The sequence below is a fragment of the Macrosteles quadrilineatus genome, unplaced genomic scaffold (genome assembly GCF_028750875.1).
Source record: "Macrosteles quadrilineatus isolate MER2022 unplaced genomic scaffold, UCM_ALF_1.0 Scaffold_8__2_contigs__length_117827958, whole genome shotgun sequence".
In the NCBI taxonomy this organism is placed as follows: domain Eukaryota; kingdom Metazoa; phylum Arthropoda; class Insecta; order Hemiptera; family Cicadellidae; genus Macrosteles; species Macrosteles quadrilineatus.
Genome location: NW_026542601.1, coordinates 43395899 through 43631376, shown reverse-complemented (window position 1 = coordinate 43631376; position 235478 = coordinate 43395899). Strand labels below are relative to the sequence as shown.

Genomic DNA, 235478 nt, shown 5'->3' with positions numbered 1-235478 from the left:
TATTCTATTTCAAAATTTAACTGTAACACTCATTCAATGTTTCTCTCCATAGATATACCAAAATTGGCTTTTGTTTTGATGTTTATTCCAAGAAATTATGAGGACCATTCTGAAGGGTGGACGACACCATATGTTTTGAGTTAGTTAGTTTCGTGATGTTTCAGTCCAGTCCAAGGAGCGGAAACTCCACTGGACTGAGGCTGTTCTAGTACCCCTCTTCTGCCTGCAAAGTGTTTTGAGTGGTGTCTGAAACGGTACATGCAGGATACCCAGCGACCTCCTGCAGTAAAGAGTAGCCTTGTAGGCTTAGGTTCTGTCCAGGTTGACTTCCAAATCTTCTTCTTTTGGGAACAGCATCAATTCAAAGATATCCCCAGCCCTGGCTGGGGAAGGGTGATTCACTTAGGATGATCTATATATTTAATAGACTAACGTAAATTTTGTGATAGTGTTTTTAAAATTTTTTTTTTCTGAGAAATTTATTTAAATTGTTAAATATGATACACTTAAGTATGGCACAAAGGATGAAAGTGAATAATTGTTGTGTGGCCACTGACTAAGCTAGGTACTCAGGTACTTTCTCCCACTAGACGTTGTATTATGGAGAAAATATTGTATTGTCTAAATTTTTGAGTTTTGATTGGAAATATCTGTTTTGAGACGCCCCTGAAGCCCAAAAAAAAAATTATTTTCATGTGTGTGTGTGTGTTGACTTGTACTGAGCTACAGACTATACACCTGTGGTCAGATTTTGACGAAATTTGGTATGAAGGTACTAGTCCATAATATCTTTAGGTTTTTTTCATTTTTTGAAATGTTTATTCTATAATGATTTTACAAATAACAATAGGAATTTAACAGAAACGACTCACATAACTTTGATCAGCTTCTTCGTCTGTTTGTCATTTAAACTCTTAGCAAAATTGTACCTTCGTGATTTTTATTGGCTATTGTTGAAAATCCCAATTGATCATGTGCAATTGGGCAAAAGCTTCAGTTTTGATTTTATGGAAAGCTTTGGTCGATTAAAGGCACCTTCTGATAGATAAGAAAATAATTAGCTTGGGTGCAAGTTTTACTTTATCTTAAAAATGTCGTTTGTCAGATAACATGAATTAAATAAATACAAATGTGTGTTGCTATAACGTTTAACCATTGACTAGTTTCCAAGAGTTTAAAAAACCTTCAAATGTCTAGAATTCTGGTTATCCTTTTGGTTGTTTCTCTTAAATAAGAAGTATTATATTTGCATCATAATGAGTGTTTTAAAATTCGTGATTTCCTCTATGAAACCAACCTTTGTATTAGTTTAGTTAAGTGATCTAATAAATACAAGATAGATGCTTTATCTGATGGAGAGGAAGCTATTTTCATCTGAGGGCTATATTTTTTTATATGTAGGTGGACTTGACTTTTATCACTATAATAATAAAACTTATTGATAAGTGGGACTTTATTCTTTCCCTTGCTCTAACCACTACAACAAATGTAATCAAAGGCACCAACTGGAAATTTTTCAAAAATAAAACCCGATATCTTATTCCAGTAGTCGGGGAAAGATGCTCTTCCAAACAGTTTTAATTTAAAACACTACGAACAAATTTTTGGGCTGTTTAAGAGCACAGAGATTCTCTTTCAGAATTACATATTTCAGATCAAAACAATGTAAATAATTTATTTTATAGTAAAGGCAAAAGTAACAAGCTGAAAAATATACAGTATGTGCAAAGATATTTTTTATTAAGACTTTTTCAATAAAAGAATATGATTTATTTAAAAATTTTATACTGGTCATTTTATTATATCATTTCTTGTTTTTTATTCTAACCACCAACAATAGGGACAGGTCACTAAAAATTATTAACCTATACTTGTTATTTTTAAGATAAGGGGTTTTACGTATATATACATCAATAGCAAATCTTTATTTTAGACATATTGAGCTGTCTAAAACCATAGAGTCAAGTCAAGTTTTTCTCAGAGGGGGCATGGTTACCCTTGCCCCCCTGCAGTTGCACATGTCTGTGCCCCTATTTCCTTAATAAGTTATTCGTTCGTTTATTTTGCGTCTATTTGAAAATTGAAAAATCTTAACAGTGGTTCTGGCTACCAATGAAATTATATGATTACAGATTACAATTCTGCCACTTACCGTTTTTTATTCTTTGGCTTATTCAAAAGCTCTCCTTTTAACGTTGAATTTGAGATCAGCTTTTAAATATCCCTGTTTTCTCCCACTGGTTGTAGTGACTGTTCAGGTTTCCAATTACCAATTGAGATAGGAATGCCACTTAGGTGCGTATTTATGAGTGTAGAATGGAGTGAGATACTGAGATACTAGCATAGATAAAACATACTCCCTTGTGTTGCTTAGTCTATGATACTACTGTATAGCTTTGTTACTGAATCGTCAGCTGTTTCATTAGCCCATTGGTCAAGGACACCTAGGCCCAGTTTTGAACCATCAATAAGCTTATAATTTTATGACCTTTTGTATATCAGGCGAGCACTATAACCACTCAGCACTCAGCTACCCTGCTATTCAATGCTATAATTGGTATGTGAAAGCCAAACTTATTCACAAACTGATGCCAATCATTTCACAGACAAACTTGGGCTTTAGTTTAGTGTTGTCCTCACCAATGATTTCACAAGTGTTTTGGGCCAATAAGTGCATTAAAAAAAGTGTTTAACGTTACTAGTCTACCTTGTAATATTTTTATATGTAGGTATTTAATGCATTTCTCATTTATACTCTTTCATCATGTACGCTCTTTTAATTTGATGTTAAGTCAAAAATATTCAATAACTTCTTGATCAGCATTGTACGTGTTATTAAATTTACGGAAAGTGAATAAAAGAAACGTCTTATAACACTTAAAAACATATTATTACAAGCGTAATAATATGTTGTTAAGTGTTATAAGACGTTTCTTTTATTTAAATATTCACAAATTCAACATTTTTAATTACTTTTGACCAGGTCCCTTCCCTACCCCTTCCACGGATTGTTTATTTTGATTTAAAAAATATATGTGTGTCATGGTTTTGGCTTTAGTTATTTTAGATTTAATTAATGTTAACATTTAGGGAAAACATTTTTGTATCTTACTACTGTTTAACTAATTTATTATAATTCTAGTTACTATCCATCTCCATTGTTGAACCCTTAAGTCCATGTCAGAATATCCTAAATTTTGAAATAGTAAGCTGTATTGTGTTATTGGTAATTACAGGGTTTAATTCACCTTGAAAGTGTTTGTTGTTGTGAACTTATTGATATAATATTGGTTTTTATCACTGCCATATCCACAGTAATATTTAATGTCAGAACAATGTGAGTCACTATCTTGGATATTGTTTTGTTTAAATTTTCCTTGGATACAAAATTGATCTACGATCTACAATTTTGAGTTATTGACTATTGTTAATTTCAGTACAAGTGTCTTTTATTGCATTATTTTTGCCAAATAATTAACAGAACCTGCCTGTTAAATGATGCTCAATTTCCTATTATATATTTTATATAATCATAAAGGTTAATTACTACAAAACCAAAATCGTAACAACTGATTTCTGATTAGAGTTCTACTGCTGGGCTATAAATGAGAATGTTTAAATCAGGAACATTTTTAGTAGGCATACTCCTGACATACAATTTTGGTTTTAAAGATTTAAAATCACGTGGAACTTGAACTCATGCAATATGCTGTTTTTTTTAATGGTTGTTGACATAAGATTGACTGGCCAAATGTATGTAGCTTAACAAACCTTATTTCATTATTACTCTATTTCAAAACAAACCAATTTTACTTTTTATTAATTTTTTTTAAATGTAGCAAATTTGTGATTGAGGCTGTCTCTAGGTTTACATCTTAAAAGAACCTTTATTATGTTTTTGGTCTTATCGTGCTCATGGTGTGCTTATTTTATTAGTTTATCTTTTGTTAGAGCTAGCTCATATTGAAAAGTTGAGTAATTTTGAATAAAAACAGTTATACTTCCCAATTCCGCGTTTTTCTTGCAGGGAAACACCAGAGCTGTGAAATTCGAGCACACCATCACGAACTGATGAAACGGCTTAAGCGAAAAAAGGAACACAAACATTTAACAAAAAAATAAAGACTGTCAGTGTATTTAAAGCTATAACTAAAACTTAATCTACCCGAGGCTAAGGAGAGCGAGGACATCGAGATTGAGGAGGTTTCCTAGTTGAACGGCAACTCCGAGGTCGATCTTGAGGTTGAGTGTGACGAGGAGGTTGAGGACCAGGTTCAAGATGAGGCTGAGGTCGATGAGCAAACCTTGGAGAAGACCTTCGACGAGACCCAGCACAGCCTCCAACAGAGGACCCAGGATGATCAGGAGGTTCACTTGTACCTCAATACCTAGGAGGTTGACGTACACGTAGACATCAGCGATCAAACCCTCGAATTTCTTTGCGTATTCACCGTACTCGCAAGGAGAAGCCTTTGCTACTCCCAGGAGCAGACCTAGCAGAGAGTTGAGCAGATCTCCCAGGCCGGAAAGGTCGACGGAGAGTAAGACCTCCAAGTCTAGGAGGGCTCCACTACCACCACCACCACCGCCGCCGCCGCCGCCGCCACCGTCTTCCTCGTCATCGCAGCCCTGAGCTCCGTCGGCTTCATAGGCGGGTCCTAGACTTTTACCCGGATTAGCCTCTGGTAGCGGTTCCGGTTCGGGTTCCGGCAGAGGGGATGCCTCCACAGGAGAGTTCTGCAAGAAACAACGCATTGTCAGAATAACGCTTTGATACGCTTTTTTATTTGCAACACTTATTTTGGATTCTCTGCCAAGACAAGGACACAGCTAGTTTCTGTAGGCTACAGAAAATTGTAGACCTTGAATTACATGAAGGTGTAACTTCCCTCAATTCTTTTTGTTTGAACAATTATTTGTTAATTTTAAGGTAATGATTTGTTTAGAAATTAGAACAGTAAGGCACACCTTCAGTAACGTTATGGTGCAAATAACATAAAGAATATAGCTGACAAACACCGTGAATAAAAGTATAATTTTATTTTTTGTTTTGGATCTAATTTATTTATTGATATACTCAAAAAGTTAATCAAATAATTCAATTGGTATAGGAAGCTAACTTGTCAAGGTATATTTTTTGTTATTGCACCATCTAAGGAAACTGGTACTGACTCAAGACCTGAAAACACAATTAATTTGCCGAAATACATTTACAACTTAAATACACTGACAGTCTATGATTTAGAAAGATTTGTAAACACAGTTTATAACACTGTAACCACCAAAAATCAATCGAAAAATAGCGTTATTCTTATAACATCAGAACTGCACGCATAAAGCTGAAATCCTATTTGAATAAGGGCAAGTTATAATGTTAATGTATCCTAAGATGGTCGCTATATTTATCACAGTATGTAAACAGTAGAGCCTACGACAGTCCAAGTTGGTCCTATAAAATTATGTCACATCAAATATCACATCAAATATGCTAAGTCTTCAATAAAAGAACAAGTATAGAATGTAAAAAAGAAAATGACTTTCAATGTTTTATTTACAAAATTATCAATTACATCCAGCTTCTAATCGTAGTAAAAATGTCCTTAAATTAACTCTATCCGAGGTTGAGCAGAACTCCAAGATCTATGCTGAGAAGGTTGCCGAGCTTGACCATGACTTGGACATCCACGTCGAGCCCGAGGCCGGTCAGAATGCAAAGAAGCAGTTGTATGAGTTGCGTCAACAGCTGAACAACTCCCTCGAGCAAGCCTCCACCTCCGAGCAAAGCTTCTAGCAAATCGTCTACAAGCTTCAGCACAGGTCCCAGCAGACCTTCCAGCAAACCCTGTCCTTGGGAAGACTGACTGTCCATAAACTCTTCCATTTGTTCCTTCGCGCAAGTCATTTTCTTCATCAAATCTTGTTTCTGACATTCGTCGTCTCCGTTGTACAACAGCTGAACTGTGAGACTCAACATAATGTTCAACAAACTTCCTAACTTCTCGCCATCAACCCCCATGGAGTTCAACATGCAGTTGGGTTCCGGCGCCGGCACGGGGGCTGGTTCCGCTTCTGCTAGAGGGTGCGGAGCCGACATGGCTGGGCCCTGAAACAATCATCACTTCACAGTTGACATCTCTCAAAGTGCATCCGTGAATCCAACCATTAGTCCTGCATGAAACATTATCAGGAACAGTACAAGTGACTAAGCTAGACAAATACCACAAAGAATCCATGGATAACACTACTTTTACAAATAAATTAAATTAAATACACTGACAGTCTTGTATTATAAAAAAAACAGTTTACATTCAGTACGCTACATCCCACCTGAAAACGTGTAATGCGTAATCACACAGTGAACATTTCTCATTGCCACGAAGCCGCTTCAAGTAATGAAAATCAAACTAAAGCATTTTCAGGATCACATTTTGTGAAGGACAATCAGAGAGGTTTTGTTAAGTTTTGTAGTAAATCTTCCCGGTATTATCATTTAACATTTTTAATTCAAATGTGTTAGAATTTGACTACTCCGGACTTGAGAAGAATCGAACATATCTTTTCAATGTTCAAATGAAGGAGCCAAAGTGAATTCCCCTGCAATAAATACTGCTGAAAGTATTTTAAGATTTTATTCAAAATAGGTACATAAAATATCTCGCTGTAGGTATAAAACACTTAATTCTAATCTATCTATCCGAGGTTGAGGAGGACGCCGAGGTCTAAGCTGAGCAGGTTCCCCAGCCTAACCATGAGTTTAACGTCAACATTTAGTCCGAGAGATTTGAGCAGACAGAGGAGGATGTTGATGACGTTGCTCAGAAGGTCTCCGACAGCTCCTAGAACTCCTTCACCTCCTAGCAACCCCTCCAACAGCTGGTCCACGGCTTGTAGAAGCGGTCCTAACAACCCTTCCAAGAGACCCTGGCCTGCCTCGTCGTGCTTCTTCATGTATGTGTCCATGTCACCACGCGCCTTCTGCATCTTCTTAATGATCTCCTGTTTCTTACAAGGATCGTCCTTGTTCTCCAGCAAGTTTATTGACAGGTCTAGCATTACGTTTAGAAGTGATCCCATTTCGCCTGGGTCCACCCCGTACGATTGTAACATACAGTTTGGCCCGGGGGCGGCCATTGCTGTCGGTTTTGCCTCCGCATCAGGGGTGGGAGCGGCGAGGGAAGGCGCCTGAAACAATAGTTAGCACAACTGTTCAACGTACAATCAATCACCAGAAGCGGGTTCAACTAAAATGGTGAAAGTGGAGATAAAGCCTGTACAAGGTTCATTTATGCTTAAAAAGGTCAAGTACAAAAGACCACTTAAAAAATTATAAACAGACTAGGCTATTGATAAAGAAGAATATTATGAAATTACTCTTAAGGGTAAGTTTTTGCTTCTATTAAACCGAAGCCTGCAACGCAAACTAGAGGAAAAAAAAAGTTTTTGCTTATTCATACATAAAAATTGTTGGTCTACTAATTGATACCCTTTAATTATTTGTGTCCTTTGCACGAATTATTTCGTTTATTGGAAATAAACTTGCCAAATATTTTCTAAAAAGGTTGACTTTAAGATGTAAACACTTCATTGAGAACAGAAAAAAGCGTTAGACAAACTTTAACCAGAACATTTGGTGTTATTTTGATTAGGCCTATATTTTTAAAATATACAGACACATTTAGAGCCCTCTTTTGGGGATTCCAGTTGAACCATCCAAAAAATAATTAGTTAATCTAATAAATTCTTTCCATAAAAGGCCTTGTAATTATAATTCTTAATCAAATTTATGTCAGCAGATAGGAAAAAAGCCTGAAAAGCATGAGAAATTATCTCAAACGAAATGAGATTTCAAAACTATATTTGGAACGTAAACAATCACAGCATAAACTATTATGTTTTCATTTTTAAGAGTTGTTAGCCTCCGGATTACGTTTGAATATTTATAATGGTTTTAATACCTGCATTCAGTAATCCAATATGCTGCTTGTGGCAACTATAGTTTCGGTTCACAGGGAACCATCTTCAGGCCGTACAAGGCGTCGTTATTCACTTCCATATATGAAGGTCGTCATTTAATAAATAAGTACATAGAACACGAACACCCAAAAACGCACATTGATACAAACATTTAACATTAAAAAGACCGAGTACTCGGGAACACGTGACAGGTGACGCGACCGGGTGGCCAGTTCGAGCTTCGACTTCCACCCGGTCGCGTCACCTGTCACGTGTTCCCGAGTACTCGGTCTTTTTAATGTTAAATGTTTGTATCAATGTGCGTTTTTGGGTGTTCGTGTTCTATGTACTTATTTATGACGACCTTATTTATGACGACCTTCATATATGGAAGTGAATAACGACGCCTTGTACGGCCTGAAGATGGTTCCCTGTGAACCGAAACTATAGTTGCCACAAGCAGCATATTAGATTACTGAATGCAGGTATTTAAACCATTATAAATATTATGTTTTCTTTATATATATACGCAATCGAATTTTGAAAAAAGAAACTATGGTACTTTAAAGATTGCAGAACTATCGAGAATATGAGTTTCAAACAGATGCTGTTGATTTTGAACGCAAAGAATTAGTAGACTTCTCAACCAATAGTAAAATCTGACGTCCTTTTTGGATGCTGAGATCCAGGTATTTCTCCAAAAGGAATAACTCTAAAATTGCAGAGCCCTTCCTTTTGAAACATTGCTTTCAGATCAGTGCATAGTCATACAAATTCTTTTGAAGCAGAAGCAACGTCACAGGACGTTGGTGATGTTTGGTAACGCTGGCACGATTTCGACTACTGTAATTGTTTCTCTTTTGAGCGTGGTTCTAGGACCAAAATGTTAAAGTTAATTCATTCCGGTATTGTTTATTTATTTTTTTTTTTATAAAAGAGGTTGGCGGTTGGCGGTCACTTTTAACCTTGCATTTGCCCGTCCACATATAGACTACAGATCTATGCGTGGAACGTATCCAGCAAAGCAAGGGGTGAGCCGGTACAGTACAATCCAATATATAAGTTTGAAAACTATAAATGTGTTATCTGATATGCCCGTTTAAACCAAATACTGTACAATATCGCAGTTACATCACATAGTTACATTCAATGTCTAGAACTATGTCTGATTGAGTCTTGATTCGTGTCCAAAAACCTCCGTTACATTTTTGTGACAAAACGTATTTTTTTATTTACAGGGTCTGATGGGTGCTTTAGCCCCTATAGTCCCCCTGGCCTTTGAACCGCCACTTCTCTTATTTTAGGGCTAAAGTCAGTGTCTTTACTCTCTTATACCAGGGAACAAAAACGTATTACAAAATATTTTGTTATGGTTGTCAACAGTTTAAAGGTTGGTAATAAATAGAATAAATCAGCTATTGCCGCTCATGTGTTTCATACTTTTCAGTGGCTTTGTCTGATCCATGAGAATAGGAGAGTGTGTGTACAAAATCTGAATCGTCATCTCTTGACTTTAAGTTCACGAATTGGATTGTAAGTGAAACATTTCCTAAAACTTAGAAACATTATCCTAACCATCCATTATATTAACCTGGTCAGTTAAGTGATACATTTCAAATCATTTACATTAATTGAAATTTTTCTAATTTATTTCCAAATTTATCATTACTGCGGATAGCATCAATCATTAAAAATATTCTAAAAACAGTTTTGATTCCTGCAACGTATATTTGACCAATGTCCATTTAAAATATCTGTAAATAAACCTAATGTTTGCTTAAATTTTTTCCAACAGATAAAGACTCAATCTTGGGAAAATAAATAGTAACATAGCCTCCACTAAACCAAGGCCGCGGCGAAATAACTGGCAACGCCGCAATCCCGGCCTTTTTTAGTAAGCGTCCGAGCAACACTAACGTTTACACGTTTGTTATTTGTTATTTACTGTTCATGACAATAATAGACCGGCGAGTGCGGTGTTGCCACATTGTTGGACTCATCCATGTAGAGAAAGCTATGATAGTATTTATTCATCATGTGATGAAGGCCAGACAAATGTTGTAACAATTTCGTATGCATTATTTTTTCCACAAATATTTCAAAATTACTACTTATGAGAAACAAACATGCTTACACTGACAGGTCGTAGAAATAATTTCCACCACAAATGAATTTCCATCAAGAGTTAAAACGTGTTACTTGTAAACATCAAGATGACCTGTCGTATCATAAATCATTAATCATGAATAGGCTATAAACAGTGAATGATGAATAACCGGAAATTTATGAGAAGACTAGAAGAGCCGGGTGTTTTGGTCCCTTTGGAATTTGTTAAAGATTCGTTTAATAAGAGTACAACATGTATCTGTTGCATTTCTAGTACCAAGACACGTACCAAGAAAGAGTGAGAATATAACACAAAGCCTAACTGCGAATGAATGGCCGTAGCATCGGCACCATTCATACGTGTTATTTATTCATTCGTCTGTGTGTTTTAACGATTACCCTTTGCATTAATAACGACGTTGGAGTAGTTAGTTGGTGTTTTAGTAAAATAATTAATTGTTGAATTAGAGAAAAACTATATTGTTCGTAGTAAAATGTTCGTGATTTATTTGCCCTAACTCAAACTGTAAGAAACACGTTTGGAATATTCCTATGTATTATTATTTATTTATCCTATACTCTTATATGAGCAGCGTTTGCTTGTATGTATGCTTTTATCATTTTATGTATGTATACGTAAACAAATATCTCGTAAAGGGCTTCGAAAATTTCCTACAAATATTGTAAATAGTTTATTTCTGGCCTAAAAACGTGTTTACTGCAGTTAAATCTACCAACAAAAATCTAAATAAGTAAAAAATTAAATTGAAAGTCAAAGATTTTTGACATTGGCCTTATGGGTTAGGGTTACCAAGTAACCATGTTGGTTTGAACATATAACAAGGAAAAAGTAAACAGAAGACTTGAAACATGTGTTTATAACAAGCCATCCACAGTATACTAGCCAATTACTAAATTAATACAGAACATAGGGGGAAACATCAGTTGTTACTATTAAGCAACGATTTGGGCCTACTTTACTCGATATACAGTAGGTGAAAATAGTTCTGATAAAATACTGATTATTTTACTTGGCTCTCTCCTACCAAAACTTAATCCCCGAAGTACTGAGGTATTTTTTTTTTTGCAAACTTTGGTTTTAACAGTGAAATAAATATTTAATAATATTATATTATTTATCTTATGTAAATTAGAATTTTCAAACTGTAAAACAATGTTATACAAGTATAGGCTATTAATGCTGTTATAAGAGTGATTTTTACCACCAACTTTAAAATCTGAAAAGAAATATTTATTTCTATAATATATTATATTTTATTATGTTATATAGGCCCTATGTTATATTTATTTTTATAAAAGAAAATAAAGAAATATAACAGCTGATTAATTTAGCTGTTGTCTTTATTTATTTTCTTTTGTGATGTTTACGATATTCGTTGTTATTTCGTTGCCAAAGTAGTAAACCAAGGCCCCACAAACCCATAAGACTCACTGTTAAAAGATTTAAGACTTTCAATTTCATTTTTTACGTAATTAGATTTTCGTTGTCATTTTTAACTGCACGAAACACGTTTTTAGGTTAGATATAAATTACTTACAATATTTTAAGGAAATCGTCGAAGCAATTTTCGAGATCTTTGTGCAAGTATATGTAGCCTACAAGCAAATATTGCTCATGTAAGAGTATTATTAGAGTACATACTACCTGGGGACCGAGCCACGGCTTGGTGTAGTTTATTTCCATTTTAAAGGCAACTAGCTGTACCCGCGGGCTTCGCCCCGTTTAACTTCATAAGTATTCGCATGGCTCATTCACTTCCTGGTTGAAATTCGTTCGCTACGCTCACTCACCTTTAGGTTGGAGCTCGTTCGCTGCGCTCACTTGCCTTCAGGTTAGCTCGTTCGCTACGCTAACTCGCCTCTAAGTTGAAGTTCGTTCGCTACGCTCACTCACCGTTTGGTTGGAAATTAGCTGTTGTCATAAATAAAAAAAATAATAGTGCTGCACCCTGTTGGTAATCCTTGTGACTTGTATGCTATGTATTGAACATCATAGAACAGAACCAACTGTTTAATTGAAACAGCTGTTAAGATTCATTAATCCCTTTTAAATATGAAAAATCATAAGATTAACATGGGGAACTACAGAGCCACTGGGGCGGAGCCCGAAAGGGTTTTTGAGATAAGAATATGCTTTATTAATGTTAATCGGGAATGTGAGCTATCATCATGCCAAATTTCAGCCCAATCCGTCCAGTAGTTTATGCGTGATTGAGCAACACACACACACGAACATACACACAAACTCACAAACTTTCAGATTTATAATATTAGTAAGATATAAAGGAAACTCACGTTTTACTTACAACTATTTTAGTTTTATTATTAAAATTTCAGCGGAATTTCAAATTTTACAATGATGGGATTTTTAATCTGACAACTTACAAAACATTAATTTATTTGACAGTTGATGGTAAAAATCATTCTTATAACAGCATTACCCAATCATTTTAATGTCAAACACATTTTAGAACGACAAAAGAGGCTCATGTTGGTAACCTTGTTTTTTTACATCCGATCAGCTTGATATGCACTCTTGCATAGTTAGTTATCAATGAGGTTTTAGAGTTATTGGGAATGTTGTAGGTTAACCTTTTACTCTGGCTTGTTTGAAAAATATTCTCTTAAAAGGGAATTCGCTAGTGAAAAGGGCATTTTTTTGTTTGACGAAGAAACACATAAAATATATTTGTAAATGAAAATAATGTTTTGTCATAACTTACTTGTAGATCATATTATCTCTTTTATCATTATCATTTTTGCATGTAATAGGACCCGATAACAAAGAAACTCCAGTTAAAAGATGATAATATAATAATATTATACTAATCTAATGGTGTCTGTCTCACTGTCTGTGAGTGTGCGTGTTATACTCAATCACGCGAAAGATACTGATCCAACTGGGCTTAAATTTTGCAAAATACCAAGGATCCGTTTAGGACTATTCGCGCTTCGATACTGACCGAGAGCTTTGCCCCTTTGGCTTTCAGAGTTCTGAGGTGAGGATTTTAAAAGTAAATATTGATTGGCCTCATGGCTGCAATGAAAAAACTCAAAATGTCTACATTTGCTTTGAAATATCTATGTAAACATGCAGAACTGTCAAATCCACATATAAATCCCTAAGTACCCTTGAACTTTTGAGAAAATTAAAAGTCACACTCCCTTAAACTATACAGGGTGGTAAAAAAGTCCCAGGACAGTTAAATATTTTATAAAATGATGCAGATAGAGCTACAATACTTGGTACAATTTTCTAACAATTTTTGGTAACAATTTTCTTCCGATTCCTAGGGCTGTGCCCCCTGAGGAGTAAGCGTATAATAACAATGTAAATTAAATGAATATTTGAACAACTGCCATTTTGCGCAGGATCAACCTTTTGAAGTGCGGTTTGCGGCATTGTATTCTACTAAAAAATACCTTTAATTTGATGTGCATATTGACCTATGCTTCCATTTAAGATTTTCTTCCGACTCCTTGTGGGCCGTCCCCCTGAAGTGTTATTGGATCACTGAATATGTGTTAAAATAGAGTTTTATGCCCTGTTACTTTGTACCAAGTATTGTAGCTCTATCTGCATTATTTTTTAAAATATTTAACTGTCCTGGGACTTTTTTACCACCCTGTATACTTAAAATGCTTGTCATGAAAAGAAACCTTGCGCAAAAACTATCCATTATTTCATAAATTGCCCTTTAAGGTCGTAATTCATTTCTAAAGGAAACTTTCCAAAAAAATACCTCAGCTGTACCAATTTGTTTGTTATTCTTTCAATCTATTACCTTATTAAAATCAGGTGTGATTATTTGTTCGTATTGTACTGTATTCTGTCTTGTTTATTTCAGTAACTTATCCAATCACTAGTTTTATTAATACCGTTTTAATACTTACTAGTGTAGCTGTTGCTCGAATTCGAGCAAAAGCCAAGTATTACAGGCATTGTTTTAAAACGAATAACAGTCATAATGTCTGATGACTTTAAAAGATTTGACTCGAAGATTATAGAAATACTCAAGATGGACATAAAAGATCGATATAATCAACATTTCTTGTAAATATCTTATCATTTTTCAAAAGCTGATCTTGTTTTTTAGTGTTTTCTAAAAATAGCCTTCCTCATAGACGCGTTAGGTTGTCAATAATAGGGGAATGATCATAAATTATAAAAAATACATTATTTTTATTTCTTCTCTTTGGTGGTGTTCTATAACTTTCCTATATGTTTCCATGGTTTGCAAATCAAATCGGCTCTTTCAATAATTACTAAGAAATGCAGTACAGTGTTAATTCTGTTTTCTTTTTTAGTATATCAAATTATGAAGGCTCTCTCGCTTTTTTCCATTGTAATATTTACTCCAACCCAAATTCAAATAGTAAATATTTAATTCAATAAAGTCAGTAAATGTTTGTAGCAAAATGTTAAATTAGCAAGCTTAATGACTGTTTACAATTAACTTATATTCTTCTTCTCACTTTTAATTCCTGACAACAGCTGGAGTTTCATAAAAATGTTGTTTCCCATGTTTAATCTCATGGAGAAATACGAAACTTTAAAGGGCTCCACGGCCTCACTCTCTAATTATTTCCCTAAAAAGAAAGTTTCCTGCACAACTTCACGTTACGCTATTTCCAATGACACCATAAACATGTAAATCGGTTCAGTAGTTTTGGAGGAGTATGTCACAAAAAACCTGCTTACGTATTAAATAAGTAGGCCTATACAGATGAAGTCAAACGGGGTATCTTTATATTTTGTTGTTATTTCGCTACCGGTACCAACATGGCAACCCATAAAACCCGTAATTTTTTATTTTAAATTCATTTTTTGGGCTTATTTTTAAGTCTATTTTAATTTATAAAGGGATTCTGCACATCTACAGGAAAATACCTTTCATTTGGTACCAACCGCGTGTAATTCGGTCCAGTAGTATGGTCAGGCTAGCTGTTATAAGTTTTGCAAAGGTTTTTTAGTATATAAGATATTCTGTATCCCATGGCTGTGGCAGGATTATTTATTCTCAGATTTTGTTAGTTAATTGATTTTTGACTATAGTAAATAAGTCAGATGTTATAACCATTGCTGTATCAACCTAGCTTCTAACCTTGATTAAGTATTTAAAGTTTAGCTAATGTGAATTATTTGATTGACATATTGAGTGGAAATATAATAACATTATAATGTTTACATCACCTGAATATTATTTTGATATATTTTTGTTACAAACTTAATATACTTAACGTGTGTTTGGATTAGGGCCTACACGTTAAAAAGGAAAAGAGTTTTTTTTTTCAAAACATACATCAATCCCTTACGAAGGACGATTCATTCATTTATTCATCCAGTCATCGATCAACACGGTATTGTATCCTTCAACAAATCTGAATGCTGCTTCAAAAATTCTAACTACTCATTCAACTTGGACGCAGTTCTAATTAATGAATAACCATTGTCATCATTATTAAACAAGTAATGGTAATTATGAATCATCCTAGCAAATAATATCAACTTGGCATATTTAAACACACTAATTGAGTCCAACCTGAAATACGGGTATTTCTAGCTTCTAAGCATAAGTCCAAAATTAACAATTGAAGTCAATTTCATAGAGACTACTGTAATGTACCCACAAAGAGGATAAAAAAACGGATTATCTAACGAAATTTTCGGGCACACCTCTAGTTATAATAATTTTTTTTATGTATCTTTATTTACCTTTGATATGGTAGTTATTATATGTGTTTAGAAGGATATAAACCTAAATTGGATAGTTATAATTTTTTCATCCGTGCATTTTTTTCTTTGCTTAAAAACAATTCGTTCCCTAAAAATATTTTATGGACAGACTTAACAGTTCATAAAAGTTAAATTGTAATAATATTTTGGTAAATTGTTCATACAGATTTCTGAACAGTCAAAGTTAACTACAAATGGTATTACACCGAGACTATTCTCGAATTTATAACCTTCAGAGATGTTATAAAAACTGTATTTTAGCACTTTAAAATACCTAAATGTTTGGGTGCCTCTGAACCCCCCCCCCTCTACCCTGGGGGGTATTTCATACCCTCCTGGTTTTGGCCCTCCCAAAACGAAATCTTGGATACGTAACTGAACAATAAGGACACCGAAGAGACGAAAAATCTAAATAAAAGTATATGCAAGAGACTAACGCATCCAATGAAGAGAATAAGAGTTCATTTTCCTACTACTGGATATTGAAAATTTTAATAACACCAAAATCCCTTGTGAACAGTTACCTTGTTCAATAGCCTTTGGAAGAGAATAACAACAAACCAAACTGTCTGACGAAAAGGATACCAAAACACGGAGTATCTAACGAAAAGGACATTGAAGAGACTAAAAAATCTAAAGAAGAGTATGAAAGAGACAAACTTATCCAACGAAGAGAATGTCAAAGAGATGAACTTATTTATCAAAGTGGCTAACGTTTTTAACTAAGATGATATCAAAAACTGTTCTATCAATGAAGATATCCAATTGACAAACTTATCTAACGAGGGAAATATCAAAGGGCCTAACGTTTCGAATGAAGAGATGATCAATAACACAAACTTATTTATCGAATAAAATGCCAAAGCGACTAATATCGAACTAAAATTATAAAGAGACTTTTTGAACTAGATGAACCAAAATTAAGAACCATTCAAAACAGTCATTTTATTCATAGTTATTTTCTAAATTTGAATCAATATAAATATCTAAAATACGTTTTAATCCTTCAGGTCTTTATAGTGCTAAAACATTACGATAAAAAAAATTGGAAACCAAAATACTTTAACATGACAGTTATCTAAACATGATACACTAAAGATAAGATTAAATATAATTTTCGTATTTTACGTTCGAAAGCTAACCTGATTATTGTCCAATATAAATAGCTTATAATCCTGAACTAAATTCTGAACGATGATGTGGAATCAATAAGCAAAGAATGTACGACTAACTTCGTATGAACAAAGCTTATACATCGTAATGCTGTCTTATTTTTGTCTTAACATAAACAAAACAAGTCAAAGGGATTTTGGGACTGTTTGTTTTACTAGGTTGTGTCGACGAAAAGTATCACCGACAAGTTAATAAAAAAATTCATAAAAATTAGCCCAATAAATGTAAAATTTAGTTTTCCAACGTATTTGTTATTGTTTTATTCAAGGGATTTGCAGTTATGTTTTCATTTATGGGTAAACATTACTTGAAACAAAAACAAGTCAGATGTTTCAACACTATGCAATGCATCATCGGGTTACATAACAAATGCACATCAAGCCAAGTTTTCGTTTGCTAAAGTAGGATGGCATTACAGTAGTTAAGAAACAAAGCTACTAATTCATCTGAGTAGATTATTGATCTCAATATATTTTTAATACGGATTTATTTGTTTATTTTTATTATTGTTATTTAATTATTATTTTATTTAATTATTATTTTTATTTGTTTTTGTTTATTTGTTATTTTTATTTATAGGTCTAGTTATTATTTTTATTATTTTTAAACTAAACTTCTGTAAAGCAAAATTGTTGTAATTATTTCTTTATTTAATCGGAAAGTTATTAAAAGTAATTAGTTAAAAAATATCTTAATATATTGTTGAAGTTTTGAAATTTTTAGGAATTAAATGTTTTTTTCCTTCTTTTTTCCTCTCATATTATTTTTTCGTATTTTATTCTATTTTTTTATTCTTATGTCATTTTTTTCTCATTGGTTTTCTTCTTCTCTTCGTATTTTTCTTTATTTATTACCTCTTCAGTATACATCTAATTTATTGACGGGTCTTATCAAAGTGTAAACAAAACATCTGTTGTTTACTTATCATACTGCTTCTGTTATCTTTTGTCTAGGTGTGCGTAGTAAATGTGCCTATAGATTGCATTTGATAAGCGAAAAATATAGTGTTCATCGGCCCATTAATTGCAGTTTATTTAGTTAAACTATTAAAAAATCTGATAGTTCTCAAGTTTTGCAATAAGTTTTCCAGGTTTTTTGCAAAAAAAATTAGACTACACAATGTGTAATGGGTTGCTTACAAAAATCCAAATAAATTATTCCTATAAAGATCATATATAGTTATTTTTTTATTAACATGATGTTATTACGGGTTTAATTTAATTTCTTCTGGTTTTTAACTGGTTTTAACTAATGTAAAAGTATTATTATAATACCTTAAACAAACCATTTTAATTTTATTTGTTTAGAAACAAATGTAAGAAAAGAAGATATTTAAAAAATATTTTCTTTTATTAAGAGTTAATTTAGAAATAAAAAATGCGGGGAAATATGTTGATTTGCTTTGCTACTTGGTTATATGGCTTATCGCTCAAAACCATTAACTAATATTAAAATTACCTTTCTCACCCCTTACTCTCAACATTCCTTCGTGCGTAATTCAAGAACAAATATCAACATAAATCCAATATATGTTTCTATATCTTCCCATGAGTACAGAATAACCTACCGATATTTTCTAACTCAACAATAAATAAGATTAACAAAAGCCGAAGTACATCCATGATGGCACAAAGTGAAGTTCAAAATGTCAATCATAATATTTCTAAAAATATTTGAAAAATCACCCAAATTGTCCAAGAGCTCCATCAATGTAATCGATATCACTGTTAACTTTGAAAGTTTGCTCTTCCCGATTTCTACCACCTAATGTCCCCAAAATTAATATTCGACTTACCGCCAGGACGGCGAGGAGGACAACCCCAAAAAGACCCGCAAGTGTGACCGCCTTCATGTTGAGATCCTCTTGCAATGCGCGGGAATCTTCAAGTTCTTTATCAGTAAGTCTTTTATAACGTACAATCTACTATTTGCCGAACACCCAGCAATCAGCATATGTTTACCGTTTTTATTGCTGCGAGTGATACAAAATAAATAGAAGAAAAAAACTGTGAATTACTTCTTGGACCTGGCCTATGTAGGAGGTGAAATTTTGACCATTTTGTTCGTACGTGGGAATCTATCGAATGGGAGGTCAGATTCGATTATTTCAGATAAATAAAGTATGACGTGTTCAAATGTAAATCTATATGGTAGTAGCCCGTACGAACTGACACTTAGTATTTAAGTATGCCGAGATATTTTGTTCTATTAGTTTTCCTCCTCAAACTTTGTACTGTTCCATTGAGGGACGTGTTGGAAACGTATCTGCACCTATGTATCAATGGTTTAGCGATTTATAATGTTGCATGTTATTAGTGTTTATAACACTGTCGACTTCTTGCTCAGTAGGGGTAGGGAATCATAGGATAAACTTAACACGATCTAACAATACTGTCTACTCTTTATGTGGTGTAACTTTCTGAATAAATCAACTTTTTAAAAAGTGTAAATATTTTAAACAGTTTCCATACAAAGATGTGTCTATTGTATTCATCTCTGGTTGGCATAGGGGGTCAATATATATAGTAGATACGCAATAAGATAGGGGTTTAGAAAATTCAAAATTAAAGTGGTTGGGGGGTAGAATTCTATTACCGATGAAATTTGACTATGTAAGCATTTATATTATGGTCAGTATATGTAGAACCAATGCTTAAAGCTTCAATCTGATACAAAATCATCAGTGTTAAACTATCTAATCCGTTCAATTTCATATATATATATATATATATATATATATATATATATACAGGGTGTCCGGTCATAAGTGTTAAATAACATTTAGCATTAAACTACATGGTAACGGTGACAGAATGTCGCAAATTTGAGGTTCCCAGCCTCGACAGTTAGAGAATAACAAATAAATTAAGATTTTTCAAAAATTATTGTAGTTGTATTGTTAATTTAAATGTCATTTTCGGAATCCTCACAACATTTTAAATAGATATAACACATAATCGTTTGGGTACGGAAAATATTCTATTTAAATTTCATCGTTAAACAAATTATTTTTAATATCGACGAAAATTTAAATAACATTCAGCAATTTATATTTCGGTTGTTGAGTTCCGCTGAGTTTATCAAATATTACTAAAAACTTCCTTATTTAAAGGGCTTTACAATGGGGATTAATAGTTTTTACCGTATTTCAAATTTCCTAATGTAATTCGATCATTATTGTGAAAAAAACATGGTAGGGCAAAGAAAATCTCTTCTGAAGAATAATACATTAATTTAAGTGCAGGTAACAAATAATTTGTATTTTTTTCTCGCATGCAACGCTTTGTTTATAACTACCAAGCTAAGAAAAGAAACATAGTAGTGTGTTTGTGATAAAGTTACGGTTATCGTATATTTTTCATATAACATTTAAATTATCTCCCGGAAATTTCTATTTTGTTGAATGGACTTAGTCAATAGATCCAGGTATTTTACTGATAATAATATCTAAGCCATAAGAAAATAAAGCGTACCAGTAGTCATCTATATATCTAATTCCGTAAGCCCAAAATTTTACAATGAAATTGTGAGCGAACTGGAGGCCGTAGAAAGCTGGGAGAGGTCTCATTTTAAAGGTCTGGGCATGAAATTTTGGGGAAAAATATTCATTTTTCTTAATTATGCACCAAAAGGTTATTACAGAATAAAATAATTCACATTTAAATAGCATGGGAATCTAGGTCATGTCTGCTTTGTTTACTTTAAAACATGTGGTTTAACTTTATTTAAAGCATACGGTAATATCACTGACTATTGGCTACAGAAGTTGTATTAATAGTCAAAGGTACTGTATATGTAACTATAGTACATTTGAAGGTAAACATGCGTGCAAATGAAAATGAAACAGAATTTTGTGATTGGCTTCTACGCTTAGGTAATGGAACCTTAGAGAGCAATAGGGCAACACCGGCAATTGACATTCCAGATAACTTTGTTCTCTCTGATTGTGCAATTGTACAACATGTTTATGGCAACTCAATAAATCCAGAAAATATTCAAAACTACTCCAATCAAATAATTGTATGTCCTTTAAATAAATGAAGAAGTATTAAAAATAATCTAAGGAGACTATAAGGAATACTACAGTAATGATGAAGTAGTTTCAGAAGACCCTACAGAGAGGTTGAACATACCAATTGAGTTTATAAATTCAATTACCATCTGGAATGCCACCACACAAATTAGTTGTAAAAGTTGGTTCAATAGTGATGCTCATAAGAAATATGAACCTAGGGTCTGGATTAGTTAATGGAGTACGATTGGTTGTGTTAGGTATGTCTGAAAAAAGTGTAAAGTTAGAAGTAATTACTGGAGTAGGCAAAGGGAACATATTTTTCATGCCAAAAATAAAACTAATATCTACAGATCCTAATATGCCCTTTAAATTTACAAGGATTCAATTCCCATTGCGATTAGCTTTCGCTATTACTATAAGTAAAGCGCAAGGCCAAACCTTCTCAAAAGTTGGCATTTATTTGAAGAAAAAAAAACAGTGTTTACCCATGGTCAACTTTATGTTGCATTTAGCCGGGTAAAGCGGCCAGATGACGTTAAAATAGTAATAGAACCAAATAATGACCAAGGAATGGACCAAAATAGATATTATACAACAAATGTTGTTTTCAGAGAGATTTTGTTACATAATTAGTATTTTACAATTTGGAAGATGACATTATCTCTATGTGTTGTGTTTTTTCTAAGTGAATGTGTCTATATTCAAAGAAATTGTGATTGGTGTACATAATGCACCACGTAGGTATATCACTAGGCCTACTTTTCATTTTTAACACTAAAACAATGATAAACGTAATAACACACATTTATGTATAGCCTATATATTTAATTAATAGTCAATAAGATTATTATTGAAAATGTTCTTTTGTTGTATTATGATTAGAAATTTTTTTTATAAACACACCACATGAAGAGTCCTTTCGAATTTTTATCCTAAACAGAGTAGACATAAAAATGAATTATGCAGGTACGTGAAAACTATTATACATTATTATAATATACAAAAAATTTAAACGATAATTCAAGGTAGGGTACGGTAACCCATGAGACAAATAATTTGTACAAAATAATTATTAGAATATATTACATATATATAGGGGCTATTGCCCCTACAAGCCACTAGTATTTTAAAAAGACCTATCAGTCACATGCGGACAGTGATCGGTCAACTATGTCTTTTTCGATTCGGGAGTATGTTGAAATGCATTTTATTTATGGTTTGTGTAACGGTAATGCGTCGGCTGCTCAGAGAGAGTACCAGGATCGGTATCCTGATCGCACCACCCCCAGTACGTTTACTAGAGTGCATCAACGTTTGCTGGAACAGGATCGGTTGAGAAGAAGAAGAAAGAAGTAGGACCTGTGCATGATGTTGCAGCTGAAGAGAGTGTAATTCAGAGAGTTATGGATAATCCTACTACTAGTGTTAGGCAGCTTGCCCTTGAAACTTGTATGTCCCGGTGGAAAGTACATAAAGTGTTAAAGGACAATAACTTCCATCCGTATCATTTTACAAAGGTCCAAGGATTGGAGCTTCGTGACTTCGAATCCAGAAAGGAGTTCTGCCGCTGGCTTCTTCAACGTGATATTGTTGAATATCACTTCCTTAAAAAATACTATAGACTGACGAATCCCGTTTTACCAGTGAAGGTGTGATAAATAGTCACAACATGCATCTTTGGCATATTAAAAATGCAAAAGCCTCCAGAAAAGCTTCTTTTCAAAAAAGGTTTGGGATCAACGTAAGGGTAGGTGTGATTCAAGATAAGTTAATTGGTCCTCATATCTTCGAAGGAAATCTGAACGGTGATTTATATCTAGATTTTCTTCAGCACTCTCCACCTCAGTTGTTGGATGAAATTGATCCTCGACATTGAGCTGAAATCATATTTCATATTTCAGCAGGTGGTGCTCCGTTCGGTTGTGGCTATCCCAAAACTACCCGATATGGATTGGACGTGCAGGAAAATAAATGTGACATGGCCTCCTCGATCTCCAGACTTTGTTTGGGGTTACATGAAAAGTCTAGCTTACTCAACTGTTGTAAACTCTGAAGTTGAGTTACGGGAGAGAATCTTTGAGGCTGCTGGGTAAGGAAGGGAAAAAAATTACGTATGAGGTCACAGTTGGCGCAATTCGCAAACGAGCTAAGGCCTGCTTGCGAGAGGGCACTATACACCCAAACTGTGATTTGTGCTTCGGACAAAGTATGTCATTGATTTGTTTAATGTGTTAACTATCCTTTCGTATTGAAATTAATGTGTGTATTGTGTTTTTTACTAATGTATTGTGTTTTTTAATAACATATTTTCCAAAGTCTTAAAAAAACTCTTTAGTTTGGCGGAAGTGTAGTCTGGTCATTCATAAATTATACAAACCCTCGTTATCAGTGGTCAGCTCATAAAATAGTAAGTAAAATTTTATTATTTGTTACAATATCTGTTCTGGCTTGACGTGATTTTTCACAATAGTGCGTAAAATTCACCATAGATTTGACAGTAGGTAAATGTTGTTATACATCATTGTAAAGCCCGTTAAATAAGGAAGTTTTTTAGTCATATTTTACAACCTCGCCGTGACTCGGCAACCGAGAAATAAATTGCTGAATGTTATTAACATTTTCGTCGATATAAAAATAATTTGTTTAACGAAGAAATTTAAATAGAATATTTTTCCGTACCCCAATGATTATGTGTTATATCTATTTACAATTTTGTGAGGATTCTGAAAATTACATTTAAATTGACAATAAGTGCATTTTTAACAGAGTAAAAAACCTTTTTCATGACAACTACATTAATTTTTGAAAATCTTAATTTATTTGTTATTCTCTAACTGTCGAGGCTGGGAACCTCAAATTTGCGACATTGGGTGAAGTGAATAAAAACTAGTACATACTACGTAGTTCGTACTACGTAGTTCTATCACTTGCTCAAATCGATGTGAATAAGAATTAGCTAGAACTAGGTAGTAAGTACTAGGGGTTCCCTAAATGATGTAGTATGTACTACCTTCTTAGTACGTACTACCCCCTAGTAAGTACTCATAATCAAGACACAACTGGTGCGTGGCGATAATCTTTTTGCCATTTCTGTCTGCACCTGCAGTTTTCTCAGTCGTGTTGATCAAATAGACCTAGTATTTGGTTAACTGCGCTTGACGACCATTTTGATGGCGTTGACCAGGTACTGCAAGGGGGGGGGATGGGGCTTTAATAGTGATTAGTGAGCTGCGAAAAAAAACATTTATATTACTTTGAGAAATCTAAAATTCCGGGCGTGGTAAAGGGGAAAACAGTGTCAGGTTGAAAATTTTAGACGATACAACAAAACTCCTGGTAAGGATTTTAACAGATAACATGAAAACTCGATGAAGAATAAAACAGAGAGGAATGTTATGGAAAATAAACCGACTAAGCTTAGAGGAGGAATTGAGATCTGATAGGAAAAAATGATAAGGAAAAAAAACGTGTTGGTAAACACATCAACAATATCATTCTCAAATCACAGTAATTTCTTACAGTTAACAATATTTTTTATTTCAAGGTACGTTTTCCTGGTATGGACTTGTATAAACATCGCCATCTTCGTAAACTACCAAACTGAAGCATGCCCATGAGCGTACTACATAAAAATGAAGTAACTACTATGCGGACCGGTTTTTATTCGCCGAAAAAGCCTAGTAGATACAGTACTACGTTCCCTAAATGACGAAGTACGTACTAGGGGTAGTACGAACTAGCATTTTATTCACCTGCAAGACGTAGTTTGTACTAGGGGCTAGTATCAACTAGCATGTTTATTCACCGAAAACCGAGTAAATACTCCAAAAAGAAGTACGTACTACCAATTACTACCTTTTATTCACCTCACCCATTCTGTCACCATTACCATGTAGTTTAATGCTAAATTTTATTCAACACTTATGACCGGACACCCTGTATATATACTTATGTGTCCGTTAGTGCGATAACTCGAGCAAAAATGATCCGATTTTGATGAAATTTGGTACAAACGTGTAAACCTACGTTTATTCGACTGAGTTCGCGATCCAGCATAATCGGAGCATGGGAACGGGTGGTTATGGGGGGGTTTTATGGGGTCGCCGGAATTTTATCCCCCTGGAATTTTACCCCCTGGGCAAAGCTGACGTCACTATGACGTAGTAACCTGAGTGGCCAAAAGTTTGTTCGCGGCCGGAATTTTACCCCCGCGGATTTGGAAGTCTAATGAAAATAGCCAGAGCGTGATTAATTAGATTAGCGATAAAAACCGGAATTTTACCCCTTGTCCATATAACTAGCGTTTAGACAACTGAAGATGTACGGGCCGGATTTTTACCTCCGGAATTTAACCCCCCGAATTTTACCCCCAGATTTTCACCCCCCGGAATTTTACCCCCTGGCCAATTTTAGAAATTGAATGATTGATTTTCTTATTTCTGTTTTTAATTAATTGTAAACATTTCATTATTTAGTCGCCTATCTTTATTTATTTATTTTGTAATCTCAACTAAGTAGGCTAAACAGAATTCACTGTTTAATTTTGATGTTCGGGATTTACATTTGGAGCCAACTGTTGGTTAATAAGTATGTAAAATAAACTGAGTAGCTCATTTAAATGATAATTAGGTGAACATACATTGGGTAAAGAAACAATAATGCATATTTTGTTATTGTTACAATACAAACGAAAAACATTGTTTACCACGGTTGTATAATAAATCGTTAAAGAAATCTTCGAATCAATTACCATTCTGATGTTTGTTTATACGTCATATTAATAAAGAATTGGCTTCAAAGATAGAATCATGATACTCGAATCTCAAAATTAAAATCAAAAACCTGTTCGATTAGTTGATGTTACAAATAAATTAAGATATGCAAATTAATAATAAAATGTTTACTATTAAATTAAAACAGAATGAAGATAATTAATCATTCTCACTAATTTATATATCTGGCCAGGGGGTAAAATTCCGGGGGTAAAAATCCGGGGGTAAAATTCCGGGGGTAAAAATCGGGGCCGTACACTCTAGGTTTTTATAATTTGATGCGTTCTGATTAAATTCACAACCGTGAAAATATATTTTTAATTCCACGTTTAATCCATCGAGCTAATGTCGCGAAACTCAAAAGTTCGCGGCCAGAATTTTACCCCCTGATTTGTGACATCACGTTTGCCCAGGGGGTAAAATTCCAGGGGGATAAAAATCCGCTACCCCGTTTTATGGGGTGAAAATGGGGGTTTCCCATTTTTTATCCTAAAACAAAAAAATTGCAATTTCTTTTTAAACCTGTTTTTAGAGCTTAAAAAATAAATAATTTAGTATATTGAAGCGCTGTTGTCTGCCTAATGGTCACGGAGAAAATTTAAAAATAGTGTAATCAAAATGTTATTCTTATGGAGAAAATGAAAATTGTTGTAGTTTACTTGTTTACGGATATATAATGATAACATTTGGCAAATTTAATTATTTCATCCTATACTATTGACGTATGGTCAAAAAACACTTTTTACCTTCCCCGTAACAGCAAACCTAAGCACTCGTTAAATCTAATGTTATTTAAATTGGGAATAAATATGTCTTATTAATGGACGCATTTTAGTAAAAACGTAATCCGACAAGTTGAAATTCGCTTAGCCTGCAGGTTTGCTGTGGCGGGGGTATTTGAAGTTATTGCTCATACTATTATTTCCGAAATACTTACCAGATAAAAACCGTAATCTCATACAAACATTGTAAATTTCCTGCTCTAAAACTGTATTTTTAGTACAAGGTGCTACAACTATGCAAACCTGATGGTTATAATTTTCGCTAAACAAATAAGACATGGCGAAATAGTTGAAATTAAAGCAAACCTGCGTACTCAGCCATTTCACAACAGTTTTTGACACGTTTTTGACCAAGAAAGAGATAAAAACCCTAACAGCTGACCAATTTTTTGTTTAAACTTTTGCTCCTGTCAATACAAACTGTTTTTGTAACATAAACTAACAAAATAAAGGTGTTTAGGTTACTTCGTGCTACTTCAGATAGCCTATATAATACTTTTTTAATAGAGAAAACTGACCGTACTATTGGCAAATTTGGTTTAAATGTATAGTTCTAGGTAAAAGAAGATATAGCGGAAAGAGTATTTTGGTAAAACAACATTATGTAGGTCGTTCCAGAGATATTTGAAGCCTATGTAGAAGGACAGTTTATTTTTCAAATGAAATATTTATCCCTTATATACTTCAGTACTCCCATATTTTTATTTAGTTCAAGCGAATTAGGCTCAATGGATTTCATCCTTATAAATGTTACTGCACGTAAAACTAATTTAAAAGGTAATTTTAGCCCGTAGTCACAACTTCAACCGGCTCATAGCATAGCAGTTAATAAACCCCTAAAATATGTCGGACAAAGCCGACGGGCAACGGCTAGTGATTATTTTCTCTTGAGGAAATAAATCTATTACTCTTTAATAATCATTTTAAACTTCTGAGCAATATCATTGAAAAAAAGAATATAGACCTCTGGTTAAGAATATTACGCTGCGGTTATCATATGTTCTGGCGTCCACCACAAGGATTGCCGTGTAGTTACGGCACACACCGCTGCAGTGGCGCAGCGCAAGTGTGGTAGTGCTGGTTTGTCTTTTTCGTCATCAATGTGAGTGTCCCAGTGTGTTTGTGTACATATAAGTACCTTGAGCGACCCACTATTAAATTAAAACGATGAGATATTTCTCGACATGGTAGTCATAGTGCAACTAGCGTCAAAACCTTTGTTGTGGACACGAATATTTGAACAGAAACTGTATCATGGATCATAAACATAACAAATCATGCAACTGGCCCGAAAGTAAAAATTATTTAAAACCTTACTTAAATTTAAAAATGGAGATTCAAATTAATGAAACTAAATCTGTCCACCTTTAATACTTAATACTTTCTTATGAAATGGCGACCATACAATGTAGGTATTTCTTTTACTCTAAATCGAAATTCTTGTCCTCATGTCACAATAAACAACACACAACTTCCTGAACTAACTTAAATATAGGTTAAATAGGTACTTAGGTATCAATTTGGAAGTTAACATGGAAAACAATGTTGTTGAGTCATCCATGTAACTCGATCCTGCAGTGACCAGGATTGAACAGTCGGTCGTCAGTTTTCAAGCCGTGCACGCGCTCTAAATGTTTTCCTGTATTCGTGTTATCGTGTGTCCGTCCTGTGCTTATATGTGTATTATTTATTCAACCCCTGGCGTAACGCAAATGAAGAAAGTTCATGTTAAATGTGACAAGACTAAAGTTTAGTGTACCACTACGCACCTGACGATGGAGTCATCTCCGAAACGGCCGTAATGGAATATTACCCCTGATTGCGTTGACGGTAAGAACCATAGATATTATTATTATATTTTCACGCAATCTGCCACACTCAAGAATATGATAATGTTTTATTTCTTACTTCATTTACAATATTTAGGTGGTTTGAGTTGATGTCCCCACTCCCCCACCACTTTTTTGTACCTATGTTGCTTAATCAGCTGTTGAGCTATTATTTTAAAAGGTAAATAGTCAAGTAGAGGGGATAGATTTATTTGCTTAACTATCGTCAACGAAGAATTGTACCATAGATTAAATATACGGTAGTCTATGCTAGTACTCACGAATACCGTATTCGTGCTAGTACCGATCCCAATAACATCTTTTCTGTATTGGTACAGGTACAGGTCCCATCGGCTCCATTCTATATTGCCGTAGATCATAAAAATTGACGAGCACAAGCAGCCTCCTCATCCTATTGAACAATCTGTGTGGGCGTTTCTTGTTGATGACGTTGAGCGCTAGTGTCGACGAAATTCTTTTCTTCTTGTATTATGATTTATTGTAACATTAAACTTGTCTTAGGGGATCTGTAAGAATGACAAATCTTTAAATAGTATAAATTATTTGAAAATAAGTTGCCATTTTATATGGCAGATTTATGAGGTAAAAATACAGCCTAGTTTATTTTATTCATGGATGTTTAAATTTGTGAGTGCAATTGTCTAAAAAGGCATGAACACAAATTCTCTTTTTAGATAACAGAACCATTGTCAGACAATATTTGCCGATCTCGTTTTGTAAGGGAATCTAAGACAAGGCCAAGACATTTGAATCTTAGATAGTATATTTTATTTTTGGTAATCATTATATTTGGTTGTAGTACCTGAAATAAACTAGTTGATGACCAGGGACCAGCCGACCTGGAAACTCAGAAAATTTACGTGAATTTGGATGACGATGATGGTATAACGTAAATACGCCCGTGATTGCATGTACATTTTGTTAGCACCGGGAAATTAATTTATGATTAATCATCACCAGCAATTCTTTTTAAGTCGTCATAAGCTAGAAAATCTAAATTGCAATGGTGTGATGAATAATATGATATAGTATCTGATCTGGCAAAGCATAGTAATATATGATGGGCGATCACAGATGTTAACACAAACATAATGACAAAACGCTAATTTGAAATTAAATGCCAAGCAACAGCTGATGTAAAACCACAAATTAATGCTTTGTTTTAATACAAACAAAGTCAAAATTGTAATATTTTAACCTCAATCAATGTTGTTGAAACTAATTCACTGATGTCCTGCAACATGATCAGATTTATCTTCTTGTTGCTTCTCATAGTTCATTCTGTTTTTTTCTTTAAATTTCAAACCGGCACCACTAAGTGCAAAGATGATTTGGATTGTAACAAGCCCGCTGATTTTATTAAATGTGGCTTCTGTAGAGATTCTGCAGAACAGCTTTGTGAACTCATAGACGATGAGATATTTTTTACCAACAGTCTCGGAGATGGGGACGTATTTAAAAGAAACAATCCATGTAAATATGCAGGTGGAAAATGTGTGGCAGGCTGCTTCAGCAGAGAAATGAAAGCTTACGATGGCTACGGTGAGTGTGTTTGTCTCTGCCATGATTCTGCCTACGGAAAGCGATGTGAGAAGACGGGAGATATTGGCTTCAGGTATCCAAGCGGTATTCAGTTCTTCCCTCCAATACATATAGAGTACAACACTCCGGCACCACTGCTCATAAGTGTGGGTCGAGGTCCGAGAGATAAAGCGCAACTGGAGAGATTGTCTTTTCATGTTTACGATCTTGAGAGAGGCTACTTCACTCGGATTAACAAGTTTGTACACTTAGATTATCAGAGCGACGTAAGGGGGTATTGCAAAAGTTTCGTGAATGACACGTATTTGGACATAGATATGTGTCGTTATATAAGTGAGTCTGTGACAGAACACTTGGCCACAGCTCAGATCATAGTTCCGTTTGACTGGACGAACCAGTGGTTTGATGATTATAAGCCCTGGTCTCTTCTTCCCTGGTATTCTAACTCTAGATTACCAAGGTCTTTGATTAGAAAACTCCAAGTGGATACATATTGGGACGAAATGAAATTGTCGGAGAGTACTCATCAATACCATGTGAGCTTGCCAGGTAATCCCAGGAAAAAACTGTTTGTGCAATTTGAAGGATGCGCATACAGTGTTTCCTCAATCATGAGATACGAATATAAAGACAGTATTCACCTCCAATACAACCTAAGAACGGTTTATAATGACAAGAAGGTAGATAGTATTGAATTTGAACAAAAGTGGGAAGCTTTCAAAGTGGAAGGAGACACTGATACATTCAAATCAATAAAAGACTATAGATTTAAAAGTAATTTCTGGGGTATTCCAGCTTTTTATTGGTATGGACTGTACATTATTAATTGTTCGTACAAAGGTTTATTTCACTTTACAAGTTCAGAAGATAGAAAAGGTCTACGTTTAAGATTTGAGAACTTTAACATTTGTTTAGTGAAAGTTTCATATTCTCCTTTAATTGCTGTCATATCTGGAGGAAGCTCAAGATTTATCTTTAGACATCAAGCATTAGTCCTAGACGCATCTCGCTCTTCAAACCCAAACACGCGTGATGGCAAGTCGCAAATGACCTTGACCTTTTCTTGTAACTGGACCACAGAAGCTGTGTGCCAACCTTACACGATAACAGATAACTTTAAAGGGCTTTATGAAATTGAGCATATGGTATTAAAAAGCGATAGAAATTATAAGTTCACCCTTAAAGTTACTTCTGAAGGTTTTGATAATAAGTTACAGCCAGCTTATGCACATCAGATTATTTCTGTTGGTGACTTGGGACCAAACAAAACCTTACTCCAAAGTAGGCCTATCTTAATTGACTGTGTTTACAACTGTGAGACCAAAACTAATCCGAAAGACATAATTTATTTGCGAGTTGGTGGCCATTGGGCTCTTTTAAATGAAATGACCTTTGAATGGAAAATATTTGAGTTCGATGAGCGAGGTGCTTTACTAAACACTGATTTCTCGGTTGAGTCTTTAAGGCAATTTGATACCCCTTCTTTCATACTGATTTTGAATGAGAATGTTCTAAAAGAAAACTCGTCATACCAGTTAAAAGTCACTTATTCAAGCTCAAACCAGTTTGCGATATACCCTATTTCAACTTCATTCTCAGCGTTACATTCATGTAAGATTTACCCAGAGACGGGAGTGGCAGGGTCTACTGTTTTTAATATTTCTTGTGTGGCCGAAAGACCTATATCAATGTTTGAATTTTACGATAAATACAGCACAGATGAACCAGATTTCAGCGGACGGATGATTGCCTCTCAATTAACAGGCAATATTGAAGAACTAATTCTTACAAGAGGGAAGGTGGAAATACATTTGATTAACGACTATGGATTGATTACGGTTAGTACCATTGATATAAAGTTGTCTACACCGAACCACTATAATGTTTCAACTGTGTTTAAAGATTTTATTAATGTATTAGAAACGTATAACTTTGGATTACTAAGCGTTGGAGAATCTTTGAAAAAAGCGTCAATATTATCCGACTTGTTGGTTTCAATAACACAGAATAAGCAATTCCATAATGCAGACATTATTGAAAAGTTAGTGGCATTTATTCACACATTAAGTATAAACAGTTACAGTAATGCCAAGGTGGGTATTTCAACGTTGCATATTATCCTTTTGTCTGCAAGAGAGCCCCTGAGCCTTGAAGGGACGTTGTACACAACTCGTACTCTACACACATTGACCAAGCTTTTCACTGCTGGACTGAAACGTGGGATACTTTGCACCTTTAAAGTACTTTACCAGATTTACAGTAGGATTTTGGATTGCTTCAATATAGTGTTAGAATTTCAAGATAAATATAAAGGCAATGATCTGTTGAACATGAGATATCGTGAACCTGTGGTTTTCTCCCGACTGAAGGAAATATCAACGTTAGTAACAAACAGTTTGTTTCTTCTTCAGTCAGCTCTTGCTTACAGACAATTACCAGCACAGAAACATAGTTTGATTGAATCCAAGGTGGGAAACCTCTCTATGTGGATCAAAGTAGACTTTCCATCAGCACTCAGTAACTTCACTTTGGCAGAATATAGTAATAACTTGTTTCCTGTGTTTATTTCAGGAGATCTTGCACGTTATGTACAACAAAAAGACTTCTATTTATCCCTTCAATTTGTAAATTTCAAACTTAATCCTACCTGTGTGACAAAAACAAATACGGAAAACATTCTTGATGTTAACATATGTTTCAAAGCAAGCGATTATCATACTTGTGTGTACCCCAAGGTTTTAAAGTTTGGAATTAAAGTGTCATTTGTTATTTCTGATCTTATAAAACAAATGGATTTCAAGAATTTTAATACTTCAATAAAGAGTTTAGTAGCTTACCTCTCGGATCCTACTCCACTAGACCTAGAACTTCCTGTGTACAAGATAGATCCGCTCCCAACAGCACAGGTTGATGTACAATTCCAGTTTTATGAGAATGACACAGTGTTATTAGTTCTAGCAATGAGAGACATAAGACCAACTTTTGAATCACTAATGAGAGAAGGCCAAAAAGTTACACCAGAAAATCCGGTGTATCAGATAGTCACTAAACCGACTTACCACAGACATTTTTATTACTTGGCAATTCAATCACATCCAGAAGTAAAGAAAAATTATACGATAAAATATGACATGAAAATATATTCAAAGGCATGCTACACTTGGCATAACTATTGGGAGACTAGGGGTTGCGAATCAAAAACCGACCCTGATACTGGAACATTGATATGTGAGTGCAATAGACTTTCTTTGATAGGTGGTCTTGTCAAGGAGGTTGATTTCCCGTTGGATGTTGTATCGGACTTTCCATTGTATCTGACTGTACCTAGTGATAACAGAATTAAAGTGTTATTATTATCACTCCTAATGTTACTATTTCTAATTCTCTTTATAATTTGTAAAAAGGCGGATCACCACGATAGGACCAGGAGATTTGTGTCAATTTTGCCAGACAATCTCCCTGGGGATAAATTTGGATTTCTTGTATGTGTGGTGACTGGTCCTAGATTTGGGTCAGGAACAGATGCAGCAGTAGGGATCAAGATTTGTGGAACAAAGAATGACGGTCGGAGACACATTTTGAGCAACGATAAATACGACGTTATGGACGGTATAGGAGAGGACTGGTTTCTTATCTACGAACCAGAGTCACTTGGGAACATTGTTTTGTTGGACGTTTGGCACGACAATGCAGGAGCAAAACCGGACTGGTTTTGTGATTCTATATTGGTTTACGACCTCCATCATAAAGATTGCTACTTTTTCATTATAAATGATTGGATAACTTTGAGTTCAACACGATTCCCTCAAGTATGTTTGTTCCCCACACCCTTCTCTGAGATAACAAGTCCATCGAGGGTGTTTAGTGAATGTGTTAGGTCTGGTTTTCACACTTGTCATGTTTGGCTAAATACAATATTCAGACACCCTAGAGATCCTGTGACAAGAGTAGATAGACTTGCTATCATCATGTGCTTCATCCTCGTCTCGATGGCTGTCAGTATTGTTTTAATATTGATAACTGACACTTACATTGAAGTTGACGATTTCTCATATTCATTAACATGGCCAATGGTCTATATTAGTATTATCACATGTATCCCAGCAGGTATTGTGGCTTGTCTACTGATGTACATGTTCAGGAAGAATTATAAAACTGTATTCTTCATGGAACAACAAAAAAAGGATTTATCTCACACAAGAACCAGTATGGACATTGATTATTTAACAGTGCCCTCATACACATCTCTCAGAGATGATCAAACCCATGTACACTACGGCCAAAGACACAAGACATCGCATGATGCTAGGAAACTGAGGTTAGCCGAGATAATTAATTTGAATTTGATGCCCAAGCCATTAGTTCCGGTTCAGTTAGAGGGAGATACACCAAATGTTTTTGTAAGACACTCATGGTTAGTTCTGACATGGCCAGTTGTGGTTATTGTAATTTTTGCAAGTGTAGTTATCACATTGTTTCTGTCCCAAAATATTCCACCTGTGAAAACTAAAAAGTGGCTATCTATTGTGATATTGTCTGTATTAATCCATTCAATAATCTTTTTGCCTTTGAAAATATTATTAAATTCAGCCCTTTTAGCTGTTGCATTCAAACGCATAATTTACAAAGACAATTATACCTTTGATCCTGAAGATGGTCGTAATCTAAAGTTCTTTGGTGATGTGAAGTACTTGAGTAAAATCTTGAGGTTGAAATCTGAATCTATGTACAAACCCCTTCATGAAGTTTTTCGAGAGCAGCACCGACAAAGTATGATGAGGGCTAGACGCTGGCAAAGATTTTATGAACTCATTGTCCATCTTTTGCTTTTGTTGGTGATTGGAGCTTTGCTTGGTTCAAACTTTGCGAGGTACTACCAGACCCACTACCATTTGCACACTTTAACAAAGGGTTTTGATCAAAACTTTAACATTACCAATTATCTTGATTACATACAACACGAGTGTGAACCCTTTCTATTTAAATATGTTTGGTATAATTGGGTAGGGCTGAGTCAAAGCTCTGGACAAAATTACTTTCGGAAGGACTGGATTTACGACAATGTTATTAGAATGATGGGGAAGGTAACTCTACAGCAGTTTAGGATAAAGCCAGGCTGTTGTGAACCTTCAGTTAATGTTACAGTAGATTGTGCAGGACCTCTTGGAAGATGCGCTGAAGATATGAATGAATATTTACCTTACTGGATTAAACCTAACAATCTAAAAGACCACAAACTCTTTGGGATCCAACTGTTTCATAACTGGTCGTATTCACCAAATGACGAATCAAATTTCTCATACAGAGGTGTGACAGGTAGATCCTACCCTAGTGCGGGCTACACTTGGGATTTGAAGGCGTCGGATGAAGAGTTTGAAGTGTCCATAGCAAGATTAAGAGAAGAGGGATGGATCGGCCACTACACCAGAGCTGTCTTAATGCAGACTACGTTATACAATGTAAATACCCGTCTATTCTCCCAAATGACCCTTGTAGCAGAAAAAACTGTAATAGGACAAATCCTTCCTACATTGGTGGTGCATTCTGTGGACATTGTTCAAAGGTTGGACTGGTGGCTGGCATTCTTCATCTTCTTCACATTCATGTTTTGCATTAGAATATTTGTGCTATCTAATTTTGTTGGAGTATTGAGTTTGTGGAAGAAGTGGCGCTTGTATGAGGTACTGATGACAGTGAATGCAATTTTTGTTTTAATTTACTTGCTACTTCATCAACTGACTGTTCCTAGCTATGTAACAGAATATCAACTTCATGCAGAAGAGTTAAACACTTTTGACTTCTACAAGATAGCACATTATTCATTTACTTCTCGAGCCTTACTTTGTGTACTTTATGTTTTAACTCAGATACGGGTCTGTTCTTTGTGGAGATTTGGAAAAACTGTTTTCAGGTTTTATTTAACAATTTGTATTTCCTTTAAATACGTTTTATTTGTCATTGGAGTATACATAGTACTGCAGGTTTTACTGTTTAGAGGTGCAGGATATCTCTTGCTGATATTTATCGACTTTGTTTTCAATCCAAATATGTTTTATACATACAATGCCTATAATTGTAGCAAGGAAATGATTGGTTTTAAAATAGTGAGCTTTATGGCTTCTTTTACTGGTGTTGTTGTTATGATAATACTTGTTTGTATTTTCAAGCAAGCATATAAAACAACAAAACTTGAATCCGTCTTTTATGGAAGTGTTGATAATTATTTCACTTTTATACAAAAGGAGTTTATAGAAATGTTCAACAAGCCAATGATTCATGAAAAAATCTTGAAGTTGTCATCAAAACATCGATTGTAGCTGAACTTAGAGTAAAACAAAATAGGTTACAGTGGAAGAGTTTTTACCTCATCTAGATGATTATTGTGTCTTGAGTAGTTTGTGATCAGTTTCATGTGTGATTAAAACTGGCCTATTATAGGCTACTAATTAGAGTTCAAAAATATATTTTTTTACAATCACTGTGTATAATTTCCTAACAATTAAATTGATCAAAATTAAATATTTTTGTGTAGATGCCCCCTTTTAACATAAACCAAGTAGCAAATAAATGAGCCAAAAATTGTTATAACACAAGTTTTAAACTTCTATGAAAACCGATATCAATATGACGAAACTTGGCATCAGTTTTGAATTAATTGGAGTTAAAAATTGATGGTAAATAAGTTTTAAAACAGATGAAACTTGTTTAAAAACAATTTAAAACTTGTATCAAAACTGTGATGAAATTGTTTCAAACTTGATTAAAACTAATTTAAACTCATGTTATAACAACTATAAAATGGTTTTAATACAAGTTTTAACTGTTTTAAAACTGATTTTTGAACAGTTTTGAACTCATATTAATACGAAACCGATGTTAAGTTTCGTCGTATTCATAACAGTTTTGATACAAGTTTGAAACAATTTTTTCTTTGTTTTGTTACATTAGTCTAGTAAAATTATGATTTGACCTGGGCAAAATTGCTTCATAAGCGATTGAAGTGGTATTCGACTCAACAAATGTCGCTTTACAACATATCCAAAATCCGACAAAATCCATCCATGGGAAAGTGACTAAAATCAGAATTTAAAATGGCGGCTTTTCCCAACATTGGACAAATTAAAAAAACATATTTCACATGCATTTATTATGCACATTTTTCGAGATATTGACTTGGGACCACCGCCTGTATTTATTGGGTGGTTAGTACTTCATTTTGATAGGGAACATGTTTTCGGCCGCCATCTTGGATCCGCCATATTGGACATAGATAATTTTTTTTCAATGTAATGATAGTGTTGTGACACATCGTTACCAACTACATTTTTACACTGATTTAAATGCCGAAATCCGTTTTTAAATATCTTTATTCATTTAGAAGATATATTCAAACGAAAACTCTCCACCATACATTTCTTATGGACGTTTCGTACTTTGATAATTGTTTTAACATTATGTTTCTTATATCTCCAGTTCTTATTGACGCTTGTAGTTCGTTCTAGGCTTAAAATATTCAGTAATGTGAGGGCTTTCATTTGAGCTCTTGATCATTAAAGTCAGACGAGTTAAAGACCAGCTACGAACCTCAGAACAATATTAAATTAATCTTTTTAGAAATATATTTTTATTAAAAGATTTATAACTCGGGTTGTTAATACGTCACAAAGTTATTTCTGGTCTCAAATTACTCAGTGAATGTTTAGCTTTGATTTTATTAATCACTAAACAAAATCTGACAATTTTAAAATGAGTCATGGTTCTTAATTTAACATTAAAATGTATTTATTTTGAAATTTGTCTTTAGTTAAGGACATATATCCCAAACCCTAATAACTCCCGGAAAGTAATCCATAGCTAAAATAAAAGTCAATAATTTGGCGAATTATTTAAGACTATAAAGAGTTTTGGGAGTTATTTAGAATTGGGGATATACGTCTTTAACTAAAGACAAATTTCAATATAAATACATTTTAATGTTAAATTATGGTCCATGACTCATTTTAAAATTGTCAGATTTTGTTTAATGATCAATAAAATTAAAGCTAAACATTCACTGAGTAATTTGAGACCAGAAATAACTTTGTGACGTATTAACAACCCGAGTTATAAATCTTTTAATAAAAATATATTTCTAAAAAGATTAATTTAATATTGTTCTGAGGTTCGTAGCTGGTCTTTAACTCGTCTGACTTTAATGATCAAGAGCTCAAATGAAAGCCCTCACATTACTGAATATTTTAAGCCTAGAACGAACTACAAGCGTCAATAAGAACTGGAGATATAAGAAACATAATGTTAAAACAATTATCAAACTACGAAACGTCCATAAGAAATGTATGGTGGAGAGTTTTCGTTTGAATATATCTTCTAAATGAATAAAGATATTTAAAAACGGATTTCGGCATTTAAATCAGTGTAAAAATGTAGTTGGTAACGATGTGTCACAACACTATCATTACATTGAAAAAACATTATCTATGTCCAATATGGCGGATCCAAGATGGCGACCAAAAACATGTTCCCTATCAAAATGAAGTACTAACCACCCAATAAATACAGGCGGTGGTCCCAAGTCAATATCTCGAAAAATGTGCATAATAAATGCATGTGAAATATGTTTTTTTAATTTGTCCAATGTTGGGAAAAGCCGCCATTTTAAATTCTGATTTTAGCCACTTTCCCATGGATGGATTTTGTCGGATTTTGGATATGTTATAAAGCAACATTTTCTGAGTTGAATACCACTTCAATCGCTTGTGAAGCAATTTTGCCCAGGTTTAAGGGTAATTTGTCTTAGTTTGACTGGACTACATGGTTAAAGCCACTTTAAAAACTTGTATCAAAACCGTGATAAAACTGTTACAAACTTATTTTGAACTGTTTTAAAACTGGTTTTGAAACAATTTTTAATATAATATTAATATAACAGTTTTAATACAAGTTTTTTATGATTTTTTCTTTGTTTTGTTACATGATTAAAGCCGCTTTTAAAACTGTATCAAAACTGCGATGAAATTTGTTACAAACTTGTATTAAAACTATTTTGAACTTGTGTTATAACATTTGTAAAGTGGTTATAATACAAGTTTCAAAGGACCTAAGAAATGTTTCAGTTTGTTTACTAAGTTACCTAGGACTAATAAAAAAATATTAGAGCACAGTCCCATCACAGGCTTTTAAGTAAATGAGAGTAGCTGATACATTATTTGTTAAATATTATGTGAAAACTTTTGCAAAAAGAGGTGTTTATCAATAAGTAATTTTTACAAAAATTTAAAAGTTATTCACCTATTATTAAAAAACATAATACAGGGTTTTTATAAATGAATGGTGCAATTTTAACTTTAAATTAAAAGAAAACTATATAAAGTACATTAAAAATATTTATTTCATTAGAATCTCCATTAAAAACAGTTTTATATACTGATGCATTTTACATTTCAATGTGTCCACCACCGATAGCTCTGCAGACATCTAATCTATGGTCGATCTCGGCCCATACGCTGTGCAGCATGTCTCTTGTAACCGATGATACTGCCTAATAAATCCTTTCCTTTAAATGAGCAACATCACGGATTTTCTGAGAATATACGATGTTTTTTACGTATCCCCACAGGAAAAAATCGCATGGAGTCAAATCCGGGCTTCTAGGAGGCCATGCTATTGGGCCACCTCGACCTATCCATCTTTGTTCAAACTTGTTATTCAAAGCAACACGAACAAAGTCCTTATAATGGGCTGGTGCTCCATCTTGTTGAAAATACATCATATTGACATTATAAAACTCGTCAATTTGAGGAAAACAAAAATTTTCTAGCATATCCAGGTACACATTACCATTAACACTTTTCTCGGCAAAGAAAAAAGGTCCAATTACTTGGTTTTTAGTCAGTCCACACCAGACGTTTACTTTTGCTGTGTCTCGGATTTTTTCGATGATCTCATGAGGACGTTGAAAACCCCAAATTCGAACTTTGTGTCTATTAACACACCCATTAACATGAAAAGTTGCTTCATCTGAAAACATTACATCATTTAAAAATTATTCATTTTCTTCAATCTGATTTAAGATGTAAGCTGCATACTCCACACGTTTATTTTTATCATTCGGTTTGATACCATGCAACAGTTGAATTTTATACGCATGAAAATGCAGCCTTTTATGCAAAATTTTATGCAGAGTTGTCACTGGGATTCCAAGCTCCAGACTCCGACGTGGAAGAGATTTTTTTGGACTTCTAAGACAAGATTCGCTAACGTTTTGAATTGTTACCTCTGATACAGGTGGTCTCCCAGAAGTCTTCCGTTTTTGTACCGATCCAGTTTCTACGAATTGTTTACTCCAACGCGTAATGTTATTTCTGTGAGGTGGAGCTTTGTTAAATAATCCCCTAAAAGCCCTTTGCACTAAAACAACAGACCTTAATTCACTCAACAACAGCACACACTTGGCTTTCTCTTGATCAGAAAACATGTTTTTTGATCAGAATCGAATATTTGAGGTTATTGCACAATTTAACCAACAACAATGAAACGGCTGTTTTCTAAGACAGAGTAATAAAACTAAATGAGCTGAAGAATTCAGAGGTGCCAACCATTTTTTTCTACCTCGCACAGTAATTATTTTATAAGCATTCGAAACTGCACCATTCATTTATGAAAACCCTGTATTATAATAACATGATTTTGAACTGTAAACCAGCAATTGAATTACTATTAGGTTATGTTGCCTTTTTGAAACTATTTAAAAAATTATATTCTAAATTGTTTTGTGTTTGCTAGGTAAAACGTAGAGAGAAATTTAAATAATTTATTTATGAATTTTACATAGATTAAATTTGCTGCTTCAATCGGTCAAATCTGCGTCAGACCTGAAAAATTACATTTTCTTAGTTGTGTATGATAATTAATCAGACATACCTAGAAAGAAACACTTTGTTTATTCATAAAATATCCATGCAGTTTTAATACTTTAAAGTTATTGTGTGTAACCTTTGATTATTGATTCAACTAGAATATTCCATCCCCATGTTAAAGTTGTTGCCAGTTAAAAAAAAAAAAATTGTCATAGTTGATATGAGCCACCCAGATTGTGCTGATCTAAATTACTGATTTCTTTCGAATACAGGATGGTTTGCAGTTTTACCAAGTTAAACTGATGGAACGACTTATTATCTACTATAGCAACACTTATGACCAATGTCAGCAACAAAAAAATGGTAGAAAATAGAATTTTAGACACTTAGCGCATTCTGTGACTGGCTCACACAACTACAATCTTTTATAAAAAATTGGCTACTACTGGACCATAAACATGGGATGGTTAAACAACATTCTTCTTAGAATTGAGGAAACAGCTGAACTCAAAGCTACTTTTGATTTTTTAACTATCAGCCATGTAATACATGATTTAAAAGATTCACAAACAAGTTTGTTAAGACTATATTTTCAGACATTTGTGTACATAATATTTATACAGGGTGGGGCAAAACAGATAAAGCAGTTTCACAGTTACTAATGCATTGTTGGTGATAGGTAGACTTTTTTGTTGCATTTTTTGTTGGTCACTTATAGGTTACCATCTTAGTAGCCATTACCGTTTGAACCGAAAGCATCAAGGTTATACAGTGTGTGCTTGTTAAAGCCCCCCACACACTACCAGACCAGACCTCCAGACCAGACCGTCTGGTCTGGCGTCTGGCACTTGTCTTATCGTGTGTGGGGCTGTCTGCAGACCGATTTTCTCGGACCAGACTCTCAATTACGAATTAGGACCGTCTGGTCTGGGAGTGTGTAGAGCCATCCAAGACGGTCTGGTTGCAGCCAGACGGTCTGGTCTAGTAGTGTGTGGGGGGCTTTAAACAAGTCAGTGGTTGCGATGCAAGATCTTTGCCAGCGGATTTTTATGCTGTGCAACAACAAAACACTGTTCCTGGTGAAAACACAATACTATCTTTGGTTAAAAGTTGGAAGAGATGGGTAGGCCTAGCATCTTTAAAACTGAAAACCAAGCATGATGAAGTTCAATTATAACACCGGGAAATAGTGAGTTTGCCACTGACAATATGCCAGTTGTTCAAAGAAACAACTTCAAACAACGAAACTTCAAACAAAGAATATGCCAGTGTCATTAATGTTTTTAAGAAGCTGTGCGATCCTCTTCTTCAACAACCGGTCACTTTTCTGTGTTCAGCTAATAATTTATCGGTTTAAGAAACATTATTTTATCCAGTTTATAATGTACCTACATTAGTTTTCAAATACGCGATTAAAATCAGCAACAATGGCCTATAACAAAAAATTCAAAAGAATTCTCGGGAAAAAACAAAAGGTTTATTTAATTTCGGTACCGGTAGGCTACTAATATACCTAACAAAATGACGTAAAAAAAGACTTAGCGAATTTCCATTTGCCTGATTGGATTTAAACTAAAATGTCTCCTTAAAATATCACATTTATTCCCTATTTAAATAGAATTAGTTTAACGAGTACTTAGGTTTGCTGCAACAGGGAGTGTAAAAAAGATTTTTTTTATAAAATGATAATAGTTTAGTAAGAAATAAAAGTATTTTCCAAAATCGATCAAAATGTGTTCATAAACAAGCAAACTACAACAGTTGACTAATTCTCCATAAGAATAACATGGGAATTTTAAAATTACAATTTTTTTAATTTTCTCCGTAGCAATTAGGCGCATAATAACGCTTCAATATACTAAATTATTAGTTTTTTAAGCTCTACAAAATGGTTTAAACAGAAATTGTGAAATTTTATGTTTTTAGGGTCAAAAATGGGAAAAACCTATTTTTACCCCCATAAAACCCCCCATAAACCCCCCTTCCCATAGTCCGATCATGCTGGTTTGCGAACTCATTCAAGTTTATCCCGCCTTACACCTTCAAACCAAATTTTATCAAAATCGAACAAAAATTACTCAAGTTATCGTGCTGATGGACATATATATATAAAAATTTGAACGAATGGTGTTTTTGGCCTCTGGGGACATCAAAATGAAAAAGTAAATCGGTCCCGGGCTTAGGTCTTACCATGAGACCTACGGTAATAGCTACTTCCCTATAGGAAAATTCGCTAAAAGGTTATTATGATTAGGGATTCAAAAGGTTGACCCCTAAGCCTTTCATGTTAATTTTCTATTAGAAAGACGTTAAAAAGGCGTTAAACTATCTTTTTGATTAAAAATCCACCATTTTTAATTTTTAAACTTTTCATCTTTCACAGCTGTTCGTTTATTCATAGATGTCATATTCTCCATACAAATTATTAGTATTTCATAAATTACTGGTAAACATTAGGAGTAAACTGGACAAAAATTCAAAAAATTGGGGGTTTGAACAAAATTGATTTTAATTCAAAAGTAGTGAGGCCATATTGTAATGGCTTAAGACAATCGTGTCAATCCACCGAATCCAAAAAGACTATTTAAATCTAATCACGATCGATGCTCTAGTTTTTTAGGAGAAGGCCACGTAAAATGCCATCTGAGCCTTGACAGACAAGACAGAAATTGAGATAAAGACTTGTTTTGGCTTCTTTAATGTATGAAACGTAAAAATGACCAACAAATAACCAAAAAATATATAGTTTTGAGCAATGTTCATACTAAACTCTAATTTCATTTTAATAAATTCGTAAACCCAAAAGAACCATGAGGTAAAAATACCTTCCCTGTCCCGAAATATCCAATTTTATTCTTTTACATTATTCTCCGTTATTTCACAACCAGCATTGACAACCAGAACCTATCATAAAATATGTTTATGTTTTATTTTTTACGATGAATTATTTGTGTAAACAACTAGACTTTTTGGCCAATGTAAAACTCCGGATAGTGTCTACGACATAGGGATTATGCTATTTCGTATTACTAGAAGGTAATTGATAGTGAAAAAATTATTAATTCATTAATCAACCTGTGGCAGGCTTTTTATCAACATTTTATTGCATTTTTTACCACTAGTAATCAGAAAATAACCTCCTTCAGTGGATATGTTTTAAATTTCACGATCTGCGCTCGTACATGTGCCGTTAGCTATTAGTGTATTTGAAAATTGGTCAACCATTTAAATCACTGTTTGAAAAAAAAATCAAATGCTTATGGGTTAAACTTTTGAAGCCCTTTATCAAAATATCCTTTTTAATTACCATTTGCGTTGCACTGAATCTTAAGCTTAAAAATTTAAATCAGTTACAGCTTAATGAATTGGGAAGATAGATGACATTAAACAAGACAACGACTATCACATGCTTAATACTAGATATTAGAGGGTAATTATTAAACGAAGAGCCATTGATTATTTTTATAAGCCAATTACTAAAATCAACTACAACAATGAATATTGGCCGATACGTAGTGTAGCACGGGCGTAGATTTCCAGGGGTAGAATTCCGGGGTCGGACATTTATGATTTGACCACTGGGGGTAGATTTCTGGGGGTAGATTTCCGGGGGTAGATGTCCCGGGGTAGATGTCTGGGGGTAGATGTCCGGGGGTAGATGTCCGGGGGTAGATGTCTGGGGGTAGATGTCCGGGGGTAGATGTCCGGGGGTAGATGTTCGGGGGTAGATGTCTGGGGGTAGATTTCCGGGGGTAAAGTTCCGGTGCCAGGTTTATTAGCATTTTGATTAATTACAACTGTTAAGTAAACCGTGAAATGCGAGTTGATTGAATAAATAATAATTTATCCTTCCTAAAAGTTCGCGGCCGGAAATCTACCCCCATACATGTGACGTCAAAGTGACGTAGGCGTTTTTCGGGGGAGTAAATATCCGGGGGTAGAAATCCGGCGACCCGTTATTTGTAAACAAAGGGAAATGAGCGCCGCCTTCCAAACTTTAGCCGTTAAGTGTACTTAAGTGATGCCCTTTCTTAATAATCTGAGACGTATTTGCACATCTAGACATGAAAACCCCTTTAATTTGACACCTCAAACGTTAAAATCTGTCAAGCCGTTATGGAGTTATGACTGTGAAAAGAAACCTGCTTGCGTATTAGTACTAAAGGAAAAACACCAGTTGTTACTATTGAGCAAAGATTATACTGAAGATTACTCGATACATTGTAGCAAGGGTGTATGGAGTGTGGGATCTGTTGATGACGATTAGATTACGGTATCTGCAATCTGAAAATGCTAAGGGAAGGGAGGGAAACAGGTCCGCGACGTAGGAAGTGGTAAAGAAATGGTCAAGGCAAGCTGTCCGGAGTGCGGGAACTGTTTATGACGATTAGGTTACGGTAATTGCAATCTTAAATGCTAAGGGAAGGGAGGGAAACAGGTCCGTGACGTAGGAAGTGGCGAAGGAAGTAGTCAAGGCGAGTAGTCCGGAGTGTGGGAACTGTTAATGACGATTAGATTAAGGTATCTGCAATCTTAAAATGCTAAGGGAAGGGAGGGAAACAGGTCCGTGACGTAGGAAGTGGTGAGGGAAATAGTCAAGGCGAGTAGTCCGTAGTGTGTGAACTGTTTATGACGATTAGATTAAGGTATATGCAATCCTAAAATGCTATGGGAAGGGAGGGAAACACAGGTCCGCGACGTAGGGAGTGGGAAGGAAGTAGTCAAAGCGAGTTGTCCGGAGTGTGGGAACTGTTTTTGAAGTATCTGCAATCTTAAAATGCTAACGGAAGGGAGGGAACAGGCCCACGACGTAGGAAGTGGTGAAGGAAGTAGTAAAGGCGGGGAGGGTGGATTTTGGGAATGGATTAGTATCTGCAATACTAAGACGGCTTTAATAGTAAACTAATGATTTTATCCGAGCAAAGCTCGGTCCCCAGGTACTTTATCTAAAAAGGGGGGGGGGGTAGAGGAAAGCAAAGGGTGGAGGAGTGGGGACTTTTGGGAAAATGTTAATCTCAACATGGTCCAATAGCATAGAAAAATCCAGTTTTCCCAGAATTACTTCCAACAAAAAACCTATATTGACTGTAGGTTACGAACTATCCATGGCGCGCCATAGATACTACTACGAATTTTCCACGTTTACTATTACAGAATTAAACGAAGCTCTGTTGTTTTTCCACAGATTTCCTTAAACTTGGTGTTGTTGTACTCCTTGTTAGTTTTTCTAACGATAAACTTTCTGTAAAACGTCTTAAACGTGTACAATAGGTACCTCCGATATTTGATTTTAAAATAGTTTCAAATTTTGCAATTTTGCAATAAACGTTGATTAGGGCCTAAATCATAAGAGATAGAAGAAAGGTTGTAATTACCTTTTTGAAGGACAATATAATTAGGCGTAGATAGACGCTTAAACCACCTTTCTATCATTAACCGTTTAAGAGTTGGACGCAAAAACGTAAACCACTGACGCACGCAATTTCCCCCCCTACCCCCCGAGTTGTGACCACCCTAGAAATGTGACATCATCGATTTTTTTCATCTACTAGATGTCCCCAACAATAATCAAAAGTCAAATTTTGTCAGACTTTCAGTACATATTCAACCTGTTTGGCGCCCGGCCTAATAGGTAATTAACTTAACTGATTTTTAAACAATTTGAAACCTGAAAGACTTACTCATGCATTATGTACTTTATAAAAACTTTCCCTGAGGATAAAGCTACTTAGAAACCAACAGTGTTTCATTGTGAAGAAAAAAAACAAGACTATTGTAACAAAATTATTTGTTTTGCTTAAACTTTTATGTAATACGTTTAATTCACTCATTAAACTCATCATAAAAAAGTCGAGACACATATCATCTGGGTGAGGTAAAATCTCTTCCACTGTAACATGTTTGACTTCACGCACATCAGACTCACTTCACTTTTGACTTCAGCTACAATTGATGTTTCGATGACAGTTTAGAGATTTTGTCATGAATCATTGGCTTGTTGAGCATTTCTAAAAACTCCTTTTGTATAAACGTGAAATAATTATCAACATTCCCATATAAAACTGATTCAAGCTTTGCTGTTTTATACGCTTGCTTAAAAATACAGACAAGTAATATCATAATGAAGGCACCAGTAAAAGAAGCCACAAAGCTCAACATTTTAAAACCAATCATCTCTTTGCTAGAATCGTAGGTATTGTATGTGAAAAACATATGTGGACTGAAAACTACGTCAATACATATCAACAAGAGTTGTACTGCACTTCTGAGTATTAGAAATTGAAGAAAAACATATACTCCAGTAACATAGAAAACGTATTTGAGAGAAATTGAGACCGTTAAATAAAACTTAAAAAGAGTGTTCCCAAATCTCCACAAAGAATAGACACGTATCTGTATTAAGATATAAAGTAGACAAAGTAAGGCTCGAGCAGTAAATAAGTGATGTGCTATCTTGTAGAAGGCAAAGCTGTTTAACTCTTCTGAATGAAGTTGATATTCTTTTACATAGCTGGGAACAGTCAGTTGATGAAGTAACAAGTAAATCAAAACAAAAATTGCATTAACTGTCATCAGTACTTCATAAAAGCGCCACTTCTTCCACAAACCCAATACTCCGACAAAATTAGATAGCACAACGATTCTAACGCAAAACATGAACGTATAGAAGATTAAGAATGCCAGCCACCAGTCCAACCGTTGAAAAATGTCCACAGAATGCACCACCAATGTAGGAAGGATTTGTCCTATTACAGTTTGTTCTGCTACAAGGGTCATTTGGGAGAAAAGACGGGTGTTGACGTTGTATAAAGTAGTCTGCATCAAGACAGCTCTAGTGTAATGACCAATCCATCCCTCTTCCCTTAGTCTTGCCATGGACACTTCAAACTCTTCATCGGACGCCTTTAGATCCCAAGTGTAGCATGCACTAGCTAGGGTAGGATCTACCTGTCACACCTCCGTAGAAGAAATTTGATTTGTCATTTATTGAATACGACCAGTTATGAAACAGTTGAATGCCAAGAAGTTCGTCGCCTTTTACGTCGTAAGGCTTAATCCAGTAAGGTAAATATTCACTCATATCTTCTGTGCTTTCTCCAAAAGGGCCCGCACAATCTGTTGTAATGTTAACTGAAGGTTCACAACAGCCTGGCTTTACCCTAAACTGCTGTAGAGTTACCTTCCCCATCATTCTAATGACATTGTCATACATCCAGTCCTTTCGAAAGTAATTTAGTTCAGTGCCTTGACTCAGCCCTACCCAATTATACCAAACATATTTAAATAGAGAATGTTCAAATTTGTATTGCATGTAATCAAGATAATTGGTAGTGTTAAAGATTTTATCAATACCCTTTGTCAAAGTGCGTAAATGATTGTGGGCCTGGTAGTACCTTGGAAAGTTTGAACCGAGCAAAACTCCAACTACCACCAAAAGCAAAATATGGACAATGAGTTCATAAAATCTTCCCCAGCGTCTTGCCCTTATCATACTTTGTCGGTGCTGCTCTCGAAAAACTTCATGAAGGGGTTCGTACATAGATTTAGATTTTAGCCTCAAGATGTTACTCAAGTATCTGAAATCACCGAAGAAATTTAGATTACGACCATCTTCAGGATCAAAAGTATAAACATCTTTGTAAATTATGCGTTTGAACAAAATTGCTAAAATGGCTGATTTTAATAATATTTTCAAAGGCAAAATACTATTGAATGGAATAATACAGACAATATCACAATAGATAACCACTTTTTAGTTTTAACAGGTGGAAGATTTTGGGACAGGAAAAAGGAGCTAATCACAATCAAAAAAATTATAATAACCATAACTGTCCATGTCAGAAACAACCATGAGTATCTTACAACTACATTTGGTGTATCTCCCTCCAACTGAACTGGAACTAATGGCTTAGGCATCAAATTCAAATTAATTAACTCGTGTACATGGGTTTGATTATCCGTAAAAGATACGTAGGAAGGAACTGTTAAGTAATCAGTATGCATGCTTACTCTTGTCACTTTTCTTCCATGTAATGAATCCTTTTTTTCTCGTTCTATGTAAAATATAGTTGTATAAATCTTCCTGAACATGTACATCAGTAGACAGGCCACAGTACCTGCTGGGATACATGTGACAATACCCATATAAATCATTGGCCATGTTAATGAATATGAGAAATCGTCAACTTCAATGTAAGGGTCAGTTATCAAGATTAAAGTAAGACTGACAGCCGCCGAGACAAGGATGGAGCACATGATGATAGCAAGTCTATCTACTCTTGTCACAGGATCTCTAGGGTGTCTGAATATTGTATTTAGCCAAACATGACAAGTGTGAAAACCAGACCTAACACATTCACTAAACACCCTCGATGGACTTGTTATCTCAGAGAAGGGTGTGGGGAACAAACATACTTGAGGGAATCCTGTTGAACTCAACGTTATCCAATCATTTATAATGAAAAAGTAGCAATCTTTGTGATGTAGGTCGTAAACCAATATAGAATCACAAAACCAGTCCGGTTTTGCTCCTGCATTGTCGTGCCAGACGTCCAACAAAACAATATTCCCAAGTGACTCTGGTTAGTAGATAAGAAACCAGTCCTCTCCTATCCCTTCCATAACGTCATGCTTGTCGTTGCTCAAAATGTGTCTCCGACCGTCATTCTTTGTTCCACAAATCTTGATCCCCACTACTGCATCTGTTCCTGGCCCAAATCTAGCACCAGTCACCACACATACAAGAAATCCAAATCTATCCCCAGGGAGATTGTCTGGCAAAATTGACACAAATCTCCTGGTCCTATTGTCCTATTAACCGCAGGGGGCTCACGCTTGCGTGGGTTCGTGGCCTGGGCGACCACGCGGACCCTAGCTCTCCCAGAGGGGAGGTAACTGCCCGGTGTCAGACCCGGCACTTCAGGTAGACCACAGTTATGGACGACTGGTAAGCGCCAGCCCCTTAGGGGGAGCCTCCAGTGACATTCCCTCCATTCAGGGTGGGGGGGGTGTTTAGCTCTCAGTGATGCCGTTAATTCCGCCTCTCCTCACCTACCTGTAACTGTGGTTGTGACTGAGTCCTACCTGCTGTGTTCGACTGACATTTTGTGAGGCATATCCTCGACTTTGGAAGTAGCCTCGTCCTGGGAGGTGAAATACCTAGCCCCCAGAGGGGAGGTAAATGGTGTTGGTATCGGCATTTTCAAGTTGGCCACAGACATGGTCGACTGGGCATCGGGTCCCAGTGACATTCCTTTATCCAGGATGGAGGGGTGTTTAGCTCTAGGAGAGATGGAAGTACATCATAATCTCTAACCTACCTGTGTCTGTGGTTCTTTGGGCTTCGGCCTGCTTGTTGTGTGCGACCAGCATTCAGTGGGCAGATCCTCGACTTTGGAAGTAACCTTTCCTGGAGGTGAAAACGGGCAAGTACCCGCAGCTCACGGGGACACTCAAGGGCAACGTAACTTTCCGCAGTGTGAGGGCAACGGTTTGTAGGTACTTATGCAAACCTATCCCTGTCTCTGAGCACGGACGGTATGGTTATCTTGAGTGTGGGGGGTTCTTCCCGGAACCTCAATTGAGTCAAGGGTGTCGCCACCTCTGGTGGATAGGTTCATCCGGGTGGGTCCCACTTCTATACCTGCCTCCTTTTGGGAAACCCTGATGGCCTGGCAGTGATGTTGGGTCTGACGGGCAAACGAAGTAGATCGGGTGCTGGGTCCGAGCCCGCCAGGGGTATCTGGGGATCTATCGCTCTGGATATCTCTGGTTCCCAGCAATGGGTCAGGCCTCGATCGGGCAGCGGTGTAAATGGGAGGTTGGGGTTCCCCCCGTCAGCGTGCTGATGGTCCCCTTCCTCCTGGCTATTGATGGCGGGTTCTGCCTGTCAGGGATGAGATAGGTCCCGAGTGTTGCTTGCACTAAATGCGTCGGGGCGCTCTACTATGGACCTCTAGGTTCCGACCTAGTGGAACCCAGGTGGAGTGACGCTTAAACAAGCAGCCGGAATCCCTGGTTAGGATTGAGGGGCAACCCTCTTTCCGAAGGGTCTGCTTCGGCAGCCGGCGAGCCTGATGACCTTAAGTCATCCGCCCATGATGTGCTAAAGGTTGATGCGTAAGCTTCGGCCTACATCATGGGGCCCGGGTATGTCCTGAAGGATAGGTACCGGGTAAGCAGTCAGGGGGCTTCGGCTCTCATGACAACAAATCTAAATCTAAAAATCTAAAATGGTCCTATTGTGGTGGTCCGCCTTTCTACAAATTACAAAGAGAATTAGAAACAGTAACATTAGGAGTGATAATAATACAACTTTAATTCCGTTGTCACTAGGTACAGTAGGATACAATGGAAAGTCCGATACAACATCCAACGGGAAATCAACCTCCTTGACAAGACCACCTATCAAAGAAAGTCTATTGCACTCACATATCAATGTTCCAGTATCAGGGTCGGTTTTTGATTGGAAACCCCTAGTCTCCCAATAGTTATGCCAAGTGTAGCAGGCCTTTGAATATATTTTCATGTCATATTTTATCGTATAATTTTTCTTTACTTCTGGATGTGATTGAATTGCCAAGTAATAAAAATGTCTGTGGTAAGTCGGTTTAGTGACTATCTGATACACCGGATTATCTGGTGTAACTTTTTGGCCTTCTCTCATTAGTGATTCAAAAGTTGGTCTCATATCTCTCATTGCTAGAACTAACAACTCTATGTCATCCTCATAAAACTTAAATTGAACATCAACCTGTGCTACTGGTAGCGGATCTATCTTGTACACAGGAAGTTCAAGGTTGAGTGAAGTAGGATCCGAGAGGTATGCTAAAAGACTTTTCGTTGAAGTATTCAATTGCTTGAAATCCATTTTTTTTATAAGATCGGATATAACAAATGAAACTTTAATTCCAAACTTTAAAACCTTGGGATAAACACAAGTATGATAATTGCTTGCTTTGAAACATATGTTTACATCAAGAATGTTTTCCGTATTTGTTTTAGTCACACAAGTAGGATTCACTTTGAAATTTACAAATTGAAGGGATAAATAGAAGTCTTTTTGTTGTACATAACGTGCAAGATCTCCTGAAATAAACACAGGAAACAAGTTATTACTATATTCTGCCAAAGTGAAGTTACTGAGTGCTGATGGAAAGTCTACTTTGATCCACATAGAGAGGTTTCCCACCTTGGATTCAATCAAACTATGTTTCTGTGCTGGTAATTGTCTGTAAGCAAGAGCTGACTGAAGAAGAAACAAACTGTTTGTTACTAACGTTGATATTTCCTTCAGTCGGGAGAAAACCACCGGTTCACGATATCTCATGTTCAACAGATCATTGCCTTCATATTTATCTTGAAATTCTAACACTATATTGAAGCAATCCAAAATCCTACTGTAAATCTGGTAAAGTACTTTAAATGTGCAAAGTTTTCCACGATTCAGTCCAGCAGTGAAAAGCTTGGTCAATGTGTGTAGAGTACAAGTTGTGTACAACGTCCCTTCAAGGCTCAGGGACTCTCTTGCAGACATAAGGATAATATGCAACGTTGAAATACCCACCTTAGCATCGTCGTAACTGTTTATATTTAATATGTGAATAAATGCCACTAACTTTTCAATAATGTCTGCCTTATAGAGTTTTTCATCTTGTGGTACTGAAACCAACAAGTCGGATAACATTGAAGTTTTTTTCAAAGATTCTCCAACGCTTAGTGATCCAAAGTTTTACATTTGTATAACATTACTCAGATCTTCAAATATAGTTAATTTATTGTGCTCATACAACTTTATATCAAATGAACTAATCGTAACCATTCCATACACGGGTGGCGTCGTCCTGTAATCCAGCTACTGGGAGGTCACGAATTGTGGATATTTATAGGGATGCACTGTGGATGCGATGCTCCCTGGTGTGGATTAACGTCCGCACTAGTGAGTACTACGACTATCCGCAGTATTATCCTGATAATTAGACCAATTCGTAAATTACAAGGAAAAATGTGGTTCGGATTCCACTATAAACTGTAGGTCCCTTAGTTGCCATTAGCTGTATGGGCTATTAATTAACAGCTGTGTCTAAGGAACATGTCGGCCTTAGTCACTAACAAGACTACAAGATCGCGCCACTCATCCTACACTCATCCTTCACTCATATTTGGGTTAAAATACGCACATAGTGGCGTCCCCATCTTAAATAATTGAATTGAAATTGAATTGAATTGAATTGAATACTCATTGAACAAATGTATTTCCAATTTCCCTCTTGTAAGAGTTAGTTCTTCAATATTGCCTGTTACTTGAGAGGCAATCATCCGTCCGCTGAAATCTGGCTCATCCGTTTTGTATTTATCATAAAATTCAAACATTGATATAGAGCTGTCTGCAACACAAGAGATATTAAAAACAGTAGAGCCTGCCACTCCAGTCTCTGGGTAAATTTTACATGAATGTAAAGCGGAAAATGCAATTGATATAGGGTATATTGCAAACTGGTTTGAACTTGAATAAGTGACTTTTAACTGGTATGATGAGTTTTCCTTTAGAACATTCTCATTCAAAATCAGTACGAAAGAAGGTGTATCACTTTGTTTTAAAGATTCAACTGAGAAATCTGTGCTTAGTAGAAGACCTTGCTCGTCAAACTCATATATTTCCCATTGAAAGTTAAATTGATTCAAAAGGGCCCATTGACCGCCAACTTGCAAATAAATTATGTCTCTGTGATTTGTTTTGATCTCACAGTTGTAAACACAGTCAATTAAAATAGTTTGACGTGAAGTTTCGTTCAGCCCTAAGTTGCCTACAGAAATCATCTGATGTGCATAAGCCGGCTCCAACTTACTATCAAAACCCTCAGATGTAACTTTCAGAGTAAAATTATAAATTCTATTCCCTTCGATTGACATCGGCTTGATTTCATAAAGTCCATCAATGTTATCTGTAATTGTGTACGGTTGACAAACAACTTCTGTTGTCCAGTTACAAGAAAACGTGAAGATCAATCCTGACTTACCATCAGGCATGTTTGGGTTTGAAGAAGCTGACGCGTCTAGGACCAAGCCTTGTTCCCTAAAGATAAATCTCGAGCTTCCTCCAGAAATGACAGCAATTAAGGGAGAATATGACACTTCCACTAGACAGATGTTAAAGTTCTCTAACCTCAAACGTAGACCGTTTGGATGTTCTAAACTTTTAATGTTGAATACACCTTTGTATGAACAATTAACTACATACATTCCATGCCATCTATAAGGAGGAATAACCCAAGTATTACTTGTATATCGATAATAGTCTATAGACCTGTGTGTATTAGTGTCTCCTTCCACCTTGTATGCTTCCCACCTTTGCTGATATTCAATATATTCCACTTTTAAATTGTGGTTTAACGAATTCCCATTATAACTGTTAAAACGGAGCCGGATTGTGTGTTTAAATTTGTAATTTGTCCTTGTGGTAACAGTGTATCCACAGCCTTCAAATCCTATATAAATTCTCTCTTGAGCGTGATCTGGCGTACTCAAATGGTATCTGTGCATTTGCTCAGACACTTTCAGTCCGTCCCAGTATGCATCTAGTTTTATGTATCTAATGAAAGAAACTGATTGATACGACATCGAGGACGACCAGTCGAACGGAATCACAATCTGAGCAGTTGACAAGTGTGCTGACACATAAACACTAATATAACGACATACATCTGGGTCAAAGTACTTAGTACCGTCAGTCACGAAATGATCACAATACTTCCTTGCCCCAGTCAGCCAGCCTTCAAGTTTCTCTACCTCTACAAACTTGTTGATTCGGACAAAGTAGCCTTTATAAAGGTCGTGGACGTGAAAATACAATCTCCCGAGCTGCGCTTTATCCCTCGGGCCTCGAGCTACACTTATGAGAAGTGGCGCCGGAGTGTTGAACTCCATATGTATTGGAGGGAAGAACTGAATACCACTCGGGTACCTGAAGCCAATATCGCCCTTCTGCTTGCATTGATTTCCATAAGCGGAATCTTTGCAGATACAAACACACTTGCCATAGCCTTCTACATAACCTTCCGAGTTCTGACAGAAATCTGCTTGACAGTGTGATCTGGAATATTCACAAGGATCACTTTTAGAAAATATTACCCAATCTATGAGTTCACAATGCCCTTCTAGATTACCTATCTGTCTTCTGCAGTGGGCACATTTGATAAAATCAGCAGGCTTGTTGCATTCTAAATCTTGTTTGCATTTTGCAGGTTTCTTACTGAAGACAGACACAGAATGGGCGATGAATAATAGCAGAGTGATACATTTTGTCACGTTGAAAAACATAATGAACTAAACAAAGTTGACTAAAACTTACTTGATAACATTTACACTCTCCGACTTTGTTTGGATTGAACACAAACAATAAGCATGTAGCCTATGTTTTAGATATAGTTTTAAATCAGCTGGTGCTTGGCCTTTATTTTTACGTCACGTTTTTCTGTATTTTAATCAGCGATTCCGCCTGTAATTTTAGCGAATTTCCCATATAGCCTAGGGAATAAGCTATTACCGTAAAAAACAATCAAATCCTTTAAGTTTGTATAGCTCCGAAAAAACTTACCTGAGACCTGAAAAGTCGTTATGTTTTTATAGAGGTGTGCTTCTTTTGTGTATAAAACATCGAAATATGATGATATTTAAAATTTTTATGTTAGAAATCATCAGCGTAATAGTCAGGGACAAGCGGTACGGTCGTGAATTGTCTGGAATAATCTAAATCTTTCTAAACAATCCTTCAATTATACTGTTAGTTATAATAAAAATATGTGTTTCAATTGAACTAAACTGTTCAATATACACTGATATTTGAGTTATTGTCACGACCAAACACAGTATAATCCATAAGGCTGGATTGGTCGTGAAAAAACCAGCGATGGTCGTGAAACTTTGGTCGTGACATTACGTGTTATTTGGCTCTGTTCTGGCGGTAGCCCTGCACCTCATGTTCGAGGATACAAAGTGGGCTCTAGGTTAATGTAGCAATTGAAGTATCATATCAACAAAAATTTAAACAACGTCTACTTCATCAAATGACTACGTACGGTCATGGACACACCAAAATTAGAAAAAACACAAAATTTCCTTTATTAATCTTGTAGCTTAACTAATTATTTCAACTCGAAACGACCGGCACAACAAACTAGACGTTTGCCCCGAACTAGTCTCTAAAACTAACTGACGCAATCGACGCCAGGCTTGCCACTGTCGTGCTCCAAAGTTGCATTATTTTCCCAAATGGTCGTGACGCCAAATCGAGGGACAGACTTATTTGGTCATGGTAGTCAGTTTGCAATGACAATAAAATTATAATATGCTCCTTTTTTGTAAGTTTAATAACTATTGATGACATAAAAATATGGCTTTATATATTTCGGCATGAATAATTAGGTAGTCTAAAAACAGCGTGAAAGTTGGAAAATGTACCCTAGGGACACGTCATGGTCGTGAATTTCAAGACTTAAAAATACGAAAAAAGTACCTGAAATAAAATCAAGAACTAACTTAAACTCATTTAATCATAGAACAAAATATAACATTATTTGTTTACATTTTTATAATAAACATAAAACCAAATTATCAGCTGATTCCAATATATTACACTTTTCCCTCCTCATCGTCTACCGCACCTTCTCTTCTTCGCAGTTGATCCGAATGTTTTCTTTTTATCACTCCACCACACATGACTTCATAAGAGTATAAGCCATTGCGTTTGACTATTGTTCCTGCTATCCAACCAGGGCTATTCTCTTTTTTCATCCATACTTCTTCCCCTTCACTGAATGCTCTTAAGGTTTTCTTTTGAGTTGGGTTTTGTTGTTCCTTCCAAATTTTCAGATCTAATTGTTGTCTAAGGTTTGGTTTCATGTTGTCCAACATGGTTGGCATTCTTCGACCAAGAAACAACTCAGCAGGGGCTCGTCCTGTTGTTTTTTGTGGGGCATTTCTGTAACTGAACAACACATTTTGCAATGCCAATGAAGAATCATTAATTTCTTGTTTTGTTGTTCTGTAACGCCTTTTCAAAGTCCCTATTAGACGTTCAACTAAGCCGTTACTTCTAGGATGATAAGGAGTAGTTCTTATATGTCGAATTGAATGTCTCTTGAAAAATGCTTCCATTTCAGTAGAGACAAACTGTGGCCCGTTGTCAGTTACTACTTGTGATGGTATCCCATACCTGCTCATCCACGATCTTAATCTTTGAATTATGGCAGTTGAAGTCGTTGTTCTTAAACATTCAACTTCTGCCCACTTAGATAGCGCGTCAATCCCTACTAACCACATTACTCCATCAACTGGTCCAGCTAAATCCAAATGAACTCTTTCCCACACTTTTTCAGGAATGTTCCATGGATAGACTGGGACTTCTTCAATGTTTCCTCTGTTTTCTTGACATGCTTCACAAGTCTTAACATGCATTTCAACGTCTTTGTCAATGTCAGGCCACCATACATAGTATCTCGTAATTGATCTCATAGCTGAAATTCCAGGATGGCCACAGTGCAAAATTCTCAAGATTTTTTTTCTCATATTTGTTGGCACAACAACTCTACCAAACCACATCAAAACACCATCTTCAACTGATAATTCTTCTTTCCTTTGTTTATATGTTTTAATGTTATCTGGTACCTTCTCTGGCCATGCATTTAGCACATAACTTTGTACTAATTTTATCTCCTTGTCCAAACTGCTGTTATGTTTGAGTTCCTTATAGGACACCAATGTCTCAACTTTATCCATGTTTAAAAACTTTATGTCTCTTACATCGGTAGCTTCTTCTCTGATTCTGATGGGAAGACGGGATAGTGCATCAGCACAAACGTTTTCATCTCCTTTCCTGTACTTGATTTGAAAATTGTACTGATTCAGTTCGAGGGCCCATCTCACCAACCTATTGTTCATTACCTTTGGAAGATTCCGGTTTTCTCCAAATATTCTTTGAAGGGGTTTATGATCGGTGACAAGTGTGAAGCTTCGTCCATATACATATTGGTGAAACTTTCTTACAGCAAATAAAATTGCAAGTGCTTCTCGATCAATATTCGAGTATCTTTTCTCAGCATCTGAAAGAGTTCTGCTAGCATACGCTATTGGTTTTTCCAGACCATCTTCACACTTGTGCATTAGGACACTCCCAAGACCGTCTTCTGACGCATCACACACCAACACTAGAGGCTTGGATTCATCATATGGAACAACTGTGTCTTCTTCCGAAAGAATCATTTTGACCTTTGTAAATACTTCATCTTCTTTCTCTGTCCAGATCCATTTCGATCTGTTGCTAGTAAGTCGATGTAACCTTGAGCACAGCGCATGCAACCTAGGGATAAACCTTTCATAATAATTTATGGATCCTAAAAAAGACCTAAGCTGTTTGACATTTGTAGGTTTAGGTGCCTTTTGTATTGCTTCATCTTCTCTTTTGTCGGATGGATACCCTGTTCATCGATAATGTGTCCAAGATAGGTGACTGAATTCTGCATGAATCTACATTTTTCTTTCTTCGCTTTTAGCCCTGCTTCACCCATTCGTTTTAATACTTCCTTTAAGTTCATGAGATGTTCTTCTTTGTTTCGGCCCGTAATGATTACATCATGTAGAAGTACCCCCACTTGTGGTATGCCTTCAAGGAGCTTCTCCATGTATTCCTGAAAGATACCTGGGCTGGAGGTTATACCAAATGGCAGTCTCTTGTATCTATAGTATCCAACGTGTGTGGATATTATCAGATATTTTCTGTCTTCCTCCGATACTTCCATTTGGAGATATGCATCTCTCAAGTCGACAACTGAATACTGCTTCCCTCGAGATACTTTATTCGTCAGTTCCTCAAAAGTTGGCAAAAGTGTTGTATGGGTAATGATGTTTGGGTTTAAGGTTACCCGAAAATCTCCACATATTCTAATTGTGCCATTTTCCTTCTCAACATTTACTGTTGGTGTTGCCCATTCGATAGGAGTTTTGGAAGGGTCTACCTTTTCTATAACACCGTCACTTACCAGTCTGTTTAGTTCTTGCTCAACTCTACTTCTTAGTGGAAAAGGCACTCTGCGAGCAGGAAAACACCTAGGCTCTGAGTCACTCTTAACATGTATCTTCGCCTGATAGCCTTTAATTGTTCCCAATTCTTTCTTAAATACATCACTAAACTCTGAAATAACTTGGTTAATTTCCTCTTCGGTTACTATAGACGCATTTTCATCCTTATGGGTGTTATCCAACTTACGAATCGTAACACTAGGTGGTAATTTCATGTTGAAGGCAAGCATCCATGGTAATACAAATAAAGGAGATTCGTTTCCATTTACCACAGCAGCCTTAAGATTCCTAATCCGTCCATCAACTTTAACGTTAACTTCACACTCTCCTAAAACATCCAGGGTATTGTTTCCATAAGCGACAAATTTTGTTTTACATGCCCTCAAATTTGGTGATCCAATTTGTTTCCACAGGGGTGCATCAATCATCGATGCTCTAGCTCCTGAATCAAACTCCATGGTTGTTGGTACTTCATTTAGGGTAACATTAATTTGTGCTCTTGGGATCTTCCTATTAGGTTTAAGTTCAGAAATTCCTAACTGTACCTCTTCTTCCTCAGATGTTATGTCTGTGTCGTTGATTTGGTTCAAATAGGCCTTTTTTGAACGACAATGTCGCGGAAAATGACCCATCTTTCCACAGAAGTGACATTGTTTTGTCTTTTTGGTTCCACATTGCCGTGAGAAATGACCTTGCATTCCACATGAAAAACACTTAGACTTTTGAGCTGGACAAATTTCTCCATTGTGTACTAGTCCACACCGATTACAATCTTCTGTAGAATGCCTGTATGTTTCTTTTGCCAAAGATCTATTTTTCTTATCATAGTTATGTACCTTGTTAATTACAGGCATAGCTTCTTCTAAAATATTCATTTCCCGCTTAGCTCTATCCATCGCTTCAGCTAAATCTACCAGCTCATTTAAAGTTAAACGTGAACCATCTTTATTTATGCCTTCTGGCCACCTTTGCCTGATTTCAACTTCAAACTGTGGAAAGTTAACGCCACCAGCAAATCTATCCCTTACTCTTTCCTCAAAATACCTGTCGTATTTACAGTAGGAGGCTAACTCTTTTAAACGTAAGACGAAATTTGAAAAACTCTCATCATTTCCTCTCACACATTTTTCAAAGTCTAGTCTCGCTGCAAAGATTGTTTTACTAGGTTTATAAACACACCGAAATGTATCAAGCAGTTCAGTCATTGGTATGTCATAAATTTTCCTAGGTAAAACAAAGTTAGATACCTTTTTGAGGGGTACAGGTCCAACATATGCTAGAAGAAGATCCCTTCTGGCCTCCTCAGTTTCATCACTGTCATCACCCAATCCCTTTACCTTGCACATCAATTGGAAGTGAGCTTCATAATCCTCCCAGTTCAATTTTTCATCATAGGGTTCTATTGAAAACTTTTCCATTCTCTTTCGCACCTCTTCTTTATTGTTACAACCAATATCTTCACATCTTTGGGTTCGTTTTTTACTCATCGTCGCCAGTGAAATAAAATCAAGAACTAACTTAAACTCATTTAATCATAGAACAAAATATAACATTATTTGTTTACATTTTTATAATAAACATAAAACCAAATTATCAGCTGATTCCAATATATTACAGTACCTAGAACCTATTTAAAACCAAATAAATATGTGTAACATGTTGCCCCCATCCCAAAAAATATTAAAACACATAATAATAAACTACAAATCCAGTATTTACGACAGTAAAAGGCCAGGGACATGAAAACGTACGTTTTTAAATTTTCACTCAACTGTGCAATCCATTTTTACCAAAAAAGAGATCTAACATGCAAACATTGTCTTTTATACTGGTTTTACAGCTTAACCAGATAGGTGGAATTTAATTTAGAACAGCTCTTAGTTCATCTTTAAGATTCATGAAACAGCTCTTGATGACATATTCTGAGTTACTTATGGCATAATTTTTTTCTTGTTTCAAACGTTGTAAGAAAATCTTCCGACATAATTATTTATAAAAATGTATAATTTGTTTGTTTTTATACTAAAAATAAAGAATATTTTTTTACAATTAAAAAACTGGTACAAATGTTTTCTATAATACGTTATTTATCAAATACCTATCTGTGGAGAATATACGACATCTATGAAGTAACGAACAGCTGTTTGGATAAAGATTATTTTTTTCCTACAGTTACCTAACAATGTACATGTTCTCTCACTGATTTGAGAAAGCAAAGTGGCCAATTCGCTCATCAGTGAGACAATGTTAACATTGTCTCACTCTAATTACTTTGTCTCACTCCAGATTTGCAACGAGAAGGCACGAAATAGTGAGCGCGTAACATGCAGGCAACGTCGTATGCGCGCGAAATACGTTGGCAGCACTGGCTGTAAATCAGCTGGTCAGCTGTTATACTGTTGTATTTGTCACTTCACATTAAATGTGATATTAAAAGTTCACTTCTGTGTAAAAATAGGTAATGTTTCTTCACCAATTTATTTGTTTTATGGTAACTGTAGGAAAAGTATAATGTGCAACTCGAGTTCAAAGTACAATTCAAAGTACAGTTCAATGACTACATGATACCGTCCGTAGAGCGGGTACAGACACGGCCGCCTTTAACTACAGGCCGCGGCCTGGTAGAATTGGCAACATTGCAAGTGGTGTTGTTCAGTGACAGACGTCCCATAAGATAACATGGCAGACAGGTGATATCAGCTCATTAATTCACACTTAATTGATTTAAATTTAAATTTATAAACATAAATTTATTAAAATATTGAAAATAAAACATACAGAATTGAAATCCGAAACAATATGAATTAATCTATATCTGTACATTTTTAAGCGGAGTACATTTTTACAATATTGTCATAGTCCAGTAACCAATCATTCGTAAGGGTACACAGCTAGTAAGTACTTATCAGATATACAAATTATTAATGAAAGGTATGTATAAGCATAGCTTAAACATAGCTCCATGTAACTAGGTGCATGGTTACTCTAGAGGTCTGCTATAAGTTGCTGATCAGCCCCGTTCACACGGGGCGAGTTTACAAGCTACACGCCCGCTTTTTTACACGCAGCTAGTAAAATAGCTCAGTGTGAACGACGTACTCGCTCAAAAGCTGCTTGTAAAAAAGCTCTGGAAAAAGTTGACGCTGCCGCTACTTTACACGCCAACTCGCCAGCTTTTGAGCGAGTAGGCGTGTAAAGTAGCCCAGTGTGAACACAGTTGCTTGTGCTTGTGCGCTTGTTACTCAAAGATGTCGGAGGATTTGGTTCAAGCCAGTAAAGCACGGGTCACACTAGGCTGCTCGCCAGCCGCTAGTTATCAGCGGCTGGCACCAGCACCATCAAGCAGCGGCTTTTCCACGGGTCACACTAGGCTGCTTGTCAGCCGCTGGTGATCGCGATATTAACGATGTGTGAGAAGAGAAGGAAAAGAACAGCTTTGAGGTTTTGTAACAAATCACTGTAAGCTGCTTATTTGATGTTCTTACTTCTATAAAGAAACAATAAATTTAAGAAATCAATAACCTGCTTCCCCGACCACCTAAGCTCAGTAATTTCTATGCTACAACTACTTTAAAGTTAAGTTCTTGTTGCCATTGTGTCCTTTTTTGGGTCCTCATCCAGCACTTAATACTGAGGATGTGTGTGAAAGAGAAATAATTTTATTAAAAGATGCTTAACCGCAAGAAGAGACGTTAGTGGATCAGGTCTTGGTTACAAATAATTTACAAATAAAAATACTTTTTAAACATACCACGTTTTTAAACGCACTAAAAAAAGAATCAGAAACATACCAAAATGTTTTACGAATGTCACCATGTCACCACATACATTCCAGGCATTACTAGAATTAAGTTAAGCCTCTAATTAAAATATTGAGACAGTTGCTTTTGTCCTTTTGTGTTAAACCAAGCTGGATATTACCTTTGGTCGCCGCTGGCACGCTTCTAGAGGTGGTCAGACTGCGCTGCTCGCTGGCGTCAGCGAGTGCGAGTGGTCACGTGACCTCTAGTCGCCGCTGCCTCGCTACCAAAAGTTGAACATGTCCAACTTCGCCAGCCGCTGACAAATACTCGTCGGCTAGCGATGCCAGCTGCGAATTTTGTGGTCACATCAAGCTGACAGTAGCGGCTTCTTTCAATTCGCCGCTGATGCCAGCCTAGTGTGACCCGTGCTTTAGGCCTACCGCACACGAGAGACTTTTTGTCGGCCGACTGTCTGCCAACTGTCTGGCTGGAGTCGGGTGGACAATCGAAAAGTCGTCAAGACTGTTTGGTCTTTGACTGTGGGTGCGCACACGACACGACTGTTTAGTCGTCTTTCGAGTGTCAAAATGATGTATATGACAGAAACCACTGTCATATGTGTCTTACTGATACGATTTCGTGCAAGAAAACGTAATATAAAATACTGGGTGCATCCAATTTATAGTCCGAGAACCTTGAAAGGCCAAATTTACCTCATATTCTCGGATTTGAGGAAATATCCGGACAAATTTGTCATGTGCTCATGAATGAGTGTTGGTAGTTTTGACCAATTATTAATACCCCGGCTTCAAATACCTCATCCCATAACTTATTTTAGCAAATTTCCCATATAGAGAATAAGTTATAACCATAGGTCTTATGGTAAGACCTGGTCCCGGGACCGATTTACTTTTTCGTTTTGATATCCCCAGAGTCCAAACACACCATCCGTTCAAATTCACACACACATATATTTTTGTCCGTTAGCACGATAACTCGAGCAAAGATTATCCGATTTTGATGAAAATTGGTACAAACGTGTAACCCTACATCTATTTTATTCGAAGGAGTTTGCAAACCAGCATGATCGGACTATGGGAACGGGGGTTTATGGGAGGTTTTATCGGGTAAAAATGGGGGTTTCCAATTTTTTTACGATAAAAACAAAAGATTCCGTAACTTCTTTAGAAAACAGTTTGCAGAGCTTAAAAAACAAATAATTTAGCATGCTAATTGTTATCATAATGGTTACAGGGAAATTCCAAAATATTTAAAGTTACAATTTTCATGTCATTTATATGTAGAACAAGTAAACTGTTGTAGTTTGCTTGTTTATGGATGTTTTTTGATAAAACTTGGCAAATCTATTTATTTTATACTCAGCTATTTTACTAAAACACACCCTGAATACCCTCCCTGTAGCAGCAAACCTAGGTACTCGTTTATCCTAATTTTATTGAAATAGATTAAATACAAAATTAAATCAGGCAAATAGGATATCATTTAGTCTGCAGGTTTGCTGCAGCGGGGGTATTTTTTATTATGGCCAAATACTCCTTCAAAGTATTTTTATAAAGAGGGAACCTTGCCTCAACTTCATCGATAAGTTTATCAACTTTCTCGTCCCTCAAAACACTTGCACTGGTGGTTGTCGAAGCCTTAATAATAACAATAACACACAAATTAAATACTAATCATAATAACAATAATAATACACATGATAACAACGCACTCGACTGTCAGACTGGCAGACTTTTTAGTCGTCAGTGTGCGCGTTCTAACTTATCTCCATGCCTTTATCAATAATACACGACAGTTGAGTCGGGGAGCAGTCGGCGGGAAAATCGGTCAGCACCAAACTGCCCCGACAGTCTGAAGACAGTCTGCCGACTGTCTTCAGACTGTCGGCCCGTGTGCGCACTCAGATTTACCACTATGGGGCCGACTTTGACTCCCGACTACGACTAAAAAGTCGGCCGACAAAAAGTCTCTCGTGTGCGGTAGGCCTTACTGAGCGAGTGGAAAAAGCGTCGTGTGAACGACTACAAGCGCACTCGCCGACTCGCCGGCGTCTTTCTCCACGTCGGCGAGTTGGCGAGTGGACAAGCTCCGTGTGAACGAATACAAGCACACTCGCCAAATCGCCGGCTTCTTACACGCTGGCGTGTAGCTTGTAAACTCGCCCCGTGTGAATGAGGCTGATCCAGGGGAAAATAAACAAACAAAAAAAACACTACTGACTTCTCTTCTTTCTACTTGACTAGCCTACTTCTTTCTAAACGAAAACAAAACAACAATTAGGTTAGGTTAGGTAATACTGTAAGTATAAAAAAAATTGTTAAGGATTGACGTGAACGTGAACGACAATAATTTATTTAATTAAGTTCCATCAAAGTTCAAAGGTTGTCGTGTAGAATTATTCGATTCTGTATAGTGTATTTCAGCCTGTATGACCATTTAAAATGACTATTGTAAATAGTGTTGTTCTCCAGTTAATAATATTTCTACATTTATATAGTTTCACGTCTGGCGGTCAGGAAGAAAATGAAGGGGTTAAGTACGCCAATAAGTGTGAAGGTATTTTTATAGTATTAATGAATTTATGATTGAATAAGTAGGCTACAGTATATAAAACCAACCATCCCAATACCGAACTTAACTGGTATTAACTAGGCCTAGGCCTAATTAATTGATAACATTGATGTAGGCCTAGTCTCAGATTCTCAACCAACTTACCCTATAAGGCCTATAGGATATGATTTAGGCTAACCCAAACCTTGCAATTGCCATCTAATTGTTCACCTTTGAACATTATTTTTATCTGATTTGTTTGCTATTTAAAGTCGAGTCCATTGGGTTTAAATATACGGCGCTCCTTTAACTCCAGGCCGCAGCCTGGTGGTAGAATTGGCAATGTCGCAAGAGTAGTGTTGTTTAGCGCCAGACGTCCCATAAGATAACATGGTACTGGTACGGTATATAGCCTAGACAGGTGACACCAGTTTTTTAGCCTAATTCACGTAAGTATTAAGCCCTAACTTATCAATTTAAATTTAAATTTACGAACATAAATTAAATTTATTAAAACATTGAAAATCAAACATAGGTAGTGTGGAATTTTTTGTGTGGTTTGAAACTGCACCCAGCTGTCCTTGCTTGATCATTGGGCTTTCAAATGATGATCCTGACTACTGTAATGAAACAACCGGTCGTAAGCCCCGTTCACACAGGGCGAGTTTACAAGCTACAAGCCGGATTTTTTACACGCAGCTGGTAAAATAGCTCAGTGTGAACGATGTACTCGCTCAAAAGCTGCTTGTAAAAAAGCTCTGGAAAAAGTTTACGCTGCCGCTACTTTACACGCCAACTTGCCAGCTTTTGAGCGAGTAGGCGTGTAAAGTAGCCCAGTATGAACACAGTTGCTTGTACTTGTGCGCATGTTATTCGAAGATGTCGGTGGATTTAGTTCAAGCCAGCTACTGAGCGAGTGGAAAAAGCATCGTGTGAACGACTACAAGCGCACTCGCCGACTCGCTGGCGTCTTTCTACACGTCGGCGAGTTCCGAGTTGGCAAGTGGACAAGCTCCGTGTGAACGAATACAAGCACACTCGCCAACTCGCTGGCTTCTTACACGCCGGCGAGTAGCGTGTAAACTTGCCCCATGTGAACGGGGCTTTAGTCAGCAACAGAGATAAGTTACACCATTGACTAGTGCAATCTGTAGGTGGCTCACATCAACTAAGACAAATTTGATCAAAAACCTGGTGACAACTTTTACATGGGGATGGAATGTCTGGTTGTAGCCTATTAATAGTCAAAGGCTACACACACACACACGACATCACACTTTAAACTGAAATCACTGCATTCTAGTCACCCTTCATTCTAATTGTGCTAAAATACGCACATAGATGGAGTCCCCATCTCAAATGAATATAGGCCTATAGCTATATGTAGGCCTACATATAACTTATCAGGTTGAAAACCAAACTTGCTTTGTCTTAAAATAAGCTTTGTCCGAACACCTTGAGAAATCAGAAATCAGTTACTGTAGCCTACCGGTAGTCTAAATCAGAACTCTTTTTTGCCAAAAACATTACGGTAACTTACATAAATGTATGGGCTATCGTCAGGTACAATCGATACATATAGCAACATAAAGTGCTTGTCTTAAAAACATTAACTTACAAGAAGCCGTCATCTTGAACAGTCTTGATGACAGTAAAATTATTAGTACGGTATATATAGGTTTTATAACAGACTAGCTGGATTGCGGGTAGTTAACAACTTTGGGCCTCTATCACACTACGCTGGCCTGCCATGTCCCCAGCGCCGTGGCTATTGGTCGCTGGCCACGTTGCCGGTCACCTAGCTAAAACTTGGACTATTAACACAGTCCACAGTCCAGTTTTCTAGTCTTAAGATGCCATCAAGCAGTGAGTAAGTTACATGTTGTTAGAGCCACTGGGGCAGAGCCGATTGGCAGATCACGAAATTGTTGGCGTAGGCCTATAAACCTATTCCATGAAATTCTACACGTATGTACCAAGTTTTGTGGCAATTGGTTGAACGTTGTCCGAGCTCATAAGGGTCAAACATACAAACTTCCTCTTTTATAAATATAGATAAGTAGCCTAGTGTATTTGTTTAAGGGAGGAGGGAACAAGTCAGAATACTGGAGGGTCTGGGTTATCCATGGTTGAAATGTACTTTCAATTGCATACTGTAATTGCAGGACACCATAAACCCGACATTTTGTTACACATTTTTTTATTTTTTTTATAATTTTGTTCCTGTTACTTTTTGTAGTCAAAATCCGTTACATGCCCACAACTCTATTTTATTAATTACACACCTCCATAACTTAATGAAACCTTTTATATGTTATAAATAAAGAAAAATGCAATATTTAGAAAAGGTTTTTTATATAAATTTGGAGAAAACACATAAAACAGTAGAATAACTACTGCAAGTTTTAAGCTGTTCGAAAAGTTTGGTTGGTTAAGTTAGGTTAGGTTAGATGACACTGTTCTAACCTTAACCCCACACAACCAAACTTCTGAAAAAGCTTAAAATTAATTTTTTTTGTAACTGAACTACAATTAATCATTGTCTCATTGTTGCGACAAAGTCAACAGTGATTCATTACTGGGAGCTGCTGCTGGAGACGTTACAGCAAACAGTCATCTCTCCCAGACAGATAAGAAAAGACCGACAACAATGCCATTTTAAATACCTGGAAATGATTCCATTCTGCTAAACAAAGTAGGTACACTGTCATTGAAATACTACTTTTCGTACACTTTAATGTTCATATTAACGAGTTTTGGAGTTGTGGGAACGTAACAAATTTTGACATTTTTTGTTTGTATTTTTTTGTTTATAGGCTATAGGCCTATGTCTGTGTAAGACTCTGGAGTTAATTAAGTTTATTTCCCAAATAGGTTCCATAATTCTGTGCCTTCTCTGAAATTGTGTATGTCAGTGTTTGAGCTTTTAGTTATTCTTACCATCCAGTACTAAGGAAGTAAAAAAAAATTAATTATTTATTGTAGTTTGCAAGATTGTGACCCATGAACTTGAAAGTCGTCTGCAAGAAACTGGCAAAGTTCAAGAAGTGATTGAAATAGGCTATTCTTTAGATGACATCAAGCCTAAAAAGAAGACACATTACAAGAAATCGTAAGTTACAAAGTGTACCAGATACTGTAATTTTAAGAAATTATTATTGTACGTTTACTTGTACCTAGACAATGTGTTTTGTTATAGGGACCGTTTTGATTACTAATGTTAAAATATCGACTGACAACTCACTCTCAATTTTTGTTCTTTACCATTACGGTAGTTTACTTAGTATTTTTAGAATTTAAAACAGTCTTGTCTGTGTGTTTGTCTCCTGTAGTCTGAATTTAAAAGTTGAAACTACCTACGTTGCATTTTTTCCCAATTCAAACTGATCTCATTTTTCTCTCTGATAAGTAGGCTAATGAATTAAATATTCAAAGTCTTAATTATATTTCCATTTGTTTGTGAAGTGTTCAGGGAGTTGTGCAGGTAGCTTGCAACAATTTAACTGGGGACAGGACATATTTAATTATTTCGTGTGGGAACTGTTACGTAGGAAGTGGTAAAGAAAGTAGCAAAGACAAGCAGTCCGGACTGTAGGAACTGTTTGTGACGATTAGATTAAGGTATCTGCAATCCTAAAATGCTATGGGAAGGGAGGAAAACAGGTCCGCGACGTAAGAAGTGGTGAAGGAAGTAGTCAAGGCGAGCTTTCTGGAGTGTGGAAACTGTTTATGACGATGAGTTTAAGGTATCTACAGTCCTAAAATGCTATGGGAAGGGAGGAAAACAGGTCCGTGATGTAGGAAGTGGTGAAGGAAGTAGTCAAAGCGAGCTGTCCGGAATCTGGGAACTGTTTATGACGATTAGATTAAGGTATCTGCAATCCTCAAATGCTATGGAAAGGGAGGGAAACAGGTCCGTGACGTAGGAAGTGGTGAATGAAGTAGTAAAGGCGAGTTGTTCGGAGTGTGGGGTCTGTTTAAGACCAATAGATTAAGGTATTTGCAATCCTATGATGCTATGGGAAGGGAGGGAAACAGGTCCGTGACGTAGGAAGTGGTGAAGGAAGTAGTAAAGGCGAGCAGTCCGGACTGTGGAAACTGTTTGTGACGATTAGATTAAGGTTTCTGCAATACTAAAATGCTATGGGAAGGGAGGGAAACAGGTCCGAGAAGCAGGAAGTGGTGAAGGAAGTAGTCAAGCAAGCTGTCCGGAGTGTGGGAACTGTTTATGACGATTAGATTAAGGTATCTACAATCTGAATATTCTATGGGAAGAGAGGGAAACAGGTCCGCGGCGTAATAAGAGGTGAAGGAAGTATTAAGGGGAGCAGTGTGGAGTTTGGGAACTGGAAACAGTTTGTAGCAGTTAGAATAATGTATCTGCAATGCTGAAATGCTATGAGAAGGAATGGAAGCATCACCACGACATAGAAAATGGTGAAAGAACAAGTAAAGGCTAGCAGTGCGGAGTGTGGGGAATGTTTGTGGCAATTAGATTAACGTATCTGAAATACTAAATTGCTATGGAAAGTGAAGAAAACAGGTCCACCATGTAGTGGCTTCGGAAGTAAACTGAAGTTTGAGCGTAGTGTGAGAACCATCTGTGGCAGTTAGATTAATGTATCTTTAATCCTAAAATGTTATGAGAAGGGAAGGAAAGAGGCCCCACGACGTAGGAAACGATGAAGGAAGTAGTAATGGCTGGCAGTGCAGAGTGGGGGGACCGTTTGGGCTGTTAGATAAATGTATCTAATACTTATATGCTATGAGAAGGGAAGGAAACAGGTCTATGACGTAAGAAATGGTGAAGGAAGTAGTAAGGCTTGCAGTGCAGAGTGTGGGAACTGTCTTTGGCAATTACATTAATGTATCTGCAATCCTAAAATGCTATGGGAAGAGAAGGAAACAGGTCTACGACGTAGGGGGTGGTGAAGGGAGTAGTAAAGGTGAGCAGTGTTGAGTGTGGGAATGGATTAATATATCTGCAATGCTAAAACACTATGGGAAGAGACTGTAGACTGTAGGTTAAAATGATTACGAAGCACGAATCGATACATATTTCGATACATGCAATCGTTTACAATAGAAATTTACAACTGAGTTGAGAACAGCTGATTTTTACTCCATAGAGGCTAAAATGATTTTTACTCCCTAAAGAGTAAAAATGCTACTTTAGACCCGCAACGCATGCATTAAAAACGACTGTTTTTACTGCAGTATGACAAAAACAATATAATGTGAACCCTTGATGACTCCGCTCAATTTTGTGGATGCCTCTGCAAACGCCACCTAGTTATATTTCCATTTGTTTGTGAAGTTTTCAGGGAGTTGTGCAGGTAGCTTGCAACAATTTAACCGGGGACAGGACATATTCAATTATTTCTGAGACACTCAATGTAAAATGCAGGACCTTTTCCATTATACCTCCACCACTATGTGTCTCAGATTTAAATGGTCTCAAGATTCATGCCACTATAGTAGGCCTAAGTCAGAACATTCAATTTAAACGGAGAAAATAGTGCTGCCTAAGTTTGTATCTTGCTGAACAGTGTGTTTCTGCAAATAAGTCATTCAATCTGTGACATATTGACTTAAAATAACCGTTCAATTATATTTTAGGTTATTTATGAGTTTTAACCCAACCTACTATATCGTAACTCAACCTATATCGTAACCCATAGTGGTAGTCATAACAGAAAAGATCCAAAATACATTTCCTAATACTAAAATATTCTTGTTTAGTGGTTTTGCCTTTTCTTTTTTCTTATAGAGAGTTGCGGCTGGTTGAGTCGTTAGACAAGATTTGTGACAGGATTCTTGAATATAACATCCACAAAGAGCGAGATGACAGCTCAAGATTCGCTAGAGGAATGAGTCAGACATTTAAAACCCTCCATGGGCTAGTGTGAGTTAAACTTAATTACCTTATCATTCCAAATGTTGTAGTTATGGTTTATATGTTTATAATAAGAAGTAACATCTATTTAAGAAGGCCTACTGTGTCGAGGAGCCTTGTTGCGGCAAACACCTGAACTACAGAGCTATACGCAAAAACGGCCCTCGTATCTTGACATTTCTCAGAGGATACAAAGATCTTGATCCGCAGTATCCTCTACAGTAGCTACTCCATAACTAATAGGGGTACCACAGTAGGGTTCTGCTCTGTAAGCTATTCTTCTGCACCCCTCCTGGGCAATGCGTCAGTTTTCTCGAGCCCAGTGTCCAGGGACCCACACTATTTAAACCTGGTCCCACTTAGCTAGCATTTTGAGGGTGTTTTTACACACCTTTACTGTTTGTAACTCTGTCACACAAGATCCCAGCACCTTTATTGCAGCTTGGCTGTCTTAGAGGATCAGTATTTTCCCCTGCCTCAGGTTCTTGTACAGGATGGTTTTTGCACAGCACTCAATCGTCAAGACCCACGATTGAAAAACTGTCGCTGTGCTTCCAAGGGCAAGGGAGATGTTGGTTTTATTACCATACACCTCCAATCCCGAACTCCTATCCTTCCGACTCCCATACGTATAAAATACCAAGCATGCTCTGCCCATCCTAAGGTCGCTCTGTTGCCAGACATTCCTTTCTCCTATAGCCACTGAGCCCTTATACTGTATTGCAATAAAAGTATTATCACAACAAAACTAACTAACAAATATCTCAGTGTATATTATAAGTATTTATTTAAACTTCCCTTTTTTAAATTTTCATATTTAATGTAAAATGTACAGACTTTTAAAAACTTTTTGTATTTTGCACCAAGCCTGGGACACTGTGCGGCCGCAACCTTCATACACGCCTAAAGCAGGCTGTAATTACAGTGGAATTTATAGTAGCTTTGACTATTATAGTTAATGATAGTAGTTTTCTTATATGTCTCATCCCCATTGAGAAGCGTAGAATATAGACTGCTTAACAAATTCACTGCTAATGTTATATGTTTCTCTAAAATACACCATTTTAACAGTGACAAAGGAGTGAAAGTTGATCTGGGAATTCCTTTAGAGCTGTGGGACAAGCCTTCTGTTGAAATAACGAACATGAAAACTCAGGTGAGTAGGTTCACTACTAGAAAATAGTTGTTTGGTTTATCTGCAGTGAATGTTTAAACTCTGTGGTTTAACCAACAGTTTTTAATACTCTATTGACTTCTGTCTCCATTAGTAATACAATAGAATTGTGTCCATACAAAGCTAGTTTTCTAATGAACCACGCAGAAAAGTTGAAAGCAGTAAGAGAGAAGAACATAACTGTACATAATTAATAATTCATTTAACTGTAATAATAGTGAAATTGTAAAAGTTCAGTTTTAACTATCTTAACCTCAATAATAAGATTTAAATGCTTAATTTGTTTAAGGGTACTGTGACTGCCTATTTTATTTAATGTTAACTGTATATGCTACTATATATCTAGATAACTATAGAGCCTTATTATTTTTATTTTAAAGATCAAATGTTTATCTAGTTCCTCATAGAGATTTTAAAAATATATTTAGTCTAGTGTTCTTTTTGAAATTTATAAAAATGCACTATTTAAAAAAAATCAGTAATTATTTTTTTTTTTACTTGTGGGTTGCATGGATTATTCCTATCCTTCTAGTAGGAACTAAGTTTGTTATGTATAAAAATGTGGTAAAGATTTGGATACTCTTAGTTTAAAGATATGTGAGAAAAGTAACATCAAAGTTATGTATAATGTTTAATCATTCGCTAAACTGGCGTTCGTAGCGAATGATTAAAAGTAGCAGTCGTACTGTAACCCACTGGCGCTCAAATAGTTGGTTGAATCAGACCTAAGAGCGCTAGTGTCGTCGTGTGCTTGCTTACAACTGCAAACTACCCTATCGTCCGATGGTGGCATGCTAGCTCAGTCGGTTAAGGTGTTGCACTGATGAGTGTAGAGCTGAAGTCTTTCTACATGCGTGGATTCCATTACTGACGTGTGCAATCCTGACTAAGCTCAATAATGTGAGGCTAAGCTGGAGGGAGAGTCCCACCCGAATAAACGGTGTCGGGCTTAGATGATTGAAATATTATATATTGGAAGTTGACGGCATTATTGAGTTTAAAAGGGATTGCACACAACACTTGTTTTGCTACTTTTTCCTGTAGAGGAGGAGGACACCCTTTTTTGCTTTATTTCGGTAAAAAATTTGCATATCGTGTTTCAATACATATCTATAAATAGCAATAACACGACATAACATAAAAAAAAACTTTTTAAGGATAAGAAATAATTTTTCAATTTTCTATCTTTCTCCTTAAATTACTTAATTTTGCAGTCACATTCCCCTTAAATTACAATATAAACGGTACATTGGAGGTCCACAGCGATGCTATGTGCCTTTCTGTAGTTTTTTTTATACAATTAGTTGGAATTTTGTAAGTTTAAAGTGGTAGTTTACTTTTTTACCATGGAAATCTTCATGTTAAATAGTTTTGAAAGAATTGAATATTGTGACTTTTTCACATTTGATTATTTACAAAACATTGTTAGCGGTGCATTCAAATTTTGATGAATACGTTAGCAAAAACTTTGACCACATCTGTAACACTAGATTTAAAATAATTTTCAATATCCAAAACAATGAATGAAGCTTGTATAAAAAAAAACGCCTAAATATATGGATAAAAATAAATTTTAATAAACTACCCTCAACTCTAAAAATTTTAATCCTTATATACAATACGTGAAGGCGATTTCTACGAAACACTACTCCTCCGTTAATAATGGACGGATTTTTACAAACGACGTGTCAAAATAAAGTATTTTTTGTGTATACGCCCCCTTTCACCAATTCCTGTAATAAAAATCCTCGGGCTTTGCCCCACAAGCCATCAAAGTTGGAGTTTCTCCCATAAGATTAACATGGGGAATCTAAATATTTAATTGGAAACTTTGTCCCCTCTAATTTGAGAGAACGTCTGGGCGTAGAAACTTGGTAGAAGTGTCCAAAGAAAGGTCTTGGTCTGTAGATGAGTTATCAAAAGAAAAACTAAGCAAAATCCCTTAGGACTCAGAAGCCTTTAAAGATCCCTCCACAGAGTTGTTTACATTTTGGCCATGTGAATAATACTGTTTAATGAAACAGCTGTTCATTTTTAAATTGTATTTCAAACAACACACATTTATTGAGAGTTACTGAATTCTACCAAATAAGTATTTGCAATGTTATTTTCCGATTTTAAAATTGATTTTCTTCTTTATCTTGTCATGTTTTGCAATATAACGTTCCATTACGAAATCAGTGGAAAATCCTTTTAACACAGCAATTCTTCAATTATTCTTATTATATCTATTGTACGGGTTGGTGTCTGCCTTTTTCACCACTTTTGCCTATATTTTATCATATTTTTGTACACATATCATATATTTATGTAGAAATATCTGCTCTTATCGTGTCTAATAAAATCCAAACATAGAAACCTTGCCTAAAATCGTACCCATCTTGAGAAATTATTTGCACCTGCCTATATTACGGACTTTGGCGCACTGGTTTGGTAACATTATTGAAAATAACACGACATTTTGGCTGTAAAGTATGGTACAAAGAGAAAATACTATTTAGGCAGCTACTGTCATGACAGAAAGGTCATATTCCTTTTAAACTGATCACATAATCCTTTATAAGATACGTTGATTAACAATGTGTAAACATCAATATACATAACAGCCAATTTACAGTATTTTTGCTTTTTGGAAATGTCCCATTGCTATGTCATTTGCATTATTTGTTGCCAATGAAGCCGCAAGACCATATGAACTAGGAGGCCCCTAACAGTTCAAGAATAAAAGCCAACTTCACTTCAAGTATTCCACTACACCTAACATTCCGTAGAGAGATTATATTGACAACTTTATGTTATTGATAAGGCTGAGACAACTAACTAACATCACTCACTTCAAGGAATTCCAGCTTTAACAGTAACCCCACAATCAATTTCTCAAAACTATGCTAGAGGGTTCACTCATTGGCACAGAAGTACGATATGAACTGACGGGACGAGACGAAGGAAAAATCAAACTTGCACTGTAACGGTTATACCTCCCTTTGAAGTTAGAATATGTCTTCCCAAAAAATATTTTTTTTCAAATAAAATCATAGATTAATCTGCATTACACTGATGAAATCATGGAAGTGTTTAACTACAAAAGAGCCATCAATACGATTTTAATACTATTTAAAGGTTCTTCCAAAGGAAGAGATACCATATAACATACTAATAATAACTCCTATGGCGTACGGTATGGGGAATATTTTATTCATTGAATGATCAACCAAATTTGGCAACTAACGCAATTAATATCATTATTGTTTCTTTAAACAATGCTAAATGTTCAAAATATGTATATTTCACCCAATTTATCGCAGTTAGATGAATTAACGTAAACCTTGAAAGTAAAGTAAGTAATAAATCTTTTAAAAGCAGCATTCCTGATTTTCTGATTAGTAAAACATATTACAGTGTTAATGATTACCTCAATTAAACTAACCAATCAATATGACTTTTATTTTGTATGAACAAAGTTCTTATTTGATTAGCTCTTATTTTTTTCTGTTTTTGTTTCAAAAGTTTTGCACCCTAGGTTTAACAAATTGCACAAGAAATATTATTGTTGTATTATTTTTAGTTAGTATTAGTAAAATCTTGACAATGTCATCGGTTTTTTAGCTGTGCTATGATTCAAAACGTTAATGTGACCATAAAGAATTATTTATTTATTTATTTGGGGATTTTTTTAAAGACCAAAACACCAATGTCTTTTTACTTTTGGGTTATCTGCTTTGCTCCCATAAACTGTTCCTATGAATATTTAATTTTCATATTCTTCTTACATGTCAAAACCATCTTAGCCTATTAAGCCTCCTTCTAATGCTGTCCTAAAATATCCCTTTTCTGATCTTCCGATTAAAATCTATTTCTCCAGTTTATTCTCCAGTAACTGTTTAGTGATGACTAACATTTATTTCAGTGTGAACTCATGCTAGAAGAGTTTGAAGAGGATATAGAAGATTGGTACAAGGGCTCGCAAGACAAAGGTCTACAACAATATCTCTGTGTCGAGAGAGTTCTCGACGCAAACAACCAAGCTTGCCTCGCTGAACCTTTTGAACCATTGGAGAAAAAGAGCAAAAAACAGAGAAAAGGAGACATAGGACGGTCAACAGAACAGAAAAAAATTGATGACGAGTTATAGAACATTAAGCTGAAATCAGCTTCTTTGAATCCTCTTGAAGTATGATTTTTAATGGGTTTATTATTGCTCAGTTTACCTTAACAATATGATGGTAGTTTGATGCAATTCATTTATTTGTTGAGCCTCTTACACTGGATGCTCTAGACAATGTTGACATTTTGTATATTAAGTAAATCTAAACAACTTTAGATATTAATTATGTGAGGGTTGTATGTAAATTAAGGTCTTCGTTAAACTTCCATCACAACCAAGCAAGCTAGTTTCTAAAACCAACGTCTTCCTTACTTTTACTACTATTCTTGCTGGTTTAGCCAGATTATAGTATTAAAAACTGTTGTAAAAGAAAACTAACGCTCCTGACAAGTATGAATCACGTCCTGCATGAAGGGGGTCAATTCTTGGCGGTTACTGTTGCTAGTTGACAAATGTGTATGCAGGAAAGTAGTTTGATGTAGAAAATGTGCATTAGTGGTTTAGGGAGTGTACATTTTACACACCCAACGATGTTGGGATCGGGTTTTCATCAGTTTCTGTTGTGACAGCTAGTGGATTCTGGAAAACTTTGCTCGCAGATCAGCGTGTTAAGACTTCCAAGGCTGATCGTAGTAATTTATAATCTTTTTAGAGACATCTAATAAGGGTATTGGTATTCGTTCGATAATATCTCTTGTTCAGTCACATCACAATCTTTATGCAAAATTCGCCCTATCTTTGTACATGAGACTTATGCACAACAGCAGTTAGCTCACTAATGGTGAACATCGGGCAAATGTATAAAACCATCCTCAAACTCTCTCCACCAATTGCGCACATGTTGTACTTCTAAACATGTTAATCTATTCATGTTCGTCAACTGGCAATAAACTTCAACATTGGTTGAATACCGAGACACCTAAAATCTACTTACAGAACATGGTTTATACTTGGTAGTTGTCAATTTTCTTTCTCAAAGTTTTTCAATACAATGAACAGACCAATCGTTCCGCAGTATTGGGAATGAGCTAGAACGGTAGCAAACAATATAATGAACACGACGTATATCTTGAATTTTACTAGCTAATTCGGCTGCGACGGGAGTTCGATGATTGCCTTAATTTATAAACAACCTTAATAATTAACATTAAATTCAATAAGCAATGATATAAGTTTACAGGAATATTCTGCATAGTATTTCTACTTTTATGTATATATTTTGTTGTAAACTCTAGTCTGTTTTACTTATATTTTTACGGAAACCAAAAACGATGATAGTTGAAATATGTTTGGTTTTTCTTATGTTCTTTTTAGCTAAGTTTTTTATATTTATAAGTGGCCAAAAATGTTATCATTGAAAACTGTTTGCCAAGCTATTGATTTATTGAAAACTTAGAACAAACTCATTTGTGAGGAATTATTTTATAGCTCTAACCTGATTCATGATTAGCCTTTTAGAGCAAGAAACTGCAGTTAGTGTATACTACTGCAGACCGAACCATTATCAACACAGTTAACTTAAACTTGTATTTGAGAATACCTATTATTTTAGTTTTGGTTCTTAATGCCCGGTAAGTTAGACACCCTTGCTATCAAAGAGCTTAGAGATTAGAGATTAGATTATTCTTTGTGTAATGTAAGAACATTTACTGTAGTTTTTAAAGAACAAGATGTTTTCCTCGATGTGTTTAAACTACCGCCATTAATAATGGAGTTTGTGATAGTAGTATTATGTCATCACTAGGTGTAAAGTTACTATTTTTGACCCAAGCTCAAGTTTCACTATGTAAAAATGAGCTAAAAAAAACTAAAAATGAGGGTGAAAAGTCATTTTTTGCCCGTCTCAAAAAAATTTTTTTTGTCATATTGCAACATTATTCAACTAACTTAAGCTAGAAAAATGAAAATACTTTTTATATAAGGGTAACTTCTCAAAACAACTTCCAAATTGTTTTCAATTGCTAATGTAAACAAACAACTGTTTAGTATGTGAATCAATAATTTTGTTTATTACAATTTTTTTCGTGTACAATATCGATAAGTCAAACTATTGACAAGACAACAATAAGGTACAACCAATTAAATCAATCGATACATAATTTTGATAAATGCATATAGTCCAGGCAAATTAGATCAAATACAGGGTGTGCTCCCCAAAAAATCGTCTAAAGCTGGAAAGTGTTTTAATACCTTTTGGGGGTTCCAAATAAGACTCCTGTGAGTTTGCGACGGATTCTGACGTCTGCTTGAGTTTTGGGAGTCGAAAAACTATGAAAATGTTGGACGTTTTTCAGTTTTTCTCTTATAACTCCTAAATAACGAATCCTAAGGAAACTGTTGTTCAAAGATGTCTTTTAGTGCATTAAATTCCGCGTCGATTGGTGTTAAATACGTCAAAATCGGCCGAGCCGTTTAGCCGCTGTATCTTTTCAAAGTTGGGATATTTTCATTAACATGGCCAAAAGGTTGATTATTTGGCCAGTTTTTGGCTTAAAACACCTAAACAACGCATGCTATACAAAAATGCGCCTGTAGTTAGTTTGGAAAACACACAATTCTACGTATAATGTTTTTTTTACTAATCAATAACCGCAATTGATTGTTACCTACTTTGTATGGTCGCCATTTCATTGAAAAAAGTATTAAAGTTAAAGTTGGTAAATTTTAATAAAATTGGTAACAACATAAATCCTGTCCTTAAATGGATTATGAATTATTAGATAGTGGTTTATTCCATGATGGTCATCCAGAGGTTTATCTAATAAGGTGTGATGAGAGTAAGACCCCCTATGTAATTTTTAGTCCAATATTGTTGTCTGAGGTTCCGAAAATTCTAGGATTCATCCACAGCCACCATCCCAACCACCCATTATATACGATCTATCCCTGTATTCATCTTTCTGTTTTTGGCTTACATCTTCTAACGCATGCTATAGAAAAAATGTTCCTGTAGTTAGTTTGAGAGCATAAACGTCTGCGTAGAATGTTTTCCAATTCATTAAGATCGGCTTCACCATTTAACCGCTATTGATTGTTAACACTAGATCAGATGCTTGTCAAGTTTAAAATCTTACCATTGAAATCTGGCAAACAACCAGCCTAATTACCAAAAACATAGGGGATATGGCAGTGATTCTATCCACTAGTGTGACGTCATGGATCCTGCAGTATGGCCTATGAACAAGTAAGTATTCATGAGAGCAACATCTTACTGTGGAGGCTTTTCCGAGATAGGGGAATCAATGATGTGGATCTAGACCGATGGTTCGCTGGCAGGCCCATCGCAGTGAATGCTACCCATCAAATTAAGGGATATTGTGGGATCACCTCTTCAACATATTATCAGCAAGTTGACAATATAAACTCCACGGATACGGTGGGATCAAAAATAAATTCATCAAATGGTTCCAGTGTCACGACCCATTTACTGAAAATAGTTTGCTCATGTCAATCAGCTCAGCAGTTATCCCATATGATAGCATCAACGCGAGATATGTATAAAGGAAAGGCACAGCTTGCACGAAAATCAGAACACGAAACTGTGCAGAATAAAAGGAAGTGGTGACATTAATCGCGAGCTGTGATGGCAACATCAAAGATTAAAGAAGAATCTGCCCCGTCAGTCAACACGTGATATTCCAAATTAAATCCAAGCCTCAATTTGAATCATACTTTGGATTAAAAATAGGTCCGTACCCACTAGCGCAGTTTGATGAAGAAAGCGTGATGTAGAAGAGTCGAAAATCTAACATCAAACATTCATGTAGCCTAAAACTACTCATGCTGTTTACTCCAATCAATGTGGATCTCACTGTGTTCCGGCGGGTTACAACGCTTGGCGAAGTTGCAGAAGCAGGTTGGCCCTATACATGCTTGGGAGCAGAAAATATCCAAATCAAGTGAGTCTCTTCTAGAAGACACTTTCAACTAATTTTGACTTTGATTCTAACAAAAGGGGCTGCTCATCCACCAATCCTTTAGAGCTCATTTAAAATTGTACTTAATTCAGAGAGATAGGTATGGAAAATTTACGCCAATGGGTTTACTCCCATCACTACGGCTAATCCACCGTTTCGACAAGAACTTATCAACTCCGTCTACCTATCTCGACCAGCGTGTACATGTTAAAAAAGGTTTACATTATCTCGCTCCATATGAAATGCAGGGATATAATGCACTACTGTCTGAAAGACTTGAAAGGGGCACGATTATCTCAATTCAATATCTGACGAAAAAGATGGTACCGAATGTCACCATTTGTGGCAAGACCAATAAGAGCAAAGAATGAATCTTTATTCTTAAGATTCCAATGATGAGAAGTAGAAAAGTTATATGGTAAAATCTACGAAAAATTACAATAGTTTTTTTTTTTTAATAGGCTAAATACATAGTAAAACTATGTACATCCGTCCCATTATCATCTTTCGTTTATTAAGTTAAAAAATAACATTTTTGCTAAATTTAAATAAGATATAAATAAAATCTTTCTCGTTGTAATATCTTATTATATATTAGAATCGCTTAACATCATTTGGGAGTGTCCAGAGATGGGATCGTATTAATGGGAGCTTAGGACGAATCCTAGAATTTTTGTAACCCCAGATAACAACATTAGATTTAAAATTGCATAGGAGCTCTTGCTACCCTTCCCTTCACACATTCTTGGATTCTGGATGACAACCATGAAATAAACCACTATCTAGTCATTCATAATCATAATTCTACGCCAAATTTTGTGTTTTCGAAACTAACTACAGGCGCATTTTTGTATAGCATGCGTCGTTTAGGAGTTGTAAGTCGATAACTGGTCAAATAATTAACCTTTTGGCCATGTTGATGAAAATATCCCAACTTTGAAAGGCTACAGCGGCTAAAAGGCTCGGCCGATTTTGACGTATTTAACATCAATCGACGCGGAATTTAATCCACTAAAAGACATCTTTGAACAACATTTTCCTTAGGATTCATTATTTAGGAGTTATAAGCGAAAAACTGAAAAAAGTGCAAAATTTTCATAGTTTTTCGACTCCCAAAACTTAAGCAGACGTCAGAATCTGTGCAAACTCACAGGAGTCTTATTTGGGACCCCCAAAAGGTATTAAAACACTTTCCAGCTTTAGACGATTTTTTGGGGAGCATATGTCTAATTTGCCTGGGCTAATACAATCAAAGTTTACAACAGATGACAGTTACTCCATATGGACTGAAAAGGACTTACTCCCTGGGGAGTAAAACAGTTACTTTAGACTCGCAACACATGTATTAAAAACTGCTGTTTTCATTTTAGTATGAGGGTAAAAAGTTGTGCAATTAGTGTTTTTTGTGGAGCTGTTTAGTTCTGTAGGCTATCATTTAAATATAAGTGCTCTGAAATTTCCCTTGTTATGCCATCTTAGATTTAAGATTCACAGAGAAGTGAGATACAGAGGATACACACTTATGGAACAACTAACTGTTGTGACGAGCCAGGGAGAGCCCGAACAGGGATTAGAAAATTAGAAAATGCTCTCGACACCAGCGACTGGTGCTAGACACCATTGAATGTATCCCCTCTCCTGTTTCTCACTTCTCTGTGGATAATCACACAATTCTTTTGGGTATTTTTAAAGTTAATTGTAAACCTGGGATGAATCCCAAATTAACTACTCTGTATTTGTAGGTTTTGATTATATTTTATAAATAAACGGTATCAGCATTCTGACACATACTTTCTCCCATAAGTTTGTCAACAATCTTTATCATGTGTAAGCGGTGAGAGTAAATATACGGAAATGGGATTTGTACAATTTTGTTCAGAATTTAAAGGACTATAACATGCTAAATTATTATCAAATTCGTTCGGGCCATTTTTGGAAAAATCCGATTTTTCTGTTATTTTATGGGGGTTTTATTGGAAAATGACATAACTTACAATAACTTTTGAACCGTAATTTTTACAGAAATGGGATTTGTACCATTTTGTTCAGAATATAAAGGACTATAATAACATACTAAATTTTTATCAAAATCGTTCGGGCCATTTTTGGGAAAATCCTATTTTTCCGTTATTTTATGGGGTTTTATGGGAAAATCCCCATTAAAAAGAAAAATTTCTAAAAAATTTAAAAAAACGATCAAAAATGTAAGGACTATAACATACTATGTTAAATCAAAACCAGAATCGGAGTTGTACTGTGTTCTAAAAATTACAATACTATTCAAATGATTTAAATGTATAACTGAACCTAATAAACAACAAATAAAACATTTTTTTCATTCATACAAAGTGTTTCATTCATTCTTTGAAAAATTAAATTATGTTGCTGCACCCTGTGTAACATATGCATTTGGGCTGCTAGGTAGACAAGTGGTTATGGTTCTTGCCTTATTTTTATATGGTCACTGGTTCAATCCTGAGAAAATGCAATAGTTAAGTGATAATGTGGTTCATAACTAGACCCAGCTGTCTTTGAACACTAGAATGCTTTTTTTTCCATGGGTTTTATGTTGTTGGTAATGTGATTTTGGCACTAGCTGTAAAAAATAAGGCCATTTAAAATACCTGGGAATGAATAGGCTATACAAACTTATTGAAAAAGTAACCTTTATTTAAATTTTATATTCGATTCTGTACAAATTGGCCATTATGACTAGAGTTACAATATTTACATCGAGTTATTTACAATATAAGGTAACAATGGCACGGCTGGGAGATCTACCCACAGACGTGACTGAGTTGAAACAAAAATATTTCACTTTCACTTTTTATAAAAAAAGTTTGAAAAAATGTATGCTCAGTCAGGTCTATTAGGGTTGGTAACCAATGGTGCTTCTTTTAACTATTTAAAACTGGATTCTGTTAAGCATTTTCATACTAAAGATGTAGCTAAACTTAATTCTAAATACAATTTTACATTTCAATGTTATTTAAATAATAGATTAGTTTGTAAACAACGTAATGTTTTTGTTATAAGCTTAAAACGTGAACATAGCTGAAATTTACTTGATGAAACCTTTGTGTTAAAACTTTTGAACTTGAAAATCATTCTATAGACTGCCTTACAACAGGATATAAAATGTAAGGAACAATTTAAAGGTTTAAGGTTAATAATTGGATTAAGTTGCAAAAAACACCCAAGTTTTGTTAATAATATAGTATCTTAAAAAAACAAAAAAAAAACTGGTCATTACAGTTAAAATCAGGACGAAACGATTGTGATTGACTATAAAATGACTATCCGACTGTCTTAAAATGTGCATTTTGAATACTAACAATAAAAATAAAAAAAACTTTAAATTTATTACACTTTTCATATTACTAACCAACATTATACAGTAGAACCTCTTTAATCCGAACCCCCGTAGTCCGAACGTCCACTAATCCGAACACCTCATTATTGTACTTTATGCACAGTACAGTAGTTCTATATTGTATACTGTATTTAATGTACAGTACTGTTTATTCACTATGTTTACTACTGTATTAAACTTACACTGTATTTTACTTTATAAAGCATTTTTTTAACTTTTCTCGTAACAATTACGATTCATTTTAGCCTTGTTTTAGCTATTGTTATGTAAAGACAACAATATGTTCTGTAATCTGAAGTATTCAAAAGTCCAAACTACCCCCGGTCCCAATTAGTTCGGATTAAAGAGGATCTACTGTACCTTCAAAAGCACACCAAGAGGTTGCACAAAATAATATAGCTGATCAAAACTGTCAACAAAAATAGTTCAACATTGTTTAGTTTTAAGACAGCGTGGTTTTACAATTTGTCTACATCTTTAAAATATTCACTACGTAAAATACACCATAGCTTAGTCTGAAAATAGTTGCCATAATTAGTACAAAACACATCACACAATAATCCTTATTGGTATAAATTTAACTAGTGATGGGCGATACGGGTCAATGTATCGATACTGCGTATTGATATGTATCGGAACGTGGTGTATCGATACGTGTATCGTATCGTATCCTCATGTATCGATTTTTATCTGTATCGGATAAAATATCGTATTGTATTGTTTATTTATAATTTATATAAAAAAATTAAATATCTCAAATATACAAGCTGCATAGACAAATACTATGTTACTTACAACCTTGTAAAGAGGGTTATACAGGTAATAGGTTATTAATAACTTATTATTTTATAAGACCTTCCTGTGTCTTTTTATTTGTACAGTATCAAACATACATACATAGCCTCCAAATTCCGGTAAACCCTCAAATTGGAAAACATTTTGTTATTGTTTTCCTAGTTTTTACACAGGGATAATTAATTGGACCAAAAAGTACTAATAATGATGGTGGGTATGCCACTTACACATTAAATAGTATAAAGATGGACAATGAGGGTCCCCACTTCCATTAATGGTGGCCCTAGTTTTGAGGTTATTTGCAATACTTAGCTGAAAATACATGTTTTATCAGTGTTTTTGAAGATTAGGGTAAAATATCAAATTTCCAATACTTCTTTTGAGGGGAGGAAGATGGGAAGACAAATTTCTTACCATAAAAATAAGATTTATATTAATAAATAAGCAATACGATATTCGATACGATATTGGCTATAGGTGTATCGATACGGGCATAACGATACACTCCCACGTATCGATACAAAATATCGATATTTTGCGGTCCTTGTATCGATATCTGTATCGATACGCACATCACTAAATTTAACAAGTAACAACTTTCAGTAATATACAACCCCGTTAACAGCTTAATAAATATTCTACTACTAACATACTTAGAATATACAGTCTTAGCATTAATGATATGTGGTAGTCGTATCCTAAAACCAGTAAACAAAAAATATTTGATTGTGCTGAATTGATTGTGAATAATATAGTTGTAAAATAAATAAAAAAATCAAACTGATAGTAGTATGTATAAGCAAGTAAGAAATTTAACAGAATATAAATTATGAACTTGAAATAGTTTGAAAATAAATTTTATCCATAGGTAAAAGTTTCATAAATGTTATTACAGTTAAAGTACAAACATTTTACTTGAAAACTCCACAGTATATATAAGGCAACTTTGAAAATGGAAAAATTAAAGTATTTTTGTGCTAGGAAAAGGATACTTACACTTAACAATCAGCGAGTTCTTCCAAAATAACTGTATGAAAAACCAGCCTTCCTTTTAATTATAATAAATAAGAAAAAAAAAAAATTGGCGAGAGGATTATAGTTTTTTGATACGAAGGGGATGGATTGGTTTAAAAGTATTGTATTGAGATAGATTCTAAAGCTCATTTTGGCTGCATAGTAGAACTCCAATAACACAAACACCAACTATCCAAATCGCTGATCATTCAAATCGCTTACAGAAAGAATTAAAAAAAAATTAAAACCACAGTTAGTTATGAAAATCGTTGTTAAAGGAGGTAGAAGCCGTGATCGCGGCAAAATCAAAACACTTGTAGTCGTGTAGACATAATCATCGTCCCCTGCAGTCACGCAAAATGTCATCATCGTGTTCTAATTGTGACTAAATTAAAAATATACCCCAGAATCGTGTAGACATCATCATAGTCTCCTGCGGTCATGGAAACTATTTGAGCAAAATCTTCAATATATTCCTCGGTCTTGGATACATACATCCCTGTTGTTAGGGAAAACCAGTCACCCTTCGCAATCGGAGCGAAACGAGAATTTTTGTTGGATGAATCTTTGTAGATGTGATCTACGAACACAATTGTAAAGCTCAGTTTGACCCAGCCTACTTTCTGTAAAATATCCCAAATTTCAGTAAAAATAAAAACTATCAAAATTTTTTTCTTTACCATCCAATTGGGTGACGGTCCCAATTGATGCATACAGTTGGAGTTCTACTATGATTTGGCTTTAACTTTAATTATTTGTTGAGTAAGTGTATTTTCATTTGTTTTGATGACAGATAGCAAATTGTTTTCCTATTTAAAAAAAAAAAATATTTTTTTTCTGACAATTGAAGGGCTTTACAAGGAAAGACATTTAAATCTAGATTCAGCAAATGGAATGTTAGTTGTGTAATCCGATCTTGGCTAACAACCAAGTTGTCACGTATAACCGTAAAAAATATCTTTATTTTACTATGTAATTTGGAATAATGACTATTGATGCAATAGTATATTACATTACTATAATAAAGTCACTTATTCTGAGACACGATTGTAATATCATTCAGGCTCTGAAAATATTTTGTATTCAACCGTAACATTTCAGTCATTGAATATTTACAAACTGAAAGGTATTATGGTAGAAAAAACCAACTCTTGCAGGGAATTTATCCAATGGTGCTAGAACCAACACATTTTAGTTAAAGAAAGACTCTTATTTAGAAAAACGTTGCTAGTCCAGCTAAAGCTTGTCAAACTCAGCAATGAAGCTGCCAAATATTTTACCTTTGACCTTGGTTCCGTGACTTATAATAAAATAAATTACAAAGCAAACCTCTGACGTAAAACTTAGTCACATAAATCATAACCCATTTTATCACATGTTAACGACCGCAGTTTTAGTCCAACTTACAAACACCCAGTCAATCTTGAGGTCCACTGATAGGAAGTAAAAAGCTAATCATTATTGTTACGCCGTAACTGCTGAAATTCCATGTTGGAAACTCTAAACGTTTTCCCAGTGGACTTTTTGAATGAAAATTCACAATTTCCATTCTACTGGGGCTGCTCATGATGCAGAAGTGTTTATCCGAGTTTTGCGATGCTAGGATTCCGCAGGTGCGCTTTCTTCGTCTGCTCCGTTGGCCATCTCTCTGGCAGATTCTACACAGTCTCGCACAGCCTTGAGGATGATGACGACCCGGCGGTCTAGTGCTGTAAGATGAGGCTCCCACAACACTGGGTTCACTGGGTCTCGCAGCATTGCTGTTCGCATTGCCTCACTCAGCGTAACCGGCCCGTTGTGGTACCTGCGAGCATTAATGTGGTTACATTCAGTGCTATATTTTGATTTTCTAATATTTCTAGATTGAGAGGAGCTATTAGCCTTAATGAACTACAATTTGTTAAAACAATCTTTTTTTTTATCACTGTTTTTTCCAATCGTGTAGAAACTTAATATAAATATTGTGTGTATTGATCAATTAAAAATGTTGGACATGTCGGAAAGATTACTTTACTGTGGCTTGTGACCCTACTCTTTGCAAAACAGATTTTTGCATTTTAACACTCTTGTGGTGTTGAATGATATCTGTAAAAGGCTTCTTTTCAGGGTTTATTTAACCTATGTTTAACCGAATGGGTAGCCCAGTGTATTTAGGTCTCCTTCTGTACCTGAAGGTTTCTGGATCAATCCGAAGAAACATGTGTTCTGGATCAAGTAGTAGCTATCTATCACTAATCAATGACAGTATTGATACTTGACAGCTTGACAATACATAGCAACATCATTCAATTCATCAGGGTTTTGATTGTTCTCTCACAAAGACATAGGGTTCGCACCGTTCCCTAAAAAATAGACAACTAACAAAGAAAATTGTAATTCATTAAATTTTTACGCAAAACCTGAGGTAAAATATGCAATGAGTGAATTAGGAGGCGTTTGCATTAGTAACACTGACCAGTGAGACTGAGAGGTATTGTAAATTATGCAGACAAGCAAATGAGTCTTGCCTCAATGTGTGGTCAGTTAATATTTCAGCCCCATATAGTGGACTCTTACTCTGCTAGAGTCCGTGTGCTTTCTAACTCCACTTAATATGGCGGAAGGCGGAAGACAATACATTGGCAGATTTTCAGTTAATCTAGTTGTCTAACCACATATTCAACATATTTGTGACATTAGACTTAGGTTGACTTATAAAATAGTAAAATAAAAATAGAAGTTTCAAAGACTACTAATTGTTTATGAACATGATTTGTAACAATCTTTCTGTAAACTTATTGGGAAATTTGACAGACGATAAATATGTTTAAATTAATTAACACCATTAACAGTTAAGATATAATATTTTGATCCTTTTTAAATCTCTTTTACTACTATTTTTTACTTAATTGTAAAATGTTTTAGACTTAACTGTTTTGCAAATGTTTGTTTTATAACTCAGTAATTAATTTTCAGTGCTTAGTATCAACAACGGTAGTAGAGGTTTAGGTTGAAAGTAAACGTGTCCAATATTCTGAATATTGTTTATGTTTTGAATCCCCCAAATTTAACACTAGTGTATAAGCTATCTAAATACTGTTTACCCGCATTTTCATTTAATATTTGCAACATCCTTCAAATGTGGTTTTGATGTTCTTGTGCACGTTGTTATTATATTCAAAGTTAAGGTTTTACCTCTGTGGAGCTCATTTTATCTCCCTTGGCATTACAAAGCATACCCACTTTGGTCCGATATCTTTTGTCAGTAACCTTAAGCCACAAGTATGGTATTTAAAGTATTCAGACAAGTTGGTGGATAATCCAATTTTTGTTGTTTTATCTTGAGAAAATTCCAACCCTCTCTGTGGTCTTTTTGAGCAAGCCCAATCAAAGCTATTTGGAGCTTTTTAAAGGCATCAATTAGTCAGGATAATCAATGCTCAACTTTACTCATCAATATACGGGAGACAGAACCATTGTTACTGTATGTCATCCAACCTTTACAACATTTGTCACACAAACACCAAATCCCACTCACTTCAGTAACGTCGCCAGCGTCGTATCTCGTATCATACAACACTGCAGGAGTGGGGCAAGAATGCTCAGTTCGTCGTGGAAAGGTCGACCGAAACCTCGACCGTGGTCCAGGTGGAGGGGAAAGGTGTCGTTGTCAAACGCTCGGAATGTCTCGTAATGATGACGGTCCATGTTGCCCATCAGGAAGTCAAGGACCGCCATGTCCATGATGTCGTAGAGCCTCGGCCCACGGTCGTATGGTGCGATCTCCTTCACCAGGTTGCAGTAGTCTGACTCTGTAACGGCAATTAAAAGTAGGTAAGCCATCTGTAAACGCCTCTAATAGTAAGAAAATGTACAAACAAGGTTTTAATTGAAGGATGTACTCTACTCCAAAAAAAAACAGTAAATTGGGTTTACTAAGTATATGCTTGACTTAAGCAAGTTGGTGGAACATATGAAGCATATGAACAGCAAAGCAAAATATCTGTACAGTACAATATTGAACTGTACTGATAAGTTCTAGATCTGGTAAAGAGAGGCGAACCCAAGGAAGGTACCTGGTGCTCTTGACTGAGCCACTAACTCACAGAGCTTTTGCAACAGATGAGAAAAGTTGAGAAGTAGGAAATAATTAATAAAAGGGCATTTAATTGAAAGTTGTTAATATTTTAGGTCTTTAAAGTTCCACCTTGTTCCCACTGGGCTTTCCGCCGCTTGTGGTAGCTCCTTCTCCAAGGATGCCTCCAGATCTTGCGAGGGGCCGTCTCTTTTGGAGGGAGAAAAGCTGCAAAACTCCCCTCCAACATATCAGGGTTGCCACACACCGCGTGGCTTGTGTCACAGTAGTACGAACATCTGAAAACAATTTTCCATAGTAAAGTTTTTAAAATATCTTTTTTACCATATTTTGAAAGGGAACTCCAATTAAGAATAGTTTACCCTTATTACACCAGTTCAGAGTATGGGGGTTTTTAAGTAAGGATTGATTTTGCGTATAAATACGTAGTTCGCCAACAAGGCTCCTCACCTCTTACTGAGGTCCTAAATAAATAATTTTTGAACAGAATGACACAAATCGCAGCTCTTTTGTAGCTGTCATGTATGCTTCACTGTGTGTTTAAAAACAATTTTAAACCATCAAATCTCCCGTTGCGTCCGAGGTAAGGTTAGTTTTTTTATTACAATAAACATATCCGATGCTGAAATTCTCTGTTTTTATTTATCTTTATCTTTATGTAATAACATTGGGATAAATAAACATATTTCATTTCATTTCATTGCCAGATGAATGAAAACTATTAACCTAATGCAATGAGTGAGAGTAAATACAGAAGTGGGTTATAAAGTGTAAAAATGGCTGTGAAATCACATTTCATTTGTGGTCTTCTGTTAGAAGTCTGGTTACCCACCGAAAACATAATTCCTTCTGAAATTAACATTTTCACGGCCTTTTTTAAACTCCCTGCCTATTTCTGCACTTTCTATGGTATCAATGCATCAGTCATAAAGTCCAGTCATCTGGCAATAAATTTCAGCTTCGGATATATTTCATGTAATCAAAAATCGTATCACTGACCTTACATTGGAAATGGAGATTTGTGGTTAAACATTTTTTCAAACACACAGCGAAGCGTACATGACAGCTACAGTGCTGCAATTTGTGACATTCTGTTCACAAATTATGTCAGTAAGTGGTGAGGAGCCTCGTTGCGGCTTACAAGCAAACTACGGATTTATCCGTAAAACCAGCCCTTACTTAAAAAACAGACTCGTAAAAAAATCTTATTGCTATACTTAGTCCAATACTATAGGGGAAATAAAGAATGAGCTAGACAAGAATGTACACAAATAATACAAAAAATAAGGTACTGAGGAAACACGCTTTCGGAACGACCTGGAAATATACTTGAGACAAACAAGGAAGAGCCAGAACAGTGAGCACTGTGTGGAAATTCCTACCGCACAGGGTCTTCCTCCACCGTGAGCAATGTAGTTCATGAGGGCGAGGGGGTGGTGTTAAAATTGAGCTTGGACACCAGCGACTAGAACACCACTAAAATGTGCACTAGACACACTTAAATGTACCATTGAACGTTTTCTCTGTACATCTCTGTGGCACGACAAAAAAATGATTTGATCCACAAACCTGCCATGGAAGCACATGTTGTTTGACGGAGAAATGAAGAAGGTTTTCAGCAGTTCTCCATCGGCGATATCGTAAATCTCCGTGGTCATGTTGAGAGTTCGCCCTGTCACTGGCATTGCTCTGCGGAACCCTAGTAGTCTGCAAACATAGATCAGTGTCATTAGTGGTTTAGGACAAATCTCTTAAATGTCCTAATGAGTTTCAATAGTGCTCTAAAGCTAAGCGCGCACTAGGGCGGCACGGCACGGACGGACGGGTGACAACCGTACATCCACGATTTAGGATAGTCTGCGAGCTAAAACTGTGAGCCCGACTTTGACGGAGACCATGAGACCAGTGGAGAATGGCGGAAGTCCTGTGCCGCCCGCCTGGTCAGTACGGCTGGTACGTCAGCTCGGAAATGTCCTAGAGTTCTGTCTCTCGGATTTTTTAACAAATGGCCTAAGCTGCCGATCATCTGTTGTTGGTCGTCTCGCCATAGTGGGCGCACTCATATTACATTCATTGTTATTTATTTTAAAAATTGCCATGCTGCCGTAGTGTGCGCGTAGCTTTAAATGAAAAAAACAGCTGAATCTTGAATCTAGTCAGTAACAAAGCTGTTAAAATGATGATCAAGAAAGAATCTCCACTGTGTTCAAAGAACACTCTCAATATTGTTTTTGGAGGCATCTTAATAATGTTGGTCTAGGATAAATTTCAAGTCACTATTGCGATTTTAATGCACTAGATCAATTTATAGGAGAAATCCCAATAGTGTTCTAGAATTAATTTCCTACTACTGGAATGTCAAATATTAATGTTTACCTTCTTGCGTTCTTATTCGCTACTAATTTGCAACATGTTTTTTCATATCAGGCATCCACCATGGCTTTTGTTATAAATATTAAAATAAATCAGTCATTACACACAATTCACCCAAAGAAAAAAAAACGGAATATCCAATATCGTAGGAGTTTTTGCCAGAATTAACATGATTAATTCTCCTGCTTTGTGAGATGTGGCCACCGCGACGACAATACCAGTTATTTGTTAATTGTATTTTTGTGTGTAAATTGTGTGTGAACGCCGTTTTATTTTAATACTTATGAAGAAGCTGAAGAATCACTGAAGAAAAAAAAAGCCTGAAGATATCACTGAGTTGACAAAAACGTAGCAAATTTCACAACTAATTTATAGGAATGCCAGAAAGTAAACATTAATATTTATTAATAGTTTTATAGGACAAATAATTGCATAAGAATGCAGTTGGTTCAAGCTTTGTTACTGTTTTAAGATATAAAACTAACAATATGACTACCTGAAATTAAAATACATAAGAAAAATCAAGAAATACTGCAGACAAGCCTTTTATAATGCTCATGCAGTTTAGTGCTAAAACAAACGTTTGTTGCTTTGGTCTTGAGTGAATAAATAAATAATAACTCAATGGTGTTCTAGACAAATCAGTACTGTAGTGCTAAAATCTTTAGTACTATAGGACTCAATAGTACTATAGGAAGTTCAAATCAAAATACAGTAGACTCCCTCTCATCCGGACACCTGTTAACCGGACATCGGTTTAACCGGACTACAGTCGACGGAAATGACATCTCTTTAACCGAACAATTATTATCGGCACATTGGTTTAACCGGACTAGATCGGCAGGAAGTGTGCGGTACTGTAACGACTATTCTCGTAGGAAAGATTTGAAACCAGTTATCACATGTCTAAATACAATGCTCTCCTTAATTTAAGTCGAATATCACCGTAAACGGTCCATTTTAATGAGTTTTTGGGGACGTCGGCTTAACCGGAAAAACCGTTATCCGGACTGGCCTCGGTCCCGAGGAGTCCGGATAAGAGGGAGTCTACTGTACTGCTTTTTGTTTTCATAACTTCGATATGTCTGTCTGTCTGACTTAGGTTGAGAGTTGTTACTGCAAATATTTTCACACTCGATCATCTGAAAATAGTGGTTGATAAAATTTAAACATAGTACCCCATTTGTGAATGGAAAATTTTACAAAACTTTGGAAAGTTGTGACAGGATAGATGGTTTTATTATTAATTTATAACCATTCCAACAATGAGACCCCAACTGTAAGTATTTAAAACAGTTTTTGTCAAATCTACCCACCATCTTGACCAAAGGTAGAAATAATCTTATAAACAAAAACATCTTCAATCTAAAGCATTTACTATTTTGTGGAAATACCTGATCTTCAACATTGAATTTTCCCCACCAAAGGTGAAAAGTAAAACTCAAGGGATTTATAATTCTATCGGGTTGGCAAGAGTCACTCAGTTAATCAAGGTTGGACAGCCTGCTTGATTGGTTACCCAGGGAGGTCAGCGTTTCTTCCATTAAGACAAATTATCCCTCACCTAATTCAGTTTTGCCAACTGTCCTTTTTAATCCCACTCTAATCGAAAACACTTCTCAACCCTAATATTGTTCTATCTACTTTATACGGAGTGGTTGCCAATTGTGATATCAAATTTATTGTACTGAGCTACAAATATATTTCAGGACATGAATATAAAATTAGAACTTAGTCTATAATACTTAGAAATAAAAAGACTGCATGTTTTATGTATATTATATATTTAACATTCCTGTTTTCAAAATTCCAACCATGGATTGAAAATACTCTAACTCTTTGTTTATGGATCACATAAAGGCAGTATAGCCCTTGCAAGGCATGTTTCTGTTCAGTTAAAGTAGAGTGTGGTTTCATGTTTTCACTTTGTTTCTTGTTATTCCACTAGCTCTGAAACTATTTAACCAAGTGAAACGATCTGTTTATGAATTATTGCTAGTTTTCCAGTGATTTAACCAAAGGTACCGATAATTTATCCTAAAATAAAAAATAAATGGTATCAGCAGAGTGAGACATACTTTCTCCAAAATTAGCTAGTCAACAACTATTATCAGGGGGTAAGCAGTGGGAGAGAACCTATGATAATATTATAGGGAAAATCACAAAAGTTGCAATAACTGTTCAACCATAATTTTTACAGCATTAGGGGTTGTACCATTTTGTTTAGTAGGAAAATGACTATAACTTACTCAATTTTAATCAAAATCCTTTGAGAAGTTTTTTTGAAAATATTATTTTATGGGAAAATTGCAAATGTTGCAACAACTTTTAACCTACAGTTTTTACAGCAATGCAGGTCTACTGTTTTGTTTGGAGTATGGACTTGTACCCAACTAAATTTTAAATAGAACCAATTTTAACTGGACGTGATACACACATCAAAAGAGACTTCAAATTTCACAATTGGATAAATTCACTAGCAGTTGGTACCGGATCCATATTCAATTATTAAACCTAATAAAGAGAAGACAAATGGCAAATTCCAACACATGGATAATTTTCATAACATACTCAAAAGAATGTTAATTGAATAAAACAAATAAGAAATTAATTTAAAGATTTTCCTGTAAAGGAGCATTAGTTTCCAAACACAGTATCCTGAGAATAAAGGGTTGAGCTGAGTAAATAACTTACGACATGGAGCCGAGCTATCAACGTCTGGCTTTTCTTGAAGCGTCTAAAAAATTCACACCCACTCAGGCTGACCACGACACTTTATACCTCCTTTACTTTACTGCCTTCGTCCTACGACCCCTTTGTCCTCGTCTTTACAAACTTTTATTGCTTAACAATTTCTCTTACGACCGCCCATGGCTAGAATGTCCATGTTATGATATCAAAAGCAGTTTAAATATCTAGGTAGCTGAGAGCTGAGAGAAAAAAATGTGTTTGGTCAAAGAATTAAGTTTTAAAATTCTATATTCATTGGATTAGTGTTAAATTAGTGGGCATTTTAGCAAATGTCGGTACAGTACAAACCTAGAGGGCTGACCATAGGCCTGACAACAGTGAAAATTTGCCATTTGGGAAAAACAGTTTTTTGGGAAAGCAATCCACTTTTGCAATGTAATACTTTTTTACCTGTCCAAGTGGAATGCTGCAATTTCCGCAGTGTGTCTCTCAAAGTCTGTGAAGTAAAAGTGGTTCGGTAAAGTCTGCTGCTCTCTTGGAAATCTGCAAAACCAATAGATTTTTAAGAAAAAATGGAAAATGTTAATATTTTTTTTATTTAGAAAAGCACCTTTTTGAAAAATATTTAATTTATATACAATACTAGAGCTTGCCCCATGGTCGAAAAATCGACCAAAAGTATGTATTTTGCAAACTTCTCTATTTTCACCCCACGCTGTAAATAAAACATGTGATTGGAAGGCAGGTCATCAGTCCCTCAGGTCCTGGGTTAATCAAATGGCTAGGTATGTAATGATGCCATGACTCTTTAGTAATGTGAAGAAAATGTATGAAATGGTTTCTGGCTAGAACCTAACATCTAAGGATGTAAAGGTAGGACAATATAAATTAAAATAAAATAAAACCAACAAAGAAAGCCTAAATACCCCCGCCACAGCAAACCTACACACTATGCGAGTTTCAGTTTGCCTAATTATATTTTCACTTAAATATTTCCTTAAACATGTCTGATATTTCCTTATTTAAATAACATTAAGTTCAACGAGTACTTAGGTTTGCTGCCACAGGAAAGGTAATAAAGGTGTTTTTCATTGAAAAGTTAATAGCTTTGTATGAAATTAATAAACTTGCCAAATTTGATCAAAGTATATTCATAAACAAGCAAACTTCCACAGTTGGCTTATTCTACATATTTTTTTTTTTTATTTCAATTGATCTACTTTAACTAAATTAATAATTTAGAGATTTCACTCTATCAGAACCTTAGTTAAAGTCTCGATTAAATTAAAAAAAATAGTCAAAATAATTAGGTATTCAATATTCAAAAAGACCTCTAAACATGGGAACAATAAATCTTTATGGTTCAATTCTAAAGACTAGCTCGTTACCTATGGGAATTCATTGAGTTCATAGACTGTAAACATAGATAAGAAAGTTTCTTGTCGTAGTGGCAATCATGGGGATAGTTCTCTCAGAGGATTTTGTCCTGGAAGTGGAAGGTTGGCAGCCTGCCTAATGTTCTCACTTTTGTCAATTCATCAACAGTTTAAAACAATAATAAAGATTACTTTTTATTTTCGAATATTATCCAATATATTGTCTTTTTATATACAAGGAATTTAGGGTTGAAATTTAAAAAAAAATGTGTATTATAGACTTATGACCAGAGTTAAAACACTGGTTTTAGTACGAGTTAAAATTAAAACAAACCTCATTGGCTTGAAGAGTGCCTGCTCACTGTTGTCGTAGTCTATCACTAGTTTTATTTGAGTTCCGCCTTCTTTTTGACCTGAAACACAATATATAATGTGTATTTTTATAGTGGTGAAAACTTGTAGAAATACTGATGAAATATTTGAGTAATAAAATATGACAAATAATTAATTAATTTTTAATGATTAATTGTTAAGGATTGTCTGAAGTATGTTTGGCCATTATTATTTGTCATCAAACACAATCCTGGTGCTATCAAGATTAATTATAATAAAATATTATGAAACTTTCAAATTTAGTGTTTTAATTTAAGATAAATAATTTTCAGGCTTTTCATCCTCAAGTTTGAGTCTTACAAAATTGATCGCTAGAAAAGTTAAACCACTAAATATTGAAATTGGTCGTCCCAATAGTGAAAATGTGCAAGATGTTTATTGTGTTATTTAAGGTAAGGGGATGGCCTATTAACTTATAGGGTTAAAGTTGTAAAGCATTTTAAAATTGAGCCCGGAAAATTCTATCTGATAGTAACTACACTCATCAGAACATTTGAAAAGCAATAACTTCTTTTTTGTTTTGAGAACACACAGCATTCTGACATTTTACGAGGGATTATGATTGCATGTGAAAAGGTAAAAAAATATGTGTACCCTATGCATAAATATTTAAGATTATATTACATCTACTTGTTGCAAATGAAACATATTGAACAGCTAATCTATCACTACATAATAACTAAAAAAATAGACATTTTTTTAAAGAATACTAAAATATATAAACAAAAACAGAACAATTTCAAGGAAATAACAATACACAACTCAAATATTTATCATCCGAACAGGTTTTACTGACACGTAAATAACTTCTTTGTCGAATTGATTGAAAATATTTCATCCTGCTGCTAACACAATATCTGACAAATTGGACTTTTCATCTCAAATAGAGGCGTACATCTCCTTTTGTTCGGGTTTAGTGAGTGTATAAATACCAATTTAGACTTTTAATAGGTTCAATACTTTCTTAAATATTACACAGGGTGATTCACGTAAAGTATTACAATTGGTAACTTGTTTACCTAATAATAATAGGTGTAATAGGAGTTTGCTTTACAGAGAACTTTAAACAAACAACTTCCCTTATTTTTTGTAACATTTTACGGAATGCTATTTTTCATTAAAAATTTTGCCGCCATTTTCAAAAATTTTCCCCACTTTTTATGATATTTTTGGATTCTACATAAAATTTTAAGACATTTTTACTCTTCTAATTTTTTTGATAGCCTACTCCTAACAGTTTCGGATATACAGCCATAATAAGCCACGCATTACCATGGCTATAACAATGACACAATAATGATTTTCTCTATTTACAAAACATAATTTACACTTAATTCATACTGATACAATTATGTATTTTCATTCATAATAAATGTTCAAAGTGTCCACCGTCATGGTCAATGCATATTCTTAGTCAAATATTAATCGTATGTCAACTTCTTTATCCAAATTCATTTTGACTCAAATAAAAGGAGAGCATTAATAATTTATTATAACCACAAAACCATAACCAACAGTTCGATAAACATGAAATTTTAAATTATTAAAAAAACAAAATTAACAATTGATAAGCTGATTATTATTTGTCTATCAACTTATTGTCTTCTTCTTTCGCTTTACTGATATGCTGTTGTAAGAAATAATACAATATCCTTGGTTATGCGTGGCTTATTATGGCTATATCTCCAAAACCGTTAGGAATATAAAATACCCCAGCCGCAGCAAACCTGCAGACTAAGCGGATTTCAACTTGTCTGATTATATTTCTACTAAAATATTTCCATAAATAAGACATAAGGTTATTTATTCCCTTTTTAAATAACATTAGATTTAACGAGTGCTTAGGTTTGCTGCTACGGGGAAGGTAAAAAGTGTTTTTGGACCATACGTCAATAGTATAGGATTAAATAAATAAATTTGCATAATGTTATCAATATATATCCATAAACAAGTAAAGTACAACAATTTTCATTTTCTCCATAAGAATAACATAGAAATTTTAAATTACACTATTTTTGAATTTTCTCCGTGACAGTTAGGCATACAACAGCTCTTCAATATACTAAATTATTTATTTTTTTATGTTTTACAAAACGGTTTAGAAAGAAATTGCAAATTTATTTGTTTTTAGGGTCAAAAATGGGAAAAACCCATTTTTACCCCATAAAACCCCCCATAAACCCCTGTTCCCATGGTCCGATTATGCTGGATCGCGAACTCGTTCGAATAAATGTAGGTTTACACGTTTGTACCAAATTTCATCAAAATCGGATCATTTTTGCTCGAGTTATCGCGCTAACGGACACATATATAAATATATATATATATATATATATATATATATATATGAATTTGAACGGATGGTGTTTTTGGCCTCTAGGGACCTCAAAACGAAAAAAAAATCGGTCCCGCGTCCAGGTCTTAACATGAGTACTACGGTAATAGCTTATTCCCTATATGGGAAATTCGCTAAAAGACAAGAGTAAAAATGTCTTAAAATTTTAAGTAAAATCCAAAAATATCATAAAAAGTGGGGGTTGCCATTGAAAAAATTAAGCAACATTTTAAGTGAAAAAGAACATGTCGTAGAATGTTACAAAAAATCAGGGAAGTTGTTTATTTAAAGTTCTTTGTAAAGTAAACGCCTAACAAGTTACCTATTGTAACACTTTAGGTGAATCATTCTGTTTATAGTATATTATTTTCAATATTATTTCTGTGATAAAATAGGAGTGACCAAAAACATAATGTGTTGGTGTTGATTTCATATCTCATAATACTACAATAAATGTATGGCTAACAACTTTTTTTTCTGATTCCAACTGTTTGATTTTTGATACAATCGTATTTGCTTTAAAGCGAAAAAATTCAACAACAAAAACATAATCGCTGACCTGCCAAAATGTGCATACATATTTTTTGTTGTTAGAGATAAAATATTGAATATGTATCATAAAAACTAATTGTATCATAAAAAAAACGGATATCATATTTACATTTGTAATTATTTCCAAATAATTCATTTGCCAGTTTTAAATATTTAAAGGTGTTTGTAACATAAAAGATAAAAGAGGGAATCTAGTTGAGAGAAGTCTTTCAAGTGTACGACTAAAATATGTGTATTTGTTGACTAATCAATAGAAACCTAGCTGAGTATCTGTGATCAGTATGTTCAGAAACATTCAATGGATTTTGTTTGTAAAACATTGTTGTTTTTAAAGATGATTTTGTTAATTTGTGTACGCTATGGAGACTACTATGGCATGTGTTGTGTCGATTTCAATTTATATAATTACAAAAAAATACTGTGGGGTTTGAAAAGGAATTTCTACATCACATAATAATTTGTGAAATATGAAATAGCTTATTGGCGTTTGGCTAGATTCGTAACCAAACCTACAGTATAAAAATAAAACGGTAGAAACTTAAAGGGAAGTCCAACAAATAAAATGATATACGCTAAGGTATAGTAATAATAATAATAAGAAGAAGAAAACTTCTTTATGTGTACCTATATTCATAGCTTTTCAGGCTTTTAATAACTAGTTGTGTTCTAAAATATAAATTTTCATTACTAAAAAAAATTCCAAACTTAGGTAAATTGACAGATTTTACCTCAAACCTAACTCTATGCAAAAAATCTGGAGTGCATTTGAAATTAAACAAAAATTAATAGAGGGCAAAATAATTCAATCAATCTTTTTTTATTTTCAAACATCCTAAATAGTTGAGTACTTTGTCATCCATCATTTGATAGGTTTTGTAACATAAAATATTCGAGTTAATTTTTTTATTGAATCCTATTTTTGAGTTAATTTTTTCTGTATACTGTAGGCTACAATTTGACAAATATCTTCATATTTAAATAAATCAACCATTTGTTGAAACTTGATCATACGTAGCGGGCAAGTATATTAGTTGAGATGCTAACACCGTCCTCTCAATATCCACTTTAGTTCTCAATTTAGTATTTTTGACACTAGGAACCTTTGTTAAACACAATTCAATTTGTCCGTTGACATAAGATCAATATTTTAATCTACCATGAAAGGAAGTCTGTAAGTGGAGACTTTGATAGACAGACGTGTAAGTACAAAACAGTCCAGTGTACCAACCAAACAATTTCTAACATCATTAATCAAGTTGGTAGCATTGGGGTAAAGAATCTACAAAGACAAGTGGGTATATTGGACTGTAATCCATTAAAACTGGAAAACAAATTCGTATTGAAACATGTCCATCATATATTTGTTTCACAGAAGCCCATTATCTTATGGAAAAATTTACTTTTACACTGAAATTATTATTTTTTTAAGTTACATGATGTTTTCCTCATGAACGTAAGGTTTACTACTATTTTCCCCAAGTTTCAAAAACAAATTAGAGGAGCGAGACAGAGCTAGAGCTTGGGACTTCAGATCCCGAAGTCCCGTGTTCAAATCAAGTCAATCGCCAATGTTTTTTTTCTATAATTACGCAGCCATTGAGGCCTACCATGAAATAGTGTGTAAAAACTATTTCAAACTACAGCCACTACAGCCTAGAATCCTGGTATATTGAGGAAAAAACGTAAAAAGTCAAAATTATATATACTCTCTCAAAAATATTTCTAACAAAACGAATTTAGATTAGAGCACTTTGTTTAAAAGGGAAAGAAAAATAAATATAATTTAAGAGCAAATAAGAAAAGTAGTTTCTTGAATCTACTTGCAGTTGCAATCATCTATGATCACTGAACAGCTTGAAAATCAGATTGAAGTCGTTAAATTTTATTGAAGGAACTAGAAATAAAGTGGTGTTCTCTCCCTATCTTTTGGATACATTACTTTTAAACTTAAATAGTGCAATTTTAATTCTTTCATGGTGTAGAAAATTGTATTTTTTGGCCTTTTAGCACGGCTGAAATAGTTTTAAAAGGTCAAGAGTCATGTCTTATCTGAAGAGTATTTAGAAAGAAAATATAGTTCAACCCTAAAACAACAAGAATATTTTAGAATAACCATGTTTGTTGTAAAATATTTGTAGCTTTCTGATGCAGTAAATAACTTTAAAATAATGAGAATCAACTTTAATAAGTCCAACCTATAGGCGTCAATGTTTTCAATTAAACCTTATCCTTAAAATACATGAGAACTTACTAACGTGGACGATCGGTCGTGTTCCCATATCTTGCAGAAGTTCATTCACTACAGGATCCTTGTCATCGTACATCTGTCTCTTGGCTATTCCCATGTGGAACTTCTGCAGCAGGGTGATGTTAGGCCTGTAAACAGACAAGAACTTGATTAGAATCTGTCATGTTCCCAAATATTGCAGAAGTTCCTTCCTTCAGGATCCTTGTCATCGCACATCTTTCTCTTGCTTGGCTATTCCCATGTGGAATTTCTGCAGCAGGGTGATGTTAGGCCTGTAAACAGACAAGAACTAGATTAGAATCTGTCATGTTCCTACATCTTGCAGAAGTTCATTCACTTCAGGACCCTTGTCATCGTACATCTGTCTCTTGGCTATTCCCATGTGGAACTTCTGCAGGAGGGTGATGTTAGGCCTATGTAAACAGACAAGAACTTGATTAGAATCTGTCATGTTCCTACATCTTGCAGAAGTTCATTCCTTCAGGATCCTTGTCATCGTACATCTGTCTCTTGGCTATTCCCATGTGGAACTTCTGCAGCAAGGTGATGTTAGGCCTGTAAACAGACAAGAACTTGAAGAGAATCTGTCATGTTCCTAAATCTTGTAGAAGTTCATTCACTTCAGGATCCTTGTCATCGTACATCTGTCTCTTGGCTATTCCCGTGTGAACTTCTGCAGCAGGGTGATGTTAGGTCTGTAAACATACAAGAACTTAGTTACTATCTGTCATTTTTCCACATCTTGTAGAAGTTCATTCATTACAGGATCCTTGTTCCTGTAAACCTTTAATTTGGACAAAACTGATAATTGTACAGTAGGGTCCAGTAAAATCCTACCTGAAATTTAAGAGGATCTTGGAAAAGAGGCTGATGCAGCAATGCTTTCTTTGACAGTGTTGAATGTTTTTTTAATGCCAACATGGAAACGTTGATGAAAAGGAGGTTTGTAACCTCATTCTTGTACAAACACTTGGGGTCTGATCTGATTAATAAGCATGTATCTCTAGTTTTAAATTAGACCTTGTCAATTACAACATTGTAAGCTGTGTAAAGACAATCAACCTTTCTAATTTATGAAATAGACAAGAACTTATTTCGACACTCTGGATGAGTTCTTTAATTACGACAAGAAGATTGTTTTGAACTATCTACATTATTCTCCTACTTTTAAATATATTTGATATGTACATGATCATAAAATATCTATAATAGACGGAGAGTAGAATTTCTGCAGAAAAATACATCTACTGTTCAGCCTGTATTTTATGGACAGAGAAGAACTCTGTACCGAAAAGAAATAATTTCCGTACCATGCAGAAGATTGCGCATTACTACTACAGGGTTCTAGTGAATTATCCACTGTACATCCTCCTCCATTACACACTAGGTGTAAAAGATAATCCTATATTTTTCAGTGAAATTATGTAAGAAATTTATGTAAAAACAGATACTTACCAACTTAACCAATCTTTTTTCTACACACAATTTTCACAGCATGATTTTGTTTTCTGTCTATTTACACAAATGGCATTCTTTTAATATTCTAAAAGGGAACAGTCCATATCCTGGTCTTATTACTACCTAACGTCCACTTTTTATTAAATGACATCCACTGATAGCCAAATGACAAATGGCATTTAGGACCCTTCCTTGTCTTTCACATTTGTTTAGTGTGCTGATATTTGACCACGTTTATTAAGCAGTCCTATTTCAAACTAGGTTCATTTTCAAACTAGGCCTGAAGAAGATTAATCAAGCTAGGAATAAAACAGGAAACAGTAGGATGACTGTAGGCGACCTTAAGTGGCGTCTCGGGAGGAACAGATTAACCAATAATGAAGCATAAAGCAGAAAACGTCATGAAGTCCCCAACTTGTGATACTAAACTAAACATAGACATAATACATGATCAAATTCGGTTACTGCATAAAGAAGTGCCAACAAGTTAAAAACTTTAAGGGCAAGTTTTGCCGAAAGTCGACCTTACAATGCAGGGTTGTAAATAAAGACAGTATATATCAGAGCAAATAACAGATAGTAGGTGTTAAAAACCATATTTTTGGACAAAAACCTTTTAAATTATAAAATTATGGGTTTATAGTCAATTATTTCCCCAAGAATTTGTTTCGAGTTTATGTTTTATCATGGTAAATTATTATTTTAAATAGCTTATTTTTAACCTAACTGGTGGAACGTTTAGTAGCATATAGAAAATAAACATACAAATGTATCAATTGCTTAAAAACTGTATTGATACTGTCATTTCAAAAACACACTAATTTTACAACTAAAAAATTAAAGAATTTATAAAAAATAAAACCGAGAAATAAAATGTTTAACAATGCCACATGGACCTATCTGGACAGTTTCCCTACAAATGGTGTAGTTAGATGTGAAGGGAGATAAGGGAAGCAGGGCTACCAACCCTGATGTAAATAGGCGATAAATATACCTCAAGCACCACTTCGGACACGAAAATCCCTCCCTGGTATTTATGCACGTGGCTATTCCGAAGTTAGGAGAAACTTGACTTTTACGTATTATTTTTTATTTCGTCTTAACTAATTGGTAGACAGGTTTAAGACATTCATTGTTTATAATACATTATTATGAAGACCAATGGCTAAATTAGTTGTAATAGAATTATACCTAAACAATTTTTTCAACCAGCGAAAATAAGTCAAGGATTAGGTTAGATAAGATATACATAGTAAAAAATAAGTAATTAAAAATTAGGGTTGTTTTTATTTAGGAAAACTAAAATTATTCAGTGTGAAAATAAATAAGTTAGTTTTTACCAAAATTGATTACTTAAATTTCCATAAATCTTCATGCTATTAAGGTATCCAAAAAATCTATGGTAGTTAGTTGTCAGTAAAACTATGTATTTAACAGATTTACAGCAATTTTTAAGATATATTAAGCTACAACCAAAATATTCTACCTACCATAATTAAAAAACAAATTTAAAAAAGTTTTCTCACAGTAAAGAAACACATTAGGAAAGTAATTAATACAAAAGAAAGTGTGAGTCTGAACACAGCGGCTAAACTTAAAGCTGGAAAACTTTCTAGGAACTAAGTTTCTCAATTTCAAAAAGGATTTATTCTTACGAAATCTCGAAATTCTATAAGCTTGGGTGTATGAAAAGAGCCGTATGCGTGGAATATTTTTTACATTTACTGACTAAAAACTAATACCCCCGCCGCAGCAAACCTGCAGACTAAGCGAATTTCAATTTGCCTGATTGGATTTACACTAAAATGTCTACTTAAAAATATAACATTTACTTCCTATTTAAATAGAATTAGTTTAACAAGTACTTAGGTTTGCTGCATCAGGGAGGGTAAAACTGTTTGTTTTTTTTGTTTTTTTTTTTGTAAAATGTTAATAGTTAGTAACAAATAAAAACATTTTCCACATTTGATCAAAATATGTTCATAAACAAGCAAACTACAACAGTTTACTTGTTCTTTATAAGAATAACATGGCAATTTTAAATTTACATTTTGTTTTAAACTTTCTCCGTAACCATTTATTAGGCGCATAATAACGCTTCAATATACTAAATTATTTGTTTTTTTTAAGCTCTACAAAATGGTTCGGAAAGAAATTGCAAAATTTTATGGTTTTTTTGGGTAAAAAATGGGAAAACCCTATTTTTACCCCATAAAACCCCCGTTCCCATAGTCCGATCATGCTGGTTCGCGAACACGTTCGAATAAATGTAGGTTTACACGTTTATACCAAATTTCATCAAAATCAGATCATTTTTGCTCGAGTTATCGTGCTAACAGACATATATATATATATATATATATATATATATATATATATATATATATATATATATATACGGATGTTGTTTTTGGCATCTAGGAACCTCAAAACGAAAAAAAATCGGTCTCGAGTCCAGGTCTTACCATGAGAGTACTACGGTAATAGCTTATTCCCTATATGGGAAATTCGCTAAAAACACCAAATATGAAAAGTGTTTTAACACACATTAAAAGTGTTTAAATAAATATTTTTTAAAGATATTATGATATAGATGGAGAAGGTAGGACGAGCTACCGGTAATCCTACATTTGTATATGTTTCAACCATAATATTATGATGTACGTGTGTATGTATGCCTAATGTCCTTTAAACATTATTAAACTATCCATCAAATCCAACTATCCATCAAATCCTCATGAAACTTTACCGAATTATTCAAAATACAGTATCCCTTTGAAGGTTTTCCATCTTTGTTTAAATATTGACGTAAAACTCAGACGACTTCCACATTACGGTGTTAAGACTACTAGAACTATTTTACTATTGGTTTCCATGCAAACAATAAGAAAATTACAATGTCTAATTTTTTTGTTACATTATATTATATTGTAATGATATTTTGCTCACGATTGTACAATTAAATCTACGTCATTGCTGATTTAATTGAGAAAAACGTGTTTTTACATAAAAATAGTACGTATATTTACATTGAAGCAATTGAATAAATAAAAAACAATCTAAAACCTATAAGCAATGGTAATAGCTGTTTTTGTAGCTCCTTGAAAAAACTTATTTGTATAGCTTTAGTTCTCATAACCCACGGTAACAAGAGTGTACAAAATCTATAAAAACATCAAAGAGTGAAAACAATTTTGTTGAAATGATTTCACTACATTGCAATTGTAGATTCATTATTAAACAACGACCCAAAGCAGTTAAATCGTAATTGCCAATTATATTGACCAACAAATTCACATTGAATCGATGAGCTGTGGGAAATTACTACGTTTGGAAGTGAAAACGAGTTGGTCATTGATATAAATGTTGACCAACATTACTGTGTTATTTTACCCCGGAGAAGCATAAAACAGTTTTAAAATTGGTAACAGTGTTAGATAGAGCACTGTTGATCGTTACCAACATTGATGTATTGTAATTTCTATAAAAGATATGTCACGTGGAGAATAAATTAATACTATTTTTATCTAATCCTACTTTATGGTCATTCGAACCACATTTAACTTCTAAGCTTATCATACTGTAACCAAGGAAGTATTTAAAAGACCTAATAACATCGCATCCCAAAGAGTATAATTTGCTGTTTTTGCAACAATAAGTTGACATGATTATTATTATCTCCAACTCTTCTTAGGTTGTGACCCATTCGTTTGTTTAACATATCATATAGAGATAGGATACACAACAAGATTAGTTTAAAACGTGTGAGAAGTAATGTGTTGTTAAAATAAACAGTTTCTTCAGCTATTATTGATCGAAATCCCAATGATCAATAAGAGCTCAGTCCAGAATCTAACCACCAAAAAGCTACTAACTTAAATGAAAGTCTGTAACAATTTAAAACAAGTTTAGGAATTTACAATGTTTCAATATTCTAGCACAGTTAGTAATAAAAATATTGATCCAGTTGCAGATAATTTTAGTATCAGTTAACCATTGCGGGACCTAGTAAATATCTATGGATATTTTTCTTAATTTCAGTGCCTACGTATTTCCATTGAAAATAATATCCCAAAAGCTTGAAAAAGTCCTAAAAAGTTTTGAAAATATGCAGGGAATGAGGGAATCGAACCCTCTTGCACCTAAGTCCGAGATTAAACCTACAAGACTGGCAACACAAACTATTGTACAGAGTGTGCCCATACTTGTACGGTTATTCAATTCAAATGCATAATACCAATTTTCGCAATTTATCAAAACAAACCCCAACTGAAATTGGACCTACTGTAGACATGCATGGTAAACCAGCTGTTGATGCATAGCAGGTTGGCCAACCACAGCCTTCAACACAAATTATCCCCGTGTGAAATATCACCCGCCGAGGAACAACACTGGATAATTGCATTGCCAACTTTACCAATGCATCATTCCCTGCGGTAGATTAAATTTTACCTCATAATCGAGTTAACAATTTTAGCATTTTCGTTGTGTTTTCAAAAAGGGACAACATTATGAGATAAATACCCCCCCCGTTGCTACGAATCTGCTGACTAAAGTTACTCTCAAGTTACTCAAGTACTTGACTTTCAAGTTACTCTTTAAAGTTTTTATTCAAGCAAGTTTATGATTAATACACACTTTATTCATCCCAGGTATAAATAACACCAGGTGATGATAATTTAGGCTGCTGCTACAATAAATATTTTCTTTATTTAAACTCAAAAGTATAAAATAAATACTAAAAATTAGGCCAATTCTATAAGGATATGTACAAAAGACAATCATTTTGGTAGCATTCGATTAATTTCCTCAAGGATAACGTACTGCGTTTATCCAATTTATCATATGAGTAATAAATGTAGAAAAATATAATAAAGGATTTTTTCTTTCAAAACTGATAGGCAAACTAATCAGGTAGTAACTAATAACCTGTTGCTCGAATTCGAGCAATTGCGAAGTATAGGCGTTATTTTAAAACGAATAATAGTCATAATTTCTTATGACTTTAAAAGAGTCGACTCAAAGATTATGGAAACTCACGATGTAAATAACAGTTCGATATAATCAACATTACTTGTATATATCTTATCAATTTCCTAAGCTGATTTTTTTCCTACAAATGTTTCCCACTCATAGCCGCATTAGGTGTTCCATAATAACGATTATACATTCTAGGTTTCTTTTTAGTATATCAAATTGTCCAAGCTTTCTCGCTTTTTTCCATTGCAATATTTACGCCAACCCAAATTCGAATAGTATTTAAATATTTCATTTCAACCAAGTGAGTAAATGTTTTTAGCACACGTTTCCTTAAATTGCAACCGAACTATTAACAGCAAATTAAATTATCCAGCTGATCATAATTTAAACAATTTTGTTCTTCAAGGATAACATGGGAATTTTAAAAGCCATTGGGGCAGAGCCCAAGGGAGTTAAAAAAAATGTAAGGTCAGTTTGCAAATCTGCACACCTAGACGAACATTTTGGTATATAATATGTGGGGTTAAATCTTAAAACAAAAAAAAGCCTTATTGTTCACAAAGTTTCGTAGATACATGGGGCAGAGCCCAAGGGAATTTTTTAAACATCTAAGGCCAGTTTGTTAATCTACACACCTAGACGAACATTTTGGTATATAATATGTGGGGTTAAATCTTAAAACAAAAAAGCCTTATTGTTCACAAAGTTTCATGTAGCGTATTATCAATATAGATTTTTTTTACATAGATAAAACATACAGTTTAAATTAGTAATTTATAAAGTTTTAGTTTAATTAGGAACTCAAACAGAAAGGTTGGCCTGAATCAAGGTCTTATAAAACATCATACAATAATATATTTCCCTGGAAGGAAACTTTGCTGAAACGAAAACATTGCATTTAGAATTACTAGCAAATGGACTATTTTTCTTAACACTTTCCTTAACTTAGAGCTGTAGTTTTGAAACATTTTCAATATTAATTACGTCAGTCTGAGGCCAAATTTAACATGATTGAACTCTTATCTTTTCAACATAAAAGTGGTAAGTTTTTAGGTAGTGGGAGAATATATCCAGTTAATGAAATTTTCAAACAGTCTATTTTAACCATTTTAACGTAATGATTATTTTTAATATTAAAATATGATTACAAAAATAATTTAAGAATAATTTTCCTTGTATTCGTTAATAATAAATTGTGAAAAGAAGAATCGAAGGCTCATTATGTTTCAAAGCCAATTACAGAGCTGCCACGAATTTCCAGCTAGACTAATACATATTTTACTTTTACATTACCGGTACTTAAAACTCCATTTTTTACATTTAATTCCAACTTTTTATCTTACTACTAAACTTCAACAAACAAACGTGTTTTGAAATAATTGAAACGTGAACAAAACCCAACAACTAAATAAAAAATCATAAATTAAATAATATCTTCCCTCTAGTGAGATATTTATAAAAGAAGAATTTTACACATAATTCAAACACCAAAATAACTCTGTCAATTTGCAAGTTGCTCTAAATTCCAGCTATTCGTTCTGTCCCAGACATGCTAACAAACGGGTTGTAAAACTGGCTGAAAATATACGTCCGTGGGCGCTAAACAGCTTGGGAATACGGCACAAATCCTACGACAATACGTCTGGGGCGGAGAAATGTAGGGAACACGACTTGGAGTGGTCAAATACAAGGTGTAACAAGTGAAAAATTGCAGTGTAAATCTGTAGGTACGATAAGTATCTCATGTATCCTTATGTATAATGCAATGCTGTTGTTGGGATTTTTTTAAAACCTGGTCTTTCCAAAATTAACCAGCAAATTTCATTATGCGATTACATTTTCCCTTCAAAGTGAAATGTTTGTGCTCCTAGTTACATAGAGAATTCGAATGGTCCGTAGTTTTGCTGCAACTAGGGTATTATTTAACTTCTCAAGAAGATAATATTAACTATTTTAATTTACATACATACATTTTGATTAATTGAATTAAATCCAACTATTTTGCTTTGTATTTACAGATTTCTACTAATCGTAAAATAATTGTTATTTATAATTATTATAAAAAATATGTTTTTTTTTTTCAAAACATTTTCCCGTCGCTAAATTAAAGGGAATGAAGGAAAAAACCGGTTAAAAATATCAAAATTCCCATCTAAAACATACCAACGATTTTTGTTCGCACTATATTGTTATACATTTTCAGTATAGAAAATAAATGAAAGTAGATCGAAAGGTAAGTGGATACATAAAGAAAAGTGAGGGTTAAAACTTGCCCAAACAAAAACAGCAATCACAAACAGTGCAGATAGTTATGGTAATACAGAACCTCTGGTCTGTAATGTTTCGGTGCAAAAACTGCTTCCTTGGAGCTTACATCAGGAGTTTGCAAACTACAGTATGAACTTCTAAATAACAAAAATATTATAAACAATTTTGGAACAGTATTTCATTAGCACTTAGGCTACTAGAGTTGACGAGAGAATGAGATTGGCTTCATTACTTTCACTATAAATAAATTCTGTACATCTAAAGGCAACCAATCATTTATTAGTATTATAAGCAACGACTGTGTAAATACTGAGTTATAAGAACTGAATTGAAACGTAGCAGGTAAAGTATTTTAGATTGGTTACATCCTAATTACGTAAAACAGGGGAAATGTGAGATTGAAACTAACTTCACCATCAGACTGGAAATGGAAAATCACTTGAAAAACAAAGTTTTTTTTTGTAGAAAACATTTCTAATTATATTCAACGGGTTTAATCCATTTATTTACAAAACTGTAACGCTTTTACCTTCGTTATAAATAGAGCCATTACAAATTAATTTAATAATTGTGTAGGCTAAAACATGTCCAGTGCAATTATTTTTAGATAGTGTTAGCAAGTAGTTACCTAATGTAACATAAGGGTTTAGAGATGGGCAACAAGCACCAAGTTAGAATAACTAAAGTTTAGAGTAGCACACATTTACCGAGCGTTGTGTGGTTAATATATTTTACCTAGAGAAAGGCGGTTAATATTTTACATCGAGATGTACAATACAGCGATGGGCGGACCACAGAGATTTGCTATTATGAGATTTTTGACCCACTACGCCCTCTCAGGTATTTCCGAACATCACGTACAAATTTAGTGGTAATTTGACATTTTTGACGTATTAAAACGAGCAAATTACGGTTACGACTCCTCCGAATGGCACATTGAGTTGGGATATCTGCACCTTACTCGATAGTGATTTTGAAATAGGTTAGTTACAACCTTATCGAAATATAAAGTTGGAAGAGTGGTAATACTTGATGAAATTACATTGTTATGCTTCAACATTTTGATTATTGATAATCTTTGATGAAACAACAAAACAATGAATACTGTTCAAGTACCACGAACTGATGTAGGACAATTAAATCATACAGGGTGATTGGAAATTCTGTACGTAATTTTAAATTTTCATTACCGAACCCCCTTATGGTTTGTGTAGCTCATTTTGTCAGCTGATTGATGTATGTTACGTCATTGTTGGTCGTGCATACTGTAAACTGATTGAAGCACTTTTTAGTCTGTTATTATGGCTGGTGTCTGAAGTATTAAGAACTACCAAATGAACTCCCAGATAATAAACCACATTTGAGTTTTTCCGCTGTTAAAAAGTGACACATTCGCGACCTAGTAAACATCCCAACCCAAAGTTACAAATAGCAACAACACAGTAAATCAACTAATTTTTCTAACAAGCTGGAGATATTTATGTCGCTTATCAGTAAGATAAGAGATCAAAGTTCAAGCTTATCTCTCAAGTCTCAAAATGCTATCGAGGAACATCGCCGCCATAGATTAAACTGGGTCTTAGTTGTCGTCATCGCCGAGCTGTTTATGAATCAGCAACGAAAATTAATACATGTGTTTTGTTTGGATTTCACAATGTGTGAGCCAGTCATGCATTTTCAAAGATTCAATTGTATTGTAGTTATAAACACACTAAACAGCCTGATATTTCAAAGTTAAAATCATCTTTTAAGTGTTTGGTAGTTCATTTTGTACTACATCCATAGTCAATGCAGTTTCCTGATGCTTCACGCGTCATGAGTTCCAGGCGTTGCTCCGAAAGACATACAGTACCTTCAAAAAGGCACTGCTACAAAACACATTCTGGAGCAGTAGGCCTACCTATAGGAGCAACGTCCTTGGAGCAGGGCCTGACCATGCAAAGTCTTTTCGGAGTTGTGCCTTTTAGAATACTGTAGTGTGTTTCGTAGAAGTGAATTTATAAATATTGACTTTTGGAGGAGTTTCTTTCGGAGGAGTGTCTTTCGAAGTAGTGTCTTTCTGAGAAGCGTATTTCGAAGTAGACATCAGCTCGGAGTAGTGCCTGTTGGATAGTGCGTTTTCTGAGTAGTACTTTTTCAGAACAGTGCCTTTCGGAATATGCTCCAGATAGTGCTTGGAATAGAGCCTTTCAGATAAGTGCTTTTTCGAGTAGTGTCTTTTGGAGAAGTTCCTTTCGAAGTAGTGTCTTTCGAAGTAGTGCTTTTTGGAACAACGCCGTATACCAACCGTAATCAGGAGTATGTGGAATAAATCTTCCACGCTTGTGGTGGACACTGCGCGATTGCTACACACAGAAGAGTTTTACGCCAATCAAAACAGAGTATATGGAATGACAGATGCTTAGTCATGTATGGGGCAGAGATAAAGGCAACGAATCATTAGATTATTACGCTTTAGTAACTCTCCCTGTCGGATTGATTATTTGTTTAGGTATGAACGAAGCCAAGATTCAATTATTTACTTCTTTACAATTGCTTTTCCAAGATACATCTGAGGTAAAATGATTTTGTTTTGAATTTTTCCATGCGCTAAATTTACGCAAGTAAATAACAGTATAATGAAGGTTTATTTGCGACTAAAATTATCTCTGGTTTGCTAAAAAAGCAATACTAAAAAATTAATGATATAGCAATGGTTGTACCTGTAACAGTGATGAAATCGGAACCATCTACTGTAATCATATTCTCGGTTAAAGTTCTCTCACAAAATCATCGATAGTAATCTATATGATAATCATACTATTTGCTTAAAGGCTGGTAAATTGTTCTATCATCATTGGCAATAACAGTAATTATACAGTCTAGCCATCGTCTAGTCCCGAGAAACACGGCAATTTTGGAGGGCAAGGGGCCGGAGCTGAGACTGGTATTTTGTCTGCTCTTTAATTAATTTGGGTCCGACCGTCTGAAAGAGCCGAACAAAGATAGCTGTTTAGACGTTTCCCTTTCAAAATACTAAAATTGGTTATGTGAAATCAACAGTATTTTCATAATAGTTTTCCAAAATCTAAAGGTCTGCGTAATTTGCTTGAGAGACATTTTTCACTGATGTGATTACCCATTTATTATCTCAATAAAACTCGATATTCATCCATGTTTGCTATATTCGCGGTTAATATAGTAATATCACTTTGTACTACAGTTTGGTTAGCTGTGTGACGAAGTTTGAAATCAATCGATTAAAATTGAAATAACATTTAATATATACAAATTTAGGTCATCTAAACAAATTCAACCGTTGTTAATGTGTAGTATGCATTAAACACACGTCTTAATGCACTAAGTATTCGTAATTCTTCTCATCGTTTGGATGCGAACGAACACATCATATTGCTGTCCTAGTTTTGTGAGAAATAAAATAAAATTGAAATCGGTCAGTTTCAAAGGTTGGTTTCATTTACAGATTTCAGTCAGGGTGGTTTTGGGGGGGGGGGGGGTGAATTTGGCATCAGACCGCTTCTGGGCGTGACACGTCTAGAATAATTGGCAATACCTGCTTTGGCAGGCGATGAGTTGCATTGATTTTTTTTAAATAATTGAACTATTATTTTTCCATTTTCTGTTTATCTACCTACACCATTGGGATTTCATGTTTTGTATAAGGGAACGATCCAAGCCCAGGTCTTGCCACTATTGAACTTTTATTTGCATCATTAATTAAATTAAAAGCCCAATTAATGGCAACTAAGTCCAAAATAGAGCTCGATTTTAATCGAACCATCAGATCTGAAGGTAAGAAGTAGTAGCACGAATGTTAGAACAGAATCGGAATGGATATGGACATTTCAACGGGATGGATGAACATAACTATAGACAAATAATGTTCACTGGACTGAAAATAAACAGTACAGGTTTATATAGTTATTTAATAAATGGAACCGTCAAAACCATGTGTTAATGTTATCATTTTCTAATGTTAATGATACATAACGCTTATTTTCTAATAATCGTGAGTAGTAGTGTCAGATAAACGATAGTTAAAATCTCTTTTAATTAGATACATAATAAAAATCATACCTAACAATGCCATACTTATTAAGTGATACCATTTAAACTTAACTATGAATGGCATCTACCTACCAGATTACTTACTGATTGGTTTTGATAAGAGTGGTGTCGTTCATATCCATCGCATCGTAACCTTTCGACCAATAAGCTCGTTTAAAGGTTCCGAAGTAATAAAACCTAACCTTTCCTTTATCTTACCCCACACTAAGGGCATTGAAAGGAACATATTGCGTTCTCTTCAGTATTACGTTGGCTGATGTGTCAAATATGTCATATTACAAATGACATGTCATGTAAAACGTTTGATAAAGTATCAAAAAAAGAAAATGCTCCAGGAAGTACAGTAGGCTGATATGATCACATGTAAAAGTTTTACCCAATGTTTAATCAGTATATACACGTTTACTTGTTCTTCGGCGTTTGCAGGGTCACACAATATCAAATTAAAACATAAACAAATATCAAGTGAAACTCGATACACTTTACCCTGTGTGATATTTCTATGTATATTCCCAGCTTTAGTTGAGTTGTTTTCTAGTTAGGTTTTAGGTACATTCTCTCCTGATGACGGGATCATATTCCAGATCCGCCGTGAAAACTGTTTTTTACTGATCGTGATGGAAAATGTCCGCGATAATCTCTCAAACCCCCAACATAGTTATTTTGGTTCTATGTATATGTAGTTCAACCTCTAGTCAGGAAAAGGATATTGCTAAGAGACTAAAATTAACAAAACATCAGATGTTTAATTGAATTGTGTCTACTAAATCATTTTATTCTACGAAGGGAGGATTTTTACCGAGAGAGATTTTTTGTACAAAAACAGTTCTCATCTAAACATGAAAGGTGGATTTACCTACTTAGAACAACCGTGTCAGGGATCTATAAATTATAATCCACCAGTTATTGTTGGGATTTGAACCTAGGGTCGTCACGGCAGAAGTCTCGAGTTCCACACCGCGTCTTCAACAGCGGCAATACTCGATAACTCTCTTCAGACTTGAGAGATAAGCTTGAACTTTGATCTATTATCTGTATCGATAAGCGATATAAATATCACAAGATTTATTGTTGTTAGGAGAAATCAGCTGATTTACCCCTGTGTCATTGTTGTAGCATCATGTTTCGATGGAGCAAGACATTAAGATAATTTAATACCCCCGCCGCAGCAAACCTTCCGTCTAAGCGAATTTCCATTTGGCCGAATTGATTTTCAATTGATCTATTTAAATAACATTAGGTTTAACGAGTACCTAGGTTTGCTGCTACAAGGAAACTAATAAAGTAGTGTGGTTTTAGTAAAATATTGATAGCTTACTATAAAATAAATAAATTTGCCAAGTTTGATCAAAATATATCCATAAACAAGCAAACTACAACATTTTACAATATTCTCCATAAGAATAACATGGGAATTTTAAATTTACCATTTTTTTTTAGTTTTCTCCGCAACCAATAACCGTACAAAAACACTTTGATATACTGAATTGTTTGTTTTTTTAAGCTCTTTAAGAAGGTTTAGAGAAAAATTGGGAAATTTTGTGTTTTGAGGGTAAAAAGTGAGAAAAACCAATTTTTACCCCAAAAAACCCCCCATAAAACCCTGTTCCCATGGTCCGATCATGCTGGATCGCGAACTCATTCAAGTTTATCCCGTCTTACACCTTCAAACCAAATTTCATCAAAATCGGATAAAAATTACTTAAGTTATCGTGTTCACGGACACATATATATATATATATATATATATATATAAATCTATATATATATCTATATATATATACATATATAAAAATTTGAACGAATGGTGTTTTTGGCCTCTGGGGACATCAAAATGAAAAAGTAAATCGGTCCCGGGCGTAAGTCTTACCATGAGACCTACGGTAATAGCTACTTCCCTATAGGGAAATTCGCTAAAAATCGGCCAATCACATGACATATCATTTTACTATGCAGTGTATGTCACTTTCCTCTTTAAGCAATGTTGTAACATATTTTGACAGAATTAGTTTTTTTGTTGTGTGTATTAACTACGACGTCCTATTCAAAGATTTTTAAAAGCAGATAGTCCAAACCCTGGTTGTTACTATCTAACGTCAACTGTTTGTTAGTTAGCATCATTTATAGCCAAATACGGCGTCTGGGTCTACAAAAATATCCCGCTTGGATTCGAACCGGCGCGGCGACCTTCTCATTTTTGGGCGAGCACTATAACCACTCCGCTACCCAGAAATTTATATTTGTAGGACACTGTACGGAGATCCTACAATAATTTTATATGATTACTATAGAGTGAATGGATTGTACCGCATAATATTTTATTATGATGTGATCATTTCACTGTTACTTTTTACTTTATGTATCCTTTATGACCTTCTTTCATCAAAATATGCTAGACCACTTTGTATGTTCCTGGTCTAACCAAGCCAAACTGATTAGTAGGCATCGAAACTTCTTTGATTTTATAAACCGATTAAATCAAAATTGAGTTTGTTACTCCTGCCAGAGGGGTCCTTTGATAGGAAATTGGGTTATGCATTTTTTATCATCCAACACTGACACTAGCCATGCAAGCTTTGACTTCGAGGCTTTGTCACCAATGCAACATCATTCGGTATTGTATGTTTGATGATATCTGAACTTAAAACTTCAATAAAACAAAGCAAAGGTAACAATTTTAACAAAAGCAGCTAACTAAATCAAGTAAGAAAAAATTACTTTGTCCCGTGAACTACTTTGAAATACTTCAGTGACTATACAACAATAGAACGTTGGATATTTCGCGATTTTCTGTCATTTCGACTACTGTTTTTTTTTTGTTTTTTTTTTGCGAATATGGGGTTCTTAGATTAATAAGTCGCCTTATCCATACATTTAACAATACTTTTTCTATGAATAGATAACATTTTTGAGCTTTTTTGGTCCTGCGGACAGGAATATCATCTTAGAATATGATATTTGAGCCTTACCTATTACACCTTATTGAATGTCTGACATGCATTTGGTGATGAAACCAGCAACATATTCTCAAAACATGGGATTTACACAGTGTCAGTCAAAGAATTTCTACTTTGTTTTCCCTAAACCGTCAACAATCATGAACATTTCCTAAACAGTTTCTTTGTCAGTCTGTCATATTGTCATCACATCCTGGAGCTCTGTCGGTGAGAATTATGAATAATTTAAGTTTTGGTCTACTTAGCACTAACAACAATGGATAACTCTTCCTCTATTTCTACGTGTTTTTGCTTTCGTTTGAAAGCAGATGTGCTTTTACAGGTATGTTTTCTATCTTCTATTTCTTATTTTAAAATGCACCAAATCACATTAGGCATACATTGTTTTTAATAGTTTAGGCACACTTCTACACGTGACATTGTGGGTATTTAGGCAAAGAACATTGAAACGATTTAAAATTAAATTTTAGTTTGAATAATACACTCAAATATCGTTTGGGATTTTGTGGAGAAAAATGCCTCAAGTACAAAGACTGTCCCTCTCATCTAGAAGACGAATTTGTTTACGTAATTGGTAGAAATAGTAAGGGAGGCTTCGAACTAACGGAAAGTTTTGCTAAAAGTAGCTTGCTGATTCGGTAAAAAGGATTTCTTGGTATCACCACAAAAGTTATAAAACTATTTTGTTCATCGACTACGAACTGTATAAACTAAAAGCTACAATGATCTTTTAAATAGATATCATGTTCTCCGAATGTTATGAAACCAATAATTAAACTACAGTACGTATTGGTTTCAATGTGAACTGTGATAAATTGATGCACAGTAGCCTAAAACTCGCCCTTATACTGACCTTCGACATTATTTTAAAACGTATTTCATAATCCCACACGAAATACTGAGAGTATTTTCACCCAAATCTGTCACTGAGACAAAGAAATCGACACGTTTGAATTGTTAATCGCACTTTTCTCCTTCCCTATAGACGATTTTATATGAAAGGAAATATTTTGGTGGTCAAACATAAAACGTGAGCTTAAGCAGAATCACTATATGGTACGTAAATTAAAATCATTCTAATCAAAGTCACTTAAATATCTAAATATCGTTAATTTACAACTAAAACTCACACATTGTAGAATGATATTCACTGCTTATACACGTACCTGAAATAAAAAGTATAAGGTAAAAAATGTACACTGTTGAAAATATTGAATAATTAACAAACTTGACTTTAATTATTTTAAACCAAGGAACAGCTGTTTACCAGCAAATAATGCCATTGCCAGCTGGTTTGTTTGCAATCACGCATATCGACAGTATTTTCAGAACTTATTCTGAATCAGCTGATAATTCCATTGTCAGCATAGACGGTCAGTGTTGTTAACCTTGAAGAAGCCCATGACTTTGCAAAGAAATTTTCTTCACGGGGTACCTGTAATACATGCCGATTTGTTTACTGTTAATGTGATACTAAAGTGACAGAAACAAATTAGGTATTGTTTATAGTTATACCCAAAAGTAAACATATTTGTATTCTTATTTAAATGTAACTGTCAAAAAAACGTCTAGACTATATGTTACATTTGTTTGTTTTTATGGTCTATACGGTTTCTGTTCTAATATCCGTAGGTGTACTAGTACAATAAATACACCTTAAAGGGTAGAAAGATATAAAGCATGTCCGATGGAGGGGTTGAAATTCGGTCTGCTTTGTTACCCTTTGGCCCGAACATGTCAAAAATAATTACTCTGGCCTTCTTTGACATTTGAGAATGATTGGATTGACCCCACCTCAACTCTGAGGTTTTATTTTCTTATTAATGTTATCAAAGACATGTTTAGATCTAAAGGGTTTAGTTTTCTGAAGTCTGTTTTGCATTTACTTTATACTGGAGCTTATTGGGGAAAACATCATGGATTATCTCAGTTAAATGGTACAGTAAGAAAAATACTTAAACTAAAAAAAAATCATGCTAAATTCTTTATAATATCATAATGGGAATCCGATAAGTTGAAACAGGTGTATTGTTGGATTTTTATTAAAGTGCTAAAGCAGCCTGATGTCTAAAAATGATTGCTTGAAAGAAACCCTAAACAAGGATCAATGTATAGGACGGAAAAAAGAAAAGAGGGTTTCGTGTAGCATGTGTTAAACCCGCATCACATTTACCAATTGCATCTTTAATATCAAGAGAAAATACTATGTAGATTCATACTGCATTATATGAACGAAACCCTACTTTATGAACTTACTTTTTAAAAGTATTTCTAGGACTTGGATGTCATACGTGATTGAAGTGCCAGGCGAATTGTATAGTGTATAGTAAGTAGAAAAAATGAAAAAAGCTACAAAGTCAAATTTTTGTACAAACGAAAAAGGAATACAGCTGAAATTAACAAATAGAAACACAGAATTAGCGTAAAAGTTTGATTATATCTTATAGTAAAGACCCAAAAAAAAATAAATACAACAACTCTGCTGAGTTAAGTAGAATCATATTTTGGTTCTTAATCTGACTCGACACTGATATATTTTTATCTTGATCTGTTCATAAAAATTCTGTTTTTGTTTTGTTAATTTCAGTTTATTTTTGCCTAAAAACGTGCATTACACTTTATTTTATACTTATGTTTCTCAAATTTGAAATTTAGTGTCATATACCAACAGGTATATGAATTAAGGTACTCGAAAATTACTCCACCAATCTGTAACCCAAAATTTGCATCTTGTTTTCATCGATAGGTCCTTTAATTCAACTCCATGTTCCACTTTTTTAACAGTTCAGTAGTTATTACCATTAATAGTCAAAGTTATTACATAACAGAAAAGTTCTGGTGCTAATAAAAACACATGTTGATGTTAACTACACAGGTGTTCGGCTTAGCACAATCGCATCGCAGAATCAGTAAAATACTACGTACCAATTTAACTACTGTAAATTCTTGTCTAAACTGTGGCAAAACTATAATCAAGTACCGGTAGTATGGAAGAATAGTATAGTTCTAAAGTATACTTTGGAAAATGCATATCAATTTGGCTACTATACAGAGTGTTCAAAAAAGGTACAAACCTGACTAGCTTAGCCTTGCCTACCCCATTTTACAAAAGAAAATAGTGATATTTCAGCTATTTCTTATTCGATCGTTTTAAACTTGGTATCGCTTGATAGGGAATCAGAAATGTTAAATTAAAGTGTTTTTGGATTTTTTTTTCAAATCAGCCATTTTTTGTAATTTAAGTGTAAAAAATTGAAACTGGTTACTCTATCAGGCAACAATGAAATACTCCCATTTACTTTATCATTCCGAATAAATAACTTCAAAAAGATTAAAAACTCATTTAGTACTCATCGAAAGTATCTGCGTGATTAGCGGTAATTTTACTTCAACAAGATTTTATTATTAAAAATAAGGGTAGCGTAGAGCCAATAAAAACTTATCAACCTAACTTTATTGAACACTTTGGTAAACTTCCAAGAATTAAATTCACTTTATCCACTTCTTTCATTGTTTGGACTCGATAAGAAGATTTTGTAGGTTCGGGAGTGATACAAACTTTCTTTTGAGTACATGATTTTAATTCTAAACAGAGTGAAAACAATCTTGTTTTGAAAGGCATACCAAGCAGAATGTGTATCTCTCTTTTTGTCTTTTTTTGGACATTTTAATATTTTCTGAGCATTTTGATTGTGAGTAAAAAATGCAGTCATAATTGTGACATCTATTACTATTGTCTATTATCTACTATTATCTATTACTATTATTATTGTGACTCTCTGGTTTGGTGTGTGTAAAACTAAATCGTTTTACACAAACCAAACCAGAAGTTCTGTAAGTACGGTTCTGTAGATACAGAACTATCTACAATATTCAAAGACAAATCTTATCATTTATGAGATATAGTCAATGGTAAAACGTTTGTAAATATAAAACTGTTGAAATTGCAATGTACATATAGGACAATGTAACAATGTAGCAATCATGATCACTATTAAGAATAGTATGGCTGAAAAACACAAAAATTAAATTTATTCTTAACCTGAGGAATGCAATGTTGAACGGAGTCTAAGGTATGAAGACATTGACCCTATACTTAGTTAAGATGCGAGACATAGCTGTTGGCAGAGGATACTGTTCAGTGGTGCCCTGCTTCCTATAGGTCGGGGTTAGTAGGTGGGACACAAGGCTAAACTGTAGGTCGTGACACCTACTGAGTGAAAAGGCGGGAAAACTAGAACTTCCCGGGGTTTGAAAAGAAGAAAACCACGGTGAAAACATTGTTTACGTCATCTCATATCGTATCAAACAATTTACAGGAAATTATCTCTGCAAATAATATACCATCGGGGGTAGTATCGAAAGGTTTCTTATGGGTTAAATAGTTAAAATTTCCTACCCATCTCTTCAATGTATGAGAACCACTTTGAAAGGCCCAAATCCGAAAGGCACAGCTAGGGAAGGCGTAACTCGGAAATAGTTTATATGAAAAACAATATACCTTTAAAGTGCTAATATTCAGAGAATGGCCTTTTGCATGCCTACGTGTGTTTAATCAATATGCGGCTATAAATGATAAACCTCAGAAATGACGATGATACCTTTCAATTATGGCGTTTGAATTTGACAAAATACCAATCGCATGGATATGAAAAACTTATCGACTTTAGAATAGTGTCTAATCGCTCAAGGTACGTTGATGGATTATTATTTGTGAGTTGCACTTCAAATCTAACATTTTACCACATTTAGCGCTCCGCTTTTACCAAATTTAAACTCTGTGTGCCGAAAACTTATTTTAAAATCGTTTTAGCGAATTTCCTATATTTTTATCATATTTTTAAATTTCAAATCAAACTAATAGGTAATAAATCTGACATTTTAAGGAGATATTTGAGCAAAATGGAAATCCGTTAGTCTGGATTTGCTGAGACAGGGTTATTTATCTTTCTGTTCATAATATAAAGGGAAATTATAATAATGATAGCAGTGAATCGCGAAGTAATACAACAACAATAACAAAACGACAACCATGTTAAAATTCTCACACTAATCACACTAGATATCGAGCAACACGAATTCAATACCTAAAATTCGCCACGGTCATTCTCTAGTCTAGGATTAGATGAGTGACTGTTTCAATTTACGAATCACATTAGGTTACGGATGTTTCCGGACATGATTTTACGGACTGTATAAGTATGTTTCATCACAATCCAATGTGATGTGACGAAATTACGCAATGTGAAACTACATTTCTCTAGAAGCACCACGCTTCTGTGGTACTGTGAAGCTGTTGTGGTTCTCCACGTGTCAACAGTACCACAACTCCGTACTTCTGTGGTTACGGTGATATTTTAAGTGATAGTGTTTTGTGGTTAGCGTAGCGTAAAATCGTGTTGGAACTTCCACAACATGTAGATGAGTTAGTTACAATGAAGTCCGAGTAGCCGGTTAAGGTTTTTTGTCCCACCTTTACATCCAATGACTTTAGCCTGTAACCCAGAACTGTTTTACACATTACTTCAGGCTAAACCGATCGGGTTTCGGCATCATCACATGGATAAAATTGGTGATTGGCGAGATTTGAACTCGGGACTTCTGGCTCCAAAGCATTGAAACATTGAGATATTATGGATCTCCTACCTAAATATCATAGCAATCCGCACATAAGTGTAGTAAATGTTTACGAAAACAATACTTTTCCCATGTACTGAGGGAAGGTTAACACGAAAAATCTGATGTTGACTATTTCCATTCGCCAACTCTTGTACATACCACCCACCTCTGTCCTAAGCTAGCTATCACGATTTCTCCACAGTAGGCCTACAGTAGTATACACCGCTCCGCTTCGACACCCATAGCTTCGTGCGCCGACGCCGCCGTCATGAAATTGAAAACCGTCCGTTTCCTGGACCACTGGCGACAGTCAGTCACGTGGTTAGCGTCCACGTGTATTGTTGCGATTCAGACACTTTCTCACAACAATTAATCCAGGTCCGTGTTCACTCGTCCCTTTCCCAGTTCCGACTGTCCGTTCCGTTTCCGTCGTCCCGTTGCGTCACTGGTTTAGTGGAGCGAGATTGCGGGATTTTGTCATGTGATACAGGAGACAATTGAATTGTTGTGTGTGTAAAACAGTCCGTAATTGGAATATGCCAATACCACGTTTGGAATGAATATAGTTATTTAAAAACAAATTAAAATGGTTTTATTTTGGTGTATGAGGGAAATAAATATGAGATTAATTTTCTTCATTTAATGAGCCGAGCTATTTAATTGCCTTCAATCCGTAGGCATTATTTTGTCCTAATACTGTATAGAAAGTAATCAAAATTTAGAAGACCCCATTAAAAATAAAATATGTAGAGTAAAACGGTTATTTTTAGGTTTAGGGCGAGAGCATTGAGCGAGAGTATTTTTCCAATCAAACAAATTGGAAGCCATTACTTGTATTTCAAACTAACAACTTCACCCGTGCATTGCAACGAGGCGTGGGCCTAAAAAATTATAAAATATAACTACATTATTCTGTGAAATAAACAGATGGTATAGTAAATTAGAGAAATAAATGGTTTTACAAATTCTATTGTCAATAGTATGATTACGCAATCAAAATACATCAGATTAATACAAATGTCTTAAAACAGGCTGTTAAACCTCTCTCAACCAGCATTTGCTTGTGACAGATTAAAGTGGTAAAAATAAACATTGTATTCTTAGTGAACATATTATTATACATATTGTACACTTTTTCCATGAAAATCAATCATAAACGTGATTCTTATAATACCCTTGAAATGGTAACTCTGAAAGTTTGGAATCGTATCCCTAAACGCATTTAGATCAGGAATAGGTAGAAACACCTTAAGACAAAAACAACCATTTCCGCTGCGATCATATGACCAGTTTGGTGATGCATAAAGACAGTCATACAATATACATTTGATTTTACCACACACTTGATCACTTACTACACTCTCAAATACACCATAAAGATCCGAGGATAACCTTAGAATATATCAGATGTCAAATTGGAAAGAAGCAAATGCAGCAAAAGCATTTTAACAGCAGCGCAACGGTTGAATTGCGTCACGCGCAAAAACACCGTAGTACAGTTTATTTTTTACCATACCTTTCATTAGTTTCGGAACCTGAGTTTATGGAGGAGTAAGGAAGCGGAGTGACGAGCGAAAGGAATGCTCCGCAATTGCTAATTTTTACCATAATTTACGACCAACCATCACCTGATGAAGGGGAGAGTAACTGTGGCGAAACGTCGTTCAGAAATCGTTTACAGTAATAGTAGTAAAATAGATTGTAAGATTGGCAACATGATGCAACATGTTTAGTTTTAGAACTGAAGACTTATTTAGGACCTTACATAAATAGGACATCAGATCCTACTAGATTTTTATTTATTTTAGGACCTATACATCAAGTAAGAGGGAATGTATTACAAAAATAATCAATAGTGTCGTATTTAAAATCTATAAATGATCAAAGTTATTCTCTTTCAATGGCATTGTTGCATTTAATCAACGATTTAACCTAAAAGTAATGATAAATTCAAAACATATTTTTATTGAAACCTCACAATTATTCTTATTAATATGTTGCGTCATTCTTAAAAAATCAATACAATTAATTTGAACCATAATTTTATTGGAATTTTGAAGCAGATTATGGTATTAACGTTCTTTCAGTGAACAAAATTAACTAATCAATACAGCTAATACCCTGAAATTACAGTTATAATATAAGTGTTGTTGTTCGTACTTTGATAGAAATCCAATGCAGTAAGCATTGTAAAATAAATCTGCGGAACCAAAATTACAGAAAAAAAATATTCATAGTATACATAATATATAATGTATATGTGTATATAAATTTTGACCTTTAGAAAGTTGAAATCATGAATAATTTTGTAAAATAATGTGGTGTACATTTGTATTAGAGTATCTTTTACACGATAAAACAGTATTATAAATATTCTACCAAAACGAATATTAGGGAATTAATTTTACAAAGATTTTACAAAAGGGACAAATCCCTTTGTAAGGTTGCCTAACCTGGACACATGCTTCATAACGAGATAATAGAAGCTGAAGTGTTCTGGAGGGAGATTAGCTCAACTTAGCTCAGGTGTGTAATTAAAATTATAATGTATAAAGTCTAGAGCACTTCCGAGTGAAACGCCATTTTGTATTAAATTACACAATAAGCTCAAACTTGTTTTATTACAACATATCAGCGGTGTTTACTGAAATATATGTGTTTATACGTAATGTTTACACAATATAATCTTTTCTTATAATTTTGGATCTAATATTATAATATTCTGAAATAGCAACAAAATGCATTCACTAGCTTAAAACAAAATACGGTTTTGATTTAAATATTAGGGGAAAATGTTCAAAGTACCTTTTTGCACACGAGTTTCACAAATAATTACACATTTAGCTCCACGCCTTTGAGTTTAATTTTTATCGAGTTGAATACACTGGAATATTATTTTTGTGTAAAAAATATTTAAGTATTAAGTAGAGCAAAAAAGTATTAAACAATAGTACAGTATTATAGTCAATGGTATTATTGTTTAAACATTCTCATTAGCAAATCAAATATCCACGACCCAGTGGAAGTTAAGCAATCAATTCGATTGAATTGTGCCAGAATCAAGTTTCACCTTCCGATGATACGTGACATACGCCGGTTTTGATTTATAAATAAAACATGCATAGCTAAAAGTCAACAAACATTTGTTAAACTTCAAGTATTATTATGTTTGAATAATGTACTTTTCCGGATCGTACTACAACACTAATAACTAACCATTTGTGTATGATCAGTAATACATAATGCACGTTCGAAGTAAGAATTGATTATCATATTGCATTGGTTATTGTAGTGTTGATGAAAAGCAAATTAAATACGTTACAAAAACAAACAAAAAACACAAGAAAAACATAAATAAAAAATTACGGTGTTTTAATATATAGGATACGTAAGGCAGAGTTACGGCAATATTATATTGCATATCGGTGACAGAAAGTGCGATAAAGTTTTTTGGAGGGAAAGTGGAAGCGCGCGCAGGAAACGGCGGGAAATGAGCTCGATAGCGGAGATAACCGCTTAATGACCCGCAACCTTTACAAATCCTCCATACCAGGTAATTTGGCTTATCTTACAACGAGTATACCAACAAATAATTTACTGTTTTGTAACTGGTGGAGCCAAAAATTACTGCCTTTCTATAAGAATAACGGCGGTCTATAATACAAAGCTGCAAGACATCTAGAAGAAGTGTATTTACCGAATGGTCTAAGCATAAGTTGATCATGTCAAACTCAAAAAAAGGTAAATAAATACAACGTGGCAGAGTATAGTCATATTAAAAGATTATTTAAAAAACCCATAATATAAAAAAATATCAATCAGATCCGATTAGGCTGATTCAGCGTACTCTAGTGAACTTTGAGTCGGTCTGATAAATGTGCTCATCAGTTGTTTATCATCGCTTGTGCTGGGCCGTGCTGATTCAAACCACATGAGCGACCCGAAGCTGATAGCAAAAGAAGAATCAGCGTTTTAAAATCACGCGGTTAAGCTTCTTTATTACAACACATTCAAAAGTACATCAGCTATTAACTGAAGAGTTAAGAAGTTTAAAATTGTAAGGGTTAGGCCTCAGTATCTCCAAATATGGTACTAACTAGACAAAAATGGTTCGGAAAGAAATTGGAAGATTTTACATTTGTATGGACAAAAAAGGGAGAACCCCGTCTTTACTACCCATAAATCCCCATAGTCCCATAATCCCGTCCCAATCGTCCTATCATGCTAGTTCAAGAACTCGTTAAAAACCGTAGGTTTACACGTTTGAACACAATGTAATCAAAATTGGATAATTTTTGCTTGAGTTTTCATCCTAACGGAAACACACACTCAAAAGAATTTGAACGGATGGTGTTTTTGGTCTCTGGTGTCCTCAAAACGAAAAAGTAAATCGGCTCAGGTCTTGCCGTGAAACCTACGGTAACAGCTTGTTCTGTACATGAAAAATTCGCTAAAGCACATATTGGATTACCGATGATTATGGGATTTAATTCATTAGAAAATATTTTCTATGCTCAAATGCCGTTTATTCCGTCTCAGAATTTCTAAGCCTATAATGTGTATATATGTAGATTCTCATGTTGTATGTTTAGTTTTAGTTTGTAAATATTGACGATGCATGATATTTGTTACATGTTATTGTATACAAATCTAATGTGCAAATAAACGATTTGATTTGATTTGATTTGATTTGATTACGTCACTGGCTTCACCATTCATAGAATATATATTTTTATGTGTTAATAGGCTGTATGGCAAAGTGCAATCCAAAGCGTTTGTGCCTACGTAAACAAGCAAATGTAAATTTTGTTGTATTACAGTATTTTTGCTGTCGAGGAAACCCAATACATCACTTCCCAAAGCTTTTGCATCAAAATGTTAAGGCCCTTGGAAGAAAACCCTAAGGATATTATTGGAAATATGCCTTTGTGCAAAAGCTATCTTTTAAATTTTGGTTCAGACTGGCCTACCTGCAATAGAGGGTAATATCATTTATGCAATGGATGCTAAAGTAGACATTCCTTTAATATGGACCAGCTTAAAATATTCAAATAGGACCATATTTCTTGGCAATTCACTACACCGGCTAAATCTTTTATGCATCTGCAGCTCGTGATAGTTTTTGAAGCAAGTATTACTAAAAAATTAGTAAAATACTGTCGGTAATATAGATCTGTCAACGAACCATGACATTGTGCGTGTAAATACACACGCCTGAAATAACAATCGGTAATGTAGATTTTCCTGTAATAATTCCGATAATGAAGATTTTCCCGAAATAACTTCGGTAAAGTAGATTCATCCCTTTACCTGGTATACTAAACCACTAAACATCTCCAAACCCTCAGGGCGTTCACAAACCTTGGTATTCTCTAGACGCGGAGTTCTCAGCGAGAAGACAACGTACTGTGTCTAAATCTCATTAATTAGTACAATCCACCCGCGGGGGTTCGGCAGCGCTAACGTCTGTTGACATATTCTGTCGCATAACATATAATACGTTTTGTCTCGAATTTCCCCTCAGGGGTTGGCGAAATCGTGCATAGAGATATGGGATTTAATCTGATATGGGGTGATGGTGTGATTTAGGTTAGGTAAACTGGTTTTTAAATGTATTAATTTTTTAAATGAGTAAAAGCTGTCTGTATTAAGTAATTCCGTGCTTTAATACTTAAATTATTGTATCGAAATCTTGCACTTAAATCCTTATAGGACGCTACTGTTCGTAATTGATCCATCTATTCATAGTCCCTTAAAAGGTTGTTAAGATAATAACTTTTGGGCTTTTCTTTTTGATTTAGTTTCGATTACATTGGGTCAATATTGACTCAGCCAATATTGTCAATATTAATAATGTCAACATTGGGCATATATCAATGCTATCCAACAACAATAAGAAAAGGAAATTAGAAGATTAGGTTCAACGAATACTTAGGTTTACTTGCTTCAAGAAAGGTATTACAAAGTGTTCTTAGTAAAAATTAAAAGCTTAATATGAAATAAATAAGTTTGCCAAATTTGGATCAAAATGTATCCATAAACAAGCAAACTATAACAGTTTAATCTTATCCTCTATACATTTTGAGTAACATGGGAATTTTAAGTAACCAATTATTAAAATCTTTCCCTCGTCACCATTAAGTGATTATTGTTTTATAGTACAGTATAGAAGAACAATTCAATCTAAAGAGTATTTGCCAATTTGATAGCTCTAATTTTCTTAAAATAAATAAAAAGATGCACATGTTGCATTAAATCTACCGTAGATTAGGTGAAAAATAATGAAGAAAATCGGCTAAAGCAAAATAACAAAGAACTAGTCAATTTGCTATCAATTTGTTGAACAATCAGTAACAAAGAAAGAAGTAAATCTTGGGAAACAACAAAGAGGTTCTCTCAATAATACAAAGAGGTGATAGTAACAATACTGAGCAGATATTTTGTTGTGGAGGCGATTGAAACTTAATTGTTTTAGTAAATTGCAATCAACACAAACAATGATTTTTCGTTATACTGTAAAGAAACGAATGTTTTCAATACGTGCATTACCCCTTGATAAAAAGTAATCATTATATTCTGAGTTTACACTTTTTTCGATGATTTATATTTTATTCAAGCCCGTTATTCACTGGAAGTATTCGTTATTTGAATGTTGTAAGTTTGTAGGTAAACAGTGTTAGATTCCCGTGTTGTTCTTATGGATAATAAATACTTTTGTAGTTTGCTTGCTTATGGATATATTTAGAACAAATTTGGCAAATGTATTTATTTTATACTATAAGTATTTATATAACGTAATTATTGTGCAACATTTACATAAAAAATGATATATGACTTTTGCTATGTTCAATTCAAGTCAAAAACTACCTACAGATTTTCCAAATACGACTAAATTCGACATCCAAAGTCAATGGTGCATCCAAACAATCCACATAGCTTTAAGTAGGAAGTTGTGGTAGAAACACTTGACAAGTCTAGCTTGTTGCCGTTATCAGTTTGGTGATTAAGATAGGTCCATTGAGATAACATAGCTATTACAGACCAGCAACGTTTGGACTAATTGTGTGACAAATGATCAGCCATTCGTATCGTAGGGTTTAAAATAGTTGGATCCTCATAACATCGTCGAAAGCATAAATTCAATATTAACTCATTGAAATTTATAGTTTGGATGTCTGGGTCGTAGTGGATTTAAAATTCTGAATTGGACTTTAAATAGACCAAAATTATTATAAGCATAGATTTAACACACTCTTTTATAGGTATGAGGTATTTTGCTGAAGAATCATTCTTAAGAATTGCGAAGGACAATTTCTTAAAACTGTATCAGGACTCAATACTCTACATATATTGAACTGCGAATGGTACATCATCGTAAGAATAGGCTAAACTTACTCATAGCAAATTTGTCACATTTTGAAGAAAATATCTTCACAATTCCAAAAAGTCGCCAAGATTGTTCATAGATGGATTTAAAATTCTTTTGTGGACTTAAAATGCACCATTGTCGTATGCATAAATAAAACATACTCCCATAGGTTTGGGCCTGCAAATAAATAACAACTAAAATAATTTTCTACATAATTCCATGTTTCAGTTTGGTTTAAAAATAATTATTTGTTTATAAATACAAATAATAGTAAGTTACGTTCTTACAACTAATTTAAAACCACAAATACAATTCTACTTAGATATTTTTGTACTTATTTACGCTTAATAATGAGTATTGCCCATTTTTAGGATTAAGGGGCCTGTCAATAAGTTGTAGGACAGCAAGACATTTATTATGTAAGCCGTATATACATTTGAGCTACAGATAATGTTAGTTTAACAAAAGTTATTACATATCCCTTAATTTAAATTACACTTGATCGAAGTTTACTTGTAAACAGGTTATTAAAGTTTGTACGATGGAGAATGAAATATTTGATCAATAACACTTTTTACCCAAAAACAAATATATTGAATAATTAATTAGCATTGAAATACTGCACCGAACTACTGGTATTGAAAACCATATTTGCCACGTAAAAGAACACAGAACATTCCGCTAAGACGGAAAACGACGAGAGAATCATCCGTTCAAAAGGGCATTCCCTTAAAATGTTTACCCCCGAGGTTTAAACAGACGGGAGAAAACAATTAAACAGTTCTATTGTTTGTAAACAGCTAAGCACGTGGCACTGGAAATAGAGTAAGCGAGTTGCAAAAATAATATACAAGTGAATGTCTAAGTTATACAACTGTTGTACAAATTGTTATCATGTGCGATAAATTGTATTCGAAACATGACTGATGTATAAAGTTTGTCATACAAAGTGAATGATTTTGATTAAAATTAGTTCTCAAAACAGAAAATTTTTCATTTGACTTTTCTCTTTTTTTTGCAATGTTGTTTATTCAGTTGTATCCAGATCAAGGAAAATCAGTGGGCAAAGTAAAACTTCGACTTTTCCAATATTTTTCTTCACTCTAGATGAAACAACTGAAAGGAACAAAATGTAGGCCAAGTTTATTTTAATTAAATAACACTCAATATTAAATGACCCGCAACTATATCAAATTGATTATTGCATTTAAATGTTATTAATTATGATTTAAATCAAATACCCGACTTTTTAATCCAAGAAATTATTACATTTTTAAGATTATTAACAGTAGTAAATGAAAAGTATGTTGAGATAAGCAATGCCATTGTCATGTCAATAATTATGCAATTCAGCCACAAATATCCTAACCAAAATGTTGTAAGTACATAAGCACATAATATTGTTTTACATGTCATAAAACGAACTGTAGCTGGAAAGTAGACAAAATAATGTACAACTCGTGTTCAAAGTGTCTTTTTAAAACTCAATAAAATTGTCTTACTCCGTGAGCCGCGTGCGTCAACATTGTTTTCGTTTCAAAAATTGTCACTGTTGTTTTATAAAATCTTTCAAAATTTAAATCGATTTAGTACTTATTTAGATACCATTACGTATATCTGATTCCAAAACCCCATCAACGAAATAATCAACTTATTGGGTATATATAAAAAAAATCGAATTAAACAATTTGTTAATCGAATTAAAAGATATCGGCATCGAGCACGAACGGATCACTTATTGATTCGAGCAAAGCTCGGCCCCCAAGTCCGCTATAGCCCGTGTCAACCCGGAATGTTCCGGTCCATCTATTCGACGTTGCACAATCGGAAAAGCGTCGACGTACGACGGATCCACTAGGACGACTGGGAAAATTACCCTTCGACGGGATGAGGGGGGGGGTTACGTAATTCAAAATTGGCACCCGGATAAACTAGGGACATTTACTTTCGCTGGTCGTCGGCAAATTGCTTCAATTTCGGTTTCAACGAGATTCTTGTGATTTTTTAAGGGTTTTTACTTTTTCAGTAGTTAAAAGTGATCGTTCTCAATGCCTCTTTGATTTATAATTCGATCACAGATTATCAATAATTTACAAGTACTGTATTTTTGCTGCGTATGTTTTCGAGGTTATTCTAAATTTGTTGAGCATTTTGCTTGGAGCCTAAATAACAGCATTTTTCCTCAACAACAGAATTTTGCCTAAATAACAGAATTTTAAATAAGATGAATTTAGCTTAGTGCCTTGTTTTCTAAATACAGTACTCATAAAATATTGTTTTAGTGTAGAATGTCATTACTGTTGGGTGATTACGGAGGATTTCAATAGTAGTATTGAAGCATGTATAGGAAAGTCTATCAAGTATATTTCTAAAATTTTAAATATTGCTAAAACTTAACAAAAGTTCTAAAATTTGAAAAAAAGCATTCACTGTTAGTACATTTTGTGCTATTGTTGACATATATTTATAACGACCGAATTAGACACGCAGTAACATAATATATTATGACAACCAGTAATAATGACTTGTTAAAGTAAGCTATTGATAACAACATTAGGAGACAATACGTTCGTGAAACATACATATTTGTTGATGCACAAACCGTGAAACTCCCCACATTTTACGTCAATTTTATCTAACAAGTTTTAGATAGTTTAAAAGAAAATAGTATAATACATAGTTTTCTACAAGTTCAGTAGAGTAGTTTTATGAACTGAAATTTACACTTAGATCCTCGCCCATTATATAGTATTAGCTCAAAGATACATTTGTTGTTAACAGGAACGTGGGTAAATGTTTATTAAATGCTTAAGAAAAAATAATCTAAAAAGGATGTTTACAAACAAACAGTTTACATTAATATGATCTCTAGATGGATGGATGGAATTGGGACAGTTTAATCATAAGTATATCTGAACCCAAAAAGAAAAAGAAATGCATAACAAAACTTAAAAAAAATGGGCGAAAAGGCTTCCAACCTTATTTATGGGTATCAAATTTACCCTAAAATCATTTCCTCGATTTCAGATCGGGCATAGGGGGTTAGGTAGCAAACTATGCTACCTGTGTACATATTGTTGATAAATCAAATAAAAAATAGAAAAATGGAAAGTTGAGTTGAAATAAAATTATTTTTCTTTAGTTGATGCCTTACATGTCAAGTTACCTGGGGCAGGTAACCTGCCTACTGGCTTCGTGTAAACGCGGTTTACGATTAGTTCATGTATCAAGAACACTTAGTTTAAATTCGAAAAATCCAAATCTAATATTTGTTTAGACTCACCTCTCCTCTAGCCGGTAGACCTCCTTGAACGTGTGTTTGTTCATCCTCTCAACCCATCCCTTCTCCGTCCTCCCGATCACCTCCTGGGCCCCGCTGTCCTTACCCGCCAGCGCCGCCTGGAGATCGCCGAAGGAGTCGTGGGGTTCCAGGACCTTCACATCCTCCGTGGTGTCTAGCGACCCCTTCACCGGGTCCGGGGGCTCCACCTTGATCGCCGCGTACTGAGGAGCGGGCGCACCACCGTACCTGCGAAAAAGGGAATGTTAGTGGGGTGAATTGTTTAAGGATAGAGGTAGAAAATGGCGAAGAGGAACAAAGTCTTAGAACAGCGCGAGTGGCTTATCACAAACTGAAAAGTCACGATCACGTGACGACATACGTGAGTCAAATAAACACCCTGCCGCAGCAAACCAGCGTAGTGCCATCTCGTCCATCACCCCAATTTCCCAGAAAGGAGTGCTATCTCGTCCAGCGTAACAGTTGATTAAACGTGATTACGAACAATAATTGGTGATATTTCGTCATATTTTTACTTGACATGGGGTAAGGATTAAGGAACATAAAGCAGGTAGTCTCCGTCCTGTTGTTCCACAGAAATTCCATAGCTAGACTAGGGTGCATGCGGTTATGCGCCTATGCGTTGGAGGAGACATTGAAAAGGTTTTTATAGATGTCTCTTACACGCAATCAATATGGACTAGATTGTGGAAAAAGAAAACTGATAACAAAATCACAAAGTAATTGTGGCTATATTGTACATTATAATTAATGTAATTTTGTAAAGTATGTAAATATTGTACATAATTTTATAGGATATGTAAATAGGCAGATAACCATGCCGAAACGCTGCTTTTTTAATTGCCAGAATTGGTTTGTGTTTTAAGATAAAACCTATTTAGTAATGTGACAATTTCTATAGTAATTTGTAGACCTGTCAATTTTCATTTTCCTGATTCGATTGCCATTAAAACAATTCCTTGAATACACTTTAAAGGCTAAGTACCAAATTTCAACGGACCAGTACCAGTTATCGTGCTAACGGACACACACACATAGAATACATATTACTTTAACCATATTTTTGTTGTACATCGACGATAGAACAAAAAATCCATTTTGAACATGCGTTTTATTCGTTATGTATACTCGCGCTATGAATGAAAATGATTAACAAATCATTTACTGAAAACAATAAAACCAAGATGTTGGATTTACAGTAGTGTCTTATTTCACTTTTTCATCGCTCCTCCGGAGAATCAATCATCCCAATGCTGAGTCTGCTGCTGTGCTGCACTCAAGACGATAATTATTGTGCTGAGGAACTAAAACTGCGACTCTATCAATTCATTCGATTCTAGAAAACAGGAATTCTCTTCCGCAGAAACAATTTTTATTCTGGATGAATAAATCGTCTCCTGGATAAACCATTCCTTATCATGATTAATAAATCCTCTCCTGAACAAGACATATGAACTGGGTGAATAAATTGTCTTATGGATAAACCATTAGTCCAGGAAAAACCATTTATGAACTGGTTGAATAAATCGTCTCTTGGATAAACCATTAGTCCAGGATAAATCATTTATAAACTGGATGAATAAATCGTCTCTTGGACAAACCAGTAGTCCAGGAAAAATCATTTATGAACTGGTTGAATAAATCGTCTCTTGGATAAACCATTAGTCCAGGAAAAACAATTTATGAACTGGTTGAATAAATCGTCTCTTGGATAAACCATTAGTCCAGGAAAAATCATTTATGAACTGGTTGAATAAATCGTCTCTTGGATAAACCATTAGTCCAGGATAAATCATTTATGAACTGGTTGAATAAATCGTCTCTTGGATAAACCATTAGTCCAGGATAAATCGTTTATAAACTGGATGAATAAATCGTCTCTTGGACAAACCATTTACAAACAGGATGAATAAATTGTATCGTGGACAAACTACTTCTATCCTGAATAAATAAATCGTCCGTAAACCGATACGGAGAGACTAATGCTCAAGAGGTGGCTTGAAGGCACCCTAAATTGCATCCACTGCACCGGAAAAAAATTGAAACCACATCCCTAAATCGGAAAATATTAACTCCAGGTATATGTTTTATATTTTGGAAGTGATGATACATATAACTATTACAATAGGATCAAAATAAGAATGAAACAAGGGACGTAACTGAACAGTTTTTTCTGACACAACAAGAACGAATTTTTAATACATTATTAATTATTAATCCTTTTTACTTTAAGGCATATTTTTTGCATCAACAGATCTGTGAACGCAGAACTTTCAAAAAGTCGAAACTGAACAATGAGAATAATTACAACTTGTGAAACGCACAGTTTAAAAATATAAGACTATAACTTGTTGAATTGGCACTTAAAATTCGCACTCATCAAAGATAAAATATTGACTAGCTTGAAACGCGTGGCAGTTCAACAGTTCAACACATGTCTGGCTTACGGCAAGATATTCTAATCTCATTAGCAACGTGATAACAAGGGCATAACAAAGTAGATGTTTACATTATAATTGTACGGTGAAAATTCAATAAAACAAAAACGTCTAATTTGAAACAGTATAAGAGTCGCTGGTTTGATCATGCAAAAGTCAATAGCTTTTACATCGAAACTTGCACAGGTTTAATTGATCTTAGTATTTTATTAGATGAGTATTGCTAAAGAAACAGATGATCGTACTTAGTTACTTATCTAAGTAGCAAAGGTAGACAAAATCTTATCACTCAATTTTATTCCTTCCAATCATTCTCTCTTCGAGATCTGTATCCTTCTTAGAGATCAGCTGTAGCAAGACTAAAAAAACTGTTTTTTTAGTGTGGCCTTGGCTGTAGACAGTTTTAACGCCAATGTCGTCTGTTTTATGTAAACCATTAATTGGTTTTTTTTATTTTATAGCCTTTTTTATAATGTTTTTAAACCATTTAAACCAAATAAAGCGATCTAATTGTATACAATAGGGAACAGTGTCCATCTGGTATAAGTAAACACTTTTTGTAAAAAGTACCCTAAAATGAGAAACATTTAGTCGACACATTAACAACGAAACACACGTCAAAATCGTACTAAAATGTTACAAAAGGATGAGAAGTTTACTTGCACTAACAAAAGTCAATGATTAAAAAATATACTCTTATAGTTTTATCATCATTTTGTATCGGCTGGAGAAATTCTTACGGTTAATGAGTAAGGAGTTTATCGATAAATATAGTTCCTTGATCAAGCTCTAAATAAAGAATAATCATGAGTAATAATGAAAAAAGAGAAAAAAATGTGGACGAGAATTCCTTTAAAATAGTCTTTAGAAAAATCCAACTTAGATTTAGGATAAATCTACCAGTGGATCTACCTAACACAGTGTGTGAAGGATTTAATACGCTTAAAAATCCTTACGAGAGAAAAAAATTAGTTTACATTGGGAGGGTTAAAACTACATAAAACGCTTCTTGTGTACTTAGAACAAAGCTGGGAGCAGTTGGAAATATTAATTCATCACTTTAAGCTGCTTACTTTTTGTTTCTTCTACTGACAAGACGAATTTTAATACAAGGTTGGATTTGTTTGAACACGAATTGCTTTATTAAGACCAAAATATGTAGAAGAAAAGCCGGTGCAGCAAATTGGAAAATGCATATTATAGATTACAAACTATACTGAATGAAACCAATTAAAATGACATTAAATTTCATTCTAGTATTATGCGTAGAGCAAGAATTTTACCAGATAAAATAATTTCACTGTATACTTTATCCAATAATAAAATGTATTATTATTAATTTGTCAAGCCTACGTACATCCTCTATTTGTATGTCTCTTTTCAAATGCAGGCAAGAAAAGTAAATCATAATTAGATTCAATGATGACTACTCTTACTAAATTAAGTGGCTGTATAGATAGCATGAATTAATCATTATTGAGGTAATATACTGTATTTCTAGTATCTTAATAGTAGTTCTTATAGATCGTAATGGTTCCTCAACAATGAAAATGAGTCACCTAACTATACATCCACAATCTGTAATATTGGCTATTATTATTTTTGGTATTGCACACGGTGTTTATAAAAAAACCTTACAAATTTGCCAACCTCCCATCCTTTTTCCATGTAACATAAAGGTTTTATAAAAACTGAATATTAAAGAGTAGCTTAAGAAGTTTTCATTAGTAGCAGATTATCAGTTGATTGGATTATTGTTGCTTGGCAAACCATAACAAATAATTTATGAGTCTCGTTTGAATCGTAATGGAAGCTTGTATTAAAAACACAGTTTGTGGAGAGGTTCATTGAAACCAAATCTCATGTTGTTGTTCAACGGAGATTTTGGTCAAGATACACTAGGAATTCTCCTTTAAGACCTACAATTAGGGCTTGATACTATAAGTTTATGAACACCGGCAGTTTACATCACAAGAAAGGGAACGGTTGACCCCGTGTCCGCGATGTGGATGTTCAACAAACATTTGTGAACAGTCTAAAAAAGTCCATGAGATATTGTGTGTGCCATACGTGAGTTGAACACAAAACCCTCTACCATACACAAAATACCCAACTTACACAAATTCCGTGCTTACAAACTTCAAATTTTGCTTAAATAAAATTGTCTTATTTTGGTTCGTGTTTTGTCCAAACTGGAATTTAGACTTTATTATTTGCGTGCAAATAATGGAAACACATCGAAGTTCGGCAAACTCCTTGTTATGACCAAAACCTGAGACGATTTCCTAGTCTTTGATTGTTATTTCATAGCTTTAAGTGTAAAAATAAAAGGTTTACTGTTGTTTGAAGTTTTTTTATAAACACTCTGTATAATACGTTTCATTTGTCAATTTTCTGTTTAAACTGTATCAATTGAATGAAGAATGATATTTTGGAAAAAAGATTATTGGTTATCTACGGTGTGTAGGAGACTCATATACAGAATACAATTCCCTTACTTCAGAACCCTATTCTTATGTGTCTTCTAGATGTGGACCAAAAACTTAGGGTATGCTCCGATCCAACAGGCAAAGAACATTATCACAAAGAAAAACATTGGTGACTGACGGGATTCGAACCTGGGATTTAAAAATAGCATGCCCGAGCTCTAACTACAATATGAGAGTAACCTGACGCTAATAGTGTTTATACACATGTACATTGTACTAAAACTAGACACAAACAGTTAAAACACAAAATTAAGCATTTATCAACAAAAACATTCTGATTGTGCTGATCTAATCATTCGCTTCACAGGTTTCACATTGTCGCGAAATATGATTCAAGTAAACAACTTGACTATTTCAGTTTTGCTACTAAGTGAAATTTGAGTTATGAATCGTGAGTATTCATTCTGATGGCTCAGAATATTTCGTTTCAAATACAATAGGTACAACGCTTTCTTGTAGGACTTAATTACAAAATAAACATTTTGGTGGCGTTCGTATAGCAATGTTGTGTATCTTTATATATCATACATCAAAGGATATATTTTTAAAATATCTCAACTATTTCTCCAACTGGTTAGTGACAACATTATCTTTTTTGTGGCTTTTCTCAATCACTTTGTTGTACCAATTCCCTTCTGTACAGATTATGATGGTTGTGAAAATATGGTTACATACAGATAGAACAACTATTTTCTTAAATTCTAAATAGATTTGATTTAGCAACAAAATAAATAAGTTATGATTTTCCTTGGCTAGTTATTTTATCTATTTCTGCTTGCTAAAGAATTGTTAAGAGACAGTATGTATAATTTTAATATAATACAGTACAGTTGAAAAATTTAGAAACTAGATAAGCATTTTGTGACGTTCTTTTTACACTATTATGTCTGCCACGACCGGTAAAAATATTTCCAAATTACAAATATACACTGCTTTAAATAGATGTACACTTTTAGATTCGAACCAAACAAAAGGTTTTCAAAATTACAAATATACGAACGAAGATGTTTATTTGATTACATGCACTGTAAAGTAAACCCCAACAGAATAGAATTCATGCCGTAAAATAATATATGTAATTTATAAGTTAAGTTAAATTTTTATTCAATTTTATGCCGGAAATATTCTAGTTGAAGAAATTCCCCATATTGAGTGTCCAGAGAAAAGACCTTGAATTGCAAGATTTGCTCGATCGGTTCCGATCAATGTAAAAGCTTTTTGCAGGTCGTGTTCTGAAATATCTTTATTCTTCTACGTTTCCTATCCTGACCAGTTTGAACCACAATTTATTCTTAGTGTTATATTGTTACGTTTACATTTCTTCATGAGATTTTTAAATGAGTCTGTGTGTTAAACATATTTACATGCAAGGCAAATTTTCTGTATTGTTACACATTTCAAATTTAACAAATTCCATTTTAATGAACTGGTTGCAGTAAATTTGCAGGTAACAACTTTAAATAAACGCAAAGAGTTTAGGTCAATAGTTTATACAAGATCTTTTTTTAGATACATAATCGTTCCATTGTCGTTATTTACCTTAATAATATCTATAATCTAATAATATCTATAATAATGGTATTTATAATCGTTGTTTACCCTTTATCCTTTTTTGTTTTCCCTTTTTAAGTTGTTGGAAAATATGAACAAAGTACTATAATTTATTTTAGAGTGTCGTCTTTTTACGTTGGAGTAAAATTAACAAGTTATTTACATTTTTGAACAAAACTGTTATTGTTACACATTTGGCATTTATTTTTCATTCATTTGCACTTTATTGACTTGAAATACTTGCACCATAACATTGTATTGCTTAGGTTAGTATCAAGATATACGCCATACAACAATTAATCATATGTTTTGTTTTATCCATAACAATACTAGCCTGGTAGATCTTGCATTTCAAGGGCAATATTTTCAGTCCTACTCAACTCAGGTGTAAGGCAACAACGCTTTTACGACCACTATAACTTATCCGAGGACTGTTAAAAACGCAGCTGGAAAAATATGGGGCAAATTTATAAATACTACACTACAATACTTTCATGAGGAAAAAAATATCAATTCCGAACTTGAATCAACAGTTTCACATTATTTAGGAATATCCCTTCCCAAAGTCCCTAATACACACGCGGTTTCAAATTAAGTTTTGTATAGGTATTGCTTGATTGAAACTTCGTATTTTCTTACATTCGAATCTACTTTATATATTTTCAGAAAATGTGTACATTCTGCATATCGACAAATTTATCTATTTAAAAAATTTATTTTACTTTCCGGTAAATTATTTTACGTATCGAAGCGGTTTGGTTGCGATGTGTTATTCTTATTTGCCTCAATCGACATTAACCATGAGGTGGGTTTTAGTTTACAGACTAATTTCTGTTTGTTAATGACACAACTGCACAAGCTAACATGACACCTACACCAACAGAACTTCAGGAATCGGGATGCAGAATCTCAAGTGCGAATCAAAGTAAAATACACCACCGCAGCAAACCTGCACACTAAGCGAAGGGGGTTTTGTTGAAGGGGTTACATATTTAAAAAATTCTAAATTCCTTTAATACATGGGGTTTTAGTACCTCAGTCCAGTTATCCTACCAGATGTCAAGTATCTAGCACGTCTGAGTGACAAGATTATTTATTTATTTTTTTTTTTTTTACGGACTTAAAGAAAATTAAAAACTGTCCAAACATATTGCGTTTCTACTACTACGTGCACCTCTATTGGTGTAAATAGTTTTAACTTATCAATTGTATAACAAAACTAACAACAGTAGGCCTAATGTAGCCTATGTGTATTTTCCCTGGTTGTTATCTGTAAATAATCCCTTTTCTCGTGTCTTAACTGTAAATACGCTGAACCAGCCACGGAAACGTAGCAACGCAAAACGAGGTTTAGAACAGTAGAACCCTTGTATTTGTCATTGGTTGTTACTCATTAAGTGATCTAAAATCCAAATCCAAACTTGTAATCAATGTTAATCTAGCTGTTGGGAACTCAAGGAACGTACACTTAACTTGTTAACCCTAGTGTAAAGCCCTAATAAGCACAATGTCATGTTCCCTAAATAACGTGTCCCTAGAAAGTTGCTAATATTTTACATCACCAACATATCATACAAAAAATCGCCACACGAACATATTCAAAGTACAGTATACCATCGCTCGATTGTAAAAAAATTTTCAAACATCAGATACGTGTTTTTGTAAGTCCTTACCTATTAAACTCCCTCCCCTAATGTTCAGTCAACTTTCAATCCACGTTCAGGGTTTAAACTTTAGCCTTAGCTTTTTGATAGTGCTCGCCTAGTAATACTCAGAAGGTAACCGTTCGATTCTGAGAAAAGACGAATACTTGTTACGGCCCAAAACTGGGCTCAGCTGTCGTACTTTTAAATTATAATTGTGTCTAAAAAAACGCAGATCTTAGTCTGCAACAAACTCATCCGTTCAACCCTTATCTTAGCTTTAAAATACGCACCCTGCTGTTTCGGCGCGGCAAAAATCTAAATAATATACCGTACACAATTTCCCAATGCAATTTTTTCGTCTAACTTAATACCGACACCAAACCAAGCGTTTTAAGTTCCGCGCAACTTTACTATTCAAGGTTCTGAATAATTGTTCAGCAAAATAATAAACAACTTACTTGATCCTGCCGTGCGATGGAGCCAGGTGCTGTCCACTCATCCCCAAGTCCAGTTGTAGGTCTACGACTAGCGCTAGTGTGAACAGCACGATGCTGATACTCGCGCCGATCACTAGCCGCTCGCGTAGTTTCATGTTAGCGGCTGCGACACTCCCCGAAGCGGCATGAACAGCGGCTCGCCGACGACTGAGCGTTGCCGCCGCGTGATAAGGGAGGGGAGGGGGCCGCTTGCCCCCTCCACCGCGATGTGACACCCCTCCTGCGAGCCTGCAACAATCAAACGCAACTATCAGTAAAGTCGTAGATAAAACTGCAACAATGAAACGCAACACTCAGTTCCTTGCGTAGATAAAACTGCAACAATGACATGCTACACTCAGTACAGTCGTAGATAAAACTGCAACAATGAAATGCTACACTCAGTACAGTCGTAGATAAAACTGCAACGATGAAACGCAACACGCAGTTCCTTGCGTAGATAAAACTGCAACAATGACATGCTACACTCAGTACAGTCGTAAATAAAACTGCAACAATGAAACGGAACACGCAGTTCCTTGCGTAGATAAAACTGCAACAATGACATGCTACACTCAGTACAGTCGTAGATAAAACTGCAACAATGACATGCTACACTCAGTACAGTCGTAGATAAAACTGCAACAATGAAATGCTACACTCAGTACAGACGTAAATAAAACTGCAACAATGAAACGCAACACGCAGTTCCTTGCGTAGATAAAACTGCAACAATGACATGCTACACTCAGTATAGTCGTAGATAAAACTGCAACAATGAAATGCTACACTCAGTACAGTCGTATATAAAACTGCAACAATGAAACGCAACACTCAGTTCCTTGCGTAGATAAAACTGCAACAATGAAATGCTACACTCAGTACAGTCGTAGATAAAACTGCACCAATGAAACGCACCACGCAGTTCCTTGCGTAGATAAAACTACAACAATGACATGCTACACTCGGTACAGTCGTAGATAAAACTGCAACAATGACATGCTACACTCAGTACAGTCGTAGATAAAACTGCAACAATGAAATGCTACACTCAGTACAGTCGTAGATAAAACTGCAACAATGAAATGCTACACTCAGTACAGTCGTAGATAAAACTGCAACAATGACATGCTAAACTCAGTACAATCGTAGATAAAACTGCAACAATGACATGCTACACTCCGTACAATCGTAGATAAAATTGCAACAATGACATGCTACACTCAGTACAGTCGTAGATAAAACTGCAACAATGAAATGCTACACTCAGTACAGTCGTAGATAAAACTGCAACAATGAAATGATATACTCAGTACAGTCGTAGATAAAACTGCAACAATGAAATTCTACACTCAGTACGGTCGTAGATAAAACTGCAACAATGAAACGCAACACTCAGTACCTTCGTAGATAAAACTGCAAAAATGAAATGATATACTCAGTACAGTCGTAGATAAAACTGCAACAATGAAATGCTACACTCAGTACAGTCGTAGATAAAACTGCAACAATGAAACGCAGCACTCAGTACCTTCGTAGATAAAACTGCAACAATGAAATGATATACTCAGTACAGTCGTAGATAAAACTGCAACAATGAAATGCTACACTAAGTACAGTCGTAGATAAAACTGCAACAATGAAACGCAACACTCACAAAGAGCACAGAATAGAAATTTCTATTCTGTGCTCTCTGAACACTCAGTAGATTTGATAAAAATGCAACAATGAAGCGCTGCACCAAATACAGTCGTAGATAAAACTGCAGCAATGAAATGCTACACTCGGTACAGTCGTAGACATAATTGGAAGAATAAAATGATAAACAAAGTACAGTCGTAGATAAAAATGCAATAATTAAACGCAACATTGAGTAAAATCATAGATAATACTGCAACAACGAAAGTCTAAGGAAAAACTGCAACAATGAAACTCGTCACTCAGTACAGTCGTAGATAAAAATGCAACGATGAAACTCAACACTCAGTACGGTCGTTGATAAAACTGCAACAATGAAACTCATCACTCAGTACAGTCGTAGATAAAAATGCAACAATGAAAGTCAACACTCAGTACAGTCGTAGGTAAAACTGCAACAATGAAATGATACACAAAATACAGTCGTGGATAAAACTGCAACAATTGAATGCTATACTCAGTACACAAATTAGTCTAGATAATACTGCAAGAGGGAAACACTACACTCCATATGTATAAAGCTATAAATATAAACTATAAATATACACTATAACAAGGAATACACTCAGTCCAAGATTATACTGTAACAATGAATACGCAGAGTACAAGATAACACTAATTTCTACTTTTTTTGTAGGGGAATAATTTACAACGTGTGTGTTATTTGGTTGTATTTAGAGCAGTGATCTTCTGCAAAAGATCCTAGAAAACAAGCCTACGATTAAAACAGAAAAAGGTTTATGTCAATTTTGTATCTGAATGGTAACAACCCTTCAGCAAACATTTACACAGACATCTCACACCACTCTCCATCCTTCACTCATATTTGTGTTATATTTGTGTATTCGGTTATACTGTAGTTTTGTATCCGGTTATGCACCTATTGGAAAAATATTTTTATGGTAATGCTGCATCCAACTTGTTTCCAGACCCAGATCCCATTTGTAATTGGGCTAGGAATTAATGATACTATCAAACAAAAAGGTCGACATTAGATAGAAACATAGATAAAAGGAATCTACTACTTTTATCTATCATAGTAACAAGACCAGGGTTTGGACCGTTCCCTTACAAAACGTAAAAAATGCTATTGGGATAAAAAAAACACACACAAAATCTCAGGGTTGATTTATTTTCAAACGTTTACAAAATGTTTCTAGAGCTAAGATACAAAGAAAGCTTGTGTCCTTACTTATCCAATTACGTCAAGAACACTAACAGGTGTATAAATAAAGAAAAGCGGGGAAGAGACAATAATGTTTTACACCCACTGTAGCGAAGAGCACTTAGTGTCCATTGGTCTAATGCGGTTAAACTCCTCCTCCAATGGGCTTTCGAGGATAAACAAAATTACGTCACTTGTAAGACAAGATGATTTTTCATAATTTTTTTGGCATATTCACTAAACTTTTTAGTGATTGTGAGTTTATGATTACGGTAATTTTTTCGTTACGATTAGTAAAAAAGTTCACGTTTAATCTGGAGTCTAATTGCGTACTCAGGTGAAATAGTACCTACCACAACAAGAATATTAAATATTATTTACACAGCCTTAGTCAAAGCAGGAAAATCATAACAGAACCCCACTCAGATAACTTGACAGTAGTAAAACAAGAAACAACAAATAAAAGTAAACAACAGAGACGTATTCAATTCCCGACACCTCCACAAAGTCATAGCGGGTTGGACCGCTTTCCAAAAAAAAGTGTTTACTCGAAAAGTGCCACCGACGTAGACAAGAGGAGAAAATGTCCAGTGAGTTTTCAGTTTTGGCTAGGTTTATATACTGATATTCTTTTGCTTCCACACGATAGGACGGGATCAGATTAGATCACAAAACGTCCAGTGAACCTTTTTTCATCAATTATGATGGGACAATTCCACAACAATCTCTCAAACAATATTAAACACGTAGTTTGGGAAAGCCTCTACTCCTTGATTTTATTATAATGTGACAGTAAAATATCATGGATAAAAACATTATGTCAAATCTAGGTTTTATCTGATTCAAATTTTTTTTGTGTGAATAATGCGAAGTAAAATAAGTCCTTCACTTGCTGTTATATCCTACTATTAATTTTTCTAAATTAGTTGTATTTTAGTTACCATGGATTCTTTAAAATAATTCAATTAGTTTCAACAGTTGACTGTTTCTAATTTAACAAAACTATTAATATTATAAACCTTAATATTATGATGGTACTACGTGATGAAAAAGGTAGGTACTGCTTTTTCATACGTTATTTAGAGCCATTAATAACGAAGGAAAAAATCTACTGAAACTTATGTCAGAGGACCTGTGAGTGGGTAGCTGAAGCATTGCGATTTAGGTATTTTGAAACTGCTCAAATTGTATTTACTTAATGCATGTCATTGTCAAAAATTACTTTTGTATGTATATGTTTAAGTTAGATTAAGTCATCTATACAACATGTAAATTGGTTCTTGACCGTTGGAAGGTAAAATAAAATAAGACTAGTTATCAAGGTTGACTTTAATGAGGTTTTCAAAAACATGTAATTAAGGGTAATATAAAATCAAATATATTTGAAAACGAAACTTGTTATTTAGGGCCACTTGTTGTAGAGGGTATTATTGTTAACAAAGTCCCACTGTAATTTTAGAACTGTATTTTGAAAACACTAATCGAATGGATTTACATTAATGTCTAATATCCTAAAATATTAAATGATTTAAACCCGTCATAATATCGAATGTTTTGTTTATTTGCATAAAATATAACGTTAACAGCGCACTAAGTATCAGATCACCCGCTAGAAGGCATTCTCTATGCGTTACCAGAACAATGTTTCATCAGAGCGCTCTTATCAGTGGATATTAATTACAGCAAACTGCGCAGGTAATTATGATTTTCAGTGAAGATGTGTTTGAGCAAATTCTAGGTCGGGAACAAATTCACTTTTTAGTTTTAGCGAATTTCCCATATAGGGAATAAGCTATTACCGTAGGTCTCATGGTAAGACCTAGACCCGGGACCGATTTACTTTTTCGTTTTGAGGACCCCAGAGGCCAAAAACACCATCCGTCCAAATTCATATATATATATTTATTTATTTATTTATTTATGTGTCCGTTAGCGCGATAACTCGAGCAAAATTGATCCGATTTTGATGAAATTTGGTACAAACGTGTAAACTTACATTTATTCGAACGAGTTCGCGAACCAGCATAATCGGACCATGGGATCAGGGGCTTATGGGGGGTTTTATGGGGTAAAAATGGGTTTTTCCCATTTTTGACCTTAAAAACTTTAAATTTCTAAATTTCTCTCTAGACTATTTTGAAGAGCTTAAAAAAACAAATAATTTGGTATATTGAAGTGTTTTTGGCCATCTAGTTGTCTTAGGAAGAATTACTTTACATTACACGTATTAATGGTGTATTTTACTACCAGATGGTACAGAGTTCAACTCTAGCGGCCAGTTTGGAAAATTGATGCACCTGCAGGTTAATATAATAAAAAGGATACAAACTCACATATTCAAAGAGTTACGTGACTATTTTTTATTTATTCAGTATGTTGAATGATACTTGTAATTTTTGCTATTTAAAAAATGTAGCATTAAATTTACTTTTATTCTCTGTTCTACGGGGTCACGATAAACATATTTTGGGATGAGAGGCAAAGTATTTAGTCAACTATTTTAAAGAGTAGTTGTTTAAATCCATCTATGTTTTGTTTCATGTTTGTCGTGGGAACATCAATACGAACGATGACCAAAATGTCAACTGAACATGTATAATGAAAGAAGGGTGGAAAAGAAGAAAAATGCCACTAAGCTGGATTCGTAGGTAGACATGGCACTTGAAGCGCTTTATGGATACTAATAACGGCCAAATAATGTGGTAAGTTAATATATATGCGCCTTAGGTAGATTTTACAGATTTAATACTGTTATTGAGCGGAGCGAGCGAAGCGAGCGAAGCTCTTTGGGATCAACTTCAATGCAAACAATATAACACCATCACTCAATAACGGCTGAACACATTTCAGCCAAACTTAACAAGACTACTTAGACTAATAATAAGATGGTTTGTAAACAAACAAATTTTAATTAGATAATGCTAATGCAATTTAAAACGAACTTAAAATTTCTAATTTTTAACATTAGGCTTATGGGACTAAAGTAGCTATGACAGTTTTTTTGTTTACAAGTAAAATGTAAACAAGAGAATCATAAGGTATTTCTGAACTTTCTATACTTTTCTTTTAAACGTTTTTAAACCATTCCTATGATTTCAATAAACAAGAAAATGACGTTAAAACATTTTTTTAAGGCGCGGAATTCACAGAAAATCGAGAAAATATACGGAACTACGTTCTCAATGCGCGGGGCATAAACAAGGAGCGGAGGGATACGGACCGGTGACTACTTTCTTGGGAGCCTATTTGTGTTGCCAGCTGATTAGAAACAGCCAATGTTAGAAATCAGGATTTAATAAGTGATATATCGAACCGCATCGAAATCGATATTTAATCCGATAATACCTCATAGGTTATATGTTTTATCTATGGTTATATTATGTTGAATTACATCGACGGTACAGTAAGTTATTACACTTATTGATAAAACGCAGATTGAACACTGATCTAATTTAGGCATGTGGGGAGGTAGGTCGGGGTTTATGAGGGGTCTGACTTAGGGGAGGTACAAATGAGGCATTTAGTTCAAAATTCCTCCGTGAACAGCGCTGTAGTAGAGAGCACTTTAGCAATAAAGGTTTACTAATCGCAAAAATAGTTCTGTTCATAAAAAAAAATTATAAATGCCTCAAATTCAATTTTATTATTTTTAATTATAAAATTAAACTATCATAACCTAACCGAACTAACCAAACTTGCTGATAAAGAAATAATATAACAAAAGTTTAGTAATCGGAAAAATAATTCTGTTTATTAAATAAAACTAGAAATTGCTCAATTAAAATTTTATAATGACTTAATAATAAAATTAAACTGTAATAACCAAACCAAACCAACCAAACTTGCTGATAATAAAAAAATTTTTGACAAAAAGTTAATGCTACTAGCGGGATTCGACGAACCCGGGACCTACAGTATACCAGCCCGGCACGCTAACCTTTAGACCACCGAGGCCGATGGCTACCGAACGTTTTGTTACGGTAATGGCGTTCCCTCAGTTAATAAGAAGCCCTCAGCTGTCATCGTAGCCTCTTCTATACCTCCCCTGAGTAAATACCGTTTATGAGTATTCGTGACTACATTAAGTGTTTTGAAGTAAGGTTAGATTAGGAAGGTAAAGTGTAGGCTATAGGTAGGTGATCAGGTTGTTTATTTGTGTTGCACCATATAATTTTTATCTTTTTGGAATGGAATAGTTGGTTAAGCTCTTTGGGATCAACTTCAATGCAAACAATATAAAACCATCACTCAATAACGGCTGAACACATTTCAGCCAAACTTAACAAGACTACTTAGACTAATAATGAGATGGTTTGTAAACAAACAAATTTTAATTAGATAATGCTAATGCAATTTAAAACAAACTTAAAATTTTTAACATTAGGCTTATGGGACGAAAGTAGCTATGACAGTTTTTTTGTTTACAAGAAAAATGTAAACAAGAGAATCATAAGGTATTTCTGAACTTTCTATACTTTTCTTTTAAACGTTTTTAAACCATTCCTATAATTTTAATAAACAAGAAAATCTCGTTCGTTATAATTTAATCTACTTTTGCAAGAGGTAGCATATCTGAATCACAACAAGATGTAGTCAAGAGGTAAATTATTATAATTTTAATCAATAAAACAAGCATTAGTACATATATTGTTTTTTTTTTTTATTTAGTTAGTTACACAAATATTAAAACAAGTTTTCTCCGCTCAACTGGCTTTCACCGCTCTGAAAGCAATCCTAGTTATTGTTAAGGTATCAACATTTTCTCATTTATAAACTGACAATTAAGACAGTCACAAATACAGATCGAATCTGCGAGTAAAACATCACAGAGAGAACTCAGTATTGTTCTACAGTTGTAAGGTTCACATTAAATTACCATAATGCACAAAAATACATTGGCATTTTTAGTATGTTATAGAGGATATAAATATTCTTATGAGGAATGTATTTTGTGTTCAGGGAGTATATTAACTTTGATTTTATTTCTACAGAACTATCAAGGGGTATTGTTTAACTAACTAAATAATGTAATTAATTAATTGTTATGTCCAAAATGATAACATGGAAACATTCTGGCCTGTAGGGGGCCGAGATCAAATTATTCAACAATGTTACATTTAGCGTCCATTGGTCAAATGTAGCTTCGGCAGTTATCTTAAATTAAAATATAAAATGCATTTTTGAAACGTTAGATGGATAGTAATTCGTACAAATTGGTAAGTATAGTTTGAATAAAATTTGTGTAGCACCTATCATTAATCCAGCCTTAATTCATTCCTTTATTGAAGGTAGTGGTTCCCACTGGTGTTGGTTTCTATGGATACTTAATCTTACATTATGTTCATGAAAGTTTTGCGAACGGATATTTTAAATTACTTGAAGACTTTAAAATTAAAATAATATGCATCATGTACAGGAAATGCACTAGTGGATCTATCAATATTAATTGCGCCCTAACATGTTCTTCAAAGTGTTTAAGAAAAGGTTTAGTAATGTCTTAGACGTTGAGTGTTTAATCAAACTGCGGGCAATCAAACTTATGAACTCGTAAAATCAAATAAAAGATCAGCAAGGAGGTTATTTATGTGTGAACTGCACTAGGTAAGTAGGTGAATATTTATAATAATATCCCAACTGGACTTAATAACTGGACTTGTGAACAGTCTGAACAATCAATGTAAGCCAGGAAACATAGTAACAAAAGTAGGAAGATGAAAATAATTAAATAAAAAATCAGTATATCAAGCTATATAGAAAATGTGTTTCCTAGGAAGACTAAGAGGTTTTAGTATTCAATTTGTAAACAGGGTCATTGGTCGTTGTCAAAAGATTTGGTGGTTCAAATCAAAACACAGATAAGTTATTTAACTTATTATTCAATATTTTAAACGTTTTAACATTTAAGAACACAAGCTGTCACTCTGAAATCTATCTTCTCATAGGGTTAGCCAATCGTAAAATACGCTTAAGTATTTGTTTAACCTTTATTAAATTGAGAACTTTGGTTTAACAGATTTGCTTATAAGGAATATCACTTTCATGCTACCTTAAAGTTAAGTTCAATAATGAGATAGGACTTAAAAGTTTAAAGCAATTGAATTCAGATTAGACCTCTTAAATAACAAAATATAAGGTTGTAAGGCAATTCGTGCAACTTAAGACATTTTTATACTAGAAACACATTAAACCTACATCAACACTGGCTATTAAAATATAGATTATCTACTCCTTGTAGTAAAAGGTGTATTATGTATTAGTTGTAAATCATTATCTATGTAGGGATTGACTTAACATTTTGTATGTGAGGTCAATTTATTTATAAGCTACTTCTCGATCTCGGAGGAGATTCGCGGTACAGCTTTACAGAGAATGTTAGAGAAAAAAATAAAAGTATATAGGCACAGACAATATAATACTTTAATGGTTTCCATTGTCTGTGATATAGGCGTTCAGAGGTCAAAGGGATCAACGATTTATATACATTACAAGTACTACATACTTGCGAGATACAACATTTTTAAATGTGATTTGTTAATATTAAAATAAAATAAAATTGTATGAAAGTAATTAGATTAATACTACTTTTAGAGTGTTAATCTATGCACTTCGACGTAAGGGAACAGTAACCAACACTGCGGAAATTTTTTAAGGTTTTCTACATACTTAATTACCAATTGAGATTTGGACACCATCTAGGTGGCTTAGGAAGAATTAGTTTAAATTGCATGCATTAATGGTGTATTTTAATACCAGATGGTACTGAGTTCAGGTTCAAATCTAGCGACTAATTGTGAAAAAGAGAGTTACGCATAAAAATAGGATTTTTTAAATCACTATTTGAATGATAATTTTTAAGATTATGTAGCACATTTCTTTCTGTTTTACTTGGTGAAGTATAACCACAATATAAATATTTTGAGATGAGAAGAAGTTTAGTATTTAGTCAACTGTTCTGAAGCAGTTCTTTAAAACTGTGTTTTGTTCCATGTTTGTCGTGTGAGTGCATCAAGATAAAGGAAGACCATAATATCAACTAATGTAAAATGGAAGAAGGGTGGAAAAGGAGAAAAATTTCACTGAGCTTGACTTGTACATCAGACACAAGACTACCTGTAGCCCGGCATCAGACATGCGACTGTAATATAGAATACCCCCGCCGCAGCAAACCTGCCGTCTTAGCGAATTTCCATTTGGCTGAATTGATTTTCAATTGATCTATTTAAATAACATTAGGTTTAACGAGTACCTAGGTTTGCTGCTACAAGGAAACTAATAAAGTGTGTGTTTTAAGTAAAATAATTATTGCTTAGTATAAAATGAATATATTTGCCAAGTTTGGTCAAAAGATATCCATAAACAAGCAAACTACAACATTTTACAATATTCTCCATAAGAATAACATGGGAATTTTAAATTGACCATTTTTTTAGTTTTCTCCGTAACCAATAACCGTACAAAAACACTTTGATATACTGAATTGTTTGTTTTTAAGCTCTTTAAGAAGGTTTAGAGGAAAATTGGGAAATTTTGTGTTTTGAGGGTCAAAAGTGAGAAAACCCAATTTGTACCCCATAAAACCCCCCATAAAACCCTGTTCCCATGGTCCGATCATGCTGGATCGCGAACTCATTCAAGTTTATCCCGCCTTACACCTTTAAACCAAATTTCATTAAAATCGGATAAAAATTACTCAAGTTATCGTGTTCACGGACACACATATATATATATATATATATATATATATATATATATATATATATATATATATATATATACATATATAAAAATTTGAACGAATGGTGTTTTTGGCCTCTGGGGACATCAAAATGAAAAAGTAAATCGGTCCCGGGCCTAAGTGTTACCATGAGACCTACGGTAATAGCTACTTCCCTATAGGGAAATTCGCTAAAAACTATCTGAAAATGTGTTTTATGGGTCAAAATAGTTTAATACTACAAAAGGTGTTTTTAACACTAAGGTAAAAACATCAATTCGATCACTGACCATACATCCTATAAATAGGGTTTATCGCCAATAATCTAAAATGGCTCGAAGGACATGACGCCTACAACGTCAAAGTAGCAACCCGCGCAGCTTCAATGTAACCAATGTAGTGTGGGATACTTGCAGACGCTGCGCTGTGTAGGAGTATACACGTGCTATTATCATTGATGAAGTTACTTCATCCATGCTTTTTACTCTAGAATTTAAAAATAAAATAGACAACACAACTAATGTATTATCATTCTACTAAGGTTTATAATCTGCATTGTTGATAAATATAGATGGTGTAGTTATCAAAACCATTATTTTACTCAAATATTTAAATAATGAAACCCATGAGAATAAATGTGAACCTTATAAACTATTAACGAATAATAAAAATCGGTTTAAATAAAATTTAAGATCAAAATTTAAAAATCAAAAATATATTTAAGAATATCTGTCCAAAGCGTGCAAAGAGTACAGAAAAATCGAAGGTGACAAAAGAAACCATTGGATAAGAAAAAGAGGTTTAAATAATTTTTATTTTTTATAGTGTTGTGTTTCACTGATTCAAATTTTAAATAAAAAATTACAAATAAACGTGTGTCTACTACAGTTACGAAAAAACAAAACTAAAATCAATCATTAAAATATTAAAAACCAATTTGTCCAAAACGTAATACAAAAAATACAAGGTAAAAAACAATTAACTAGTTTAGACGCAAGAAATCGTCAGAGAAAGAAGAGAAACAAAAACAAAGGTAAGAAAATAAAACTCGTCAGTTGAAAGAGGAGTGATTATTTTCCACTTTAGGGATTGCTGGTTCTCCGAATCGTTCTAACGCAGCCTCTGAGATACCAAATAATCTATCTTTTGATAATCTATGTTGGCAATCAAAGCATTAAATTCTGTTTAAGAATACAATCCTATAATAACATCAATATGTCTTCTGACTACTGTATTGACATTGAAATTAAAATAAACACACAGAAAATATTATTCCTTCTACGTTTTCCCCTCTATTTACAAATTTAGTAATTTTTGTTGGTGGTCAATCTACAATTAAATTAATTGTTGAACTTGAATCGATGTTTACAAAGGCTTACATCTAAAATTATGTATATCAAACAATCTACAATATAAGCGAATTTCCTTATAGTGAAGAAGTTATTGCTGCAAATGTAATAAATAGATAATTATTAGTAGGCTAAAACATGTTTTACATTAATTTAAACCAACCTAAATTGAGTTAACATAGTAAAGACATAGTGGATGTTATTTTCATTTGAATTTGAACGAAGCTTATTATTATACAAATAACCTCGCTCGGATCTATAACGCAATAATCAATGGATTTTATTATTTTAAGTGAATATACGTTTTGATATATTGATTTAGGGATTTGCATATACATGCTTTTTATATTTATTTAGAAATATTAATAACTTTTTCATAAATTTTGAACAATCAATCTGTTAAACACAGTAATAACTATGTTCCATTTCTTATGAAACATTCAATAATGTATCAGAAAGTATTTGGAGCACTGGCACACTATAGTGGAAATGTATTTTTATCCTGAAGGAAAGCTTCTACATGGAGGAACAATGTTGTGAATATGTCGTTAATATCTGGAATACCTCCATCTCAGTATTTCATACTTTAAGCGAGTGACTTTGTTACAAGTAACACAAATTCATTTATAAATGTTAAACTATCAAGGGTTGGATGAAAATACAGCGGTTACTTTGCTAACTTTGGTGAATATTATGTCCAAAATTAATCATTAGGTCTAAAGACTCTTTTCGGCACGTGCCCAAGTTTAACTACTGATGAACAGTTTGATTTTCATTATTCAAACTATTTAGCTTAAAATAGTAGAGTCGGTAACACAGGGTAAATAATTTAAGCTGTGCCACCCATTGGTATCTCAGAAACCATTGGGTTTAGAGAAACCCTTAAACGGAGAAACTTCAAATATTTTCTAATTGCATAAAAAATACAATTTACACTTTTTCTAAATTACCAAAATATTCCAGTATGGCGACTAACTTTAAAATTTCTTATGGAACACCTTGCAAAATAAAATAAAATAATAATATGATACCACTTTTATCATGGGCATAACTTAAATAATTAAAAAATTTCTCTTAGAAATACTGTAGCCTATTTTATGATCTTTGTAGGATGTAGATTCAATTTTAAGACTGACTTCAAACTCACTCGTTTGGGAGCTACAAGATGCACACAGCAAGCCACTTTTTTCCAAGGTGTAACAGCTGTAGCTCATACGCGAGTACCAACATTTAATTCTAAGAAAATCTTACAATACAATGTATCCAACAGAGATTTTGAAGTAAGCCACCATATTGGACAATGGTGACCATTTTTGAAAAAGTGAAATTCATATTTTGTCATACCTTAAGAAAGCAGTTGAAGTTCTCAATTTAATTTTTTCTATAAATCTAATAATTTTTATACCACTCGTGGCGCATTTCATTTGTTGACTCCAATTAGATCATCACACGGGCCAAAGGCTATTCATGCACCTAGTGAGCAAAAGTGGCACATTTTTAACGAGAGGCAATAGTACCACACCCCGTTTTTATACATTACTGGAAGCATTCAACATTCAACTAGAATTTCTCCAAATCACAGCCCTATGATCTTGCACATTACGGTGAGTTCGTAGAAAGTAGAAATGACAAATGATGACTGTACAGTAGTAGCTTCGTCAGCAAAATACGGGCAGATGACTGATAGTTCATACCTAACAACCTCCTAAATGGTTTTATTGTAAGGTATAAAACCCAACTTTTACTTGCTATGGGAAATGTTATCCGAGTCAAGTGACAATATTCTTTGGTATTGTTTTGTTAAAATTAAAATTTGTGGAGTTTGTTGAAATGCGAAAAATTGAAGAGAGCACAGTTTACTCTCGATAATCCGACATTCGATAGTCCGACACACTCGGTAAGACTCAAACATGACTGAGCCATCAGCGTAGCATATCTAATAATGGGATTATAGGGTAAAAATTGGGGTTTACACTTTTCACACCAAAAAATGAAATTTAGCAATTTCTTTCTAAAACAATTTACCAGCATTTATCATTTAGCAGCAAATAGCTTAATTAAAACGTTGTTGTATGTCTAATGGTTATGGATAATTTGAAAAAAACCTGTAAATTTAACATGTCTATGTTATTCCTATGAAGAATAAATAAAAAGCTGGACTTTGCTTGTTTATCGATTGGTTACATCTGACAAAATATTTTATTTCATACTAAGAAATAAATATTTCCATACAAAACACACTATTACCTTCCCCGTAACAGCAAGCCTAAGTACGCATCAAACCATTATTTTCCATGGGAAACAATCTGGAGATTCTAACAAAATGTTTTACTGAAAATTCGACCAATCAATATGGAAACTCGCTAGTCTGCAGGTTTGCTGTAGCAAAGGTATTAATGCTATTCAATACAGGTAGGTAAAAGGTATATCCGTTGAACACCGGAGATGAAAAGCCAATCTAATTGATCTACTTGTAAAAACATCTCAAGGGGAAGATCAGCGATCAACGCCAATCTTGTGAAGTAAAACTAATCACTTCAAGTTTACATTTCTTTTGCTGACTACTTCACTTGTTTGTTTCTTTTCCAGCTTCGAAAAGCAGAAAACCAATTATCACTTTGTAGTCAATTAAGTTCTATTTTAATTTAGGATAAAAGAGGAGTGTTTTCAGTTCCAATTGATCGTAAAGTTGTTTTGAAAAGTCTTTCGTTCTCTTAAATGAATTCTAAGGTAAAAAGGTTTTGCCTTATTTAGAGGTTTTAGAGTAAATAATCCTGGAAAATCTTTAAAAACAGTTCAGCTAGTAAACTAAACTGCGTTTACTCAATTGTCTTAAGCCCACTCTAAACGTATTTCGGTTTTCTACAATTGTTTTATTTCTAACACAATTAATTGAAAATGCAAAATAAATTCATACAATTTCCCAAAAAAGAATGATCACAGTATTTCGAAATATATAATTTTACAAAAAATATGGTTTTAGTTTCTCAACTTCAGCTTTTACTATTGATACAAATATACATTCTACCTCTATGTTTACTAGTCGATAAATTTTAATTCGTCGTAGTTGATGTGAGCCACTAATAGATTGTGCTCTGATTACTAATGTCTGCCGAATACATTAACTTTTTCATCGTGTCAAACTATACAATGTATATCGTGAACTATAGCATAGCAACTAACTGTTATGACTCATATACTTGGCCAGCAACAAAATATAAGCTGTTTAACAAAATAAAATATACAAGTTATTGTTTAATAACATTTTAGACACTGCCGCATTCTGTGACTGGCTTACACAACTTTCTTGCTTTTTTTGTAAAAAGTAAAAAATGGAAATGGTCTTAAGGTTAAACCTAAGAAATATTTTAAGGTATGTTTCAACGGATTAAGTGTGGCCATGTCTGACATATTATGTAAAGTACCTTTTAATATCCTCTGTATTTTTATTTTCCCAACTATAAAACCATAGTATTGGAGTCTACTTGAATGGGGTTTACTTATAAACTGTCGCTTGCCTACTTTTATATTATTGAAGAGTAACATTCATAGTAAAATTGTTCTTAGTAGGGATTAGGGAAACATTTACTTAGCACGCTCAACAGTAACCAAACACAAACATGTTTCAACCAAAGCGTAACACCAATGCGTCAAACATGTACTGTAAATAATGTATATGAAGTCAATTTGCAGTATCCACAACAGTATCCAAAGTCTACCCGCAGTATCCACAACAGTATCCAAAGTCTACTTGCAGTATCCAAAATCAATCGTTCCATTGAACTAGCGCAAGAACTGAGAACATTTAAACAAGTTGACTGATCAAAACAGACACGAATTAAAACGATACCTTCCTGAAATAATTGCAACTATGACAAAGAGTTAACCGCAAACTTCATGGCGAGCTGCAGTTGAGGTAAGTCGGGTGTCAGACGCGTAACCAGAAGGTTTGGATAACTAGCAACACGAACTACCACAATTGTTACCTAAACTTTACTTAACACCAGAGTAATACTAGAAACAGGGTCACTACACTGAAACTGGAAAATGTGTGGGTTAGAATCGAGCATAATTGGTTGGATCGATCTGTATTATATCATTGATTCTTGGGTTAGTCAAAGGTGGATACAGTGGAACTTCAATAACAAATGGCCTTGATAAAAAGTGCCATTTTAAAATATTCATGATTGTGTCTTAGCATTCATTACACGTTCTTGCAAACCTCGAGAAGAAGTCAACCTTGATAACAAATTTTATTTGGTAATTACCATGAAAGACTTGTTATCGAGGGTCTAGTACTGTATGTAAGAGTGTATGTCCGTGAACCCGATAACTCTTGCAATATTGGTCCGATTTTGATGAAATTTGGCATGGATATGTAGAGCTGAAAAACTTGATTGAGTACGCGCACCAGCGAGATCTGGTCATAAACAGGGTGTAATGGGGTTTATTTTTTAATTTGATTTTTAAAATTAGTACTTTAAAACATGGATATTCCCAATTATTGTAGAGTACAAAAAACTAACTGTTTTGTATATTTAAGAATTTCGGATCTATTGAAGGTTACGGAGGAAATGAATTTTTAACCGATTAAAGGTTATGGAGGAAATGGCCAAAAACTGTACATTTAAAATTCCCATCTTATTTTTAAAGAGAAAAATAAAACTGTTGTACTTACCTTAATTATGTTTGTAATTGATAAAATTTGGCAAATATATTTATTTCAAAAAAACACTTTCCCCTTTCCGTAGAGGCAGACCTAAGGGGTAATGGTTAGCTGGTCCCGTAATCCGAGGGTCGAAAAAGGTTGGGGCAATAAAACGACTCCACTGGTCCCGAGAGGTCCAGGTAGTTTTGGGGCGGCTAATCCAGTGGGGCAATGAGGCATGAAGCGTGATGTAAACAAACAATAAATACTTGCAGTCCTGTCCTCGGCAATGAATGGTGCGAATTTTGGAATTCCCTCGTCATCATCCCATCCCGTGCAATGCATCACTTCGCTCTACACGTCAACAACAGCAAATACTTGCAGCGCTCTCGGCATCAAAGAATGTTGCGAATTTGGGGTTTTGAAGCACTCACCTACCATAAGGGGAAGTCGATAAATATACCTTTAAACATCTATGAGAGAAGTAAACAAAATGGAGTACAAGAGGTAGTACTGTAATAAGAAAAGTTAGTAGGGATATTTATGTTCAAAATCAAATGTTAAGGGGAGAGAGGAACGTGGAGGAAAAGAAGACTGTAGAAATGAAATACTTATCGACAAAAGCTAGAATCTCTTTCAACAGAGGAGATCGACCTGGTCACTTTTAGCGAATTTCCCCTATAGGGATTAAGCTATTACCGTAGTACTCATAGTGAGACCTGGACCCGGGACCGATTTATTTTTCCGTTTTGAGGTCCCTAGAGGCCAAAAACACCATCCGTTCAGATTCATATATAACACCATATGAACAGAGAACCATATGAACCATATGAACAGTCCGTTAGCGCGATAACTCGAGCAAAAATGTTCCAATTTTGATGAAATTTGGGAAAATTCCAAAAATCTGTTATTTTAAAATTCCCATGTTATTCTTATGGAGAAAAAGTTAACTGTTGTAGTTTGTTTGTTTATGAACATATTTTGATCAAATTTGGAAAATGCATTAATTTCATAATAAACTATTAACATTTTACAAAAAAAAAACACATTGTTACCCCCCCTGTTGCAGCAAACCTAAGTACTCGTTAAACTAATGTTATTTAAATAGGGAATAAATGTGACATTTTTTAAGGAGACATTTTAGTGTAAAACCAATCAGGCAAATGGAAATTCGCTTAGTCTGCAGGTTTGCTGCGGCGGGAGTATTTTAAAATGTGTATCAAACGTTTCCTTACCCAGAGAGGTTTAGTCGAGGGGAATAGAGTCTGTAAAAATATAGTTTTTAGTCATTTGTAATATGGTAGTTTGTTTGTAAAATCTTTGTAAGCATTCAGTTTGTCGTATTTTTAGTTGTTTTCGTATATTTGATGAGTTTTTTGTTTTGTTATAAATTGTAAATATATCTTTTCCTCAATTTAACATATATCATCGTATTTGATCTGGTTTTTGATCAATGTTTCTGTAAATTTCTGTGAAATATGTTTTTAATAATGTACTTAGTAATTATTTAGGCCTAATCGTAAATATTCATCTTTATTTATGTATACTAGCTGTGTGCCCGTTCTACGCACGGGATCTTATAGTGGTCAGTTGAAACCTTCCTATATAAAGAATAGCAGTGGTTTGCATATTTTCAAATATGCTGGCCAAACTATTATACATAAACAAATACAGTATCCGACAGTTTCAAGTGAACAAAAAATAATGCGTAATAGAACTTTAAGGGGTACACTTCCATATCTGTTGGCAAAAACAACCAAATATTGATTATTCGATTGTTTAATTCGATATATCGTTTGGTTAGTTAGATTAGGTTAACATTACCTAACTAACCAAAGGATTTTTAGTTAAAATACTATACCTCAACCTCGCTATTAAACATTCAGGTTGGACATTTCACTATCAAAGGTGTTCTTGTCCTGTCCGTACGGAACACTGAGTAATATAATATGCGCAACCAACTTATGAATAATTATTTAGGCATACGAACCCAAGAGATAGGAAATTGGTCTATTATTGGCTGTATGGTCTAGCGAGCAGCACATAGCGTTGAGAAGACACATTGGAAAAGCGATTTGAGCATAATCCGTAAACCTCTGTTACAATCACCCACTGCAGTTGTCACTTTACACTTTACACAACCACCATTGAAGTGCCGTCAATGAGTTGAAACCTTTTATGTAAGGTATTGGTAACGCTTATGTAAAAATGTAAGTTTCCCGGTTATCAAAACTCAAGAAAACTTTTATACACAAAGAATCTCTATTTTCATTTACGGTTACCCTACAAATTATTGAGCTTGCGATTAATTATATCCGTTATGTAAGAAAAAACGGTTTTAATCCAACTTGGTTTGGATTTGCTTTTGAAACGTGATCGGAAATGATTGCGGTATTTGTAAACAACATTCAATGTAAACATATCAGTGACATCTAGAGAAAAATAATCTTGATCCGAACAGCTGTTCGCTATTTCATAGATGATTATGTGATAAAAATTGGGAGAAAACTTGACAAAAATCGCACAAAATTGGGTTTTTAAAATGTCCGTAAGTTTATTTAAAAAGTAGTGAGGCCATATTTTATTAGGTAAGAAACTATCGCCAATCCAGCGAATACATTAATAAAATGATTCGGATCTTGATAGGGACGCCCGTTTTTCAGGAGAAGGCCGCATAAATGGCTCCTGAGCCGTGACAGACGGAAGACAGGCAGACAGAAATTGATATGAGACTTGTTTCGGCTTCTTTAATGTATAACACGTAAAAATAACCTAAAAATTTATGATTCTGAGCAATGTAAAGACAAAACTCTAGTTTTATTTATATATATTGTTTTAAACACATGTCTTTGTATATTTTTTCAGTTATTTTCTTAACGCATTCGTATTTTATAATAACTATTTTCAGCACGAAATAATAGAAAATTATTCACAAGACTGTGTATTAGTAGGCCTATCCCTAGGAATTGAAACTCAATGAACTCTATAACCTGCCGTATTACTGAAACTTATTCGCTGAATCACCATTTAAACACTCACAAGTATATAAACATGAATGCTGTACTTTTTAATGTTACTGGTAACACTATTTAAATTTATCAAACACTCTCCAAACATGTGTTTTTAGAGACAGCGAAACACCTCAGGCCCCTTCCTCCTACTGATGAATGGGCATTGATAGCTATACAAACACTAGCTGTAATCCTGTTAGACATTAGACAAATTACAAAGGGGCTGCCGACGGGACCAGTGGAAGTGCGGATTAAGAGGCCTTACTTGAGACTGGGACCAGTAGAAGTAGGGTACCTGGCTTACGGGACCAGTTGAGCCTGCCCCGACCTAAGTACTAGTTGAATCTAAAGTTTCTCTGCAGGTTTGCTACGGTCGGGAGTAGTTACATTCCGACGATTAAGGATAGCTGGTCCAATTATCGAACCACCAAAAAGCAAAAATTTCTCAGAATCAAACCATTAGCCTTTTGATTTTTAAAAGACCACTAACCCCTAACACCTACCGAGAGGCAGAAAATACCATTTGTTTATAACTTACAACAACCAAGGTCACTCCAAGATGAGAACTGGTGCTTGCGTGTACAACAATGGGTGATGTTGAGTAACAGCATCTACAACACTTCTCACATCTACGGTGAGAACCGGAGTACGTAATGGAATTAACACTCATCTAGGACATGTATGTTTGGGAAGGGCTAACTTGGAACGTAAATATTATGTTATATAACAACTATTTTCCTGTTTTAAAATTTTTTGAAAGTGGACTTGGTTAGCAATGGTAGGTAGTGAATTAAATTCTACCAATAAAATCCTAGTTGTCAATAAAATTGGTATGTCACGAGTTTTTTTTAAGATTTGCCTTCAGCGAATTTCCCGTATAGGGTATAAGATGTTACCGTAGGTCTCATGGTAAGACCTAGGACCCAAGACTGATACTTTTCGTTTTGCTGTCCTCAGAGACAAAAATAGCATTTACATAATTGTTACCAAGAGGTGAATTTTTGTATAAATAATGCAGTTAATTTGAAGTACATAAACATTTTATTGTAATACAAATACGGTACAGTAAATTATACGGCAATTAAAATGAGAATCCAACCCTTACAACTGGTCGAAAATAGTTAAAATATAGTTATGGTATAGCAAGTTGGCAAATATAGAAATGTCTATGTTTATGAAAACACTTAAGCTCTGATTAACGTTTATAGTTTAGGAACTGTAAGGCCTTCTATTTGTGTTATCAATATCAAAACTCATTTACTGACATCTCCAAACAAAACAGCTTCTAAAAAAACTGGACCCAGCTGTCCTTGATCATTGGGCTTTCAATAAATGGTCCTGAGAAACAGCTGGTCTTAGTCATTAGTCAGTAACAAACCTAAATGAGGCATCACACTCCATTAATACTTAATATACTTTTCAATGGAATGGCGACCATACAAAGTAGGTATTTTAAGCCAGGTATGAATGGATATGAGTCTAGGATGAGTGGCGCGATCTTGTAGTCTTTAGTGGCTAAGGCCGACTTTATCCTATTAACCATTCTTTCCTATACGCATATAGGTGACGTCCCCACATTTCATGGTAATAATAATGGTAATAATCAAAATTACCACGATATGAGAACAAGAAGTCTTGCTTCACACTCACAGACTCCTAACTCATGATATTTAAATTCGGAATTTCTCCAACAATAGAGGTTAGTTTTCCGGAAAACATAATCGGATTGCCGCTTGGCGGGAAGCGACGCGAATTACCGGAAACTATTCGAACAGCTGATCGCTACTTCCGGTCAGCTGACGGCTTGTAACAATGCGGCTAAATGCTGAACAGCTTTCATCCATGATTATGCTTTAATCAGATGAAAGTATGAATAATCGTTTGTTTGGAAGGATCTTTGTGGCTAAGAAGCTGCTACAGTACTTGTACGGCTGGTTGTAGTATAGGCAATTGTGTAAAATGGTCAACTGGAAAGCAGTATAATCTGTATGATGGTACCTGTCTCTTGAGTCTCCGTCTATGTGGGACTGGCTCCAGGGAGAGGAGGGTCAGGAGACAGGCTCCATCATACAGACTATAGCAACTATAGCACACTATAGACTATAGCATGATTAAAACTCAATATGTTCAAGAACATATCTAGCAACTTGGATAATACCGCTCATACATTTGCGTATATTTAATTAACACTATACGGTAGCCCCGGAGTCAAGAGTATAAGAAGAGACAAACTGAAAACATAAACCTCAGCGATAACAAAATTTTAGTGGAAGTGTTTATACTACCACAGAACCAAGAACCACAGAATGAAGGGAAGACACAAAAAGTGTCTACGCTTCACCACGAGTACTTTCTTCATATCCATACAACTAGACAGAATTATAAATTAGTAAGATTAATACTATTTTAACCGATAAATTATCCTTTACATGAATAAAACCTGGCTGCGGTGGATAAATTAATGCTCCACGCTAAACCACATTAATTTCCAGGCAAATATTGGGCAAGATTTTAAAATAAGTTCAAAACTATGGCTGTTCACTTAGTCATTGTTGATTATTCTGGTTGAAACATCGCTGGTCGCCTTCCAAGTGGTGTCGCTGGTATATTTATCACTCTACAACTTGGGTCAGTCTTGAATTTGAGAATTCTAATATGATTTACGTTCGTTGTATAGTAGTTCACATTATTCACTATGGTTTAATTAGGTATGCGGAGTCCAAATTGTCAACAATATTTATGTCTTATAATTTGTCGGATGATAAAATGCGAAAATGACACTTTCGAAAACAAAAAGTCCATAAAAATACTTATGGCAGGGCAGTTAAGCAAAGAAGTTAACTCCAACAATGTGCCTAAAAACCAATCATAAAACTGAAATATTTATAAAGTAAAAAATATGTAATATAAAAGTAGGATTTTCTGTGTCAAGGTAGTCTGAAGTCTGGTCCTGAAATCGTAGAAGTGTGATGAGATTCTGTACTCCTTTTGTTACTAATCGAAATCAAAGTGGCAGCTCAAAATTTAGTGCTTTGGAATTGGAAGTCAAACCTCATAGCCGACACTTTTTAAGCTATGTTTTTTAATCAAATGAATTATTTTTTCATCCCACAGTTAGAACTGAAAATATAATTTAAGTCATGGCCATCATCAGATAGAAGTATCGGGGAGACGACAAATTAGCTGTTGCATTCGACAGCATCAAACATCATAGTGTAGGCATATTTTCGAAAACAAATACAGTATGAGATAATACACTAGTTTTGGGTGCACCATCTTGTGCAAAATAATTGAACCTGATTGTAAGCACCTAATCCAAATATTTTTCGAGGGCCCCCAAACATCCTTTTTCCTATTTCCTCTGACAAGTGCCCCGTTCAATGTTCTCAGCAGCGCCCTTTGCAAACATTAACAAAAGCTGGAAAGTTCTTGGTCGATTTAACAACACTTTTCAGAGCCCATCAAACAGTAGAGTAAATCGCAAATTGGCGGAGCAGCTCAATGGCGCATCACGGAAAGTGAAATTGAGAGGGAAAACGGAAAACAGACGGTCGACAATGGCGGGAACGGTGAATCACCTGACAAGACAAACAGCTGATTGGCGTTGACAGGTTGTAACTGTACAAACAGAAATTGTAACCTTAATAGAATGACGGGTGTGAATGTCGTAAGTAGGCAAATCGGTTCACAATATTTCGTAAGAGTAACTATTTGGTCATTTATGTAATATGTTTTTATGTAGAATAAATTGACAATATTCATACATTGAGCGTATAATTTTAGAACCTAAAACAAAACTATGTATAAAATAAATATAAAAAAACGAAAATTGTACAGATTGGTTTCCTAAAATTACATTTTTGGAATAAAATCAATCTTCAAAATATTAGTAGAATACAAATAAATCTATGTACACAAGTAAACTAAATTTGATTTTTATAAATTTAAACATTGGAGTTGACTTACTGTTTTACATAAGTTTACAAAACCTTAATAATGTTTTTATAAATTTTATATATTTGTAATTTTTCACTAGTTTGCATCCGTAAATAATTGATGGACACGCAAATTTAACTACCCAATTAATAACTATAAAGTATTTGCAATTATTTGTAAAATGAAACATTTATAGAGGGACAGATTTTAATTTTTAACCGTAGTAAAGTCTAAAATCAGCGTCTATTCACCACAGTATATATAGTTATAGTTTTCAGAACTTAATATTTCGTAGTTCATTAATAATAATCGAAACAAAATATTTTATAAAGATAAAAGTTTAACTGTTTTGTGTACAGCGGTATGGCCCTTTAAATTATAATACAATATTACAACAACAAAAACAATACTCATACTTTAAACCAATCGTAGAAAGTTAACCCATTGATAACAAAACGGGCTGATATCTTTCTTCACTTAATTCTCTCTCTAAAAAAACAAATAAAATATACATAAAATAAAAAAATATTAAAATGATTCACTTACGTCATTCTAATACCAATGGTACACATACACTATTATCTTCCAACACAAACACTCCACATAAGAAATCGCGCACGAGCTCGCGTAACACACGGACAATCACAATGGGAAAAGCATCAAACGCTTCCAAAACAAATAACCAGCCATTTAGAAAATGGAGACGACACGGCGCGCCTAAGTACAAAAGCTATAATAAAAGTAGGGTAACATGAAACGTTCGGAAATGGCACGCACTAAAGACGCGCGGATATTTTTGGACCCCCCTCCCCCTCCCCCCAAATGTCACCGTGATGTCAAAACAGTGACGCGTTAAGATAAGCAACTTTAGAAGTTTGACGGGGGGGGGGGGTTGGTGTAAGCTAGAGATTAATACAGGTCATCAATCAAATGGTTAACGTAGTACTAATTTCAAAATTCTGCTTAAAGTTTTTTTACATAAAATATGGAGTACTGAGATAAGATAATAACAAATGTTCCATGGTTAAATAATTACTACCTATATAACATTAACAATAAGAATTCAATAGAATTTAGTTGCTATTATTGAAAGGTTAGAAGTAGAAAGTAAAATATAAATAAAATTATACTGTTTCCAAAATAAAAAATAAATAAAACCCCATGCAAAAAAAATATTTATTAAAACCAGGTTGTAATCATACACTATTATAAATTAAATATATTATAATAATTATTCAAATTAAACTTGAAGTAATTGACATAAAAATACACCAACAAATAAAAATAATAAAACTCGAGTCAACAACACCAGTTTAGAAGACGAAATTTTCTATCAAGGTTCAAATACTATAGAAAAGAGAAAGTAACATACACTTCTCTAAAAATATCTAATAATTTAACACTGAAAATACAACATTCAAAAACAGTATTTGGTGATTGAAGAGTTCAATGATGTAAAAACGCAATTTGTAGGTAAGTAGTAACAAAACAAGTAATGGCATTATTCTATTGATGAATTATGTAAAAAGGATACTTGTACTGAAATTAAATAGGTAATAACAATAAATCAGTGTAACTTATTTATACATTTAAGTATTACCATGTAACGTACAGAACCTCAAAGTTCATCGTACCGGAGTACCCGCTGACATAGTCAATAAATAACGTTAGATCATCAAACCTTGCGATGAATGTACCAATTATGGGACAAGCATTTCCCAAATAAGGGTTGAAATTCTGTTTATTGATAATCATTTTTGCAAAAGATTATATTACCCTTGTCGCAGCACACCTGCTTACTAAGCAAATATTTACTTGCGTGGTTAAATTATCACTAGTATATTTCTCTAAAATGTTCTGAATTATTCCCTACAAAAGTAACATTAAATTTAATGAGTGTGTGGTTTTATCTGCTACAGAAAAGGTTATAATGTGTTTTTTTTTTCTTGAAATGTTAACAACTTAGTATGAAATAAATAAATGTTTAAAATTGGATCAAACTCGGTAGGCTCAACACAACACAACTTAACTGTGCCACCATTGGTATCTCATAAACTATTATGTTTGGAGAAACATTAATGGAGAACCACAACTATTTCTAATGACATTTTTTAATCATATATTTCAAAATGAATCCATTTTCCAATATGACGGCCAACTTTGAAAAAATTCATTCGGAAGTCCCTATATTGCATAATTGTTTAAGAACGTACATGTGACTAACACGTTTTAATCGTTGTCATTTTTTCTATAAAGCCACTCGCTTGGAAGTTACAGTGAGTTAAACCTAAAATTGATTTTAAGACTTATTTAATATTTATGTTTTTCATACTATAGGGAATTAGCAAAAATATAGTTTAAAATATTTTTAGATCGAAATAATTATCTATTAACATTGGCTTTTAACAATCGAATTTCTAATCTTGGTTGGCAAAACTGCAAATTGCGACAAACGGGTTCGTACTATTGTGTGAAATCACGCTGCGTTGACTAAGAATGCCTCATTACCGCGGAAATCTTGGCTGGACTTGAATTGTCTTTGGGGATTCAGTTATAGCTGTGAGTTAATTTGTTGGTTAGTCATTATAGTTTATATTGAATAAAAACGTCATAAAAAGTAAACACGTTAAACTAGAGTTAAAATTAAAAAATTACCTATGCAATTCCTGACTTTGAGGGGGAAGAACCGGGGGGATTTTAGGGGAATTTTGGTAAAATGTACATCTTTTTGGTAAAATAAAGTGTTCCATCCAACAGTATTACACTAGACATTATTCTAAATGAGTTCTGTATCACCCACATTTACAGCTACGATAAAAACGAAATCGTGTTCTGTGTTTTTAAATCCTCTTTTGAAATAAGATACCTATTAGACAAATTATACGAAGACTTAATTATGGAATGGGCATTCTACGTTGGACAGGTTATTCTTCTTAAGAAATAACAAAGGTTTATCACATGAGAAACAGTCATATCATTCATTACCAGTTACCATTCAATTGTACTTATCCAGGTTCTTTTTATGGTTGCTACACAATTTTTTTCAAAAATATAATGTTTTTAATTTTAAATTTTAAAATATTGTAAACATTTTTAGATGAGACTCCATACAAATATTCAGTACGTTATTTAAGGTTTTATCATAATTTAAAAATGTTTAGCAATCATAACACTGAAAGAGGTTAAACTTATTTTGTAAGAGACTCATCAAACTAGGGATACTGCTTTGCAAATCCAAAGTAATTATACAAAGTTTTTAATGCAAAGAATCTCTTGACAAAACTATACTTCCCTTATCATTCATGTAGTTATAAAGCTGGATCAAAGTTTAACTTCAACTTATAGTCCTGTTCACAGCTACGAAGTCCATATGGCAACACATAACATTACTAACCAGCCTACAATACAGCCCTATACAGAATACATCAGTATAGCGCACTATACACTACGGGAAGCCGTTATGCAACGCAACAATGGTTACGTCATACAATAAACAGCTGATACAATGGGTAACCAGCTGGGATGACGACGTCGCATACGGCGTTAGAGGAAGAGGAACTGAAAACGACCATTAACAGGGAAATATGGGGACTTGGAGCGATTTTATTGGGAATAGAGTGTGTCTAAATGAATAAGTTAGTTCTTCATGGGTAAATGTGCTATGGAATTAAGTTAAAATTGCTGCGATAAAAAAATGCATACGCAAATATGGCAAATAATTTTAATGTATATGTTTATAATATATAAGCCGATGAAATTTGTAAAAAAATAGAAAACGCAGGTGAGGAAACCGTAAACCTTTATATGGCTGGGAATCAAACCCGCTCCACGCACCACTAGGCTAGAACACGAATACATGACTCGTCTATAGTATTGAAAAGTATCATTTATGTCTTCAATATCTGAAGTGGCCTCAGAAGGCTAAGGAATATAATAATATTTTATGATGAGGCAGCTTCTAAAACCGCTATTTCAGTTGCAATCATTAACATTAAATAGAATTTAGCTGCGTCGATTTTGACCCAATAAAGTCTTCCATCCCAATTATCCTAATTAAGTCGTCTACTCACCCCGTTACGGGTTATAGAAGATCGTAACTTAAATTATGACAAATCATAATTGTTATAAAAAATTACTAAAAAGTCAAATAACTTTTTTAAATGCACAAAAAATCCTTCCAAAATAGCACATTGTATGGTTAGAATGCTTTGAAAAAAATAATGGTTTACAAAATATAAATTGGCAATTACAATTTGCATTTCGTCAAAGTTTTAAGGGTTTCTACATAAAATGGCGAAGGAAGATGTAAAATAACAAGCTCGTATAATCATCATGGCGCCACGTATAAAAAAACAGCAAAACAAAACCACAATCAATACGAAGGTTGAAAATAACTTCTGGCGAGAGATGCACTTCTGCATTTATGAAGCGATAAATAATGCAAGGGCAGTTGCACATTATTCCATTAGTCGTGTATACTGTATAAGTACGTCAGAACCCCTGCGGTCTGTTCCCGCCAAAATCTACTAGCTTTCCCGGCAAAACCGCAGACATACGTGACCATGATTAGAATTTCATAACGTGTTGCAATATAGTAAAGCCAATTTGAGGTTAGAATAATTGGGTGCATTGTATATTGTTGGTGCATAACATAGCAGGGTAGGTGAGTGGCTATAGTGCTCGCCTTGTGCAGAAAAGGTTGCTAGTTCAATCCAAGGTAAAGTCAGACGCTTTTTGATATCCCACTGCACCCTGCTGTGCTTGATAAATTGTCCTGGATGTAAGCTGATCCTAGTCAGTAATAAAACTGTAATTTATTTCATTAAACACTCACACTCCACTTATTAAAGTACTTAATAAGGGGTTTTAGCTGTTAAGCCGGGTTTTCCTAGACGCGGAATTGGCGAGCGGAGAGAGGAACGCGGAGAGCGGACTCCACTTGTCTTAGGCAATTTAATGTTACTGTTTTCCTAAAGCGGAGCGGAATGCCATGTTAATTTCAATTCCGCTCTTCGCGTTCCTCTCTCCGCTCTCCGCTTCCGCGCCTAGGAAAAAGTTCATCCATTTTCCAGCTGTCCCACTTAACACATTTTACGATTGAGGAGACATTTGAAAGCTACTGATTAGGGGAGTGACGAATACTAGCTAAAACGTCATTTCATTTTGGGCTTCACCACCGAGCATTCGATTTATGTCTAGAGTTCACTTTCAAAGATTCAATGATGCTGACTAACGTTTTTATAACGGTTTAAAAGTGAATTGTAATTCAACAGCTTCAGTTGAATGTTTAAGCACAGTTAGATTGTAAATTAAAGACAATCCAGTTTGTGAAACTGGATTTTAAATAGGCAACTCTTTGATAGGTAACTGTAGCCTGATTAATCTACGGTAAATTTTTAATGCTTTGATGTAAAATTTCTTTATTTTAAAGTAGTAGTTGTATTCACCTAATAGTTGTCTAGTGAAAACATGATCTTAGAGAAGTAAATGGGCATTGCATGATTCGTTTTGCCTGTAAAACAAGTGTTGAAGCCTAATAAAATGCGCGATTTGCGCACGATCTCCCTTGGATCTCCTAAAATACGCATCATGGTACGTTATTACTAGAATATGTTGGTCAAATTTATCTTAATACTTCACTAACCAACTTATTTTACAGATGAGATGATATCTATAATCCAAATATTAGGCAGAAAAATTATATCCCAAAGGTACAATAATAAGTATAAAATATTTAATTAGAAACTAGATAAGTTAAGTTTCCATTTAACATCACTTTTTATATCCAAGCCGATGGATGGTGGTTCCCGCGGTTTCATCCGCCTTATCAGCTGTTGATCCGCATAACCTCAACATTTTGGCGGGAATCCAACCGGACCTCCCACCATTTCATTGCCACATCTGATCCGAATCGTCTTTTATTTCTGTCAGAAATGTGGTTGCTCCAGTTTATAGTATGAAATATAAACCTTTCCAAAAATAAACTGCGGGAATCAAAAAAATATATTTTATTTATTAATCCAACTACATTAATAACCTACAGACTTTGCTTAGTCCGAAAACTTTTGAACATAACTTTGTAAACATTCGTAAAATCATTACCGTAGTACTCATGGTAAGACCTGGGCCCGACTCACTTACTCATCACTAATTCTCCCACTTCCCATTTACCCAGGAGGCTGAAATTCAGTACGACGATTCTTTGGGAATTAAATAGGAAAACTAAGTAGTTTTTATTCTGATCGGGCTTTCGGGCTCCGCCCCAGTGGCTCTGGAGTTTCCCATGTTAACCTTATGATTTTTCATATTTTAAAGGAATTTCTTAACAGCTGTTTCAATTGAACAAGTTGGTTCTGTTCTATGATGTTCAATAGCATTAAAGATACAAGGATTACCAACAGGGTGCGGCACTATTATTTTTTTTAAATTTATGACTACAGCCAATTTGCAACCAAAAGGTGAGTGAGCGTAGCGAACGAACTTCAACCAGGACGTTATTGAGCCATGCCAACGAGCTCACTTGTGAAGTTAAACGGGGCAAAGCCCGCGGGTACAGCTAGTTTGATATAAAAGTGTAAACCTGCATTTATTCGGAGGAGTACGCGAACCAGCATGATCAGACTATGGGAATAGGGGTTTATGGGGTTAAAGTTAGTTTTTCCCATTGTTGACCCTAAACGCATCAAATTTAGCAATTTCTTTCCAACCAAACCATTTTGTAGAGCTTAAAAACAAATAATTAAGTATATTGAAGCACTTTTTACGGAGGAAATTAAAAAAAATATATATATATAAAATTCCAATATTATTCTTATGGAGAATAAACAATCTGTTGTTGTTTGATTGTTTATGAGCATATTTTGATCAAATTTGGAAAATGCATTTATTTCATACCAAACTATTAACCTTTTACAAAAAAACACTTTTTTACCCTCCCTGTTGCAGCAAACCTCGTTAGTCTAATGCTACTTAAATAGGCAACAAATGTGATATTTTTAATGAGACATTTTAGTGTAAATCCAATGAGGCAAATGGAAATTCGCTTAGTCTGCAGGTTTGCTGCGGTGGGGGTATTTATACTACTGTATGCTGTTGGACAGTTTGCAGGGCTTCAATAATTTACTGTTTTTATGCAACAAAATCATAAAATATTTTCCTATAAATGTTTTTTATTACAAAAAAGACTTACCAAACAGTTCTGGAATACCACAATATCATTATACTAAGTTCAACTAATATAATCCAGCCTATTTGAATCTCTAATCAGACTTCATTTTTATACGAGACTTTAATCAATACAATCAATTGAAATGTTTTCATCCAACAAATTTAGAGAAACTGTAGTATAATATGTACTCACCGGTGTTCAAAAGTTCAGTATCTGTTGGAATCACCTGTAAAAATCCAAATTTAGCTAATTAGCCTAATAAATCTCTTAAGTTCCATTTAATATTTGCTAACTGTTTAAGATGAATTATGTATGTATGTACAATTAAATTACTGGGAAGAATAAATAATGAATACATAATAGACATAAAATGGTGGTAAAGTCTTTCAATGGTCAAAAGGGTAAATATATCTATTTTGTATATAGATATTCTGGCTTATACAGGGTCTCCCACGGTAGGTGTATCAAATTGATTACGGAAGAACGGCTTAACGTACAAGGATGAACTAAAATTATTTCCCGCTAAATCAACCCCAAGGAATAACATACAAATATTTTAAACTTTTTTCCAATACACTAGACCACTACACCGGTTCGGTAGTATCACTAGTTCGAATCTCGGAATTTTCAAATGTAAGCATACGTCCTGTTATACACAGTTTTAAAGGTATTTAATAGACAAACATTTTGGTGAAAACAGAAATTAATTATCTTTTTCCGTTTTAAAATGGCGGTAGTATTTTTGGAAGAATCAATATGTTTTTAATACTCTGTGTTTCCTATACCAATGCACTTAGCCCTTCTCCAGTTGAATTTTCTTACTCTTTATGAACTTAGCTTTACTGTAATATGCTACAAGTAACGGGTTTTTGAAATAATAAAAATTCCAAAAAAATCAATTTTTTACATATGCTTACATTTAAAAATTCCGAGATTCGAACTAGTGACCCTCAGTTTTTGGCACACCCTGTATCGGAAAAAGGGTAAAAATATTTTTATGTTATTCCATGAGGTCGATTTAGCGGGAAATAATTTTAGCGGGTATTTATACGTTACGCCATTTTTCCGTAATCAATTTAAGACACCTTACGTGGGACACCCTGTATAATTATAAATTATTCTCCCCTAGCCGTTATCCTCGACTCGTACTTGTGTTACTTGTCTCAGCTGTTTCTTCACCTTGAGAACATTTCTGTTTCATCTGAAACAGCTGACGATTACCTCATTGTCTTGGGAATATCTCGCAAGACGTGCAACCGTGTGTTTTGCATTATCGTCGGGACGGAATATTTTCACGCCATAAGGGACGCGGTCAAATCTAATTATGCTACTAATATTATAAAATGTGAATGTGGATGTTTGTGTATAACTGCGTTTGTGTTGGAACTGTTTGTTCCATCACGTGAAAACTACTGGACCGATTGAGCTGATATTTTAGTCTTGAGAAACGTAGAGGCGTATTAATGTTGTGAAAATCCTATAAGGCTATGTCCCACGGGGGTTCAAAGTCTCAATATTATTCTTAGGAGTACATATTCATATTTAAATTGAATTAAAGAATGTTGCCAGTTGTTTCCACTAAACAAGTTGGTTCTATAATATTTAACAGTATTAAAAAGTTACAAGGTTTGCAATCAGGGTGCACAACTATTCATTTATTTGCATTTATGACAAAAGCTAAACTAAGTGGCAACAAAAAGCTGTGATACACAATGACAACTAACTGTCAAAGTAGGATTTTTACAATTATGCTTTTGTTTTTGATTTATAAATAATTTGTGATATTGTGCGAATGTTTGATGATTTAGTTTTTTATATTATTTAGGTGCAGTGGTAGTACATTATGGCTATGGTAGATGTGTTAAACTATAGCATACCCTTAACTTTAAAGAACCAAATTTTCTCAACGCGTGTCCTCCCCCATTGCAAACGCACGAGTATAACTGCAAGAAGTACTTTATACTAATACGCCAACCCCGTATGAAGAACGGGTACTCTGCTAGTTAATACATTATATAAATCTGCCCGGGTCCAGGTCTTACCTTTGAGACCTACGGTACAGGGTACAGCTTATTTCCTGTACGGAAAATTTCGTCACCAATAGTTATATATTTAGTTAGTTTTATATTTAAAGTATTAAAATTTTTTTATCTTAAAAGTGGGAATAATGGAACTGATAACCTATATTACAATACCAGAAGTGTAGATAATTTGTTTTACAGGACCCCTAAAGTCAACAAAGAACTGTTCAAGCATTCGTATTTATTTTTGGGACCTTTTGTTTTTAATATGTTGCCAATTGATATAAAAAGAAGTAATAATGTTAACAGTTTTTGTAAGAGGTTGAAAGAATGGTTATGTAATATAAATACTACTTCGTTGCTTCGTAATTTTTTAGAATAAAATCTATGTTTTTCACATCGTTAAATTGTAGTACGTTTTTTATATATTTTGTGTTCATTATTTACATTTCAGGCAGTCAAATATGTATATTTTAATTTTTAGAAGTAGACTTAATTTCAATATGTAACGCTACAGGTAGCAGCAGGAGTGATAATTTTAGTAACGGATTGATAAGACTGAACTCTTAATTTAATGTATAGATAAGATAAGTTTTGTGTACACTGGCCACAAATACTGGACAAAGTGGTCAGTTAATTTTCGAATTGTTTTATGATTTGATGATTGTTTGTTTTTAAGGAAATAAAATTCATTATTCATTATTCATTCATATTTGAAACCTTATTGCTCAAATAAACATAATATCATGGGAATCATGTTTAGGAATTAACTATCTCGGTTCACATACATAATGTTATAAAAAGTCTAAACCTACAATCTTCCCAGGAAGCAAACCGGGTTGGAAATAAACTGTTTAGCATAATGAACCGATGGAACCTACCTGACCGGTCCATGGTCCACCGTTCCTCTGTTCCTGCTTCGCTTGGACTTGGAACACTGGGACATGGACCTTGACCGACCTTGGAGACCAAACCCACACAGGGGTATCAACTATTGCATTTGGATACTGAAGTATACAGTAGGGATCCAATCTACTTGAACCCACTGTAGCAATTGTTTTATTAAAATACCTCTGCCGCAGCAAACTTGCAGACTAAGTGAATTTCAATCCGCCAGATTTGATTTTAACTAAAATATTTCTTTAAACACGTCATATTGTATCCCTTTTAAATCATGTAGATTGAATTAAAAACGTTTGGTTATTTTTCTATTCTGCTACGAGGAAGAGAAAATTAGTTGTTTTATAAAACTTTAATAGCATGAGATAAAAAAAATAAATAGGCCAAATGTTATCTAAATATAGCCATAAGCAAGCATAAATGATTGGAAAATTGGTAATTTCCATGTTTTATAAGTAAAATTTAAAAAAAACTAATTTAGGAAAGCTTTAAACCCCTATAAGAACCTATTTTCATGACCCGATCTTGCTAGTTCACCAATTAATTCAATTTTATCTAGCTCTACACATTAATGCTACATTTGTTCAGTTACGACCAAAATTACTTATTACTTATCAATTAGTTATTACGGACACACAAAATATACATATATTTATTTTAAATAATAGTGTTATTGGCCTCTGAGGACGTCGAAATGAAGACGTAAATAGGTCCTGGGCCTAAGTATTTCCGTACCACCTACGGTAGCTATTAAGCTTCTTCCTTATAGCATATCTTTAATCTATGCCTATAATTAAATTTGCTAAAACATAGGCTAATGAGGCACTCACAAAAAGTGCTATAGTCTAAGGTAACATTTTATTTCTTAGTTTTACTGTTACTGAAGCTGTTAATTAGAAGGCGCCATGGTTTATAACAGTTGTCTTTTCATTTCGGGTTGATTGTGTAAAGATACATTTTATAGTGTAAATTTTAAGGGAATATTTTATTGAAATTCCAACCAGACAAATAGAAAGTGGCTTAGTATGCAGGTTTGATGTGGTGTATTTATTTTATTGAATACATTTTTCTTCAAAAACGTGAACTTGAATTTTTATATTCCATTTACTTTCGTTGTCTCGGCTCAAAGTAAAAGAAAGAATTACAAGGATTACGAAAAGGTAGACTAAATAAAACTAACTTTTAACATGAAATCACGATTCATTTTAGTCTCTACTTCATCAATCGAATTGCAATCGGCTTTCACAGGTCCCTTTTACTAAAAGAAGCTTTTGAAAAATGCTATTTATTTTTTATAAATATCCCTTTTTACTTTACACAGAAGAGAAGATTATACTTATAATTTAGGTAAAATCTATACCAAGGGCCATGAGAGTGGTAGCCTCTAATTAAATCCTTAAATATTACACAACATGATTATTTTAAGATGTGCGATAAACCTTTATTTCCACACGTAAAAATAATAACGTCCATACAAACTTTAATCTTTTAACTTTAATCTTTACAGGTCTTTAATCTTTTAACAGTTTACGTATGATTAATTCCAACAATATCGTTACAATATACCGATAAAATATAAATAAGAACTGGACGAATAGTATTTAAAGAAAATACAAACAAGATCGCTAGCATTAGTTAACGAAACATTTTTTTAAAAATAAAAATGATTCTCTATTACAAATTTTACCAATTTATCTTTTATAGTTGGCTACATTATTAGCACTCGTTGTTTTTTTGTTTTGTTTTTTCAGGTTGTCAGACATGATCGTGATTGGTACAGACAGTTGGCAGTCCTGAGCAACACACAATCTTCTTCTCACTGGCCACTTTATCCAACTCGATTACCTAATTAAGGTTAATTCTGACCTGAGGGTGTTCGCTTGAGTGCAAGGTCGATATGTAGCTATTGGATTAAATGTTACAAATAAAATGATATCATGATAATTTCTTATCAACACTTAACTTTTAAAGAAAGTTCTTAAATAAACAATACAAAAAAGTAAATGTGTTTGCATTCACATCCAGTACAACATTTCAATGCTGGTTGAACGATAAATGGAAGTTTATTTCTTGCCCTATTGTAAGTCCTGCAATTTGTCGAAGTGCCCCCTATTTGCCCTTATTTGGGCTTTGGTTATAATACTTGTGGAAACTCGGTTACGAACATTTTAACTGGTTAAAATAAAATATAATTGTAATTTGATAATAAAGGCCGTAATAATCATAAGTAATAAATAATAACAAACAAAACTTTCTCTATAGGACAGAAACGTATATTCAAATATTATCTAGCTTATTAATTAGAACGACAAATAAAGGAGTATGTTTAAAATCTAAGATAACCTAACAATATATTCCCTTTTATGAAGCTCCAATCTTAGTAAGCAAGTCAAACAAACAATAATAATTTATTTTAAAATATGCCATATAACAAATACACTACTTTTTAAATATTTCATAAATTACTGTCAAGTCGTTTTTTTTTTTTTTTTTTTTTTAATTATGCCTAACTTACAGGTTTGTTTTAGTTTTTAAATTCATTGGTGGCATTGTTTAGCTCTATTCTGATACAACAAATTTACATTAAAAAATCTTACAGTAAAAATATAGCACTATAACTAAATATCTGTCGGCTGAACTGATTGGCAACGTAATGATAGGACTCTCAAACCACTCTCCTTCCTGAATACTTATTACATTTCCCACCCTAACCAAGGTTTTAAAACAATAAAGCTTTACAAACCCCTTCCGGCATAATTCAATAAAGAAGAGAAAAACACTGGAAAGCAATACAGTTCGAACGACACCCGAGTGACAAATTTCACAATACCTGTCACGTGTAACTGATAGGTTCGATGCGATTGTGAACAACAGAATAGGTCGAAATTGTGACGTTCGATAGTTGGAGGACCAGAGAAACTCCTCAATATCTATAAACTTTTATTTTATCATCATGTAAATTGCTATAAGTTTCTAAATACAGTACAGTATCACAATCGAATACACAAATCGATAATGGCATTCGATTGATTTCGATTCAAAAGAGAGAAATTACCCAGTATGCTACACTTCCAGCAACTCTATTAGACATTTTAGTATACCTACCGAAATCAAGCATTCATGGATAATTATAAAAAACTGAAAACTAAAATATAGATAGCAGAATTAACGAATAACAAAATATAAAAAGTAGATATATCAACGAGTTTTCACACATGAAAAATGTATTGCGAAGCCTTCTGGGAAAAGCAATATGAAACATTATTATGTGCATGTCACTAATATAGGTCTATACTGCTTGTTCAATGGGAGAAGCTCTGTTATACAAGCCAAATCGTACGCTTGTGATTTCCTTATGTTTAAGTAAAGTAGAACAAATTAGAGCAAGGTATTATAAACTAAAGTATTTGTAAGTGTTGACAAATTGAATAAATGTTCAGTAATGCATTATAACGCATACGATTGATAATTGTCACAAAGTCAAAACGTATAGATAATATCAGTAAACAGACAGTACTTTCTCCCATTATCAACAAACCTTGAATAAGTTGTGGGAGTAACTGAGTTATTTTACAGGTAAAAATCACGATATATTGTTTAGGAACGATATAATAGTTTAGAAACCGTAATTTTTACCGGATTTGGGGAAGAAGCATTTTGTAACGAGTTAGAAGGACTACAACATATTATGTTTTCATCAAAATCTTTGGAGGCTTTTATGAAAAATCCAATTTTTTTGTTATTTTGTAAGGTTTTATGGGGAAATTACCATTAAAAATCCAAATAAAAAAAAAACATTTTAACCATAAGAAAAAAGTAAATACCTAGCAGTTTTAAGTTAATACTTTTCTATCAATTAAATCCATTAAGAACCTTGAATGTCTTTTGAAACCCAATAAATAATTTCACAAAAGACTCTTTAAACTAACGACTAAATTGAACCAAAGTAGCTAGTAAACTAAACAACCATTCTCTCTAAAACCCAATCACAGAACGTACGTGAAAAGTATCATCCAACAAACACATGGAACACAGCAAATCAAACCAGGCATTTCCAACAAGCACTGATCACCAACTAGAAAATTGCTTGGTGGCATAATTCCAACACGTAACTGTAATTCGTGGATTTGTTAAGTTAGCTTTTAGTCAAATATTGCCAGTTGGCTTAAAGACGAGTCTGAGTCAGTGTACTTAGGTTAAACCTCAACTGAAGAATCGAAATCTTGGCAAAGCCCACTTCACGATTAGAAACCACTGCGATTTCCTAAAATGGTTACCATTTTCCCTCCTAAATTACCTTCCAAATTGAGTCCATCGGACTTTTCGTACATAAATGCAGATCAAAGACCAAATTATTTTTTAGGTATATATTTTTATGTACTTAATAGAAAAAGGGGTTTCTCTGTTACATACCTTTTTCTCCCGTCTTACCGAACAGATTTTTACGATTTATGTAAGCTTAATACTAGTGGAGTGACGAACAGTAACAAATAAGCTTACATTTAGGGCTTAGTCCCCCATCATTTTTAAATTATTTCCAGAGCTCAATTTCTAAAATCCAGTTTATGCTAACTTATAAGAAAATTATAGAAAACAATTTTGTCACAATAAAGTAGTAAGTTAAAAACTAAAATAACCTACCTACCTTTTACAAAGGCTCTAATCTTATACATATGTTTTGATTTTACCTGTTTATCTATTCATACTCCGACATACCCATGATTTTATTACTCAAATAATAGTATCATTAATAATCCAAATCAAAACGTTTAAAATTAATGTAGTAAACTTAAATTATATATAGAGAGGGCTTAAAATTTTAGAAAATCTCAAAACCAAGCAAGCCATCAAGAAACTTATTATGAACTTTTTCATTCGTTCAGAGTTTTTATTTTCTAAGTCTTAACAACCTCAAAAATAAATCTAACTCTATTTACCTAAATAAGATCACAAAGTGAGCCTTCGAACGCGTAAGTTATTAAATAAAAACATAATTTTCTAAAGATTCAAGGTGATAATTTCTTAATTACAGGTTACAGAACAAATTACTACTCAGTGGTTAATTGTTACACATAATTGCCAACAATAAACCCACTTTAAACGCTTCGTTGCACATGATGGCGTAGATATCAACACTTTAACACTTCAACAGGGAGATGATTATACAGAGTGCCCCATTAGTAAGTACAAAAAACTTAATAATAGGTTTAATGCGTCAAAATAAAACAATAACATACTGTAATTTTTTCCCAAAAACGACTAGTTTGTGAGATATCCACCATTTTGTTTATTTTAGTTTTAATGTTAGAATGTGTTTATAGAATTGTTATGGTTATGTTTATGCATTGTATGTGGTTAAGACAAATTAAGTTTGAGTTGCTGTTTGGTATATAAATATGTTTATAACTTAAAAGTAACCCGTAATAACATAGACGAAAACCCCAGCGTTGAAAAATTGCACCTTTACGTGATTAGAGTACGGAGGAGACTTTTAAAGAACATTTTGTCTCAGAATTGTTTCTGCTTCAAGCTTTCAGGCTATGACGACGAAAAAAAATTAAATTCAACACTAATTTGAATACGATAAACAGATAGAGATACAGTGTTAAAACGGGAAAACAAAATGCGTTTTTTCATTGAACTCTATTACACGTTTGCTTTTTTAGGTAATGCATTCCGGTTGTTCAATAAGATGGTTCGAAGTTTTAAAATATTCTTTTATATTATACCAAATATTCTAGCAATCCACTAAACAGTTTATTAACACTCAAAACATTAATTTTTTCAAAATATTTCTAAACTATTTCGCAGAGTTTAAAAAATGTTTTAGTACACTGGAGCTTTGTTTTTTAATTAATGGTTACAGAGATAAATAAAAAAAAACTGTTAATATTAATTGGGCGTTTTTATGGGATAAAATAGGTTTTTTTCATTTTGCTACTACCAAAACGTTAAATTTACAATTTTTCTTTTAGAACCTACTTGTTATAAATAAAATACATATAATTTAGTATACCAACGCGTTACTGTACGTCTAATGATTACGGAGAAAATTAAAAAACTATAAATTTACAATGCTGTTATTCTTATGGAGGATAAATAAACCATCGTAGCTTACTTTTTATCGATATACAAGTATTTTTTTTTATAATTTGAATTTTTAATTATTCTAAAAAAAGTTTTTAACATTTTTAAACCACGCTTTTTATCACCTGTTTTGTAGTATCAATAACAATTAATAGTATTTTTATTTTTATTTACAAGAAAACCATTTTCTACATTTAATCTTCTTAGCTAAAAAATGTCTAAAGCAGTTTAAAGACACAGTACATTTAGCTAATAAATCATAACTAAATATTTCTTTCTGCTTTCCAACCTCAAAGTTAGTAAAACGCCTCTGTAATGTTTAAGATTTCTGTTCAACACCTGTGAAAAACAAACCTGTCTTTCTGTTTCAACCCTGGATGGATGGATACACACGAAAATGTGTCAACTAGAATCAACAAGCAACTTTGACTTCGGAGACTGCATCTTTGAGGATTCTTTGTGGCTTTAACAAAATACTGGGAAATATTTGATTTTACAACCAAGAAGTGTTATTAGAATTCAGCAAAGGGATTTATTATTTAAGCCTATATGTGGATTTTTTTATCTACTAAAACCATTAACGTACAGTGGTAGAAGACAAAATGTATATGTTTCACTTTAAAATGCTAAAGGATAAACGAAAACGTTTTATTGTGCAAACAAATTGAACCTGCTACTTAAATCTATGGTTTGAAAGGTTAGGCGATTAAAAAAGATCAAGTATGAAATTATTGGCAGAAATAATTTTGTTCTTCATGACTAATTTACTGGGAATACCACACCAAACAACTTCGAAGAATAACACAATTCGCTAGAAAGATTCTCACAAAATGTACAAACAGTTACGTCAAATTTTCCCAGTTTGTAACCATTTTCAAAGTTGGGTAAGCTTCACACAAATATAATATTTTAAAAACTATGAATATAGGTTTCAATTTTTCTCTTTTACTGAACGATACATCGAGTGAACATTAAAGGTTGCGACGCGTACAGTAATTTGTAGGCAATAATTAATTAATCGAATTCCGCAATGCTCACGATAATCATTTGCATCGAGTAGCATCCTCTTTGGCCATTCCCAACATTTATAATAAATTCATTAATTAGGAAACGTTCAAAATGTAATGCGCGTTGAATAACTTTTATTGTTTAACCTTTGAAAATACATAGAAATAATAATGATTACCATCATTTTAAAATATAAAGTGAACCAACACCATCACCCACCAGTACCCGATAAATTGGGAAAATATTGGACTTATTGAAATAGCAACACCAACATGGCAAAATCAAAAATATTAAATACTTAACACAAATTGAACAATAGGAAACTAAAAATATGTTAAGACATAATATGTTGAATAATAAAACCTAATAAAGTATTTTGTCAAAAGTATACACTGATTCTAGAATATTGACTTAATATTATAAGTAAGGATCTGAAACATATGCAACAAAACATATTTTTGCACTCCAGAAAACGGCTGTGCGGGTTATTGCTGGCATTGGTCTAAGTAAACCGGCTTTCATTAAATTAAGAATAATCACTTTCCCTTGCATCTATATTTACAATACTTTAATATTTTTAAAGCGAACCAATAATTTTTTGAACCTTTAATTTGTATTTCCAATTACAACTAGAGGACCCATGCTGCTCCGCAGCGTTAAAATAAATTTAATATCTGAGAAATAATCAAATTTAACTGATTCAAACGATAAATAGCTCAAATTAAAGCCTATAATTAAATAATCTTCTTGAGTCTAAAATATATAAAAAACATGAACAATACTGGAGCTGATTTGATTTGATTTGATTCGAGTTAAATCGTTTGTACGTTGTAATCATTTACCATAGTTAAAATGTAGATTTTTCAACAAAAAATAATGCTTTGTAGCCATAGATTTGAATATATCAAATTCTAAACTAAAACAATAAACAAAACAATAATTTAGATTAATTAAAAATGTCTTCTTTAATTTACATGCAATTCGAAAGTGATTTTCCCTAATAAACCACCCATCCCAAGCAACCTAATTTTCAACGAGGTAACCAGTAGCGAAGACTAAAGAGACTTAAAATGAAAAAAAAAATGAATTTCAAAGACCTCTAAGTAGATGGGGGAAGACAAAGGCGTGCGATTGAGATACGACAGGCGGGCTTTATATGCGTCCTGTGGAGTGGGAAGAGGCTGAGAAGAGACTTAGCAGGATTGCTACTTCTACTTGTGCGATTCAATTGCTTAGTTAACCCGAGAGACATTTCATTAAACTTGGTGGGTTTAGTTTATTTTTATTGGTTATGTGAATAATCTAGCAGGTTATTAAAATTAAAATATATTGTTGTTTTAATTATTTTGCATCAGTAGGTTGGCCTTTTACCAAAAATCTGTGTTATGTTGATTATTTAAGAACTAAAACATTGACAGCAATAATCATCGTAACAATTAATATTCATTTAATATCAAACAAGAACCACAACAATTTAAATCATGTGAAGTATTTAAAATAAAACAGTATTTTATTAATTGACCAAAGTAATACTCATCTACGAAATTACATGGGAAATTTTATGGTAAAAATATACTGGTACTTTTATTATATTTTTGTTTCCCCCTCTTTTCTTTCAGTGTCCTCTCCAGCTCATAATTAAAAAGCCAACTAAGTCAATTGTTCTTTAAAAAATACAATTTTGTTAAACTCACAAAATGTTTGTTTACTAGTATTTCTACGCCAGCGAAATTGTTATCCTTTTGAAAGGTGTTAAACCTACTGTGTTAACTAACGTCAAACCTTTTATTAGATAACATAATTAACTAATAGCCCATGGGTCCAGTAATAATTTCGCACGGAGTCGAATCAGCGACCTTCAGATTTAAAGGCGTGGTAGATGACCACTCGGTTACCCAGACAATTCAAACAACATAAAATATACTACATTCAATTTTATTCAAAAACTACCTACTGCTTTTACATTGGAATAAAATAACTCTCTACATAAGCAGGCATATCCTGTAGTCAGTAAAAGTAAAATAAAACCACGTACGATCAACATAGATAGGTTCCCTACCCCAAAACAGAGGTTATGGTAAGACTAGATTTTCCAAGCCAAGTTCGCTCGCTGTTTAGTGTTTACAGCTCGTTGTAATTAATTACTGATAACACCGCTGTAAGATGAAACACGACTCTGATAACAGCGTAATGTGTGATTATGCCGCCTTCTACCGGGAAACCTGAGAACTGGGAAACCATAACGCTACCTCTACCTCAGGCGTACACTGGCAACATGTAAGATTTACGTATGAACTCGAAGGTAAAAAGATTATCTAGAATTTTCAAACAGAATGATCAAGTGGATCAAGATTTTTATATTAATGTGCACGTGCCATAACGTCATGATTACATCTTTGTCAACTCATAAAAGTACGAGGGAAACCGTGCGCAAATTGCGAATTTCAATAAATATAGTTTAATTTTGTTTCCTAGGCAAACGAACGAATAATGCATACTTTTTAGCTTCAAATTATGTTAGTTTATGAAAACTATTAAGTGAATAAAATTACTGATTTACAAAAAAATAAGTTTTTATTGTAAATCTATACCATAAAGAGTGATTTACCTAGCTCAATCAGAATACAATTACTATATCAATATAAGCAGCCTAGGCTATTTCATATCCATTTTCAACACTACGAATCACTACATTTAAACTAAATACAGTATAAAACATTGGATTTATACATGAAAGACATGAACAATTCTGTATCTTAAATTTTAATCAGTACATTGAATATGCCTATATTCCTAAACCATTCAATCGTTCATCGGCAGCGCTACTATTGAGCGATAACCATAAATCAATTTTATGACTTCCACTTCCCATTGTGTTTTCAGCTTATCATCGTTATCGTTTTATCACCCATGTGTTATTATCGTTCAGAACATCGGCGAAGTTTGCAACAAATATCTTTCGGGAACAATGTTACCTACAAAACTGCCTAGGTGTGTTTATTATCACACTCAAAAGAGTAAGTTAGGTAAAACTGGCTTTGAGACTATAGCCCATTATGCCTATGTATATTTAATTAGATTTGAATTTCTGTATACCTGGTTATTGGCGTGTTTACGTTCGTTGGGACAGGTCTAAACTCTGGTCTTGTCACTAATGTCGACCCTGTGTTAGATCGCGTAATTGCTTGATTGCTCAAAATATAACAACAAGCTTCAAATTTTAAGACAAACACTCTAACCCAGCGACAACGAAATAAACATTTCTATTATATTTGAAATCGAATAGTGGAGTTTTCAAAATAAAGAATAAAGTTTAGACAGTACAGATGTGAAACAAACTTTATACTCTGTATATGTTTACAAACAGTACAAGTAAAAGTTAATTATTTCCTCCAAAGGTGGAGAATTCCCTCCAAAATGCACCGTCATCCCATCCCGCCATCACGTGACTGCCACGTCCACGTGTCGCCGACCGGAAGTGAAAATCACGGTCGCCATCTTGTTTGTAACTGCATATCATTGTTTTTATATGCCAAGAATGTTCAGGTAATCTGTTTACGTCTAAAAATATTACAGAAATATTTTTCTTCGTGTTAACAAATGATAAATGATAAATGAAAAAAAGTTCTTCGTGTTACAAATGATATTTAATTAGTGACATAAAGGATCCTTCAAATTACAAAAAGTTTTTATGGGATTGGAAGATTTTAAATTAACAGCTAACTATTATATTCCAAATTAAAAACAGTTAACAGAGAACTTATTGTGAAATTAATCAGAATCGTTATTTTAAAGAACCTATCTCTGTTACTATATATTTTTCAATTGTGTTTAATCCTCTATATTCCAGATGAAAATTGATTGGCTAAAATTAACATTGGCATGCATTCTCTCTTACAGTACCGCGGAAAGAGGATAATAAAATTAAAACTTTAAGTTTGGGTGTTGAGAATTAATCACCATTGAAAATAAGTAGACGAGTTTTGTAAAAAGAATCATTTTAACAAAACAATACACGTTACAAGTTATTTGTTCAACAATGAAAAACCACAACAAAACAAAGTAAATTAAATCACAACAAAGCCTCTGAGTGTGGACAGGATACGGATATTGTTACAGAGTGAAAGATACATCAGTGTTGCCAACATCAATCACGCCACATCGTTGCCAACCTGACTCTGACAACATTAACTGTAGTAACAACATTAGTTGTCTTCGAGAAAGAGGATTAAGTTTACACTTAGAAAATCCTTTATGGTTGATTGAATTTAAAATATTTAAAACCTAGGCCTACATATAAAAATATTTGTCATACAAAATGTTATCAAATAACAGACGCAATCGATCCCATAGTAAATAGGCCTATACCGTTTTTGAGTAATGTTTCATGCGTTTGTTTAGGACATTTTAAGATATTTCATAAAACAAAATTTGCAGGTAGAAAACGTTAAAATGGTAGTTACAAGATTAAAAAGTTGAACGATTTAAAACTATTTTAATTTTATTTAGCTAAGCTTATATTCAATTGAAAAAAAATCATAAAAGAAAGCTCCATGATATACGTTGAGCCTACAAAGCCTATCACCACACAAACTCTTATTCCGTGCTAATACGCTACTGTGCAGTTACATTAATTTAATAAATTGAGATTTTTGACTACAAAATTATTAATACACACCATTCAAACCAACACATTGATAAAATGAATGAAATAACTGTATGCCTAATCAATTGTTTCTTTTATTTGAAGTATAATACCGAAACATGTCGGCCTAAACAAAACAAATGGAAATTTCATAAACTATAATATAAGCCGATTATTTTCACCTTTAACCACGATTTCTCTTTTCATTTGCGGTCCCTGTGCATTTTATCGCTCTTATCTAACAACGATAACATTATCGAGTAGTTTTCACAACCGCTACAAACTTCCTAGTACAGTAGCACACCGTTCCACTTCAAAACAAAAATGGTAAACCTATCCCAAAATAACACTAGCACTAGACCCTTTTTTATATTTCCCTTTTTTAAACCAAATTATTCGTTTTTATGGGAAATGTTGAGTTTTCTAGGGAAACAAGTTGGCAGCACTGCTAGTAAATTAATCAGCTGTTTCCAACACAATCGCAGCTGATCGCCAAAACAATAGATGCAATTACCATCTCAGACAGGGAGAGTTGTACACAAGCAGAGGTAAATTGGACCTCCTTGGAGATATTTGGAGCAACAGGATAACATACAATTAGTGTAAATGAAGTAGCCTACTGTTTACAGGTATTTGTTTTTTTTTCCTGGGAATGTAAAATCCCAGGTTTTTTAAAATCCATAATCGTACAAGTTGTGTGACTAGACTCTAAATAAAAGAAATATTTGGTTAGACATAGGGAACGAATAATATGTGTCATGGTTTATGGGTAATATAGCATGATAGAGATCCTGGTATGGTCACATCAGCGGAATGCTGGTCTGGACGCGGGTTCTAATCCCGCTAATCACTATTGGATTTTAGCTCAGATATTATATTACCCGGACTCTGTGGTTCGGAATCGCCCTTTATCTATGTGACCACTGACCGCGTATGAAGTAACACAAAGATTGCCGATGAAAATTGGATTTAAATTAGATACTCCCTCGACAGAGAATTCTTTCTCTATGCAGTACTCATTGAAAATATTGCAACGTACTCCTTTTAAAACTCTTAAAACTTGAAAACTCTTAAAAAAACTAATATACACACAGTGGATTTTATATAAGTCGATTAAATTAATATTTACGATGACAACAACGTATTATAATTACTGTATGTATATAATGTAGGCATTTGTGGATATACAATACCATAGGCCTAATAATGTTTATGCAGAGGGGCCTGCTTGAAAAAAATCTCCATTCTAGTCTATGGAGTCTATACTTAATATATATATATATATATATAGGACTATAATAGTCTATACTTAAAATTGGTAACTTTGTCTATGTTATGAACCAACGATAATGCACGGGTGATAAAAACTACAACGATGATAAGCTGAAAACACAATGGGAAGTGGAAGTCATAAAATTGATTGATAGTTATCGCCTTATGGTAGCGTTGCACATGAGTAATTGAATGGTTTATGGATAGGAGTACATAAAACAATAAAGTTTTAACTAGAATTTAAAAAGAGGACATTTTGAGATAATTCTGTTAGCCTACATACAAACTCTTGTTAACTTTTGTTCTTTGGAAACAATCAAAGCATGGTATTTTGAATAGTTGAATGTAATTTTCAGTAATTTACAATTTCATTTGTTGATTCCTCAAATTGAATTATTACCTTATGCTAATGGGCTTGAGGATTATTTTCCCCGTTGAAACAATTTGATGAAATACTAATCTTAAAATTAGAGTGAATTATTGTATTAATGGAGCGGAGCGGCTCCGTATATTTAGTTTATTATCTAAGAACTCTGGACTTTCCTCTGATAGAAAATATATGTAGCTGTGGTTATGAAATCAATAAAAATAACAGTTTAAAATACAGTTATTAAGTATTGAACAAAGAATATATAGAATTAATATTGTTTACCAAATTTCTTTTACGAAAGTGTTCAAAACATAACATCACGGCTATGACTATTAATACAACTAGACATTCCATCCCCATGTTAAATTTATAGCCAGATTTAAAAAAATAAAAATCGACGTAGTTGATGTGAGCCACCTACAGATTGCGCTTATCTCAATTACTAAATTCTGTCAAATACATTACCAAGTCAAACATAGGTAATGACTTATGATGAGTTATAGCAACTGTTATGAACCTGGTCAGAAACAAAAATAAGGCATAACATATCATTTTATACACTAGCGCATTCTGTGACTGGGTCACACAACTACGTTCTCTTTTAATAAAAAATTGGCAGCTGGTCCATATAGATTGGTTGTTTACTTCAGTATACACCAATAATGGTCACAGATTAGAAAATATTCTTTTTTGCAGATTTACCGACTTCAACTATGTTTTATCCATGCTTCAACACAGCTTGTTGAATTTATAGCCAACTAATTGACACTATTGAACAGCTGATCATTGTGGACAAACAGCAGGAATCTTTTGGCAGTATATCAACTTTGGAAAAGATCAACATGTTTTCCTAATCATTCCTAGAAGATAAAGTGATTGTAACAGTAGCCTGTCAGAAGATAAGAACTTGTAAACATTTCATCATACAAATTTGGGCTTCAATAGCTAATAAGCAACACACTAGTGGGCAAAGTTTAGCCTACGTTTCAAAGTAAACGCCTTCGGATACTGTTAACTGCTGTCAAAGGCTTCATGTCTTAAGTCGATCCCGGCTTTCAAAACTACAGAGTACCGGGAATTATCGATATACGCCACAAAACACACTATTTAGTTGAGGCGATTTCAAAATCTTCAAAAAATATAGCAAAATAAAAGCTATATGGATGAAATTTGAACGCTAAAACTTTCTGAGACAGTTCACGATTTTGTCGTTTAAATTTAATTCAAGGATTTTTTATCGATATTTTATTTATCGTTAAACTAACACCAGCTAGTTTGATTCAGGTATTTTTCAAAAAATTCTAATAAATTACTGTGATGTCTTAGAACAATCAAAATAAATATTCTCCAGTACACATTTTCTATAAAGAACACAAAAATTAATTTTGTTCACTAGACATTGTAGACCCCTTATGGTTAAACGGTTAAAGTTTTAATTCAAAACCCTGTACCAATAATTGTGATCGATAATATACGTAATGCTACCAGTCATGTTCATAAAATTAAGAGACTTGAATCGCTACGTTGAGAACTCTAAACTACTAGACCCTACATAAATCTGTAAAATAATTCATTACAGTATAGCGTTTAGTTTGTTGATATAATACTTTCACATTCATTAATCCAATGTTCAGAAGCGATAACATATCGTCCTTCTATTGGGTAAAAGTCGATGATAATAGGTATGCCTACGTATTAACCGCGATTGAGGTGAATAGAATTCAAATTGACGATTATGGACTTTGCACAACAGTGGTAAATTTATGATTTCCCTCTAAACGAGCCTGTCATGTTATCCGTAATCAGTTTCCTGTATCATTCCTCAGGTTACCAAGGCCCAAGGCCAGCAAAAAAAAGCCGAAGCATCCCACATTTGCAACTTAAGGACACCAAATTACCACAAAACACATAAGTTAACCGAGAACGAAATAACAACTCAGATATGGCCTTATAATTAATTATTGTTATGTAGATTAATTTTGATTACTGTAGCTAAGTATACGTTTTGAATAATTGATTAATCTGCTAATCTTGTATGTGTGGATCACATGATTGCATATGCCGTACTAAATTATTAAAATAACGTGAATAAGTCACTTAGTTGGTGAGTCATAACTTTACGCTATCAAAATGCATTATGATTACAGCAAATAGGCTACACACTGTTACTTAGGATGGATTGTAATCGAAGTGTAACGAAAATAGATACGTTTTTATACTTATAATTAAAACGATATGGCAAATCTACGAGTTTCATTATTAAACGCAAGTTATTGATTTTCCGCATAGCTTTGATCTTCATCTTCAGAAACCTGGCAGTGAAATTCTCCTCGGATGCCAACAATGAATTAATTAAGCAACAATCAACGAATCAACAAAGGTTCTTTCAGCCAATAATGTGTTGACGCCCTTTAACTGAAAATAGCTTTATATGCAGTCTGACTCACTAAGAGCTAAAACACAAAAACACAACAATACTAGAACTACAACTGCAAGAAAACAGTTGCAGTAAATTCAACAAAGTTATAAAACTGTCATAGGTAGCCTACACAAAGTTTCAAAGTGGGACGGACGCAAACGGAAATTAGGTTAGAATTGTTTACAACATTTCGACCTTCCTGATAGATGGGTCAGATTAAATTAAAAGTAAACAGTTCAACTTATAGTACTTACAAAAGTGACGAGCACTTCGGAAAAGCCGTTTGGTTGCACTGGATTAACACAAAAAAGTTAAAAACAATAAATTAATAACACAATTAATTTATAGGTTATGCACTGACTGCGACATCAACGTAGTTCTCGGGATTTACGATAGGGCGCAGCGTGTGTACGGTCCGCATGTAGGCACGACAAGGACTGAAGCAGGTTGGTCGCGGCGGTGTTCAAGTTGCAGAACGAAATTTCCCTTTCGTCGCAACCGCAGGGAGAAATTTCCTAACTCGTGTTTCTTTCGCGGGATCGTACCAATTATGGTTTTTTTCCGGTTCGACATCGTCTCGGACTAGGAATGGACTTTTAAATGATGACTAATGTCGAATCCTCAGCTATTTCCTTAAAATGGGAGCACATTCTGTAATTGGATTTCCTGCATTCTTAAATCTATTAATATTTTTTTGTCCTTTCGGTATTAGTAAGAGATACCCCCGCCGCAGCAAACCTGCAGACTTAGCGAATTTCCATTTGTCTGATTAGATTTAAACTAAAATGTCTCCTTAAAAATATCACATTTATTCCCTATTTAAACAGAATTAGTTTAATGAGTATTTAGGTTTGCTGCAACAGGGAGGGTAAAAAAGTTTTTTTTCATGTAAAATGTCACAAGGTACTGTGGTTTAGTAAGAAATTAATGTATTTTTCAAATTTGTTCAAAATATGTTCATAAACAAGCAAACTACAACAGTTGACTTATTCTCCATAAGAATAACATGGGAATTTTAAAATTACAATTTTTTTTGAATTTTCTCCGTAACAATAAGGCGCATAATAACGCTTCAATATACTAAATTATTTGTTTTTTTTAAGCTTTACAAAATTGTTTAAAAAGTAATTGTGAAATTTTGTGTTTTTAGGGTCAAAAATGGGAAAAACCTATTTTTACCCCATAAAACCCCCCATAAACCCCCGTTCCCATAGTCCGATCATGCTGGTTCGCGAACTCATTCAAGTTTATCCCGCCTTACACCTTCAAACCAAATTTTATCAAAATTGGACAAAAATTACTCAAGTTATCGTGCGGATGGACACATATATATATATATATATATAGATATATAAAAATTTGAACGAATGGTGTTTATGGCCTCTGGGGACATCAAAATGAAAAAGTAAATCGGTCTCGGGCTTAGGTCTTACCATGAGACCTACGGTAATAGCTACTTCCCTATAGGGAAATTCGCTAATAAACGTATTTTTTTACATATTCATACTAATACTCAAATATGTCTCTCGACGAATAATAAAAATGTTATTCCATACTTCCACTTGTTTGCACTGCACAAAATGTACGTTACTTTTGTGTGTTAAGTTTTAATTTTTATCAGCTATGGTCGGATAGGGGAGGGAAATAAATTATTTTAATCTAAAAAGCTTATACCCTGCCATGACCTAAAGGCATGTAATGTGAGGTTAATGACTATTACAGGCGTAAATGTCTGAGTTTGATAGGGTAAATACTTTTCTGGCAAGGTCCCAGGTTCAAATCCAGCTGATCGCAAATTTGACATTGAACTATTTTGTAACACCGTGAACTAGTGATTCGGAGCTTATTTAGAGTTTATAGGCTCTATGCCCAATAATGAAGTAAAAAAAAATATATAAGCTTATCTCTGCAAAAGAAGATCTAAACTCTGAACAAAATTTGTATTTAAAAGTTCATTCGATCCTACAACTTTTCAAAACTTTTTACCCCTTTTATTATTTACCTAAAACTACCCAGTAAAAACCCTCAACTATGATGTTTTAGGAGAAAACGTATAAATACATAAGTTATTGTAAAGGACTTTGTAAAGAGAAACCCTCTTTATCTGGTGAAGTATGTAGTGTATATTATACATAGTTGTATACATGATGATAAGGTCGTATAGTATACACAAACTATGGCATGTATACCTGACTACACAGCTTCCTATTAACATAGACTAAATAAACATTACAGAAGACCAAGGTTAGGTATTTGTTTATTCGGTGACATTACTAATCCATAATAATAGTAATGTAGGTAGTTGGACGAGGAATTAAACTACAAAATGAACAAGTAAGAAATCCATATTTACAGAACACAGAAACACATAAATATGCACAGACCATATGTTAAAAATGCTTACCCAATTCTGTACATTAGAATACATGTATCAAAGTTAATACCCTAGAACTTACCAAATTTAGACACACCTCCAGAACCTAAATCCAATTTTCACAAAATTGTAAGTATTCTATAGGTATTAACTATTAAGTAAATTATAATACAGTATTTTAATTTATGTAAAAAGATTATTAATTGGTTTACATACACCCAAAGATTTTTTATGAACCTAAATACGTTTTTTACGTGGGTTAAACAATGATATAAACATAGAGGTGATTAATTAACTTAAAATCAGAATTTTATCAAGTAAAAATGTTTTAAAACTAAAACACTATGTTTACTTCACCTTCCCTCCATGCAATATGTTCAATATTTTTTCAAATATAATAATTTTGAATAATCACATTAAATCATTCGTTAAGTTATTAGAAGTGTAAAAATATGTAATGATATATATAATTTACTAGCTGTAACCCGCGGGCTTTGCCCCGTTTAACTTCTTAATTTTCAAGATTATCTCGTTCGCATGGCTCAATCACGTCCTGGTTGAAGTTTGTTCGCTACGCTCACTCACCTTTAGGTTGGAGCTCGTTCGCTGCGCTCACTTGCCTTCAGGTTAGCACGTTCGCTACGCTAACTCACCTTTTGGTTGAAAATTAGCTGTTGTCATAAATGTAAAAGAAATAATAGTGCTGCACCCTGTTGGTAATCCTTGTAACTTTAATGCTATTGAACATCATAGAACAGAACCAACTTGTTTAATTGAAACATCTGTTAAGATTCAATAATTCCATTTCTCATAAGGTTAACATGGGAAACTCCAGAGCCACTGGGGCGGAGCCCGAAAGGATTTTTGAAATAAGAATATGCCTATATGTTAATCGGGAATGTGAGCTATCATCATGCCAAATTTCAGCCCAATCCGACCAGTATTTTTCGCGTTCACTTGTCACAAACATACATCCATACATCCATACATCCAAACTTTCTCATTTATAATATTAGTAGGATAATCATCGAAGGTTCAGTTTAACGCCTAAGTAGAAGGCGACGCAACGTATGTTGCACTACTGTAAATATTTAGACCTGAAATATAGAAGGCTCCCAGTAAAAGAGTAAATATGGATAAAACCCTGTAGATGTATAATGCGTAAATAATCATTATAACTACAGGGAGTATGTTTTATCTATGGAATAATTAACTCGAACGAATGAAGAAAATCAAATTATCGAATAGGAATTTTCTTATCTAATTGATCATAGCATGCTTCTGAGCGAAAATTTTAAAATCTTCATCTTTGACTTATGCAATGGAAGAATTTATCATAAATTCATAAGTGGATAAATAAATAAAAATATGATGGGGGTTTTATTACGTCTAAAATAAATTAAGTTATGATCGTTGAAGGATTGAGAAGAAAACCATAATTGCGAGTGATACCTGTTAAAATCATGGATAGGCTAACAAGAGAAAGTTTATTACAAGTATTCTGTTAAGTCACAGAGATTCTAATAAAATTTAATTTTATGAGCAACAGTTTGACCTAACTTCGAAAATAAGTAAGTTCACTCTAATAAATGCAAACGAGGATATTATTGAGAATTGGTTTTTTGAATTAATGAAAATCCTTCTTTATTGAGGCGAATTTAGGACCGTGCGGTCGTTTCTTACAGTTGACCTCTAAAAAACTGACAATAATAATAAAACATAAGCAAAAAAATTAATAAATAAAAACATAGTAAACATTGCGATGTGCAATTACCCACTCAAAATACCTTCAAATTGTTATATTAATTGAAACATTGATAGTATGAACATAACTATTATGAGATGGGGAAGCAAATATGTCTGATTTAGCTCAAATTGAATTATAAGATTTGTCATAGAGAAGTAAGATATTTTTTATAGGAGTACACAGGAGTCTTGAATCAACCAGAGGAAAATAAAGAGTACGAAATAATAAGGTGTAACTAATGTTTTTACAAAATATAGAATTCAAATAAAAAATAAAAATGTTATAAATATAAAATAAAAGATTGTTTAATATTGGTGGAAATATATCCATCCCAGTTTAGATTTTCATCCTAAACTTCTCCAAAACGTTCTTGGGTGTCAAGAAGGGTACTAAAAAATTCCCATATGAAAGAAATTGTTAAAGAATTTCCATCGGTTGATTTCCAAAACCTCCTCTTAGCAGATGGTTCCATATGTCAAGAGTTATCCAAGTTGAAGGTAATCATCACGTTCTAATCGTTACAACTAAACGTGTACGTGCTACTGATAACCACCCTGCGTGATATAGACACTGATTACAAACCGATTACAATGTATGTCCCTACATTACCTTATATTTATATCTAAAATTGTATTTTACTCATGGTTGGGTATGATATTGCTTCAACTTATGCATGATGCCAATAAAAAAACTGTTCTTTTTTACTATTTCTTAAAAAAAATACAGCGTAAAAATCTTCTATTCACGTCAAAAAAAGATCTTAATTTCCTTTCATTCCATCTTATTTGCCTAATAGACAAATTTGTTTTAAAGTTGTGCCTTTTACAGACTACTACAGTGTTTCCGAGTATTTAAAGGAATATAGAATACTCTATTTATCTAAGGAATACTACGAGTATGTATGTTCTCATTGTTAAATATGATATTTGTCAATTTTGAGTTTGTATCCGAATGAGAAAGAATATTTGGTTTTTATTTGTCCTTACTGGCCAATTTATTTTCGCTTAGCAAATTAAATACAAATTATAGTCAAATACAGTATAACATATATAATAAGAAAAGTGTACATATTTTCCCATTCTTTTTATTTTTTAATATTTTGCTAATAATGTAATTACTAATCTCTTGTGGCCACTTAAAATCAATTTAAATCTATTTCTGTCAAGTTTTCCAAAACTAACATCATTATCACAGCCGAATTTATTCCAGCACATCAACTTTGCAGACAATCTTAACTAATGTTAAGAGCCAGATAGTTTTGACATCAAGAACAATTTCTGCATCGTTCAAACTTAAACAATACATCTTTAATTAACTTCGAACTTTTCGCTCGTTCCTTATTAGTCTGCTGAATACAGGCTGATTAGTTTAGACGACAGAAAAGGTGTTTGAAGTGTTTAGGAATCAAAAGATAAGCAGGACCTAAAATCCACAACCATATTTATGATTCCTTATCTGTGTGATTTTTATCTCCAAATTCATTACTTATTACGCCTACTAGTAGAAGTATTGCCCCCGCCGCAACAAACCTACACCCTTAGAGAATTTCAATTTTTCTGATTGGGTTGTCACTGAAATGTCTCCTTAAAATATTATATTTATTTTAGATTTAAATAACATTAGTTCTAACAATTACTGCTGCTGTTTGTAGGTTTGCTGCCGGAGGGGAGGTAATAAAGTGTTTTAGTGAAATTGATATGTTAATAGCTTAGTACAGTCAATGAATACAAAAACTTTTTTTTTGTATTCATTGGAACAGTTTAAAATAGTTTTACCAAATTTAATCAAAATATAATCATAAACAAATAATAACAGTTTAATAAATTTTTTATAAGAATAACATAATAATTTTAAATTCTCAGTTTTTTCTCCTTAGTTATTAAGCGCAAAAATAGTCGATAATCATAATTACTGTTTTTTAAGCTTTACAGAATGGTTTGGAAAGAAATTGCAAAATGTTGTCTTTAGAGTCAAAATTGTAAAACCAATTTCTATCCCATAATAAGATAAAAATGAATAAATTCTTGTTTTGAAGTGTTTTGAAATAAAATGAGTTATAATTCATGCAATAAGTAACATACTGTAACGTGAACCCCAAATTCAAACCATTCTACACTCTAAGCGGAGGGGAGGACCGTTTTTCCTGGATTTACACCCACCTTTGAACTTACCCTTATATTTTACCCTTGAATATCACCTCAATTTTCCTTTGAAATGTGGTACCGTTTTTGACCAGTAGTTTCATTTCTTGAATATAACATACAGATTTAAAAATTCGAGGCAAACATTTACATTTCATAATGAAGTATACATTTATCCTCCAATTTTAAAACGCAGTTTAAATTTATTTGTATGTCAAGGTTTGTTTATTCCTTCCTTTATTTTTGCTCGAAAACTGGGTAGAAGTTTGATATCCAAAACAGTAGTAATTATACGTTCAAAGCTCTGAAAAATTATTATTTTACTGATTAACTATTTAAAAATAAATTGGCAACCTCCTTAAAATAAACAAATATCAGCTGACTCAACAATGGAATCTCTTAAAATTATCATTGAATAATTAATTACATTTGTTCATATTCCAATCAGCTGTTTAGTACCAACTACCAATGTTAGCTGATGTTAGATTTATTTATTTTATCAAAATATATATTTTTATTTTTAAAACAAATCACAAATATAATTTAGATACAAATTATAATAATTTAAATATTTGAACGTTCATTCGAAAAACAGTTGAAAGGTCGAATATTGTGATTGTTGATTGATATTGTGATTTTTCTAGTTCAAATAAAAATATAAAAATAAGTGAAATATTTTGTTTCGTTTTAAAAGTTGTAAGAATCTGGCTTCCTCTTTAGACACACCAGTTATAACAAGTTATTGTTGATACAGGAACTACACTGTTATAACATCTAGAGGGAAACATTGTTATAGCTCCATTAAAGAAGTGTGTTTGTGTTTTCTGTTTGTTTTGTTCTTGTTTTTGTCCATCAAACTTCTTGTTAGAGTTTTGGCGCCATTACTTGTACGAGTACATAAACCCTCGATATTTGTATTAATATAGTACTTCTTATTATGGTAGTATGATTTTTTACTTTCGTAGATCTTACAGTGGGTATTTTAGTTCACAGAATTATGTGTATCATGCAAATGCACAACAAACACTTGATAATGCAAGAACAATATAAGACACAGTTTTTTTTTTTCAGTTAAAATGGATATTTTGTTCTTAGATTGTTATCGTATATTTGATTCTAAAAATTGATAATGTCTTAATTAATTTAAAATTAACACCGTTGTTATACGGTTCTATAACAATGAGATTCAACTTAATTTATGCATATTTTCAAATTATATTAATGTGAAATAAATATATTTTCTAGACTCACCAAAATCTGTGTTACATAACAGATTATGAATATTTTAAGTGTGTATAAGTGTAGTTAAAAATATTATTGGCAAAATTTAATTTTACACGAATACATTCTAAAAACCAACGATATCTACAAAGCATGTATAACAAATCAAACTTACCTTATTCCAATAGGGACATTACTTTCAAAAGTTGCGAAGCGGAAAATAAAAACACATCTTGATGATAAATGTAGACAGTTTAGTTGTTTATTGTGACTTAGAATATTATATGTTTCTATGTTTGGTAAATTACATACATTTGTTTTATACACAGTTTGAACAAAAAAATTAAACATTGAATTTTCATTTATAAGTCTTGAAGCACAGACTATAGATTACTATTCCATAGTCTGTGCTTGAAGTGTTTTATTGGTTAATAAGTTAAACAATAATTTAAAATTTTTATTAATATAAATAATACAGTATATCGACTGTTCTTCTGTCAACTCTAAAAAAAAATGAATCATTTTGATCATTTATGAGTCACCAACGTTATGGTTTAATACCTTCGGAACACTACTTTTGATATTTTTGATAGCTAAAAACCAATTTAATTCCAATTTCTGTAATTTAAATATAAGAATATAACCACAACTTCGATCAATCAATTGATTGCATTTCTCAATCGGTAGAAGTGATGCATGATTTTATTTATTTATACCTTCCATAATTAATTCAAACTATCTCTTTCCATAGCAGTTGTTAACAAAATGTATCTCGGATACCTACACTGTTTATCAAGCTGTACTTTATTGTTTAAAAAGCAATTACCTTTAAGAGGAGTCGAGCAGATGATAAATGTTGCTGATTTTGTCTTTGTTTTTGGATTTAATTAAAGTCACAGGTTGCCACAACTCAAACCATTCAACTTTTGACCTAGTATTTTCATCTATCTTGAAAGTTATGTTTGTAATCTTATATATTTATAAAATTTGTTTTTAGTTATTTAAATCTAACGAGTTTCAAGCAAACACGAGGTGAACAACCAACATAAAATTATTTTTTATAAGGTTTTTCTATGATTAAAAATCAATAGCTCCAGTGTTGTTTATTATTTTATAGGTTTTAGACTCAAAATAATCAGTAAATTATAGGCTTTAATTTGAGCTACTGGTCATTTGAATCAGTTAAGTCCAAGATACTGTATTACTCAATCAAAAATAATAAGTTACATTTTTTCTCGGATATGATATTTATTTTAACGCTGCGGAGCAGCATGGGTCCTCTAGTTTTATGATGAATCAAATTGTCTAATGCTCTTAACATTAAAATATAAACATAGTTTAACTAAACTTAGTTTTTGTGAAATCATTTAAATAAATAAAACACAAACGTATTTTAATCACAGAACTATATAATGTCCTAATTTGGAAATCAAGCAAGTTTATGATTCTGTTGTTGAAAATCGCATTGTTTCATCTCAATTACAACCAACAGTTAACTAACTGTCCGTTTCAGGTTTAGATGTGTCAGAAACTATGGAAATGTTTAAACTAACACTGCAATTGAATATTGTTGCGTGTTAAATATCAGCTGACTAACACATTCCAAGGTTCGCATACCAAGAATTGAACTTACATAATTATATAATAGGCAAATCTTTCATAACGGATAAACAATTTAGAATTTAAATCATAATTTGTCGCAATTTATCAAATCGTTAATAAAAAAATAAACAAACGTCCGAAACAAACACTTTAAAAAAAACAATGTTAACTATGCCTTCATAACAATGAAAAAATAAAAAATAAAATCAATAATTCACCATAAATGCCTACGGAATATGTGAATATAAAATAACTATATTTATTCCTGATAACACGCATGGTGGATTTTCCTTCCACCATGGATAACACGTGTATTTTTTCCCATGCAGCTTACCTAACTGTAACTTATAATATACAATTCTGCTTTATATATAAAAACATGTCACACTTACGATGGAAAACCTCAAATATGCACATTGTAGAAAATAAATACACATTGGAACCTTTAAAATACCTAAAATCAAACTTAAACCTCTAATTTTATGCACCAATGCCGTCAGACACAAACCCCCCAACTTTTCAAAATGAAAACCTCCCTTTATCAGACCAGACCCTGTCTCAACTTATATTGGATTACTACTTGAGTGTCCGAATGCTGATTGTTTTGTTGATTAACTTGTTTAATCAATCCACGAGTCACGTCACCTTAATGTAACAAAGGTGACGTCACAAGGTCTACAGTAATTGGAAGTGAGTGTAGCTATGTTGAGTCCAGGCTTGATTAAAGGTGGACAAACAAATTGGTTAAGGATTAACGTATTCCTTTGTGTTTCAAAGTTGAAGCTTGAATTTGAAAACTTTCACTTATTTCCTCCAGTTTTGCGAATTTCCCATATAGGGAATAAGCTATTAGGCAAGCTATTAAGGAAGTAGGTATCATGGTAAGACCTACTGTAGATCCGGGTACCAATGTACTTCTTCATTTTGATACCCCCAGAGACAATAAAACACCATCCATTCAAATTCGGACATATGAATTGTGTGTGTCCGTTGCCGCTATAACTCGAGCAAAAATCATCCGATTTTGATTAAATTGTGTACAAACGTGTTGTTGACCTACATTTATTTAGATCGGGCTATGGGAACGGGGTTGGGCACGGGATTTAAAGCGGTAAAAATTAGTTTCCTATTTTCACCACCGTAAAATAATTGAAAAATACAAAATTTGCACATTCAAATATTGCAACAAATATACAAATATTACAAAACACATATTACAAATATTACAATACACAATAAATATTACAAAATTAATTTATTAATGAAAACAACAAACAATATAATATAATATTATACATTATAATAAACCAACATCATTCATTTGGTTCATTTGGTTTATTATGAATGGTGTTTTTATTAATTTCTTGTTTAAATATTACAATTTTGCAATTTCTTCCAAATAATTTTGCAGAGCTAAAAGGATTTTACTAAAGGATTATTTTAGTACATATATTGAAGCGTTATTGTATACCTAACTGTTACTGAGAAAATCCCACAATAGTTAAATTTAAAATTTCTATGTTATTTATATGGAGAATAAATAAACTGTTGTTGGTGGCATGTTTATGGATTAAAATATTACTAGTGTACCGGTTGCTCGAATTCGAGCAATTACTAAGTATTACAGGCGTTATTTTAAAACGAATAACAGTCATAATTTCTGATGACTTTAAAAGATTTCGGCTCTTTCAATGATCAACACAGTATGTTGATTCAGTTTTCTTTTTAGTATATCAAATTATCCAGGGTCTCCCGCTTTTTCCCATTGTAATATTAACCAAAATTCAAATTGTAAATATTTCATTTCAACCAATTCTGTAAATGTTTGTGGCAAACTGTTAAATTAGCAAACTTATTGACTGTTTAAAATCAACATAATTATGCTCTTCTTCTCACTTTTAATTTCTGACAACAGCTGGAGTTTCATAACAATATTTGTTTCCCATGTTAATCTGATGGAGAAATATGAAACTTTAAAGGGCCCCAGGGCCTCACTCACTAACTATTTCCCAAAAAAAAAAAAAAAGTTTCCTGCACATCTTCACGTTACGCTCTTTCCAAAGACACCAAAAACATGTTAATCGGTTCAGTAGTTTGGGAGGAGTAATTGTCACAAAAAACCTGCTTGCGTATTAAATAAGTAATATATAGATTGTAGGGATTTAATTTGGAAAATTTATTTATTTCATCCTAAGCAATCAACATTTTACTAAATCACACATTTTTTACCATTCCAGTTGCAGCAAACATAACAATCATTAATACTCACTAAACTTAATGTAGTTCTTTCATAAATCTGTAAATTTCCAGGAAATATTTGAGTAAAAATCCAATCAGACAAATATAAATTCGCTTAGTCTGCAGGTTTGCTGTGGCAGAGGTATTTGAGTTTATAGTGGACGAAATTTTCTAAATAGGTCAAAGATCCGAACACTAAAACGATCTGGACAACTGTTTATGCTATGTTTTACATATATCGATGTTTTTGACCGCCCGAGTTTTCAATCTTCAGGAAAAACATCGCTTTACCTAATCTTAAAATGTCCAATTCTCAATCGGGGGTTTGGTGGACATTTTATTGCTCATCATTATACTCGATGCCCACTTCGTTTTAATTCGTAAATTCTTCAACTTCTTTGATGTTTTTAAACTAAATATAATCTGATTTTTTTAATTAGTATATTCCGTTAATAAGGCTCACAAACTAGTTTAACCAAATATATCGGAGCCTTAAGAGATTCATAATCTAAAGAACATTTAGTCAACGCAAGTGCTCTCAAACGTAACCGGGCCAGAAGACATCAAAACAAGCATACGATTTCACGGTACGATGAGAAGTCTACTACAGTATCCAAAGTCAATTGTAAAACGCAGGCTTAATTCTTCGCTTTGCATTCATTGTTAACTGACACTGTATATTGTTGACAACAGCTATATTACGATATTGTTACGCAAAACGATTCATTTTCCAAGCTTATAGTTCAAGAACAAAAGGTTAATGAGTTGAAACCAGTGTAGTAAAGGCCAAAAATAAGGAAACCCTGTTGTAAAGATCGCACTTAACAATAAGTGGTCAATTTAATTAAAACAGTGTTACTAAATACAATAAACTTACTTTAGGACAAACATTGCTAAAACTGTAAACTTCTTGAGTCATGATACTAGTTATCTCTAGTACATGACATACCTTTAAAAGTATTCATCGGCATTTTTCACTATAAACCTTTTGAGTGAGTCGCACGGTTGCACTTAAACTGCGAATTATCTTTCAAGTGTCGAATTCCTTAAATATTTAAAGTTAGGAAATGAACAAACAACACTCAGAAAATTGCACTCAAGAGACTGTACTTTTGATTTTTTTAAGGTTATTGAATTGTATTAAAGCATTATTATTTAAGTGTGTAATTTGTTTGGATTCTAATAAAATTAAAATTCCCGTGATACCATTGATATCCAAAGTCAACCCACCATCCCAGTGATATTAAAACTTTAAGTGTTATATTTAGGATTTTTGGTAGGGACCTAACTACACAATGTATACCAAACTCTGTAAGAATTTTTATTTACTCTAATTATTCTAAATTATATACCGGGTTTCCGAAAAAGAACTGAAACATTTTAAAGGCAAATACTGATACCAAATAAGAGACTAGGTTGAATGTTTTATACATTTATTTAAAGCTTAAATTCTCTCAAGTTTGATTAGAAACTTAGTATAACTTGACATGAGCACCATTAGTGACCCGGCATAAATCTAAGCGAAATTTGACCTCTTCCCATGTATTGGTCAGTACTTCAAGGGATGTTGCACCAACACATGCGACTATTCTCTGTCGGATGTGATTCAGATCCCGAATCTGCACCTAGTAGACATAATTCTTTTTCCCAAAGGAAAAAGTCCAGAGGAGTCATATCTGGACTCCAGGCCACTGGATGGGCCCTTCCCTGCCAATCCACCATTCGTCGAAACGAGTATCCAGCGCTTCTCGCACACGCAAACTGTAGTGTGGCGGCACTCCATCCTGTTTAAAATAGACAGGGCCATTCCCCATCTCAATTTCATCAAACTATGGGGAAATACTCATCTAACATGTCACATTAAATGGCACCGTTTATATCCCCTGAAGTACTGACCAAAACCTGGGAAGAGGTCAAATTTCACTTAGATTTATGCCGGTCCACTAATGGTGTTCATATCGAGTTATAATAGTCATTGGTTATACTAAGATTCTATAACACTTGAGAATTAAAGCTTTAAATACTATAAAACATTCGACATAGTTTCTTATTTGGTACTAGCTGAACCCGGCAGACGTCTTGCCTTTGACGATTTATAATTTAAGTACCGTAACGTTTAATTGTCTTATTGTATATGAAGTGCTTATAACTAAATTAAAATACGTACGACAACTAATGAAACACATATAGTACAAAGGATAACCGATTCTTTATTATTGCTGTTATATTAATGCTAGTGGGTAGACAATATTTTTGGTCTTTCTATTCGGCGAACAGCTGATTAATAGAAAATGTTTGATCAACTTTCTGTTGTAAAGTTCCCTGGTTCTTGACAGGTATCATTACCAAATGTGGTTTTGTTCTCAGAACTTCAACAATCAAAACTTTTGATGTTTTTGGTTACGGTTTAATCAACGTAAAACCCTTAAGATTGTCATTTCATTGTCTATTGTGTTTTTCTGGAAACCCTAACAACGTTTTAATAAAAAAAAAACATTGTTTTTACATTTTATAAACTTTAATATTAATAATAAAAACAATAATAATAATAATTGAATAAATTAGGGGGTAAACCACTCTTAAACTCCTATTCTTGAAGTTAAATCAATTATTTATAAGCCGTAGGTACTTATTAGGGTTCAAATAAAAAAAACAACTTCAGACCAAATCTAGCCAAGAAGGCTAGATTTGGTATGGTAATAACTATTTGCTTTCAGTAAAATTAAAAAAAATAGGGTTGCTTTTTTAAAGTACCATCGTCTAGCTTTTTGACTGATTAAAAGAAGATCATAATCCAAATAGACACTATCGTGGGTCGTTGTTATTTAAAATATTATCCTAGAACGATATTTCTACCTTATGTTCCAAGGATTGCAATGCAAGTTTATTTAAACATGTGTTTTAATGTTGCTATGAATGAGTGATACTCTTAATTACACATGTTAGTTGCACCATCAACATGTATCGTTCCCTAATATATTTAGTGTTATAAATAATATGTCAAGTGTCCTTTTAATTTTTATTTTAAAATTTTAATGTTTAAATTTTGTTACGCCACAACTGTTTTGACGAACTTTCCATTCAAAGCACTGGTTGACAGATTCTAAATGCACCCCAATGTTTAAGGGTTGGAACAAAAACGTTCAGAATGTTCCATATGTATTATCAAGAACTCAAGAAGTGTAAATAGGTGAGGTCTATTGCCTTACGTTGAAGATGCTGAATTCGTTTCACCTTTCCACCGTTAAAAACTTCAATATCAAACTGCTGTCAGCGATTGAATAAACCCCCGCCGCAGCAGATGAGGGATTTTACATTATTTGCCTGATCGGATTTCCACTAAAGTATTTCCTTTGTCAGATTTATTCGCTATTAAAATAACATTAATTTTAATTTGTACTTAGGTATGCGTTTGCTGCTTAAAGAAATGTTATAAAGTGCGATTTTTTTAAATATTATCTTTAGTATAAATTTTCCAGGTAACCATTTGACAAACATGAACGCTTCAACATAGTAAATTATTTGATTTTTTTTAATTTATAAAGTGTATAGTAAGGAAATAATTGTGGACCCCCAATTTTACCCCATATACCCCTCCCCCAAACCAACCCAGTTTCTGTAGCCCGATCGCATTGGTTCACGTTCGAATAAACATAGGTTTATGCTATTTGCGATTGTACCAAATTTCATCAAAATCGAATTATTTTTACTCGATTTATCGTGCTAATGGACACATACATAGCTGTATTTAAATCAAAACAGCCAAGATTTTACCACCTTTTTTCACGTAAACTGACAACGCTTATAAAAGGTAAGTTCAAGTTTCGATTCGGTTTTATATCAAAACAGCCCTCTTGAGCATACTACGGATATAAAACTGGACTCCGAAACAAAACACAATATTGTCAACTTCTCAATTCAAGTTGGTTTTCTTCGTTTTATAAACAAAATATATTTTTTTTAATTTGGCTAAGCATTTTAAACATACAATTCACGGCAGATTTAAGTAATAACATAATTGCAAACATTTTAATTGTACGAAACAATTAAAATTGTAAATTATTCTCTTAACTGAACCTATACATAATCATAATCATTGTCAACAACGATATTTTTAGTTTCAAGGTTGGCAGTGTTGTTTGACTTGTTTTTGATTGGGCTAATTGTAAATTACCCACAAGTCTTTTCATGTCCCCGACAACACAGACTATCGGCAACTATGTAATTGTCACACTACAGAGTAAGAAGAGACCCTTGATAACACTAATGAAAATTGGTAAAAGTGTTTTTGTTTGAATTATTTTATCTGTTAGAGTTTATGTGTAATGAGTTTCACAGATTGAAGTATCGTTTAATTTTCGATTCGATCTAATCTATACATTAGTTAAACATTTTCTTAAAGGAGTTTATTTTTATAAAAAATGCACTATTATTTAAAAATTTGGTAATTTTAATTTGCATCATAAATGTTTGTAGATATACCTGGTAGTTACAATGTATCACGTTTTTGTTTTATACCAATAAACTCTGATTTTATCTTATACCTATGTTTCTACCAAAGGCCTCCATATTTTCAAAATACGTCTATTTAAGAGAGGTCTGATATTAATTAAAATTTATGTAATCAAATAACGATTGAAAAGAGTAAGCTTTTCATGTAATGATGGAAAATGTCCGCAATCACCCTTAAATGACAAAAACCAACCAAAGATGAGCTTGAAACTATGAATGTTGACTGTTTTATCAATTATCTAAAAATCATTTCATTCTATTACAATCCATTTCTCCTGTAGTGGCCATTTTTATTCAACCTGTAAACAAGTTTCAAAGCCATCGGCAGACCAAAGAAAGCTAAAACAAACACACGGGCTGAATCATTCATAGACTTCTAAAAGCTGTGCAAACAACGTGCCTTTATTTTATTGTCTTTGATTTGACTTTAAACGGGTTTGACTTGGTAACCTGCCAGCCGTTTTGTGCAGTTTGACTTTGCCTCGAGCAAAGAGGAATATCAAATGGTTCATTGGCGTAGCGAGATTTTCATCTTGCCCATATTAAAATTTATATCTGGTCTCTTTTGTGGCAAAATTGGAACTTTATTATCATATTGTAAGGGCTATAAAATACACGCTTTGTTAGTTATGTAGTCCTGAATATAAAACTAGGAGTACGCTCCGAAGTCACGTATGAAAATAAACGAAGACCATTTCATACATACAAATATGTTATTTAACAGTAGGCCTAACCATGGGCCTAACCACATTCGTATCAGTTGATCAGCTGCTCAAGCAGTTTTAATTTCATTAAGGCACTAAGTTACATCAAATCCATAATACTTTTTTACCAAAGCACTTTCTTTACTGCACTTTGGGCTTGCGTCATTAAAGCAGGGCCAGGAATCAGGGAGTTGGTTTATGCAAGGAAACCTTAGTCCAAGGTCATAAGGCATGTTTGAGAAAATTCGCTAAGGAACAGGTAAATATTTCCAAATTCTTTGATGTATTATGAAAGAATGTATTTCAAAGTATTACTAAAAACAGCAATATTGCTCAAAAATGCTGAGTAATATAGGTTTGTGAATCTATAAAAACTCCAACAATTACTATTTGTGATGTTTCATTGCTGTACAACATTCAGAAATAAACAGCATTATAACAGTGACTCCCTTAAATTAGTTGGTTAGTTTATATTATACTACTAAACGTGTATTTTATTTGTTTGGATTAGACTTTCAGTAAAGTCTAAGTTGTAAGAACAGTAACTGCTACATTTTAGTTGGCGTAAATATCAATAAAGGAGCATTCATAATAATAAACACGAATCAATTAAAATACTATATGAAAACTGGAAATATATATTTGAGTGAGAAGTATTTTCTTCGTCAAAATAAGTTTACAAAGGGTAAATGTGCAGCTAATAATGGATTTCAGCTTATTACTATTTACTTAATGAAAAGTTATACAGTACTTTATCCCGTACGTATGAATTCAAACAGTCCTTTTTGCTGCAGTTTGACAAAAAATACTTAAATTGTAAAATCATCTATTTATCATAACATTTTAAAGTACAGTATTCATATAAAAGCTAGAATAAGTGATTTCATGTTGAGTAAGGTTTGACAGATTTTAGGAATGGTAGGGGAGGAGTTGTGGATAAGTGGGGGTAGCATTGTTGCTTTAAGGGGGGGGGGGAGAGGAGATCACTGAACAGATGCTGTCAGTAGCCAGCTGATTATTAGTTATCATATCAGTATTAGTGCCTACTAACAGTGCTTGTGCCCGGCAGAACCATACACACAGCATTGTTGATAAGGTAAGGCTATGTGTATTTAAAATTGTTAATATACTGTGCTGTCTATTTTAAAATGTGTAAGTTCCATTTCACCACTTTGATACAGGCTCTCGTGACTACAAATAATCCAGTGATCGATTTATGGGTAAAATTAAAAATCAAAATCAAGAAAAACTATTCCCAAAACCGCTGTGTTAGCAAGATATACGGTATTTTAAATTTATATCTTTAAAAGTATTTTATGAATATTTGTTTTCAAATGGAAAATACCTAAAATCATATACCAAAAAGCAATTTCTCTCTATACCTTTAAAGAGCTTAAAAACAAATAAATTATCAAAGTGTTTTTGTACGGTTATTGGTAACGGAGAAAATTCAAATTGTTAGTTTAAAATTCCCATGTTATTCTTATGGAGAATATTGTAAAATGTTGTAGTTTGCTTGGTTATGGATATATTTTGATCAAACTTGGCAAACTTATTTATTTTATATTAAGTTATTAATATTCTACTAAAAAAATACACTTTATTAATTTCCTTGTATAACAGCAAACCTAGGTACTCGTTAAACCTAATCTTATTAAAATAGATTCAATTGAAAATAAATTCAGACAAATGGAAAATCGCTTGTCCGCAGGTTTGCTGCGGCGGGGTATTTAAGATATACATTTAGTAGAATAATTCAAACGATTAAATGGCTGGAATCTCGGTAACGAGGCGTATGTGGAAGAAATTTGGCCCTTGATTGTTGTTTTATTTTGCTAACCTTTAAGTACACATTCATTTTCAATAGGCTTTAGAACTGTTGGAAGTTTGTTTTGAGTGAACATTTCATCCAAGTAAGATATTCTAAATACCTCTAAATACCTAAATACCTAAATGTAGTAAAATTCTACATACCTTTAGAAATTGTGATAAACAAATGCCTAACTTCATCTAGCTATTATTCTTTTAACACCAAAGAGATACAATTCTATGACCACTCACAATAAGTAGTGTTAACTTTACACAGTTATTTCAGTCTTTTAGTAGTGGTGACGTTTTTTATTCAAATAAATCATAAACCATATTATACAAGTAAAATTAACAAAACAGTCATACCTATTAATTGCCCTTTCTTCAAAATATCAAAATATTTTAAGTGTAATTAAATGAAGACCACAATGTTCGATTGTGTTTATCATTAACTTATTAGGTTTAGGCCTAAATAATGCTTTTTAGAAATACAAATCTGATATATTGATTCAATTTCAAATATATATTTGAATATTTAAGATAGAGGCCTAAGTTGTAGTTGATTACTGTGCCATTTAAGTTCTTGGAAATAAAATTATTATTTAGGAATCATATTTAGGCCTATTGCATTTTTTAAACAACTGCATTTACCGATTTTTATTTATTTTTTTTCGAGCATACATACATTTTAAATATTTATTTATATCAATAACAACTGCAATTCAAAGTTCAACTCCTTAGAAAGTGCAAAATGACCCTTTAACTGGCGTGCAAAATTGATTAGTTCAATGTCTGGAGTGAATGACCAGCTTCAGTTTCTAGTCTACTGTTCAGTCAGAGTGATCTATCCTTATAAGATATACGAAAAATAATTTGGTCAAATTTCAATAAAAATATTGTACACCCATAAACAAGTAAACTACAGCAGTTTTATTTTTCTCTATAAGAATAACATAGGAATTTTAAAATGAAGTACAATATTATTTGTTTTTTAAGGTCCTAATGCTTGAATTATAAATGTATATTATCATGTTTTATGGGTAAAAATAAAAAAAATATTTTTTTAAATTTGAAAACCCCATAACACTTTGTTTGCCAGCTCTACTTATCCAGGCAAAATTTCATCTAAATCTGACCAAAGTTGCTTGAGTTTAACATGTTCACGGACACACTCTTACATACATTATACAGTATACAGATTTGAACGGATTGTGTTTTTTTTTGCCTCTGGGGCATCAAAATGAAAAATTAAATCGGTCCCAAGTCTAGGTCTTGTTCTGCCACCTTCGGTAAGCTTAAAAAAGCTTCTTCCATAAAGGGAAATTCACTAATACCTGTAATTTCATCATAATTAAAATATGTATCCTGTAAGTAATAGAGGCCTAGAGCTTTTAAAAAGTAATTATTTAATTTTCTTGTTTATGAAAATTATTACTATTTACAGATTTGTATTACCTATTTCATTCTGTATGGGTTTACATTCCTTAATAAGCAATTCCGTTACAGTTTTACTTGAAATTGAAATTGTTTACATGAAATTGTTTTTTACTGCTGCACCATTCAAATAATTTGTTCCCTAATAATCATTATATTAAATAGATAGTTCGAAGAGGTGGGTCTAATATTGTCCACGGGATTGAGAGGAATGAGGACCAAAATAAACTAAAGAGCTTAATCATACCCATTCCAGGTTGATATTTTTAAGTAAGTATATTTAGCTGCCCTTCCTTTGAACTATTCACAGTTTGTTATTTATTTCTCCAGTCGAGTTTTTAATTTTGTTCTAAATGGACCTACTTCAAGTTCCTCGGCTCCAAATGCCCATAGGTATGGTTCTTGTACATATTTGTATGTAAACATTATTTGTTGAGTATAAATATAAAAAGGTTTTATGCTAGCTAGTATCGAAAAAAAATGATTTCATACAGTTTGTCAAAAATACAAAGTAATGTCTTTTATGAGGACAGTAAATACTGTAACTCTTTAACAGAAATAATATCCAGAATTGAAAATATTTAGCATTTAATCAACCTTAGTTTGAACTTCAAAAACTTGTCTGAAATATGTAATTACTGTAATCTTACGTAACTACTGTAGTGATAATTTGCAATTTCAATATACCTGGCTTTTGAAAGTGATATGTTTATTTATAGTGATAGTGTTTATAGATTCGTCACATCGAAAAATAATACCCGTCATTGAAATCTATTCTTGTGTTATAAAATCTTTATGGATTCCCGGAATTTCAACCCTGAAATTGACCTTATATTCTTAATCAAAATTTTAAATCAAATAAACGACATATTAGCCTATTTTTTTAATTTTTAATGTTTTACTGTTCAATTTTTTGATTGCAAAATACTTACTTTTGTGTTAGTAGTTGATAGAACAAAAATGAAATTTTGCTCTTTACCCAATATAATCATTTTAAAATAAATTTCTTTTTAAAACTAAATCCCCACTAATACTGTTTCATCAATAAAGTGTATCTTGAATAGATATTGAAAATGTTGCCTACAATATCCAAAAGTAATCCATTTTATTTATTCTATTATTGTATGTCGTAAATTATCTTATTTTTCAAAAATAAAACCATACAAATCATTCCTACCAAAATATTGCAGGATAAGTAATAAAATAATAATGTCCACTCTCAATACTAAAATGAATTTGTCCTTAATCATATAGTTTTTTTCTCCCTTTCTAAAGTGTAAAGATTAAAGCTTCTTTCTTTTTAAGACTTAATAATAATCAATTAATTTTGTTATTATTATGACATTTCAATTCAGTGTGATCCTACCAATGTTCATGATGCAGAATCAATCCAATTTGTTTTTACTATGTTACTTAATCAACCAAGTTTATTCCTACTGTGTTTTTTAAATATTATATGACATTCAATAAATTCAATATGTTCCTACTGTGACCCTAAATCAACTCGGTTTTTTCCTACTATGACGCTAAATCCATTCATTTTGTTCCTACTATGATACTAAGTCAACTGAGTTTGCCCATACTGTGATTCCAAATCAATTCTGTAAAGTTTGTTCCTATCATTACACTATGCTAATTGTTTCCGTCTCTGATGCTAAATCGAACCAGATGATTTTTACACTGATGCTTACGCTTATGTTTGTTCCTAAAACGATGCCTCTTTGATTATAGTTGTTCCTAACTTAATGCCACTTTGATTTTAGTTGTTCCTAACTTGATGCCTCTTTGATTATAGTTGTACCTAACTTGATGCCTCTTTGATTATAGTTGTTTCCTCCCTATAGTTATAGTTGTAACTTGGTGCCTCTTTGGTTGTTCCTAACTTGATGCCTCTTTGATTATAGTTGTTCCTAACTTGATGCCTCTTTGATTATAGTTGTTTCCTCCCTATAGTTATAGTTGTAACTTGATGCCTCTTTGATTATAGTTGTTCCTAACTTGATGCCTCTTTGATTATAGTTGTTTCCTCCCTATAGTTATAGTTGTAACTTGATGCCTCTTTGATTATAGTTGTTTCTAACTTGATGCCTCTTTGATTATAGTTGTTCCTTATTTTATGCCTCTTTGATTATATTTGTTCCTGACTTTATGCCTCTTTGATTATAGTTGTTTCCTCCCTATAGTTATAGTTGTAACTTGGTGCCTCTTTGGTTGTTCCTAACTTGATGCCTCTTTGACGTTGTTCCAGAGGCCAGCATGACAGAGGGTGGAGGGGAAAAAGTAGACCACTCGACCAGCACAACCCCTACATTTCAGCGCAAGTTTATACAAAGGCATGAACAGTCAGTTAGTGTCGGCAGTGATGACTTCATATGTAAGTTGAATAGTTTTAATCTCCAAAAGGCTTTATAGGATAAAAAGCAGTTTCTTCTGAAATAATAATATGAATATCTGTACCTATATTGTGTGAATCGTCAGACCAACTGAATTGTGAACCGCAAATATGAAGTTTGCTGGTTCAATTCAGGGAGGTCTCGATTCTGTTGGACCCTAATGCCGTTTCATTGGGATATCATTTGATAATGCAAAACTAAAAATAATTATACGCCAAGAGTCCCATTGTCATTTTAAAACTAAAATAATTGGGAAAATCCATGATATACAAAATGATTGTTCACCAGTTAATCCCCAGCACATGTAGCGCACAATGTAATTTATAAAATGATAGTAAAGTCATTATAAAGAATAAGGTCAGGATAGAGTAGAACTGGATTGGCACACGAAAAGTTCACTTTCCAAATAATATATTAAAGGTAAGAGTTTAAATCTAGTGGTATCTAATGAATCACTGAGAAAGTCACAATGAATAATCTAGTGTTATAAAATCTTTCACAAATTGCCGTTAAAATATATCTTTATTTCTGTATGATATGAAAAAAAAACCTTTTACCAGATGAACCAATAGTATTTTAAAGAAAAGTCAATTTAACGAGTAAAAAGAGTAATTTGTTCTCAATATTTTTCAAGTCACTGAATCATTTCATTGGTCCATGACCTAAGACACTCCATATATTAATGTCTAAGGAATTAAATTCCACATGCATTGGGCAGGGGTTAAGGTTGAAGGATTCCTTGATCTATTGTCGATAGAAACAGCTGATCCAACTACACCTTTTCCACTTTCATTTAAGAAAGGGTCAAAGCACTTTTATTTAAAAAATGATCATTTATATTCCATAAACCATTATTTGCATTTCAGAAGATATCAATTGTATTTCAGATAGTATAAACTGCATTTCAGAAGATAGCAAATAGTTATTGTATTTCAAAAATAATAGTGTAAACAACTTTTTTATCAGCATTAGGAATTGCAGCTGATTTTTGAATGATCCTGTTTATAACGAATGTTTGTATTACTTTCTGAAATACATTTGACTAACTCTGAATGTTAATGAGACAATTTCTCAAAAATATATGAGTATTTCTGAAATTCAATTTATTATTCTCAAATTCAATTGATGTTTTCTGAAATAAAAGCTACTAGTCTGGAATACAAATGATACTTTCTGAAATAAAAACGTCAATTCTGAAATACAATTGAAACTTTCTTAAATAAAACTAGAAAAGGTGTAGACTAGAATAAAATACCGGTACCACATAATATAAGCATTTTTTGTTGTTATTAAAATATTATTGAAGTTTGTCTTATTGTTTTCCAAAGTACCTGATACCTATACTAGTAACTTTCCAAGTATTCCAAGTACCAGTTTCTTGTCCAATTTAGACACATTGAGTATTTTTACAACTTCATTTACACCTCTCTCACTTAACTAATGCATGATCAAATGTTATAGATTATTTCCAAGTGGTTAATACAAAACAATATACGCAATTTACAAATTGAACTTTCCGATAGTTAAACACTAATCCCACTCTTAACACTGTGTACTAGCACTATCCTAAGTAGTATTGACCCAAGCAAGATCATAAAGATAATAATTATCTCAAGATTACATAATTTTAATTCAATGATCTTCATAATTTGCTAAATGATCTAACTATCTAAAATGGATGTTGATGAACTATTGGCAAAAGATAAACAAAATGTTAAGTTTACTTGAAGTTGAAAGAGTAAGTAGAATTTTATACTTGCTGAAATTAAAAGTAGTTGAGTAGAGATTTTTAGTCGAATACTCTAAATTTCAGCAAATTTCATTTTATAGGGAAAAACTATTACCGTTAAGACTCATGGTAAGCCTCGGGAATGTTATATTTTATCATAATAAGATCCCCACAGGCCAATGTTGAAATTGGTAAAAAAATGTAATGTGTCCGTTAGTACAGTAACTTGAGTACAACTCATCCAATTTCAATAAAATTTTGTACAATCATGTAAATAACCTACAATTATTCCGACAAGTTTGCGAACCAGCAATATCAGAATAGGGTTTTATGGGGTAAAAAATTGTTTTTTTCTATTTTTTACCCCAAAAACAAACAAAAAATGCATTTTCCCTCCAATCTATTTTGTAGAACTTAAAGTATAAGAAAAATAATTTTTCCTACAGTCACCTAACAAAGTTACCTTCCTTGCACTTCATAGCACAGAAGATGCTAATTGCTGCATCTATTTACTTTTGCCGCACAGTTTTTTTTTTTCCACACACCAGTATTCCAATCAAACAACACAAAACAGAGCGTGCTTTTATTAAGCACCTAATACGTGTACGCTTGAAAAAAAATTGGCAACACTTAAAGATATACTTTAAAACCAACTTAAGATATACTTTAAATTAACCTAAAAACGTGTTGTACAGTGTTTGAAAGATTAATTATGTATACGCTGTATAGTAAGTGTAGGAAAAATATAAAGTGTAACACGAATGCAAACTGATGCCTTTGCTGCACTCGAGAAACTTTCCACACTAGCCTACGTCTTGTGCTTAAACATTTCTCTTGTGTGCAGCAAAGTGCCACTTCGCCCACTAGTTATACAAATTACTTTAGTAGGACTACACTAGAGCAATGTTCACACGATTAAGATTTAAGATGAAATCGATTGATTACCTTTTTGGTATTACGAGTAGCCAAATTGGTGTTTAATTTTCAGAGCACAACATTATCTTTTCAGATTTGTACATTAACGATATACCAGAACAGTAATAGCTACTACAACTACTAGTCAACTCACAACTGACATTGTGCAAGAGATTAGAGACCTTTGGAGTAACATTGGCTTAGTAGGTTAAGGCTTACCTATCAGTTTACGTACAGCTGTAAACGGTAAGGAAGTTTTATGAACTTGTAGGTGTCATCTTGTAGTGACAAGTCTAATTTAGTTTAGAAAAGATTTTAAGTATTTGTCAGCAACACAACAACAATCAAGTTAGGTTCTTATTTGCTCTACATAAGTGGTTCTATGGAAGATAATATATTTTGAACTAAATTCAGTGCAATTTTGCATGAATGAGAAAATAGGATAAGAAATGAAATTGAAAATTGTTTTTCCAGTGGTTGAAGACTTGGGACCTCATCGGAAAATCAGTGTTAAGGAAAAAGTGGACAACATCAAACCATGGGTGTCACATAAGATACAGAAGTCGATGACAAAAAAGAATCTGAAAAGGAGGTAAGTTTTGTAACTGATTTGGTATTTCTCATCTTTTGCACAGTTGTGTGGATTTTTATGTATAGGTGGTACCTTTCATTTTCAAAATTTTATTATTACCGTATGCATCAGCAAGAGATAATTTTATGGTATTAACTTATTCTGATCAGTTAAGATATGTTAATGTTTTTTTGTGTTTACTGTTAATTATATTGTTTTTTACTGGCTCTATACAAATTTCATCAAATACATACCATAAGTGATCTATATTTTAAAACTCAATTGCTTGTCCAAATACATAAATAAATAAAAGACTGAAGCACACAATCAAAATTGTAATATCATGCAAAATACAAATTTTGCAATACATCTTACCGCTGTTATACATTTATCAGAAGATTTTTAATTAGTGACTTGACTAAAATAGGATGAGAAGTCTACCCGGTATCCAAATTCAATGGTCCTGTCCAATTATTTCAAAAGTGATAAACTTAACCATTTCAAATGACATTATAGTATACTTTAAATTCATTCCTGTTACTATTAGCCCCCTTAAATAGTTTAACAGAACTATATTACTATTATAGGTACAAGCATAACTAGGATTACTCAACAATAGTGTCAAACATGTCAGTAAAATTGACAAGATAGTGTTGAAACAGTTAGACTGTTAGACTTATCTTTTGGTAATAAAGATAACTGGACAATAATGAGTCAACTTTGTGTCACTATTTCAGTAAAAAAAATACCGTTTAACATTAAGCCTGCCATACTCAAAAGTAAAAACTAAAAAATTTGTGAAAAATTTAATTACTATCTTGAGAGAGTAGGTATTTTTATCATAAATATAGAGTTTTCTTCCTCTGTTGAAAAACACAACAAAGATCTATGTTTTCCCTAAAAAATCAAGAAATAACTATAAGCTAAAAAAAATATTCTTTGCGCTTTATAAAGTGTAGTTAATAATAACACTGAACAATAGAACATCTATTAACCCCACCTTTGGGACAGGGAACATACAAACATAACAGTTAATCGATAACAGAAATCCTATTATAAACCTGAATAGTATAAGTTTATTTAGAAGGTTTTGGAAGAAATTAAATCCGGTAAAGTGAATGATACATCTTTATATTTTAATTACTTACATTCAAGAGTAATACTAGAACTTTTATTTTGTATGTTGTAATTGTTCAATGTTCGTACAGTGAAATAAAATCACATTTAAAAATAGTATAAGTACTGTAGTGAGATGGCGGATAACAAAGTGGGTGACGGTTAGTTAAGGTTCTACTGTACCAAGTACAGTATTATTGTACAAATAACCAGGATGGTAACATGACCTAGCCTTGACAAGAACTTAAAAAATGTCAATGGCGATCACAAACATAAATAAAGAAAAAATACTCAACTTTCACAACACTCTTGTTTTCGTCAGGTTCCCCATCACTTGTTGGTTGCCCGGCTATTCGTCCGAGGATGCAGTGGGAGACTTGGTGGCAGGAGTCACTGTGGGCCTGACAGTAATACCTCAGAGTCTGGCATACTCCAACATAGCCGGACTACCAGCTCAGGTCATTGTATAAGAAAAGTTAAAGGGTTAATTTACCTCAAAACACATAGTACAATAGACTCCCTCTTATCCGGACATCAGTTTAACCGAATTACACTTGCCAGAAGTGGTATCTCTTTAAACGGAAAATTTGTATCCAGTGCATTGGCTTAACCGGACAAATCGACAGGAAGTAAGCGGAAAGCGGTAAAATGAAACTTTTCTAAAAAAAAAGAAAGACTTAAAAAAAAGACTTAAGAAAGAGTTGGGAAAGAAAAGAGTAAGAGAGTTGGGAAAGACTTAAGTGTTCAGTATCATAATCCAATGCTCTTCCAAATATAAGTAAAATATTTGGGTTAGTTTTTGACTAATTTACGTGACGTGCACATGTATTGTTAGTCTTGTTCATACAGTGTATACTCTTTTAAATTGGGGTTGCTGTGAACGTTTGTACCAAACGTTAAAGTACAGAATATTACCGTGTATTATCCAATATACTGCTGTGTGCCCTTAATTTACTGTAGTTTTTAATATGATTTTCCGTATATTTAGAGTGTTTTCTTTTTTAAGAAATAAGTGACAAACTTAGGCGTAAAGTTGTGACAGTTGGATAAAAGATTAATAATGCCTTTGAATGCATGGATAAAGGAGAATCGGTAAATATAATTTGCAATGAACGTAATGTAGGGATATCTGGTGTTTTGTCTTTATAGTAACTATCCCAAAGTGTATAGTTTTACTATTTTCACGTAATAACTAATTATTGGCTGTAAACATTAGTCGTTCCTGATTTAACGAGTTTTGATGGACATCAGTTTAATGGAAAACTAGTTATCCGGACTAGCCACAGTTCTGAGAAGTCCAGATAAGAGGGAGTCTACAGAAGGTTCTTGTGGTACTTCCATATCTGTCAGGTCCCCTGCAAGCAAATTGTGCATTTCAATAAGATTCAAAACTAGTTTGTAAGGCAAAACAAAAGTACAATACCCTTTTACCTTTCAAAAATTATGTACATTTCAGGCAGTTATTATATTAGGTGAATAAAACTATTAATTCACAATATAAATAAATTTTGATGATGGTAGATTTACACTATTAAGATAGATTCCTTATGTTGGCATCATGAAAACTAATCTAATCTAATATAACACTTGTATTATAACATGCAAATAACTTTACGCCTTTTGCAGCATGGTCTCTATGGCTCCTTCCTTGGCGCGTTTATGTACATATTCCTCGGTAGCTGTAAAGACGTCCCCATGGGTCCCACAGCCATATGTTCCTTACTGACGTACACAACGTTGAAAAATCTCGGACCAGCATATGCTACATTGCTGTGCTTTCTTTCCGGAGTTATTCAACTGCTCATGGGCATTGCTGGGTTAGGTAAGTTTTATTTTGTATTTTTTACTAGGATTTTGTTGGAAAGGGATCGAGTTTAACTAACTTAACTGAGAAAACTCGGTCCAAGGGTATAAAGATCTTTCAAAAGGGGAGGGGGAAGTTTATTTTATCTCTAAAGCCTGGTTTTCCTAAGCGGGGAAGCGTAATGTGGAATGCCGAGAAGCTATATCTATGGCGGTCCGCTTTGCTTCTAGGAAAACAGTACCATTAAATTACCTAAGACTCTGCATTCCGTGTTCCGCATCAGCGCTAGGAGAATCCAGCTTTAGTACCTGAGCTATACATTTTTTAAACAAAGATGCCAGCCCATAATTGGTATCTTACTGTATATATTGGGAAAAGACACCTTTTAAACATTTAGTCCAGATAATTAACCTTACTTAGACCTTGTGAAACGATAAATGTGCTGATCGAACAAAGTTGATATAAATTACTAAATAAGTATAAATTGACTAAAATTTAATAACACTTCGGCTTGTATTAGAGGAGGCCATGGAATGGTAACTTCAAAATCTTCTTATTCTTAATCAGCTGTTTTTGTTTCCAGGTATAATCATAGATTTTATTTCTGGACCGGTTTCATCTGGATTCACTTCAGCTGTTGCACTGCTTATTTTAATGTCTCAGGTTGGTACCACTGAAAATACAGTACCGGTAACTCTGTGTTGTATATTATTTGAACTTTGAACAGCATTTTTGTAAAAAAAAACTGATTTATCATAGGAACAAAGTGTAGTTTTACTTTGGGACTCTGAAGTAGACAACTTATCTATATGGACCAGCTGTTGCAACTTTTTATAGTTAAAAAATATAGTTCTGTAATACAGTAACTTTCTTCAAGTTGACTTTCTTCCGTATTGCAACAACTTTAACAGGGGAAGATATGTCTGTCTAGTTCTATGTTATATTAATAGTCAAAGGTCCTAACATTTTCTATTTGCAAACTTTAAAACCCCACATTTTCAGGTGAAAGACATTCTAGGAATCAAAGCGGCTGGATCAACGTTTGTGGAGATGGCCATATCAATATACAAGGACATTCACAATACTAGGTTCTGGGATACATTTCTGGGTATCATCTGCATATTCTGCCTTCTTCTGTTGAGGGTAAGACAAGAATATTTTTATACAAAATTGTATAAGAGGGGGTTAATCCTGAAAATCAAAACTTCTTAATTGACCCAAAGGAATTTTAAATAAACATCAAATACCAAAATTAATTAGAGAGGAGATTAATTAATGATGTTCCTCTAGAGTAGATTTTAAGAATAATATTATAATTTTCACCAAAGGATTTTATCTAAGTGATAATGCCCCCCCTAGGTCTAGCCTGAAGTAAATGTGAAAAACAATCCCGGGCCGGTGCCTAGCGTCCTAGGACAAAGAAAATCACAAATTCACGTAATTTGCGATTGGCAGGATTTGATCCCTTGACTTCAAGGCAAAACTCTTGACTTTTAACCACAAGACCAGTTAGCCTTCTAATCAGCAGACATTGAAACTGTAAAATGCAAGCTGGAAATTAACGGTGAAATCACAATTTCTCCCGGTTCTGTCCCTAGCTACCTCTAATTCTAAACTTCCTGGTTGCCCATTCCGGTTAGTTCAAGGCCAAGGAAAACTATTGCATCCACAGGAATAGACTTTCCCCAAGTTTCTTTTGAAAATATGGAATTCATTGTATTCTATTCAACTCACAACACACAATTTCTCATAACAAATATTTTTCACTAATTATTGATACACTTTGTATCAATAATTCTAACACAACCGACAGAAGTTCAAGCAATAACTTTTCCCACTTAGACGTCAGCTAACCTACTTTCAGGACACAAATCACTCAATTGTTTTGAGTTGATGGGGAATTGAACTGGTGGCCTTGGCCTTCGTAATCATTCTGTTTGCCTCAATGATGTCAGCTACAATTGGTTCGCTCACTTCGCCGCACTTGTCACTTTTGTAAATTCATAATTCACAGCTGCCAAATCCGCTCACAAATACTGGTTGCAATTTTATAGTTAACTCTCCACAGTAATTTTAATTGGTGAGATTATACTGTAAGGTTGTATACATATTTGATTGAGTAAAGCTTTTGAAGAGGTTATTTACCTATAAACAGCCCAACACAATAAAAAAAAAAATATATATATATATAGGCCTATATTATACATATATATATTTTTTGTTTTTTGTTTACATAACACATCAATTCGTGAATAGTGGCTGAAGTAAACTCTTTTTAATTCTGAGATTATTAAAAAATCTACTTTTACCATATCAAAATTTCATGATAACTTGCAACTTACTGTTTTCCATTGGAACAGTCTGTACTATGACCATGAGTAAAATATGTTAAACTAGCTGTACCCGCGGGCTTTGCCCCGTTTTACTTCATAAGTGAGCCCGTTCGCATGGCTCAATCACGTCCTGGTTGAAGTTCGTTCGCTACGCTCACTCACCTTTAGAATAGAGCTCGTTCGCTACGCTAACTCGCCTCCAGGTTGAAGTTTGTTCGCTACGCTCACTCACCTTTTGGTTGCAAATTAGCTGTTGTCATAGATAAAAAAAAATAATAGTGCTGCACCTGTTGGTAATCCTTGTAAGTTTTTAATGCGTTTGCATATCATAGAATCAACTTTTTAGTTGAAACAGCTGACTAAATTATTTAATTCCCTTTTAAAATGAATACTCATAAGGTTAACATGGGGAACTATAGAGCCACTGGGGCGGAGCCCGAAAGGATTTTTGAGATAAGAATATGCCTATATGTTAATCGGGAATGTGAGCTATCATCATGCCAAATTTCAGCAAAATCCGTCCAGTGGTTAATGCGTTCACTTGTCACAAACATACATCCATACATCCAAACTTTCTCATTTATAATATTAGTAGGATAATTCGACTATCAACAAAATTTCAAGTTAATAGCCTTTTAAGTTATAACTAAACTAATTAGAACTATACATTATCATAATATTCATATAGAATAAGTGCTTCTCATCTTCGAATGCTTCTTTTTCTTGCTTAATATTCCTCGACTTAGACGCTATGGTGTTTATGAAAGTTTTCTAAACCCTCTCAATGTGATACCTCAAATACTTTATTCAACCTGATAAACAGTTTAATTTTAAAATTATTTCAGCTTCTAAGTGACGTGAAAATTGGACCAGACGAGTGGACCGGAGTTGCACGGACTCGCTACCAAAGAATCTTCAATAAGGTAATAAACGGTATCAGCAAGCTGACAGATACTTTCCCCCGTTAGTTTGGCAACAACCATTATTATGTACAAGCGGTGGGAGTAATTATGATATTTTAAGAAGATCATAAAAGTTGCAATAGCTTTTAAGTCGTGATTTTAACATCATTTGGTTGCACCATTTTGTTTCAAGTTAGAAGGACATATAAGCATAAAAACCAAAAAACGTCTGTAGAGACCATGGATTAGTTACGGTACCTACTTATAAAACTTAATCATTTTTTTCACACACATACATAGAGACATACCCAAGCAGACATCACTTCAAAAACTACTTTTTTTGGTCCAGAGGGGCCCAAAACGGATACTTACACTCACAACTCAAACTCTAAAATTTTGACAAAAGAATACTTTTTCATATAATATGTATAACGATTTTTAAATGTGTATTACCTAGAAGGAAAGAGGCAACTTGTATAAGGACAATTTTATTTATGACGAAGCACCTGTACATACATCCTGTAATATTTTGTACGTTTTGTGCCAATAAATATCATTCAATCCAATTTCATTCAATATAAGGGGTGAAAGTATAAATTAGAATATCTTTAAATTGTAGCATAATTTTACTTTGAAGTAATACAATAAGTATATTTACACCCTCAATGTATGCCGCCAGTCCATTGCATATTCCTATGGCAAATCCAAATACAGTAATGGTTAAAGCCAGTTTTAGAAGTGTACATAGTACCTAACTACGTACTTAAAATTTTCTCAAACTGGCAATTCCTAACATTTGACCACATCTGTGCTCTCTCTGATTTCAATTTTGTTTGTATTTGTATAAAGTGTTTATGGTATTTCATAATCAGAGAATTAACTAGGCCTATACAAGAGGGGTTTAAGAGATAAAAAAAGAGTTTAAATTGATTAAATGACAAAACATCAACAAGTGATGATCTTAATCGTTTAAGACAATTGTTTGGAGCGGATAATTCCTTTATGACTCGCTAATCGGCTTCCAAGTTCAAGTTTATCAGTAACAAGTGCTATACATCCAAATCAGCAATAAGGTCAATTACCTTTTACTGTAATTGTTTCATATTGATTTGTTGAAGCTGTTAAGTTTGTTATAAAATTATGATATTTTTTGAGCTAAAACATTAATTAACGAATATTTTGATCTAACAGGGTTTGGTGTTCTAAAATCACTATGACGATTGACATTCTGATTTAGAGCAGTTTGTTTCCATCTGAATAAAACCAAGGCCCCACTAGGAAAAGAGGCCATGCTGCAGCACGGGCAGCGCAACACTATGACGTCACACTGGTGGCTAGTTGTATTAAATTTGCCAGGCGTAAACAGCCAGCTTATTTACCTGAAACATATGGGGTATGGCAGTGAATCCATCCACGTGTGATGTCATGGATCCTGCAGACTGGCCTGTTTTTCTAGTGGGTCCTTAATAAAACTGTCAGATACAAGTAAATGTGACAACAATAAACATATCAACAGAGTGTACAAGAGTAGAAACACACATACAGCAACTGGGAGTGGAGCGGAGAGGCGCGATTTAGAGCGACAAAATCAAATCTATACAATCATGTAGTAATGCGCACACAAACAGCTGTTGCGAGCGTAGCGGTTTGCTTTGGAACAATCTCGTTTGTTTTTCTAGCGTTTGGGAGCAGAGCGGGCAAACGATCTTGTGGACATTTTTAGTTCCACTTTTGCCAGTAGGCCGCACTGTACGCCCATCTACCGGAAACAGAACTTACCCAGAGCGTTTTGGAACCTTCTCTTTTTTAAATAATGTATTCAAAGGTCGAGGTAGATATGTATTGCATGAATTGCGATTAATGCTTCTTAAGAACTGGAAACAAATTAACCATGTACCTCCCATCCTCCATTCACTCCATGCAATCACTCCAATCGGTTTGAAGCACGCAAAATTAATGTTTTTAGCCACATGTTTTCGCTGTGCTGCAAATCACATGTGAAATTACTATGTGATTTCTTGGAAATGATCGAGCTCCCGTTTGTGTCGTTCTCGCTAGTCGTTGCATGTGTGCTGATCAGTCAATCTGAGTCGCGCCGCTACAGCTCACTCTGGACAGCCCCGCTTGCTCCGCTCTGAATACATTACATTTTACGTTTTACAGTTATCGCTGTATGTGTGTTTCTACCCTAACAGTTTTTGTTTCCAGGTGGTATGGATGATCGGTACTTCTAGAAATTCGATCCTTGTAATAGTAGGAGGTATTCTGGGGTTCTACCTTTACCAACCTGGTCTTCCATTGAAAGAACAGGCAGTCTTACTAATTGGTAAGTTACTTTATTCTTGCCTCTAACTATATTTTGATAATTTTACCTGAATAAAAATGTATGCATATATTTATCTTTAGTATATCAGTAGTAATTAACCTTTGTATACACCACTAATAGAAGTGAAGGATTTTATACATTAATAGTTGAAAACTTTAACTCAACATTTCACAGAAAAATATCTTGTCATCTCTACTGCTTATTTCTGATTAATTCGTGAAGGAAACCGGAATGGATACAAAACTAAAAGAGTTCCAGGCAGTTGATAGCAGACTTAAAGTTCACTACACAATACATTTCTTTCACTCCTACAGGGGACTTCTTTTGAAGGAAATATTACAAGGTCTCCTATTCTGAATATAAATTGAAGACGCCTCCTTGTTAGGACAAAATATCAAACTGTGTTGTGAACTGTTTGTGTACTTTAACTGTCTGTTCCTCCTTAATATATTCCCAAGTCAAGGGCTCTTTCCTCTTATTTCTGATTTGGAAATCACTAAAACTTCTTGTTTACCCTCCTCTGTTATTTTTTAAACAGTTAAGCTGAATATGTTAAATATGAAGTTGTAACTTTTAAATTCCTGATTATATAATAGCTTTGACTATCCAATATAGTCAATGACACTGACTGTTATTTTTTATTAATTTAGGATGGGCAGTTCAGATTTAAGAATCCAATCGTCATCAACTTCACATCCTATGCCTTAGCACTGTAAATGATTTACGTACTAATTTAGTATTTGATTGTTTGAATTTTGAACAGTTTCCGTCTGTTTACAGGTCATATTCCCCCAGGACTTCCTACCATTGAGCCGCCTCCATTCTCCGTAACAAAGGGTAACGTGACTTACGGTTTTGTCGACATGGTCACCCAGATGGGTCAAGGAGTTATCGTCACTCCTTTAATCGCTTTGCTAGAGAACATTGCGATCTGTAAGGCTTTTGGTAAGTGTCGCTGTTAATTGATTTTAGCTATTTGAACATTTGGTGTTTGTTAAAAAAACTATTACTTTAATTGATGAGTTTATTAGAAATTTATAAATAGTCCAAGCTTGTATAGCAGTATAGCAAGGTCCCTGAGGCCCTGGGTTCAAATCCTGCCAATCCACAATGGCCTTTTTACAATCTTATGCTAACTCGACCCTCGAGCCTAGCCTGAAGCACTACAGAATGTACAGTCGAATATAGTATGTAAATCAGTTCCAAGCTAGAGCCTATCATCTTGTGATGGGAAGGAAAGACGAATAACTATTTTTTAATGCATTGATCAAAGAGCGATTGATTGTTTAAAGCAAGTAATTGATGAAGATTTCATGATGTTTCAGCCAATGGCAAGACTGTAGATGCTACACAGGAGTTGATAGCCGTTGGTCTCTGTAATATTGGAAACTCCTTCTGTCACAGCTTTCCCGGCTCCGGCTCTCTGTCCAGGAGTGCCGTCAACAACTCCAGTGGCGTTAGAACTCCTCTTGGAGGGCTCTACACCGGTAAGACTCCATTTTGGAGTTAGTAGCACTGTGTTCTTGTGCAAGATAAACAGCTGTTAAGCAATTGGACATAGACTTGAATGATATTCATTGTTATGAAGCGTTATTCGATTAATTGTGTGTAATATTGTTAAAACCAGTTGAAAAAATAGTTGTGTGTATTTTTTTTTAAATGCCCATGGCTATGCAAGTATAGTGAACGGAAAATGTTATCGGGAGATGATAAGTAACTACTTCTGGCAGCAGTTGAAAGAATAGAGTATAATGATCAACATGGCTTATCCAATTGTCATACGTCTTGAGAAACCGGATGCACACAAAGTTTCTCAGATGTTTAATCTCTCAGGTATAAGAATTAACGAGAGGGAGTCTTTAATTGTTTTCATTCCTTTTTTTTCTAGTAACCATTTGACAAGCTAAAGTAGTGATGTTTTCTAGGTATCCTAGTGATAGTTTCCCTGATGTTTTGCACTCCCTACTTCTTCTTCATCCCCAAGACAGTTCTTGCAGCAGTCATCGTAGCAGCTGTGGTGTTCATGGTTGAGGTCAGAGTAGTCAAGCCTATCTACAGGTCAAAAAGTGAGCGTTACTGTTACAATCACATTTAACTACACTAATTATTCAAACTCCTTCTTAAGTCAGGTCTTGACACACGCCTCATGTGCCTTCACTACCGTACTGTTGTCTGTACACTTGTCACAAGAGTATAGTATAGGCTTATTTAAAAACAATGTTGAACGGTCGGTTAATGTTTTATGTGATGTACTATGTGATAATAAGTTTTGATTTTCACTTTTGACGAACGGCACCTTTTTAGGCAAGATAAGTTTTAGTACGAAAATCTGATGATGACAGCTGAGCTGAAACCCGGTGTGTTGCTAGGGGTGACTCACCGGGGAGGCCTGTTTCCGGGGTCCCCTCCCGGGAAAAATTGACAAACAATATGCTGAAATTAACGTTTTTTACAATATTTTGAGGCATTAATATAACAAACCTAGCTCGATAATCCAGCATTTATAAAGTCTTAGTTTATAAAGTGGCTTTATGTCCGTCAATGTGGTCAGGTCAGGTTGCTTAGCTTTACAATAACCATTTAACTGTATTTTTTTTATCCATGCCAACTTTTCACATCCATTTATAACACCCGGAATATATGGTAAACTATTTTGAAGAATGCCTGATAACTTATGCCGTAAGAGCAATTTTGTTTGTTACATTATTGTTGAAGGCAAATGAAAACAAAATAATATCACAAAAAATAGGTTTATATTATTCATTATATTACACAAAGTTGTTAGTTTATCAAATCAAAAATCATTTATTCCACACACAAAAAATATGTTACAAAAATTATAATATAGGTACATAAAGGATGGTCCCCACATAGGCAAAGCCTATGCGTGGGGAACGAGTTGTATCAGTTCATTTACTACAGAATCTTTGATGTCCATTCAACTTCCAATCAATTTACAATACTTGATATTACTCTACATACCAATACATAATTAAAAAGGAAAAACACTTTCACCAGGGAGCTACAGAAGATAACTTAACTTAAAACCATTACATATTGTTATACATATCGTAAGAAATTGGTCTGTTTATTACTACTGTTGGAATTTTTTTTAAGAATAACTCAGAATCTAATGAAAAATTGAAAACATTTGTCAAAAAAAGTCATAAAAAATCTGTAAACTATCTTACTCATCTTTTCTCATACTAATAACATTTTTCTTGGATCTCAATTTTTTATACTTTATCCTGGCTTCTAGGGAGGGGGGGGGGCAGCTGCTCTGGGTACGCCCATGCTCTCACACCACATTACCTCTGACCATTGTTCTTTAGTCAATTGTTTGCCTAACGTCTCCCAGGTATCCAAGTTTTATCTAACATAATTGCGACTAACTGTCCACGCAACTTCTACCATTTGGTTGATTTTCAACAGTAACCGCACTGTTGCCTTTTCCTATATTGTTTAAATTGTTTGTTCCAGAGAGTGATTTGATTCCTGGCATCGCCACTTTCATAGCCTGCCTCGTGTTGAAGCTGGAGGTCGGAATACTCATTGGGATTGGTCTCAACCTCATCAGCATTCTCTACCACGCAGCCCGGCCCAAGATATCCATGGAGATTATGAAGGTATAAAGGCTTAACCTTTGTAAAACCTTGATGAAAGACAGAGATAATTTTGTTTGCCAGTGTTATAAAATTATTGACTTATCTTTAAATGCACATGAAGTGTATCCTATATGATGTGAGCCCTATTCAATCCAGTGGCGGTCTTAGAGATTGCGGGGCCCAAGGCAAAGTGCAATAGCGGGCCTCTCTTAAAACCTGAAATACGGCGGTACCTGGGGCCCAGCCACTGCCTTGTTCGCCTTTAGGGCTGCCTCTGATTCAATCAACCATCAGCGACAATTGACGTTGTAATTTATAGTAATGAATATTATATTGTTCTTGTCACTTGCAAAACATCCTTTTCATCTTTACGCTTAATCTGCTCCTTGTGTAGTGTTAAATGAATAACTTTCAGCAGCTGGACTATCACATTTGGAATCACTCCTCCTGGGCTCAATGGAAACTGATAGATGTCTGTAGCGGGCCTCGTCTTGTATATGTAAAATTTTTTATGAACTCCCTCATACTCTTACGCACATTTTTTTACAAATTTTTCTGTATACATCCGTATACTGGTGACAGACCTTAATAGAAGTTCACCCATTAGACCACATAAATCTAATCCCAGATACTATTTATTCTTGGCAAGAATGTTGATTTTCCCTTTCATTGTTATTGGCTACTGCTATGAGATACACAGAGGTTGGAACCAGATAAATGATGGTGAGCAAAAAATACAAGGTAATATTGGATTTGAGCTTGCTTGCTTTGTGTAGGAGCTCATTTGAGACTTTAAATTCAAAAAACCTTTGTAACTTTCAAAACTCCACCTCTAAACTTTGGAAGTCCACAGAGTATAACCCAAACGTACTTCAAGTTTATGGCATGTGTGTTATGTGAGTTATGTAAGTAAGTTATTGATCTAAAAATTTTAGCCCAGTCAAATCAGTAGTTTTTGCACTAGCCAGAAACAAAATAAGACATTCACCGCCTCAATTTAAAATATAAGAGATGCATTTTCTTGAGTATAGTCTGCAATTCAAAAATGAAATTATTGACTCCATAGAGCCATCACACCATTATTATTTACACCATTGTTTTTAAAATACTAATTGGCTTTTCAGTGGAATTTTACTTAATCAATTACAAATTTACTCTGTGGAATTTTACTTAATCAATTACAAATTTACTCTATCAATTCCAGAGTCGCGGAGGCGTCGAGTATCTACTACTCACTCCTGACCGTTGTCTAATCTTTCCCTCCGTGGACTATGTGAGCAATCTGGTGACAAAACACAGCATCAAGCAAGGAATCCCTGTGGTCATCGACTGCTCTCATATCTATGGAGCGGACTTCACTGCGGCCAAGGTAAAGCATGTGGAAGTTAGGTTAGGTTATTACACTAAGAGCAATTCACGATTATGGGGTTCCGTGGCCCGCGGTTATCGTTGTTCTCGGCCAATTTTAACCGACGGCCAAAAAATGGGTTCACGACATAGAGCGTTAGCCGAGATCAAGCTTAGCCGAAACCAACGCTGGCCGTCGCTCATGAGCAGGGATTAACTGGGAATTTTCGTTGGGAGGTTGGCAACAGCCTACGATATCAGGTATTTACTGATATCTTATAAAAGGTTATGGACTTGCACTTGAATTCATTTTATACTAAAGTTTAAGGTTACTCAATTTATCATTGAATTATGAATAATACACTTTTACTGAATACATAAAATCAGGAAAATGCAATTATGTTTTTAAAAAGTTTAAACAAATCTTGGTAATGTTTGCAATAAAATTTGATTACCAATTATGTTCATAAATAAGACATACTTTATCAGGTTTGCAGTTTTATCCAAACGTTCAAATTATTTAATAAAATGACTGCTCTTTTATGATTTATGAATATCTTTTATGTATCAGTAATTTGTATAAAAAATAAATTTGGAGCAACAACTGGCTATTATAGGAGCCGAGATGCCTTCATACGTAAACAGTAATTAACTTAAATATAAAATGGCAAACATACAATAACATTTTATGACACCAAGATCTTTTAAATCGGTTCACAATTGGGGCTACAAACAGCAGGCATAAGAACTAAACCCCTTAGAAAATTTGCGCGCGCCAGACGGGTAGAGCGCAGCCCTAAGCATGAGAAAACAGGTTATAATTTAAAAAATATTTTGTTGTCATACAACGTTTTGTATATTTAACTATAGAATTTATCTTTTACCTCAGAAAATTGAAGCAATTTATTGTAAATCCCGATATGAAAAATATTAAGACTTTATCAGATGAAAAGGTCTTTCTTTAACAAATGTTAAATCATATCTAATAATATAAACATATAATTTAAAACATACAAAGTAAAATTTGGTTACTTAGTTAAAATGACCTATGTTTTATATGAATTTTATGGAGGAACAAAAATTGTACTAATTTTAAACAATAAAAATTCTTAGACAAACCTAACAGTTTTTGAAGGAACCATTATTATTTTGATATTATTCAGCTGAAATAAAAGGATTCAAAATTGCTAAAATAAATATAAAACATTTACGCAATAAGATTCAGTTGCAATTTAAATTTATATGAATATGTTAAGCTATTAGTTATATTTTTACTTAGTAATAATTAATTAAAATGTCTCAACATTTACTTTTTACGATGTTTTCGGCAATCAGTAGTAAAAAATTTAAAAAAATAAATATCATGTTGAGGGTAATGAAATTGTTCGGAATTTAATGGCGAATCCGAATATATTCTTTTTTCTAACAAAAAAACAATAAACGAGCAAATGAGATAATCCCGACATGATGTCACCTTAACCCTGCCCCCTAGCAGGGTTAAGTTGAAGTCCAAAACCATTGTTATTTACGCCCGAGATTATCAAGTTTGCGCTAGACCATGACTGGTGAACCCGACATTTGGCCCGGGGTTTTCTCTAATTGAACCCGTGAAGCCGACTTTTTGCGCTCGGGTTTATCCCTGTCATAATTGGGTGAAGTTTATCTGTCTGCGCCCGAGCGCGGGTAACCTCGTACTCGTGAAGCCGATTTCTAAGCCGCGGCTATAACTGGATTTTGCGCTCGAACTAAGGATAACCCGTGACTCGTGCGCCTCTTAATATTTTACTCCATATTTTTCAGGTTTTCATTATGCACAATTTATCCAACATCTACAACAATTATAATGCATTAATACCTGTTCCTTTCACATTATGTACTTTACAAATCTGAAATTGGCTAAGAATTGGCTTTAGAAAATTATATCTATAAGGTAAAGCTGTTTAAAAAGTAGGCAGTATATACAGGAGACACCATTGTAGATATTTTTGAGAACTTGAGAGTTCATCTATGTATGGTAGAGCTGGGAAAAAATGGTTACCTAAATACACAAAAATTTCAGATGGTTATTATTAGGGAGAATTTGTTATAATTAGCATATTCAAACTGGCAGTTAACTATCACTTGCCAATCTTTGCTATGTTTGTGTTTAGTTTATGCATGTTTAGTAGCTAGTTTAGTATTTAGGCTAGTCTTTTAGCTCATTAGATGTGTGAAAGTCATACACTATATCTGATTTTACTTCTTGTCTGAAACTACAAGGGATTTTTCGCTAGGTTTTAGCGTGGAAATGTTATTACTTCTTACACATAACTTCAGGCTAGACCTAGAGGGTTGCTGCATTATATTACAGAAAAGAACCATTGGTTATTGGCAGGCTTATAGCCTGCCCTCTGAGACCGAATCCCTGCACTGTAAAACTAGACCAACTTTCTCCCCAAAACTACAAGGGTTAATATCATAAAATAAAAAAATAGAGTCCTTTTTTAATTGAGCAGCAAATTTCTTTACAATTAAGTTCCTCTTTACTTTATATACTCTGTGCACTGCTTTAAAATGATAAATGCAACGCAAAGTTACTTACAGGTAATAGAAATGTTGACCCAAGACTTTTCACGCAGAAGACAGCCATTGTTCTTCTACAATCTCAAACCAAGTGTTGTCGCAGTCTTTGAAGGCATCAAACCTAAAGACTTTGTAGTCTATTACAATGAACATCAACTGGACAACCTTCTTCTACAGCATACGTGAGTAACTGTTTGGTTAGTAGTTTCAACGCAAGTGGTATTTCGTAATTGAGAACATTAATAGTATAATTCACTACTATTCCCGAAAGTGACCCATTTCGAGGCAAGATAGTGGTTTAAACGAGCAAAGTGTCTCGCATGTTGACCTTTTAGAAAATATACCAATTTTGTATAGGTTTTTCATTTATGAGTATGTCTTCATAGGTTTTGAAAAATATCTTTATTCCAAAATGAGATTTTGGAATTTAATTAAATCTGAACAAGTCATTACTTTGTATTAGCAAACTTAACTGCTGACTGTTATTTAAATTTTTATTTCAAATGGGTGTGCCTACTCAACTGGAAATTTACTTATTTAGCATGTTTGCTTCGAGAGGTGGTTTAACTTTAACCCATCTTGTTAAAATGTTGAAAACACATTAGTTCACTTTTATCAATTACTTTGCTTACCTAGTTGTTCAGATAAAAACTAGATACATTAAGGACCTGTACTACCACTAAAAACTGGAAACATTCAAATTAATCCATTTTTGCGATCATTCAAATAATTCTATTCTATGTGTTTCCAGAGCCAACCTGAGAAAAATGGCAAACCTGAGGGACTTTAAAGCATGACGATAGAATTTTTGAAATTCAACGTGTGCATCCTAGCAACTTCCCTCTGAAGAAAAAGAAGAATATTAGTATCAGATCAAAATCATGTTTTAAACAGTTTCGTGGATTAGAAATATCTTATATATAATAAAACCAATTTGCACCTACTAGGAAAACTGTCGGTGCATGACAACTTGCAATATTTTCCTACATTTTAGAAAGCCAGTCATAGCAATCAATTAAGCAAGTACTTTAAAAATTTATAGTTTACATAAAATGTTAAACTAATCGGTACAAACCAAATATTTTCTCAAGCTGATTAAAATCTGAGTGAAACATAAAAGTAAGTTTTGATTCAATTTTGAATAATCATATCAATTAAAATTGAATTCAAAATTCAAGCCTTACGTTAAGATAAAGATAGAATAGATAAAAGACCCTGTGATAATGTTTTATGGAAGCATTTCTTATAGAATTCTATGTAACAATACTTATGCTTACACCCTAGTTTGTAGAAAACAAATTGTATTTAATGTACAATAACGAAGATGAAACATGAAACATCAAACTTTAATTAAATTACAAATAAACAAATAAAAAGGTCAAGTACCTGTTGTACCGTCAATTATCAGTGTTTTGTCTAGCGACTAAGGTTTTGAATGTAAAGGTTCATTTTCAAGCTGAAGTCCACCAAATGGTTGAACAAAATCCTCTTCATCCGTGGTTGTGAAGAGTCGTAATATATACCTAACACTTGTACAAAAACACTTAACACAAACTTAGCCAAATTGTACCGGTACTGAGAGTCTGTGGTGTGGTCGGCAGAAGATGACGATGACATTTTTCAACTAGTTGGTCTACTTCAGCTTCTAAATTAAACTTTAGGTTCAAAACAAAACCTTGGTTGCTAGGAAAAAAGACAGATAATGGACAGAAAAATAAATATATTATTTAACCTTCTTATTTGTAAAAAATATTGCCCAAAGGCTAAACATGTTCAATAAATAAATACAGTTATACAATTGGGAAACTGTGAACATATTCGAAAATATCTATAAATAGGATCATTTTTTTAACTTTTTGAAAGTGATAGTGTTATAGTAGACTCCCTCTTATCCGGACTCCTCGGGACCGAGGCCAGTCTGTACAACGGGTTTTCCTGTTAAGCCGACGTCCCCAAAAACTCGTTAAAACGGACCGTATACGGTGATATTAGACTTAAATTTAGGAGAGCATTGTATTTAGACACGTGATTACTGTACTGGTCTCAAATCTTTCTCAAGAGAACAGTCGTTTCAGCACCAGTCATATCCTGCCGATCTAGTCCGGTTAAACCAATGTGCTGATAAAAATTGTCCGGTTAAAGAGATATGTCATTTCCGTCGAGTGTAGTCCGGTTAAACCGATGTCCGGTTAAAAGGTGTCCGGATAAGAGGGAGTCTACTGCATTATATTTTGTCCTAATATAAAAAAAGTATTTAATAAGCTGTTTATACTAATAAGGTATTAAATTAGATTCTATTTTAGATTTTAGGTACTCAAGTTGTGTTTAAAATGTGTTTAAAAGAGTAAAATTTTGTCCAGTAAATAAATGTATTTTAGTACGTTTTATGTTTACTTCTTACCTTCTTATCTTCTTCCTAATATAGTGTTATTTTTACAGCTTTTGTTTACAGGACTAATATTAGGAATTTAATTTCCAAAAAGGTAATTGACATTGATTTACAAAATCTCGTGTTGGTTTTTTGCTGGTTATTGGTTTTGGTTAATTTG

General features: G+C 33.9%; 6 protein-coding genes across 8 annotated transcripts; 2 read left to right on the top strand and 4 right to left on the bottom strand.

Annotated features, from left to right (window-relative positions):
• Nucleotides 1-4119: 4119 nt before the first annotated feature.
• Nucleotides 4120-18896, bottom strand: LOC129001522 (uncharacterized). The gene is made up of 2 exons (XM_054428846.1): nucleotides 18786-18896; nucleotides 4120-4737 (listed from the first exon to the last, which is right to left on the bottom strand). Exons 1-2 carry the CDS (start codon nucleotides 18840-18842, stop codon nucleotides 4162-4164), a joined length of 633 nt encoding a protein of 210 aa, XP_054284821.1. The 5' UTR covers nucleotides 18843-18896; the 3' UTR covers nucleotides 4120-4161.
• Nucleotides 18897-56437: 37541 nt separating this feature from the next.
• LOC129000351 (uncharacterized protein K02A2.6-like) lies at nucleotides 56438-58066 on the bottom strand. The gene has a single exon (XM_054427314.1). The coding sequence runs from the start codon at nucleotides 58064-58066 to the stop codon at nucleotides 56438-56440; it is 1629 nt and encodes a 542-aa protein (XP_054283289.1).
• Nucleotides 58067-58197: 131 nt separating this feature from the next.
• LOC129000350 (uncharacterized protein K02A2.6-like) lies at nucleotides 58198-60369 on the bottom strand. Its single transcript, XM_054427313.1, has one exon. It carries the CDS (start codon nucleotides 60367-60369, stop codon nucleotides 58198-58200), a length of 2172 nt encoding a protein of 723 aa, XP_054283288.1.
• Nucleotides 60370-64922: 4553 nt separating this feature from the next.
• On the top strand, nucleotides 64923-81315 carry LOC129001472 (protein canopy 4-like). The gene is made up of 5 exons (XM_054428769.1): nucleotides 64923-65202; nucleotides 68182-68308; nucleotides 70967-71101; nucleotides 72164-72248; nucleotides 76174-81315. Exons 1-5 carry the CDS (start codon nucleotides 65088-65090, stop codon nucleotides 76396-76398), a joined length of 687 nt encoding a protein of 228 aa, XP_054284744.1. The 5' UTR covers nucleotides 64923-65087; the 3' UTR covers nucleotides 76399-81315.
• A 1622-nt stretch (nucleotides 81316-82937) lies between these two features.
• LOC128999909 (extracellular serine/threonine protein CG31145) lies at nucleotides 82938-191930 on the bottom strand. Of its 3 annotated transcripts, XM_054426682.1 has the most exons (11): nucleotides 191799-191930; nucleotides 173015-173048; nucleotides 142116-142382; nucleotides 133516-133761; nucleotides 101517-101641; nucleotides 96320-96398; nucleotides 95060-95152; nucleotides 91115-91252; nucleotides 89657-89823; nucleotides 88988-89261; nucleotides 82938-87274 (listed from the first exon to the last, which is right to left on the bottom strand). In XM_054426682.1, exons 3-11 carry the CDS (start codon nucleotides 142247-142249, stop codon nucleotides 87070-87072), a joined length of 1461 nt encoding a protein of 486 aa, XP_054282657.1. In that variant the 5' UTR covers nucleotides 142250-142382; nucleotides 173015-173048; nucleotides 191799-191930; the 3' UTR covers nucleotides 82938-87069. The 3 variants fall into 3 exon arrangements, with proteins under 3 accessions (XP_054282657.1, XP_054282658.1, XP_054282656.1); XM_054426683.1 differs by lacking the exon at nucleotides 173015-173048; XM_054426681.1 differs by lacking the exons at nucleotides 173015-173048; nucleotides 191799-191930 and adding an exon at nucleotides 166201-166266.
• Nucleotides 191931-209069: 17139 nt separating this feature from the next.
• LOC129000054 (sodium-independent sulfate anion transporter-like) lies at nucleotides 209070-234146 on the top strand. The gene is made up of 16 exons (XM_054426910.1): nucleotides 209070-209179; nucleotides 213575-213700; nucleotides 216838-216955; nucleotides 218373-218508; nucleotides 219677-219872; nucleotides 220438-220517; nucleotides 220857-220997; nucleotides 223033-223110; nucleotides 225298-225415; nucleotides 226196-226360; nucleotides 226741-226902; nucleotides 227341-227481; nucleotides 228896-229041; nucleotides 230225-230389; nucleotides 232951-233111; nucleotides 233681-234146. The coding sequence occupies exons 2-16, from the start codon at nucleotides 213583-213585 to the stop codon at nucleotides 233724-233726; spliced, it is 1971 nt and encodes a 656-aa protein (XP_054282885.1). The 5' UTR covers nucleotides 209070-209179; nucleotides 213575-213582; the 3' UTR covers nucleotides 233727-234146.
• The last annotated feature ends 1332 nt before the right edge of the window (nucleotides 234147-235478 follow it).

Excerpts from the sequence above, each read along its gene's own strand:
- LOC129000350 (XM_054427313.1), bottom strand. The coding sequence starts at position 60,369 with ATGAGTAAAAAACGAACCCAAAGATGTGAAGATATTGGTTGTAACAAT.
- LOC129001522 (XM_054428846.1), bottom strand. The coding sequence starts at position 18,842 with ATGAAGGCGGTCACACTTGCGGGTCTTTTTGGGGTTGTCCTCCTCGCC. Across the intron at positions 4,738-18,785 it reads TCCTCCTCGCCGTCCTGGCG|AACTCTCCTGTGGAGGCATC; the intron begins GTAAGTCGAATA and ends TGTTTCTTGCAG.
- LOC129001472 (XM_054428769.1), top strand. The coding sequence starts at position 65,088 with ATGACTATTGTAAATAGTGTTGTTCTCCAGTTAATAATATTTCTACAT. Across the intron at positions 65,203-68,181 it reads GTACGCCAATAAGTGTGAAG|TTTGCAAGATTGTGACCCAT; the intron begins GTATTTTTATAG and ends TATTTATTGTAG. Across the intron at positions 71,102-72,163 it reads AAAACCCTCCATGGGCTAGT|TGACAAAGGAGTGAAAGTTG; the intron begins GTGAGTTAAACT and ends CCATTTTAACAG.
- LOC128999909 (XM_054426681.1), bottom strand. The coding sequence starts at position 166,226 with ATGTGTACCATTGGTATTAGAATGAC. Across the intron at positions 95,153-96,319 it reads GCACTCTTCAAGCCAATGAG|ATTTCCAAGAGAGCAGCAGA; the intron begins GTTTGTTTTAAT and ends TTGGTTTTGCAG. Across the intron at positions 89,262-89,656 it reads GAAAGCCCAGTGGGAACAAG|AGTCAGACTACTGCAACCTG; the intron begins GTGGAACTTTAA and ends TTGCCGTTACAG.
- LOC129000054 (XM_054426910.1), top strand. The coding sequence starts at position 213,583 with ATGACAGAGGGTGGAGGGGAAAAAGTAGACCACTCGACCAGCACAACC. Across the intron at positions 220,998-223,032 it reads TCTGCCTTCTTCTGTTGAGG|CTTCTAAGTGACGTGAAAAT; the intron begins GTAAGACAAGAA and ends AAATTATTTCAG. Across the intron at positions 230,390-232,950 it reads CGGACTTCACTGCGGCCAAG|GTAATAGAAATGTTGACCCA; the intron begins GTAAAGCATGTG and ends AGTTACTTACAG.
- LOC129000351 (XM_054427314.1), bottom strand. The coding sequence starts at position 58,066 with ATGATTCTTTCGGAAGAAGACACAGTTGTTCCATATGATGAATCCAAG.